The sequence below is a fragment of the Chenopodium quinoa genome, unplaced genomic scaffold, assembly GCF_001683475.1.
Source record: "Chenopodium quinoa cultivar QQ74 unplaced genomic scaffold, ASM168347v1, whole genome shotgun sequence".
Lineage (NCBI taxonomy): Eukaryota > Viridiplantae > Streptophyta > Magnoliopsida > Caryophyllales > Amaranthaceae > Chenopodium > Chenopodium quinoa.
Genome location: NW_018743292.1, coordinates 5641966 through 5864509, shown reverse-complemented (window position 1 = coordinate 5864509; position 222544 = coordinate 5641966). Strand labels below are relative to the sequence as shown.

At 36.7% G+C, this 222544-nt stretch overlaps 20 protein-coding genes across 32 annotated transcripts in view; 12 read left to right on the top strand and 8 right to left on the bottom strand.

Moving 5' to 3' along the window:
* Positions 1-1397, bottom strand: part of LOC110736653 (alternative NAD(P)H-ubiquinone oxidoreductase C1, chloroplastic/mitochondrial-like) — an 8803-nt gene extending 7406 nt beyond the window's left edge. Inside the window, exons 1-2 of the mRNA XM_021916935.1 lie at positions 1170-1397; positions 1-16 (exon numbers count right to left, since the gene is read on the bottom strand). The exon at positions 1-16 is cut by the window's left edge and continues 178 nt beyond it. Of these exons, the coding sequence (XP_021772627.1) occupies positions 1-16; positions 1170-1218 (65 nt within the window). The 5' untranslated portion in view covers positions 1219-1397. The remainder of the gene's footprint in view (positions 17-1169) is intronic.
* An 8944-nt stretch (positions 1398-10341) lies between these two features.
* Positions 10342-18424, top strand: LOC110736652 (cyclin-dependent kinase E-1-like). The gene is made up of 15 exons (XM_021916934.1): positions 10342-11213; positions 12009-12119; positions 12260-12363; positions 12446-12488; positions 12596-12694; positions 12816-12885; positions 13064-13158; positions 13411-13444; positions 13524-13608; positions 13824-13901; positions 14158-14205; positions 15631-15663; positions 15776-15884; positions 16811-17023; positions 17718-18424. Exons 1-15 carry the CDS (start codon positions 10920-10922, stop codon positions 17781-17783), a joined length of 1482 nt encoding a protein of 493 aa, XP_021772626.1. The 5' UTR covers positions 10342-10919; the 3' UTR covers positions 17784-18424.
* Positions 18425-20810: 2386 nt separating this feature from the next.
* Positions 20811-23154, top strand: LOC110736651 (bZIP transcription factor TGA10-like). Its single transcript, XM_021916932.1, has one exon. The coding sequence runs from the start codon at positions 21144-21146 to the stop codon at positions 22698-22700; it is 1557 nt and encodes a 518-aa protein (XP_021772624.1). The 5' UTR covers positions 20811-21143; the 3' UTR covers positions 22701-23154.
* A 1048-nt stretch (positions 23155-24202) lies between these two features.
* LOC110736650 (protein DOG1-like 1) lies at positions 24203-26519 on the top strand. Its single transcript, XM_021916931.1, has one exon. It carries the CDS (start codon positions 24511-24513, stop codon positions 26026-26028), a length of 1518 nt encoding a protein of 505 aa, XP_021772623.1. The 5' UTR covers positions 24203-24510; the 3' UTR covers positions 26029-26519.
* A 9366-nt stretch (positions 26520-35885) lies between these two features.
* Positions 35886-39827, bottom strand: LOC110736648 (general transcription factor 3C polypeptide 3-like). Of its 8 annotated transcripts, none has more exons than XM_021916925.1 (6): positions 39412-39827; positions 39062-39155; positions 37610-37654; positions 36520-37385; positions 36319-36431; positions 35886-36067 (listed from the first exon to the last, which is right to left on the bottom strand). In XM_021916925.1, exons 4-6 carry the CDS (start codon positions 36935-36937, stop codon positions 35906-35908), a joined length of 693 nt encoding a protein of 230 aa, XP_021772617.1. In that variant the 5' UTR covers positions 36938-37385; positions 37610-37654; positions 39062-39155; positions 39412-39827; the 3' UTR covers positions 35886-35905. The 8 variants fall into 8 exon arrangements, 7 of the variants coding, with proteins under 7 accessions (XP_021772617.1, XP_021772620.1, XP_021772618.1 ...); XM_021916928.1 differs by having other exon boundaries at positions 36520-36984; XM_021916926.1 differs by having other exon boundaries at positions 39084-39155.
* Positions 39828-42530: 2703 nt separating this feature from the next.
* On the top strand, positions 42531-46582 carry LOC110735858 (protein DOG1-like 3). The gene is made up of 2 exons (XM_021916037.1): positions 42531-42693; positions 45714-46582. Exons 1-2 carry the CDS (start codon positions 42531-42533, stop codon positions 46580-46582), a joined length of 1032 nt encoding a protein of 343 aa, XP_021771729.1.
* Positions 46583-46950: 368 nt separating this feature from the next.
* On the bottom strand, positions 46951-52054 carry LOC110736647 (protein disulfide-isomerase-like). The gene is made up of 10 exons (XM_021916923.1): positions 51814-52054; positions 49756-49786; positions 49205-49507; positions 48902-49090; positions 48632-48754; positions 48256-48393; positions 47899-48018; positions 47681-47798; positions 47422-47534; positions 46951-47315 (listed from the first exon to the last, which is right to left on the bottom strand). Exons 1-10 carry the CDS (start codon positions 51981-51983, stop codon positions 47073-47075), a joined length of 1548 nt encoding a protein of 515 aa, XP_021772615.1. The 5' UTR covers positions 51984-52054; the 3' UTR covers positions 46951-47072.
* A 9470-nt stretch (positions 52055-61524) lies between these two features.
* LOC110736031 (protein disulfide-isomerase-like) lies at positions 61525-64962 on the bottom strand. The gene is made up of 10 exons (XM_021916190.1): positions 64756-64962; positions 64416-64446; positions 64014-64304; positions 63706-63894; positions 63432-63563; positions 63001-63141; positions 62518-62637; positions 62315-62432; positions 61891-62003; positions 61525-61730 (listed from the first exon to the last, which is right to left on the bottom strand). Exons 1-10 carry the CDS (start codon positions 64920-64922, stop codon positions 61533-61535), a joined length of 1500 nt encoding a protein of 499 aa, XP_021771882.1. The 5' UTR covers positions 64923-64962; the 3' UTR covers positions 61525-61532.
* Positions 64963-66956: 1994 nt separating this feature from the next.
* On the top strand, positions 66957-74538 carry LOC110736646. Its single transcript, XM_021916922.1, has 4 exons — positions 66957-67258; positions 69167-70401; positions 72913-72987; positions 74193-74538. Exons 2-4 carry the CDS (start codon positions 69481-69483, stop codon positions 74307-74309), a joined length of 1113 nt encoding a protein of 370 aa, XP_021772614.1. The 5' UTR covers positions 66957-67258; positions 69167-69480; the 3' UTR covers positions 74310-74538.
* A 76-nt stretch (positions 74539-74614) lies between these two features.
* LOC110736645 (pentatricopeptide repeat-containing protein At3g23020-like) lies at positions 74615-77893 on the bottom strand. The gene has a single exon (XM_021916921.1). It carries the CDS (start codon positions 77640-77642, stop codon positions 75036-75038), a length of 2607 nt encoding a protein of 868 aa, XP_021772613.1. The 5' UTR covers positions 77643-77893; the 3' UTR covers positions 74615-75035.
* A 728-nt stretch (positions 77894-78621) lies between these two features.
* LOC110735857 (protein Rf1, mitochondrial-like) lies at positions 78622-87616 on the top strand. Its single transcript, XM_021916035.1, has 3 exons — positions 78622-80634; positions 80915-80942; positions 85723-87616. The coding sequence occupies exons 1-3, from the start codon at positions 78753-78755 to the stop codon at positions 87614-87616; spliced, it is 3804 nt and encodes a 1267-aa protein (XP_021771727.1). The 5' UTR covers positions 78622-78752.
* Positions 87617-88657: 1041 nt separating this feature from the next.
* On the bottom strand, positions 88658-92161 carry LOC110736644. Its single transcript, XM_021916919.1, has 2 exons — positions 90864-92161; positions 88658-89048 (listed from the first exon to the last, which is right to left on the bottom strand). The coding sequence occupies exon 1, from the start codon at positions 91826-91828 to the stop codon at positions 90872-90874; it is 957 nt and encodes a 318-aa protein (XP_021772611.1). The 5' UTR covers positions 91829-92161; the 3' UTR covers positions 88658-89048; positions 90864-90871.
* Positions 92162-93900: 1739 nt separating this feature from the next.
* On the top strand, positions 93901-97721 carry LOC110736643 (aldehyde dehydrogenase family 3 member H1-like). 2 transcript variants are annotated; one of them, XM_021916918.1, is made up of 12 exons: positions 93901-94107; positions 94281-94406; positions 95031-95268; positions 95485-95553; positions 95647-95743; positions 95889-96095; positions 96187-96302; positions 96382-96486; positions 96591-96763; positions 96890-96980; positions 97127-97276; positions 97364-97721. In XM_021916918.1, exons 1-12 carry the CDS (start codon positions 94064-94066, stop codon positions 97601-97603), a joined length of 1656 nt encoding a protein of 551 aa, XP_021772610.1. In that variant the 5' UTR covers positions 93901-94063; the 3' UTR covers positions 97604-97721. The 2 variants fall into 2 exon arrangements, with proteins under 2 accessions (XP_021772610.1, XP_021772609.1); XM_021916917.1 differs by having other exon boundaries at positions 93903-94107; positions 95025-95268.
* A 1195-nt stretch (positions 97722-98916) lies between these two features.
* Positions 98917-107435, top strand: LOC110736641. Of its 4 annotated transcripts, XM_021916913.1 has the most exons (5): positions 98917-100911; positions 104837-104955; positions 105067-105132; positions 106223-106653; positions 107135-107435. In XM_021916913.1, exon 1 carries the CDS (start codon positions 99490-99492, stop codon positions 100681-100683), a length of 1194 nt encoding a protein of 397 aa, XP_021772605.1. In that variant the 5' UTR covers positions 98917-99489; the 3' UTR covers positions 100684-100911; positions 104837-104955; positions 105067-105132; positions 106223-106653; positions 107135-107435. The 4 variants fall into 4 exon arrangements, with proteins under 4 accessions (XP_021772605.1, XP_021772606.1, XP_021772607.1 ...); XM_021916914.1 differs by lacking the exon at positions 106223-106653; XM_021916915.1 differs by lacking the exons at positions 104837-104955; positions 105067-105132.
* A 1745-nt stretch (positions 107436-109180) lies between these two features.
* LOC110736640 (aspartic proteinase Asp1-like) lies at positions 109181-113007 on the top strand. The gene is made up of 8 exons (XM_021916912.1): positions 109181-109593; positions 110709-110826; positions 111051-111271; positions 111356-111580; positions 111667-111805; positions 112081-112281; positions 112371-112443; positions 112530-113007. Exons 1-8 carry the CDS (start codon positions 109376-109378, stop codon positions 112637-112639), a joined length of 1305 nt encoding a protein of 434 aa, XP_021772604.1. The 5' UTR covers positions 109181-109375; the 3' UTR covers positions 112640-113007.
* A 13647-nt stretch (positions 113008-126654) lies between these two features.
* Positions 126655-129373, bottom strand: LOC110736639 (NAC domain-containing protein 2-like). The gene is made up of 3 exons (XM_021916911.1): positions 128874-129373; positions 128329-128603; positions 126655-127461 (listed from the first exon to the last, which is right to left on the bottom strand). The coding sequence occupies exons 1-3, from the start codon at positions 129034-129036 to the stop codon at positions 126988-126990; spliced, it is 912 nt and encodes a 303-aa protein (XP_021772603.1). The 5' UTR covers positions 129037-129373; the 3' UTR covers positions 126655-126987.
* A 15384-nt stretch (positions 129374-144757) lies between these two features.
* Positions 144758-155039, bottom strand: LOC110736638 (SNF1-related protein kinase catalytic subunit alpha KIN10-like). Of its 2 annotated transcripts, XR_002514264.1 has the most exons (7): positions 153756-155039; positions 152518-152702; positions 151976-152160; positions 151680-151862; positions 151499-151559; positions 145697-145744; positions 144758-145608 (listed from the first exon to the last, which is right to left on the bottom strand). XR_002514264.1 is itself a non-coding variant. In XM_021916910.1 (6 exons), exons 2-5 carry the CDS (start codon positions 152696-152698, stop codon positions 151533-151535), a joined length of 576 nt encoding a protein of 191 aa, XP_021772602.1. In that variant the 5' UTR covers positions 152699-152702; positions 153756-155039; the 3' UTR covers positions 144758-145744; positions 151499-151532. The 2 variants fall into 2 exon arrangements, 1 of the variants encoding a protein (XP_021772602.1); XM_021916910.1 differs by having other exon boundaries at positions 144758-145744.
* Positions 155040-157196: 2157 nt separating this feature from the next.
* Positions 157197-174850, top strand: LOC110735856 (beta-galactosidase 3-like). Its single transcript, XM_021916034.1, has 37 exons — positions 157197-157569; positions 160126-160221; positions 160320-160432; positions 160594-160660; positions 160759-160851; positions 160934-161077; positions 161195-161289; positions 161702-161810; positions 161928-162012; positions 162106-162224; positions 162314-162478; positions 162572-162753; positions 162997-163088; positions 163187-163296; positions 163392-163502; positions 163604-163711; positions 163824-163969; positions 164267-164379; positions 166749-166957; positions 167529-167624; positions 167730-167842; positions 167996-168062; positions 168202-168294; positions 168666-168809; positions 169608-169696; positions 169822-169927; positions 170225-170312; positions 170500-170618; positions 171079-171243; positions 171984-172192; positions 172400-172509; positions 172817-172926; positions 173106-173213; positions 173419-173529; positions 173627-173838; positions 174191-174527; positions 174620-174850. The coding sequence occupies exons 1-37, from the start codon at positions 157396-157398 to the stop codon at positions 174728-174730; spliced, it is 4719 nt and encodes a 1572-aa protein (XP_021771726.1). The 5' UTR covers positions 157197-157395; the 3' UTR covers positions 174731-174850.
* A 1219-nt stretch (positions 174851-176069) lies between these two features.
* Positions 176070-181548, top strand: LOC110736637. Its single transcript, XM_021916909.1, has 10 exons — positions 176070-176757; positions 177374-177471; positions 177565-177610; positions 178464-178546; positions 178665-178729; positions 179529-179590; positions 179745-179804; positions 180011-180043; positions 181107-181172; positions 181267-181548. Exons 1-10 carry the CDS (start codon positions 176341-176343, stop codon positions 181309-181311), a joined length of 975 nt encoding a protein of 324 aa, XP_021772601.1. The 5' UTR covers positions 176070-176340; the 3' UTR covers positions 181312-181548.
* A 19072-nt stretch (positions 181549-200620) lies between these two features.
* On the top strand, positions 200621-210028 carry LOC110736636 (suppressor of mec-8 and unc-52 protein homolog 1-like). Its single transcript, XM_021916907.1, has 16 exons — positions 200621-200863; positions 201020-201230; positions 201315-201467; positions 204937-204985; positions 205395-205478; positions 206112-206215; positions 206867-206953; positions 207035-207088; positions 207534-207629; positions 207919-208046; positions 208411-208537; positions 208646-208705; positions 208801-208908; positions 209357-209457; positions 209541-209592; positions 209685-210028. The coding sequence occupies exons 1-16, from the start codon at positions 200835-200837 to the stop codon at positions 209781-209783; spliced, it is 1542 nt and encodes a 513-aa protein (XP_021772599.1). The 5' UTR covers positions 200621-200834; the 3' UTR covers positions 209784-210028.
* Positions 210029-222544: the final 12516 nt, after the last annotated feature.

The window sequence follows — 222544 nt, the reverse complement described above, 5'->3', positions numbered from 1 at the left end:
AGTCTCTTTACAGTTCCTGTAATAGTAAACAAACAAAAATTTAACAGAAAGGAAAATAAATGAAATGGACAAAATATGCTCCACATAATAGGAATATAATATAAACATGCATAATTGTGCACTAAGGTCAAACCTCCAAGGTCCTTTTCAGATCTCTCAAAACCAAAACTTGACAAGTTGACAGCATGGGATCAACCAATTAACAAAACAATCTAACTTCAGCCTGTACTGAAGAGCAGCATAACATTGGTATTTTACTTTTTATCCCAGGTTCTCCCCATGATCACGCCACCCCTCTGTTAGGCAACGCATGGAAAGCCAAGAGTTCTAGTACTAGAGAGTATAAATATACAACACCCTGAAAGACATCATATCCATGAAGAAGGAAATGTGTGATAGCAAGTGTGAACAATAAACAACTAATCTTCATCCTAATCAATCAAACAGGTGTCCTAAAACTTAAATCTTGTAAGATAAGCAATGAAGCTTGTGAATTCATTTCGACATTTTATCTCAATCTCGCCCGCTCATATCCTCTCTTTTCACTTCAATTCTTATTGCATTGTGAATTCAATGTTCTTTCTAACACCAACAATAGTCTATATCCGGTAACAACCTCAACATACTTCCTTCACACCCTTCAGCAATAACCAAGGCAGCAATGCAGCATATCATAGAGATAATTCAATCCGATCAGAATCAGCGAAACTCGCCCCCCATTAATTAAACATAAACAATCACTCCAAATTGCCCACATAAATGACAATTTGATTCATTAAGATAACAACATTACATGTAACACCACAAATTCAAATTTCAAAATCCAGAAAAGAATTACTCAATAAATCTTCTACAACAAGATTTAATTTGTAATTTCCATATTCACCCATCTTCCAATAATACTTCATTTGTCAAAAATATATTGGAAACTACAAATAACTCGCAAAATATGCTAAAAGGGTGCCCAATTAGACCGTTCAAAATTCCCAATTAAATCAAAATACATAAACCCCATTTATAAAAAAATCTAAAAACAAGTATCACGTTGAAACGATTATACAACACAATCTTAATTCTGGGGTTTAAAGGCCTAATAATTAGCTAAATAAAAGTAAAATGGGGTACTAAAAATGGGGAAAGAGTAAGAAATACGGATGAGGGAAACTTACGGTTAAAATGGGGAAGCGTTGATGTAGAGGACAAAGCGAGCTGCGACATTGAAGAGGATTATCAGTATCTCTTACTCGATTGTTTGCTTATCTACTCGAAAGAGAGAGAGGGTGAAAAATGGTTTAATAGAGTGAGGTTTGGGTGTTTCCTGGCTCACTGGCTTCCACGTTAACGGGCTACTTGCACTAATTTCATGTGCTAATTGCACTTTTGGGATCTAAACCGGGGTAGTGGAGTACCAACTAGATGCAATCATCAATGGCCCGCCCCATTCGATTCGAAAAAATTCAGGTTTGGACAAGGCTAAAATGCATTTTTTTAGTAGAGCTGGCAAATATGTCATGTCGAATCATTTTCGTGTTCGTGTTTAAAGTGAAATGGTTGACGAACCTCAACACTAACAACATTTTAATAAACGTGTTGTGTCGTGCTGACCCCATTTTGCTAATCATGTCGAAAACCCTTGACACTAACCCGTTTTTAGTGTCCGATTCGTGTCGTGTCGTGTCATAAGTCAAAATGTTAACTTCATTTGAGATATTTATCATAAAATCCATAAATTATTGATTATTTTTTCTTAAGCGGGGTATTTCGCGTTGGAATTGTAAACACCAACTCAACCTATTTAATTAACATGTCGTGTTGTGATTACTTGTTTAATTAAGCGTGTCTTAAACGCTTGACACTGACTAGTTTTTCTCGTGTCCATTTCGGGTCGTGTCAACTTTTACCGGCTATAATTTTTAGTTAAAAACTCAAGCCTGGCCCCAAAAACTTGCTTTGGCCGAATAAACATGACACTATTTTACTATTGGGCACAAGGATTTTGCATAGACTCGGCTTGGCCCAATTTTTTTTATCACCTCTAGTTGAACAATTTCTGCAACATTTCTTAATAAGCAAAATGAGGCATTTACGTAGTACATTATTTTTTTGGCCAAATCTGAGCTTAATTGGACCCACAAGGAACAAATGACCCCTAAAACCTTTAACGGAACATTTTCCAACACGCAAATTGATAAAAAATACTCCGTATTAATAAGTGGAGAGTGGGCCCACTAACGGTGATTGAATCAACATAACAAAATTTGTTAACGGCAGGATAACGATAAGGTCACTGTATGGTTATTAATTATACCTAAGGGTTATAATGTGTAACTTTCAAAAGGGGAGGACACACCACGTAAAACGTAATATAGAGGGTTATAATTTAGAATTTTCCAAATTTTAAAAATAATATTTTAACCATATGTTTTTTTTTTTTTGATTGAGTGAGAAAAGCTAAGTTAGCCCCTTTGATTAGAGATACCTAAAGCATCCTTTTGGATGATAAGGGAGAGGGAAGGCGCAAAATTATTAAAGGACCAAAGTAAATTTTCATGGTGGTGCCCCTTCTTTGCCATGTAATCCGCCGCCATATTCGTCTTCCTGCAACAATGGTGAATGGTGAGAATCAAGTGTGTTCAAAGTTACCTCCGTGTCACATATGATGTTGAAGATCTCCCATGGGATTTGCCAAGTCCTCTTGATGGCATTTATGACTGCCAGATTATTGCCTTCTATAATCAGATTACGAATGCCTAGGAATTTAGCTCCCTCTAAGCCTTCTCTTAGGCCCATTGCTTCCGCTTGGAGAATTGAAGTGTCGGGGTGGAGAGCCTTTGCCCCCGCAAGAATAAGATTCCCATTATGATCTCTAATTACAAAGCCAAAAGCAGAGCTATTTTTGCCTATTTTTGAGCCATAAAAATTTAACTTGTGGAAATTTCTTGGAGGGGAGAACCAAGCTCTTTGAGTTGTATTTTGGCAATTTTTATTATCCCCAGGACTTAGAAGATCTATGGGGGTTGTCTTCATCGCATATTTCAATATTTTGACTATTGAACCAATCATTAGTGAAGTTCTTGACTAGAATGCAGGTTTGAAAGACCCATTTCTAAAAATTATTGAATTTCTAATGTACCAAATAAAGCACCATGCTATAAAATATTTTGTGTTGTCTCTAATGAGTTTGCTGCTCTAATATTTTGAATAGAACTGATAAATGATGTCCCCATAAATTTGGACGGGTTAGTCCATTTGCCTATCTAGGTAAGGTAGCTGAAGATGTCTTCTGAAACTGCACATTTAAAGAAAAGATGGTCTACATTTTCTGTGTGATGATTACAGAATTGACAATGAAGCGGAACTATGACATTACTTCAAAATAATCTTTCTCTTGTAGGAAGTCCATCATTCCAAATGAAGTTTTTAATCTTTGGAGGGAGATTAGTTTTTCATATCCATTCGTATGAAACTTTTGCATTTAAAGATGGGTCATAAATAAGCTGCAGATTTGGTCGAAAATTTTCCACTAGAAGTGTATCCCCAGAATACTTTATCTTCTAGATTGTTAGAAGGGATATAGGTGTTGCAAATGACTTTGACTATATTTTGGGGGAGGATTTGGTTTAATTTAGTAGTATTCCATTGCTTGTGTTCTGTGAAATAGGCACACACGTTCTCTGTTAAAAGACTATGTGGAGCATTATGAGTAATTTGTATCAATGGTTTCTTAAGAACCCAAGTGTCTGTCCAAAAATTAATTTTATTACCATTTCCTACTTGCCATCTTAGGCCTTGTTTAAAAAGGAGAGCAATTAGATGCTGGTTCATAATCAATTAAAGATTTGTCTTTTAGGTAATTCTCAGTTATGAGTTTAACCCGTACATTGTTTGGTTCCGTTAATATCCTCCACAAAAGCTTCATCTGCATAACTGAATTATTAACCTCTGCCTTTCTAAATCCTAGTCCACCCAATTTTTTCGATTTACAAATTTTATCCCAACTAATAAGGTTTGGTGATTTTGAATCTGATAATTAGCCTTTGCTGCTAAATTTGCTTGAATTAGCATATAATGACCTGCTTGGGAAAGAGAGTTTGCTTTCCACTTTGAGAGTTGATTTTTTGTTCCATATACTAAATCCATAAAAGTGCTTTTAGACACTCTTTTATCAATCAATGGGCATCCTAGATATTTACCCAAATAATCTGTATTGCCCATTTGGAGTATTTCACTAAACATTTGTATTTCATTGTTGGTCACTTTCTTTGTACATTGAAATGCTGATCTATTAAAATTAATTATTTGTCCTGACATTAAGCAATACTTATCAAGAATATCTTTTATGAGAGTACAATTTTCTTTACTTGCTTCAGCAAAAATCATAGTATCATCAGCAAAAGTAAGGAAAGGGATTCTAAATCCTGACCTACTAGGAGATATGCCCAAGTATTTATTTTTGCTACACTGTAGTTTTCTGGCAAGGAGTTCTGCACAAATAATAAATAAATATGGGGATAGTGGATCTCCTTGTCTTATACCTCTTGATGGGAGAAATTTATTCATTGGACAAGCGTTTACTAATACAGAGAAGGAGACATTTGTAATACACTCTCTGATCCACTTAATCCTAGTATGACAAAAACCCATTTTCTCCAAGGTTGTGAATAGGTAGCTCCACTCTATTCTATCGTATGCCTTTTCCATATCTAGCTTAATTGCTATCCATCCTAATTTTCCTGTTTTGTTCTTAAAGGAGTGAAATATTTCATGTGCTATTAATATATTGTCTTGTACTAGTCTTTCAGGGGTGCATGCTCCTTGTAGAGGATGAATTAATTTCCCGAGAACAATTTTAAGTCTATTTACTAGGATTTTTGCAAATATTATATAGAGGGTAGAGCATAAGCTTATGGGTCTAAAGTGATTTGTTTGTTCGGGGTTATCTATTTTTGGGATTAATACTAGGAAAGTGTGGTTAATTTCTCTTAAGATTTTTCGTGGATGAAAAAAGGCTTTAATAGCCATTGTGATTGAATTACCGACCAATTTCCAGTATTTTTGAAAGAAAAAGGTTGGGAATCCATTTGGTCCCGGAGCTTTGTCGGGGTCCATCTCAAAGACCGCTTCATAAATTTCTTGGTCTGATATTGTTCTTATTAATTCATTATTGTCTTGCTCAGAAACTATTGGATCTAAAAGATCAAAATCGGTGCTAATATTAAAAGTACAGTTTTGGTTGCTTGTAAATCTAGTAGCAAATTCTTCATTCATGATTTGGCTAATTGAATTGTTATCGTAGACTGTTTTCCCACCTTGTGTGATTAATTTCTTTATAGCCATTTTGTTTTTCCTTATAATAGCATGTGCTTGGAAGAATTTAGTGTTTTGATCGTTTAATTTTAAAGAGTTTATTCTAACTCTTTGCTTCCAGTAGGTGTTTGAAAAGGAGAACAAATTATTTCTCTTTACTAGCAGCTTATCATACTTTACCTGTAGCACCTTATTATCGGGTTTACTAATTAGTTGAGCTTGAATTTTTTGTAGACTATCATCTACTAATCTTAACTGTCTAAAAATGTTACCAAATCTGTGTTTATTCCATTCTTTGGCGTTTGTCTTAAGAAGTTTAAGTTTTTTTAGTAAGCAAAATATATTTGATCCTTTAAATTTGGTGCACCAAGTTTTTTTAACTAAAGTTCTCAAAATCTTTTCTAGTTGTCCACATTTTTTCGAATCTAAATGGTGGGGCTCTCAAAGGTGATAGATTTTCTAGACACAAACTAATTGGGCAGTGATCTGATGTTGTAAAAATGTTGTGCTTAATTCTTGCATTTTGGAATGTGTTTAGCCAATTTGTGTTAGCCATACCCTTATCTAATCTTTCAAAAACGTTATCAGTGCCATATTTTTTCTTTCTCCATGTGAAAGGAGCTCCAGTGAATGGAATTTCAATGCAATCTACTTGGCTTTTAATTCATTCATTCTTTGAAATACTTATACTCGTTGGTGTGTTGCCACCTTGTTTATCCTTTGTGTCACTAATTTCATTAAAGTCACCCATTATTATAAATGGGTCATTAATACTTGCTAAATATGATATTAGCTCTGACCAAAAGCATTCCTTTTGTTCTTCTCTAGCAGGGGCATAAAATAAAGGATACATTCAAATTTATAATAGAGATATTACATGAGATAAATCTGTTGGCTTTAACTACGATGGATAAAGTAAAAGGATTAGCTAAGCTATCCTTCCACATTAACCAGATACCACGAGAAAGTCCCAAAGTTGGGATGAAATCAAAAGTCCTAAAGCCACACTTGGCTATTTCCGAATGACTAGAAGAAGATTGTTTTTTTGTTTCACATAATGACATTACATTAATATGATTTACCGAGCAGAAATCATTGACTTCAGATCGGACATTTTTTCTTCCGCAACCTCTAATATTCCAAAAACCTAAATTCATTTAAAACGTAAAAATTTAAAAAGGGAGGTTTGCATTAGTTCTTGTTCCTCTTCACTAAGGTTGAGGCCGTGTCTTCTTCCTTCTCCTCTATTAGACATGGTTGAGAGGACTTTCTCTAGCGGTTGCTCCACCTCCATGTTTTCAATGTGCTTTATGATAGAGTTATCAGAGTGTAGCGACTGAAACGAGCCTACTAGCATGTTAGAATGCCTCGTCTAATGACTGTTGTCATCAATTTGCACACTATCACTACCAGAGCCACCAAAATTCAGAGTGTTATCATAAAACAGATGCTCAGTTCCTTCCTCCAAATGTTGAGGAGGAGGGTATTGAGGTTGAATGAAAGGTGGGATTAGGATCCCTGTGGGTAAGACTGCAGTAGGCCTTGAGCTTGTACCCTCATCATTGGCTTTGAGAGTGTTTGACTGCATATTTTTTTTGATTTTTTCCTTAGGGCCATCATCATTAGATGACTCATCGTTGTCTTGGATTGGGTTTGCAATAGATAGCTTACCTTTTCCTTTGTTTTTGACTTGATTCCATTCCCCTTTTTTGGCTTTATAAGAGGGATGGTTTACATCAGTTGGTTCTTTGATATGAATTCCCTTTGAGGATGAGTTTCTGGGGACTTGCTCTTGAATAGAGAAGTTTGAGGGATATTCAGCCTTTTCAACCCCTAGTGCTTGGTTTTTCTGCTTTGACCTGACATGAACAACAAAGGCTTTCTGGGTTGTACGTTGATGGTTTTCTGGTCTAGCATCAGAAGAACTAGCACTAGTGTAGGTTGAAAACAATCCCGGAGCTTTCTGTAAAACAATCTTAACTTCCTTAGGAGGGGCTGTCAATAAAGGACATTTTTCAATGGAATGATTTTCCTCACCACAAAAGGCACAACCTTCTGAAAAGTCTTCATACCAAATAAGATAAGTAAAGGACTGGCCTCCAAATCGACGGATTTGGGCAAAAGGTTTAGAAATATCAACAGAAATACAGGCCCTGACAAATCTGATTATGTACAGCGTTGGTAAAGTCTAATGAGGGTGCTTATTTCATTTTTCTCAATAAGATTAGCAATTGAATCATAATTTATGAGCTCGGATAGGAATCTAGGGATACGAATCCAAGTCCAAAGATCAACCCACTGAATTTCCTCAGAAAAAGGATCAAACAGAGGTCTCCAAGGAGAACAAGAATTTCAACCTGGACATGCCAAGCCCTTTCATTCCATACAATTTGCTTATCATTAGGATTTGCAAATCGAAGGAGAATCCAATTATTACCCATCTCTAAATATTCAACATCCCCCTTAAGCAATTTCCAGTTTGCTTTAGTTCTAGTAATAATAGTACGAAGATCAAGAAGGACACCAAAAAGACAAGTATTGGATAGCTCTTCTATGTCTTGTTGGACTTGAGGTTGTTCGTCTAAGGGGACATCAGTGGTAGTAGCTGCATGAGTGTGCTCAGGTGGGCTTGAACCCATATTGTTTGTCTCAAGGGGGACATTAAAAACATCACTAGTAGGTTGAAGCTTTTTTTCTCAGCCATATATAGAAGGAAAAGAAATATTCAAGGGATTTGAATTGGAGAAGATGGAATAAGCAGGGAGACTTGTGTTTACCAAGCGTACCTGAGCAACTCTTATATAGCTGAGGTTGGCACTGTCTTTATATTGATTTCTGAAACTATTGTTATGTTGCTTCCTTTGTATCTGCATTATTTTTGACTTGTGAGTGTTCCAATTTTATGATAAGATTGACTGCCACCAAGCGAACCTGTTTGGTGATATTATCGGGACCCGAGATACGAACCCCAAAGTGGTGGATGAGAGGTTGTTTTCGCCCTTGGCCAGTGTAGCCCAGAAATAACCAACTTCGTAAAATTGAAAGGGGAGATGGGTTTCAAAAGGGACCCAATTTGAAACCCAAAACTTTGGAGATTTGAAATTATTTGAGGCTCTTTGATTGTGATGTTTAGTCCTTGAAATTTGGAGATTACAAAATACATGTAGATAATTGTTCAGATTGAGCTTTTTACGGGATTTGATAGATGCTTTTGTGGATTTCGTTGTGTTTGGTTGACGATTACCATTAATTTTCCTTTTTGTAAGCATGTGATGTTGGGTTTTGAGATAGAATGGTACTTGGATACACTGGGCTCTTTCCTTGATGATAGATTTATTTAGACCTGCCAATCATGACCCAACCCATGACCCAAAACTCGAAATTGACCTGACCCGATCCATACCCGACCCGAAAATAGAGTTGACCTTACCCGACCCGAAGTTGACCCGACCCGAATTGTTTGACCCGAACAAACCCGATACTCAAAATTGACCCGAACATACCCAATACTCGAAATGTCCCGAACTAAAATTACCTTATAATTGAACTAAAAATGTCTGGTGCCAAAAATAATTTAAACTATTCATTTTCAACTGTAGCCACACTCATAAACCGAATTGATAGTTCTTATTATAACAATAATAAAATATAAAATTATTGATTTGAGCTAGATCCACAAATTAAATAAAACAACCCGAACATGACCCGACGTGATTTCGAATATGACCCGAACATACTTGACCCGAAAATGACTTGACCTAAAATCGACCCGACCCTAGCTCGACCCGATACCTGACCCGATCCATACCCGCAACATGAAATGACCCGACCCGACCCATACCCGACTCGAATGTTAACTGACCCGAAATTGACCCGACTCGAACGAACCATTTGCCAAGTCTACTTTTATTCAAGAGAAATGAGTGAGTAGAATGGAGATGGCTAGTACTCCCTCTGTCCCTATTCTTTTGCCCCATTTGACTGTGCGCGGTCTCTAAGATGCGTTTTAAAACGTCTATAATCTATATTCCATATACGTAAAAATTATAAAAACATGATATTAATATTATATACAATGAGACAAATCTAACAAGACCACTCATGAACATATTATCTTTTAGGAAAATTTGGAAACAGCTATCAATTTAAGGCCCCGTTCTGAAAACAATTACCTTTTAATTTTTTTTTTTAAAAACAACTACCACAAATATATTAAAAGTTAGAGTAGTACTACCATATGTGAAATTCCGGCAAGAATCTCCGACAACTGGGTCCCACATTCTACAATTCCCTCCAATTTGACCATGCGAAATTACCTTATTACCCCTCTTTTAATTTACACCCAACCACCTTCCCTTCTCCTAAATTAATTCTCGCCTAACTCTCCCCTGTTCTCTGTTCAACCCCCATTGTCAAGGTTTTCTGAAATTCTCAGAGAATATTCGCATTTTCTCACCTCACACTTAGGTTATTGAATTCGCCCCACTATTCCCCACTTTTTTTGTCTTTGTCGCGGTGGTCCAAAGTTGCAACGAAAGTGGAGTTGTCGTTTCTACATTGGGAAAGCTGGAGCTTTAATGGAGAAGGGGATGATGGTGATAGCTGGTGAAGGACAAATTCTACTTAAAGTCAGGTATAGTATGTAATTTTAATTAAAATCTATGACGTTTTGTTTGGGAAAGTAAAGTTTGACTTGAACCCTAATTAAAATCTATGGCGATTCATAGGATGAATTGGACATGATTCAATTCGCAAAATCCTGCAAAAACATGTACAACAACCAATTAATAAACCCTAAATGTCAATAAATCAATTCAATCTACCCAAAAATTGCTAATTTAGCGAAACCCTAATTTCCCCAATTTTTCCCAATTTCAAATCCAAGATTCTCAAATTACTTGAGGTAGCGTTCAAGAAATTATTCCTCTTGCTCAATTTGTGAAAAAAGGGAGAAAATTTGAGAAATTTTTTTGGGAATTTTTGTTCAATTAAAGCTCGAACAATAACAATTATATACAGAGGAGAGAGAAAAAAAAATTTGAGGGAATTGTAGAATGTGGGACCCAGTTGCCGGAGATTCTTGCCGGAATTTCACATGTGGTAGTGCTACTCTAACTTTTAATATTTGTGTGGTAGTTGTTTTAAATTTTTTTTTAAAAGGTAGTTGTTTGCAAAACGGGGACTTAAATTGGTAGTTGTTTCCAAAATTTCCTATCTTTTATAGATTAACGGTATTATGGTCAAAGTTTTCAAAATTTGACCCAAAAAATGGCAATGGGACAAAAATAAAAAAGAGGGAGGGAGTAGTAGCTTCGTAAGTTCTGGTCTCTTTTGCTTGTTGGGGTTATTGGCTAACTTTCTCTCTCTAGTTTCATTTTTTCTATACTGACCTTGCCCATATCTTCTGTCCATAACTCGATCCCAAATTCACAAATTTCTAACCTTGGGTTACCCTGTCCAATTGTTCATTAACGAAACTCCAATTAGTGCCAAAGATTTAATAACCACACCACCGCCGTTATAATACCGTGGACTTCCAAATCAAACGAAAAGAACAACAAAAAATAGAGTCAATTGAAAGACATGGGAGAAGAATCAAAACAACACCAACAATGAGCAACAGAGGTGGAGGGATGTTGGGCAACCATCATCACCCACAACAACAACATCATCACCATCAACAACAACAGCAACATCAACAACACTCCAACAACAGCAGCAACAAACCAGAATGGCTGCAACAATATGATTTGATCGGTAAAATTGGGGAAGGAACTTATGGTTTGGTGTTCTTAGCCCGTGTTAAACCCCCTTCTCCTCATCGTGGTAAATCAATTGCTATTAAGAAGTTTAAGCAATCTAAAGATGGTGATGGCATCTCCCCTACTGCTATTCGCGAAATCATGGTTTTTCTCTCCTCTTTCTTTTTTATTTTTGTTTAATTTTTGTTTCTGGGTTTTTTGTTGGGATTTTTTGGGTTTTCATTGTTGCTCAATATTATAATTGTAATTGGAGTTTTGGGTATTTTGTTTAAAATTTGATTGATCAATAAAGGTTGGATTTTTATTTTTCTGGGTGTATGTTAATTGATTGGAATTAGGGTTTTTTTTTTTTTTAAATGCTGAATCAGGAATTTTGTAATTCACTTGTATAAAGTTTGGAACTTTCGTTGATTTTTGAATTGAAAGGGGAAGTGTTAGTTTGTGGGGTTTACTGGGAATGTGTGAAATTTATCAAGTTATGGTAGAATCTGTTGTTGGGAAGTTGAAGTTTTCTTTCATCAATGGGGCATGATGATTCTTTCTTTATAGGTACTTTTATTAATTCTGAAAATAAGAGAATTTTTTGGAGATTGTTTACGATAAGACTCTAGGATACTTTTAATGTGCATACAGCATACTCAATTAAATGGTATAGTGTTGGTGGTCTATTATTGAATGGAAGAGTGTGTTGATTAGTTCATTCTTTGAGGTATTCTTTACAAGTTAATTATAACATATGGATATTCCAAGTGCTAAATTTATACTTTCTTTTCGTGAAATATATGAGATTACTGCATACATTTGACCGTTGTTAGTTATTACTGCATAGAGCGGGATCTTCGCTAGAAGCATTGTGGTGATAATGATATTGTTGGTGTTGTAAGGGTTAAGGCTAATGTATCTATTGTCATCTTTATATCCTCATTCTTTGAAATGCAGTTGCTACGAGAAATATCCCATGAAAATGTGGTTAAGCTTGTGAATGTACACATCAATCCTGCAGACATGTCTTTGTACCTGGCCTTTGATTATGCGGAGCATGATCTATATGTGAGTAGCATGCCCCTTAAATATTGAATTAAAATAATGATACAAATTTTATAAAGTACTCATAGTTTCTACTGCTGTCTAAGAGGAGGATAACTTACCTTATCAATTCTGCTACTTTCTCTGCATGCTGGGTCCTGCAGGAGATCATTAGATATCATAGAGATAAGGTAAATCAACCAATCAATCAGTACACAGTTAAGTCATTGCTCTGGCAGCTGCTGAATGGCCTTAATTATCTACATAGGTATGGTGATTAGCAAGGCACTTTAATATGCAAATGTTATGTTTCCTCCAAATACTCAAATTTGTTGGTTCCTTTGCTGCAGTAATTGGATCATTCATCGAGATCTCAAACCGTCGAATATTTTGGTATGGCTGTGCATTATGTCGTCCATGTGGCGACGTCCCTAAATTATTGAAGTCTGCACTTTTCATTTGCTTATATATATGTCGGTTTTGGAATTATATGTTTGAAGGTTATGGGCGAAGGAGAAGAACAGGGAGTTGTTAAAATTGCTGATTTTGGATTAGCAAGAGTATACCAGGCTCCATTAAAGGCATTGGCTGACAATGGGGTAATAGTTTAGTGTTTTTGACATGCGATATACTCTTAAATTGTTGCTGGACTGTGATTAGTTCTCAATTTAAGCAGGTCATCTGTGGAATAGTTGCTCACATTTTGAAGCCTTTGTGCAGGTTGTGGTGACAATTTGGTATCGAGCTCCTGAACTGCTGCTTGGGGCAAAACACTACACTAGTGCTGTTGGTATCCCTTTAATCCATCCTTATCTTTATTAAGTGTGCTGTAGATTAATTCCTTTCCCCACATCCTTATTGGCATTACACAATGCCTTAGATTCCCGTTTGACCTAGATTTTATCCTAACTATTCTTCTCCCCTTAGGAGCTGACAGTTGATATTTTTTTTAAAAAAAATTAAAATAGATATGTGGGCTGTTGGATGCATATTTGCTGAGCTTCTGACTTTAAAGCCACTGTTTCAAGGTGCGGAAGTCAAAGGCACACCAAATCATTTTCAGGTATTTTAAAGGTTTATCTGTGATTATCTTGCTGGAATTATAAAATATTACTCCGTTATGTTGCAATTAATTTAAAAACGTTTTGAGGAGAGAGATAGAGGGGAGCAGTTACCAAAATAAGTTATGTTGCTATTAATTTTGAAATCTCGTTTAAGTGTTGCAGTTATTATGAATCGGAGGAATATATCCTGAGCTTTTATCTTGGTCTAATTTATTAATGTTGCTTTCTAACATGGATGCCTTCTGTTACAGCTGGATCAACTTGACAAAATATTCAAAGTCTTAGGTAAGCTAGCTAGAATTGGCTGCTAATTTTGTTTCTGAGGGCCGAGTGCTCTTTATTAAGTCATTTCCTTCTATTTCAGGTCATCCAACACCAGAAAAGTGGCCTATACTTGCGAATCTTCCACATTGGCAACAAGATACGCAGCATATTCAAGGGCATAAATAGTGAGTGGCCCTGCTCTATTTTCTTTCCCTTTTTGGTTGTTTATGATTGGTTTCAGTCTTTAGTGGCAAGTGACACCGGCCAACATTTTTTATTAATATATTGCGTAGTCATGTTGTTTACGAGGATCATATTTTTATTTTACATTCCTGTTTACTACTCCGTATATGCCAATTCATTAAGTATTTACCCTTTTTTAACCCATCGTTTACTGCAGCGACAATCCTGGACTTTACAGTGTTGTCCATCTTTCTCCCAAAAGTCCTGCTTATGACCTGCTGTCCAAAATGCTTGAGTAAGTGTGCTACTGCTATGTTTTGGCTGTTGGGTTACCTGTGTATTTGTGTGTATCAGTGTTTATAGCAGTACATCAATTTTTGGATTTGTTAATTTTTTTTAGTTGTATTAACTTATTGACCTTTCTAGAACACTTCATGATTTTTGTTTCTGTGATTTTCTCCTGGAAGATATTTTCATTTAATTTTCATGTTATGTTCAAATATATATCCTGTTAACTTTTGTAATCTTTTATTCCTTTGAACTTTATGCAGATACGATCCTCGCAAGCGACTAACAGCTGCACAAGCACTTGAACATGAGTAAGACTATCATTCTTTACAGATTACTCTTCCCCCCCCCCCTTCCTTCCCCCCCCCCCCCCCCTTTTTTTTATATGCATCATGACTTGAACATACTCACACCATTAGGTGGTTATTAGTTATTAGCTTATTGTTGCTTTAAAGAATCATTGCTCGGGGCTGGACTAAACTTATATAGAATGGAGAATTAAATACTGTGTAAGATTTTCAAAATTATGTTTCGTGAGGTGTGCTATGTAAAATTACTTGTGGCCAGTCTTATTCACTTATTCAGCTCCCTTTTTCTTTGATGAATTTTGGACTCCTACCACTGTAGTTTGTATTTCTGTTGTTAGATTTACCCCTTAGCTGACCTACTTATCTACCAGAACTAGCAAAAGACTAAATTTCCTACTCATGTGCCTCTCCCATTTCGTCCTTCCCAATCCTTCTATGACACATCGTGCAGCATAGCTGCTGGTTGGGAGGCCCATGCTGAATGGAAACCAGTTTATTTGCAACCAGGAACCTTGGGAGCCCATGTTTGCACCTCTCCTTTTTCTCTGCTCCCCCCCCCCCTCTCCACAATTTGGTCATATCCATGGCACCATGCTCGCATGCACTAATCTCTAGCTTGGTTTCACAGTCTGAGTAATAATTATAGTCAATGAACTACTTTCTTTTCCTTATATCTTTTATTACTCCCAGAAAAAGAGTAGTTGAAAATACTTGTTCCATCCTCAAAATATTGCCATCTTGGGTTTTGGCACGCATATTAGAATAGTCTTTTTTTTTAGGGTTTAGTGAATTAGGTGGGATAAATTTTTCAGTGAAGTTAACAAGGGCAATTGGGACTGACCAAAATACTAGTAGTATACAACTATACATGACAATTATCTGACGACAGAGAGTGTATGATTTGTATCACATATTTGAATATTTTAGGGTTGTATCTATGGGCGGGGGCGGTGGCGGTGTTGGGGGGTTCTATTGGACCATTTGGGTTTGTGATTTCTCAAAAGTTTTTTTTTTTTTTTTTTTTTTTGGCTTTTTGTAAGTGAATTTTTTAGTGAATGTGCAGCTTGGCTGGAAAACATGTGTGGTTTGTTAGATTCGTCTTAATTTATATCAAATTTTTGTAATTTTTACTTATTGATAATTAAGGATCTTCACGATTGAAAATTTGCATTGGAAAGCATGAAAAAAAGGTTTCATCTATATAAAATCGGAGAAAGTATTTCAGTAAGATTATGATTGACTTGCACACGTTTGGAGTTTTGGAAACATTAATGACTCTTTCTTGATTCATCATATATTACTTGCTCCCTTCTGTGTCAGCATGATTGTTCTTTCAAGTTTCACTTGCCCCACCTTGAGTAGCTTCAGGTCTTTAAGGAATTTTTGGGTTATTAATATCGTGTTTTTTTCCCCATATTTTTATATCAGGTACTTCAAGATGGAGCCTTTGCCAGGTCGCAAGTAAGTTATCCTTCTCCCTTGTACAGGTCTCGAGTTGCATGCTGTTGTGGGACTGATTATTTATCTATTGGAAACTGTTTACTTTCATTTTAACCATTTTAATGTTTTACAGTGCATTTATTCCCTCCCGGCCCGAAGAAAAAGTTGTTAATTATCCTGCTCGACCAGTGGACAGTAATACTCATTTTGAGGGAACAGCAACCATTCAACCACCACAACAGGTATGCATATCGATGTGCTGCTTGGAACTTCTGAGCCTACAGTGACTTTCAATTGCAGAAATCTTCTATCATAGGGTGATTTAACATAATTCTTTTTGAGCTGTGCTTTTTAACACCCCACCCCCCCCCCCCCCTTTTGCTATGTTGATTCGTACATGTGTATTTGAAAATGGATTTCTTTTGGGGTAAAGGGAGGTGAGCTATAAGAGAATTTTGTACTGAAGGAAAATAGGGAACCCTAAACCCTTCACTATTTTGATGGAATTTTTTTTGAATAGTTTGGATTTATACGAGTCCATGCTGTGGAAAGACTAGTAGGCAGAGACAAAAGATGCAAGATTTACTAATTATAGCATGTATGCAATGGAGGAGTAGAAAAGTCGGTGTCTGATCATATTAATGTTGAAAAGCTAATAGCTTGATCATCTCAGAGAAATCTGATAAATGTTTCTATTTACTTGGTAAGTTGTGATTTCTGTTACCATTGGACCAACTTGGTTTTGTTAATGTGCACAAATCCAGATGGATGACTAAAGAAGTATGTTAGGCTTATGAAATACTGCTAGAAAAATGTTTAGTTCTTAGGTTTGATTAATAGATACGTAGTATTAATCCTTGTGATTCTATTTTCCTCCCGTTGAAAGACTTAAAGTAGTCCCAAGACTGAAAGAATTATCAATTTCGAAGGATTATTGAACCTGACATCTAGAGGCAAGTAATGTGTTGGAATGAAAAACCTGTTCTATATAACTTAATAGAACTATGAGTTTATCTTGAATGCCCTCCATCCCTTTGCTTGCATCCCAACATCTCATGATAAATATAATGGTGACTATAATATTAATAGTTGCAAGTAAATTTATTTTGTATTGTTCTAGTTGGACTTCAGATTACTTGCATGTATATGAATTCATATTTTCTTTCAGGCTCCACCTCCAAATGCTGGTAACATGCAAGGCTCCCATATTCCAAACAGAAATGTACCTCGACAAATGAGTATGGTTGGTATGCAAAGAGTGCCACCTCAAGGCATAGCGCCTTATAACATCTCTTCTCAGGCTGGAATGGGTGGTGGAATGAACCCTGGAGGCATCCCTATGCAACGAGGAGTGGCTAATCAAGGTCACCCACAGCAGCAGGTACGGCTCTATATATTCCATCTTGTTAGCACTTAACATTTTCTATATTGTTTTATGGATGAAACTATCTAATAAATGACACTTTTGGCAAACGATTACCTTGTAAATTGTTAAATTCATATCTTAAAGACTATCTGCTACCTACTTTCAAAAATATAAGACTATTACCTCTACCATTAGTCTTTTTCAGTGAAAAAAAAAGTATTTGATCATCTCTCCATTATCTTTGTTTCCCTTTAAATACTCCTTCATTCATGAGTCAAATTTCGCTATGTGGTTCTACTCTAAGATTGCGTCTCTCTATCTCCATTGAAAATTTGGATCCTCAATTTCTCACCTATAACGGCTATATGGCTATAATTGAACCCCGAAAGTGATCTTTTCCAGTTTTATGTAATCTGGAGATTTCAATTTTCTGGGAGGTGAAAATCAGGGCATAGTTGAATTTTGACTTTTTATTAGCAATAGTTTGAAATATGGATCAAATATTACATGGATGGTATTTTACTGTGAATACTTCTATTTGTTTCTTATTTTCATTCCTAGACTCATAAATAAAAAAAAATTAAAAAAAAGAAAAAACTATCTCACATTTTACTCTCGTTTAAAACTAATCTCTCTATTGGTCTCCTTAAACTAGTCTGGGGATATGCTGGTTGCATGTGGTCTAATCTGTAACATTATTTTGGAGCAGCTGCGAAGAAAGGATCCTGGGATGTTGCCTGGGTACCCTCCACAGCAGAAATCGAGAAGGTTCTGAGGGATTTTATAACTAGGATAGAAGTTACGTCAATGTTCGTGCTCACTTGAAGTCCCAACTGGTAGCATTCTAACAATTTAATGGCCACTCCTGCGGTCCTGCCTCACTGCTAAGTACCCTGTAGTATGCCCAAACAATGCCAACCCTGGGAATAGTGAAAACCAAAACCAAGAGAAGCTTGAGCAGTGTGCTTTAAGAGATGGAATTGTTGTCTTAATGTTTCTAAAGCAGATCTGCTCGGATTTCTGTGAAATGAAAGATGTGTCCCTGATTTGTCTGTTTGGAGGCATGTTGAGACGACGGCCACAGCCCGTGTACTGACTGCATTTGCAGAAAAGCCATGAAATGCAGGGGATTCAGCTGATCGTAATTTAGGGTGTTCTGTTGTAACATTAGTTGCAGATCTGCGCCAGCGCTTTGGTATAGCTGCATGCTGGCTATATGTATGTACTTTGTACATGCCCCTTTCCACCCCTACTCTATTTAGAACAGTGATTATTAAAAATTGTAATTTAAGCCTCATCTATGATATGCATCATTTTTCTTAATGTTAACTCTTCCTATCACATTCAAGAACGAATGTACAGCGCATTCATGGTGGTTGATCCCAATAAAAAATCTGCGTTAAACTTTGTGTTGGATGACTTTTTTTTTTTATCCCCCCCCCCACCCTATTAGAGAGCTATAAAGGCAGATGATGATATTCGATCCAAAGGATCCCTTGAAACTAAAAAGGAAGCTCTAACCACCTAAGTTGGATGACTATAGGTTTATACAGTATTAAGAATGACTTTGCACTTGAATATGTATCACTCCTGTTGATAATCTATGAGGGGCTCTTGCCTTTGAGGACGCCGAATGATGCTTTTTTTGTTTTGTTTTTTTTTTTTTATTATTATTATTTTTTTATTTATAACATGTTATTTTGTTTTTAGCTCTTCTTGTAAAAAAAAAGAAAAAAAAAACGACAAAAAATAAGTTAAGATTAATACTTACAACATAAATTCAAATATAAACTCATATACTCTATATACAAATTCAAATAAAATACGGTCCGTATATTATTATTGACATAAGCTACAGAGGAATATTATACAGTTGACAAATGTAAAAGTTGAACAGAAGCAGAAGCAGAAGCAGACATTTATTCAAAAGAAATTAATGTGCGCAGTAACAGACTACAGTTGCATAGGTTGATAATGTTGATTAATGAAGACCAATAAAATGATCTACTTGCATATCTCACCGCATGAAATACATACTTACGTAGTACCATGTGCCATATAATTCTTTTTATTATAAAATATACTTTAATTTATTACATACATCATCCAGTATGTATACAATACGTAGTGTATACATAAATGCATATTTATCTTAATTGGTTTAATCGTAATTAACAATTTAACTCTTGTGACGTCATTGGCCACTAGGATGACACTGGATTGAATTTTTAACCAATATATAGAGGAAAATAGTTTGGCGGTCTAATGATATGTACAATAGGTGGCTAGAATGATACCGCAACCTGATCAATAAATAAATTTCCTATTGACATTTACAAGGAAGGACCGAATTGAAGGGTCACACTACATCTGTTATTTCTATGATGCTCGTTTCCAAGATCATCAAAGATAAATGGCAAAAGCTAACGAATGTCTCGGATGCGTTAGATAAGATAACTAAAAGTGGAAATATTAAACTAAAATGAACGTTAATTACATCGATTGACTCGTGATTTTGACATGTATTCTCAAATTAATACTACTTTAGGAAATGTTTTAAATGCTTAACCAACGCCCCGAAGACATTCGTTAGCAAGATCCTAAATAAATATTTATTTTTTTAAGAAATAAACCGCCGCTATTCTTTATCTTACGCACTGCAAAAAAATAAAAAATAAAAATGTTAAATAATTTCTGCTCTTTTTTCTCCTTATTTTTATCTAATCTCTCCTTTTATTCTCTCTGCCCTCCTCTTTTAATGCCTAACATTATATCTCTATTTATAAACTGTACATTGTATTTATGTTCTTTTTCGTTTGTCCCATTGAAAATTCATTACTCCGTACTTTTTTTTTTCAAATTTATATATAGTTGAATAAAAATAATGTAAAAATAAATTAGAAAACTTTGATAATGTGAAATTAAAAATAGGTCAGATTAGAAAATAACACCTGCTAAAAACCCCGATTTTAATAATAACATTGTTAAAAAAAAAGTTTTATTATAACACCTCCAAAAATCCCAAAATTTTGGTTTCACCACCCACTAACGGACTTTGGGATGAAAACCGTTAGTGGGGCCCGCCATGTACACGTGTCAGCTGTTTATTGGTTTAAAAAAAAAAAGAAAATTTGAAAAAAAAAAAAAAACAAAAAACCTCCCCCTAACCCAGCCAGCCCCACCACCTGCCCCAGCCAAGCCAGCTGCCGGAATTCTCCTAACACCCAGCCAGCCCCAGAAACCTCCTCCCCTAACACCGACAACCCCTTCTCTAACGCCGGTACCGCCCGATATCCCCTCCCCTAACACCAACACCGCCCTAAACCCCCTCCCCTACCTAACACCGACAATCCCCAAACCTCCTCTCCTAACACCGACATTCCCCTAAACATCTTCCCCTAACAACGAAAACCCCCGAAACCTCCTCCCATAACACCAAAAACCCCCGAAACCTGCTCCCCTGTAACCGATATTCCCAGAAACCTCCTCCCCTAACACCCGCAAATCTGGGTTTAATTCTAGCTTTTCGGGGGCGGGCCACACTAACGGTTTCCATCCAAAAGTTCGTTAGTGGGTGGTGAAACCAAAATTTTGAGATTTTTGGAGGTGTTATAATAAAACTCTTTTTTTAACAGGTATTATTATCAAAATCGGGTCTTTAACAAGTGTTATTTTCTAATTTAACCTTAAAAATAATACTTTTAAACAAATTTAGACAAATAAATAGAGACAAAGAAAGTACCGTATTCTTCAACTACAACTCGTCTAGCTGGCTAGACAAGCAGCGCTGCATGGAGCACGGATCAAACTCCACGCAGCTGCAATTTGGTAGCGTAATGCTACATTGTTGTTGTATTCCTGAATTTAGCAACTCCCACTTGCCCGATTTGCTGTTCCACCACATACTACTTCTGACAACAATTTCAAAATTATTTTAAAATAACTTATCAATGTGAAGCAAATTATTCGGTGCATCTTGAAAATCGTGTAAAGTGTCTAAGAGAGATTATATATACTTTGATGTACTACTGAAAAACTATTAAGCTAGTCCAACAAAAAAAAAAAAAATCTTTATATACTTAGTGCTACAAAAAAAAAAAAAAAAATAATAATAAAAAAAAAAAAAAAAACAAACATGAAGAAGATAGAACGAAAAGTTAAACACAAAGCCTTAGTGAATGAGGTTTTAGATGATTTGCTTGGTCTTCAAGAGCAAGATCGTCAGAAATTTATGGCAGTGATTAAAGATTCCGATACTGAGTGGACCCCAGCCCTCACGAAACTAGTTGACCAGATCATAGCTCACTATGAGAAGTACTATAGAGTCATTACTAAGTTGATCAAGGGTAATGTACGAGTTCTACTCTTTGTGTCCCCTGAGTGGCCTTCCCACTTGGAGGACCCTTTTCTTTGGGTCGGCGGGTGGAGGCCTAGTATGGCTTTCCACCTGCTCGACTTCAACCCCGAGTTAAAACTTGGGGTTGGACTCGGTAAGTTGCTTAGCGGGGTAAACATATCCGGGTTTAAGGATATCTCGCCGAGTCAGTTTATTCGAGTCGGCGAGCTCCAGAGGTACACTATGCGAGAGGAGGCCGAACTTACTCATTCTCTCGCCGACACTGATGCTCAGGCGGGCGAAGATATTGAGTCTGATTTAGTGATGGCGGAGAAAAATAGCGCCACCGCCCCCACCGCCAATAATGATCATCATGAGTTAGGGGAAATCTTCAGCAAGGCGGATGATCTACGGCTGGAAACACTAAAACAGTTTGTAAAAATCTTAAGTCCAATCCAAGCCGTCCAATTATTTATTCCTGCCGCTCAGCTTCACCTCAAGGTTGAAGCGTGGGGTAAGAACAAATGGGACGCTCATACAAGAAAACTTCACGCCCACGATTCCAATAAGAGTAATGGCGATACCGAACCCTCCGATAATATTTTCGGAGGGTTCTTCAAGATATGGCTCCGCCAGAAGGAGGCGGACCTTCTTGAGCTCCAGTCCGCCGCGGTGGCGTACACGGAGACAACTCGGTCTATACACGAGACGAATCAAAACCTCCGCCGACTAGTTCGGCGGGTGTTGAGTAACTACGAGCATTACTACCGAGTCAAGTCCGAGTCCGTAAAACAGAACGTACTCCACATGATGACCCCTTCATGGAGGTCTCTCCTTGAGCATGCCTTCCTATGGATCGGCGGGTGGAGACCGTCGACGGCATTTCACCTATTATACACCATCGTCGGATTACAACTCGACGCCGGACTCACTAAGTTGCTAGATGGGTTAAGGACCGGCGACTTGGCTGACCTCTCAGAGAGTCAACTCGCCCAAGTCAATGAGTTGCAGATGAAGACGGTTAAGGATGAGAGGGAGTTGACTGAGGTGATGGCTGCGGTACAAGAGACGGTGGCCGACTCGTCGATAGTTCGGCTTTTGGGTGTGGTGGGGTCGAGTGAGTCGGATGATGAGCGAGTTGAGTCGACACTAGTGACGAAAGAGGATAAGTTGAAGGAGATATTTGAGAAGGCGGATGATCTACGGATGAAAACGCTTAGTAATGTGGTGGGTATATTAAATCCAATCCAAGCCGTTCATTTCTTGATTGCTGCTGCTGGACTTCAACTTAGGCTTCATGAATGGGGTAAGAAGAAGGATAAAGCTGGTGCACTGGTCATTGCAATGAAAACTTAGTTGGTCTTATACACATTATAATAGTATTAGCCTATTAGGAGGAGAAGTGTGTATGTGTGTATAGGGATGGGTCGGGTTGTTGATGAGTTAATGTGGTTATGTTAGATTAAGGTAGGGTAACCCGGCTCAGACTCGTATATTTCTAACTTAATAAATATTTATGTTTAAAAATGTCAAGTGGCTTTCTTTGTTTTTCTATGGTGGTATGTATCATAGTGTAATTTTTTTTTATTGTTTATGATGATGTATATATATATATATCATGATGTATCATAGAGTACTCCAATGGACTCGTTAAAAATGTTTAAATTTTGGAAGGGGCTTGGGGATTGTCGTTGATTGGTTAAATTTGTTGCTTTTATTAGGGTAGACTAACTTAAAATCGTATGTAACTAACTAAATAAAGTGTATTGTTGTTCAAAGTGAGAAATTATCTTTGATTCTTGGTTTTTTCTATGACGATCAATATATGGAGTGATATTGTTATTTAATGGACATACAATGTAAGGTTTTATCTTGGCTATAATAATAATTTACTCGATTTTAATTAGACTTCTTTCTCTCCACTACAACACTACTTGTACAACCCCCCTCCTCTTTTTTTATAATTAATAATCGTAAAAATAAAGCAAAGTAAACAGAGAAAATAGAAGATAAAAAAGCTTGCATTATTAATAAATAGTAATTGGGTGTGAAGCATAAATAATGATACAACACCCGTCAGGCCGTCACCCATGATGAATAAACGTTAGGACTTGTTATTCGTGTAGCTAAGATAAGAGAGGGACAGAGGGTGAATTAGTGAAGCCATGTGAAATTTCTATCTTACATAAATATCTTGTGTTGTTACAAATAATACTATATAAAATGTTACGTCACATCGCTCACATATCAAGAGACACAAGGATATTTATATTATGTGTATCTCAGTTCTATATTGCCTGATTTTTTTAAGGTAATATGTCTTTTTTATAGATCGTTTTAGTCAATAATTACAAATAAATGGACGAACATGTATCGAATATGATAACAAAACAAGGGAGTTATATACTACGAGTATAAAATTATATTTACTCCCTTCGTTTTTAAATAAGACTGATAATGCGAGAATTTTATTTGAAAATAAAAAAAAGTTATTTAGTCATCTTTAAAAGCTAGCATAAAATAATAAACTAGGATTGAGTATATCTATCTGATGCTCATTTCCAAAGACATGGAAGATATATTATCTTGAAGCTCCTTAAAATACCGCCGCCTCATCACTCACGTTGATCAATGACCATATAAGCAATTTATATCGACAACGCACTCTATAGACCCACTTGCCAATTTAATTTGCACTTTCATCTTTGAGTACCATGTACTTCAACTTAATTTAATTATATACTACGGATTACAGTATTACATGATAAACAATGTAAAATATGAAATACCATACTTATAATATATTATCCGTTCTACAGATTTGTTTAGCGACATAAATGTTACGGAGTAAATATATTAAGTTTAATGGAACATGTTGGGATAAGAACAAAATTCAAGAAAACAAATTTTGTCCAACCCACGTACTTGTACATATCGTGCATGCATATGTACTCGTTTTATCTTGTAGATTAACAAGGGGTTCGTTTATGAGGTGGATACGAAATCACTACGACTTCGCCACCTCAACCTTCAATTGTAATATATGTCTATATAAATTGGATCAATTGCTTGTACCGTTATACATTAATTAAGCCTACATACCAAACAAAATAAAAAGAAAAGAAAAAAAAGAAAAATTTTATCATCAAACTAATAAATCCCAACCATGGTTAGTGAGGTACTTGATGATTTGCTAGTGCTTCAAGAGCTAGACCGTAAGGCGTTCATGTCCAAGACTAAGGAGTCTGATATTGAGTGGACTCCAAACCTTACCAAACTCGTTAACCGAGTCATAACTCACTACGAGAATCACTACCGAGTCGAGTCCGACTTAATCAAGGATAGCGTACAAGTTCTCCTCTTGTTATCCCATGTTTGGCCTTCCTACCTTGAGGACGCCTTCCTTTGGGTTGGCGGGTGGAGACCTAGTATTGCTTTTCACTTGCTAGACTTCAACCCCGAGGTGCAACTCGGGGTTGAAGTCAGCGAGTTGCTCAAGGGGGTGGGCATGAGGCAGTTTAAGGACATCTTGCCTAGTCAACTCGTCCGAGTTGACGAGTTGCAAAGGCTCACCATCCAGGCAGAGAACGAATTGACTCGGTCTCTTGCTGAGCCTATTTCTCCAATGGAGTCTTCCACCAAGTCGTCGTCTGATGACTCGATGATGACCGAGGTGTATGGTCATGGAAATTTAGGGGAGATATTTGGCAAGGCGGATGATCTACGGCTTAAAACACTCAAAAACTTGGTGCAAATCTTAAGTCCAATCCAAGCCGTTCAACTTTTTATTCCTGCAGCTCAGCTCCATCTCAAGGTTCATACGTGGGGTAAGAACAAAGAAAGAGCTCATACAAGGAGAATTCAACATGAACATGATATTGCCGAGGGTGGCGGTAGCCGCAAAGGCGGGCTAGAGTCCCGTGGCGGGGTATTTGAGACATTGTTCCTTGAGCAACAACGAGACCTCGAGGAGCTCAAGTTGGCTGCAAAGGCCTACACCGAGTCAACTCAGTCCTCGGCCGAGTTGACTCAGAATCTACAAGGACTCGTAAGTATAGTCATATGTCACTATGAAAACTACTACCGAGTCAAGTCCGAGTTAGCGAAGCAGAACATATTCTGCATGATAACCCCTGCATGGAGGTCTCTCCTGGAGCATGCCTTCCTTTGGATTGGTGGGTGCAGACCTAGTACGACATTTCACTTATTATACACCATTGCAGGGTTACACGTCAAGTCCGGACTTAGTAAGTTGCTCGACGGGTCGTCAAAAACTTGTGATTTGGGATGGCTTTCACCGAGTCAACTCACCCGAGTCGACGAGTTGCAGATGAATACAATCAAGGAAGAGAGAGAGTTAAGTGAAAAGCTAGCTTCTTTTCAAGAGACCATGGCTGACTCCTCAATGGTTGAGCTCTCACGAGAGGCTACCGAGTCGAAAGCTCGGGATCGAGTTGGGACTGTGTCAATTAAGAAGCGAGTTGAGTTGACACTAGGGCATAAAGAGGATAAATTAAAGGAGATATTTAGGAAGGCTAATGATCTACGGATGAAAACGCTTAAGAAAGTGGTGGAAGTATTAAGTCCAATCCAAGCCGTTGATTTTTTGATTGCTGCTGCTGAGCTTCACTTGAGAGTTCGTGAATGGGGGAAGGACAAAGATGCTGACCAACAACAACATTAACCATATCCAATAATTCAACTTAATTAGTTAATGTCATTCTTTTTAATTATATTATTAGTATTATTAGTACTCCGATTTATAAAGGATAATTAGAACAACTAACTTGTTAGTTACTCCTATTTAGCATTATTATAAGATATGTATGTGGATATTAAGGTAGCCATGTAGTATACAGGTATGTATTTTCTTCGGTACTTATATGACTGTATTTGAATAATTAAGTAATGTAGGTCATCTAGTTAGTGATAGTATGAACATTACTCCTTGTAATAATTCTAGTCTTTCTACTATTCTCTCCTTTGATGTATTAGGAGTTTCCCTCAGCTTGTGAGGAGGGTCTCCTAATGTCCTATTTTTCTTACCTTAAAAAAAAAAAAAAGGGTATATAGTAAATTAGTAATGTATGGATTCTAATATTGTAGGATTTGTAATTTTGTCGAATCTTCATTTACTTGTCTATAAGTAAGTTATCAACGATCTTCTAAGTTTAATTTTCTGACATTGATCGAAAAGGTTCACTAGTAAAACTTAATTTGTGCTTGTATTTTTATATTTATGCGTGTTTTAGAAACTGTCGAATACATGTAACATTATAAGTATTGCTTTTCAATTATGTAGAACTAAATTTCAGAACATTATGACTACAAGAATAATCAAGGGAATTCTAGAATATTCTAGTCATCACTTTCAAGCTCTATCTTCACCTATAAATATAAGTCATCATGACTTTTCAATCAACATATACACACAAGAAGCCATACCTAATTACCTATACATACACCCCTTGCTTTGTTTAATTTAACTCTTTCATCTATGTGGAACAAATTACATGTGTTGTTTGGAAATGCTATGCCTCGACACTCCCTTTTACATGTAAAATCCTTCTTTTAATCCGGCTACATGTGATATTTTCATGGATCTTCACACCCCTCACATGATCAGATTCAATGTGGCATAGAGTAAAAGTCTCAATTGTGGATCTGGCTCTAATACTTAGGTAAAGGCTTAGAGCTTGTCTTGGATATCATTGATCGATCAATTTATATACATGATCAATCATCTCCTATAATTAAGGAAACAATCATCCAAACATATATATCTTGATTATCCTAACAAAACTGTTGTTGAAATTGTTTCTGTTAACACTACAAGAAAACAGCTTAATTCCGACGGAAAAAATCCATCGGAAACATCAGAAATTCCGTCGGAAAACGCTCTTCCGACGGAATTCCGTCGGAATCAGTCTGTCGCAAAACCCTTTGTAGGAAATTCAACCTTTTTCGACAGAATTTCCGTCGAAAGGCTAGTTTCCGACGGAATTTCTGACGGATTTATTTCTGTCGGCGCTTTTTTTACTTTAATTGAAATTCTGTTGCAATTTTTCGATGGAAATTTCCGTCGGAGTTGGAGAGGTTTCCGACGGAAATTTCGGTGGGAAGAGGTATATTCCGACGGAAATTTCCGTCGGAAGAGTTATATTCCGACGGAAATTTCCGTCGAAAGAGTTATATTCCGACGGAAATTTCCGTCGGAAAAGTCAATAAAAAAAAAAAAAAAACAGCCCCACCCCTAACCCTTACCCCTCCCAGATCCACCACTGCCCACACCCCTGCTCACCACCGCAACCCACCCCACCGCCACCTCCTAACCCACCACCCCCACCCACCAAAACGTACCACCGTAACCCCAACCCACCACCACCACTTCCAACCCCTTTTCCCACACCACCCACCACCACCATTCCACTAATTCATTTTTCCGAATACAATTCGGAACAAAAAAACAAAAAAAACGAAAAATATTGAAAAAAAAAAACAGATCTATACAAATTGAAACAAAATACAGATTAGAATACAAATCGGAACAAAAAAATCGTATTCTATACAAATTGGAGCATACGAACCACCAACACCGAACTAGCAGCCACACCACCCACCACAACCGTATATATTATTTAAAAAAATAATTAAATAACAAAAAAATATCAGAAAAAAAAGAAACATACCTTAATTCGACCACACAAAACTGCAAAATTGGGTTTACGAGGACAAATTCGTCCATGAAAACTCTAGTCTACAGTTTTCATGGTCGAATTTGACTTGAAAACCTTTGTTTTTGGCAAATTTATTGTTGTTAGTGTCTGTATTAGTGGCTTTGGGTGAGAAGGAGGACAAGGAGGGAGAAGGAGTTGTTGTTGGTGTCGGTGTTGGTGGTTTTGGGTGAGAAGGAGAACGAGAGGACGAGGAGGGAAAAGGAGTTGTTGTTGTTGGTGTCGGTTATGGTGGTTTTGGGTGAGAAGGAGAGGACAAGGAGGGAGAAGGACAGAGAAGAGACGAGGAGGGAGAAGGAGGGCGAAGAGGGAGAAGGACAGAGAAGAGACGAGGAAGGAGAAGAAGAAAGAGAAGAAAGGAGGACAGAGGAAAGAGAAGAGAGGACGAAGAGGAAGGAGAAGAGAATAGGAGAGGAGAAAGAAAGAGAAGGAGAAATGGGAAAGAAAGAGGCGTATTTCGTGTTTTAAGTTAGGGTTTCCTTTTTTTTTTTTAAATTAGATTCCAACGGAATAAAAATCCGTCGGAATATATGGTATTTCCGACTAAATATTCCGTCGGGAATTTTCGACGGATTTTAATTCCGTTGGAAAGTTAACTTTCCGACGGAATATATCCGACGGATTTTTATTCCGTCGGAAATTTCCGACGAATTTTTAAATTCCGTTGAAAATCCGTCGGAAATTTCCGATGGAAAAAAAATCCGTCGGAATTTCTGATTTTTCCGACGGAAGTACGTGTCCGTCGGAAACAGTCCGTCGGAAATCGGCCCATTTCTTGTAGTGTAATCAAATTTAAGGAAAGTAGTTTGTTCATCAGTTCATCACAGTGAGACCTCTTAACAAATGATACATTGCCTAACACTACTAGAAAACAGGTCATTTTCGACGGAAAAATTCCGTCGGAATCACCCTGAATACTGTCGGAAAACCCGTTTTCGACGAAATTTCCGTCGGAACCGGTTGTCGGAAAACCTTTTGTAGAAAAAACGACATTTTCTCACTGAAATTCCGTCGGAAACACTTCTCCGATGGAAATTTCCGACGGATACTATTCCGCCAGAAAATTTTGACAGAATTTCCGTCGGAAGCTGCTTAAAAAAAATAAAAAAAAGAACCCACAACACCACCAGCCCCAACCACCCTAACCCACCCTGTCGAGCCACCACTTCCCCACCTAACCAACCCCTAACCCAAATCATAACCCACCCACCTAGAAAAACAAAAAAAAAACCACCACGCCTAACCACCTCCAACCCATCCACACCAAACACCCCACCACACCCACCCACCCAACCCTGACCAAACCAGACCCCCATCCTACCCCACCCTGTCGAGCCACCACCACCCCACCTAACCAACCCCCTAATCCACCCACCTAGAAAAACGAAAAAAAAAAAAAAAAATCGAAAAAAACGAATAAAAATTCAAAACACCCAAATCATAACAAACAAATCGAAACAAAAACGAAAAAAATCGAAAAAAAACAATTTATACATTACATAGTCCAAAAATCCGAAAAAACCAGATCTACAAACTTACATTACAAAATTTATAAACTTACATTACAATTTCATCAAAAAAATAATTATAATCATAAACTTTGTGAAAAATAAAACTAGATCTACAAACTAACCAATATTTAACCTATATTTTCGGCCTTCTACGGTGCTTGACGGTGGACGACGGTGCTTGACGGTGCTCCCACGATGCTTGACGGTGCTCGATCCAACATTGAAAGAACGAGAAGAGGCGAAAGAAAGAGATCGGACAGAAAGAAGAAGGAGAAATAGATCAGAGAGAAAGAAGAAGGAGAAATAGATCTGCAGAGAGAAGAGGACGAGAGAAGAGATGAAGGAGAAGAGGAGAGAAGAGAGAATCAGAGAAGAGGAGAGAGAAGAGAGTAGAAGGAGGCGGAAGAGAGAAGGGGAAGAGGAGAGAGAAAGAGAAATGAGAAATGAAAGGGGGAGGGGGTTAGTTCCAGTGACATTAGGTTTTTTTTTTATATAAATAAATTCGTCGGAATGGGTTTAAATTCCGTCGGAAATCTCCTACGGATTTGAAATCCGTCGGAAATTAATTATTTTTCGACGGGAAATCCGTCGGAAACTAAGTATTTTCCGATGGATTTAAATTCTGTTGGAAATCCGTTGGAATAGGTTTAAATTCCGTCGTAAATCTCCTACGGATTTGAAATCCATCGGAAATTAATTATTTTTCGACGGAAAATCTGTCGGAAACTAAGTATTTTCCGATGGATTTAAATTCCGTCTGAAACTTCCGACGGAAAATCTAAATTCGTCGGAAATTTCCGACGGAATTTAAATCCATCGGAATATTCGTTTTTCCGACGGATTTTTGTGTCTGTCGGAACTTATCTGTCGAAAATTGACATTTTTCTAGTAGTGTAATAACATGTTCTAGATCATCAAGCGTTATTATTATTTTGGTAATTAAATCACAAAGGATTTTGCGTATCATTAACACTTTATAAATAGTAAATTATTTGGCTAATTAAAAAGGATCAAACTGATGTTAACCATTGTATATTGTGAGTGTTTGACAATATACCTAGTATTCGTTCTAAATTATTAATGACTGACAATGTCATAGCTTATTCTGCTAGTTAGTATTATAAGAATCCAAGTAAGGATACTGGATAATAAACACAATAAAATTACTATAAACAATATATTGTAGCAGTAGTCTTATGCTATGTCAGTGTAGTAATAAGAGTCACAAATAATATAAAATACAGTAATATTTTATAGCAATCTTATGCCAGTGTATATATTATCGATAATTGTGTTGTATAATTTTCTTTTTAGGTAAACACAGTAATATTAGCGAAATTTATCTCACTTTTTAGCCATCATCCCAAAATTTAAATTTTTTAATCATATTCCATAGTTCCATCAAAAATAAAGAATTTGTGGTTAGATTTAACAATTTTTTTTATCAAATAAAGTAAGAATAAAACATCTGAGACTTTTGTAAACGTGTGTTATAAAATACATTTATGTGTTGTACTAGTACTTATTTCAAAGCATTTAGCCATTTACGTACATTTGTATCCATACGTTACTTACAAAAAATCTGATGACTACCATGACTCAAAGACCTTCTAATCTCACTTGGATAATTGCTTCCTTAGTTTCTTAGTCCTTACGATTTTACACCAAATTATTCTAAAATAAATAAGAAGTCTCCTCAAAACAATGACGGCGCAGATTAACTTCCTTTTTTAAAAAATTTTGGTAGCCGACTTTGAGAGTTTTTGAGTTCAATGTAAGTGCAGTATGCCACTTTACACTGTCATAGTACAATATAAGTAGTTGTCTAACAAGTAACGACTCATGCAGTTTTGGTTCATACTTTATGCTACATACCCTATGGTGCAACTAATATTGTTCATTCGTAACTCTTCTATTGATCCGTATCATCAACTAAGCTCTTCTATTGATCCGTATCATAGCTACCAAGCTTATTAGCGCATATAAGCTAGGCATCGTCCTTTCTTTTGATCATTGGTCACATTACTTTGAAAGCAACAATTATGCAATCATCCAGCTCAAACTCACCCGTATCCTCTCTCGAGCCAGGGCCTAAGTCTAACATGCCAAAATGCAAGTTCGAGTCAGAATTTGAGTGTGGGTCTAGGTCTGAGTCTAAACCTACACCTTTCAACAAGTTCTTCTTGGACTGGCTCCAGGTCCAAGAGTGGGACCTGGAGGAGCTCAAGTCCATGGTCAAAACCCACTCTGAGTCGACTCAGTCCCCCACCGAGTCGACTCAGCACCTCAAAGAACTCGTCGACCGAGTCATGACTCACTACGAGGAGTTCTACCGGGCCCGGTCCGAGTCGATCAAGAAGGACGTCCTCCTCGTCTTAAACCCCGACTGGCTATCCAAACTCGAGGTCGCCTTACTTTGGGTCGGGGGGTGGAGGCCCACCACGGCCGTGCACTTGCTATACTCTAAGGCCGGGCTACAGTTCGAGGCTCGACTCAGTGAGTTACTGAGTGGGGTCAACTCGGACGATCTGGTAACCTTTCAATGAGTCAACTCGTCCGAGTTGACGAGTTACAAAAGCAGACCATTCACCAAGAGAGAAAGTTGACCGAGATTCTAGCTTCACACCAAGAAACAATGGCTGACTCATCCATGGTTGAGCTCTCAGAGAACTACACCGAGTTAAAGCGGGATGCTGTCAGCAACTGGGGAATCTGACTCAGTAAAAGACCGAGTTGACTCAGTAAAAGACCGAGTTCACTCGGCTCTAGCACCAAAGGAGCATGGGTTAGAGGATATTTTGAGGAAAGCGGATGATCTACGGCTGTAAACGCTTAAAAGTGTAGTTGACATTTTGACTCCAATCCAAGCCGTTCATTTCTTGATTGCGCATACTCAACTTCATCTAAGTGTGCATGAGTGGGGTAAGATAAAAGATGAACATGCAAAGAGTTTGCAAGAGGCCCGTGGTTTTGTTGGGCCTAGTGGGCCTCAGCCCAGCCCATGATTTCCTTCATTTCCAACTATCGATGTATAAGAGTGTAATGAGTTTAGTGTGATTTTTTTTTATTTTTTTAATAGGAACGTAATTGCATGATTTTGCTGTCATAGTTAGTTATTATAAGTCTAATAACTAGCTTGTATAATTATTGAATATTGATATACAAAGAATAACAAGTTGATGCTTGTCCGAGCTTTTACATAAATGAGAAAATGAATGTAGATATGATGGGTGATTTTGGATTTATGTATGGGAATTGGGAATAATTATAGTCGGTGGTTTGTCTGGTAATCATTTCAATTTAAATACTACGGAGTATTATTAAAATTGCAAAATGCTACTCCTTCCATTTATTTTTATTCTTTACACTTTTAATTTTGCAGTTTTCATTGCACATTTTTTATCACATATATACTCAATATGATGAGTGAAATTATAGTAAAAGAAGTTTTGATAAGTCAAGCATAAAAGTCAAATGTAAAGATTAAAAGTAATGAAGAGAGTATTGAGGGAGTATGTATGATAAAAAAATTTATACTACGTAATTCTTATTTATTGATAGTTTAATATATAAGTGATTGAAATATAACATTGATATGTGTGAAGTGAGAAGTGTTGCAATTCTTGTAAAACAGAGGAAGTATAAAATAGGTGATTGTAAATTTGTAAGAATTTTTATTTTATTTTTTTATTTTATTTTGAGGAAGTAAATTTGTAATGAATAAAGTAGTATGGAAATTTTTTACTAAAATGAACTAGCTTTACCCAATGTTTGGGCATTTCATCTAAGTTGGGCTTAGGGGAGTGGTGTGAGTGTGGCCCCTTTTCATTGCACAATGCCCACCTACTAATTTTTTTGGATGAAATCTGTTAGTAATTTAGAGTATATGAATCTGTAAGGATTGCGCGACCCGTGTTTAGGGCGCGACCCAAGAATCAGGCGTGATAAAATCGCGCTAATTTTCTGGATCCAGTGAAGAAATTTCGATTTCAAAGTGGCGCGCCCGCGCCAAGTAGGCTCGACCTGTGCTGGAAGTGCGACAAAATCGCGCAAGAGTTCTAGATCGAGGCAAGATTTTGGCAGAATTGGGGAGGCGCGCCCGCGCCGCCGTGAGTCGCGCCCGCGCTGCTTCCCTCGTTTGCCGTTTTCGTGCGGTTATTTCTTTATTAAAAGATGTTATTTGTTTTTACTAATGAATAATTCAGTTTTTACTCTCCAAGTTTGTTCTCTCCACATTTTCCCTCAAGAATCTTGCAAACTCTTGTTGAAAACCTCTATCAATTTAGTCCAATCTTTGTGTATTTATCATCTAATTTCGTCTCTAAGTGCTAAGAATGAAGTGTCGCCTTTTGTATCTCAAAGAGAATTTCCGGCATAAACCCAAGCACCGTTGTGGGGGAAATTAATCTCTTTAGGAAAGTGTTTCATACGCCTAAGATGAAGTATCAAGGTTTGAGACTCACGTGGTCATTCATATTCTCATGTTCATGTTCGGTTGAAAGGCTTGGAAGTGAGGCAAGTATTATATCTTTCATTCTAGTGCATTAAGTTTGATATTTCTGTAATTTGTTTTATCAAACTATTAGAAGTGCTTGGTATATTTTCTATTGATTGTATTCAATTTGGTTGTAATAGAATTGTGATTTAGGTTTTGTTCCCACAAATTTGTATTTGTTTTATACTAAAAAACCTTATAATCTAAAGAGATTAAATTTTTAAGCATGTCTAGTGTGAAAGAGTTAACCACTAATTTTGTCAAACTTAAGAAGTTTGATGGTGTGGAGTTTCGACGTTGGAAGAAGAAGATGTATTTTCTTCTTACTTCGTTGAATGTCCTATGTAATTAATACTCCAATGCCTATTGAACATGAGAATGAAACTTTGGAAAACGTTCGGGAGAGGTCGAAATGGGATAACAATGATTTTATTTGTCGTGGTCATATCTTGAATGGTATGGAAGATGATTTGGTTGATGTGTATCAAAATGTTGAATCTGCTAAAGAACTTTGGGAGTCTTTGGAGAGTAAGTACATGTCGAAAGACGCATCTAGCAAAAAGTTTCTTGTAAGTAATTTTAACAATTTTAAATTTGTTGATAGTCGGTCTATTATGGACCAATTCCACGAAGTACAACGTATCTATGGTAACTTGAAACAACATAGTATTAGTATGGATGAATTGCTTGTAGTTTCAAGTATCATTGATAAGCTGCCCTCTAGTTGGAAAGATGTGAAACATGAATTGAAACATAAGAAAGAAGAAATATCTTTTGTCTGAATTGGCTACCCATCTTCAAGTTGAAGAGGGGATAATAGCCATGGAAAGTGCTAAGGATGGGAATCCTAGCACATCTACCATTAATGTGGTGGAGGAAGGAAAATCTAGTGCTTCAACTAGTGGTAAAAGGAAGAATAACAATTCTTCCAAAGGCAAGTCCAAAAAGAAAATGAATAACAACAAGTTCGCTTGTTGGGAATGCGGTAAGGTTGGACACCCGCAAGAAGGACTGCTACATTTTCAAAAAGAAAATGGAGAAAGCCAAGGACGGCCATGCTTTTGATAGCAAGGTCCCATCCACTAAAGGTAATTCTTTACATGAGGTTGAATTTAATTCTGGTTTGGATTTAAATGCAACGGATCCTAACATTTGTATGGTGCAGGATGATGACTCATGGTGGATTGATTCGGGGGCTTCTAAGCACGAATGCAAGATGAAACATTGGTTCAAAACCTTTCACAAGGTTGGTAATGGAGAAAACCTCTTTATGGGGAATAACTCAACCATCAAGGTCCTTGGAAGAAGACAAGTCACTAGACGAAAAAGGTAATTTGGCACCGGTTTAAACCCCCCCTAAGGCACCGGTTTTGAACCGTTGGGGATTTGAGAGATGCCAAATCCTCAAAAATTTGGCACCGGTTCAAAACCGGTGCCAACTAAAGGCTTTGGCACCGGTTAACCGGTGCCAACTAAAGGCTTTGGCACCGGTTAACCGGTGCCAACTAAAGGCTTTGGCACCGGTTAACCGGTGCCAACTAAAGGCTTTGGCACCGGTTAACCGGTGCCAACTTCAAACGCACGATTTTTTTTTCCTTATTATCAACACTATGACACCGGTTTTAGGCAAGAACCGGTGCGAAAAACTCCACTTTAGGCACCGGTTCTTGCCTAAAACCGGTGCCAGATATACCCCAAAAAAATATTTTTTTTTTTTTTTTTTTTTTTTTTGCATTTTTTTCACTAAAATTGATATAGAAACATTAACATATATATAAACTTACATATTTTCATTAAAAAAAGGCTATAAAGCCTGTAATATTACAATTTTTGTCCAAAAAAAATTAAATAATTATCTTTGATCGACCTTTCTTGCATTACACTTAAAACAGGGACCGGGACAACACCTAACACAAAGCCAAAATTACGGAGAACAAAACAAAAAACAGCAGCCCAAAAAGACTTCCTGAAATGTGAGAAGTCCTGCGTGGTGGAATGCACGAGCTATATTATATAAGGCTTCCTGAAATGACTTGGATTAGTACTACAGTCTCATATGAGAGACTTTAAGATTATGCACACAAAGTAAAAGACTTATTTATTAAATTGGTATTACAAACTTAGAAAAAACATTAATATTAGGCAATCAGATAATATTTATTAATGTAAATGACTTGTCAACTTTTCAAACTTCATCCCTGAACAAGTTTTCTTATTTAACAACACCAGCTTACCTGGCTATTTTCATAAAGTCGCAGATTGTTGTAAAGGAAAGCTAAGCCTTGTGCAACACACTGATGCTTGTTTTGAAGTCTATGTCCAAGGGCTAAATTGATTAAGGCAGTCCCTGCAAAGTAAGATGCATCAGTTAAATGGAGAATCAACACCAGCACACTCACATTAATCAGATTCGGATAAAATTACATAAAACATACCGACACACAGATTGGTCAGCGGGGAATTTGGCATTTGTTTATGCGCTTCCAAGTATTCCCTTGCAGCTACTTGGTGTTGACTGATCATTATAAACTGATTTCCAGAAATGATCATGGGTGGCACTAGATCCTTAAGTTCAAATCGCATATGATGCAGAAACTTATTATGCTTTGAGAGGCGATTCTCTAACCTAAAGCCAGATGAACAATAGTAAGAAATATTATAAGATAGTTTCAAGTTATAAGACAAACCATAGCAAACCAGCAGGGACAGAAAAAACAGAAGCTCTGAGCAGGCACAGGAACAGTCAAACAACCCCCGCACACTGACTAGCTCAGCATCACAGTAGAACACAGCCTGCAGCAACACACAATAGACAAAACGGGTACACTTAGTTGGTACTTGGATCTTGCACATCGACTATTGCTCGTCTTGTACTTTCAGCCACTGTTAAGGTTGGTCCACTAGGCGAAAAAGGCAAAAAGGAAAGGGTTAGGGTAGGGAAGAGAGTTGTTGATGAGCTTACGGGCAATAATTTGACAAGGGAAAGAGTTTGTAATAAGCTAGAATGAGGCTTGTGTTTTCTAGGCTTGTGTTTGCTAGAAGAGTGCTATAATTTCAAAATAAAGCTCTTAGTGAGTGATGATCAATGAGCGAGAATCAAAGCTTCCTACCCGTTGCTGTCTTGCTTTAATACTTGTATTATGTTGTAGGCCATTATGACTAGCCTTATTTTAGATCAAAATCCATACTTTATCTTCACATTATTTTCAAACAACCTGAACAAACCGCCTACGCTTATTAGGGTGTAATATTACAACTCCCATATCAAAAATCATAATGTGTAGTGACTTCATTACATCCGCTATGAAAAAAAAAATAGGTATATATGGTGTTGTTAGTCTATTATTCAGTGACAACACTTTAGGGATACAAGTGAAACCATTATTCTAATAACTTTTTTTCCCCTAAATTTTTCTAATGCCAAGTAGCCAGCTCATCAGAGAAATGAAAACTCTTAAGTTAACCTTGCACACTTTTAAAGGCACAAAACGAGAAGGTGACCAAACAGAATTTTAGGAGGGGTACCAGTTATGTTGCTATCCCTTGGTACATCAACCAAAAGGGCAGGACCTGTAATAAAAAACAAACAACAACAATAAGCAATTAAATGATCAACAATATCTAATCATTAGCCAAATATCCAAAAATCAAACAAAAGCCAAATACTATCAATTCAATAAAACTAATATTTTACGAAATAGTAGAATAAAAAGCACACCATCATCTAGCTAAACATAACAGCAAATACCCATTAACTCTAGATAATGATGTAGTCTGACTCGATCTCAGGTTGAGTACAACCACTACAAGTCTATGACTTTATCAAATAAGCCACTTTACCTGATAAGCTAGCAGTCAACCAGAAACAACAATAACATAGAACTAAAATCATTGATCCAACAAATAATTAATGTCCAATTAAAACCCAGCAGAAAAAATAGAAGCTCTGAGCAGGCACAGGAACAGTCAAACAACCCAAGCACACTGACTAGCTCAGCATCACAATAGAACACAGCCTGCAGCAGCACACAATAGACAAAACAAGAGCTAGAGAAACATCAACTCAACCCAGCAGATAGAAAAGACAGACTCAGGGCATGAATCAAAGCTGAACAGACTCCAGAACACACGCCAAATCCAGAATTCAGCAAGGCACACAGAGAAGAAACAGACAGAAAACCAGGCCAGCAAGAAAAACAAACACCAATTCTTGTAGAAATCAATTTGAGGGTAAAAGTCAATTTGAGGCATTTATATTGAAACATGCGGATTAACGAGTAGAAATCATATAACAATTGATTTAACCTACACCTGTAGTTATTAAAGAGGAAATAAAAGTTAATAATCCTGAGTTGGTATATCAGATTATCAAGGGTATATTGTTGATCATTTCATTAATGCGATATGTGAAGTATGATTTGCATCATAGATACCAAAGTTCATAGTTAATTAAAACCAACTTTGCAAAACATTAAACCTACAACAAATCAGTTATATGATTTAATGATTCTATCAAAGATTTAATTCACGAAAAATAATTCTCTCTTGAAAGAAGAAAGTTGCCAAGATTGCAACTCCCCCATCTACCCATATGCATTTAATATAATTTTCAAACACATTTAGAAGATTAGCCTCAAGGAAGTAGCAAATAATAACAGAATTTACTTCGTTTTCAATATCTTCAACCTCAACTTTAGCTAAATTATCGTATCCTGTGTTCTTAGAAATTTTATGCAAATTGACATCTAAATTCATATTACCACAGCAAATTTCAAACAGCAAAAACAGGAGAAACAGAGTAGTTACCCATACTAATCCCAAGATAAACTCTGCAATCAATAGAACTATATAGTATCTATATGGTACCAAGTACCAACATTTATTTTAAGTCTTCAAAATCCTATTTATAACGACCGAGGTGCTGCTACGGTGCTACCAGAAACTCTAAGACATAGATAAGGAAATAAAACAAAAAACCTTTTTCGTGCAACATCATTACTTGAATTCTGTGATGAAGAAGCCAAACAAACACCTCCTTTTCTTCTTCCACCCCAATACTTCATTTCTAGAGCTGAAATTGGGATTAATTTTTAACATCAACCCTAATATTTCTACACAAGAATAATTCTTAATTAATAGTTTCAAATTGAAATTTAAATGTTGCCAAGCATTATCAAATGTAGAATTTTATGATCAATTTTAAAAAATATTAATTTGACAGAAATATAAGATTATGATAGATTAATAATACAAAATAAGGAAAAAAAAATGCAGGAATAAAGAAGAGAAGAGGAGCAAATCCAAGAAAAAAACCCAGAAACCCTAACCTCGAATTTCTGATTTTTGGTTCGAAATTGATTCGAATTTCTTGTTGTTGAAGACGCACGCACATCGGATTGATTCAAGTAGACACACCCAGAAACCCTAACCTCCAATATTGTAGAAAGAGAGAAGGAGAAGGAGAAGGAGATCGAAAGAGAGAAGAAAGGAAAGGGAAAGTGACGGTTATGGAGAAGGAGATCGAAGGAGAGAGACGGAGTGCTAGGAAAGCTCAGAAGCCCCTTCAATGGAGAAATTCGAGTACGCTACAACGGAGGAGAGAGAGAGGCAGATTAGATGAGAACGAAGAGGAAAGAGCAAGGAAATGAATTGAAGAAGAAGACGCGTCTTAAACCGGTTTTTTTTTTTAAATGGCACCGGTTCAAACCAGTGCTAATTACTATAGTTGGCACCGGTTTAAGGCGAACCGGTGCCAACTCTATTGCTTTTTTTTTTTTTTTTTAAGGTTGGCACCGGTTTGAACCGGTGCTAATTAAATGAGTTGGCATCGGTTTTGGTTGGAACCGATGCCAACTCCCTATTTTCCTATCCCGCCCATTTCTTTTGGCACCGATTTTCAAGAACCGGTGCTAAAAGGGGGGTGCCTATTTGATTTTTTCTACTAGTGAGTGGAGCTAATGTATAGTTCGGGGAATGCAATCATTCTTAGGGATGTGTTGTATGCTCCGGAGATTAGTAGGAATCTTGTGTCCGGTCCTACCCTGAATAGTAATAGATGTATAATTACTAGAGGTGCTACATTTGTAGGTCGTTGTTACTTAAGTAATGGGTTGTTTAAACTCTCTATGAGAGAGAAGTTTATATTGGATGATAATGTTTGTTTGAATGTTGATAATGACATTGGTGTGGATTTATTTTATTTGTGGCATTCAAGGTTAGGACATGTTAATTTCAATAAGCTGATTTTCATGTCTAAGCAAGCGTTGATTCCTCCATGTGATATTACTCTTAATAAATGTTCTACTTGCATGTTAAACAAGATCACTAGAACTCCTTTTAAAAGGGTTGAGAGAAGTTCTAATATTTTAGAATTGATCCATAGTGACTTGTGTGATTTTCATAGTTTTCCATCTTTGGGGAATAAAAGATACATGGTTATATTTATAGATGATTATTCAAGGTTTTGTTATGTGTATCTTTTATACTCTAAAAATGAAGCTTTGGTAAAGTTTGATATTTATAAAAGGGAAGTAGAAGTGCAAGTAGAGTCTTTGATTACAAGAATAAGAACCGATAAGGTGGGGAAGTATTATAATCCGGATTATTTCCAATCTTTGGGTATAATTCATGAGACTATAGCGGGTTAATTCCATGTTATCTTACTCTGGTTTGAGTGAAGGGTTTTGGAGTGAAGCAATGTTGACAGCTTGTCACATTCTTAACCGAGTTCCCACTAAGGGAAAACAATCTACTCCTTATGAACTTTGGTACAAAAGAAAACCAAACTTGAAATACTTGAAAGTTTGGGGTTGTAGGACAATTGTTAGAGTGCCCGGTAACAGAAAGAGAAAGCTCGGTGAAAGGGGCTTAGAATGCATTTTTATAGGTTATGCTGAGCATAGTAAAACCTATAGGTTCTATGTAATAGAACAAAATGACTATATATCGACACATTCGATTATTGAGTCAAGAGATGCAATTTTTGAGGAAAACCGATTTTCATCAATGAGTAGACCAAAAGATCTACAAATAAGTGCCAATGATAGAGAAATAGTAGAGTTGAATGATCAACTTGAAACTCATGAAGATTCATTCGACAATGAGAATGTTGAACTTCTCAAGTTAGGAGAAGTACTTGGGAAAGGAGACTTAAGAACTTTGGTGATGACTTTATAATTTATTTAGTTGAAGGTTCAAGGTATGTCCTTAGTTCTACTACTCCATATTGTTTTAATGTGGATAGTGACCAAAGAGTTATAGCGAAGCAATATCTTCTCAAGATAGTGCATTTTGGAAGGAAGCTATAAATGATGAGATGAATTCCATCATGGGAAATAATACTTGGGTATTAGAGGATTTACCTCCCGGTTGCAAACCTCTTGGTTGCAAATGGATTTTCAATAGGAAAAGGAGACTGGATGGCTCCATAGTGAAATTTAAAGCCAAATTGGTTATCCAAGGCTTTAGGCAAAAGCATGGTGTTGATTATTTCGATACTTATGCACCGGTTACAAGAATTACCTCCATAAGGTTATTGATTGCAATGGCTTCGGTTTATAATCTAGTGATTCATCAAATGGATGTCAATACGGCATTCCTTTAAGGAGATCTAGAGGAAAAAGTGTACATGAAACAACCCGAAGGGTTTGTTTTGGAAAGACAAGAGAATAAGGTGTGTAAATTGGTTAAGTCATTGTATGGACTTAAACAAGCACCAAAGCAGTGGCATCGGAAATTTGATGACACGATATTGTCCTTTGGATTCAAAGTAAATCAAGCAGATAAGTGTATATATAGCAAATTTGATGACAAAGGTCATGGTGTTATCATTTGTCTATATGTTGATGATATGCTTATCTTTGGTACAAGTCTACAATAAGTAGAAATGACCAAGGAATTATTATCCTCTTCTTTCCAGATGAAGGATTTGGGGGAGGCGGATGTCATTTTGGGCATCAAGATTATTAGGGACAGTGGAAGACTTATTTTAAGTCAATCTCATTATATTGAGAAGATGATCAAACAGTATAATATGTTTGATAAGAGTCTTGTAAATACCCCCATGGAACCTAATGTTAAGTTGGTTAAGAATTCGGGGAAAACGATTTCCCAATTGGAATTTTCAAGGATAATTGGATCCTTGATGTATGCCATGACAAGAACAAGACCGGATATTGCATTGGCTGTAGGAAAACTTAGTAGATTTGCTAGTAACCCGGGTGTACAACATTGGTTTGCAATTCGGAGGGTCTTGAGGTACCTTCAGGGTACATTGGATTATGGTTTGACTTATAGTGGATTTCCTTCGGTTTTAGAAGGGTATTCTGATGCAAGTTAGATCACTTACAAAGAGCGAGACTCTTCTGTTAGTGGCTGGGTGTTTATGTTTGGAGGAGGTGCCATTTCATGGTCTTCCAAGAAACAAACTTGCATTGTCGATTCCACTATGGCAGCAGAGTTTATTGCTCTTGCTTCAGCTAGTAAGGAAGTTGAATGGTTGAGAAATCTTATGTTTGAGTTGCCTTTATTGCCAAAGCCTATGTCACCGGTGGCTATTCATTGTGATTCGAATTCGGCATTAATAAAAGCATATAGCCAAGTGTATAGTGGTAAGTCTCGGCATATTTCACTTAGGCATAGCCTAGTGAAAGAGCTTATCAATGATGGGGTCATAAGTCTTGACTATGTTCCAACTAAATTGAATTTGGCGGATTGCTTTACTAAAGTAATGCCAAGGCATTCCATCATATTTGCTTTGAATGGAATGGGTTTATGTCCAAGAAACACGAATTTATGAAACTCAATCTAACGCTTGAAGAAACATCAATAAGTCTTAGATTCAATGTGGTTGAATTGCATTTTTGATGTTTGTTAGCAATGTTTTGTGACCCATATTGCTATGATATTTGTGATGTTATTAGGTAGCGTCTTTTAAAGTTCTCCAGATTTAGAGTTGAGAAGCTCTAGATGAAGGTGTCTTATCACAAGGGCACTATTACGTATGTGAGAACCTACCTATGTAAGTTCGAAGTTTAGCCGCTTCAAGAAGTCTAAATGGACATATTGACTTTGATAAACTTATGAAAGATACGGACACATGGCTGTATAAAAGTGTCAAGTGATGTTAAATTCGATTTGTCTTGTGTGTATTTCACCTTCAAATGGTCGAAGATATTCGTGTGATTCAATCCATAGGGACATCATGAGAAATGATCATCGTTAAGTGTGTTGTACTAGGTGTCAATTCAATCCGTAGGGACATTGGCATTGATGCATGAGATGTGGATTAATTGATAGAAGTGGAGAAAATTTTAATAGTATACACTCTAAATGGGGGAGGATTGTTAGTAATTTAGAGTGTATGAATCCATAAGGATTGCGTGACCCGCGTTTAGGGCGCGACCCGCGAATCAGGCGTGATAAAATCACGCTGACTTTCTGGATCCAGTGAAGAAATTCCGATTTCGAAGTGGCGCGACCTGCGCTGGAAGCGCGACAAAATCGCGCGAAAGTTTTGGATCGAGGCAAGATTTTGGTAGAATTGGAGAGCGCGCCCGCGCGGCCAAATTTGTGGTTGTGGGTATTTTTGACAAATTATTGTTATTTGAAGTCTTTGAAAATTGAATTGCCACAAATGAGTTCCTTATTGCTGGTGTCGTTGATTATAATGTAAAATACCTTCCCTATTTCTAGCCTGTTAAAGATCCATTACTTGTATTTCTTTTCTCCAAAATATATAGAAATCACGTACGTAAGTATTACAAATTCCATTGTCTAGGCAATATTACTATTCTCGATCTATCTCATTATCGTGCATACACAAGTGGCTAAAGTGACATAGCCTTTACCTTTAGGGCAATTGCTACAATTCATGTGTACACTACACGACAAATCCGACATATTAAAAAAAAAACCTTTTTCACGACTTTTTTACATTTTGGATAAAATTGTTATACTTCCCTAGATAATAACTTTACCCCCTAAAAATACCACAAGCAATATCATACGAAGTATGTAAGTATAATATTGTATATTCCATGTAGCACAACTAACTGCCACATCTACCTATTAACTAAAAAATTCCTATAACCCCCATATTTACGGGTTGTATAAGAGCTGCATAGTCACGTAGCGTAATCATTATACTACAAGAAACATAAACCTCTTGAGGATGCCATCAAATCTTTAGCTGTTCTTTTTAATTAAAGGAAAAATTGATTTCAATAATCCCACCTTTAGCCGATTTGCGAATAATAATCCTACCTATTGATTATTATCTAATAATCCCATCTTTAGGGTCATCTTCTTTTAATGGTCCCTAATGATCGGTAACCTAAAGAATAGGTATTTTTTTTTTTGCTATTTTCCCTCGTCCTTCGTAGCAAGTTAGCCCCAATTCTCTCTCCTCCCCTTCCCTTAACTTCCCACCTCAATTTCTCTCTCTTCCTACAACAATGGCAACGGTGTACTTATATCTCAAGGAAATTCATTACTTGTTGGCGTCGGTTTTAAGCAACGTCAATTTGGCTGGTCAGGAGTTTCGTAGGTAGGGGAGATTGGTTTTTTGGATGGGGGTGGCTGGCCGTTTACAAGGATGGGGGTGGCCGGCCGTTTACGTGGGTGGGGGTACTGGCTAGTTTGTGGGTGGGTCAGTGAAGGGGGTTTCGTGGGTCGGGTTTTACGTGGGTAGGGGTGGCCGGTGGGGGTGTCCGATTTCAGTGGAGGAGGACAGGAGGTGGCTGGGTTTGGGTTACTAGAATTTTTTTTTTTTTTTTGGATGAAGGTCGCCGGAATTAATGGAGGAAAAGGGGAAGGAGAAAAAGAAAGGAAAGAGGAAAAGGGAAAAAAGTTTAAAATTCTATTTTTTAAAAAATAAAATTTTATTTTATTTAAAAAATAAAAATGTTGGACGAATCACGAAAGGACATGTGTCATGTTAACCCATCTAACCGGTTACCAACACGTTAGAGACCATTTAGAAGAAAATGACCTCCAAAAATGGGATTATTAGATAATAATTAATACGTGGGATTATTATTCGTAAACCGACCAAAGGTGAGATTATTAAAATCAATTTTTCCTTAATTAAAATAGCAAACCCTCATGCAAGGTTTTAGTCGTTCAATTATACCCATATGGGTTAGTGGGTTGCGCTTATTACACCTTACGCTTTAGTTACGTGCGCAATCTACTTGCAAGTAATGCTACCAACTTGCCAAATCTATCCAACCAAAAACTGTCTTTAATTATAATTTTAACAAAAAAAGAGAGGTTGTACTTCCAGTTCATAACCAACCAATTTACACCTTTTTGTTCACATGCCTTTACTTCTCGTCATCTCACCATGCATTTCTTACGTATAACTAATTATACAACTAGCTTAATTGGAATTTGTGAAACAGAGGAAAATCTGCTGGTTCATCTCCCTTAGAATTTCTACACTTTACTCCACTACTTCTTTGTACATATACTATCATATATAAAGCATAGTATATACTACATGAATTTGTTCAACATTACATTGTTTTGTTTTCTCTCCTACAAATATTATATGATGATGTCTAGTTTATAACATAACAAACCACCAAATTATATTCAATTAGTCTCTCTATGTACTACATAAATATAGGCAATCATTTCAAAAAAGCCATGTCTTCATCCACCCAGGGCTCGGGATCCTGTAGCCTGGATCCCGAGCCCGGGCTCGAATCATTTGGTAGGTATTTCGAGCGTTGGCTCAGTGACCAGGCACGCGACCTTGACGAGCTCAAGGCCGCGTCCAGGGCTCACACCGAAGCAACTCAGCCACGTGCTGAGTTGACTCGGTCTCTACGCGAGCTCGTGGGCCGGGTCATGTGCCACTACGAGAACTACTACCGCGTCAAGTACGAGTCAGTAAAGCATGACGTCCTCGGGATGATGACCCCCTCATGGCGGTCCCACCTCGAGGAGTCCTTCCTATGGATTGGTGGTTGGAGACCAAGCTCCGCGTTCCACTTGTTATATTCGGTAGCCGGGTTGCACTTCGAGACGTGGTTAGGTGACCTACTGAGGGGGTTGCACACGACCAACCTAGGTGACCTTACACCGAGTCAACTCAACCGAGTCAACGAGTTGCAAGCTCAAACTATAAGAGAAGAAAGAGAGTTATCAGAAACTCTTGCCGCTCATCAAGACACCGTAGCCGATACTTCCATGGTTGAGCTATCACACATAGCAACCGAGTTGATGCGCGATCACGACTCGGGGAGTATAGGGCGAGTTGGGAATGAGTTAATGAAAGAACGAGTTGAGTCAACGCTTGACTCTAAGGAGGACAAGTTTAAGGAGATTTTAGGGAGGGCTGATGATCTACGGTTGAGAACTCTTAGAAATATGGTGGACATCTTAAGTCCAATCCAAGCCGTTCATTTTTTGATTGCTGCTGCTGAACTTCATTTAAGGGTTCGTGATTGGGGTATGAAGAAAGATGCTATTGCTCATCCACAACAACGTTAGTTAATTAAGCACACATAAATTTGTTTGTTACAAGAGATTACTTAGGAGATTTTTACTTCTTTTATTTGTACTCAGTAAGATATTCATTTGGGTTTTTTTTTATAATCTCCAAAATCGTATTTGATCATTAATTTCTTTGATTGTGCTGTAGAGAATTACGGGGTATAAAAGGTTAATGCATTTTTATTTTCAACAAGCAAGTGGAGCAGTTGACCCCGACTTTCCCTGCCTAGATTTTTTCAATCAAGTTTCCACAATTTTGGATTACCTTGCACGTAAGTGAATAATGTGCTTCTAATTTTTTTTCAAATGCATTCTTTGAGATCATAATTAGTATATGCAACAAACTCATGAAAAATAGGTGAGCATTTTTTTTTATGCAAAAAATAGGTGAGCTTTAATCACCTCTTTATTGGTAAGTAAAGAAAAAAGGGTCAAGACAAATGGGATAAAATTATCCTTATATGAAACAATTGAACTAATAAGAGTTTCACAATTCATCTTTGGTTTCAACTGTTTCATCAATATTGTTGCTTGCTTTCTCTGGTTCGTTCTTGATCTCGGGCTCACTCTTCTTCTCATCACTCCTGTGCTTCTCAATGAATTCAATAATGTCTTCCTTTTTCCTACTGCCACTGTACTCGATTATCTCTTTATTTTTGGTTATGAAGAACATGGTTGGGAAGCCTTCAACCTTAAATGTGTCACTTGGGACATCATTTGCACTTGCATCCTAATATATCAGAAGAAAACAGGAAAAATGTATCAGTTTTTTCCTATTGCTTCACTAGCCAAAATATAATTTCAAGTGAAACAAAAAACAGAAGTAAAGAGCTTACAAATTTCGCAATCAGGATGTTAGGATCCTTTTCGTATGATACAGCAATTTCATCCAAAGTCGGAGCAAGGTTCTTACAGTGACCACACCAAGGTGCATAGAACTCAAGGAAAACTGCAAAGACAGATAAAAAACAGTACATCAACTCATCAAATGTGCCGCGATCAAAGAATGTTTATTAAAACACTTGGCAGAAAGCATCAAAAAGAACTTCTAATCAAAGTTAAGAAACATGAGGGAACTTGTAGCGCGAAATATACCATCTTTGCCAGAGTTAAAAACCATGTCCTGTAAGCTGTGAAGAACCACAACTTTAACAGGCTCATTGTTCTCTTCAGGAATAGGTTGTGATCTCAAAAATGGCTCTAACTTTCCATCCTGCGACCATTTAATTTGTGCATTTAGAATGGACTGACTACTGCAAACAATAATACAGTTTAAGAACAGAGAAAATCTTGATCACAAGATTAAAAATTACCAAGAATTTCTTGAACCAAGGAGCAAGTTGATCTGGTTCCACATTTGTCTTAAGATATTTCTCAGCTTCGGTTTTGTGAATAAAGATGAGAGGAGCTAGAGACTCGTCGAGCTTGTAGTGCTATTTTTCCCAAAATGCAGACAAAGAAATTAAAACTTGGTTAGATAGACATGTTGTGAAAGTATTTGTTCATGTCAGAGATGTCACAAAAGAGTCCTATATCAGCCTAAAAAACTACAGTAAGAGTATTAATCGTCTTAGTCTATAAACATATCTCCGAGATGAACATGTAATCATTCAGATGAATATAAAAGCCTGGAAAAATCTATTGTAACATAACAATTAAGGAACATGAACCTTGAGTAGATCTTTGCTTGCTTCAAGATCACCAAGTAGGAAGTATTTGTTGTCCCCTTTAAGTAGGACAGCAATATCATTAAACCGGGATTTCAATGCAGCAGCATTCTCACTCTTCAAGTCCAAAATTATAATGATCTGCAATAGTAATCCAACGAATTAGTGTTAATGACTTGCATAAGAAAACCAAGCTATGACATAAAGATCCTAAATGAATACATGGAAGTCATCAAAACATTATAAACAATTTTAGTGATTCAAGTACTCATAAAACTAAACTGTAAAAGGTGTAATATTGTAATGGAAAGTATCAAAGCAAGGGTACATCAGTTGAAATTCATGCACAAATAATAGGAAGTATAAGAGATCTTGTTACCTTGGTGTTTTGACCTGAGAAGACCTTACGAAGGTAGGTGTTACCGGGATCCATAGTGAATGGAATAACCGAAGGCACATCTTCTTCTTGGATGAACTTCTCTAAGGCATCCAAATCGAAATTCTATAAGACGAAAAACAATTAAATCAGTAATTTGCTGATATTCAGAAAACTGTCACAAACTCAAAATATTCTGTATGCACTAAGAAACAGCAAATTCTTTATTGATGGTCGCAAAAAATAACAATAACTCAATCATTCCACACTAACTTTGGTGTCTGCAAAGAGTTCGTCGAATGGCTTAAGCAATCTGACTAACGGTCCTTTGACAGACGAATCACCCCTTGGAAGGACCTTAGCATCCAATGTATGAACAAACTCATAATCAGACCGCAATTTGTCAGCTAACTTGATGAAGTTTTCATATTCCTCCCCTTCAAACTTTGGGAACACTCCTGCCTACATGATCAAATGAACAATGTTTTAGGCCTTTTAGCACCCATATCACATCATTCAAGTACATAACCAAATATGAATAAATTTCTTAAAGCAATATGGTAAGGATGTACTAACAATGAAAACTTTCTCCTCATCAATGATGCTGATGATCTTAGCAGCATCATCGACGGATTTGATTTCAGTAGAGGCAGGGCCAAGTTGTTTCTTCACATAGTTAACTATATCATCAGCCACTTGAGGTTGATTCTTATAATCATGTACGATTTTGCCACCGTTTCTTAGGATTTTAAGCGTGGGAAACCCTCTGATTTTGATTTGGGACCTAAAATGCTCCTTATTAGTTTCATCATTAAGATCAACTTTGGCAAGGGTGATTGGAGGGTCATGCTTGCTTAGTGTAGCAGCAGCCTTCTCATACTGCATAAACAGAATTTTAGTATTAAAATGTTATAAATCATACAATGTATAAAGCAAATAATATAGAACAAGAAAAAGATATAATGAAACAAATACAAAGTATAAGTAACATAGAATTATTATCTCTGAAATTTGACCATTTTCGCGTATTTTGTTAAACCAAGTTTTATACTTTCTAGTTACCATGTGTGAAAAATGTTAATGTTAATCTTTCGTAATGGTTAATGTTAAGAAGTGGTAATTGTTACCTCTGGAGCTAGTTTTTTGCAATATCCACACCTGAAACAAAGAATTGACAATTTGTGAGATAAAATGCTGGTAATACTATTAATTGATGATTAAACAATCATTGATAATAGTATCAGACACAAAATGAATGGAAAATCTCAATTGATAGGGACTTGTGGATAAAAAGTATAGACCATGAAACTAAACTATTTAAAAAATCCAATAATTTCCTCTATGTTTATTTTTTGGGAAAACCACGAGAAACACATGGATTGAATGGGCCCCTATTATGTGATCCATATATTTGAAACATGTAGTCCTAAAGTCGTAATAATAATCAATAACATATAATAACATAACATAATATATTTTAATCTCAAAACAGACATCAAGAATGATACATGTCACTTTTTGGTGCTGTTTTCAAAATTGTTTTCTCTCTTTTTTTTCTTCTTTAACTTCTTGTCGTAAAATGTATTTTATATATATTCATCAAATCATTTATTTGTGTTTTACTTCCTAAAATAAATAAAATTTGTGATTCACATATTATATTTTCCATATCTTTTATTTCATAAATTATTATTTAATATCTATATTATTCCATCTATAATGTAATATAAAACAGACAATAACCTTTTTTCTCTAATTTTGTTTTTTTTTTCACGATAACATAAACTACTTATTGTAAATTATACTAAAAATATTCACCGGATCATATAATGTGATTACTTACCTTAAAAGATACTTCCTCCGTTCTTTTTTACTTGACCCGCTTTGACTTTTACACTATTTACCACCCCTTCTTTGACCGTCTTTTGTGAATAATATGTAAGGAAAAACATATTCATATTGGATATTTTTGAATTCGTCTCAATAAGTACTATCATAATATATAACTTTTATATTTTTTACTTATGGATAATTAAAGTTAATGATCATTAAAGTTTTACATTGACAAGCGTGATAAAAAAACAGGTTAAGTAATATAAAAAAAGAACAGAGAAAGTATATATTTATGATTCACATATTCTTCATAAAATATTAGTCTAATTTGTACTCCGTATTACTTTGTTTATCACAGGAGTAGATATTATTTCTTAATCCTTAGCTTTTAATATGACAACACTTCATATGTAATATCTTACTTGTTGCTTCAAATCTTCAAAATATTTTATCTGTACTAATTTTGTACCAAAAAAAAAAAAAAAAAAAAAAGAAAGTGTTTTTGAAACAATTGATTCATATTCATACTGTATTATTATTGTTATTGTTATTATTCCCTTACAAATTATATATGTTTTCCACTATCCCAAAGTGTATACATAATGTAGTAACTTATTTACAATCCAATTTTTTATCTTTTTAATACGCACACCCTTAAATCTAATTATCTGAAGAAATAAATCAATATTCCTACATTGTGTTTAATATACAATTTTAAATACTTAATTATTGTTCACAAAAAAAAATGTAAAATAAAATTGTTTAGTTAATAAAATGAAAAACGATACCAATTCATTATTAATATTTTAAATTATTTATTTGTCTAATTCACTCTTTCATTATATTTCATGTTTCATTTCATTACATAAATAAAATATAAAAAAAGAAATACTATGGTCATATTTTATCCACATGGAGTATATAAAGGATTTTATTTTGATTGTTTAAAAATATAGTTGAATTGTAAATAATAGTGAAATTACCGTGCATGGCACGGAACCTAATCTAGTAATGAAAATAAAAAATACTTTGTATGTTATTGTATCATTTGATCTTTTGATTAATTGATCTTTTCCGATCAAGCATTAGTAATCACACAATCAATGAATCAATTACTTGAGTCTTGAGGTATTCAATTAAACCCGACATGCTATTTAGGAGAATTAGGACAGAGGGAGTAACTAATGTAATAACCGACAAGTCATCTCCAACATTTACTCAACTAATAGAGATATTCACCTAAGCTATAACACTAAAGAACACAATGAGATGAATTAAGAAAATGCGTAAATTAATCATAATTAACAAAAACTATACAGCAAAAAAAAAAAAAGGAAATAATAGAAACATACCAAGGAGCATAAAACTCAACAAGGATAAAGTCGTGTTTGGATACTTCATTAGTGAAGTTAGAATGATCAAGTGTAATTACATATTCCTCTTTCTCAACTTCTGCTTTAATTCCACTAATTGTTGCTAATAATACCACTACCAAACACACCTCTAATTTCATCGATGCCATTTTTCCACCAATTTTCTCTCTCCTTTTACTTTTATTTGAGAGATTATTGATTTGATGATCTTTCAATTATCTTGAAATAATAATTCTACTATATAGAGTGAGGAGGGAGCACTGTCTGAAGTGTATTTAATGTCACGTGATAAGCACGTTGATAGTTGTTATGCTGATGTGGCGATGTGTTATTGGATATGCTTTGTCAAGGAAGTTTCTGATTGGGTCTGGTTTGGTCAGCTCTATTAATCATTATTTGTTTTTTTTTTAGAAAAATAAATGTACGTAGTATAAAAAATTGAATCGTGGTAGTTTGTTTCTATAATTATTGGTGGATGGGAATCTGCCTTAATTACTCACATAATGATGATTGCTTATCTAATCTCAGTTAACTATCCTATAATGATCACAGTAAGAAGTGTTTTAGTTCATGAAATCAAGATTGAAGATCCTAGTTTGATTGTGTGAACTCAATTTGATTGTATACATGATGGTTGATAGGATTGAGCAAGCTATAATCCAATCTAATTTTTGGATATTCGATATTGGATATATTATATATATCTATCAGGTATCAATTTGTATATCAGTTTAGCAATTTTGAATATCGAATAATACTCAAAAAATCGATATATTATCTGGTACTCTGATATATATATTAAGTAATCTAAACCGCTCCTATTTAGATTTGACAAAGCTCCTTTTCATATTTTCTACGTGTATATATATTTTTAATTTATCATTTGTTTGCTAATTAGAAAAGGAGAAATACGGTTCATAAGATAGAAATGAAATGATTACCAATATTAAATCCATCATATTTAATTTTTAATCAATCAATAGCTAGGTCCTATGCAAAATACATTAGAGTACGTCGTAATTTAGAAGGGAAAATGTGTAAATAAAAAACAAATCTCTGAGGACTTATCCACGTATATGCTCATTAATAAATAATTTTGCATGTAGAACCGAAAAAAAAAATGGCATATATAATATGTCAAACTATGCTTTCAAGCTTAATATTCAACCATATACAAGAAAAATACACAGCACAAAATAAAGTCAAGCACCCTTACATAGTTCATAATTATTCATTAATTACTAAGTACTAATTAATACTGATCTTAATTTTATCAGTATATTTTTGGCCTATTGACCAAATTAGTAAATAAAATAGACCCTTAGCGACTATTTGGTAAAAAAAATAACTCCGGCGACAATTTGGTAAAAAAGCTAACCTCAAGCGACAATTTAGTAAAAAAAAAAAAATCTCAGGCGACATTTAGACCAAAATAATATATTTTTTTCCGACAAACTCTTCAAAAGCCTAATTTAATTCGTTATAGTTTTTTAAAATTTATTTCCCATTTAAAATGTTGAATTAATATGTCATCCTCTTTTTGTTTTGCTAAATCTCGATACCAAATTTATTTCCAACCCCCCCCCCCCCTTTTGTTAATAAGGGTAGCAAAATTAAATGGAAATTAAAAATATTTTTTTAAAAAATTCTTTAAATTATAATTTCCTTAAAAAAAGGGTTGGAAAATTAGCTGGCAATTTTTTTTTACAAAAAAAGCCCACGAAAAGTTAAAAAACGAAGTAAATTAAGCATTCGCGAGTAGTTTGTCGGAACTTTTTGTATTTTTTTGTCTAATTGTCGCTTGAGATTATTTTTTTTTTTTTTACCAAATTATCGCTTAGGGTTAGCTTTTTTACCAAATTGTCGCCGGAGTTATTTTTTTTTTACCAAATTGTCGCTAAGAGTCCTTTTTATTTACCAATCTGGTCAATTGACCGTATATTTTTTGAAACATTGTCAGTATATTAAGTATTAGTATATTAAACTAGATTAGGTCTCGTGCCATGCAGGGTTTTACTAAATTTTATAATCAATGAATTATATTGCAACAATTATGTACCAAAAAAATATTACAAAGTATATTTTTAAAGGAAACAAAATATCTAGAATTTTAATTTAACCCTTGCCAAAGATGTCAATATTATTGATGCAAAAGACTTAATAAATAAAATAAAATGAAAGAAATTTATGGACTATGAGATTTTATATTAACCCTTATAAGAAATGAAAATTTTAGATTACTACCCATACGATACACATACATGGATATACCCTTCGTCCCTAATTTGTTAAGATACTTTGTTCGACACAATATATTATGCAAATTTATTCAATTTTATTTTACTTTGTGATAATTAATAAACGATAAGTTTATTAAATAATAATATAAGCCTAAAAAGCATAATTGACGTGTTAGAACTTAAAAGGGGTGGAAGAGGGTGGAATGATGACATTTTGATCTCTCTTAATTATAAATAGTACTTTGATAATAATAAAAATATGGGTTTACCCCAAATAATGTGGAGTATCTACTAATTGAGATATTATAGCTTAGCTATTGGCATATGCTCATAATGAATCACTCAATTGTTTTAATTAAGTAAGATTACGAGTCCCTTAAAAATAAAAAAATAAGTACTGCGGGAGATTTATGGGTATATGTTAGATTATCATTCTTTGATTTTATGGGTACATTTTAGATAATCATGCATCAATCATAAGATTTAATGATTTATATTCATAGTTAATCACGCATAATATGTAATAGAATCTTATGATTGATAATATTATGTAATAGAATCAATTACAGTAAGAAATAAGTAACACATTATACACTAACCAAAATATTGCGTCAATCCTTTCTCAAAAAAAATAAAATAATATTGCGTCAATCAAGATTTATATCCATAGTTAATCATGTATATTATGTAATAGAATCTTATGATTGATGATATCATTTAATAGAATCATACATATATAATATAAGAATATAATAAAATATAATAATTAAATAAGGGAATAATGAAAGTGGCGAAAAAATAATTAATGACATTGTGACAAGTGTCATTTTAGATTTGCTTTTAGTATAAGTTAATAGATTAGATTGAGAAAATTAGTTAATAAAAAGAAAAAGAAAAAAGACCAAGCTATAGTAGAAGAATAATCAACTGTATATTGATTAGCTTAATGTTTACATTATACAAAGTATGTATATATACAAGTTATAACAACAAACCTAGAGAATTATACGTAATCCTTAGATAAATAAGGAATAATAAAGATAATAAAGAATAATCTCCTATAATTATGCTCAACTAACTTGACTTGGTAGTCTTATCTTCAACATCCCCCCGCAAGATGGACGGTCGAACGACGAGACCAATCTTGGCATTAAGTAACTCAAATTGCGTACGAAATAGTGGCTTTCATGGACAAAATGATAATCTAGAGCAAGGTGCTTCATTTCTGAGTGGAACTTGGGATTGGCAGCCACGTAAGTTGCCCCCATGTTATCACAAAAAAAATAGTAGGCAAATGCAATGAATTAAGATCAAGCTCAGTTAGCAAGTTGATTACCCAATCAAAGAACCTCAGTAGTATTGGACGCAAGGGCTCGATATTCAGCTTTAGTTGAAGAACGAGCAAGTGTTCTTTGCTTGTTAGAACTCCAACAAATACAAATTTTTGCCAAGATAAACAATGTAGCCCGTAGTGGAGACATAATCATCTCGATTCCCTGCCCAATCAGCTTATGTAAATGCGTGCAAGGACAACGGGGAGTTGTGATGCAAGAGTATGCCCTTGTGGAGAGAGCCCGCAAGATAACGAAGTAGTCACTTCAAGGCATTGTAATGTTCATTAGTTGGCTTGTGCATATATTGTGAAAGACGATTAACACAAAAGGAAACGTCCGGCCGAGTAAGAGACAAGTATTGCAAACTGCCAAGAATAGTCCTGTACTCGGTTAAATTAGCCAAAAGGCGACCTGAGTCAAAGCTTAGAGAATGAGCTGTGGACATACGTGTTGGAGAAGGCTTAGCTTTATGCATATTTGTCTTTTCCAGAACATCAAGTATATATTTTTGTTGACTTTGAAAGAGACCATGTGGGTGAGGAGTAACCTCCACTCCAAGAAAATATGACAAGTTCCCCAAATCTTTCAAGGAGAAACAGGTGGCAAGTGAAGAGATGAAGTTAGCCACCATGTCATTATCAGAACCCGTCAAAATTATATCGTCGACATATACTAAGAGATAGGTAACCTGTTGATGTAGTCGGAGGATGAAAAGAGAGGAGTCAAACACGGTATTTACAAAACCGCAATTTAATAAATATGCCCGAAGCTTGTTGTACCAAGACCTTGGTGCTTGCTTAAGACCATAAATAGCTTTACGAAGTTTGCAAATGTGATTTGGTCTATCATTATCGATGAACCCATGTGGCTACATCATATAAACGTTCTCTTGCAATGAACCTTGTAGAAAAGTATTGTTTATATCAAGCTGACGAAGGGACCAACCACGAGTGACGGCAAGACTAAGGATGATACGGACAGTAGGAGCCTTGACCACAGGGCCGAAAGTCTCTGAGTAATCTAGCCCAGGTCGTTGATGAAATCCCTTTGCAACAAGACGAGCCTTGAGCTTATCAACAGTGCCATTGGGTTTATACTTTGTTCGAAATACCCACTTGCACCCAATGAGATTAATTGATGAAGAGGGGGGAACCAAGACCCAGGTTTCATTTCTAATCAAGGCATCATACTCCGCCCTCATTGCACAAGTCCATGAAGGACTCTTAAGCGCTTGGCTAATCGTAGTGGGCTCACGAAGATCAGAAGCCAAAAGTAAATTTGCTTGGTATTTGGGGTTAGGCTTATGAATATTATTCTTAGCACGAGTGATAATTGTGTGATAAGTCGTGTTTTGTGCATATTTATTAACTTATTTTTGGTTGGTTTTATTAGCTTAGTCGAGTGTTTTAGTCCATTTTGGTGTAATTTGATTTAGTTTCGATGCTTTTATGGGTAGTTTCGTTGTTTTTGATGTATTTCAGGATTAACGGAGCTAATTGAGTGGAAATGAAGCAAAACGTTGATGAAATACTTGACAAATATGACACCTGTTCACTATTATGCTCATAACTTTTGATATACAAATGATAATGGAGTGATTCAAATTGCATTGGAAAGTAGACTTGAAGACCTTTCCAACGATATATTACACGTCTCAAACGGAGCTCTGGATATGAAGTTATGACTGATTTAAGATGAGTGATACGCGCAGCAGAGCAGGCACGTCCGTGCCCAGCAGTCAGGCACGTCCGTGCCTGGAAGACAGACTCTGCAGCGTTTTTATTTCTAGAGAGGCACATCCGTGCATATGGAGAGGCACGTCCGTGCCTCCTGGGATTCTTGTGCGCCAAGGCTTGGCCGATTTTCTTATCTTTTTGGGCTTGTATATATATTCTTTAGCTTTGTTTTTCTTGGGGATTCATTAAGTTTATATTATTTTTCAATTCCTATTATTAAGAACTAGTTCTCCATTATTATTTTCTAAGTTTTTGTAATTCAAGATTCAAGCTTTCTACTTTCAATTTTATTCAACATTTGATATTTATTTTTCATCCTTTGTTATTTAATTATGTTTTCATTATTTATTATTGTTTTTGTTTCTTTAATCATGTGTGAGTAGATTATTTAATTCAAGATCTAGTGTAGCCCAAATATTATTGATGCATGAATTAAATCTTTAAATTCTTTAACAACTTTAACAATTGAATTGCTAAATTGATTGTGATTATGCCAATGCTAGGTTAGACGTAACTATAATATTGCGATTATTCCATTATTTTTATCACAGCGAGAGTTGGGTATAAACGGATTTGAGTAAATCAATTTAGGGTTTGATTCATAACACGAGAGTAGTTATGTTTGATAATTGGGAAGTGAGAGTAATGTGTTTAATGTCTCTAATTTGCATGATACCATGAGAATAGAATTGATTGTATGTTAGGGAAGCCATTGATACTCGAGAGAGATCCTTGGTAATTATTAGGGTTTACTTTTCCCCGTTCAATTGAAATCGTATGTTAAGGGTAGAATTACAATTGCATCGATAATAGTTGTGGTGAAGCTAGATCTTGGATGTTTTAAGTACTTGGTTTAATCATCTTATTTAGCTTATTTTCGAATTCTTCTCATACTTAGTTCCTTAGATAATTGATTTTAATTGATTCTTGCTTAGTAGAAATTCGAGTCTATTTAATTATTTCTGAACCTTAGTCTCTTGGGATCCGACCCTTACTTGCCAGTCTACATTAGTATTGGTCTGTTAGGTTATTTTTGATAGGTACGCGACACGCCTACCATTGTGCTTGTAGGTTGAACAATGGGCACGGTAGTCGATGTAGGAGAACCAATGATATAGAAGCATCTTCAGATGATAAAGTATTAAAAGAAGATGATGTTGTTGAAGGACTATCATTTGGCAATATTATAGGGGGTTGACTTGGTTCATTCCCAACAACTGGCACAATAATAGGAATATTCACTTCATCACTTTGAGTAGCAATTTGAGGTGGCGGCACAATAATAGGATTATGAGTTGTTGACCATGTATCAAAGTCAATATGAGATTCCAAAGAGCCTGACGCATCAAATGGATAATTATGCTCAACAAATTTGACGTGCCGAGAAACATTTATGCGATGGGTGGTTGCATCCATACAATAATATGCACTTTGAGTGGGTGAGTAGTCAACAAAGACACAAGGAGTGGATTTAGGCTCAAGTTTATGACTCGTATAAGGCCTTAGCCATGGGTAGCATAAACAACCAAAACTTCTCAATTTTTGATAGTTCGGTTCAACACCAAAAATACACAAAAATGCAGAGCGATTTGACAGAGAGGGTGTTGGCATCCGGTTTATCAAATAGACTGCTGTGGAGAGAGCTAAAGACCAATATTTTAAAGGCATGGAAGCATGTTGTAGAAGAGAAAGACCCGTCTCAATAATGTGACGATGTCGTCATTCAGCATAACCATTGTATTGTGGGGTATGAGGCGGTGAAGTTAGATGGGTGATACCATTAAGAGCAAGAAATGAATGTAATTTCTCAAACTCACCCCCATTATCAGAATAAAGTGTGATAATTTTTTGATTAAAATACTTCTCCACTAAAGCCTTGAAACGAATAAATGTACTCTCTGTGTCAGATTTCTTTTTCAAAGGATATAGCCACACATATTTTGAATAATGATCTACAAAAATTAAGTAATATTTGTAGCCATCAAACCAAACATCTATCACTAAAAAGGAGATCAAGAGGACCAGTAAAAGTAAGAGTAGATGTAGAAAAGGGTAATTTGTGACTTTTATTGCAATGACATGAATTACAATAAAATGAACTAGGAATTGAAAAATTAAACAAACTACTAAGTTGCTTAAAAACAGAAGCGGACAGATTCCCAAGACGATGATGCCAATCAAGAGTGGATAATGAGGCAATTCTTGATGTACTATGGCCTTTGAATATTGTTATCCCCAATTGTGTGTCCTTCAAAGGAAAATAGTCAGATGTGAATATAATAGATAGGTTGATCACGACAAAGTTGGGAAAGAGATATGATATTTCGTGAGCCAGAAGGGACATGGAGAACATTTTAAAAGTGCAAAGTAGTAGTGTTAAGGAGTAAAGAGAAAGAACCAGTATTAGAAATTGGAAGACCGGAACCATCGCCAATGATTAGCTCATCACTACCTCCATATGGTGTGTGAAGAGAAAGATTCTCCAAATCATTTGTGACGTGATGCGAGGCACCCGAATCAAGGAGCCAACCCGAGGATTGAGGCAAAGGAGCACTAGCTGTGTAGGCCTTGGGTGTATGGAGTTGTTGTTGACCCTTAGCAACAGACTTAGAAGGCTGAGATGCATTGACTTGTTGTTGACCTGGTGGAACAACATGGGGAAATTGTTGACGAAACATCGAGCATTGAGATACAAAATGACCAGTCTAACGACACCATTGACACTTCCCATGATAAGGTTTAAATGGTGGCTTGTCATTTGAAGGTTGCACAGACGTGTGAGAAGAGTGTCCACCGTATGTCTTCTTTGCCCCTTGCTTGTAAACATGATTGACAGAAGCAGGATGAGAAAGGGTAGCAGCTTGAGATTGTTGGTGGTGTAAAATATACGCCTCCCTTTTTACAAGCTTCTCATTAAGTTCATCAAAAGTGATGTCTGATTCACGACTTTGAACAACAGAAATAACCTGATCATAATCAGGATCATTAAGTTGTTCAAGAATACGCTCCACAATATCATCATCATCCATAAGCTTGCCTAGAGAGGCTAATTGGTCAGCACATGTCTTAATGTCATACATAAACTCGGTGATAGACCGAGGACCCTTTGTGATATTGCGAAGGCGTTCCTTGATTTGCTTGATTTGCCCCTTTGAGGGGTTAGCATAGGTCTTAGCAAGAAGCAACCAAGCTACACGGGTAGAAGAACAACGAGAGATAAGAGGAACAAGAGAGCCACAAAGGGGGCCAGATAAAGCCCCATAGATAAGTTTGTCCTACCTAAACCATGTGGTATAGGCAGGATTTGGAGTGCTGATATCCATTTGTCAAAGTTGGAGAAGGAACAAGAGTTCCATCAATATACTGAGAAAGGCCATAGCCAATTAAGGTAGCCTCTAATTGTGTTTTCCAAGAAATATAATTGGATTAAGTAAGCTTAATGACATGATTAAGCGAGATAATAATAAATGGTTGGGTGGGTTGCCCAGCATTTGGAATAATGGACTAACAATTTGCCATGAAAATAGTAAAAAAAAAATAAAATAAAAAAAAATCGCGGAAATACGGAAACAAAGATCGAGAAGATGAATATCGATCTTCAAAGCTCAGATACCATGTAGAAGAATAATCAAGTGTATATTGATTAGCTTAATGTTTACATTATACAAAGTATATATATACAAGCTATAACAACTAACCTAGAGAATTATACGTTAAACTTAGATAAATAAGGAATAATAAAGATAATAAAGAATAATCTCCTATAATTATGCTCAACTAACTTGATTTGGTAGTCTTATCTTCAACACTAATAAGTCAATTAAAACCATCATATGGAAAATAAAGCACATGTCGTAACAATTGTATCCATTAATATTGGAAATGTTTGGACTCAAATCCATTGGAATCTAGATTTGAGGGGATCGACAATTTGACTCTGAATAAAGTAATATATATTACTTCAATTGGCTTTAGTAAGCTAGGTTAAATTATCTTTATTTGTAAGTTATATACAAGTATATTTGTTTGAGATGTAAACCTATTTTATATTCAAGAAAGAACATTTGTTTTAAATTTTTGTGTTTGTTGACCCAATTGTCATAATAAGATTTAGTGTGACATAAATTTGATAATTATATGTGTAAAAAACTCCCGAAAACACGATATGAAAACAATGCAATTAATTGTTACTAATGCTTGATTGAAAAAGATCAAATGACTAATAGACAAAATCAAATATCAGACATTTGTTCGTCAACATCAAAACTAAAAATGCCACAAATACAGAGAAATTAGATCAATTGATGATCCCCTTGATAAATGGTCTTTTTGGAAGATCAAACCATTCTTGAAATAAATTTTTTATCAAGCTATTTTTTATTTTTTTGTCACAATTCATCCTTGAATGAAGCTTGTTCCTTGTCTTTCGCGTCATGCCTATGTTTTTGAATGAAGTTGATAATGTCTTCTTTTGTTCTACCTTCATTGTACTTAATTACCTCCTTATTTGATGATATGAAGTACATGGTTGGGTAGCTTGTTACCTTGACGAACTTGTCACTTGGGATATCATTTGCAGTTGCATCCTAATAAATCATGCATTTATGTTAGTGTTTTTTTTTTTTTTTTGAAAGAATTTATATATGTTAGTGTTTTTGTTACTATATTAAGTAACATAGTTATGATATAGCTAGATTTATACCTAGTATTTGAAGTTCGAGTGGTTTAAAATAAATTAAAACTTACAAATTTCGCAATTAAAACATTGGGATCATTATGGTACCAGAGAGCAACTTCATCCAAGATTGGGGCAAGCTTCTTACAATGGCCACACCAAGGTGCATAGAACTCTAGCAAAACTGTAATACATGCACGGATCAAGAATTGTGATTAAATTAATTAATTTCACAAACTCAATCTTTTCCTCTCAAAAGCATATTTGAGGGGTCGTTTTCCCTTGGTTAAATGAAATTATGCTGCCGATGATGATGTAAATAAATGGTAACGATTGACAAATATAACGAGCATGTTTAAAAAAAACTAGCAACATTATTAGAGATGATCGATTATTGTTGATGGACACAAAGTAGACATTAAAAAAAAAAAATCTAAACTCTTAATTAAAATACTTCGGAGTAATAATAATAATAATATTCAGCAAAATTTGCACCTTCCTTTCCAGAATTGAAAACCATATCTTCCAAGTTTTTAAAAACCACCACCTTCACAAGTTCATTGTTTTCTTGAGGAATAGGTTGTGATTTTACGTCTTCCTTTATCTTGCCATCCTATATACGAGCATTAAATTAAATTATTTTCGAACTTAACAAAACTAAATAAACAATTAAATGTTTTAGGTGACAAGAATTCAACCAGGAATTTCTTGAACCAAGGCACAACTTGATCAGGTTCTACATTTGCTTTGAGATATTTTTTGTCACCTTTTCCTTGTACATAGATGAGAGGAACTTGAGATTCGTCGAGCTTGAAAAACTAGATCATCCAAAACATAACAGAAAGAAAACATCTTAGATTAAAATAATATTCATATAAAATAATACTCTTGTCTCTAAATAATAGATCACATTTAACTCTTAAGTAATTTTTAAGAACTATAGCTAACATACTATAAGTTCTTACTTTGTACGACGTACATATTTATCCTTCACTATTTATCTCTATTATATTGATGTACTTTGATGCTTTTACAGAAGCTATGTATTGTCATCAAGATTTTCAAGAGTAATGTAATGAGAAAGCAACTTATTATTTCGGGACGAAATAAAAGGGACCTTTATTTTTGTGACGGTGGTAATTATATTATGCAAGCTTTGCGATGGATTGTAACCTTCTTACCTTTAGAAGACGTTCATTGTTAGGCTCAAGGTCATTCAATAAGAAGCTTATTTTGCCACCTTTGAGTAGCTGAGCAATATCATAATATTTGGATTTAAGTGCGGCAGCATTAACACTAGCAAAGTTCAAAATCATTGTAACCTGCCAAAATATATAACAAAGATTGGTATAATTTACGTGACTCCATATGAATGAAATTAAACTCATTAATAACAAAGACAGGCAAAGTTAAGCCTAAGGACAAGGAATAAAAAAGTGCCGAATCATGCAGTAGTAACATTTATTGTTTTACCTTGTCTCGATCGGTTTAGTTGTCACATACAAGTACATATATATATTTACTAGTTTAAATTAGGCTATCAACGTGATAGTTAGTCTCACACAGAGGGAATATGTGCAGGGTGCAAGTAATAACAGGCCTTATTAATTACCTTGGTATTCAGATTTCTTTCGGAGAAAAATCTACTAATGTAAGGATTTCCGGAGTCATCCATGTTAAACACCGTGACTGAAGGGTCATCTTCTTTCACAACAAACTTCTCCATGGCACTTAAATCAAAATCCTGTGGAATCATATTGAAGATTAAACATGTAGAAAAATAATATGATCAATAATTTGTAATTATACGTTTTAACACAAAAAAGTTATAAAATTAACTAGGAAAATATCAAATTAACAAAATATAATCTACCACATACAATTACCTCAAAATCAGCAAAGAGATCATCAAATGGCTTAAGCAATCTAATCATCGGTCCTTTGACCGACAAATCGCCTCTAGGAAGAACCTTAGCATCCAATGTATGAACAAATTCATAATCATTTCGCAATTTTTCAGCTAACTTGGTAAAATTTTCATATTCTTCCCCTGAAAATTCAGGGAATACTCCTACCTGCATGTACACATGAACATTTGAGCGTTATGCTATAATTTTGTACACATATATGTCACGTATAATAAACACGATTAATCAATCTTAATTAAAGAACGTAATTAAAGAAGTGTACTAACAATGAAACTCCTGGTTTGATCAATGACAGTAGCAGCATCATCAACTGATATAATCTCAACAGATGCAGGACCAAGCTGTTTCTTCACATACTTAACTAAATCTTCTGCTTTTCGCGGTCCTTTGTATTCATCTTGCACGATTTTACCTCCATTTTTAAAAATTTTAAGGGTTGGGTAACCACTAGCTCTGTATTGCCTAGCAATGGGCTTGTTTACAGCTTCATAAGTGTCGATTTTCGCTAGGGTGACCGGAGGGTCATGCTTCTTCAGTATAGAAGCAGCTTTCTCATACTGTAAAACAACATAATATATAGTGACCATATATTATGAGGATTGCTTAAGGAGTTATGATTAGATTAAAAAAAAAGTTTGAAAGCCATAATTAATTAAGTTTATCATTACCTCTGGAGCAAGCGATTTGCAAAACCCACACCTGAAACAGAATTACAGGAGTGTAACTGTAAAGAAAGCCATAAAAGAATATATTTGTGGACGAGTTTCAATCTCAAATTTTTTATACTGTCTAAATAGTTAATACCCCTCCTACGACTTAAATATGGAGTACTATAGATTCATGCATCATTCATTAATCATTACTACTATATTATATTCTAAATCAAAGCATATTCTCTCTTCGTTTCTAAAAATTCTTCTTGTTTAGATGGTAATTGTCTCACACACAAAAAAGTTGATAGAGAAGGAGGGAGTAGATAACGTAAATAAGATAGTTGAAAAAACATACCCAGGGGCATAAAACTCGACAAAAATAAAGTCGTGTTTGGATACAATATCAGTGAAGTTGGAATGATCCAAAGTAATCACAGACTCTTCCTCTCCTTGAATTCCACAAACTATCGACAGTAAAACCACAACCAAACAAAGGTCTAAACCCCTCAAAGTCAACGCCATTGACCTCTAATCTCTCCCTCTCTCTTCTTAATTTTACTGTAATGGAAATTGTATGAAGAGATGTTGATATCAATATACTCCATTTCATGAATTATATAAGAGAAATTAGAGTATGGTGTTAGCATATAATATAATTATATTGTATAATTATTTTTTGTAATAGGATTGTAATAGTGTCATCATATATACTTAAGTCGGACCAAATTATTATGGAATTGCAACATTCATTTTTAATAAATTATAACACAATTTAAAAGTCAACTTATTAGTACATATGTAAGTAATGCCCGCAACTCCTATAATTTTGTTTTTTCCTAATGATGACACAATAAACATTATTGTTTTTTCCTATAATTTTGTATAATTTCATTACCGCCGTTTATTATCAGCGTTTCCTGTCAAATTTTTGTTTTTGAAATCATCATTTTCTTATCAACTTATCCTTTAAAAATAATACTAACCAAGATTTTACTATAGGATGAACATAAACATCTATATATTATTAGTATACTCGTATGTAGTATATTTTCATGATAATTAAAGTCAATACTTAGAAATATTAAATTTTTAATCATCAAAACTAACAACCATTTACGACTAAACATGTCACCAGTATTACTTTATTTTGTTTAAGCAGAATGAGTAATAGTGTCATCATATATGAGAGATCTATTTTAGGTTGAACACAGATAGTTGATTTTGTTAAGTACGTAGAGTTGACTGGCAAGCGGATTGTAAAATTCCGACACAAGACTAGCACAAGTCAGTTCACATGCTAAGTTAAGTTGGGATGTGTATGGGTTGACTCGAGCTCATCCAACTTGGGATAAGTTTTAGTTCGACCAATAAGTTGTATCTTGTTAGGCTAGGTGTGTGGTTCACATTTTGGGAGACGGCCAATGTGGATTTTTTTTAATTTTGAACGGGTTTGACTGAGTTGGGTTGGGTTTAAGTGTCTAACTAGATTCATGGTATCAATATTCAACATAACCACAATTTGTCTTTGAAGCTGGGTTGTGTTGAGTGTGTGATCGATATCAATTTGTCATCGGTTTTAGCTCAAGTGACCCATTGATTGGGCTTGTCAAATAAGTCATGGTTGACCCAACCTAATGGCCATCTGTAGGTACAGGTTAGTTTGAGCCTATGTTAGAGCGTAAGACCTCTTATGAAATAGCACAACTCATTAACGAGGGTTAATTTGCGTGATTCAAGGTTTTTGTTGGTTTGGCATAACACAAAGTCGATTTAAGTCATATTGGGCCAAGACCTAGGCATAAAGTTAAGCATAAATAAATGGAACGTCAAGTTCAGTTCTTTCCATCTAAATTCCAACGATAAATAAAAATACAAGTAATAATGATATAAGGAGATATCCAATTTATATCTTCTTATACCTTATTGATTCCTTTTTGATTAATCTCTACCTTAAAAAAAACCTTGTAATTAATGCGGTATAATCGTATCCACCATGTATCTATATCCTCTATTATCTTTACATCTTAGTAAATCATCATATCCTACCAAATATATATATCTAGAAACGATCATAAATAAATTGAATTATAATTTTAAATGTTATATAGCCATTGCATCCTCAAATTTCATCATTGAATAAATATCTCATGCAAGAATTTGATCCTCACAGATCATTAAGCCCGGTCTAAAATCCTTCCCAAAAAAATTAAAAATAAAACATTAGATTTTGTAGAGACAAAGTAGGATCATCCTCATTTATATGTAAGAATTCATATCTTAAGATTATATTTCACAATTTAGATGGTAACAAAATCCCAATCATACATATCCGACCGTTAATTAAAGAGTTAAAATCACGAAAAAGAGAATCTTGTTCCCAAAATAAGAGAGAAAACAAATAAAAGCCAATTAATCCTTTCCATTAACAATACTTTAAAAAGTTGAGTAATAATCTCTGTAAAAATCAAGAAGATTAAGCCACTAATAATAACAGTACAGTAACAATTAACATGCCCAAAAGTTCATCTTATTTGTGGGGTTGTTTTTGTACAGTTTCTCGTGATATCTACTTTGTTCCTTCAATTCTCCCCACAAAACAAAACCGCCCATTTTTTGCTGCTTCTTGCTTACTTTACTTCACTATCACAAGCAACATACACATCCCACCATTTTAATTAAAGTTTAGTAATTATAATTATTAAAAATATTGAAAGAAATTCAGTAAAATGAGCAATAAACAAAGATTTTTGTGGATTGGATCTCAATAGTAGTTTTTTTGATTGAATATATCTAATTTGGTGGGTGGTTAAGCATCTGATTCCATTGTTACTTTGCTTTACAACCATACCCAATTCAAGGTGTGATCTTTTTCTCTCTCCTTTCTGTCATTAAATTTTGATTTTAGCCTTATTTTTCTTGCTTAATTTATTGATTTATATTTCTGGATTTTTAATTGATTTGACTCTTATTGACTGAATTACTAATTTTCAATCATTTTTTTAATTTTATTTAGGTTTTTTTTATTCATATCTAAAATAATTTTTAATGTGGGTTTGTTGAATTTGCTTGACTTGATTTGTTTTGGAATTTGAATGTTCTGTTGCTTTTTTTGATTGGGTATGTCTTTAAGTAATTAGAATTTTCTGGGCTCGCTGTAATGCTGTGGTATTGTTGTTTTGAAGTTCTTTTGGGTGTATATATGAACTTGGTGTTGTGTAATTGAGGTTCTTTTGTAAGAAGTATGGCATTGATGATTTGGGTTTTTAGAGGGTTTTGCAAGGAGCTTTTGTATGAAAGTAGTTCAGATACTTTTGCATAGAGTGCGAGCTGATGTTTCATGTTGATTGCTGAAATGTGCCTTGGCTGCCTTCTACGCGGCTCGATTAAGCACTTTCCCCTTTTCCTGTGTTGTAGTTTACCATTTGTTTGGTATGTTGGGAGTTTGGATGGGCTTGTAAGCAACACAATTTTCAGAGGGTAGAGTGTATGCGAAGACTGTACTAGTCAGTTTGCAACTTTACTTGCTTGTAGCATGTTTCCTGGGGATGCTGTTTGTCTTGGGGAGCATTACAAGGCGGTTGTGTTTATGCAATCACGTATACGAATGCTCTTCTTTTCGTTTGCCCTTGCCTTTTCAATATATCACTAGATCTAACTTCATATGCTGAAAAAACATTCGCATTGAGAATATTAAACTTTTAAAGAGTGCGTATAAAAGTCAAGGCAGTTAAGTTATCCTAGGTGGACTTCAAAGACCTCAAGAGTTGACTTTTACGGAGTATAATGGAGATTCACATGACATAAGTGATGTTCATGGCCTTTGGCACTGTTCAGTACAAAAAGGGAGGGGTGGGGGACATTCACATGAACTCATCTTCAAATATTCAATTGCAGTCAGGCACCTTTAGCCTTACCCCTACAGCTGAAAGACATCATTCCCTTTTAATTATTTGATTCGAAAAACAACTGAATAACCTAGCTATTAGCTGCTTCAACTTTGTGGGAAAATGAATGAATTGATGTATCCTAGTGTTTGACAAGGTGGGGGGTGGGGGGATGTTTAAACTTTTCTTCTTTCTTTTAAATTCTTCTGGTTGATGGCTTAATTGGCTTATACATATTTTCAATTTAATTATCTCTTTATGCTGAATGAGTGGCACTCAAAGTAGCAAAAAGGGAAAAGACTCGGAATTTTGTGCATTCAGTGCTCTTATAGAATAATTACCTCTATTTCATATTATGTGCAAAATTTACTAAAAATGATTGCTACACATTATGTGAAACAAATGTTTTCTTTCCTTTTTAAGTTTTCAACTATCTCTATCTCCCTCCTCATCACATGCATCACTATCTTTCTTTCTCCATTCACCACTCACAAACAAATTTTGTCATAATCTGTTGCACAAGCTCATTTGTTGCACATAATATGAATCAGAGATAGTATAAAAACATAGCTTTTTATGTAGGATGTTAGAACTTTGGAGTTGCTTATTCGGTAGTTTCTTGGCCAATTGCATTGAAGTTGGATCAGCTAAAGTGATATTTAAGCTTCTGACATCTTGATCCAATGAAGTAAATCACAGCTAAAACCTTCTTCAACTAAGTGTTTTTGTGTTGTATTGGCTGTGAAATACTAGTATGCAGAGTTCACAATGTGTTCCCTTTTTTATTTTGTTATGTTTGAGACACTTGAAGCACAACATGGACTTAACATGATTTCAAAAATGTTAGTTATGTCCATTGAAGAATAAATGTGATTTGTGTAGGTTTCAAGGCATGCTCCAGAAATTCAGGTTTTCCTTATATCGAAAACAGTATCTCGGTGTGGTGAGAGGAAAATAATGCTGTAATTCTAAGCATCAACACAATGTTTCGAGCTAAAAACTTCAATTGTATCTATCCTTTTTTACTTCAGTATAGTAGGCCTACCAAATCTATATGGGGAAATTGTTGCACCTCATCTTTTTCTTAGAGAAGCACAAAGGGAATTTTATTGATTTGATTACAGTCTTACTTGAACTGGTTGAATGATATATGACTTTGTAAGTATTTCTTTTTGGGCATCATATCAATCTGCGTGATGGGTAAGGAAAGCCAAAAAGAAACCATGAGCCTAGAAATTAGTAGCGGAAGCTCTTCACCAACTAAAAGCAATAGTTCAAGGGCTTCAACTGCATCACAGCTCAGTATAGATAGGGATTTGGGCTTGCCCGCTTGTCGTGTGTGCCAATGTGCTGAATCTGACCGAAGAGGGGATGCTGCTTTGGGATTTTTAAGGATAGATCCCCTTCTAGAGGAGTCACATAATGTGAAGGAGCTGCATGAGCCACACATGAAAATAGCCCATAATGAAGTTGAGGGTAGCGCATCAGTGGACACAAATCAGAAAATGCAGCCCGGGTATGTGCAATTCATCAGCCCTACAGGAGAGGTTTTTGTCTGTAATACAGATGTAGAAATGGGAGCATGTCATAAACGGGACACACTAATTGAACTTGGATGTGCTTGTAAGAATGATCTTGCCCTTGTACACTATGCTTGTGCTCTGAAATGGTTTGTTAATCATGGGTCTACTGTCTGTGAAATATGTGGATGTGTGGCAAGTAATATTAGCACGGCTGATTATAAGAAAGTCCTTGCTTCTTTGAAAGATTATGAGGCATTACGAGATAGGACTGCAAGTGGGGTACCTAATCCTGCACAAGTACATGGTAGTTCTGGGGTTGATCCTGATGCTGTTGCAGCTATTCGCAGGCAGAGGCTTAGTGAGGTTTATTTGTGGTTTAATCCACATGGTCACCACCGTCATAATAATTTCAGCAGTGAAAATGCCCCTGCAATTTTGGTTGTTACAGAACCACCTGCAAATGTCGTTGTTCAAGATGTCACGCCTCCTCAGAATCCAGCTACAAAATGGGCTGTGGAAGGTACGGGGATATTGCTAGTAACAGGCCTGCTTACTATTACTCTTGCATGGCTCATTGCTCCTCGCGTTGGAAGGGTATGTTTGGTTTAATGCTTCTTTGTATTTAGAGTATCACACGGTGGGGCAATTTTCTCTTATTTTCTTGCAATATTAAATTATAAGTTACTTGTGGAAATCCTCTCCTATCTCATTGAGGAAGGTGAAAAGATAAATCTTAGATTTCAACATTAATTTGAAGTCATAGTAATTATATACATATTTTTGTTGGTTTCAAAAAAAATATACATATTTTTGTTTAATATAAGATCCATGTTTCATTTTTCTACGTATTTGTTATGTTCTCTGAAAAAAAATCTCTAATCTGGAAATGCTCATCTGCACGAACTTTGCATTTTGGTTTAATTTCATAAATTGGTGAAGTTGATACATGTCCTTTGGGCTTTGCTGCAACAAATAAGGGTTCTTTTAGTCACATGTTGAACAATCATTTTGGGGGTGGGTTGATAGATACATGGTACAGAGGACCTCCTGTCCAAGATCTTATTGATGATTAGTTTGAGAATTGCTTAAACAAGAGTAGTATCTTCACCTGAAAATAAGTTGCTCTTGTTTGTCCTAGTCTATTTGATCTCATCTCTGTACTTTGATCGCACTTTTATGCTAAAAGGAAAGGAAAAAGAAAAAAAAGAAAAAAGAAAAAAAAAAAAAAAAAAAAAACTATTTTAAAGTGAGATCTCATTAAATAGATCTTATTATGTATATTCCAACTATCTAATTGTCATATTTCGTATTTGTATGGAATCAATAATCAATTAATAATTATATACTAAAGGTGAAACCTGGAATGACACTTGTCATTTCTTGGTTAAAAATTTTCCCGCCTTTTTTTCTTTCCTTTTTTTTTTTTTTTTTTTTTTTAATTTGCCATTTTTTTTATGACATTCATTTTATAACCTACAATAATAATTATTTCCGTTTTGACAACATATTTAATTTAATCCAATTATACTCAATTTTTTTGTACATATATTTTATATACTAGGAGACTTTTACTTACAAAAATACTAACATAGATAACATAGATTAAAAATAAGGTATTGTAATATATTATATTCCAAGATTATTATAATATTATCAATATCAAATTTTTTCTCCAACTTTTATCATTGACAATAAAATTTATTTTAATTGAAAAAAAAAATCATTTTGGTAGCATACTTTGTATAAATCTTAAAATTACATAACGTTTATAAAAACAAAATCATTTTATTATTGTATACATAATATATATTCGAAAATTAAATCTAATTAGTCTTAATATTTATGTGATTATTAAAGTAAAATACAATCAATTAAATTTTCATATTATGCCGCTCAAAGTGTGTCAAAAATTTAAGGATAAATGTATATGAGTTCGTATATGGGTACTAACCTAAGCTAATATTTTAGTTTTCTTATATAAAACTACCTTAAAGCTTCTAAATTTCTATTACTAATTTTTTTTTTTTTTTTTTTTTTATACAATCCAATTTAACAACCTTTACATATTTGGTAATTGGTATTGGTATAAACTAAAATTCAAGTTATTTTGTTACAAAGAATTTTTTTGGATAAGTTATTGTTGAATTAACACCATGATTTATAATTTATTTGTTGTAAAATTAAATTTAATTATGACCGTGCATGGCACGGGACTTAACCTAATTATGACTATTTGGTAATAAGGAGACGGGAATAACATCTTATTTGGTTTGGTGACTTTGGTCTGATTGTTTTAGTCTCATCTGATATGATATGTTTCTAATAATTAATAAGCTGATTGATTAAGGTTATTGTTTTCTTCACCTAAAATAAAGTGATTTGGTCTAATCTAATCATACCATAATTTGACTAAGCTTTGACCATATCTTTTTACTAATGTATTAAAAAAAATAATAAAAAAAAAAAAAAATTGTCAAGTGGGATGGGATCTTGTTAGTGTGTATTTTCCAAAAATTGAATTGTCATTATTAATTGTCAACATGCAGCTAAAAGATATATATCACGCAAGTAATAAATTATTTAAATAAGGTGAAGCAAAAATATTCATAAGAATCATAACCTAAAGCTCATGTTATGGTGCAAAAAATGCCTCTCCACACCTGTATGATTGATAAATTATGAAAATGACAGCAATTCAGATTCCTGTGTTCTTAGGTTGAATCTGCTGTTCATAGATGCTGACAAGGGAAGCAAAATTGATCCCTTGAGGGCATAAATGATAAACTACCCAATACAATTTTTGAATATGAATACTTCTGATCCCCTGTATAGTTCAGACTTCAGAGTGAGCCTTTTGGACTGAGATATGGTGTTACTGCTGTTCTTTTTATCATCCAAGAGCAACCAGTCACTTTTTTACTTTTTTTTGGCAAGAAGTCATTGATATTTTCATATGGATGTAACGGCTAATTATGTTTGGTTTTGGCAACTTGCCTTTGATTTTGTTTGGCATGATAATTTTGTATGATCTGACAAGTGGACAAATGATAGTTGTTTCAAATAATATTTTCATGATTTACACTATAGCTGTGTTCTTATTTGCAGAAAACAGCAAAAAACGGTCTTCACATTCTTCTTGGAGGTGTTTGTGCCTTAGCTGTTGTTGTCTTCTTTCGCTTTGTAAGTAGTTATCTTCGCTTTTCTTTGAGGTTATTTATATGCTGTGCATGAAGTAGGTGTTTTGATTTGCTTAAGTTCATTTATGCTATCTGTAGCAAATTGTCCTGTTTACTCTTTGTATTCACCCGAGATCACCTATATGTAATAGCGAGATGTTAAGAAAATAAGAGCCATCTGAACGAAATGCAATAAACATATAGTGGAGTAGTGGACTGTGGACCACATGGTTTACAAGTAGAATAGACACCAAAGCATTAGGTCATGTCTACACATACAAAATACATTGTGCGTGCGTGCATACTTACACTCATTACTTACATATTGCAACAAAATACGCATATGATTTAGTTGTAGATGTAAGTGATTTTTCAATACATCATGTTTGACATAGTCATAATTGGTCTCACTTTCCAAGTGTGTGTGTAACCAATATGTGTAAGTATATTAGTATTTGATGTGTTAATTTTTTTCTTAATAACATAATCATGTTTGACATACATCTAAACCTTTAGTCATGCTACTTTCCTATTCTGCTTTAGTTTCAACTCTTTGACTGTCACAATTGTCAAACGTAAATAATATTTTAATTGTACATTGAATATAATTGAGCACCTTTTCACTTAAAAACATTTTTTTTATGAAGTTAGGATGTACTGTTTCTTCTAGGTATAAGTGTATAACCATGTTTAGTAACTGCAATTTCTTGATGCAGTGATATTTTTAATACTAAATAGTAAAATTACTCATTTAGTGGTTCATAAATATCTCATCGTGACATCTATAAAGGGCATTATTGCCCAAAATCATTTTTTCCAGATAATGCTGGGTTTGCTTACAGCACTCAAGCTAAGGAATGTGAGTATGTGACTGACTATTGATACCTTAAACTTCAAATCTATGCTTTTATAGGAAAGCTAGATATTTGCCTGTTTGCCAAACCAAATTTGCAAAGTGCATTAACTATACTCAATCAATCTATCTTCCCTACTTCCCTGTCCAGTTCTCAAAATTTGGAATGAGACAGTTTGCAATAACTTACTCTAAATTTGAGTGGCTTTTTTTTTTTTCCGTAGGGTTGTCCTGTTAGTATTTTTCAAGGCTATCTTTGCTCCTCAAAGAGCCTCCTAACTGTTGTGGCACGGCTGTGTTTTGAGTTGAGGAGTTGCTATTATGAAATTGATGTAATTTTCTTAAAATTTTTGCAGATTGTACTAACCAGGATCAAATATGGACCAGCGCGATACTGGGCAATCTTGTTTGTATTCTGGTTTCTTGTGTTTGGTATATGGGCATCACGGACACATACTGCTCATACAACATGAATTCTGTTATGATATGTGCGTCTTAGATATGTTTGTAAAGTCTGTTTCTGTGAATTTTTCAGTCTTGGTGGACAATTTTTGCATGGAAATTTTAAAGTTGTTTACATTGTAATTAATGGCTAGGTCCTGTCGATCTTTGACAAAAGACATGGATTCATTACCAGATTTTAGTGAGTAATATTATAAACAAATAAACAATCACTTGATATCATAAACAAGTGCTAGTAAATACTCAGTCCAATGGATTATGCAGAAAGCGGACTATACTGGAACACTTGTAGAATTGTAGGGATCAGATATTCAGATGGCCGGAAGCTACGATTACTGCATTGCATTTGTAGACATACAGTTATCAATAATATCAGTACCAGATAACCCAAATATTAATGTTCAGCAACTATCGCTTATAACCTGATTATGAGATTGATGATGAACAACTTTCCTTCTATTTCTACAAAATTTTATTTCACATAATTACTTGTACAATTTTTGAGATTATTTTCAAGCTTACAAAAGAACAAGATAAAGAATTAAAACACCATAAATTATATTGCCAAGGCAATGTACAGTCTTTAACAGAAGCCTCCATAGCATCAGTGTTCGTCATGAGCACGAAAACAATCATTTTAGCTCCATGCTTCTGTGTGCGTAGATTGGCAACAGCTACATTACTCTTTACAGCAATGGCTACTTAAGAACAAGGATCCAAGGTTGATCAATGAGCATTTAATCGCCATCATAGTCGCCATAATTGTCCGTGCAAACCACAGAAGTGAGGGCTGACACCCATGCTTGCAAACCACTATTGGTACTCTTCTTCCTTTCTACCTCCAGCTTAGCAACAGCCTGCTTGGGAACTCCAGATTTCACAAGAACAAATCCAAGTGACTTAAAAGTAGCATCATCAGGTTCAATATCAAGACTAATCATCTCCTTGAAAATAGAAACAGCCTCCTTTAGTCTTCCAACAACAGCAAATAGAGCAAGCACATTGTTATAGCTCAACAGCTCCGTCAGAAGTCCTAGTTCCTGCATCTTTTCTGCAATTTCCATTGCTTCATCTAGTCTGCCTACCCGTTTGTACATGCAAAGCATCATTGCATATGAGAACTCATTTACTTCACCTCTTTCCTGCATATCATCAAAAGTTTCTTCTGCTTCCCTAACCATTGATCGTTTGCTATACAGATCAATAATACAATTTGAAGAATATACATCTGCACCCTTCTCAAATGATCGAAGCAGTTTGTAAGTATCTAATGCTTCTTCTAAGTATCCAACTTTTGTATAGAGTTTGATCAAGGAGTTGCAGATTACATCATTCAATGAGAGATCTGCCTCTTTCAGAGCATCAACATAGTCCATGGCTTCTGTAACATTTCCACTCTCTGCAGAAGCATTAATTAGCACACCATAAAGAACAACATCAGGTTGCACATTGTAATTGATCATCTCCTTGTACAAGCTTTTGGCCAATTCCAACTGACCAAGCTTTGCAAAGCTTGAGATCAGGGCACAGTATGGAACACAATCATTCACTAGACCAGCTTTCTGCATCTTCAACAGATAGGGCTTTGCAACATGAGGCAAATCCGCAGCTGCTAGCGATTGTATGAGAGATATATAGCTACATCTGTCTGGCAGAACACCTAGCTTCTCCATACTATCAAACAACTGACATGCTTTATTGTACTTCTTACCAATGCCATAAGCTTTGATCATCACATTGAATTCCAACACACCTATTTTGTTCTTCTCTTGGCAACGGACAAAAACTTTCTCAGCTTCATTAACATACCCACGCTCTCCATATGCGTCAATGTTAGCAGAATAGCATTCCGTGGTCATTTTACCTTCGAAGTGGAAACGTTCAAACCATGACCATGACTTTTCAAGCATGCCAGCATCAATATACATTCTAGTCAGGGCAGACTGCGTAAATTCATCCATTTCAAGACCTCTCTTATCCATTTCTGAGATAAGCATCTCTGCTTCAAAAACCATTTGCCTTATAGAGAAAGCATACAAAAGGGTGCGATAACTCACAGGATCCGGTTGTAGGCATGCCTGTTTCATTTGAGCAAAGTAACTAAATGCAAGGTTGATATCATCACGCTTAGCATAAAGGGATATAAGAATGTTATATGTTCTAGTATCAGGGTCACGGTTGAGTTCTTTCATCTTTCGCACCAATTTGTTAACCTCTTCCAACCTGCCAGCGTTCCCATAAATGTGAATCATTGTATTGAAGGTTATTGTATCAGGAATAACTCCTTCACCTAGCATCTTCTGAAATGTTTGAGACATTTCCTGAAGCTGCCCCGATTTTCCATACGTGTCAATGAGAGTATTATATGTATACAAGCTCAAACTAAGCTGCGCCCCAGAATTCACCTTCATCGCGCTGGCTCTGTGTGATTCGAGTGCACTCTTCCCTTTTTTTGATTTATCCAAAGACCACACTTTAAAGAAGTCCTCAGCTTTTCTAAACTCCCCTGCTTTCTTGTACATTTGGAGAACAATTCCCATAGTAACCTCATCAGGCTCCATTCCTTGTTCATTCATTCTTTGCAGCCAAACTAAAGCCTCCTCTCTAAGACCGCCTTTGCTATAAACATCGATAAGGGTACCATAGGTAGAATTAATCGGTGCAATCCTCTTCGCCTTCATCTCATCCCACAACCTTTCTACTTCACCCCATTGCCGCGCTTTCCCTAGAATCCGAAGCATAATGTTATAATGGATCACATTCAACTCATAACAACCCTTCTTCTTAAACCACTCAAAAATCTCCAATGCCCTCTCCCAACTCAACTGCTCCTTCAAAATAATACTCCTCTCCTTGTTGCTAAGTCTCTCTTCCCACGGCCTAAACGCCTCGTCTAAGTCACTAATACTCTCCAACGCCAACAATATAGACGGAATACACCCTCCATAAGAGGCCCATTTCGTCGAACACTTGGTGTGCAACTTTTTTTTAGGAAAATTTCCACGCCCTCCTTCTAATTCAACCGCACCGTTAATCTTATTATGATGATTTTGACTCTTCCCAGATTTTAATTTAGCCAATTCATCAACAGAATCAGGTGGGTTTTTACTCAAACTACTCAATCTATCAACTGCGCCACTTGGGTTGATATTCTGCTTCTCCAATCTTCGGAATTTCTTGTGCCCTTTATTGGGTATTTCAAGAACGTTTGAATTTCTGGGTTTTTTGGAAGAATCATGAGTTTCAAGAGGAGAAACTGAGAATCTGATGGTGAATGAGGTGTGTAGATGACAGGGTGACTGGAAAAAACAGCTGATATCAAAGCATTGGGCTTTACTGAACATTTTTTATTGTTGATTGAGCAAGATATATTGCTTCAAATTCAAAATTGTTGGAATGAAATTGGTTCTGTAATTTGGTTAATTTTGAGAGAGAAAGAGGGAGATTTTAGAAGTAACCATTTGGAGAGAAGAAATGGATAATAGAGGAAGGCGCAGTTTGTTAGAGGGAACAGGGAAGAAAAACTAAGGTTAAAAAAGTTTTGACATTTTGTTAGAAGGTATGGTTAAGGAATTTGACTTGATTTCAAATTTTTAACACCCGCAGTTTTTTCGATTCAGTATTTACGTGTAAGATACTTAAAAGTTGAAAGTAGGGGGAAGTGGTAACATAATCTTTACTTCCAACACTCGTCACTTAAAAACTTACTTGCTTGATTTACTAAAGTTGACATTGATGGCATCCGGTGGTGGAGGCACTTCGGAACAGAACGAGTGAGAATATTAAGGAATCAAAGAGGGAAAAAATGAGAATATACTAAAGTTATAATTGAAATTTTCATATTTACCCATTATTTAATAATTTTGACGGTATGATTCGGTGATTGGTTTGCATTTTTCAATTAATTCAAAAATGTCAAACAATTTTTTTTTTTTTGACGTTTTTGTCAAATTATGAGACATCCATAGCCTATAGCCTTTACCTTGGGCTAAAATCTTGGCATCGCCACCGGTTACAAACAAAATTACCATTTATTACACCATTTTGAAAATTCATAATAGTAAACTTGTAATTTCGAGGGAATTTCACATTATTTTTAAATTTTGATTGTCGCATAATTGTATTCTACTTAGAAATGATGATTAATTAAAGCTTGGCTTCTCATGCTAAGTATTAAATCAGAATTTTAACTTTAGCAATATTAGAAGCGCATTAATTTAAGCTTTGATCTAATTATTGGAAGATCATTTGTAGCATGGAATTTAAGTTACTAGTACTTCATTCTGAAATGGGGGTGTATATGCCCTATATGGTCACCCTAGACCCATTATAGTCAATTCTCCATTCTCCTTCAAGACTTGCAAGAAAGACACAGTGGTGCTATCTCAATTTCACAAATTACTACACTTAGCAACTGAGTCATAGATTGAAGAAGAAGCAGCCTCTGAAATACTATGAATTCTTTGAGTTGCAGAGCTCGTTCTTCTGGTTATGGTGCCGCAACTTCCGCTTCTCTTGCCTTCTTCCATGGCAGCCAAGGACAAGGTAATAGCTTTTTTAATACCCTTCTTCGTCTCCCTCTTTTTACTTTCTTCATATTCAGACATTATTCCCCGAAACGAACACCTACTACTACTTTAATTGATTTTGATAATGATCGTGAATTGTTTCTTCAATCTGTTAGAGAACAATCAGAATTAGGGTTTTCTGATCTTAAATTTCCCCTTTCTCTCTTCAATCAAATGATTAAATTGCGCCCTCTTCCTTCTGTCATTTATTTCAATCAGCTATTCACTGCAATTGTCAAATTGAAGCGCTTAAACCCACATTCCACCGTTATTTCTCTCTCCAGGCAGCTTGAATCGTATGGTATTAAACCCAATATGCATTCTATTGGTATTCTTGCCAATTGCTACTGTCATTTGGGTCGTATTGATTTGGGTTTCTCTCTCCTGGGTAAAAGACTTAAGCTTGGGTATCCCCTTAATGCTGTCATTTTTACTACCTTAATCAATGGCTATATCCATTGTGATAAGCTACCCCAAGCTGCTCAGTTGTTAGATAAAATAGTTAAGCTTGGTTTACAACCTGACATTGTTATCTATAGTACTGTTGTCAAGGGGCTTTGTAGGATTGGTAATAATGCGTCTGCTCTCAAATTTCTGAGAAAAATGCAATCTGGATGTCGTTGTAAGCCTGACATTGTTATATACAACACTATTATCGATAGTCTTTGTAAGGACAGGCTGTTAGAAGAGGCCCTGCACCTTTTCTCCTCTATGAAAACTGAGGGCATTAAGCCCAATGTTGTCACTTATACTTCCTTGGTTCGAGGCCTCTACAATTCTGGCTTTGGGGAAGAGGCTAAGCGTGTGTTAACCGAAATGTTAGAGAGCAACATAGCACCAAATGTTAAGACCTACAACATGCTGGTTGACGTGTTTTGTAAAGATGGTTGTGTTGATCAAGCACAGTCCATTCTAAAGCACATGATTGAGAAAGGTGTGACTCCGGACATCATTACTTACAATGCATTGCTTGATGGTTATTGCTTGCGTGGTCAGATGGAAGATGCAGAGAACCTACTTGATCTCATGGCTGAAAATGGTTGGGAGCCTGACCTCGTAAGTTTCAGCACTATGATTAATGGATATTGCAAGGCTAAAAACATTGGCAAGTCCCTAAACATTTTCCAAGAGATGTTTAGGAAAGGGATAACCCCTGATGTTGTTACCTATACCACTCTTATCGATGGACTATGCAAAGCCAATAGACTCCCACTTGTCCATAAGCTGTTCAAGGAAATGCGGTCTCATGGAATTGCTCCTAATGCCTTCACCTATGGTGCCTTGCTTGACTGCCTTTGCAAAACTGCACAGCTTGATGAGGCAGTGATATTGCTTGAAGAAATGGAGGATAATGGTGTTAAGCCAAATGTTGCCATCTACAATATCCTGATGAATAGCTTGTGTGAGGCTGGACAACTTGAAGATGCAGCAAATTTCTTCTCCGATCTCGTATCAAAGGGTCTTCAACCTAATATTAGAACGTACAATATAATGATCAAAGGCTTCTGCAAGAAAGGGCTCATGAGTGAAGTTGGTCACGTTTTGAGAATAATGGAGGAAGATGGTTGCCCCCCTGATGATCGAACCTATAATATTATCATCAGAGGATATATTCTCAATAATGACTTGTCAAATGCATTTTACTATTGTGATATTATGACTGGCAAGAAATTTGAAGCTGATGCAGACACTTTTTCATTAATTGTTGGCCTCTTGTCTTCGGGTAACTTAAGTGATTCGTCAAAGGACTTGCTTCGGAAGTTTATCAGTTGAGTTGTAGTTCCGCTGATTGCAGGCTTGCATCATTTCTCTGTAATGTAAAAAAAAATTATTTGGTTTTGAGTATGATTTAGTAGCCAATTTGATGCCAAAATTGAAAGGCATTTTTTCTTTTGTTAGTGATTTGAATATAACTGTATTGTTGTTGAATGACTCAACAGTCAGCACACTTAAAAGATCTTAGGGCTAAACAAATTGTAATAAATTATTTTTTTATTTTTTTATTTGATCATATCTCAACTTATTTTCTAATTTGATCTCTATTACAGGAAGGGAGGAGGGAAGAAGTAGAGAAAAGTTGGTGTTCAACTTTTGCAGAATCTATTATGCCTTTTATTCATTATTTTCTTTTAATTATTAAATAAAATAAAATAAAAATCAATTTAGTGCAATTGGCAAATTAAGTAAAGAAAAAGTAACATTCCAATTAAGGGTATTAATCAATTTTTAAAAAGAAAAATCATTTAGAAAATAAATATTCATTTAGGGTCTGTTCTGTTCAGCTTAATTTCAGTTCAGCTCAGTTCCAATCAATTCAATTCAGTTCAGTTCCTAATTTTCTTCTCTTATAAACAATTCATTTCAGTTCAGCCCCAATCAGTTCAACTCAGTTCAGCCTCAATTAGTTAAGTTCAGTTCATTTGTTTTCTGTAAATCAGAACAGACCCTTAATCTTAATGGGAAAAAAAAAAAAGAATACTCCTTCGAAAAAAATAACGTAAATTTTCTACTACTACACTAATAATAATCAATCGTAATAATAATTAATCAATATGGAGTAAGTTATTTTTTTTCAAATATATCTCATTTAGTGCCTTTTCAATCTTTATTTCTTTAAATTAGAGTATATCCGTGCTAACGCACGGTATATGCATAATATTTATAGTTAGAAAGAAAAACAATAGGAGATGTGGAAGTTATAAAAAAAAATGGAGAAGTGCAAGTTATTGGGGGCAAAATAGTCTGTTAAAGTCAAATTGCGGGCGTTAGTATGTAAAATGAGGACGACGTTTAGCGTTTCACAAATTGGAGGTCATAGCCAAAAAAAAAAAAAAAAAAAAAAAAAAAAAAAAAAAAAAAAAAAACCTTAAATGCATGAGATTTGAGAATTGGGATTTTGAAGGGTAGTAGTTAAGTGTTGAAAAATAACTATGCAATTACATAAAAGATACGAAGTATTGCAATTAGTGGACGTTTCATTTTGATAATAATATAATTCAAAACAATCTATACTTCAATTTGTTAATTTGTACTCGTAATATATTCAGTCAAAACATACAAATCTAATATATATAAATAAAGTAGGTATTTTTGGAGAGCATTCGGAGCGCCACGTAAGAAATATACTTATTTCGACCAATAAGAAGAAAGATTTGTATTTTATTTTTGAATTAAAAATTTATATCGCCACGCACCTAGATAAAAGTAACGAATTAGATTTGATATATCTAAAATTTTAATGCCACGTAGATTATAATCCACGAATTAAATTATTTTAATAAAAAAATAAAGTAAAATTATTGGAAAAGATAAATTTATTAATTCAACACTACGAGTGTAAGAAATCCAAAAAAAATAACACCTGTTAAAGACCCCGATTTTGATAATAACACCTGTTGAAAAAAAAAGTTTTATTATAACACCTACAAAAATCCCAAAATTTTGGTTTCACCACCCACTAACGGACTTTTGGATGAAAAACGTTAGTGGGGCCCGCCATGTACACGTGTCAGCTGTGTATTGGTTTTAAAAAAAAATTTAAATAAAAAAAACCTAATCTCCTAACCCAACCAGCCCCACCACCGGCACCACCTGCCCCAGCCAAGCCAGCAGCCGGAACCCTCCTAACACCCAGTCAGCCCCAGAAACCTCCTCCCTTAACACCGACAACCCCTTCCCTAAAGTCGGCACCGTCTGATATCCCCTCCCCTAACACCAGCACCGCCCTAAACCCCCTCCCCTAACACCGACAACTCCCAAACCTCCTCCCCTAACACCGGCATTCCCCTATACAACTAATTTCTTTCGCCTCCACCGCGAAATCGACAGATCTGGGGCTTCTAAGGTCGATTTCGGTCGGTTTGAAGGTGAGGGATAATTCCAGGGGTGGTTTTCGGCGAGAGGGCGAAGGGGCTAGGTGGTTTTCGCGGGGGGGCTGTGGTGGGTGGGGGTGATTTTTCGGGGAGAGGGAAGGGGGAAGGGGATTTGTGGGGGGGGGGGGGGCTAATGTCGGTGGGGGTGATGGCCGGTGATTCCGCCGGTGAAGGAAGGGTTTCCGGCGGCAGTGGGGGGTCTTCGGCGGTGGAGTGACGGCCGCCGGTGGTGGCTCTGGTGGCTGGGTTAGGGTTTAGGGGTTTTTCTTTGTTTTTTTTTTTAATTTTACTTTTTATTTTTATTTATCTTTTTTTTTAAACCAATACCTTATTGACACGTGTACATAGCGAGCCCCACTAACGGTTTCCATCCAAAAGTCCGTTAGTGGGTGGTGAAACCAAAATTTTGGGATTTTTGTAGGTGTTATAATAAAACTTTTTTTTCAACAGGTGTTATTATCAAAATCGGGGTCTTTAGCAGGTGTCATTTTCTAATGGCCTTATAAATTATAGTAAAAATAAATAAATATTAAACTTTTGTAATTTTGTCTGAAATTATTAAAACAATAAATCAAATAATTAAAAATCTTAGATGAAAAAACCGTGCATCGCACGGGCTTCCATCTAGTAACTAACAAAATAAACAAAGTAAAAAGTTAGTAAACAAACAAAATGTTACTCCCTTCATATTTTATTGAAATGATTCCAAACTTGCAAATGGAGCAAGTAGTATGATAAACGGGCTTGGGCCGCATCCGCCACAAGTGTCCACTTTATTCAATCAAGAAGTTTCCACCTCAAAACCATATGGCAATGAGGGGAGTAGCCCCTAAGCCTTATAAAGTGGACACAACTTTCTTGTTTCTTCAATGTGGGATACATTTCCCAACACTATTATACTCTTTCAATGCGGGACAACACTTTCACTCACATGTATGTGGGTTTGCTCATGGGCTTAACAAAGTATATTGATCTTAGCATGATAAAAGTTGAGCTTCATAAATCAAAGCACACATTGCTTATGTATAGTACTCACTAGTCCAAAAAGAAGTAATACAGTATTGTATCTTCACCATAAAATAATATTGTTAAGTAAAATAATTTCAATTCAATAAAAATAACTTATTTCAGCAAAAATAATTTTAAGGATTTTTTTACTTGTAGCACCTCAATAAAGATGAAAAATGGATCAAAAAAAAATGCCTTTTATTATAACACAACAAAAAAAGTAAAAAACCAAAAAATGAATTTCACCACCACTTAAACAGATTCTTAGATGATATCCGTTAGTGGGATCCACCACGTACACGTGTCTGTGATATATTGGTTTTAAAAAAAGGAAAATAAAAATTAAAAGAAATATTAAAATAACCCTAAAACCTTAACTAACTACCACTGCCTGCCGGCAACCCAACCACCAGCGCCCCCACTGTCGGCAACCCAACTGTCAGCCCCCCTTGCTGGATCCCACCTCATTCTCGGAACCCCTCTTGGTCAACGACCAATCCCTTTCCACACCCCTTCCCCTTCTCCCACTCCTCGAAAACCACCACAACCACCATCCCTACCCACAAAACTAACGCCATCTCCTTTTCCCTCTCCCAAAACCGGCAACCTATTTAAAGAGCCAGAATCGATGGCCAAAATCGATTGTTCTAGGGCTACTAGGGTCGATTTCGACCAGTTTTAAGGTGAGGGTCAGGGAGGGGTGGGTCGAATGGGTTAAGCCGCCGGATTTGGAGTGGGGGAAGGGAGATCGCATATGGGGCTGGGGTGTTTCGGGGGTGGGTTAGGGTGGTACTATCGGCTTACCTTGCCGCAGGGGGGCTGGATGGAAAGGCGGGCTGCCAGCGATGGGGGTTTGATGAAAGGTGGGGCTGCCAGCGGTGGTGGGGGTGGTGACTGGGTAACCTGGGTTAGGAATCTTAGGATTAAGGGTTTTTTTTTTCTTTTTATTATTTTTAAAAACCAAAGTGACACGTATGCGTGGTGGCACCCACTAATAGATTACATCCAAAAATTCGCTAAGTGGTGGTGAATATATAAATATATATATATATATATATATATATATATATATATATATATATATATATATGTTTTGATGTTATAATAAAGTTTTTTTATTTTTTTATTGTGGTGTTATAATCCATTTTTCATCTTTTTAATAGTGTTATAAGTCAAAAATTCCTAATCATTAATCAGAAAAATGCAACAATTTTAAAGATCCAATATAATGGAGAATAAGTAAAAATAAGTTTTAACGACTAAAAATACTGAAAATTTAGACTTTTGCTACCAATAAAATACATGACTTTTGATTTTTGCTATCCATCAAAATTTTTATTTTATTTTACTATCACCCAAAACCCAAAAAATATAGATTTTGCTATTAATTGACAGTTTGTGTTATTATTTCCGTTTGTGGGGCCCACTTAATTACTTTCTTCCATTTTCTTCTTCTCTCCCCATGAAGCTTTGTCATAAACCCCCACCCTTCAGAACAACCGCTCCATCCAAACACCCATCTCATCCCAGTAGCCCCACCACTTCACCGGCACCTCAAATTTAATTTACTCCAAAATGGTTAGAGTAGAAATATTCTATATAATTGGGTATATATATAATGTATATTTTTGTAAAGGTAAAGAGGAAGACTCTAACCGTATCTTAACCCTCACTTTTTTTTGGCCTGGAATTTGCAGGTGCGTAAGAGATTCACATCTTTAAAGTGTCTATAATAGTATTGAACCCTCAACCCCAATGTTAAAAAGTGTATTCTTTCCCACTAAATCAAGTTTAGCTTGATAACTCCGTGTGAGTGTACGACCGTATGGGATTGTAATGAAAATGATACCGTATGTCCATAGACCCTAGTAGTCATTTCTTCACTCCTAATCTTCTTTTCCCGATTCGCAAGAAAAAGATTGTGGTGCTATTACAATTTTCACAGATTGCAAAACTTGGTAAGTGAGAGATTGAAGAAGAAGGCGACTTAGAAATACTATGAATTGCAGAGCTCGTTCTTCTGGTTATGGTGCAGCAACTTCCGCTTCTTTTGCTTTCTTCCATGGCAGCAAAGGTAATACCTATTTTCATACCCTTCTTCGTCTTCCTCTTTATTCTTTCTTCAATTTCCACCATTATTTCCCCAGTAATACTCCTGCTACTACTTTAATTGATTCTAATAATGATCGTGAATTGTTACTTCAATCTGTTAGAGAACAATCAGAATTAGGGTTTTCTGATCTCAATTTTCCCCTTTCACTCTTCAATCAAATGATTAATTTGCGCCCTCGTCCTTCTGTCATTTATTTCAATCAGCTATTCACTGCAATTGTCAAATTGAAGCGCTTAAACCCATATTCCACCGTTATTTCTCTCTCCAGGCAGCTTGAATCGTATGGTATTAAACCCAATATGCATTCTATTGGTATTCTTGCCAATTGCTACTGTCATTTGGGTCGTATTGATTTGGGTTTCTCTCTCCTGGGTAAAAGACTTAAGCTTGGGTATCCCCTTAATGCTGTCATTTTTACTACCTTAATCAATGGCTATATCCATTGTGATAAGCTACCCCAAGCTGCTCAGTTGTTAGATAAAATAGTTAAGCTTGGTTTACAACCTGACATTGTTATCTATAGTACTGTTGTCAAGGGGCTTTGTAGGATTGGTAATAATGCGTCTGCTCTCAAATTTCTGAGAAAAATGCAATCTGGATGTCGTTGTAAGCCTGACATTGTTATATACAACACTATTATCGATAGTCTTTGTAAGGACAGGCTGTTAGAAGAGGCCCTGCACCTTTTCTCCTCTATGAAAACTGAGGGCATTAAGCCCAATGTTGTCACTTATACTTCCTTGGTTCGAGGCCTCTACAATTCTGGCTTTGGGGAAGAGGCTAAGCGTGTGTTAACCGAAATGTTAGAGAGCAACATAGCACCAAATGTTAAGACCTACAACATGCTGGTTGACGTGTTTTGTAAAGATGGTTGTGTTGATCAAGCACAGTCCATTCTAAAGCACATGATTGAGAAAGGTGTGACTCCGGACATCATTACTTACAATGCATTGCTTGATGGTTATTGCTTGCGTGGTCAGATGGAAGATGCAGAGAACCTACTTGATCTCATGGCTGAAAATGGTTGGGAGCCTGACCTCGTAAGTTTCAGCACTATGATTAATGGATATTGCAAGGCTAAAAACATTGGCAAGTCCCTAAACATTTTCCAAGAGATGTTTAGGAAAGGGATAACCCCTGATGTTGTTACCTATACCACTCTTATCGATGGACTATGCAAAGCCAATAGACTCCCACTTGTCCATAAGCTGTTCAAGGAAATGCGGTCTCATGGAATTGCTCCTAATGCCTTCACCTATGGTGCCTTGCTTGACTGCCTTTGCAAAACTGCACAGCTTGATGAGGCAGTGATATTGCTTGAAGAAATGGAGGATAATGGTGTTAAGCCAAATGTTGCCATCTACAATATCCTGATGAATAGCTTGTGTGAGGCTGGACAACTTGAAGATGCAGCAAATTTCTTCTCCGATCTCGTATCAAAGGGTCTTCAACCTAATATTAGAACGTACAATATAATGATCAAAGGCTTCTGCAAGAAAGGGCTCATGAGTGAAGTTGGTCACGTTTTGAGAATAATGGAGGAAGATGGTTGCCCCCCTGATGATCGAACCTATAATATTATCATCAGAGGATATATTCTCAATAATGACTTGTCAAATGCATTTTACTATTGTGATATTATGACTGGCAAGAAATTTGAAGCTGATGCAGACACTTTTTCATTAATTGTTGGCCTCTTGTCTTCGGGTAACTTAAGTGATTCGTCAAAGGACTTGCTTCGGAAGTTTATCAGTTGAGTTGTTCAGCTGACTGCTGGCTTGTAAAGATTTATACTCGTAAAAGTTGTAATATATTCTCTGGTTCAAGGTTGGTTTTTTGTGTTTTTTTCCCACATTTTATTGAAATCGTTTTGTGTGCAGATTTCAGGCCCAAAAATTCATTTGTTTTTGGATCTAAGTTTGGAGTAACTACTCTGTAAAGTTTAAGATTGAAATGGTTTTGAGTGTGATTTAGGTACGAGTACCAATTTTAGGCCAAAATTGAAGAGCACTTTTTTTTTTAAAAGGCGTAGCGGCACCAGAGCATGCTTGTAAGTGCTCTTGAGTAAGGAACTTAGGTCGTTTTTGAGCAACGAACAACACTCGGCACTCAATGAGGCTTGGTGATGATCAGTAAGATAATTTCTGACTTCATTCTTGCAATCAATGCCAACAGACAGTGGTCCTCTTCCATCCTAGGAACATTTGGCAGTGGTGAGGTGGCTTAAGTTGAGGGTGTAGGTGTAGCCGTGGGTGTCGGTGTGGGTGTGGGTGTTGGCTCGGTTATAGGAACGATTCTAGGAGAACTTCTTGGGCTAAATTCCTCCTAAGAAAAGAGCTAGTAAGGCAATGCTATTGGTTTGTTTTCTCAATAATAAAAACAAAACGGTTTGAATTATATATATTAGAGAGCTTTGGAATTTTGATGTCACTAAAACTCTTATGCCAAAATATTATCTTGTGTGGTGTGGAAAGTGGGAAGAGACCAGGTACAGGTGGCTCATGATCTAGCTAATAGGTGTAGATTGAACTTTACTCAATTTAGTGTTATGTAAGTTTCGTTTAGTTTCCTGTTGTCAAAAAAAAAAACAAAAAAATATTACCTTCCTTTTAATGGTTTATGAAACACTTATATTGTACTTCGTATTATAAAATCTCAAATCAAAAGCTTACTCTAGACAATATCATATCATATAAACCACCAAGCTGACATCCAGAAGTAATTTTATATCCACTCATATTTTTCTCTCCGTGTACTCAAGGAGTTGATGGTAATGAATCATGATACTTTGGTACACAGACGGGAACATGACTAATCCATAATTTCCATTTTTTTTAAACTCCAAGTACAGTGAGAATACTTTTACAGTTTTAACACGGATGGAATACACAGGCATTTTACAGTTTTATTCACGTTGCTTAGTCTACTATATTAACAACTCATAGGTGTGAAAAAAGTATTGATTGAAGTTCGATCTCTGGTACAGTATACTGGATCACTATCGAGCTTGGGCTTTCCATGTAGAACTCCCTTGTCAGCTGATGCTGCATTCCTTTTGCTGATATTCTTCACCCTTGCTTTCCTTGGAATAGTTTGTGGTTCTCCTGGCCAAGTAGAAGTGATCCACGCGTACTTTTGCTGTCTACTTGAAGAGATTCGCCAAATACTGGGATTCAAGCTGCATAGCCCCTGAACAAAATTGAATTCAGTTCAATTCATCAGAATAAGGAAACATTCATCTAACTCTGAAGTAATCAATCGTAGAAGGAAAAAGTAAAATACATGCTCTTTATAATAAAAGTTCAACAGCACAATTTAGTCCTTTAGTGTAAAGCAGATCTAATTTTCTAGGACGGTAGAAAGGAGATAAATGTATGCACACAAAAGCATATGCTTAAAGGGAACAAGAGGCCTTGGAAGGAATACTACAGAAAACAAAAAAGAATCTGCCATGTAAAATTCTATGATCAACAGGTGCCCAGAAAATGCTGGTTCCAGTAATGACACAAACCAGAGGTCTTTGCAGTTAACATGTAACTCCTTTCAGATAAAATCAGCGCATAAAAAAATAAGGCAAACATAACAAAAGATCCAACTTTTTGATGGGTTTTTTTTTTTCCATCTAATGTCAGGATAGAGGTAAATTGGTGTAGCTAGATTCTGGTGTAGTATATACCATTTAAGTGCAGAGCTGATAGTGTTGTGTTTGACAAACTACGGAGTATTACATTCATTCTTTCTAAGGTCCATGTTTAAAAATGACAATACATAATTACTAGCCCCTCATATTTTAAAATGCACAGTATCTAGATTGTTAGTTTGGCATAAATGCTAAAGAAAAAGACTGATTAAGCGGAGCAAATTTGCTGGTCCCCTTGCCCTCTAACTTCGCACTCCACTGCCAAAAGAAAAAACAACACAACACATACATTCTAGAGAACAAATATTATCAAATTTACTCCAAACAGATGGAGACAATCATAGGTGGATGAACACTCTGAGGAAAGTGGCCAGACAATCAATCTAGTGATCTAGGCCCTTGGTCTAATCGCTTTCACTTCTCAAAACAACGGCATGTTACATTCTATTTCACATCATCCATTGCAATATTGTTTAGCTTATACCAATTGAGATACAGGTATACCATATATCGACCCCACATTAGAAAATTCTAGCTCCGCTACAGCACAAGGTTCATATTCATGACTACCTCTGCCCTTCACTATACAGCTTATGATTCAAAAGTTTTAATTGGCAAATTATTGGCAATAGGAATAAAATAAAAGGAACAAAAAAGAGCCATCAACCGGCAGCAAGCATTTCAATTCTTTCATTGCTAAGACACTAGCCAACATATTAATTTATCATATAACGATATGACATCAATCTAATTCAAAAGGCCTCCACCTTTACACAAAATGGTAAAAAAGACAATCCCAAGTCATCAATTCAAAGTTACTATTACCCAACCTAAAAGTTACCAAAAATTACATTTTTTACTTTCATTTCAAGAAAGTTAAGAGCAAGTGAGTAAGTATAAAGTTGGCCTCTTGCTCTCTTTACCCTAGTCAGGTGGATAACAAGAGTAACAACAACTAACCAAAGTAGCGTTACTCTTATCGCAAGGCAACCACAAAAATCAACCAGCCCTTCACTAACATAATCTCAGAGTAACCATGAAGTGCAGTGCTCCTCTGAAAACAAATTTTCTTCATACAAATTTCGAAACCGTCTATCCCCTAATTCCAACAGATTGTATTGCAATGAAACTGATTAAATTTGGTACTAATTTCCTACAGAACAATGGAGCAATTCCTAATATATCAAGCAGATGATTTCATACTTCATACACAATCAAGAATATATCTTTCCTGAATTCAATAGCAATGCAATTATTCTACCAAAAAGCATAACATATAATCCATAAAACTTCAAATTAAAACTAAAAAAAATAATAAATAAAAAAAAAAAAAAAAAAAAAAAAAAAAAAAAAAAAAACCTCACCAAATCATTTATGCAAGATAGAAGAGATCATCAGTCATGAGCAAGATGTACTGCAAAATCCTCAATGGAACCCCACTCTTAAAATCCAATGCAGGCAACCTCAACTCCCTAATTCTACACTCTCCACCACCACCACCCTTGATCATCTTCTTCGCCCGGACCCGATTCGATTCATTCTTTCTAAACAAATACACCAAAGCCGACGCCATTTTCTTATTCTCCGATGACCGGAAAAGAGACCACCCATTTCCAGCTAAAACCCTAGAAAAATCCTCCATTGAATTCACCTGTTTCCCAGAAACCCTAGAAACCAGAGCAACATTCGAAGAACAATCCCAATCATAATTACAGTAATTAAACCTAGAATTAGGGTCAATCTCAAGGAATACAAGCTTGAACAACCCTTTAGAGAGAGAAACAAAGTAGCGAAGGAGAGAGATTGAAGAAGCAGTAGAGAGAGAAGGAAAAGGGATTGGAACGGCGTCGTTTGGAATTGTGGTACAACCCCACAACGACATTGTTGAAGTCGATGTTGTTGTATTCGATGAAACTGAAGGTCGATTGTTTGATGATGATAATGAAGATGGTGGTGATGGTGAAAACAATGATGTTGTTGTTGATGATGATGGCCATGAAAATAGGAGATGAGAGAGAGAAGAAGAAGGGTGAAAATCCATGCCAATATCTCTAGCAATGGCGGCTAATCGAAAAGTATCACAGATTAATTCTTTAGTTGGGATGAATAACAACAATGGCATCTTCTTCTTCTTCAACATTTTCTGGGTTTTGTTGATTTCATCATCATTATCATCATCTACATCATACTCTACTTGGGTTTTTCTAACATCAACATCATCATCATTTTTATCATCATGATTATGATTATGATTATGATGATGAAGATGAAAAGGGTTGATGATGGGTTCACCCAGAACAAGAGATCTAACCAGCTTTACAGATAACATTGTTTTTTCTGAGAGAAAGAGAAATTTACAGGAAATTAAAGAAGAAGAACTTTTGATTGAAGGTTTTTTTATGGGGGTAATGAATGAATTTCGGAATTTTGTGTTTGTTTTGAGTTGAATTTGATTGATACTGTACTTAAGAGTGAAGAGAGAGAGAGAAAGATGGACCCAGAATTATATTCGATTTTCCAGAATGAATGAATGAGTTGGCCCAATGTTTAGGTGGTCAACAATGGAAATATGGAGCCCATATGAATAATACTTGTATGATGATGATACTAATGAGTTTGGTATTTTTTGATGGTGTGAAAATTTTAGTACAAATAATTGACTATTTTGTGACTTCAATCATAACAAGAATGTTTGAATTCAAGACTCAAGATTGCCAAATCAATGTTGAATGATGAATTTCATGGATGTTTTAAACATGGATATTGCCTAGGTTTAGTCGGTACAGAGTACGAGTATAATTCGATGCTAGTTTACGGTATGGTGTTTAAAGTTTTGGGCAAAAGCTACTTGCATTATTAATCACTACGGAGTATTAAATTAACTACATTGCAAAACTAAATACCTTTTTTTTATTTTGATTTGGCCAAACCTGTAAAAATTACTATCAAACACAGTATTGTAAGTCACATATTTGGTTTGCAAAACTCTTTAGGTATATGAATGAAAAAATATATATAGTGAGTTTTTGTTGATTAAATATGAATATTAAAAGGAATAAAGTGGGGGTAATGGGGTTTGATTGGTTAAAAGTGAAAAAAAAAAAAAAAAAAAAAAAAAAACCGGTTTGGTTGATAGGAAGTGAATCCAGAAATAAATAAAGGCAAAATGAGACTTATATAGACATAAAGTTTTGGGATAAAATCACACTTTCAATAAGGACGAATGAAGTAAAATTTATCATACTTTGCCAATGAATTTTTGAGGTAAATCACTTACTAATATGTACTCCAATCAAGGTTATTAAAATCGGGATTCTACTTTGAATCGTAAGGGCTATCGAAATCAAATCATATAATCGTAAGATTCTACCGACATGCATAATCAAGACGTCATATCTAAATTTAATTAAATATATTTAAATTATGAGTTTGAAACCTAATTATTGATTGAAAATAGTTGTTTACCCATTAAGCAACCAATAATTGACAATATATATTTATAAATAACTATATAGGCATGTTTTAAACTTTTAAGGATATCACTAGTTAAGAGAAATATGTATAATCGGGTAGAATCGTAAATCGAATCATGTAAAATAACTAAATCGTAAGATTCTAAGATTTAAATTGGGATTTTAATAACAATAACTCCAATATTATTAAAGTTTTTTCAAAAAAAAAAAAAAAAAAAAAAGTGACATGCAAACCATACTCCCTTCGTGTTTTAATAAGTGTTACACTTCCTTTTTAGGCAAAAAGTTATATTTTAGTATTTTATCTCTCCCCTTTTATGGTCCCCACCTAAACCCACTACTACTTTATTATTATTATTATTATTATTATTATTATTATTATTATTATTATTATTATTATTATTATTATTATTATTATTATTATTATTATTATTATTATTATTATTATCCTCTCACATTTATTACTTTTCAATAAACTATTAACCCCACTACCTTTCTTTTATAATTTTTTAATACTGCAACTACTCCTCTAACCTCTTATTTTATTTAAGTCAATTAAACTGCCTAAAACTATGTGTCGGTCAAAGTGTAACACTTATTAAAACACGGAGGGAGTATCATATCAGTAACTTAATATACTTTTTTTTTTTTAATTAGATAATCTTTGTGATTTCTCTACCATAAACCTTTCTTGTAACCTTAAAACACCTTTTAATTCGAGTTATTCTAACCCAACCCACCCAATTACAAGGACTAATGATGGATTGATGGCCCAATAGTAATATTGACCCAATCTTTCTTCTTCCTATAGTACGTGTTAAAGAGACAAAAAATTAAATAAAGTGAGTGAGTGAAAATGTGACATCATTAAATTAAATAAAAATAATCACGAGTAGGCCGCTAAATGACAGTTATGACTTTCGGAAACAGAACCAATAACAACCAGAAAATATACAAACTACTTATCTTTTTATAATTCGTTTTTCTCTTTGCTTCCATCATCAAATTATTTTTTAATTTTTCTGGTAATCACATTATTCCACATTTTAAGGCTTATTATATACCCATTCAAACACTTATATTGTAAATCAATGACTTCCATTGCTTACTCCATTCAACTTCGGAATAATCCCAGGTATAACCCATCTTCTCTTTTTTATCCTCGTCTTTCTCATCAAATCGAGATCACAAGTTAAATTACACTATCAAAGTGACAATTAATTTCAGACCGAGAGAGTTTGTTTTTATGTATCTGGAATTTATCTAATTGTTTTTTTTTTTTTTTGTTTCTCCCCTGTTATTGTATAGAAACTTTGGAGCAGGAGTGAGCAGGGCTACTTATAATTGTTGTTTATGGAATAATAATTCTTCATTAAAGGCAGTTTATCAGCTTAAAAGTCGATTTCTTCCTGCGATTTCTACACGTATCTACTGGTGTGGTTTCTTTTTCTCGCTTATTATGATAATTGATAAGGTGTTGACTTAATTAAAGATTTATGCTGGATAGTTGTTGGATGAATTTATTTCCAAGAATTGACATAATCATCTATTTTTCAAGAATGTTAGGAACTAATTACATGTTAATGAAATGTGTTTTTAATTAATTTTCTAACTTTTGATCCAACCATAGCACGTGTTAATGGGATGTTTGACATGTCTAGGTCCACACACATGGGCATGTTTATTAAGGTTATTGGCCCGTGTTGCCGTGTTTGGGTTAATTTAATTTACGTGTTTTACTAACATATGTGTACGTATGTGTGCATTCATTATGTTGTTTTATACTTTCTTGTCTATAGAAATGGCTCGTGTAGTCGTTTACTATTTGTAGTCCAAGAATGGCTTATATCTTGGTGCAGTTGATTTGACTAGTTGTATTACTTGTATATATATACCTAACAATTCTTAAATGGTTTCGAGTTTCAACATAAGGAGAGGCATGATGAGTGGACTAGATTATCCACTCTTTTGGTTGTAACAAGGACAATTTTTGTATGCTTGGTGTTCTTGTTATTCATTGAAAAATGTCTGATTTTGTCTCGCGCTGTGAAGTTCCAGTGCAGCAATCTCCGTAATGGCAGAAGAGAAAAGGAAGGCATCTTTTGATGCAGATAAAGCCGGAGTTATAGTTAAGGAGCTTAGACAAGAGTACAATTCAGGAAAGACTAAGACTTATGAATGGAGAGTAGCTCAGTTGGAGGGTATCTCTAGAATGGTTGATGAGAGGGAAAAGGATATCATTGAAGCTCTTAATACAGATCTTTCCAAGCCTGAATTTGAAGCATTTGTCGCTGAGGTCAGATTTAAAGCTTTTCTAAGTTATTTTGGACGTCAACTTTTATTTGCAGGATTCGTATAGTTATTGAAGTTGAATTTAAGATATTCGATCTCATGTATGATGATACACATGTAATTTACATAGAAATTATCCTTGAGGAATATAACTTAGGAAGCTTACATTATTCAAATTTTTTAGACAATTTGCACTTAATGTATATCTGCTGTAATGTAGATTAACATGATAAAATCTGCATGCAAGTTGGCAATTAAGGAACTAAAGCAGTGGATGATGCCAGAAAAGGTGAGTAGTTTCTTTTAGACACTTAAGATTAATATTGACAGAAATCTGGAAGTTTGAACTAGTTTAAGAAGGGGGATGCAATGTTTCTTACAGGTGAAAACTCCGTTGACAACATTTCCTTCATCAGCAGAGATTGTCTCAGAACCCTTGGGAATTGTCCTTGTTATCTCAACATGGAATTATCCTTTCTGTATGTAAGCGAATACTCCGGATTTATCTTCTATGATTCTGAATTGGATCCTTATCCTAGACTTTATATGTATGTGTTATTAAGAAAAGGAACATGTATTTTTTGTATGTCATTGTCATTTTTACTTACAAAATAAAATTGACAGTGTTATCGATTGATCCGGTGATTGGTGCAATAGCAGCTGGCAATGCAGTACTGCTAAAACCATCAGAAATCGCTCCAGCCACATCCTCATTAATCGCAAACTTATTTCAAGAATATGTTGACAATACCTCAATAAAAGTTGTTGAGGGTGCTGTCGAAGAAACTTCTGTCCTTCTTGAGCAAAAGTGGGATAAAATATTTTACACAGGTTATAGCTGTACTTGTTTTTGACACAATATTTCATTATTTCAGCATAGTTATATCTCTGAAAACCCTTAGTTTCTGTCTCTCTTTCTTAGGTAGTGGAAGAGTTGGCCGAATAGTCATGGCTGCAGCTGCAAAGCACCTCACACCTGTTGTATTAGAGCTTGGAGGAAAATGCCCTGTAGTTGTTGATTCTGATGTCAATTTGCAAGTACTAATCCTTCCTTTACTAAAAATTTCTATTTATACTTATCCTTGTAAGTATTTGTTCCTCATAATTTTAGCTACAGGTTGCAGCAAGAAGAATCATAGCAGGAAAGTGGTCCTGCAATAGCGGGCAGACCTGCACTGCTGCGGATTATGTCATTACCACTATAGATTTTGCTTCAAAGCTAGTAATGCAACTGTTCTTGTTGATATCTTATAATGTATGGAGTTGTGGACTGATTATTGGTTATAGATTGTCTTATATGTTGATATTTCCCTTATTGGTTGACAGATTGCTGGTTTAAGTTCGGAGTTAGACAACTTTTTTGGGAAGGATCCTTTGGAATCAAAAGACATGTCAAGAGTTGTAAACTTGTACCATTTTAGACGGTTAATCAAACTAATGGAGGAAGATGGTGTCTCTGATAAGATTGTCTTAGGTGGTCAAACAGATGAAGTGCAATTGTAAGGCGTGCAATGCTCCATGATTCTTAGTTGCTTAAGCTCAGTGGTCTTAATAACATCATATATTCCTGCATACTACGCTTTATTTTTGCTAGCTCTTACCTTATATTCACTTCTACAATGTAGGAAAATAGCGCCAACCATCTTGGTAGATGCTCCAAAAGACTCTGCTGTGATGACAGAGGAGATTTTTGGACCTTTGCTACCTATTGTTACAGTAAGTATGATTAGTGTTGAATCCATAAAACTCGGTTTTGAGAATGTTGAACTTTTTATATATCACTGTTCCTTTTCATTTTGTTATTATATTTTCTAGTTGATTATAAGTGTCACTTAATGTTACTTTGCCATTTCCTTTTTTAGGTTGAAAAAATTGAAGATTGTTTCGAATTGATCAAGTCCAAACCAAAGCCTTTAGCAGCATATCTTTTCACTAACAACGAGAAGCTTAAAAAGGCTTTTGTCAAGGACGTTTCAGCTGGAGGAATGCTCATCAATGACACTATCTTGCATGTAATTATTCATTTCCTTAAATCAATTCTGCAAAACAGAAATCATTTTTTTTTCTCTGACAAAATTTTTATTTTTCTGACGATACAGCTAACTGTTGATGCTTTACCATTTGGAGGAGTCGGTGAGAGTGGAATGGGCTACTACCATGGAAAATTCTCTTTTGAGGCATTCAGCCATAAGAAGGCCGTTATGTACAGAAGTTTTGATGGGGATTCATCAATTAGGTATCCACCATACACGCTGAAGAAGCTAAATCTGTTGAAGTCTTTGTTGAGTGGCAGCATTATGCAGATCATTCCTGCCCTACTTGGATGGTCTAAAGAATAAAGATTGATATAAAGTTTTGTTTTTTGAGGGAATTTTTTGATACCACATGTAACAGAAATAATGATTTTGTGTATGTACACTTCTTAATTTATTATAGTATTGGTTTTACAATTTCTAATTGTTGTTTTTACAATTCTGCTGTATAATGAAATAATATCTAAAATATTTACCATTTCTTTAAATTAAGATTATGAAAGATATAAAATCAGGAAACCCTTCTAGCTAAGGATTTATTTACCTAGGAGAATCAAGTATCAATTTAATATTGATAAGATTGATGGCTCTGAAATCAGAGTAGGACCAATTTGTTTTGAATTGATCTTATGGAATTGAAAATCATGTCAAGATTGCTATTGGCCCATTTTACACGGTTAAAGAAACTAATGGAGGAAGATGATGTCTCTAAAGATCGTCTTAGCCTCTTAGGTGATCAATCATAACTCAGAAGGAAAGCATTTGTAAGTAGTCATGACTTGGCCTTTAGTAGCTCAATTTCAGTACATAATATGCTACCATGCACATTATTGCTAGTTCTTATTATACTGTCTTTACTTGGACAATGTAGGAAAACAGCGCCAATTATCTTCCTAGACGCACCATAACTCTCCTTTAATGACAGGAGACTTTTGGACCTTTGCTATCTATTGTTCTGTGAGTAAGATCGGTGCTGTTCAGTTCATAAGACGCGATTTTCAGAATTTTAACTTTCTTTTGTGTGCTTACTACTTCTCATTTCAATGTTGCAGTTTCTAGTTGAATATAATTAATGTTACTTTGCAATCCCCTATTAGGTTCAGAAAATTAAAGACAGTTCTGAAGTGATCAAGTCCAAACCAAAGCCTTTAGCTGTATATGATTTCGCTTACAATTACTCAATAAGCAGCTGCAAAATGCTTTTGCTAGGGACATTTCGGTTGAAGGGGAATGCTCATCATTCATCAATGACACTATCTTGCGTGTAATCACCCCTTAATACCTTATATCAGTTTGCAAGATGTAAAACAGAACTGTATTTATGAGAAGAACTATAATCATTAGATCTTTTCTCTCTGAAAATTTGTTAATCTACTGATGGAGCAGCAAACTATTACTAACATGATCATACCTATTTAAGTTACTCTGATGTACCAGTCATATTTTTGGTGCTGGATTATTTGTATCTTACTATAATGGTGTACAAAAATAATCAAAAATGGAACAATATACTACAATGGTGTTGAAAAGGAAGTTTAATTCAGGTCTTAGGAGTAACCATACAGTTAGTTTTAGATAATAAGTTCTTATTAAGATTAAATAATGGGATATCCAAGTTTAATTGATAAGAGTATTTCAAATAAAAAAATTAGGTAAATATAACATACCCTTTCTGCATTTAAAATTTTTCTTAACATATCATAACTTCATTAACCACGACCTTCTCTAAATTGGTTGTGGGAAAAAAAAAAATCACGATATATAAACACATGTCAGATTCTCAGTTATAACCAACACCTGAATTCCACGATATCACAAACGATGTCATACTGGCATCACAATTCACAATCGGAATTCTACTCGTACATCTTCTAAAACCAAATCACAAATTTGTATGCCACAATCCACACATCATAATCTAGAATTTGTGAATTTGAATTCTTGCAAACTTCAGGAAATTAAGGTTCCTGTTTTTTTAATAGGACATAAAAAAAAACAGAAAATTTTAGGGAGAAAAAATAAACAGAAACAGAGGCAGAGAGAATACAAACAGTATTTTTCTGACAAAAAAAACCTCCAATGTGCTAAGCACCAAGCCACCAATACCCCCAAAATCTCTCTGTAAAAACCCTAACTCGCATTGCAGAAAATTCCGACCCTAATTTTCTCTCTCCTCATCATCGGCGGCTCCGATGAAGAGACCTTCGCCGGCGTCAATGGCGGATTCGCCGGACTTTCCTCCACCTGCACCGCCAAATCATCGGATGAAGAAAACGAGGGAGTTGCCCAATTTGTCTGATTGCAATTGCTGTAATCGTCACATCAATAGTACAAACCCTAAAAATGGCCTTCAAATCCTTGCTAGTGAGTGGCGAATCGTTCTTCTTTGTAAATGTTGCTATAGTCTCGTTGAATCGTCGCAATATTGTTCTTATTGTTTAACTAGGGTTTCATCTTCATCAATGGAGTCGTTTCATGAGTGCAAGAGATGTCGACGTAGGGTTCATAAGGCGTGCGCTTCGATGTTTCCTTTTGGTTCAGGTAATGGTAATAATTGTTGTGATGATTTTTCGGTTTGTTTTGATTGTTGGGTTCCGAAATTGATTGAGAATGATTATAAAGCTAGGGTTCTTGGTAGTAAAATTAAGAGTAAAGTGGCGAAAACCGGGTGTGATTTGACGAATTCGTTGGGGAGTTCTGGGGTTTGTGATTCACAGGATATGGGGAGAGGTGAGGATGCTTTGAATGATGTTCATGTTGTTGCTCAGAAGAAGGTTGCCGTTGCCCTTGAGGCGAAGGAGAAGGCTTTTAACAAGGTGATGGATGCAACGAAGGCGATTGCTGTAGCGAGTAGAGCTGTGGGTTTGGTTAGTGTAGATAGGGGTGGTGATCAACAAGGTTCAGCGGTTGATGTGGATGCACAATTGGCTTTCAGGTTGCATAGAGCGATGAATAGCTCACCTAGGATATCGAGGAACTCGTGTTTGTTGAATACGCAATGTGAGGATGTGCCTGAGGTGGATGGTCTTGGATTGCAGGCAGCTATTGATCCAAGTTGCTCCAGCAAACCTAGCAATGCTGGAGGTGATGGGGAAAGTGGGTGTCCTGAAACTATACAAGCTTTTGAGCATAAGTGTGCTAGAATACAAGATGAGAAGCAAGATGGTGATCTAGATGGTTGCTTGATTACGTATAGCAGGAAGGGGCGAGCATCATTAGAAGCTAAGGGCAAGAAAGAACCTGATTCCTCTCAGAGAACGCGCTGTAGGCGGTGGTCATCAGGAGCTGTAAAGATCAAGGAGGAACATGACTGCCCTCTGAGGACATATAGGAGGAGGCTGTCAAAAGTTGAAAGGTGCAAATTGGAGCTTGGTTATTATACTTAGACATATAGCAGAAGGCACTCATCAATCCCACAATGTAAAGAAAACTTAATCCATAGCAGTTATAAGCTAGATAATGGGGCTCCGGCAATTGTTTTGAAGTGCTGTGAGGAATCACCAGCATTCACTACTGCTTCTTAGCATGGATTCATCTTTCTAAGCTCTGAAGGTCTGGCTTTTAGTCTTCCTACTTCCCAGCTCCTCCAGTACAGAGAAAATATTTTTTTATTGGTGAGAATCTTCATTTTGCTGTGTAATACATGATACTGCTTTTGTATGTAATTGAGATGTTTGCATCTTAAGCTTTGTATACAAAATCATGAGTTTTGGGTAGAAGTAGAAGGGAGGGGTTTTGGCGTCACGGGAAACGAAAAATTGTCTGTAAATTACTAGTTGCACCTGTGGTGTTTTCCCTTTATGCAAGGATCTTTTCCCTTTGCTTTTGTGTTTTATAGCTTATGTAAATGATGAGACATGCGGTTGATGGTTCCTATTTAGGGCACAGATTAGAGGAAGCCATAATTTCCATAAGGACACTGGGAGTTGTTTAGGAAGCCATAATTTAATGAAATCAGTGTTCTTAGTGGAAGTTGGACGGCTTCCAGCCTTGTTTGCACCCTTACTTGCCTCTATCCTACTTTCACTTGACCGGCTAAATTATGGACTATAGGAATGGATAGTGATTAATAAGTTGCGGACTAATTGACTATCTTTGTAGATTAGATGAAAACTGATTGAATATTGTTCTAGTTTGTATTTGATTGTCCTGATTAGTATTTTTTTTCCTAAGCAACTCGACTTTTGAGAAAACTAGATACTTCTAGATTGTTTGATCATCTTTTTATTTGGTATTTTATTTAGTGCTTTGCTTGTGAGTCAATATTTTGGAGGCACCTTGATAAGTTTTTATTCTGAGTATAATAGTGGTGCTTTCTTTCTCATAGACTGAGGATCAGTGGGTTATTTTGTAGTTTTCGTTTTGTAGATGTGATAGTTCTATTTCTTGCCTAGATACAACTTCTCTCAATCCTGTAGCTGTGACTTTTATTTCTTGTGTTAGCAGTTAGCACTCAATGGTTGATTTGTGTTAGTATGATGATTGCAAAGATAACCTTTACAAAAAAGATTTACATGTCATTGGATGTGAAAAATGGGGATAATAGGTACAATATAGTGTTCCTTTTCGTTTTTCTTTGGCACAAAATTAAGGCTGTTAGTTAATCACAAACCTCAGGGAGACATAGAAGAGCAAAAAAAAAAAAAGAAAGTGTCAGAGCTCACTATGATTGTCAAGAGATGGCTTTTGAAGAGTTACAAGCCTTTCATGGACCAAGCTTAGGCTGAGTGTCCGCTTTCAAATTGCATGTTAACCATCAAGATGAGGTTTTTTGTTTATAGTTTAGAGTTTAGATTGCATGCAACTGTATGCAAAATTTATACTACTGATCTTAGGCTGCAAGCATTTAATTATTTGAGGTATTTAGCCAATTTTGTGTGCTATGTGGCTATGTGCTGCAAAGGATTTGAGAGATTTGATATCATCTAGATCTGGCTGCCTGGCTCTTCTGAGTGGTCCGTTGGAGAAAGGACGCAGTGTTACTGAAACGCCAATAAAACTTAGATCTTCTATATAAAACAATCTAAGTTATTGTTTTTTTTAAAAAAAAATAAAAATTTGAGTAGGATGGAACTTGAAATTTATATCCATGACTAAAGAGTAAAGTGTGTTAGAAGATATCCCAATCAGAGAAAGAAGTTTGGGGATACCTTGGCGAATATCCCCTTTTAGGTCTTCACCTTTTATGAAAATATTTTGAAGAGCGCCACTAGTTGAGATGGAAATTTTGGGAGAAGATACAAGCCATTGCTTGAGAGACAGATTCTTAAGTATACCAACATTTATGAAGCTCCAACATATAAAATTGGGGTCATTTGGTATCAACCATTATTAAGATCTCGGAAAGGCCTTTCCTCCCATGTGCTTAAACATCTGGGAAAGGCCTTAAACTTCCCTTGATGAAGGTTTGTTCAGCAAGTTCAAGATGAGTAACTGGAATAACTTGAAGCTTTTTTTTTTTTTGGAGTTTTGGTGAAAATTTGGAGATTGACATTGACGGTTTAAGAGATAGTCCAATAGATTTGCTTATTTTAGATGGAGGCCACATCTGCATGTCATGCTACCCTTCTTACAATTCTATGGGCTTAATTACCACTGAGATATTAAAACACAAAACATTCTTATGCTATTGACAAATATTGAAATAACCAAAAAAAACCTTTTTGTTGGGTTCTTTGACACAGCGTTATCAAAATTCCACAATAAAAGCTGTTACAAGTTTACAAAAGTTGTGATACGCCTCATGGTGCTAATGCTGACAAGTTTGATTATCATGTACCAAAACTTGGGATTTATAGTGTAATAATCAATTTCTTTATGACTAGGGCGACACTTTTGAGTTGGGTGTTTGCAGTTGTGGTTGTGGAAGAGTAGAAAGGAAGGGGTGGTGGAATATTGAGTGATTTCCATACCTAGATCTAAAACAAACAATAAGACAAATTTGAAGTCTATCCTTTATTTTCCTCATGTTTCCCTTTCTTAAACTCTCTCTTTCCCCTTGAATCAAATGCGCCCTTATTTTCTTTCTCCTATGCTGCAGTTCCTAGCATCTGTCTTTTTAGGCTCACCTTTCTGTCAGGATTTGTGGCCTGGCAGCTATCAGCTATCAATTTTGTTTGGATGTGGTAAAAGAAATGCTGAGTAAGGCGGAGAAAGGAGGAACAAACAACTAGTTTCTTTTGCTTTTTCTTGCGAAGAATCATTTTTCACTCTTTGATTAAGAAACTATTTTGTTAGTGTTGACAAATCAGTCACTATTCTGTAGAGATTAGTTGAACTGCCTACTGATTTATTGATTACAATCTATATTAGTCAGTTGACCTTTCAAACTGACAAATAGGCGATATTGCAATAATCTCAAGGATCTGAATGGTTTCTTTCTCATTGTTATCGTTTGAGCTTTTGTGCCACTCCTCTTTCAGCTTGAAAGCATTCTGTGGCTAAGTATTATTGCTATCATCTGGGTTTTTGTGTTCTCTCCTGCTGAAGCTTGCTTAGATCGTTATGAATAGGATCTCTCTGTTACCCACAATACAATGTAGGCTTCCTAATAGCATTGTGTTAATCTTTGTGTATGTGCTGTGATACCTGTTGAATGTGCAAATGGTTATATATGTTAAAATATGCAGAATAAAGTGAAAGGAATGGATCACTGTATTTGATAGAATACTGGCATGGGTTGTTGTTATAAAGTGTATACTGTTTCCAGATGATATTGTTTTGGTGGGTGCGTTTAAAGCAAATGTCAGTGATAAGTCGGAACTTTGGAGACAAAATTTGGAAAGCAAGATTGATACTTTACCAATTATTAGGTAGGGAAGTTTTATCCTGAAGATAGGAGTTATCAATTGAGATATTTACCGAATTAAGTCTAGATGGATAGAAAAGAGGGGGGAGGGGGGGTGGAAGAGTGTCTGAACACTATGCAATTTCAATATTCCTCTGAATATATGAAGAAAATATTATAGGATTGGTGTTTGTTGATCAGCTCAAAGTGTTGGGCTTATAAAAATAGCATGTTTGCGTGACAATTGTGGTGATTTTGCTTTGTCCAATATCAACGTCAGGAGGCTCCACTTTGTAGGATGACGAGTTGGAAAGTTGAAGGTATTAGTTGTAGCCGATGGAGACCAAAGATCGATTTGAATGGAAGGGATAAAAAGAGGTGTGCAAAACTAGGCCCTTTAAGTTCATAGCATTGGATTGGGGTGGGTGGAGAGAAGGATCCACATGAACAATTCATGGGGATGACATCTTTGTCCATGTAGCCAAACCCATCCTTTTGGCATTACGGCTATAATGTTGTTGTTTATGGTTAGAGGTGCCACATGACTAATTTTACAGTGTACTAGATTGTCCATATGCTGACGAAGGAATTTCATTCTTGGATTGTAATTTCTATGTAATCCTACAATTTTTGTGGTGTAATTTTTCTTCCATTCTTTAATTTGTTTCATTGTATGCCCTTGTATGTGTCTCTGGCTTGAGTTGGTATTCCTTCACTAGCATAAATACATAGAGATTTATTATTTCTTGTAGAGAGATGCTAAGCTGAAAGACGGGATAATTGTAGACCATGTTCTAGCATAAATCAACACTCATAAGCATCCAAGCGTACTCATTTCTCATTGGTGTGTTGTCAATCATGTCATTGCGAGGTAATACTTGTGTTGTGGTACTCTTATTCTACATCTTTTTATCTTAAAATGGCCCAGCTTGATAGGGTTTAACGTCCTTATACAATTCATATTCTATCTTGCTGATCTTAGATACAGCCAAGATTTTTGTGTCAAACATTCAACAAGACGCAAAGTCGGATTTCTCTTTACATAAAGGTGTGTTATAGCTGCTAAACTGCCCTGTACTTCAATGGAACATGTGTGTTTAAATTTGTTATACTTTCTTCATACCTTTAATATTTCAACATGGAGGGGAATTACACATCCCAAACTCCCTAAGCACAGTTTAAACCTTTAGTATCTTAAATTATATAACAGTAAACATCTTTAAAAAAAAAAATAGTTAATATATGTGTAAGTATATATTAAGTCGAATCTAACAAGATCCAACTTGAATATATATTTTCCTTGACTGTAAATCATAATGTGGTTGAAGAGAAGTGTGCGAATAGTGTCAAAAATGTGAACGTTGCAATATTTAAAGAACGGAGAAGTATAAATTTATCTTTGATAGATTAATTACTGGCTTTGGAGAGTGATGCTGGCTAATAGCACCATTGCTCAATAATAACTTTGGTCATATTAGTATTGCAGGAGATTTTGTCTTCAGCTCTAACTCCACATAGAAAACGTGAATAATGCTGACTAATAGCGCTGTTGCTCAATAATAACTTTGGTCATATCCCTGTATCGCCAGTCCTGCTCTCCTACATCCTGTCATCTTTTATCTGCATTGTGTCCTTCCTGATTTTCCATCTGGGAGAGCTTACTATGGCAAGATGGACAATCAGCCTCTTCTTCTTTAAATTCACCCCTGCTTTTGGTGGTAATATAGAGATTCGATACTAGTGTCTTTGAATCTCTTTTGATGAAATTTTGCTTTTAGATTTTAGGTGACTGCTACCTTGGTGGAGATCCTATGTAGATTGTGTGCTTGTATAATGGGGTAGGAGTTTGAGAAAACATATTTCTAGAGGAAGTGTTGTGGTGGGTTGGCGGATGTGAAGGCTCTTCAGATAACCATTCATATCCTGCTTTTATGTCAAAAAGTCTACAAGATTAGTGCTGAATAAATGCTATTTAGGTTTCTTTTCTTAATAGGAGAAATTCTTTAAATAATGATGACAATGTACAAATGAAAGGACAAGGACTTCAAAAGCCAATGTGAAATTATTGCATTCGAAATGATGAAGTACTCCATATATTGAAGATTGTATTGTCTTTTTTTTTTTTTTTTTTTTTTTAGGTGTGTGATTTGAGATCCTGTCTTCAAAAGGCCTGAAGACTCCATAATTGAGGAGTGCAAACAGAGATAAAGGAGATCAAGTGGAGAGCATTATATCTTTTAGGGTATTTGAGGATTGAGATTATGTAGTAACCAAACGATTCTAGATGAACAAATCCTTGTTGAGTTGGAAATTATTGATACATCAGGTCCTCTGGCAGTTTTAGTAGTTTTTTTTTTTTGGGGCGGATGGGGGTGGGACTCTTGGCACTTTTTCTTTGAAGTCGGAAGCCGCAATCAGCCTTCTATTTTTTCCCCCCTTAATTTCAGTGCAATTGTACTGGGATGGAAGGAGTACTTCTCTAGGGCTGTAAGAGATGCCACAAATATCGATCTATTACCGACTGGTTTTTCCCTGTGGACTATATGTAGAAGAAAGTTTTTCTTGAATGGTAAGCTGCTTCACATCATTCTGCACTTGTGGTCCACTATTGTGATGTTTGCTGGGTTAGGTCAAGTTCTTTCCTTGTTAATCCATCTTTTTGCTTCATCTCCTTTAAGCATCTTGACTTTAGTTAGAAATCTTGGAATAGTTGCCAAAGAGAAGCTTGGATCAGGAATTGCACCGGTCATTGAAAGATGCCGAGTTGGGTATTTTTCTTTGTCAAACACCCTCTATTTTAGATGACCCAAATAACTGACTAGTTTCTTAATTAGCTATACTCAGACTTTACTTTCTCAGACCTTTTTACTTCCATGGGTTTCTTAAGTGCAAGTCATTTCCCGTTATGATGTGTGTCGGAATATGTTATATGTAGAAATCCATTTCTTCTGAATAATATCCTCCACAGCCTGATTGATGATTGCCTTGGATGTTGCTGGCTGCTTGTTTCTGGCTCTCCTGGAGTTTTAAACCCAGTTTTTATTTTCCAGGGTCGTTCAAGCTTTTTCTGGATTCTCATAAGAAGTGTCAGGGCTAAGTTGCAGGCAAATTTTGGGAAGCTGGCTTTGCATACCATAAGGCTACCAGAGAAGTTTGAGAATTAGTGGAGCAATGTATTCTGTAGATTGGCATAGAGTTCTCACAAGTCACAACATAGGGGTTTAAGGGTTTTCATGTATGTGATACTTTGAGTAAGATATGAGCAGAATCTGATTCTTTGTCTTAACATGCAACATACCTGTGATGGCATTGTAAATTTTTGGAGTAGATATTGAACAAATTATTTTCCTAGTGGAAAATGCTTATGTTGTATATAAATTTTATTTTGAGTGCCTCGTTGCAAGAAAAGGGATTCCCTTACCCGTTGCAAGAATAGGGACTCCCTTACCTTCTCCCTTTTCTCAAGTGTGACCTAGGAAACAAAGAATGTAACTAGTTGGCTGACTTATAAGAAGTGAGTTTCAAAAAAAAAAAAAAAAAAAAAAAAAAATTGACTTATAAGAAGTGTTGGTCAGTATATATATATATATATATATATATATATATTTATTTTTTTTTGTAGTATCATATAAATGCCAGAGTATAATGACATTATGGGGACAGGTTATCAAGATGCTCATAATTCTCCCTCCTCACATAAAAGACTTGAGCATACTTTGTACAAGATTGCATTTTTAGTTAATAAAGATGAAAAAGGAGGTAAAAATGTGAGAGAAACCTAAAGAAGAAATCAAATTCTTGCTCAGACCCAATAATCTGCATATAAGTCAATTGTTCACCATGACTTTTTAGTAAGAAGATTTCTGCTTATATCACGCGTGTTCCTTAGTAAACTCCCTCCTTGGTTGGGTCGGCGCGGGTCTTCACTTAAACGATAAAACTTACTATAGAAATAGTGTTATACTACGTACTTCTTTATGTGACATCCGAAGTTGGTTTATGTTAACCTAGCTATGTGAAGGGATAATTTATTACAAAGTACTCTGTATAGTTTTTTCAAGAGGGGAATGTGTGTCTTTGCCACATGTGCACAGGTTGGAAAGTTGGAAGACAATTTAATAAAACGAAATCCTTTAGTAATTGCTGATTGAATTTGATATAACATGCTTCGTAGGAATTTAGCTGGGGATGTTTTTCAATAACTGACTTCCTAAACACAATCTTATTTGAAGGCTATGCTGCCAGCCTGTTTATGTCACAACTACTGCGTGGATTTTGCTGCTGCTTTCGTCTTCAGATTGTTGCATATCAATTTTACAGGTTAGTCCTAATTGTTTCTCATTTTCTTCACAATAAAATATTTTAATTGTCTTATTAAATGTTTCCATTTTCTTCACATTAACATATTATATTATGTTAAGAGTATTTTATATACAAATACTTTCTATGGCCAGAGTCAATTATCGTGTTGATAGTTTGAACCGGTTATGTGATAAATATTGATCGTGTAATTTGAACTGGTCATGTAATATATAATTTTAGAGTTTTCAGACGTATGAACTATTATAGATCTTGGGGTAGGCTATTATTGTCTTTTACAAAGTTGGTAAGCCCACTTCCATAATTTGTCTTCGTGTTCATAGGCCATACCATTTTAATCAATAGTAAAAAAATTGATATCCAATCATTTTGGTCCAGAAATATACTTTCTAGGAAACTTTCAGGAAATTTCCTTTTTTAATCCTAATGTCCTACCCATTTGGTCTATTGATATTCCTAAACTAATACTCATATAAAGTCTTAATATATAATAATACTTCCTATAAAGTTTAAAAAAAAAAAAAACTTATACTTGTATAATAGAGTATCAATGATCTAACATAAAATACATAAAGCTTATTGTATAAAGGATTCCTTTTTCCCACCTAAAGATAATAAAAAAGAAAAGAATCCTTTTCTTTAACCCCCCAAGTCAGAATTACAGTTGGGTCAATAGCTCAATACTGTATTATTTTGCCCTTCATTGTATAACAAGAAAAGAACATATGAAAAATCCTTAAAGAAGCAAAAACAATGTCACCATAACAATTTATTCCAATGTAGGCAATACATATTTTCATCTAACAAGTCAAGAAATCCCAACAGAATCATTTTAATTATTTTTTATTTTTTATAAAGTGCTTGTTTTTTAGCATTAGTATAAATAAGACTTTACAACTATTTCAACGACCCTTGATAATAATCCCAACTGTAGAAACTAATATCTGATTGTGTTCGAAAACGTGAAGATAATGAGAAGATGGTCAATAGAGATGTTATGGTGGTTTGTGTTGCTCTTTCTGAGCACAACATCAATGTTAGAGTGTAGTTTCAATGGTAATGAAAGACAACCTTATTATTATTATAGAGGTCGTCCAATGCTTTTAGGAGCAAGTTCTTCATCCAATTCTCTTCATCGGAGGGTTTCTTCTATTGTTCTTCCTATGTATGGAAACGTCTATCCTCGAGGGTAATTCTCGTTCGATTTCTCTTTATCTTCTTCTTTTGTTTTCATTGAGTTTGGGTGCTGTTAGAGAACTAGCTCGATTAAAATGGTTGAACTGATGGTTGGAGACTCGATCGATAGTTTAGTCTTTATTAAGCATTTGTTGGTTGTTAAGGTTGATAAGTGTTTAAAGTCTGTTTTCATTGAGATTCTGCTGAAATTGCTGGTATTTGTATAGTAGAAGCTTGGTGAAATTGAGAAACTTGCATTGATAGTTTCAGAGGTTAGTTATTACTTATTAGAATGTGGGCGTAATGTGTGATCTGTGTTGCTTGGTGTAACAGATAAGGATCAGATATAATCTATGTAATCTGGTGGACTGTTTTCTGGAAATTCTGTTTATGGTCTAATATGATGTGTCCAATTGTCATATTAAGTACCCTTTAACCGAAATTAATGGTCACATATATCATTCTGGGATGTTCAAAAAAGTGATAATCTTTTCCTAAAAAACTGATGGATTGTGCTTGGGTTTTAATGTATATTCCCATTTGGAATAAATGGCGGATAGAAATTGGGAGGGATACAGCTATTGTCAAGGTAATTTAAGATCATATTGAATCCTTGAATGTGACAAATTGAGATAATGTGACAACTACACCAACAGAGGAGTAGTTTGATTTTCTATCAACTGGTTTTGGGTTGATAGTTGATATAATCTAGTCAGACATTGTCCACTTTGATATGCAAATTGTGCCCGTGATAGATTATCATTCTAAAAATCTGGGCAATATTCTACTAGTCTTTTCAGAGTTCAGACACACTGAGTAGTAAAATTCATGTAATTGGGTGCATCTCATGGTATGTACTCATTGATATATCCTTTAATCTTTCTTGCAGATCATGGGGAGGAAAAAAAAAAAGGGGGGGGGGGGGGGGGGGACTTTAGTTTTTTCTCTGAGTTTTGTCAATTTGATGTAGGCTGCGAATGTCATATGCTCCTAGATGGTGACCATTGTTTTGTTGCTGACTAATAGCACAATGATCTCTGAATTCATAGTATAGGTTCATGAAGTTAAATATCTATTGTTATCTTTTAAGAATTTAGTCTCTCAAGTATTTCAGTAATTGCATTGCAGATTTTACTATGTACCAGTCCTGGTAGGAAATCCTCCAAGACCCTACTTTCTTGATCCTGATACAGGCAGTGATCTCACTTGGCTCCAATGTGATGCACCCTGTGTCCGATGTACCAGGGTAAGTGGCAATTTTAGTTTTCTCAAATTGATTGATTTGTGATTATTTCTGCATTTAACAATATACTCTATTCTCTCATTGATTTTATCTTATCTACTTTAAGTAAACATACTGTGATTCAAATCATAGGAATGGGGTTTTTTCGGTCTGGTGACTTTGTCAAACTCCAAAGTATAGTCTCATGCTTTTACTGACTATTACTTGTGTTTGAAAATTAACTGCAGGCTCCTCATCCCCTTTATAAACCCAGCACTGACCTAGTAGCTTCGAGAGATCCCCTCTGTGCTGCGGTGCAACCTGAATACTACAAATGTGAAAGCCCTGAGCAATGTGATTATGAGGTTGAGTATGCAGATGGTGGTTCTTCTCTTGGTGTTCTTTTAAGAGATGAAATGCATTTTAACCTCACAAACGGAGACAGACAAAGCCCTCGTCTAGGAATTGGGTTAGTTCTTTAATGTGTGTGCCTGCTTTGTGTAAATTTGTTTAAATGGTTAGTTTGGTGTAACGATTTTTACTAAATTTGCAGATGTGGTTATGATCAAATCCCTGGCTCATCTCACCATCCCTTGGATGGGGTACTTGGCCTTGGCAAGGGGAAAGTCAGCATTGTTTCACAACTCAGTGATCAGGGTTTGACCAAGAATGTTGTCGGTCACTGCTTAAGTGGGCGAGGGGGAGGTTATATCTTCTTTGGAGATCATTTATATGATTCTTCACGATTGGTTTGGACAAATACTACTCAGGGTCACTCGTAAGACCATTTTCACCTTTTCGGTATTGTTAAACTTTGGTTTTATTTATGGTTGCCCCATGTTGAAAAACAATGTTTGTTTCCAGGAAACACTACTCACCTGGATTTGCTGAGCTCATTTATGGTCGGAGAGCAACTGGAGTTGAAAATCTTCTGGTGATTTTCGACAGTGGGAGTTCCTACACGTATTTAGCTTCTCAAGCTTACAACACCCTAGTTTCCCTGGTGAGAATCTTGAAAAAGAAAACAAAGCCATAAACTCTATTTATTATTGTATTGTTTTGTAGAATAAGGCTTTGTTGAGTTTGTTCTAAACAAGATTAGTTAAGGAACAATGAGTTCAGATAGGTGCTACCAAGTTTATTTACACTGTTAGTACTTACATTCAAAATTTCAAATTAGGGCCGATTATTTCAAATAAGTAGAATGCAGATGAAAAGAACAATGCCTTAGTAATTACAAGTTTTGTTAGTTTTTAAGAAATAATAATTGCTTTGCAGTTGATGAGAGATTTACATAGAACGTCTCTGAAAGATGCGACTGATGATGACACACTTCCTGTATGCTGGAAAGGTAAAAAACCTTTCAAGAGTATCCGTGATGTTAAAAAATACTTCAAGCCTTTGGCTTTAAGCTTTGGAGATGGAGGCAGATATGCTGCTCATTACGAATTCCCTCCTGAGAACTATCTCATTATCTCAGTAAGCGCCTTCAGACTGTCATTTTCTTCTGCACCCCTTTCTAAATTCCTGACAGTATCTAATACAGCAACTGTTTTTCCTTATGCTAGATAAAAGGCAACGCCTGTTTGGGAATTCTAAACGGTACTGAAGTAGGACTACGAAATTACAACATCATTGGAGGTAAAGATTGCTACAACATAATCCTTGTTTAGATCGCCTTTTTTAGCTGTTAAGTAGTTTCTTGACTGTTATCTTTCCTGTTACAGATATATCGATGCAAGATAAGATGGTGGTCTATGATAACGAGAAAAATAAGATCGGATGGGGACCGGCTAACTGTGAAAAACTTCCTAGGGGATTGGCAGCATCGTTATGAAGGTTGTTCGAGTAGATGTCAATTGTTAGATCTGTAAGTATACTGAATAATATACAAGGCGGGCCATAGAAGTTGTAAGTAGGCAGATACTTGTCATGTACATTAGGGTCATAATATAAACATTATTGTTGGGCTTCAACACTTTAATATGAGTCCATAATCGTGATTAAGATTTAAGAGAGACAAGGAACAAACATCAATTAATTATGTAATTAACCTTTTCCCTCTACTTCAGAACAAAAGGGCATAACTTTTTGAAGACAGATAATTTTACAATTGGATGCACTAATTAGTGGGTGTAATTTGCTCGGTTGGCATAAAAAATTTCAAGATGTAGTCCTCTTTATGTAAGTGGAACTTTCGCTTCTTATAATCAACCAATTAGTAACATTCTATCGTAGACTTTCAATTAAAATGGTTGCTAAAGACAGTCATTTTACGCGTTTTGTACTGTGTTACAAACCGATGTATTAATCAAAACTATACATTAGCATGTAGTTCTCGAATAAAATGTATGAATGGATTAGTAAAAATACAGTTAGATGACTCATGAAACGATCACATTGTTGGACTATAATGCATCAAACTTATTACATCTATATTAATTCAAACCTGATTACAGTACAAGGCTGGTGAATTATTTCATAAGATGTATTAGTGGATAAGCTCGTTTTATTGAATTAGCTTTTAATTATCTTGTGAATATGATTTATAATGATGTATGTTTGACTCTTAGAAGTTGGAAGGAGTTGAGTTTACATTGTCAAAGAGTTGGACGAAGGCCCAAACGTGCAAAGTTGGCTAGTTTTAGTTACTTTTGCCTTTTTGACTCTCATAATTTGCCATCAAAGCTCCATTTTCACACTCCACTATTAATGCTGGGACGAATGTCTAATATTTTTTGCATATTTTTCTCAACTTAATGAAATTTTTTATTTTGATTCAATTTGGTTCTATTAAGATATAGTCATTATCCCTATTGGTTAACGGATAAATATACTATGAAAAACATACTTATATCAGCTATATAAATTTTTGCATCCAATTGAGATCACGATAATATCAACTTAAGTCAACTTTGTTTCAACTAGCTTTTGCTATAATTTGAATTTGGTTCATGTAATTTAGATCAGTAATCAAACACGAGTCAATTGTGACAAAAATAATCAAACTCAAGTACATATATTGGCAACTATTTTCATTTAATTTGTCATTATAGATTTCTTTTCACTACAATTGATTGTATGATATGTATTCTGCCTAATTACATACAATGATACAAGTACTTTACAGAGTGACATTACTAAAACATAGATCAATGATGACTTAGTATGAAGTCAAATAAATTTTCAAAAGTTATTTGTAAAAGTATATCAAATATATTTTGACTATCATCTTAAATTTATAAGAATATCTGTTTCGGTTGAAAACAATGGGACCTTGCCGAAGGTCCGTTGAAATGGAGAAGACTGGATTCGATCCAAGTTGTGTTGGGCCGAAGGTTTCCTGCACAGTGAACACACGTAAACTAGCCTCGGGGGTGTTTCCGAGGAAGGCCCCTCCGATGCTAAAGTCAGTACAATGTGTAAAAAGGAAGACACTATGCAAGAGAGTTTGTAGCTTGAGGCTTTTTTGGAGTATTTCTGAATGCAAGAATGAGCATACGAATTGGAATAATCAGTGTATGAGATAATGTATGTGATAATGTATGTGATAATGTATGTGATGTCCTCTTGAATGTGTTAATATGAGGGCTTTTATACCTCATCATACTTGGAGAGGTTGGGCTTTAGCCCAATTGGCTTACTTTGTGGGCTGACTTTTGACTTTTGAGCAATTGGAGAGTTGAACCTTGACCTTGGGCTTTTAATTGGATCATTTAGTGCTCAGGCCCAATTTTGACTAAATTGGACCCAAACAACTTGCCCCCCAGACCCGATTTGGAAGAATGACGGGTCGGGTTTGATTTAACTCAGAAAAGGAGGGAAGTAAATGATTTAATTGATCCAAAAATTTGAATTTAAACCGTAATTAATGAGATAACAACGGTTAATGATTTGCGGAAGTTGGACGGATAATGGGCGGTTTAATCACAAGACATGTGTTTAATGGTTACTTAGTGGGTACTTAAGAGAAATTAAAGCACAGACTCTTCGTATCCCGTACCTGGAGATATAAACAGAGGCGCGTCATTCTCCTCACTTATTCACCAACACAAACCCAGAATTCTTCGAGAGAGAAACCAAGAACCCGCATCAAAACTTCGCAAATTCCCCCGAGCATTGAGCTTAGAAACTGAGACTTGCCACTACGAACTCGTAAATCGGCAACTTTCGCTTCAGATTAAGGTAAATTCCTTTGATTTCAGTTTATTTTTCTTCGAATTCGAACTCCTTCCCCTTTTCTTTCGACTTTTCTCTTCGAAATAATCCATGGCAAGAGGAGTTAGAGGTAGAGCCCGTGCTCCAAGAAGAGCAAGGCCGATTCCCGATCCTAGGAATAGGATTGGGACCTGGAATGGTCGAAGGCCGGAGTCTGACCCTGCTGAAGGGATTAGGGCGACTCCCCTTTCCTCGGCTCCTCCTCAAAGAACGGATGAGCCGAGTGCTTCTGGACGGGACGATGAAATTCCCGCTGTCCTTTGGGATATCCTCCCTGGGTTTTCAGAGTGGGAGAATGCCGAAGTCGCTTCGGCCATGATAAAGAACCGCCCCTACTCATGGTGGGTAGAGAACGCCGATCAATATCGATTTGCTGAGCAAATTGAGTTGCACTACGGCATTTTTGAAGCTGATGGATATTGGTGCCGAATGCCCTCAGCATCCGATAGAATCCATCGTCCACCCCCGGGGTATGTGGGGGTGTACACGAGACAGCTTCAGTATGGGCTGAGGTTCCCTTTGGACGTTTTCGTCCGAGACTTGCTGATCCATTACAACATTTCCCTATGTCAGCTAACCCCCACCAGCATCCGAAGGGTGATGACATACTTATGGGTCTGCAAGTTCTTCAAATACGTGCCGAACCTGCACTGCTTCAGAAAGCTCCATCGGCTAGTGCCAAATATTCAGAGTGGGCACGGAAGCCATGGTTCTGGGTGGTATCGGATTGAGTCCCGGCCCCAATACTTGACCATGTGGCCAAATGACTCTTCAGACAAGGACTGGAGAGGTCAATGGATTTGGGTTAGGGCACCCATAGATCCGGGCCACCCTTGCGTCTTCAGCGCTCCCCGGTACTTAGCTGAGCCTGATCCCGAAATGGGAAGTCTAGGTCCCCCCGCAGATAACGGGGCGGATCCGAACCTGGATCAGCAACATATCTTCGGCAAGCTGCCGAACCCGGGGGGGAGTGGTCGAATGCAGCATATCCCGGAGACTTGGCTCCCCGATACGCATTACGTTTTCCAAGAGAATATGCTAGCAGCTGTTGGCCTCAGCCGAAAGTTTAAGGATGGTAAGCTTCTTCGGCTGGGGCCGAGGCTTTTAACTACCTCTTTTTCTTCTCTCGCTTTGCTTTTTTATGCTGTGCCAACATATCTGAGCTAAACTTTTTCCCTTTCCCTTTTTTCAGAGCGGGACGAGACCAACGTTGGTATTAACTACGCTCGTCTTGGTGTTAACCGAGAGCGAGTTGTAACTGAACGGGCCCCGTCTATCACTGAGCCGAGGCATAGGGAAGTTCATCTGGATTCTTCCCACTTCCAAATTGAGGCTGTTGCTCTGTATCAGAGGCAGAAGCCTTGGTGGAAGAAGAGAGACCCTTGGTTTCAGCTGCTGAACGAAGAAGCTGAAGCTGCCCGCACAGCCGAAGAGGTTGCACGGGTACTTGAGGCTTGTGAAGGAGGAGAAGGGTCCTCCAGAGCTGCTGAAGCCGAAGCTGCAGCTAGAGCAGCTGAAGAAGACGAGGCTTTGCTGAAAACCTCGGTGAGTTTTCAGACAACTTTTTTTTTTTTTTTTTTTTTTTTTTTTTTTTACTCACACTCTTCTTCCCCCCTGTCTGTTACAGTCTGAAGAGAGTAACAGACACAGAGAAGGCAAAGCTCCTGTTCGTCCCGAAGATCAAATACAAGAGTCTTCAGACTCAGATATGGACGAGCAGCCCCTTCTGAAAAGGCGCCGAAGGATGGCCATCATCGGCCCTCATGATTTTCAGCAGAGGCCGATGACCATCGGCGTCGCAATAAGGGAACCTGAGGAAGGCAATGGATCGCCGAGGGTTCCCCAGCCAACACCCCAATCTCCTCAAAAGACCCCTCCGCCACCTCCTGAGATGGAGGTGGATCAGAGAACTCCCGAACCTAAGGGAGGGGTCCAAGAAGAAATCAAGGAGAGTGCTGCTGAGCACGAAAATAAAGATGCCGTGATGTCAAGTGCTGAAGGCTTCACGGCAGATATCGCAAGAGAGGTTGAGGCTTTCGTCCTCACCCCTGAAGAAGAGGAGGTCATAGTACTTGACTCCTCTGAGAAGGACGATGCTGAGACAACCAAGGCTAATCAAGCTCCATCGTCGTCCTTCCCTTCTTTCCAGACTCTGCATTCTGGAGAAATGGGTTTCTCGGCCCCCCGAATTCCAATCCCAGATCACATCTGGGACCTCATATGGGGTCAAAACCGAGAAGGAGCTGCAGCCTACTTCGGCAATTTTGCTGGCATGTCCGAAGTAGACAGGGCAAGGATCTGGTCGCTGAAGGCCACTGCTGGGATGGGCGAATCCAGTAGATCAGTTCCTGACCCAGCCAGGTCTAACCAACTGCTGATGATGCAGGTAATTTTCCTTCATTTCCTCCGAAATTCAGCTCTTTATATATATATATATATTTTTTTTTTTTATTTATATTTTTTTTTTTGTCTTCCTGTTTTCAGTTCGTGCACAATCAGACTCTCACTGTAGAGCTGATTGATACCCTACAAGATAGGGTAGACGCTGCTGTGCACGAAAGGAAGGTGGCTGAAGAGGAAGTTAAGCTTGCTAAGCTGAAGCAAGCAGCAGCTGAAGAGAAGCAGCAGGAGGTTGAGGAGTACGGTAAAAAAGCTGCCGAAGCTCTGAAAACCTTCTGCGATGCTATGGAGATGGAGGTTTTTCCCCCACTGATGGAAGGGGAAAAATTCCTCCAGGAGCATATGGGAGTGGACGTCTCCAAATTCAAGGCTGCTATTGAGAGCCGAATTCAAGAAGGAACTGCTGCACAAGCTGAAGTACAGCAGCGTCTAGAGGCTCTTGAAGCCAGCCGAATGGCTGCTGAAGAGTTGCTCCTGGCCAAAGACGTCCAACTCTCAGAGGCTGCTGCTGCTGCTGAAGCCCAAAGAGCTAAATTCCAAGAGGCTGAGGATCAACTGCTGATCCAGAAAGTTGAAGTGGCCCAAGCTCAGACAAAGGCTTTCCAAATTCAGCAAGAGCTGAATGAGCTGAAGGGTTCCTCCTCCAAAGTCGCTGATGAGCTGAAGAAATCCAAGGAAGACTTGGAGGAGACCCAGAAGAAGCTGGCTGATGCTGAGGCTTTACTCAAGGTCCGTGTTTATACCCAAGAGGAATATGAGATGGGTTTCAGAAACGGATTCCGAGTATGCCGAAGAGTCTGCCTTCATGCTGAGCCGAAACTGGACTGGTCTAAATGTGCTGAGTGGGTCCAGAATCCCGAAGACCCTCACATGAAGTATGCAACTCCAGCTGAAGCTGAAATTCTTAAGGCTGAGGAAGCCGAAGAGGAAGCTGAAAGACTGGAGTTGGAAGCTGAGCAGAGGGAAAGGGAGGCTCGGCAAAGTGCAAAGCCCGCCTCTTCTGCTGCTGGGGCTGAGGCCACCATGGGACTCAACGCTGATCAGTCTGATCCCCCGGCTGAAGCATAGGAACTCGGGCAGTCGTCTTCAGAATCTTGCGGTTCATCATGTGCTTAACTTTAGACTTGCCGCTTTCTGAGTTTTTTTTGCCTTGTTTTTTGCTTCAGCTTGCCTTGTCGTACAGCAGTTTTATTTTTTTGCTTATGTACGTATTTCGGCAGCTGTTATTTTCCGCTTGTGGGCGGCTGCCGATACTGAATTATTGAACTTGTAGCTCAATTTTTTTTTTTTTTTCTTCAGTTGCTTTATTTTTGAATGCTTTACTGTTTCTTTTCTTCAACTCTGCCGAACATAGCTGCACTGCGTGCTTCTTGCCCCCACAGAAATTGAAGTATGACTTTAGTTGAATAAGCAATTTCTGAACTTCTTCAAAATGGATATCCGAAACACAGGGCCAACTGAAGGCAATGCTTCTGGGATACAAGTCTTACTGAAGATTGACTGTCTGAAAGTTGGATATCCGAAACACAGGGCCAACTGAAGGCAATGCTTGGGATATTAGCTTTCTGGGACTAACCTCTTTAGAACAAGTCTTACTGAAATTTGACTTCAGCTGAAAGACCAGCGTTCTTAAAGAAGACGCATATCCGAAACACAGGGCCAACTTAAGGCAATGTTTCGGATAATGGCTCTCTGGGATACAAGGCTCAGTTAAGGCAATATCCCAGGATTGTCCATGGACTCATGTCTTTGGAGAACAGGTCTTACTGATGTTTGATTTCAGCTGAAAGACCAGTGTTCTTTAAAAAGACTGAGTTTTGTAAGCCATCTGAAACCCAGTTACCCGAAGGCGAAGGTTTCAGACGAGGCTGATTTAAAAAGACTGTTATCCTTGATTTTCTGTCTATCTTTGAAAAATGGATACCCGAAACACAGGGCCAACTTAAGGCAATGTTTCGGATAATGGCTCTCTGGGATACAAGGCTCAGTTAAGGCAATATCCCAGAATTGTCCATGGACTCATGTCTTTGGAGAACAAGTCTTACTGAAGTTTGACTTCAGCTGAAAGACCAGTGTTCTTTAAAAAGACTGAGTTTTGTAAGCCATCTGAAACCCAGTTACCCGAAGGCGAAGGTTTCAGACGAGGCTGATTTAAAAATTTTCAACTGTTGCTGTTATCCTTGATTTTCTGTCTATCTTTGAAAAATGGATACCCGAAACACAGGGCCAACTTAAGGCAATGTTTCGGATAATGGCTCTCTGGGATACAAGGCTCAGTTAAGGCAATATCCCAGAATTGTCCATGGACTCATGTCTTTGGAGAACAAGTCTTACTGAAGTTTGACTTCAGCTGAAAGACCGGTGTTCTTTAAAAAGACAGGTTTTGTCAGCAATCTGAAACCCAGTTACCCGAAGGCGAAGGCTTCAGACGAGGCTGAATAAAAAACCCTCAAAGAGTAGATAGAACAAAGAAAATTTTGAAAGGATAAAAAGTTGTAAATTTTATATAAATGGCGGCTCCAAGGCCTGTCATTAGTTCAAAATGTACTTACAAAGATTGTTCTGCCCCGAAGGGTTTACACATGGTATTTTTTCAGTACATCAGCATTCCAGTGATTCTCCAACTCAGTTCCATCCAACTGCCGAAGTCGGTATGTCCCTGGCTGAAGCTCATCATAAATTTCATAAGGTCCCTCCCATGTAGCTGAGAGCTTCCCATGGATTCGGCCTTTCTGAACTGCAGCAGCATTCCGAAGGACAAGATCCCCAATTTTGAGAGGCCTTGCATGGACCCTTCGGTTATGGGAGATGAGGTCTGAACTTATCCCGGGCATATCAGCTGCCGAGAAAGCAAACACATCTCTGTTATCCCGCAGGAGCTGAATAAGTTCACAACGGGTGTTAGGATCAAGGTCCATCCCGATTGTTACACATTTCTCAGCATCTCCTTCGGCCAACTCTGCTGTTTCAGTCTGTTGGTCCATGTCCATTGCCGATGGACTGGACTCTTCAGAATCTGGTCTGCTGCCAATGTCAGCAGGTGTCCCAGTCTTTGTGTTCTTCGGCTGGCTCTCTGAGTCTTTCGGCTCAGATGAAGAGTCAACCTTTTCCCTTTCGGGACCTTTTTCTCTGGGCACTGATCCTTGGGCCGAAGCACTTAGGCCTTTCGGCTTTTTTGTGCTTGGCTCTCTTTCTTTTTCTTTCTCCTCCTCATCCTTGTCGTTATCTGGGCGACTACTGGATGGCTTGAGGTAGTTGCACCTTCGGGCGTCCTTCTGGTTGCCCTGTATCCTTTCGGGGAAGCCGGCGTCTGAGACGTAAATCATCAGCTGATGATAAGTTGAGACGACCCCTTGGATCTCGTGAATTATGGGTCTCCCCAAAATCACGTTGTACACTGAAGGAGCGTCGATGACCAAAAACTCAATCATGACGTTCCGGGCTGCCTCATCGCAACCGATGGTGACAGGAAGTGTCACCTTCCCATCTGGATAAGTTGAAGCCCCATTGAACCCGGATACCGGATAGGGTACCGGCGTAAGGTGCTTGGGCTTCAGCTTAATTTGGTTGTAGGCCTTTCGGAACAGAATGTTTGCTCCGCTGCCACCGTCAACAAGGACCTTACTGACGTCGTGGTTGGCCACCGTGGCGATGATCACCAACGGATCCTCGTGAGGAAACGTAATCCCCCGGCAGTCGGCGGCTGTGAACGTCATGTTCGGCACCGGCGACTGGGGAGATTGAATGTCAGCGTTGTTCACCTGGTGAGTCAAAGCTCTAAGGTGACGCTTGTGCTCCCTCCGAGAGTATATTCCTCCCGAGATAACATTGATCGGAGGGAATTTCCCCTCCGGTTTTTTACTGTTTTTCCGAGGGAAATCAAGGTCCTGCCGAGGGTCCTTTGCTAACCTTTCGGATTCTTTTTTCTCGCGGTGATCCGCGATGTATTTTTTCAAGTATCCCTTCCGGACCATGTCTTCTATCTGGTCCTTCAGCTGGATACACTCCTCAGTGTTGTGGCCCGAAGAATCGTGGAACTCACACCACTGATTTTTATTTTTTCGCTGATACCACTCTAGGAGTGGTCTCGGCTTTCGGTAACTCTGCTCCTCCTTCGTCACACTGTAAATTTTGGCGCGTGGAAGAGAGAGCGGAGTGTAGGACTCATATCTGCCTGTGTATGAGGCAAACCTGTCCTTCTTTAGGTCGCTGGCCGAAGATGGCTCCGAGGCCTTTGATTTTCCCTTTGCCTTATGGCCTTGGCCTTCAGACAAGGGTATTTGCCTCTGTTTCCCTCCCCCGGATTGAGGTTGGGTTTTTGCTTTATTCCATTCTTCGGCTCGGATGAACTTATCCGAAGCACTAAGAGCTTCCTCCAAGGTCTGCGGGGTATGCATGACCATAAAGTCTAGGAATTTTCCTGGCTGAAGGCCATTCTGCATTGCAAAAACAGCTAGCCCCTGGTCCAGCTGGGAGACGCTTGATGACTCGTTACTGAAACGGGTCAGGTAGTCTCGGAGGCTTTCAGTTTCCCCCTGTTGCAGACCCATGAGCTCTGCGGTAGTCTTCTCTCGGCGGTTTGCCGTGGAAAACTTGCTCCTGAACTTGGAGGACAGATCATCCCAACCTGTTATGGAGCCTTGCCTTACTCCCTTGGAGATCCACGCTTGCGCGACCCCCTTGAGAGTGGTTGGGAAATATTTGCACCAAGTCGCCTCGGATCTGGGGCAAAGATGCATATGAGTCTCATACGAGGCCACGTGGTCCTTCGGATCCGTGGTCCCGTCATATGTGATATGCGACGGTATTTTAACCGTGGGTACGCGCTCTTCCAGTATCCATTGCTCGAATGGTGAACTAGCGGGAAGCATAATGGCCTTGCCCTTGTTCCTGGCCGAAGGGACCGCGCTCCGCCCTCTTAGAGAGGTAGGAGTGGTTTTCGTCCCTGGCTGGGAAGTCTGGGCCTCGGCTGCAGGGAACGAGAGGCGACTACGCACGCTCGGTTCCTGGCCGCCGAGTCGGTCAAGGACGCTTCTGCGAGCAGTCTCGGGTTCCCGGCGAGTAGATTCTGGCCGAGAAGCTGAGCTGCCGCTCTTATGCGCTGCTGGTCTTGAGGATGAGGATCCTTTAAATAATTGAGAGTTCTTCTTCCTCTGTTTTTCATTTTTCCAAGAATCCTCCTCCCACTCTTCCAGTTCCCGGAAGGAAGGAAGCTTCCCACCGTCATGGTCTAACTTCCTCCGCTGATGCCGGGTATGCGGAGGAGTTCGATCACGAGGCGGTGGCATATTCTGTGCCCTCATTGCCTCCATGAGTACTGCCAGCGCTCTTGCCACCTCTTCCGAACTGGGCCCCGTCAAAGGGGTCCCCGGCCGAGTGTGGGCATGAGGCCGTGCAGCCGATGGTTGGCTTCGGGACACTGAATATGTCCTATGATCAGACTGACCCCTGCTAGACCGAGAGTGGTCCGGCCTATATTGAGAGTCATGCATTATAGGAGATAGGGAATCCTCCTTGTGTGATCCTCCCCCCGAGCCGGCACCCTTGGGAGAGTTCCGGTCCGGCGTGGGCGATGGTGTAGGGGTTTTAGGCTTTTCGCCCGCTCCTTGACGGAGGCTTTTGCTCTTGCGGTTCTTAGCCATGGCTGCTAAGATAATTGCAAGATGATCTTGGTTAGGAATTTGGCTTAAAGATTTTTGAAAGTCTTCCCCACAGACGGCGCCAAATTGTTTCGGTTGAAAACAATGGGACCTTGCCGAAGGTCCGTTGAAATGGAGAAGACTGGATTCGATCCAAGTTGTGTTGGGCCGAAGGTTTCCTGCACAGTGAACACACGTAAACTAGCCTCGGGGGTGTTTCCGAGGAAGGCCCCTCCGATGCTAAAGTCAGTACAATGTGTAAAAAGGAAGACACTATGCAAGAGAGTTTGTAGCTTGAGGCTTTTTTGGAGTATTTCTGAATGCAAGAATGAGCATACGAATTGGAATAATCAGTGTATGAGATAATGTATGTGATAATGTATGTGATAATGTATGTGATGTCCTCTTGAATGTGTTAATATGAGGGCTTTTATACCTCATCATACTTGGAGAGGTTGGGCTTTAGCCCAATTGGCTTACTTTGTGGGCTGACTTTTGACTTTTGAGCAATTGGAGAGTTGAACCTTGACCTTGGGCTTTTAATTGGATCATTTAGTGCTCAGGCCCAATTTTGACTAAATTGGACCCAAACAATATCTACTCTGATTTATAAAGACTTACAACACTTCTTTTTATTGTATTCAATACAAAACACATCTACAACTAATAAATTATTTATATTTATTGTCGTTTATTTGAAAATATCACAGAGTAAATCATGTGAAAAATAATACGAAGTAATAATAATAATAATAATAATAATAATGCAAATTTGATAAAGCTACATATAATATGTATTTGTAAAACAATAAAATCTAATTTAATAAGCTTTGACCTTAATTAAAAAGTCCTAAAAGGTCCTAAAAGAAGTTACAACAACAGTATCTACTCCACGAGAAGTATCCATTATTTTTCAAAGTCACTGGCGGCCACAACCTCACGTGTGGTAACTTTGACTCACTTTGCTATTTGATGAGGCATAGTAATTTAAGTAGCTATTAGGTAAGTACTAAGTAGTATTCCACTGATTTATTGAATTTATGGTCCTAACAAATCGATAAATCTGTGTGTAAATGGTGCAATCGTATATATGGTCCTATTAAACTGATATAGATTTCAGATCACCCGTAACTGGGAGGGGAGTTCTAACCACTTGAGGTATCCCTCACTCTCTAATAAGTTGAATAGTTAAGTGAGATCGTTTTCACGTTAGATATTCTCTTGATTTTATTAGACATGTCCCACTTTATACAATGTATTATATTTTGTATTTCAAACAAAGTATTTATTCATTATTAGTTAACTTTAACTTTATATTTAAATCTCACAGACATTATCCTTGTTTTTTACCAATAATGAAGAAAAAAAGGTCACAAAAATTTGTGATAATTTTGTCTATGATATGAATAATTTATATTTTCAAAATATCAACTTTATTTCCTTTTTCTTTTTTTCTTTTTTTTTGAAATAAAGTTATACTCCATAATCCATACACAACAAATATAATTAATGATTAAAGTAGCGCATTGAAAATTATTAATTACTCCGTAATATATAATAATTAAACAGCTAATGTGAAATGAAAGAACTATATAATTTAATACTATGATGCTCTATGTACTTGTATGTAATATGTATATATCACATATATATGCATCATGGTCCTATATTAGATCTTTGATAGTGGGAATTGAAATTGTGACGCCTTTAATTTGGACTAAAACATATGATCAACTTGGTCCAGAGTATCATAATGTTGCCATCATTCGTCGACATAACTATAGTTTTTGCGTAAAGCATACTACAATTTCTGGCGTCTTGTTTTTTCTGCAAGTGCTTCCAAATTCATTCATTTCATTTATTTATTTAGGAATATAGTTTGTGGGTTTTACTTACCCATTAACTATTACGTAGTTGCCTTTTATAATATAATATACTCAAATGCAAATTCGATGGTTTAATCTAAACTGTGGTACTTTCGTCAGAGGATAACTCTAAAATTAGGTCACATATAAAGAATATACTCGTCTTAGTTAAATAACTACCGTGAGGCATGTGACATACTAATATTTAACCATATATATTCATATTTTCATAACTAATTTTTCACAAAAGCTGATTTTGTCAAACAAACAAATTTTTTTAAGGGGTTAAATATATGTGAGATACAAATATGGAAGATAACGAATTGAGAACTTAAAACAAAAAAAATGTGCTTGTAAACTTGAAACCTCTCAACATGAGTTCAAAACTTTAAGATCAATTTAGCTCGTAATAATACTTTTTTTTTTTTTTGAGAGCACGTAACAACACTTGAATTAAACTAAAATTTGAGCAATATAGACTATATAGCTCGAGTAAATAAACCTTACAAATCGAATTTTCTACTCCACTCTCATTACAAATTATTTTAGTAATATAGGACTTTGCCACTCTTGTAAGCATTGTATAAGATTATATAATTACTATTAAAATATAATTTGTTGACTCAATTAACCTGATAATTTCAAAGATGCTCATAATTGAGATTCTCGAAGCAAGCTCAACTCTACTCAATTTGTGTATAAAAGAAAGATTTTATCTTTATTTTATAGAGAGCATCAAATTACACCAACCATATAACAACATGAGACGTGGATTAAGACATGTTGTTGGGTGTAAGCCGCAAATTCCATAGAGATGGAACCCACTATTAAGCTGATTGTGAACCAATCACAACATCATTTTAAATCTCTAAAGCCGTCTTTGCAAATTCCATAGAGATGAGACCCACTCTTAAGCTGATATTGAACCAATCACAACATCATTTTTAATCTCTACAGCCGTCTCTGTAATTTTTATGATCCAGTCAAATAAAGTGGCAAGAAAAAGATAAGGACTCTCCATTTTCATTTTCTTTTTCATTTTTTTTTGTTTTTAGCAATATACTAGTTTACTGTGTATTAGTCATAGTTATCCTAATCCTAAATTACTTGATTTTGACTATATGCTTATCATAACCTAAGTCATCCAATTGTGCAAGGAAAGGATCTTTTCCTCTCCTAGTGTAAGGTATCTAATCTCGAATTATGCTCGAGTTTAGGAGCATCTTACAAATGTGGAAAAAAATGAGTATAAATACATAAAGAAAAATAATATTCATGATTAATTTTCATCATTTATTCTAAAGTGAGCAAAAGTTGAAGGATCAGGATGGAATGAAACTTGGTCAGAATTATGCCACATTTATAGCCTGAGACAATGAAATTGAACTTGTGTATGTGATAGCTTGAGGCAATGGCTAGCAAACCATTAATTACATCACTTCTCAAGCTATACATTTGTTTCATTGTTTACTTTTTTTTGGTCCAAATTAGCTATGAGTGTATAAATAGCAAATAGGGGAGAGAGAAATCAAACCCTCGATCTATTACGTAAAATACATGCCTTCAATCTTTGCCACAAGACCACGACCACATTTGTGCATTTGTTTCAATTTTAAGTTGGGGTTCTTTCTTGCTTTATTTCAACTTAAAGTTGTAATGCTACTCAAGTGCATATGACAAAAAAAAAAAAAAAAAAAAAAATTCTTTTCCTCGTCTATTATCAAAACAACTCACCTCAAAAGTTTTGCAACTGAAACATACTAGCATCATATATACATCCATCTCTAGATAAAGTACTGAAATTCTGAATAATTAAATTTCCCGCAATATTTTTTGGATAACAAAAAATTGTTCTACAAAGCCCCTGAAATCTATATAATCCTAGAGGTAAAACTACATATTAACATGCTGAATCTTAAGAATGAATTTACAAAGGATTAATTAATGATCCTTCTAAAAACTATTCTTCATCAGCATCCTAAGTTTTAAAATTCACTAGCATCCTCTCCTTAGCTTGTCACTGGATCGGACTACCCACTTCATTCCGGCCGGATCGGGCTAGCTTACCGAAGGAGCATAAATATGTCCTGAAAATTGGTCATCTGATCATTCTGAAATTGGGCTGTTGAGGCAAATGGGTCCTCAGGAAATGGGTCCATGTAATTGAACGAAGGGAAGTCAAGGTTGTTCTTGCCTAGTTCATTCCACTTAGGGTCACTTTGGACCTCCTTGTCACACATAAACTCGGGTGAGGCTACATGGTTCGACCCACTCGTGTCCGTGTGGCACCGAGGGACCGAGTCCGACGTGTCGAAATGCAGCAGGTCATTTTTCGCCGGGGGTATGGGTGATGGGGTCATGTACCCCATGGGCACGGTCTGGCCCGGTGTCGAAATATTGGGTTTTTGATCCTCAAAGTCTGAGTATTGGGCCATGGAATTGGGCATTGACATGGGCTTGGAGTTCTGATCAATGCTATAGTCCTTCTCAATCACACCCTTCTTGTTGTATATACGGCATAACACCCAATCATCAAGCTGAAATAGTTGAAAATAAAAAATATGTCAATTATTTGAAATTTGGACCGTCATTTATTGAAAAAATGGTGACAAACTGACACGTCATTAATCTTATCAAATGTACTAGCTAAACTGTTGACTTATGAATCTCATTATTATTGTTGCTTAAGAGATGATCATATGATGTTACAAGTCACAACTACAAATTATGGTATTTAAACTAATAATAATTGTACTAGATTACAACACATGACAAGCAACAAAATCTTTTTACAACTAAGCATGACATTATTGAAATAAACTCGTGATTTGACATCTTTATCTTAGGTAAATGTAACGTGATCAAATATGTACATATACATGAAAAACGGCCGAAAATAATTAGCACACCAAGCACAAAGTTGGTAAAGATGTGAACCTAAAATCTAATGGTGTCACGATTAAAAGATAAGCCTTATCTTATCTCTAATGTGAGGATGAATCAAATAAGCATAAAAATAATTAATTTTATACATTTAAAAAACAAAAAAATCATATATTCTCATGAAAATGCCAATAACACAAGAACTTCTTGGAAGGCTCCATGGTCTACAATGTATTTGTCTTCATATGTATAAACCTCATATGGGTGGTCCCTAATGTAGCACTAGGGTGATCCTAGCCGTACATTTTTAATTTTTTATAACATAAAAAAAATATTAAAAATATCACAACAAATTACTAAATGACCAAACTACCCTTATCAAATTCCACACTTCCAATTTTACCCTTTAACTCATGAAATTACTCTAAAACGGTTAGTTAACAATTACCAAAACAAATGAAGATTAGAAATTCATTAACTAGAGATCAACAAAATTAACAAAGGGATAAAATGAAAATTACCCTAAGATTGGTTCTCTTGCCGGCTGATCGATCAACATTAGCGAGGCGATACTCGTGCATTATCCAATTAGTCTTAACACCCTTAGGGGCTTTTCCGGCATAAAACACCAAAGCTTTTTTAATACCAAGAGTTTTGGGCTTTCCAATGGGCTTATCCGCCCCGGTTGCCTTCCAATACCCGGTTCCTGCGGCCCGATTCGGCCTTGACCCGTTTGGGTATTTTCTGTCTCTTGGTGAAAAGAAATACCACTCTTTCTCACCATATAACGCCATCCCTATTTAAAAAAAAAAAAAACAAAATTCAATCAATTTCATATTTCTCAAATAAATCATATAAATTCAACAAATTCTTATTCATTTTTGTTACGTATGAATATAATATGTAGTTAATTAACTTACCCAAATGAAAAATAATTCAATTACCCAAGAATCTCGCCTTGAAGGGGATCCATCCATGTTAAATTATGGTTATTAATTTATTAAATTTGATATAAATAAAATAAAGTTATTAAAAAATAAAATAAAATGAAATTTGAGAAAGTTACCAGGAAGTTGCCAAGGATCAAATTTGTAGAGATCAATTTCAGCAATAATAGGAACAGAAATCCGTTGAGAAGCACACTTGCGACATAAGTAATGAACCACTAATTCTTCATCGGTCGGGTGGAATCGAAACCCGGGCGGTAAAACGAGTTCTTCGCTCATCATTTCTTGCTAATTCTTCTTCTTTTCTTACTTAAAAAATGAATCGGATCGGATCGAATCGGATTGACCGGAATTTGAATATGATATAACAGTAGTAGTAGAAATACGATAAATCGAATTTGTAGTAGTGATACTTTGGTTTTTGCTTCGTTTTGGTAATCCCGAAGTCGAAGCTGCTCAAAACACGGGCCTTCGGACAGAGGACTTCACTCCCTTTTTATAGAGGGGGATTCTGTCAAGAGGTGGGTGTGGTGGGGTTTTTTTTTTATTTTTTATTTTTTTTATTTTTTTTAGTTTAGGTTTTTTAATTTGCACGTGTTTGGAGTACTACCCTTGGTTGAAATTTTACAAGGTTGGTCTCATTAAATAAATGTTCAACTCTTAGACTAAATGAGTAACTCTTACCTTTGTTGTACTATACTTGTAACTAGTCTGCTACCCCAAAGGCCAAGGCACAAGTTGCGAGTTGTGTCACTTGTAATGGTGATGTACAGATATTTCGGAGGAGTTTAAGATACTCCGTAGGATCATAATATATGCCCTATTCTTTTGAGCTTTTGGGCAAAGCAGATTTCAGTATAGCAAAGCTGGTGTCAGCAGAACAGAGCAAAACAACTCTAAAGAACAGGGTCTTATTACGTGTTTTTAGCTAGTCTTGAGAAATGATTGTCGGAAGTTTAAATTATTTGTGATTTTTGTAGTGTATGTATTGTGTTTGACTTAATTTTGACAAAAGTGGTTAAGATTAGCTGTAATTTTTTTAAAGCTTTATCCAAATTATGGTTTCAAAGAGTTATACTAATTCAACACACAATGCACATGAAGATTTATCAATTTTGACAAACTTTTAATGTCAATCGATATAAGAAAGAAGAAAATCGAAATGCAAAAAGTATAAGCTTTTTTAGTATGCGATAGTATACTTATCTATATACAGAGTTTTTTACGTGATTGTGGAACTTTATCTTAAGTTTTGACCATTTTCTACAAGTATCATCCTCATTGTTTGTAGAGTGACATTTTAGGAACTACAAATGAGAAATGTGGGCTTTAATTTGGAGTAGATAAATAATTATCTTTATTTTTTTACAGATTAATTTTCTAAGCAAATAATTTTATCAAATACGGAATCTTTTCAACAAATTCGCTATAAATAGCTAATTTTCCAAATACTTACTACCACTGCATATCAGAATCATCACATTCTTTTTACGGTATGTTTTAAATATATTAATATCTTAATTTTATGCACATAAAAATTATAAAAGTTGATATTCTAAGAGTAGACTTTTTAACAAAACTATCAAATTGCACATAACTATATTGTTTCTTGTAAAATTTTTGATTAATTTTCTTAAAAATTTGACATTAATAAATAATAATGGGACAATTTTTTAAGAAGAGAGAGTTGTACAATGTTTTGTCGCGACTAAGAAAACTTCCAAAACCGAGGTAATATCCCAATACAATGCATCGACAGCTGAGCCGACATTACTTGGATGACAAGCACTCAGCTGACCGCAGCCTAGACACGTGTTGACTATCCAATCAGGAGTTACCACGTATGCACCTCTCATTATCGTACTTTTGAGTTGTTTTGTCATTGCTTCCGTCACTTTGAGAGAGTTGGGCTTTTTTGTTTTTAACTTTATTTTCTTACAAACGAGTAATTGAAAAACTTTGGTTGACCTCCCCTTCGTCCATTTCATTTGCTGAGACTTTTAACTAATCACCAGCTACTACTAGATTACCTACAAAATACAAGTAGTAGCTGGTGATTATATTATCAACGTAGTCAAAATATATTACTCGTACTATACAAGCGTAAAATTTCGTCTATATCACTGATTTGTACTATACTAAATTTAAGAAAAACAGTTAAATATTTATAGGTCAAATTAGAAAATAACACCTGCTAAAAATCCTAATTTTGATAATAACATCTGTTAAAAAAAAAAAAAAAATTTATTATAACACCTCCAAAAATCCCAAAATTTTGATTTCACCACCCACTAACGGATTTTTGGATGGAAACCGTTAGTGGGGCCCGCCATATACACGTGTCAATTGTTTATTGGTTTAAAAAAAAAAAAGAAAAAAGTAACAAAAATAAGATAAACCTAACCCCCTAACCCAGCCAGCCACCGCATCGGCACCACCTACCCCAACCGCCGCTACCGCCGGCATCCCCTGCCCTCACATAATCCGGCGAAACCAGCCCCTGCCGCCTCTTCCCTTCCCCTTCCCCTTCCCTTCTCCTTCCTAGCCGAGCCCCTACCGAAAAACGCCTCCTTCCCAGCCCACAACCACCTCCACCCCCAGCGGGCGACACAGCAGCAGCGACCCTACCTTATCCCGATGACCCAACCAAACTCAAACCTCTGCCCACGAACGCTGAGCTCCCACTCATCACCTTAAACCCTTGGCCGCGAACCCCCAGCCTCCCACGACTAATTAGGGTTTGTTCACCTACTTCACTTGAATTCTACTAATTAAACTAAACTTAATTATTTGATCTAATCAACCTTAATTTTGATGCCTTTATAATTATTACAACTCATTGAACCTGATCAAGTTCAATTAAACCTAACTAGTCCTACATGTACGCGGTGTACATATATGCCATTGCACCGAACCCTTGTTTCAGTGGTGTGGGAAGGGAGGGGGCGCCGGTTTCGGCGATGTGGGAAGGGAGGAGGTCCATTTAAGGGGGTTGTGTTTGGGAGGGGAACAGTACTTTGGCGGCTTTGTAAGGGGTGAGGGCGGTTTTCGAGGTGGGTTAAGGGTGGGGGAGCTGATTTCCGGTGTTAGAGGTGGTTCGGCGGCGAAAATCGATGGCTGGTGTCTGGTGGTTGGTTGGTTGGTTCTGGGGTAGGCAAGGGAGAAGGCCACCGTTCGTGGCTGGTGGCTGGTGTGGTTTGGGATTTTAAAGTTTTTTTTCTTTCTCTTTTTTATTTTATTTTATTATTATTTTTTTAATTTTTCTTTTTTTTGTAAACCAATAAACAACTGACACGTGTACATGGCGGGCCCTACTAACGGTTTTCATCCAAAAATCCGTTAGTGGGTGGTGAAACCAAAATTTTGGGATTTTTGGAGGTGTTATAATAAAACTTTTTTTTTAACAGGTGTTATTATCAAAATCGGGTGTTATTTTCTAATTTGGCCATATTTATATGAGGTATGCTCCGTACTTTTTATCTATTACTTAGTTCACTTGTACCTCTATTTCTATTGCTTATTTATAAGTTAATCTTTTACGGTCTATGAAGTAATAGTAAATTACTAACTACGTCATTTATTGTCAATGAAAATTGAATTAGAGTCCCATTAAAGGATTATATTATATTACTTTAATTTGGTGGTAAACAAGATAGCTATTTTTCAAATCAAGTACAAAGCATATATTAGGTCTATAACATTATGTACCCTTTATAATTGGAGAAGAACCTTAATGTATATAGTCAAGAAGTTATTAATTCCCTTATATCAGTTAATACGGAGTACTGTTGTTTTTAATAAAACACTAGTCTTTTTTTTTTTTTTTTTTGATAAGTTAAATGAATGTGTGCAAATACATTTCAAAACAGATAAATAAATATGTTGCATACAAATTTAATTCATCAATTAACTCATCCATGCATGCCTTAAAAGAGTATGATCAACTTATTCAATGTATGAGTACATATCATAATGGAATAGTTTTGATAAATTAGATAGAAAATAGAATTAAATGGCTTGAATTTCTCATTGATCGTAATGTCAAATATATAATAACTTGTCAAATATATGTCAAATATATAACACCTCCTAACAATAGAATCAAAAGCTATGCTAAATCCTAGGAAATTAACTAAAATACAATAGATAATATTTGCCAAAAGATATCCTCACAAAAATATATTATACGATATCTCATTACCCCCACCCCCCAAGTTGGAGTGTGAGGATTGGAAACGCCCCAACTTGAAAAGAAGATAATCAAACTGAGATTTGCCGAGAGCCTTGGTGAAAATATCCGCGAGCTGTGAGTTGGTTGGAACATGAGAGGGAGAGATCAAGCCTTCATCAGTAATTGCATCTCTAACAAAGTGACAATCGACTTCAATGTGCTTCATTCGTTCATGAAAAACCGGGTTCTTAGCTATGTGCAGAGTTGACTCACTATCACAAAATAATTTAATTGCCTTCGGATGCTGAACAACTAAACTCAACTGTAGAGCTCTTAACCATATAAGTTCACAAGTAATAGCCGCCATGGACCTGAATTCGGCTTCTGCCGATGATGTTGACACTGTGTGTTGCTTTTTAGTTTCCATGAAATAGGTGACTTGCCAAGAAACACTAGCCACCCATACAAAAAGACCTCCGTGTAAGAGGACAGGCGGCCCAATCTGAGTCACACCAACCTTGAAAATTTAAGTCACAATCAGAGCTCAAAAGAATACCCTGTCCCAGAGTGCCCTTTTAATAGCGCACTACTCTCAACGCCGCTTCCCAATGTTCACTACGGGGTTCTTGCATAAACTGAGATAGTATGTGAATTGAATAGGATAAGTCAGGTCATGTTACCGCAAGGTATATCAGACGACCAACCAGCCTTCTATACTGCTTTGGATCCGAAAGTGGCGCACCACTTGCTAGGCCGAGCTTGTGATTTTGTTCCATCGAAAACCCACTTGGCTTTGCACTTAATAAACCTGCTTCAGAGATGATATCCAAAATATATTTTCTGTGACATAAAAATAAGCCTGCAGAGCTACGAGCAACCTCGATGCCCAAAAAATATTTCAAAGGACCAAGGTCCTTCATCTTGAAACAATCACTAAGATAGGCTTTAAAAACAATAAGTACAACGGAATTATTCCCAGAAATAATGAGATCATCGACATAAACTAAGACATTTATTTGAATGTTAGTCTTAGTGTATGTAAATAATGAATAATCAGAGTAAGATTGTAGAAAACCATACTGTTTCAAAGCCTTGACAAGCTTTGTGAACCAACATCTGGGAGCTTGCTTCAAACCATATATAGACTTGCGTAATCTACAAACCAAGTTGGGATCCTTACTTTCAAACCCGGGAGGTAGCTTCATGTATACCTCCTCATCAAGGTCACCATGTAAAAATGCATTGTGAACATCCATTTGATGGAGTTCCCAATTTTTCAAAGCTGCTATGGCAAGAACGGTTCTGACTGTTGTCATTTTGGCCACCGGAGCAAATGTCTCATCATAATCAATGCCTGCTCTCTGATGATTACCAAACACAACCAAACGAGACTCGAGACGCTCAACATTCCCATTAGACAAAAACTTGGTCTTGTAGACCCATTGGCTCTCAAGAGCCTTCTTTCCCGGGGGAAGATATTCCAAGGTCCATGTGCCATTGTCTTCCAGAGCTCGAATTTCTTCTTTCATGAATTTGCGCCACCCATCATACTTCATAGCTTTTTTTAAAGACGTTGGATCCTTGTTTTGAATAATTGGTGCAATAAAATTCTGATAATTCACAGAGAAAGTGTTACAATTTATATAATGTGCTAGGGGATACGGAGTACTTGGAGTCTAATTGGAAGAACGAGACGTACTCTTAGCAACAACCGTATGTGTAACAAAATCCCAAAGTAAAAATGAAGGATATTTTTCTTGGAAACCACGATCCATCTCATCATTATTAGGCGAACCATGGCTGGAATTGTGAGACTATATGGGCTTGGACACAGGTGGTTGTGGCACTGCGAGCTGGTCAGTGTGTTACGGCTGGGCAGTAGCAGCCTCATCATGCTGCTGTGTGGGGCAGGTTGCGGCTGGGCAGTAGCAGCAGCAGCCTCATCATGCTGTTGTGCCGTGAACTGCTGCCGTGCGGTGTCCGTATCTATTTGTGGTGAAGACACATCATTTCCTTCCCCATTAATTATTTCATGCTCAACTTCAGCATTATAAGCAACCAAATCTTTATCACTCACAATAAAATCCGTAAAATCAACATGAACATTATCCCCCGTCTCACAAAGATTCGGATCAACATTAGCATCTTCCGGACTACAAAAAGGGAACACATCTTCCACAAATTTCACATCACGAACGACAAAAAATTCCTTTGTTTCAAGATCAAATAGCTCCCACCCTTTTTTACCGAATGGATACCCCATAAAGACACATTTACGACTCCTACTAGCAAACTTATCCCCCCTCGTCTTTTGATTGTGTGCGAAACACAAACAACCAAAAGTACGGATAGCACCAAAAGAAGGAGGTTTATTGAAGAGAATTTCAAATGGTGTTTTATTTTGAAGAAGAGGAGTAGGAGTTTGGTTAATCAAATGAGTTGCAACTAAAACACACTCCCCCCAAAAATAAATTGGTAGTTGTGCTTGAAATCTCAAGGCTCTCCCAACATTAAGAATGTGTTTGTGTTTTCTCTCTACGCTCCCATTTTGTTGAGGGGTTCCAATACACGAGGTTTGAAAAAGAATTCTAGTGGCAACAAAGTAATCATGCAAACAATTAAATTCGGTTTCATTATCACTTTGCACAATTTTAATTGTTTGATTAAATTGTCTATCAACCATAGCAACAAACGCTGTAAACATCCGAAAAACTTCAGTTTTATCAAGCATCAAATAAATCCAAACAACTCGAGAATAATCATCAACAATAGTAAAAAAAAATAATGAGCCCCACCTGATGAAACATGTCGATATGGACCCCATAAATCACAATCAATTTTTTCAAAAATTCTAGAAGCTTTATTGTCACTCAGAGGAAATTTGTCTCTAGGATGTTGAGCACGAAAACAAACTTCACATCCTTTTGCTAAACTACTTTTATTATTGCTAATATGAGGAAGCTACTTAACTACTTTTTCCGAAGGATGCCCCATTCTTCTATGCCAAAGATCCAAATCAGATGAGGCTTCGATCACAGACACACGTTGCACCACATCCGGTTTGCTAAGATAATAGAGTCCGTCGTGCCTAAGTCCCATTCCAATCAACTCCTTCATTGGGTCCTGTATGGCACACATATGTGAGTTAAATTGTACAACAACTCTTAATTGATCACTGGGTTGAGAAACAGAAATTAAATTACAATTCAATTTTGAGACATAAAGAATGCCAGAGATAGTAACTTTATCGGACAAGTAAGCCGAGCCGGCCAAAGTTGCGAGTACACTTGCACCATTGGGAAAGCCAACAAGATATTCAACAGCGTAAGTGTCTAAAAGCCAAGATTTATTTCCGGTTACATGGTGAGTAGCTCCGGTATCAATAATCCAATAAGTATCATCAAAGTTACCATTTAGCCGATTTTCGGGAACTCTTGTATTACCCATAAGACCGGCCAAAGCCTCCCTACATGGAGATTGATGGTCGGTTTTTTCTGGTGACGGTGGTGGTGATGTATCATCGCCGGCCATGGATGTTTATTGAGGAGGAAAAAAATAAAATTAACCTGCTCTTGATAGCATGATAATTTAGATAGAAAATAGAATTGAATGGCTTGAATTTCTCATTGATCGTAATGTCAAATATATAATAGTTACACCTCCTAACAATAGAATCAAAAGATATGCTAGAATGCTAGAAAGTTAATTAAAATATAATATTTGTCAAAAGATATCCTCACAAAAATATATTATACGACATCTCATTAAGTTTGTAGTCATATTACGATTACGATTAGTAACCAATATACTTTATCCCTACGAGGTATTAGTCATACTAAGTACGGAGTATAATTTACCCTTCTATTAATTCAATAAAAAAATTCATCTTAGATAATGTATTATGAACTCGTAGATGCATGCCTTGAAAATCAGTTGATTTAATGGTGTCGTGTTAGAGCCAAGTGGATTGTGTTAAAGGCTAATCTAGTCAAGATTGCGTTAATTACTCCATTTAAATTGGTAGTTCTAGCCCGTGATGTGGATGCCGCAAGTCCCCTGGCCAGGAAATATATAAACTTTATTATATTTTTTATTTTTATATGCTACGGCTAGGAGATATAAAATGTTGTTGTTGAACTTAATTTATGTGCGGGGTATGTTTCAAATTGTACATTTTTTTAAGAAAAGAAAAACTAATTTCACGTAAAGTGAATATTTAAGAGATATTTTTAATAAATGCACATGGACATTTAATTTATATTCTACGTTACAGAAATTAATATAGCGGATATCCATAAATTACTTTTCTATAACAAAAAAAAAAAAAAATGAACAACTTTTAATTTGAGTTTGCTATTCTCTTATTTTTAACTCCATTTTACAGAGATTTTTTATTTTAATCAAGTCGTTGATACGTTAAAGCTAATGAAAATAAATTATATTATTCCATTTTTTTAGAATAGATTGTACTATTACTTTATTTTTAAAACAACAATTATTTATTGAGTTGTTTTTCTATCATTTACTAATTTCTCAATTATATGTAATAAACCTCAACTTAGGACAAAGTGAGTGACCAAGTCTTAACCGTATATTAAAAAAGAAGCAGGTGGATTAATAAGAGAGATTTTTGAGGTAATATGTTGGTGGGTGGTGTAGATGAAAGACAAACAAACTGATCTGATAAAGCAGATGAGAGTTAAAAATGGGGTAAAATAACTCAAAATAAAAAGCAAATTGAATTAGCATAATACATCCTTCACATGTTTTCTAAATGCATGCATGAGTTCCAATCATTATGAACTATAATTTTCATATATTATGAGTCATATTTATTTTACTTAATGCATGTGAAATTATGTGTCATGCTATAAGTGAACCCTATCCTAAATACGATTACTAGAATATATTCTCAATTTTAGTTCTATAAATTTAAATAAATTTATAAAATGTGCAATATAATATATATGAGATTGAGAAATAGAGGAGGACGGTGGATAGATAAGGACAAGTGTTGAAATAGACGGTGAGATAGATATCGACATTGATATGAATGACACATCATTAGTGGGGGAGTATGATGTGGAGTCCCACGTGTGAGGAGGCTTTAAGTCAAGCTTGTTTTATCCAACCCATGACTAGAATATGCTTTTTCTCACTTTTTTATGTGGCATGCTTCTTCCCGATCTTTGACATTTTACACTTTCTTTTATCTTTTTTATTCCACTTTTTTCTTTTCGATTTGGATTATGGAGGGAGTTTTAGTATAATTATACAAGTATTAGAAGTATAATTATACAAGTATTATTACAAGTAGCTTAACCTATAATGGGTCGTTGCATGTAGTATGAGATTTACATGATAATATCCAATTTGTAAAATCTAATATATATATACTACATCCGTTAATTATTATGTGCAACAAAGGGGTATTATTCGTGAGACATAAAATATTCTTTTGTTACACATAATAATTAACGGAGGTAGTATATATATATATATATATATGACAAATTATCGACATCAGTGAACTTCGTCTACTAAAAAATGAATGACTTAATTAGAATATTAAATCATTTTCTCACTCACTAACATTCTACTCTTTTTTTTTTCTTCCTTTCTCTTATGTTATCTATACTATCACTTCTAGATTGAAAGAAGTAATGGTAGCGAATATATATAATCAGGCATTTAAATACTAATGATGTATTTTGGTCGACTAATTTTAACGTAAATTAGACAAGAATGTGTTTGAAGATAGTTCAAATAACTAAGAAAGCTTTATTAGACAAAATAAGATTCAAATTTAATAAGCCAATTTAGAAAACCAAAAGTTTTTTTAAAAAATTTATAAGTCGAATTGAACACACAGTACAAGTGATAAAGATATAAGGTTAAGAGGTAGGACACCTACCATCTTCTTATCAAGAATGTTCTCTAAACAAAAAAAAATCCAGATCATTAATCAATAATGATAAATAAATAGAGTAGCTAATACTAATAATTAGTGAAAAGAAATAAAGTAAAATTAATAACATAAGAACAAAGAAACAAGCTTAACTAACTTGGGACGCCTGGGTTTCCTTTCCTAGTTTCTCAATCATATTCAAATAATGTTGATGAAGTGTACCATAAGTTATTTTAAAATGTGTAAGAATATGATTGGACCATAGGACTTTGTTGTCACCTTTTTGTTTATCCAAATAATAATTGCTCAATATTAGACAAGTTTATTATTACTATACACACGTCCGAAATAATTGGGAAATTTTCTTGGCTATGATTGTCAACAATGCTTAGATCGTTGTTACTTGTTGCTTGAGGAGCTTAAATAATAGAGTGGTCATTCTCGACAATAAGGATGGAATAGCAATGCAAGTCAATTACAACGAGTTTGATTATGATTTTAGGGGATAGTGACTTAGCGTATACTGGAACAAAGATTTGAAAAAAAAAAAAAAAACAAAAAACAAAATGGAGTAATTCGATAAATTTGAAAGTTTAATTACCTTTCCGGAGTATATTGTATATATTCATACTCTTTTCACGCTAGAATAATCTAACTCTTGCATTAAATACTCTGTATTAACTACTTAATATTCATATAATATTATTAATTTTTGAATTTTTTTTATTTTATTTTTATTTTTTTTATAGAGTTGTGGATAAACTAGATAGCTATATATAGCCAATATAGGTGGAAATGATTGGTATTTGAGGACCGATCAGATAGCACCCACCCAATTATCATCCTGGCCTGCCTACTCCTTAAAATTATGATACAGAAAGCCCATTTCTTTTGAAGAGCTAAATTAAACTAAATTAAATTGAATTAAACTAAACTAAAGTAATATAAAATGAATGGAGTTGAATTGAAATGAAGCGTAAATAAATTCAAAAGAACACACCCTATAAGGTTTTACTTGTATACATTTATATGAAAACAATACCGCAAATCTAAATCAATCTCAAAAAGAAATCCACAATCCTACCAGTCACATAATTTAGATCATTTTTTAGGTTCAAAAATATTATCTAATTTGAAGATGTCCCAAGATCTATTAACTTTATGAGACAACACAACAAATAAATATGATGATTCATGCACTTTCTTTTTCGAGTGAAAAACTGTGCTGTATTTCAAGGTTCCAAACAAAAAATAAAATATATCCACTTTAATTTCTTTTGTATTTGCATGCTTCCAAACAAAGAAGAAATCTCGAGAAAAAAACAATTAAACAGTAACTTATTTTTTTTTGTGTTTGTATAAAACGACAACGTAGTGATTGACCAAAATTTCATAACCTACCTGTTTAGATGTTTACGTCCCAAATTATCACCTAATTATGCAAGTAGGATTAATTAACCTAACCCATAAGATTCGATTCTACTTATTAATCTCTTTTAGATAAGTGTTTAATTTTCTAGTGAATGAGACATACAAAATACTCCGTACCATATAATATAATTAATTAATTGATTAATTAATATGATATGCTTAGTACGTAGACATGCAGTAACTATCGGTGAGTTTAGAAGGCATGCTAATTGCATCATTAGAGAACCTTCCTTTTTATCTCTTTTTACAAATTAAAGTATGTACTTCGAAACTATTTTGTTAGGTCAACATCAAAAAGGAAGCCTAGCTATATAATGATTTAATGTATTATTATTGATGATATACTTGATTGTTGATATCTATGCAAACTTACATGGATTCAATTGATGGGGAGAGGTGAGGTAAAGTAATATCTAAAAATTTACAAATTCCATATTACAAATAGTATATGTTGTCGAATGTCGTATAAGTTCGTGTTAAATGAGATAGAGTCTAATCACACATATAAAAGCCTAGCCCAAATGAATAAAACTAATTGGTGATAAGTAGTTCGAGCGACCAATCAAGTACCATTCTTGTTCAATCTTGTCACTCTTTCTCTAGATCTTCGAAGTTTCTAAGCGGTACAACTAGTTAAAAATCACATGTGAATTAGTTTCGTAACATAAAACTTAGCAACTCTTACATGTATTTAGTTTTACGGATATATAATAAATAAATGTGTCGTGTGTGTGATGCATATGCATTTATGTTTAAGCATGTGTCGTGCTTGTTGCTCCATAGGCTGCGCTAGGAACTAGCCACCAAGGTAGAAAAACAAAAAAGTGCAAAATATAAAAATAAGTACACAATCAACCACAAATAAAATAAAATTATAAGCAACTTGCCAGGTATATCTGAAAACTAAAGCTATGAAATCAAAGCAAGTAGCCCTTTATTTTCGGTCCACTTCATAGTGAATACATCCAATTAAATTTGTTTCATCAAATTTAGCTAAATTTCCAAGAAAAATACAGAAATTGATATTCACTCGCTTTGTTTGGTTGGAAAAAAAATCTTGAAATTCCTTTCACACTTAAATTTATTTATATTATTAACACGGTTATTTTAGGTATTTTTCATAAGAGCATCAACTTTAAAAGTGCTCAAAAATACCTTCCTAATTAACTTATTAGAGTGACACGTGTAGCTACTTTTTGTTATGGAGATAAGAGCATTATAATCTCATGCTAATCAAGGCAGGTTGCCATTATAGGTGACATTGCTCTGATTAATCACTTATTAGTGACACGTATCGTACATAATTGGAGCTTAATTAATTAGTACTTCTTATGAAATTTGTAGCAATGTAGATATGTAGAATGAGCACTATTTTAAAAAATGATTTTGTATCTTGCGTATAATTTTTAAGTTTAGGTTTATATATGATGATGATACACGAAACTAAAATATGAAACTAGCGTTTTTTAATGTACATATGATATTCATACATGTCATGTTTTAATGCCTCCAACAAAGAGCAATTGCATGTGCGTTGTATGCACTTCTCGTTATAACTCTATTTAATTTCATATTTGTTTTCTTTTTCTATAATAAGTTAAATTAGTAATTGCTCAAAGAAAAAGTTAAATTAGTAGTTGATAATAATTAAAGGAGGATTTTTTACCAATAAGATTATTATAGTAGATTCAACTCTAAATAGGCTCAACAAATTAATTTTGTGTTATTTAATAATAGAAGACGACTCTCACATCAATAAACATAAATATATATCAACGAACTAATAAATAATGTTCAAAATCGCCACTAATGGATTATTTATGCATATTCCAAGTCAAAAGAGAGTTTGACCACATGAAATAACAATGAAATTTCAATATCTTTTTTAAACTAACTAGTTGGTACGGTCGATCTTATTCATTAGCTCATAAATGATGCAAAGAGGATCGGATGAAACTACATGCAGATGCTTGAAGTAGTCCAATCCTATTAGAAAATCCCAATCCTATCAAAGATTTTTCTTTACTCTATCAAATATTGTCATATTGACTAATTTATAAATTAATTTTGACCATATATTTTCTTACTAATTAACGTATTAAAATATAGAAATGTTATTATATAGAAGGTTGTTAGATTAATTAGTCTCAATGTGTATTTTATAAATCTTGAAAATTAAATTTATTTACATTTTTAATAGTTATTCAATACGAAGTCAATAATTACATATACTTATGGGCAAAGTTGGGTGTTGGCAAATATAATACCTTAGCCGATTGTGAAGTTTGAAAAAGAACAGATTGAGGAAGTATTTAGAGCTAGGCATAAACTAGGTCATGCAAGCACATGTATAGTATGTGTGGGTTTGAGAAAAAGTCATGGTGTGTGGGTTTGTTCAAATCTTTTATAAAGGAAGCTCAAACACGACTTGACCCATGCCCAGCTCTAGATCAAAGTATTGATAGAAACTAGTCGATTACTTGTTACTAAACAAATTAAAGACTAACTGAAATTGAAAATTATTAGTATTACAATATAAAAAATATACATCGAAACAAATGTAACAAACTGATTCTAGACGACATTGTAATAGTTCTAATAAGAACATAGGATGTATCAAAAAGTAAAAAACAAAAATGAAGATAAAAGCATTATGGTATATTGATATAGTGTTTGCCAACCACTTTGTCATAGTAAATGATTATGATCCTTCTTGAAGTGAGGAAGAATTATCACAGAAAAGTAATCTGATAAAATCTTTGGGCAGCAAAATCTGTCTCTAATGTTGTTAATATTATTCCTTACGCTCAAATAATAAATCTTAGGATTATAATTATTAATCAAATCATAAAGTTGGCCAGATTTGATTTTCTCATGACATGTGAAGTATGACCTATGGCATGACGATATCCTTTTGCCAATAGATATTGACAGTAGAACTTGCTACTCTCTTTCCATTATTTTCTAGTTTATGCTTGTAACTTTTTTTTTTTTTTTTTTTTTTTTAGAATTTATTTTGTCATTTTGACAAAATCTTCAATTTTGTGGGTCCAATTTCACGGGAGATTCATGTTCTGATGCTCTACATAATTCCTCAAATGTACTGTGTTACATGAAGTAGCAACTAGTTTTGACTAGAAATAATTTGCAAGTAACTTTTTATCGAATTTTTCTTACATAATCCGTTATATGTTGAATTTTAAGTACCTACTTTTTATGTAAGTACATAATATTTTCTTTAACTAAAAATTTCCTTACTATTAATAAGAAAATTAGAATTTACGTTAACATGAATTCGTGGAATAATTTATTTACATAGATTAGAAATTAAAAAAGATCACATCCATTGATCATGCTCATGCATGAGCTTAAAGTCTTAAACACATCTTTATCATTTGCATTATAAAAAAAATCACAAGTATAAATTTTCTACATGTTCATGACCATGAAAATATGAAATGGACATGAATATTAACAATAATAATATTGCATAGGCGCATAGCATGATGTGGGTTTGTTCTAATTAATCAAACATATTTAGAAAAATCAAGTCATTATGTCAAGTACATGGAATTTATTGCATCTTTACTTTGACTAAAATGATGAAAATTTCAAACCTCACGTGCAATAATGTTTTCTAGAAACAGTATTTTTTAACCAACATGCATGCATCAGAAACAAAAATGGTGCAATTGTATTAATTTAGCATAAAATGAGCATGTACCTTGTTGACTAACTCCATGCAAGTTGAGAAAAGTAAACGGCTACAATACTTAATTATAAGTTATAAGGACTACTATTATAGCTTGATAAAACTGAAATTAGTTGTTTTATTATTTCAACTTGTGTAATTGGTTAAATTTCTTATATTGTGAAGGAGCGAGGTACATATTACGTAGATACTTCATATTTGATATTGAATATAATATACGTTGCTATTTTGTGTGTTTCATTGTACACACAAATTTTTAAAATATTCTTCCAACTAGGGTGTGTTCTATTCACCTGATTTTCACTTATTTTGAACTTACCAAAACTTATTAAACTTTATCAAAACTTATTTTAGTTGTAATTTGTACTTAGGTAACCCTTATTAGAACTTATCTTTCCTAAACTGAACGAGTTGAACTTAACTAAACTTATCTAAACACCCCTAGTACTCATTAAAAAATATAACATGGATTTTCAAAATCATCCCAGTGACTTTTTATTTTTGTTTTTATTTATATTCTTCCATTGTCACTTATATGAAGGTATAACTGTATAATAATTCTTATTACTTTATTAATTTGAAAAATGACAACTTTTAATAACGAGATATCTAACATGCACACTTTTCTTTTTATATTGTCCTATTTGTTTATACTTTTACATTTTAATGCAAATGAAGTTTAATTGATTTTTTCATAATAAAAAGCATTAAATTGTGAATTCTCGTTTAATTTGTTTGTAAAATATAAGATAGGACAATAATAAAGAAACAAAGGGAGTGATTGTTATCATGCACCATCCTACTTTTGCACAAGTGTTGTTTTTTTTTTTTAAAGTGTGGTACAGAACTGTCTACTATGTAAAATTTTGGTTTAACATTATTAAAAAGTTTCTTAAACAGAAGAAAACAGAGGACTCTTTATTGGACCACTTGCAAAAGAGTGTGATAATTTATTTAAACCCAAAGATCTGGACCGTATTTTGGCCCAAAACCCTAGCATAAACCAGTTTATCCTCTCTATATTGGCCCAAAGATCACGGCATTGGGAGACCTCAACGCAGCACCGTGTTGAGCTATGCGCCTATGCTGGAGTCTTCGCCAAAGCTATGTACTGGGTTATCAACAATCACTTGATGATGACCAAGAATGCCAGGAATCCATTTGCACTTCATGTTAAAATGCCCAATCTTTTTCCAGCAGACATTCAGCTTTTGCAGTGCTTTCAGAATATGGGAAAGAATCACATTTTGTGAAGAATGTCTAGATGGCTGTACAAGAATCCTCAAAGGCATATTTTGTGATGTTCTATCAAAATTTGAAGCACCAAAAGAAGATGGCATCCAATCTGGCAGATAGTCCTGAATGTCTCAGTTCAAAACATCACAGAACTACTGTTCAAAAGCATATGTGGTGCAATTTGGCAGCAGAAATTTTTTATGGTCAAACCTTATTTGCTAGTTGCATAGTATCCGGTGGTGGCATGGCTAAGGAGCATAGAGAATGACCTTGAAACCATGTGTGCTGACGAATATCCCGGATCATGATTCTCTTCATAGGATCAACTACAAGAATCTTAGAAATCAGATCTCTAGCTCCAGGTGATAGATGACTTGGCATCCTATAAATCCCAGCCTACAATGATAAAAATCAAATGACATCAATATTACGTTCATCCACAATACCTATACTAAGAGTCTAAGAAGCAGTACGAGGTACATACCTAGAAAGCAATTTGATTGCAGTTCTTTTAACATAATTTTTATAATCCCTGGAGAGTTTAGTATAGCAGTGTTTATAAACTGTTGTGCGACAGCGGAAGCAAAGGTCGAAAACAAACAAGAAAACAATAAAGAAATTCAATGCAAACAATAAGAACAACACCAAGAATTTACGTGGTTCACTATCGATGTGATAGCTACGTCCACGGGCACCGAGATCGAATGATTTCACTATAAACTGCAAAGATTACAAAGATGATTCTTGTATTTCTCAAGAACGGCTCTCACTCTGTCTCTCTTAACCCTAATACTCATATTTGGGAGTTTTTATATTAATCCCTAACATAAAAGATACTTGGGCAAAAAGATAACATAAAAGATAACTTTAAATCGTAAAATCCGCGTTCCGTATTTTTCCTTCTCCGCCCGGTCAGACCGGGCAAGGTCTGCCCGATCGGGCGCGAGAAGAAAACTCCATACGAATGCTTCAACGTATCTAACCCCCACCGCCCGGTCAGACCGGGCAAGGTCTGCCCGATCGGGCGAAGGCTCGCCCGGTCGGGCGAAGGCTCGCCCGGTCGGGCGCGAGAGCAGCTTCTTCAACGAATTTGCCAGGCACCTCTTCTTCTTCCGCCCGGTCAGACCGGGCAATGTCCGCCCGATCGGGCGGACAAAGCTACGAAGTACGAGTCACCTAATATACTTATCAACAATCTCCACCTTGACGAGAACTCGTAGTCAGCAAACGACCCCATCAAGACATAGTGAAAAAACATCTCAAGCCAAACCCGATGCAGGACTCATGCATAAGCCATACATCCCGATAAGTCTTCAACCAAGACCCATCACATACTCGTCTCCAAGTATAACAACTCATAATGCTCCACCTGCATCACAAGCCCCGGGCAAGCTCCACCTTAAGGCCAACACACCTACACCAGGAGCTCCCCAACTTCGCCCCTCAGGGCCTACTACATCACGTAGTAATCAATATTTAGCAAGTCTAAGCAATGTTTAAACTTGCTAAACGGAACAGGCTTAGTGAAGAAATCAGCCGGGTTGTCAGCAGTCCCAATCTTCTTCACCTTAATCCTCTTGTCAGTACGTAAGAAATGATACCTGACATCAATGTGCTTCGTCCGATCATGGTGTACTTGATCTTTAGCTAAGCAAATCGCACTTAGACTATCACAATACACTGTAGCAAAATCCTGTGCAATACCCAGTTCACCTACTAGGCCTTTGAGCCAAATAGACTCCTTAGCTGCAGAAGTTAGAGCCATATACTCAGCTTCAGTAGTTGACAACGTAACTGATGACTGCAATGTAGACTTCCAACTAACCACAGAACCACCCAAAGTGAACACATAACCAGTCACAGACCTCCTGGTATCCACATCAGCTGCATAATCAGAATCACTGTACCCAGTGACCAAGCATTCCTTATCATTCCCGTACACAAGACCAATATCAGCTGTCCCTCTCAGGTAGCGAAAAATCCTTTTCACCCCTTGCCAGTGTTCCCTCCCAGGTCGAGCCATAAACCTGCTTACAACACTAACGGCATGCGCAATATCCGGCCTAGTACAGACCATAGCATACATCAAACAACCAACCGCGTTTGCATATGGAACTCTAGACATATAAGACAACTCCTCCTCTGATTGAGGTGACATAGACAAAGACAACTTACAACTAACAGTAGTTGGCGTACTTATAGGCTTCGATTTTTCCATCCCAAAACGAGACAAAATCTTTTCAATGTAGCTTTTCTGAGTCAAGAAAAGCTTACCTCTAGCCCGATCCCTGTAGATCTCCATACCCAAAATCTTCCTAGCTGCACCCAAGTCTTTCATGTCAAACTCCGAGTTAAGCATCTCCTTTAATCTAGCAATATCAGATTTATTCTTTGTGGCAACCAACATGTCATCAACATATAACAAAAGATAAATCATGGAACCATTATCCAGCTTACTATGATACACACAGCAATCATATGAATTCCTGTCAAAACCTTGTGAAACCATAAAAGAATCAAACCTTTTGTACCACTGTCGGGGGGATTGCTTAAGTCCATACAATGACTTTAGCAATCTGCAGGCATAGTGTTCCTTTCCAGGAGCTTCGAATCCTTCGGGCTGCTTCATCAGAATCTCCTCCTCCAAATCGCCATGAAGGAAAGCCGTTTTAACATCCAACTGCTCCAGCTCAAGATCAAAATGTGCTACAATTGACAATAACACACGGATAGAAGTATGTCGAACCACAGGTGAGAATATCTCAACAAAATCAACCCCTTCTACCTGACTGAACCCCTTAGCAACTAGCCTAGCCTTAAAACGTATTTGCTCAGTTTCCGACAACCCTTCTTTCTTCTTGTAAATCCATTTACAACCCACAAGCTTCCTCCCTTCCGGTACCTTTACCAGTTCCCACACTCTGTTCTTGTAAAGGGACTGCATCTCTTCACCCATTGCGGCAAGCCATTGCGCAGACTCACTACAACTAATTGCTTGTTTATATGTGGCAGGTTCAAATGACTCTACATCATCAGCTACACTCAATGCATAACCTGTCATCGCATCAACACAGCAATTTCTTCCCTCCATCTCTTCAATCAATCTAACAGGCTTCTTGATAACTCGTTTAGGCATCTCAAGAATGGTGTCAGGTTGACTAGATGACCCCTGATTAGATTGCTCCACCTCATCCCCAGAGTTAGAATGAGTAGGAGTAATCTCAGGTTCAGGAGTACCCGGCACTGGAACATCAGCATCATCATCAATATATTGTACCCGAGGTAAATCAGCAATGGTAGACTGATGTACCTCAAGTACCCCATCTGTCTGTAATAAATTGTCTCCTTCCCTTCTCAAATCTGAAATCTCTGCATTTTTAATTGAATACATGGTGTTTTCATCGAAAGTAACATCCCTACTAAGAATGACCCGACCCTCCGAAGGTGAAAAAATTCTAAACCCCTTCACACCATCCCCGTACCCAACAAAACACCCCTTCTTGGCTCGTGGATCCAGCTTACCCTCAATAACATGATAATAAGCAACACAACCAAAAATCTTCAAATTCGAAAAATTAGGCAACTTACCACTCCAGATCTCAAACGGAATTTTGGAATCAATTCCAGAATGAGGACCCCTATTAATGACATAACAAGCTGTTAACACAGCTTCACTCCAGTACCTCCTCCCAAGCCCTGCATTAGAGAGCATGCATCGAACTCTCTCTAGCAGTGTCTGATTAACCCGTTCTGCTACACCGTTCTGCTGTGGTGTCTTCCTGACAGTATGATGCCGACCTATACCCTCATCTGCACAGAACTGATTAAACTCGTCTTTGCAAAACTCTAGCCCATTGTCCGTTCGTAGCTTCTTGATCTTCCTTCCTTGTCGATTTTCCACCAAAGCTTTCCATTGCTTGAAAACTTTGAAGGCCTCATCCTTTGACTTAAGCAACCTAAGCCATGTGTATCGGGACTTGTCATCAACAAATGACACAAAATAGTGGTAACCTCCCATACCTTCAACTCTAGATGGACCCCAGCAATCTGAATGGATGTAATCGAGCACTGCATCAGTAATGTGAGCACCCTTGCTGAACTTTGACCTGTGTTTCTTACCAAACACACAATGCTCACAAAATTCAAGGTTGGCAACCTTGACCCCGGATAGAAGACCCCTCTTGGACAATAGCTGCATCCCCTTCTCCCCCATATGACCAAGCCTCATGTGCCAAATCTTAGTCATCTCCTGGTGAGATACAGATGCGCAAACCGCAGAACTAGGCAGTGTAACACCCTCAAAAACATAGAGGGTGTTCCTTTTGATACCCTTAAGTACCAACTCAGAACCTCTGAAAATACACAACTCCCCATCTGAAAACACACCATTGTACCCCAATTCATCCAGGGTACCCAATGAAATCAGATTCTTTCCTAAAGCAGGAACATGCCGTACATTAGTCAAAGTTAACCTCCGCCCATCAACAGTCCTCAACCTCATGGAACCAATACCTGTGACCTTACATGGAGCATTGTTACCGACTATAACCATACCCCCATTGCGAGGTTCATATGTATCAAACCAATCTCGACGTGGACACATATGGAACGAACACCCCGAATCTAGAACCCAGTTATCAGATAAATCATCAGACCTAGCAGAACTGACTAATGCTAAATCTTCCTCTGAATTATAGCTCTCATTCGGTTTCTCTTCAACTACAGCAGCCTGGGACTTGTTTTTCCTCACCGGACAATTATTCCTAAAGTGACCCGGTTCTTTACAGTAATAACATGTTTTAGTAGTAGTTTTACTAGATCCATCCTTGCCGTTTCCAGCACCCGACCCAGCATTGTTCCCCTTGTTAAACCCCTTATTCTTTTTAGACTTTCCGGACTTAACAAATAACCCACTACCATTATCCCCATTATCACTCGTAGCTTTCATTCTGAGTTCCCTAGTATGAAGTGCTGCCTTCACTTCTTCTAAGGTTATAGAATCCTTACCAACAACAAAAGACTCTACAAAATTCTCAAAGCTAGACGGTAGAGATACAAGTAAAATCAACGCAGCATCCTCATCATCAATTTTAACATCTAAATTACGTAAATCAAGCAAAATAGAGTTAAGTTTTTCTAGATGTTCCCGTAAGGAAGTACCTGACTGCATCCGGAGGCTAAACAACCGCTGTTTCAGTAATAATTTGTTGGTCAACGACTTAGTCATATACAATGACTCCAGCTTCAGCCACAATCCAGCCGCCGTTTCCTGATCAGCAACCTCCGTGATGATTTGATCATCAAGACTAAGTAATATGGTAGAGTGTGCCTTCTCTTCCATAACTTCTAACTGCGAGTCAGTCGGTCCGTCTCCTGACTCCGAAGTAGTACTCTTTGGAGCCAACGGACGCCATATCTGCTGTTGTTTTAACAGAGCCTTCATCTTAATTTGCCATAGCCCGAAACTATTTTTCCCGGTAAACTTCTCAATTCTTATTGTTGAATCTCCTGCCATTGTTATCTTCAAGAAACTCTCCAAGGATTGAACCTGAGCTCTGATACCAATTGTTGTGCGACAGCGGAAGCAAAGGTCGAAAACAAACAAGAAAACAATAAAGAAATTCAATGCAAACAATAAGAACAACACCAAGAATTTACGTGGTTCACTATCGATGTGATAGCTACGTCCACGGGCACCGAGATCGAATGATTTCACTATAAACTGCAAAGATTACAAAGATGATTCTTGTATTTCTCAAGAACGGCTCTCACTCTGTCTCTCTTAACCCTAATACTCATATTTGGGAGTTTTTATATTAATCCCTAACATAAAAGATACTTGGGCAAAAAGATAACATAAAAGATAACTTTAAATCGTAAAATCCGCGTTCCGTATTTTTCCTTCTCCGCCCGGTCAGACCGGGCAAGGTCTGCCCGATCGGGCGCGAGAAGAAAACTCCATACGAATGCTTCAACGTATCTAACCCCCACCGCCCGGTTAGACCGGGCAAGGTCTGCCCGATCGGGCGAAGGCTCGCCCGGTCGGGCGAAGGCTCGCCCGGTCGGGCGCGAGAGCAGCTTCTTCAACGAATTTGCCAGGCACCTCTTCTTCTTCCGCCCGGTCAGACCGGGCAATGTCCGCCCGATCGGGCGGACAAAGCTACGAAGTACGAGTCACCTAATATACTTATCAACATAAACAGTGAAATCATAGTGAATTCTTAAGTATAAAGGATTGAGACAATGCGATTACTAATTCCGGATGAAGGGAATGTATAATACTAACAATTTGTGAAGTTGCTTATATCTGTTTTATCTTGTCACTGCCTTTCATGCTCCATCGTAAACTGTGTTGTAGGATTATTCAGCAATATATAGGTATATATTAATATAGGCTCAATCAGGTCAGAATGATCAAAGTAATTACAGTTGCAATTCTTCTCCAGCAGAATTGTAGAGCATCATACCTCAGGAGCTGCATAGTTTGGGCTTCCGCAACTGGTCTTTAGGAAGTGACCATCTCGCATTATGTTGCTCAAACCAAAATCTGCTATTTTTACGTTGTGATGTGAATCCAATAGAATGTTCTCAGGCTTCAAGTCTCGATGAACAACCATATTCTCATGACAGTACTCTACTCCTGATATTATCTGGTCCCAGGATGGCAACAGAGACAAAATAAACCTCAAATATTATGCTTCATTTATAAAATGCCAGTATGGTTATTTAAGAGAACACAGCCTAAAAGTAGAAAGAAGTTTACCTGTTGGAAAAAGTTCAGTGCTTCATCCTCTTCCAGCCTACCCTTTTCCACAATGTAATCAAATAGTTCTCCACACTTTGCATGCTCCATCACATCATAAAAGTCTGATGGTGTCTCAACAACTTCATAAACTCGAATAATATGAGGGTGCATGAATGATCTCAAAATATTCACCTCTCTTCTCACTACAAAACAGACAAAAGAATATGATATCATCATCATCTTAAACCGGTCCAGAATTAGCCGGAAAAAAAATAGCAAGAGGAACGATGTTTATTGAGTTCACAACCAGATAATAGCTAATATTTTACCCGGTGTTAAATTGCTTTTGAAACCATACCCACCCATATTCATCTAACCTTAAAAATGTCATTATATCAGCAATAACTTGTAAAGGAACAAAGTTTCAAATCAAAGATAGACAATAAAAAAAACAAATCAAATACTAAAACATGCTTGGGAGAAAGAATATACATATCAGCCGAAAAGACCTGGTTAATAGGAAAGTTCAGAGAGAACAATCAGTAAGAGATAGGTGCTACCTTTCTCTTCCATTTCCATATTTTTTATCTTCTGCCGGTTCAATCGCTTGATGGTAACAACATGCGCAGTCAATTTATGTTCTGAAGTTCTCGTCTTGCCAGATGACACAATGCCAGTAGATTTACCAAGTATATAATTTGGCAAAATAACATCCACACCACTGCCATCTCGTCCTGCCATTTCCCTGTAGCGAAAGTGAAATATGTAACAAAGAAGCAATGACAGGTTGAAAGCTAGTTTACCACTGGAGATAAAATGGAAGGTTCAATTCTCGGAAATTCAATTATATAGTTCAATGATCAAATTAACTAGGCAATTGTCCCAAACCAAATCAAATGATCATCTTTTAGTGACCAAAGCATACTAACTAATGAGAAACAGACAGAACTTTCAATCCATACATGAAGGGCCCGTTTCGATTTACTGAAAACAACTGAACTGAACTGATTGGGGCTGAAATGAATTGAACTGAATAGAGCTGAAATGAATTGTTTAAGAGAGAAAGAAATTAGGAATTGAACTGAACTGATTGGAGCTGAGCTCAACTGAACTGAAATTAAGCTGAACAGAACATGCCTTTATACAAATAAAATAAGGTGAACAGCTAAATAACCCGAAAGTTTGTAACCTGTAACCCGTAAACCTGAACACAAATCTATATATGGTACAATTGCAAAAGTATTCAAATTTCCGAAAACTGAAAAAAGCTTGTAAACTTTGTTGTAACACGGAGTTTTCAATATTCATGATTAAAATACAACCAAATTATGACTTAGTAGATTCTTGTTACAACAAGGAACTCCCAATTATTCAAATTACATTGACTATACATAGCGGCTAGCAATATGATCATCAAAGTACATTTTTGCTAATGACCCGAACACTTATACAACTTTTTTTTAGCACATTTGATCACTCTTTGGCTTGCCTATTCAAATGAGACTCAGGTACACAATGTAGGTTCTAGTAGTGTTAGGTACATGTGTGAGTAAGTGTTCCATATCGAAAGATGGAATCAATATATTCTAATTATAAACCAAGCAGACTACTCCTCTTATAACAACAAATATTCCAAAAATTATCAGAAAAAAATACGAGTATTCTTAATTCTTAATTCGTGTAACAACAAATATTCCAAAAATTATCAGTTTTATTTCCCCAATCCATAAATAAATTTTTACAAAATCAAATCATCCAACTTATCTAATTCCTAAATACAGAATCAAACAAAAATTACCTCGGAATTCAAGTTATCCTAGTTTCTCCTTTAATATAACCAGGCCGTCGGGGATTTCGCCGCCTACGACCGCCGTGGAATCCGGCGAGAATCTGGCGGTTGATTACCGGAAGCGTAGATATTGTGGATTTGTCGGACATTCTTCAACACGGATTATTGACTAGATATGCATACTTGTTAGTTGTTGGTTTATATTTTATTATAGAAAAATTGACTTATCATTGACCTTATATAATTTCTATAGAAAAATTATAGAGAAACTTGAGTTCACCGGCAAACATAATAGTGGAGAGTGTAGGAGATGATACACAGCCACCACAGCGCTGACCACCAACAATAACCACGTACTAATCCCGACCAAGTTGACCTATGATTCTGTGAAGCTTTTAATTCAGTAGGCCTTTCTTCTCACTGAGTACTATAGAATACTACGTAGTTCTTACACTGTATTTGCATTTACGTCCTTTAGTATTCAATTGAAATTTAGTCAATTGAAAAGAGGGTATTGGGTAAATAATTAAATACAAGTATGTGGGTAGATGTAAGAAAAAAAAAGAAAAGTTGAATGAAGATGGTAAATATTGTAAGGTGAAGGATACGTTGTTATTTAAGTTTGTCAATAAAATGAAGTTAAATTGTAAAAAGCTTATAGAAACGGGTTGTGGGGAAAATGCGAAAAAAAAAATAAAGGTGAACGGTGGTAATAGTGCACTTACTACACTCTAGGGTTTGTTCATCGTTATTTAATTTTATTTGACAATATTAAACAAAATAAGTTAAGAAAGTTAAAATAAGTTAAGATGAGTTATTCTTTCAAAAAAAAAAAAGGTTAAATTAAGATGAATTAAAATAACCAATACAGAGAAAATAAATTGAAGGAATATATATGTAGATACATTGATACATGCTTCATACTAATGTTGGTATTAATAGTGTTTCAAATTTAGCACACGTATTACAATATAAAAATAATATCCACATATTGATGTATCCGGTGAATTGGACACTCTAATTATAAGGGGAAGATCAGATCAAAGATGCTTTACATGCATGGCTCAACATGTTGAGGGAGCTGAGGCATCTAAATCAAATGATAAGTGGGGGGAGTTGAGTCATGAGCGATGTTAGACGCGTTGATACTAGCAAATTGGCTCATTTGCCTTGCATCACGCATTGGTACATCAGTATGTCATTGAATTCAGCATTTGTTGAGCAATGGCAAATTGACATAGATTCTTGTCATTTGTCTTTCAATGAGTTAGTGTCAATGTTGTGAGGTTAAACATATATAATCGAAATTCCCATTATGGATATTAATTAGAGCTCAAAGCCATTTGTGCATGGATTAATATTAATTAGAGCTCAAAGCCATACATAATTACACACCATACCGGCCAACCACATGATACTCTTATTTAATATTGACACATCGAGTTTCTACGGCACCGTACGCACTTGGCACACTTCTTCTACTTGGCGTGGTGGTTCAACTAATTCACCTGCAGCTTGGACTCATATGTATGTTAGCTAATAGGTCAATGTTATACTGTTGAAACTTACTAATTTATCGATGACCAATAATTGTATAATTATTTGTAAATCTGTAGTTGACTTATTATACGGAGTAGTTACTTTTTTACACACACATCTTTCTTTATACATGTGCAAATGTCCATTTAATCATTTTATACACTAGTATTAATGACATAAATATCTGTTTTTGCCACCTCATTTAATCTGTAAAGGTTCATTTATATATACTTGTATAATATTTTTTTTGTTTGATAATACGAAGTATAACTTTTGTTGTTGTTGTTGTTACGTTGTTGATCGAGGTAGGTTGTTGTCTTGTTGATAACATAGATATGATTCTCTAAGAATAATCTTTACTAAGTACAAAAAGTATGGTCTATTTCTACAAGAAGATTAAATGTATGATCTCGAAAATTTACAATATATTGTCTATGCCTATACTTGTTAAATTCATTACTAATGATAATTAACTATATATAAACACGAGCCCTTGGAATAAAATTGTATATGAATATGATATGTCAATTTAGGTTAATGAGTCGGGTTCGGATTAGATTTCGGGTCATGCTAAAAAAAATCTCAAAAAGTGAATAAACATAATATAAAATTGCGGAGTTCGGGTCGAGTCAGATGATCGGGCTCAGGTTCTCTCTCAGTCACTTCATATCAGGTTCGGATCGAATTGAGTCGAGAATGGACAACTTGATCTATGAATATCATTATTGTTGGTTAATCATAATTAAACCATTTAAATTGTGAACTACAGAATAAAATATGTATATATAAAGACAATGTTCTTAGTGTGTGAACTCCTTTAAGTGACATCTATTGATCAAATGCCAACACGTAAAAGATACACTCAACATAATCAACATATAAATTGCTCCCTAGTTCATTGATCTACTTATTTTCCTCGGTCAATATTATATCCTAGTGCATGAATAGGATCATACTTCATATAGAAAATATCCTATTACCTATATATACGCACACTTCTAGTAAGCAAGCACATACATCCACATTTAAAGCTACAAACATATAATCATGCACATAACAAACCGCATTGAAATGATGTGATCAAACGGCCATCAAAAGTGACTCAATTATTCCTTTCACGGATCATTTATAACTTCCTCTCTTATACCCTAAGCTTAGAAGGGAAAACCGTGGAATTTCAGCCAAGTTTCCCACTAAATTTCCAACCTCTAAATAAGGAAAACAAAACTAAATATAAAAGGGATGATATTAAATAGTAAAGTTCCTAATTTAACCCCATAAGATTTATAACGAAGAATGAACCTAGCAAATTAATTTTGTTCCATAAGTACTCTCCCTCTACCCCTTTTGTTTGTCCCATTGCTCAACAGAGGTGTAGTCGTATAGATGCATGTGCTTTTTAAATTTTCGGTTAATAGTAGGGATACTAGCATAGTAGCAGAAATTGGGGAAACCAAATGTAGTTACGTGAAAGTAATAAACTCATACAATACTATTTTCATTCTTGAATATCTGGCAGACTGATATGCTTTGATTTTTAATATGGAGTACAACTTTAACCATCTTTTTTATTATTATATAAAATTATTTAAAATGTTAATAATAAGTAAGATATTGTAAGATTTTTTTAAATTATTATTGAGATATCAAGTTATACTAAAAGTCAAAACATATCAAATACGGAGTATTCAAGGCAAATTTAAAGAAACAAAAGAAACAAAACACATTAGTTGTGTACTAGTATAGTTGTATGTCACAATCTTAAAAGTCATGACCGCCCAAAATTTCAAACATATTAGGAGCTATAATAATGACAGTGAAAATTTTAAAACAAAACCCGTGAGTTGTGAGGTTAATTTAGACAATTTACTCAGCTTTATAAACTGACCAAAAACAAGGAATAAGTTGGATATATTTTGTTCAAGCTTATTTTGTTGTTTCTTGTTATAAAAGTAGTAGCTTTAAAGTTCTTCATTTGTGTTGAGTCTTCTTATATGCTCTTAGTTTGAGGTGCTGCCAATAAATTCCTTGAAATAGTAATGCAGCATTGTTCATTCTTGTGAAGAATTAAGACAGATAAATCAAATTAAAAGAGAGTAATTTAAAAAAAATGGAGGGAAGATATTGGGTTTTAATGGGAGTAATGGCAATGGTGATTGTTACAAGTAGAGGCAGTGATGAAGAAGGTGGTGAAGTAACGTATGATGGAAGGTCTCTCATTGTTGGTGGGCAGAGGAAGCTCCTCTTCTCCGGTTCCATTCATTATCCTCGAAGCACCCCCGAGGTTAGTATTCTCGGCTTTTTTCTATCTTAAAGTACCCGTGTCAGATACTCGACTATACATTGTTTTACCTTATGTATGTAGGTTATGAATTTAAGAATATTTTGGTATTGACAAAGGTGTCAACTTGTTGTTAATGGAGTTCCAATGAGAATTTTTCAGACAAGTTCTTGTGTGATTTCTGTTTGGTTTGAATGAGTTAGTTGAATTTAAATGAATTTCTAATGCTTTGGTATAAGTAAATAATACAGGATTAAACAAATAAACATGTACATTATACAATAAAAATATCCGGCTACTTGTTTAAATAAATTAATTAGTTGATATTCTCAGTTTTCATCCAGAATACAATGGCTTCCTCTTCTGGGTGACCGCGTGTATGTAAGAAATGATAGATATCATCTTGTGATTTACGTAACACCTCTAATGATTCTCATACTACATTAGAGATAGATGTTTGATGTAATTAATATCAGAAAATCCATATTGATATTAATTAGAAGATTATTATCTATAGGATTTTTTATGTGAGGATATGATCATATGCTAATATTGATAGGATTTAGTACAGTGAATCATAGCTTTAGGATTTATATGATGGTATATACTCCGTATCATGTAAGAAAATTGTTTCTTATTTTATGTTAATTTGTTGTTATTGGAGTTCAATAAGAATTTTTTTACTACAGTGAATCATAGCTTTAGAATTTATATGATAGTACATACTCCGTATCTTATAAGGAAATTGTTTCATCTTATGTTAATTTGTTGTTACTCTCTCCGTGTTTTAATAAGTGTTACACTTATAAATCATGTGATTTATAACACCCCAAAAAGAGAGATAACACTCTAACTTTCATCACTTTTAAAACACATGGAAAGGTACACGATTTTCATCATATCTTTATCAGCATTACTCTTTTTTAAAGGTAACAGTCTTAAACTATTGTTGGATTCAAAAATAAAGCTATTTATGTCAGAACTCAAATACTTCAATTAGCTGTCTTTCTGTAGAACTTAGAAGTTTCAACTTTGAGCTTGTAATTCTTAATTTAGTTATGGAGTTGTGAAATGCAGGTTTCATAATTAAAGTTAATAAAGAAAATAATTAGGCCATAGTTGGCCTTGTAATTCTATACAAGTAATGCAAAATTACAAATAAGGTAATGAAAATTTGAACATCTGCCATAGCGTACACAAAACCTCATTATTAAGCATTAAGCCACATAATACTTAGTGTATGGTAATATAGAGTCCATTTTGAATGAAGACCTAAATAGCTTAATATCCATGGGAGCCAGATTGACAAAAAGGGTGAAATTTTTTAGGGCAATATTACCAATCTATAAGGGACATCTTAAAATGAAATATGAACAAATAAGTACATAATATTTTGTTTAGAAAATATAACAAACCAAAACTTTAATCCTTTTTGTTTTCTCAAAAGACAAAAGTTATGGAGACACACGGTTACGGTGTAGTTTTTAAATAATACTTATAAAGTTTGGTGCTTTTTCTGTATGGCTGGCTACACCGTGTGGCCGAGGTTACTTATTCCAAGGTTAGCTATTCATGGGTTACTCGGTTAGTCAAGGGTTACTTATTCAGGGGTTACTCGGTCGGTTAGGGGTTACTCTCACACAAAAAACACGCTAACCGACTAAGTAATCCCTGACTGATTGAGTAACCTGAAATAAGTAACCCCGAAATAAGTAACCCCTATAAGTAACTCCAGCCACACGGTTTGGCCAACCACATATAAAAATTTGTGTTAGGAAGTTTGATGAAAAATATATTCTAAATATAAAATACTCAAATAATTCAATCTTTATTAAAAAATTATTAAAATGAATTAATTGGAAACAAAGTTTATTAAAAATATACTGTATAAATAATACGGAGCATAAAGTATAACAAATTATCCAATATTCATATAATACACGCTTGTACCCGGTATGAATACGACGATCAATTGAAGTACCCTTACATCATAATGTATCTATAATTGAAGCCCCTTTTAGCTTTAGGTCGTATTTTACATATGATGTAGTTGGTGTGGCCTTGTCGTGCTTTGTTCCTCCTTAGTTTTTTCTCGTTGTTTCTCATGTGCATTTAAAAAAAAATAATAATAATTGTGGGGCGAGGAAATTCGTTTATTTTATTAGGAATTAATCTCCCGCGAGGAGAGGGTTTAGGGTGATTTCAATTTCTTACTCTGATTGATCGAGTCATGGTAAGTAACACATGTTAAGAAAATGGATTCTCTATGTACATGTCTCTAATTCATGTAGGAGCGGAGTTTAGAACACATTAATCATAATATGGCAAAAGTAATGATTGGAGAAATAGACGCAAATGCTTGTACATTACCTCGAACATTTGAGACAATAAGGTATTTCCTACACTGTATTATTGTTATATGAAGACTCAACAATCTAAAAATATGAATATCTCATCGTTGTTCTCATGAATTAGTCATGTATTCGTCTATAATCTTATAAGGGCAGTAAATGATGAAGGTACACCTAGTGACTTGCTGACCTTTTGAATGATTTTCAGATGTGGCCATCGTTAATAGCCAAGGCCAAAGACGGTGGACTGGATGTAATTCAAACTTATGTGTTTTGGAGCGTCCATGAACCCCGACCAGGTCAGGTATGTATGTTCTTTTACCCCACATTCATGGTAATATTCTCCCTTTCTTCTATCCTCATATAGTCGTATCGATGTTCTTTTTATCTTGTTTTGTGTAGTATGATTTCACTGGGAGGTATGATTTAGTAAAGTTCATCAAGGAAGTTCAAGCACAAGGGTTGTATGTCTGCCTCAGGATCGGTCCTTACATCGAAAGTGAATGGAGTTATGGGTCTGTATTTACACATTTGCATTATTTGTTTGTTTGTATATTTTATTTCTAAAGCCCAATTATCCTGCCTTTGGTAATGAGATATTATATGTTTTCTGGAATGATTCTTATGCAACTCTTGCTAGTAATGGTCTAATGGATGCACTATTGTGATTTTGCAGGGGTTTTCCATTTTGGCTGCATGACATCCCTGGCATTACATATAGAACAGACAACGGACCGTTCAAAGTACTTAGTTGTTCTGTTTCTTGGATTTTGTCTGATATAATTACTTTGATATGTGTTATTGTCTTGGAGTTTTGCTCACAGTGTTTTTCTTTTTGTAGTTCTATATGCAAAATTTTACTACAAAACTAGTAAACCTCATGAAATCAGAGGAGTTATATGCTTCACAAGGAGGCCCTATAATATTGTCACAGGTAAGATGAGTTACTAGCATTTCTGATGATAGAATTTTCTTGAAGTAACTTGTAACTTTACAAATTGTGAATCTTGAAATAGATTGAAAATGAATATCAAAACGTTGAAGCAGCTTTTGGGAAAAAAGGGCATTCTTATGTACGCTGGGCTGCTGGTATGGCCGTTGGGCTTCAGACTGGTGTTCCTTGGGTGATGTGTAAGCAAAATGATGCTCCTGATCCTGTGGTTAGTTCCTTCATCGCCAATCTTTCTTGTCATATCTATTTATAATAAACAGAAGAATTTGATCTTGTTGTTCTTATAATTTGTTTGATGTCTTTAGTTACGATTTATACTCAACAGATTAATACGTGCAATGGGATGAAATGCGGGGAAACTTTTGCTGGACCTAACTCCCCAAATAAACCATCAATGTGGACGGAAAACTGGACATCTTTGTATGTATGATTTAACTTAAGCAATTAGCTGTTATGGTGCTTAGCTTCCTTTTGGTATTAAAAGTAGTTGATGTTATGGGCATTTTCTTATGTTGTTAACCGCATAATTTCATACAGTACCTGTCATTGAAACTCTGCTTTGAAGCCTCAACAAATTATAGTTACACATCGAGTCATCTTTAGACACCTGAATCAGTAACCTAATTTCAATTTACAACTAATATAAGTTCAGATAAGGGCAAATATATTCTACATCAAGATTAACAAGGCAAATAAGCTCAGATAGGTATATGAAAGAATATGAAGCACATATGTCACACTAAGTAAAATAACAAGAGTTTAAAGCGTAGTATTTACATTTATGTGTATCAGAAATCTACTTCTCTGGTAACCTTATAATTGTTCGACGCAGCTTCCAAGTCTTTGGTGGGAAGCCATACATAAGGTCTGCGGAAGAGATTGCATTTCACGTCTCACTTTTTCTTGCAAAAAATAATGGATGTTACGTGAATTACTACATGGTATGTAGTTATTTAAGCTGTCACATTTCAGATACCCTATTTCTTAATCCTTTCGAACACTTTCCATTATATACTTAGTTATCTCAGATTTACTTCTGGTTTCTGACATGTATATAGTATCACGGAGGAACAAATTTTGGAAGAACAGGCACTTCTTATGTTACCACCAGTTACTATGATGAAGCACCCCTTGATGAATATGGTGAGTACTGCCAGGTTTGGTTCACATATGTATGTATATAAAATTATAAACTTACATTACATGATTTGATTTCTTTTCTCTCTCAATATATAGGTCTTATAAGGCAACCTAAATGGGGCCACCTTCGGGAGCTTCATATGGTGATAAAAGCTTGCTCAAAAACCTTGCTTGAGGGAAAGAAGTCCTATCTTTCCTTGGGTCAACTACAGGCGGTAATTGACTGTTTTCATTCGATTCAGTTGTCAGAGAAAATGATTACTTTTATATACATCTCATTGATGATCATGATTTTGATAACCAGGCTTATGTTTTCCAAGAAGAGAGTGGAGGTTGTGCTGCCTTTTTTATAAACAATGACACAAGAAATAGCGCAAATGTTGTGTTTCAGAACAGATCATATCAACTTCCTCCGAAGTCAATTAGCATCCTTCCAGATTGTGTGAATATAACTTTTAACACAGCAACGGTAATCATAGCTCTAGATTTTAGCACTTAGCTTGCAATCACAGAAAAATTGAGCTATGATTTGTTTATGCTCTAAATATATCTCATTTCGCAGATAACAACTGAAAGTGGAAAGAGAAATGCAAGATCAGAACTAGCTATCAGCTCAGCTACTAAATGGGAGTTATTAAATGAGGTGATACCGAACTTCTCTGACACTTCTTTGAAGGCAGGTGCTTTACTAGAACAAATGAATGTAACAAAAGATGAATCTGATTATCTCTGGTACACTCTAAGGTAAATTGATTTTTGCCTTGAACTATTAAAACAAGATGTCCATGATTTGTTCTTTTCACCTTTGAAAGAAGTTTTAGCAAATATAAGTTTTGATTAGAGTTACCAAATTCAATTTTCAACTAAAATAAATTTCAGAATAAGGCTATATATTATTATAAGCTTAGATGAGGAGAATTTAGGTGAAAATAACAAATCTTGAGTTTATGCATTTAACCTTCTAATTTTTTGGGGTTGCTTTGGCAGTTTTGAAGCTAATCCTTCTTGTAGTGAACCAGTACTTCATCTTCGGTCTTTTGCACATGTTGCTTATGCTTTTGTGAATGGCGCATATGCTGGTATGTCATTAGCATTGATTTATCAGTGTCCAAGGATAATGTTATGCAGTGGCTTGACATACTTATTGGTTTCTTTCTCTTACCTATTACAAAAACAGGAGGTGCACATGGAAGTCGTGGTGTCAAGAATTTCTCACTTGAAACCCCTATTAAGTTGGATAATGGACTGAACAATATTTCTGTGCTAAGTGTGATGGTGGGATTACCGGTATAAATACTTGTTAAGAGTTTCATTTTACACCATTGCCTTGCATTGATTGCATTGTGATCATATTAATTTTGTTCTATTGCTTTGTATTTAAGGATTCGGGAGCATATCTTGAAAGGAAGTTTTCTGGACTGCGTGAAGTGGCTGTAAGATGCAACGGAGATGATTCCTACGATTTAGCAGTGAATTATACGTGGGGATACAAGGTTTGATTCTTCTTGGCTTTGTAGTTGGCCTTTGCTAGTTGTCAAGATATCTATTTCAAGTTTCCAATACATTCAACTTACAATGATAACATTGTCCTCAGGTTGGATTATTGGGAGAAGATTCACAAATTTATAAAGAACAGAACCTTGGCAAAGTGGTTTGGGGTGGACTTGAACCTTCTACTGCAAAGCCTCTCACTTGGTATAAGGTAAAATTTTGTAGCCTACTCAAGCTTACAGTAATTTAAGTCCCTTGTCTTAATTATAGAGTTTATATTACGATGCATACTGAACACAATTTTACGGTTTGAAATTTGGTAGACCACATTTGATGCACCTGACGGAGAAGATCCAGTGGCCTTAGACTTAAGCAGTATGGGAAAAGGCGAAGCCTGGATCAATGGACAAAGTATTGGTCGTTATTGGGCGTCCTTGCTTACCCCTGACGGAAAACCTTCTCAAACAATGTAAGTAGCCATTTCTACAAGCCATTTGTCCATTTTTCCTTTATGAATATACTGATGAAAACTGATAGAAAGCCTGGGAACAAGTTTATTGCCAAGCTTAATAAAGTTATTTCAGACAGAAAATGAACTTCTCTGACAAATGCTTCTCATCAATAATTCAGCATAAATACATATTTACCATAGATATAAAATGATAAGATAATCAGATCGTGCAGTAAAACATTCTGCTGGTTGTACTAGAGTCTCATTTGTCATTTTGGTACGAGTCAACTGAAGATATGCTTGATTCTATCCTAGGTACCACATTCCCCGATCCTTTCTGAAACCGTCAGAAAATCTTCTGGTTCTGTTTGAGGGAGTTGGTGGAAATCCTCTTCAAGTTTCTGTCAACACCATATCCTGGACTACTAGCTAGCAAGTGCGACAGCAATGTTGATAATGTTAAAAGTGACATTAAATACCTGATGAGAACAGAAGGGATTCATACATGATACATGATTCTTTATTTATTCTTTTCTTTATTTTACAGGGAAAAAAAAAAAAAATCATGATTAATTATGCATACATCATAGTTACAAGTGATTGATAGCTTACTATATCGCTATGGATAACATTGAACTACTCAGAATGTAAACACTGTGCTTCTGATGATTAATAAGAGTCATAATTTACATCAACTTTTGTATTTTCTAATCTGATTTAACTTAAACTTTTTTTGTAACTGCTTCAGTTTGATTTACTCTGAAATAAAGACGTCATAATGTCCCTCAAATTTTATATATTAACAATACTGATTTTGGGCTCCTAAAAATTGTAATCTCATATCCGAACATCTTTTACGTCAAGAATATTGGAAACCGTGCTCTCACATATTCGAGAACTGAAGTTAATTATTTGTAGAGTTTCAGTATGCAAACTCTTGTCAGACCAGATCTAGGTTACATTTAAGTATACACATGCTGAAACCCGGCCCACAATAGTTGTCCTTGTTGGACTGTGATCAGCCCAATCCACCCATATGCATAGATCCAAGAGAGGGCCCACTTTCTGGTGACCAGATTTTGCTCCTTGAATTGAGTAATCACCGCCCAACATAAGACATGGGATTTGTCTTTCAGTTTTATGTGCATGGGACCTTGAAATTTAATATATTTAACCCAAAATGATGATATTTTTGATGGAAAATAAATGGAAGATATTGGTCTGACATTGTATATTTTACTTGTACTGTTCTGCATAATAATTCAGATAATCTTGGTTATTAATTTGATAACTTTAAGGAGGAATTAAGAATGAGATTCTGATACAAATTTAATGTCTTTTTATTTGATTAATTAATTGTGTCACGGTTTTTGCTAATAATGTCACCTGTTTAACCTACAATAAATCAGTCTAATAAGTAGTATCAAACTGTAAACAATAGAATTGCTGGATTTCAAGCAGCTTCTATTTTAGGATTAGGATCTCAAGCAATTTCTGTTTCACTTTTAGCATTTGGATCCAACCACATGTACCAGAAAGACAAGCCAGTTCGGCCGCGGCACGACTTGATGTGGTTTTAGAATATTGGTTGCGGTAGGTATTTTTATATGTTGGACCACGAGCTATACTTGGATCAAATTTTTGGGTAATGGAGGGTGTTTCAACAAAGTAAGAAATTTACCTACTAAGTATGTTAGTTAGGGGCCGTATAAAATTATCCGAGAATTCGAAAATTCAATATTTCGATTTGTAACCGGTGCAAATTTTTGGATATCCGATCTGAGTTTTCATTTCAGATCGGATAGCGGATATCGAATGCGGATTTGGATATTGATTTTCAAAATTTCAGATATCCGAAATATAAAGACTAAAATAGTGAAATATATATAATTTTTTTAAATTGTTCATATAAAACTGACCTGTATTATTAACTTATTTTAATATTCTTAATATATTTGATGATAATATTTATTGCATAAAGACTACTATTTTGTTAAAATATGTTGTACAACTTAGCGATAAAAAAGCTAAAATTAGTGAACTTTAGAAAGTAATCACAATCTTAATATTGGATAATGGATAATCGAAGCATCCGATCCGAAAATTTTGGATACGATATCCAAAATTTTCAAATCAGATTTGAATACCAATTTTTGATATTCGATCCGTGAACAGACCTAATATTAGTAATCCCTCTAAAATAGAAGACACGGCATGACACAACATGAAGGTAGTGAGTTGTGTGCGCCTGTGAGTCCGTCAACACGAAAGCACAACACGCATACGCAAAGTTCGACCAGCCCCGTACCATGCCTAGGTGGCTAGGCGATAGTTCAATTAAAAAAATTCAAGTATACACTTTGTTATTTAAGTAATGACTAGTACGGACAAGATTGTAATACCCAATTACTTACTCGGTCACTCCATGTGTTTTCTGTTGAGTGATCAACTTATTACAGTACTGATCAGTAATTAATTGTATCTTATGTCTGAAATCTGCATTTTTGGGTCGTAATTTATTCAAAGTTTATGTCTTTATTTCAAGATAAGTAAAGCTTGCTCTCTTTCTCTCTCTTACACATACCCCTATAAATTGCAAAAGACAGCAATCAATTGGTCAAGCAGTTGAATGCCCATCTACTCCAAAACTAATTCATCACAAATTTAGTATACTCCAGCTGTTAAAAAATCTTGATTTTTTTGAGCTAAAAATATTTGTAAGAAAAACCCCAAATCCTTTTAAAAAGCTTGATTCTTTTCATTTGATTTACACTAAAAATAAATGGAGTTCTAAGCTGAATTTTTGCACTTTCTGTAGAAATTTCTTACAAAGAAAACATGGGGTTTAGTTTAATTTCAATACATTGCTTGGTTTTGGCATTGTTTCTGCAATTAACAGTTGGGTATGGTAGTAATGTTTCATATGATAGTCGTTCTTTCATAATTGATGGACAAAGGAAGCTTCTTATTTCTACTGCTATTCACTACCCTCGTAGTGTCCCTGCTGTTAGTATTTTTCTCTCTATTATCTCTTACTCATTTTATATTATACCTAGTGGTGACTATTGGACCGTCTTATACAAGAATTTGCGTTTCGTGTAATCGTGTTTATGTTATATTGGTTTTGTTTGTGTATGTGGTTGCTTGCTTAGTAATAATCAGGGAATAATCATTTAATACTTGTAAATTTTTGGGGGGTTTATGCCCAAGTGGGAATTTTAAATTATGGTTATACTGCTACTTGGTATTTGTTACAATGTTGTATATTACACTGACATTCTCAAACTCTTTCAACGGATTATCTTTAAATGTCCCATTATCTATATCGGACAATGTTAGCTGACCTCAAATTATTTTGGAACTAAGGCTTTGTTGTTGTTGTTGTTGTTTTTGTTATACTGCTACTTGATACTTGTTAAATTGTTGTATATTACACTGTCAGTTTAATACTTCATGTTGATTTAGTGTCATGATCTGGAGACTGGACTGTAATATTATGTTCATGTTAAAGCTTTGCTGTGATTTGCAATGTGAAACCTTGTTTTGTTGTTGATTTGAGTATTTTGGAAAAATGTAGATGTGGCCAGGTTTAATTCAGCTGGCAAAGGAAGGTGGTGCCAATGTCATTGAATCATATGTATTTTGGAACGGCCACGAATTGTCTCCTGACAATGTGAGTTAGAAAAATGTGAAAATTTGTGTTAGTTATTTCCTTTTCTGTAATACTTTTTGCTAATCTGCCAACTTGTGCTGTTGATTATGGTTGGTGATCTTATAGTACTATTTTGAGGGGCGGTATGATCTAGTTAAGTTTGTGAAGACGGTGCAGCAGGCTGGGATGTATATGATGCTTCGTATTGGACCCTTTGTTGCAGCAGAGTGGAATTTTGGGTATGGTTGTTGTTTTCAGGAATCTTTATTCAATATATTTGGGAAATTAGGATGATATTGCTCACAATCTTTGGATGTTTATATTTTTCTTTTTTTGAGGAACTTTGGATGTTTATATGATTGTGTGAAAAAACGCAATGTGTCTCTTTGCAGAGGGGTTCCTGTTTGGCTGCACTATGTACCTGGAACTGTATTTAGGACTGACAATGAGCAATGGAAGGTACTGAATTATCTCTTCCTTCAGGGTCGCCAACCTTATATGCAATAAATTTAGATTTATAATGGAAGAAACCTATTCAATTGCCAAAATGTTTAGCATGAATCTTTAACTTTTCTGTGTTGGTGGTTGTCCTATGCAGTATTACATGAAGAAGTTCACGACATACATAGTGGACCTGATGAAGAAGGAGAAGCTTTTTGCATCACAAGGAGGTCCGATCATCATGGCTCAGGTACATTCAAATTAAATATTGTTTAAGCAAGTCCTGAAATGGATGTTGCACTGCATAGCAAAATGTGGAAGTGTTAGAAGTAGCAAGTAAAGCAGAACTTAGTTCAAAAGCTATATTTTTCTGTTCTTACAAAGCATTTGTATATTTGAGAAGTTAAGTGATATAGGATTATAGAGCACTTCTGGTAGTGAGTTGGTTCTGTTCTACAAAAATTCTGTTATATATAGTGCTGTCTTGCATTTGAGCACTTTTTGCTTTTGTTTTATAAGTTCTTTGTGGCTCTATTGGTTTTGTTTTCCTTCTTGTAATGTCAATTCATACAATTAGAGTATTCATTTAATACTTGGTATTATTTTTCTTTTTTCTTGTAGGTAGAAAATGAATATGGTTATTATGAACAATCATATGGAGATGGAGGGAAGAAATATGCCTTGTGGGCTGCTAATATGGCCCTTTCTCAGAACATAGGTGTGCCTTGGATAATGTGCCAGCAGTGGGATACACCTGATCCTGTGGTGAGAATATTTGGATATGCAGGTTCATTTTCCATGTGTGAATTCTGTGATTTCTTTTCTTCCCATGTATTTTGCTCGGAAAGGTTTATTATCTAAACCTTCACATGTGACATAGCTGCAAACATATAACTACTTCTTGAACTATTTTGCTGATCTTGTCTAGTTGTGTTTCATGTCTGTCCATCCATCTGTGTCTGCTTATTATGTTGTGTTATAGTGTCTAGATCTAATCATCCCTTTGGGCATTGTGGGTGGTTCTGTTGAGCCCCAAGCTGATTTCCTCTTCCATCACATCCTATATACATGGCTCATTATTGGATTTCTTGATTGTTTTTAATGATAACTGAAACTCCAGGATCTATCACTACTTCCTTTCAGAAATAATAATATGAAAGGTGCTGCTTCAGTTGAGGTGTTTCTGACTTTCTATATCTTCTTTTGTCCCTCTCCTTTCCAAAAAACAAAAAAGGAATAAGCAGAGAGATGTCTCACCCTTTCTTTATTTTATTTTATGAATAACCATTACTATTATTTTTTTTATTTTTTATTAACTGATTATGTAAATGTTGCGAGTAAAACATTCTCCTTTTCGGGAGAATTATATAGGTCAACTTGTGTAAAGGATGTTTCTTGCTTGTGGTAGAAATTGTATGCTTTAATACCATTACATTAAGTTTACACAGGTTTCCCATTCATATGCTTGCGGTTTTTTGTCTTGTTTAATGAATTTTTTAGGAACTTAACAGAAATCAATCATCAATGAGCCATAGTTTATGTGACCATGCTAATTATTTGCAGATAAATACTTGTAATGGATTCTACTGTGACGACTTTACTCCAAGTTCTTCTAAAAGTCCGAAGATTTGGACTGAGAACTGGCCTGGATGGTAACTTTGCTAACATGTTTTTTGAGTTGCCTTTCAAGATCTTGAGCTTTCCAAGTTTTTAGATTTTTAAGCATCTCGTTATAAATAAGTTCATGATTGAACAGACTATTTGACTTCTGCTCCAGGTTCAAAACATTTGGCGACGTGGATCCTCACAGACCTGTCGAAGATGTTGCTTATGCTGTTGCTCGTTTTTTTCAGAAGGGTGGCAGTGTACACAACTATTACATGGTTAGTTTACCCAATCTCTGTGTTACTGATTTACTGTATATGGCCATTGTCGAGTAACTCTAGTTAGGTACTATGATTCTAACAATTGATACAGAGATTGACATAGAATTAAAAAAAAAAAAAAAAAAAAAAAAAGGCCAGAGATTCAAAGGAATGAGAAGGTACAAAAGAGAAAGGAAGGTTTTTTATTTTTTTGAAAGGAAGAGAAAGGAAGTTGGAAAGGCATTAGATATTTTTTTCCTCTTTTGTCTTCTTTAACAATATTTTTTTTTGTGTGCGCTATAATTTCTGATTCAGTATCATGGCGGAACAAATTTTGGTCGCACTGCTGGTGGACCATTTATTACAACAAGTTATGATTATGATGCACCAATTGATGAATATGGTATTTTACTCCATTGCTTTTCCAATGTTCATCCTGAACATCTTTCAGTTATAGTCAATTTTATGAGATAAATCAAAATGGAAGATGCTCTTGCATCCTTTATATTATCTTTAGTGCTTCTGATGGCTAGGAAGAAAGTAGAAAGATGAGCTTTACATGATTAACCTCTTTACTTTTTTTCTTCCAGGTTTACCAAGGCTTCCTAAGTGGGGACATCTCAAGGAACTTCATGGAGCATTGAAGTTGTGTGAGAATGCACTGATTACTGGAGAGAGGACTAATGTTTCTCTTGGTCCTCAACAAGAGGTGACTATTTTTCTTCTTTGGTACCTCAGTTTTCTTGCTAGTGATATAATTTAAAAGTCTTGGAGTTGTCCGTCAATTTATAAAGGTTGGCTTTATTTTGTCTCTCAAGACTTAATGTGACATTCGCATATTGACTCTAATTTTTGACCTCTGTACAACTAAACTGAAGAGATAATGTAGTATGACAATTCATTCTTTAATAGATAATGGAAATAAGTGCAATGAAACATTCGCAATGTTACACAAAGAGCTCTGTGAGATTGAGAAAATCTTCCTTAAAGCTGCTTTCAAGTTACATCTTTGTGTTATTATAATGTATGCCTGTTATAAAGATTACTAGATTAGACCAGTTGCTGCCCATAGGCATCTCAGAAAGCATTTGCAATTTTGCATTTCTTTCTGTTTGCATTTTGCATTAGTATGATATCTATCTAGCTCTTAATTTAGCACCACTATGCAGGCCAATGTATTTACAGACTCATCTGGAGTTTGTGCAGCCTTCCTTGCCAATATGGACAACAAAACTGATACAGTTGTGAAATTCAGAAACAAGACATACCATCTGCCAGCATGGTCAGTTAGCATCTTGCCAGACTGCAAAAATGTAGTGTATAACACTGCCAAGGTCAGTTTCCGCATTTAAGGTTCTTTATCCCCCTGATCATTGTTTATCATTGAGACTATTGAACTCTCAGTGTTTCAGTATACTATTTTACTCTATGTCCAGCAAAATCTTTATAAACCATGACAGAACAAAAATTAACTCGTCTTTACTATTGGCTAATGTAGTAAACAGTAGTGCTCTTTGGAAAATAATTGGCGGTGCTTTTAAGCTACATAAAATGTATTTTCCAATCTGACATTATATGTTTGTAAATCCTTGTACGTTGTAACATGCTTCTGTCCTTGAATAGATTTCACAAATTGCCTTATGGATGTCCAATGTCTGAATGTCTTCAAATTATTTCACATTTGTCTTTTCAAGTTAATTTTCTCTTACTTGTCTCTGCATCCACACACTTTCCTTATTATCTCCCTCTCCATTTCCAAATTTTCTTTCTCTATCCATTATTCTTAATCTACATGTCAATCTCCCTGTAGTGAAACGATGGAGGGGATATGTATTAATATCAAACTGTTCAAAATTGGCCCCAAGGATCATGTTAAAAAAGCCTCCTTTGGTTTTTTCTTTATTGTGGCAATTGCTTCCTGGCTACCAGGACCTGTTATAAGTAATTGAGAAGGGAATCAAAACCTATCAGTGTTTCACAGTTGTGGGATCAAATTAAAGCAAAGAGGATTGCATGCACTTTGCTGTGCAATATTGCCCTATGCAGCATTCAAACTTACTGCCTTTTTCATCAGGTTGGATCCCAGGCTTCTGTGGTTGATATGGTGCCTGAGAATCTCAGGCCATCAGTGGTGCCACCTAGCAAAGACTTGAAAGCTCTTCAATGGAAAGTGTTTGTTGAAAAACCTGGAATATGGGCAACACCTGAATTCAATATGACAGGTTTTGTTGATCATATAAATACAACAAAAGATTCTACTGACTACCTCTGGATCACAACAAGGTTGAATTCGGCATGTTCACTGCCATTTTCCTAATTTTTTTGTTTGCTTTCATCTTGGTTTTACATGTATTTTACCCTTCAAGAAATGGATTCTCTAGGAAGTTTGGATTCTGTAAACATTCAATAAGAAGACCAATGTCCTTGATAATTGGCATTTCCCTTGCATTTAATCATAGGTGTAACTGGCGCTTCTTTTTTTATTTGCAGCCTGTATGTTGACAGTGATGAGAAGTTCTTGAAAGACAGAAGCAGTCCAGTACTATCTGTAAAATCAAAGGGCCATGCTCTTCATGTTTTTGTGAATCAAAAACTTCAAGGTGATACATGAATTATCCTTCCACAGCTTGCTTCATTATATAAGAAATCAATGTCTCTTCTGCTTCTGTCACATCAGTAGCACATACATAATATGTTAGGTCACTAATGAGATTACGGAGTATAACACAACTGCATCTGAGTAATGTGCCCATTGTGGCCAGAATTTAATGTTATTATCTGCAAAAGTGTTCTCTTTATCTTCCTTCTCTCCTCTTCGGCTCTTCAGTATCTTTTATACTAGAACCTAAAGAATTTTTTCTTGCCAAATGCTTTTGTGCTTATTCACTAACTCTTCTATATATCCAGGTAGTGGATTTGGGAATGGATCGGTCTTTTCCTTTGAATCTGTGATTCCCATATCTTTAAAGGCTGGAAAGAATGAAATTGCTCTTCTTAGCATGACTGTCGGCTTGCAAGTAAGCTTTCATCACTTTGACCCCTGAACAATATGTTTATGCTTCTATTTTTCATTTATTATGTAATATTTACTTAATCGTTAGCTTGATAGTCGTCTTTATTACCTAGAGAGTTATCAGTATGATTGTCCTTGATTTCTACTCTTCTTTCTTGGGTTCTAAGTGTATTTTACCTCCAGACTGCAGGGCCACAGTACGAATGGATAGGAGCAGGCCTAACAAGTGTTGAAATCAAAGGACTTAACAAAGGAGCTGTGAATCTAACTAAATTTAATTGGACCTACAAGGTTACTATTTTTGTTTTCCACCTCCATCATATCGTTTCTCACTAAAGTAGTTCCTAGTTTCTCATAGAACATATCTTCATTATTCTTTCAACTATCTGAGTTGCCTGTACAATTTTTGAGTACACATGCACTAGTATTGACATGATGAACTGCAAAAGGAAGCTCGCATGCTGACTCACATTGTTCCAATTTTTTGTGCTCCCAGATTGGATTACTGGGAGAGCAATTGAATCTGTATAAAGGTGAAGGTTTGAAAAGTACAAACTGGGTGTCGACCACTGAACCACCTAAGACTAAACCGCTTACATGGTACAAGGTAGAGTCAAGAATACGCCTTTGTGATCTGAGATTTAGAAATTAGCTTTCAGTTTTTGAGCCAATCTAATAATTTCTTACCTGCTTGACTTATGAAGGCTTTGGTGGACCCACCCTCTGGGAATGAGCCTGTAGGACTGGATATGATACATATGGGGAAGGGCTTAGCTTGGTTGAATGGAGAGGAAATAGGAAGATATTGGCCTCGAAAAAGTCCCAAGCATCATGATTGTGTTGATCATTGTGACTACCGTGGAAAATTTTTACCCAACAAGTGCAGCACGGGATGTGGAGAACCGACCCAGAGATGGTACGAGTACATAGTTGCAACCCTTCTTTAATAATTTTGAATCTTGTATCTTTCTATATTGTTGCAACTGTTGCAAGTAGATGCGACATGTAAGCATGATTTTGGTGATGTATTGTTTACATCCAAAACTTCCATCCCCGTGCTTCCTCAACACCTTTTCAAGTATTTGATCTTCATTAAAGAATGCAGGTTCCGTCTGGCACAAAAGGAGAAATGCTTACTTAAACTTGCTGAATATATATTTTCTTTTTCTCATCTTTCGTTTTTTTTTTTTTTTTTTTTTTTTTTTTTTGGAGTATTAGTATTGTCCACTTTGTTAGCTGGTCAATCTAAATCACTTCCTCTGGTGCAGGTATCATGTTCCACGGTCTTGGTTTAAGCCATCAGGCAATGTATTGGTTATCTTTGAAGAAATTGGTGGAGATCCAACTGAGATTAGGTTCTCCAAGAGGAAAGCCACAGGTGTTTGCAGTTTCGTTTCTGAAGATCATCCTTCTGTCTCTGTTGAATCCTGGACCACTGCTGTGAAAGACACCAACGATAAAAAGGCAACTGCGCAGCTAAGCTGCCCTAGTAATACTCGCATATCTGCTATTAAGTTCGCCAGTTTTGGGAACCCTTCGGGAGCTTGTGGGTCGTACATCCAGGGAGACTGCCATGATCCCAATTCTGCATCTGTGCTGGAAAAGGTGAAAAACGTTTCTCTTCCTGATTTTCTTAGCTGTTTCTTAGAAGCATAAGAATAGCCTCCCTCATATGTTATATTATTATTTGTTTGCAGGTTTGCTTAAATAGAAGGGACTGCAGCGTTGAGTTGAGCAAAGATAATTTCGATTTAGGTCATTGTCCGGGAACAATTAGAAGGCTTGCTGTTGAAGCAGTTTGCAGTTGATAGGCAGTTATATTGATAATTGTATTAGCTACTTCCTAGTTTTATTCAGTTAGGGAACACCCTCGTTATGAGTGTTGAGTCATATACATCATACCAAAAAAAAATATGGCCGGTTTTTCAGCAACCCAGAATATTCTCCCACCAGAAGTTGAGGAGAGAATTGGGGAAGAAAAGAGGAAAGGAAACAGCGAGGCATTTATTACATTCAAGATAAACATTGTACGGAGTAATACCAATTCATGAAATGCATACTTTTCATTCAATATATCTTCCAATGTGCACAAAACTAAAAATGATATATGTTGAGCACATTATTATTACTGACTTACAATATTTCATGTCTATATTGTTTGGTGCAACTGTGCAAGTGAAAACTCTAAGCTATCTGTCATGCTAGTTTCCTTCGTAGGGAGAAATGGTGATGTGTGAGTAGTAAACAATAATATAAACATTGTGTGCAGACATGACTTTTTCTATACAGTTTCCTACTACATGTAGTGAAGGAACCAAGAGATACAAAGCTCTCGTTGGAAGTTATTGCGACACATGTTTTGGTTCATTGCAAATGGAAGCCATCTTCTTCAATCATGGGACAAAAGAAGGCTTCAACTCCAGGAAACATGGGGAGCTTGAAATCAAAGGGCTTTTTCACGATTGAATTCAACGAGTAAAAGTAGCCTAGTTGGCCCAACAACCGAGCTGCAACAGCAACTGCAGCCAAGGCAGTGCCTGTTGCTGTATCGCCTGGTTCGCTTCATCCTAGTGCTAAATGCTTTTCTCCAAGTTCTTACTTCACCAGGTGGTGTTATCTTCAATGTAACAGTAACAAGTGGAATCAGTAGAGTGAAATTGTTGCAAAATTTAACATCCATGATGCCATTTCATGTACTTGTTATCAGCTAAATATAAATGAACATAATAAAAGTGTAAAACACACATGCTTATGATAATTGGATTTTCACAATAAAGTATTTAATGCTCATAAAGTTGGTTAACTTTTTAAAGCTAACAAAAAAATAAACAACAAAAGCTTTTTTTTTTTTTTTGCCTTTTCTCATTGAGGATCTGTCCATACGTGTATGCTTTTTCATTATTTTTTAAGTAAATGTGCAACTTAAAATCTAAGTTGTTATACCCCACTAATTGGTTAACCAAGAGACAAAGCAAGCTAAAAATCCATGGAAAAATACATATGGAAGGTAGAGGTACGGGAGGAAAAAAAAATAAGGTTAGTAAGAGGTCAGAAATGAGAGCAAAAATTTACATTAAAAAAACGTGTTGAAATAATACGATTCAATAATATTGAGTGTTTAAACTAGATTTAAAATGGTTTGAACTATCAAAGTATGAACTATAAGTCTATAAATTATGGCTATTACATTACACACTATAGCGTACGAGTACAAAATGAATAGTGTGACAAAACCTGGAGTGAAGTGAGTTGAAACCCTTTAAAATGAAAAATCTTTAGGGGTCCAAGTTGATATTTCTCCTGAAGCCTTTCTTCTTCAAATACCGGCAAAAAAAAAAAAAAGGAAAAAAATATCTGCAAAACCACAGGAAAAACACCCAATTTTCATCATTTCTGCAGAAATAAGAGGGAAGCAACAATGGCCTTATCCATTTCTTCAACATCCCATTTATCAATCCCTAAAACCCCATTTTCTCAACCCCATAAAACCATCCCACTTTCTCTCTCCTCAATCTGTATTTCCAACCTTAAACCCTTTTCATCAAATCCCCAGAAACTACTGCAACCCATTGTTTGTGCTGCTGCAAAACAGCAAAGTGGGTCATCAGTTAAATCTTCCAAGAAAAGAAAGAAGAAGGTTCCTCCTCCTCCTGTTTCTAAAGATTTGAGCTTGGATGATTTTGATGTTTTGGATGAAGAAGAAAGTGAAAATGGTGGAAATTCAAAGCGTTCAGATGTTTATATTCCTCTTCCTTTGCCTAAGCCACCTGCTGGGTTTGTGATTGATGATCAAGGCCGTGTTCTTATGGTTGCCCCGAGGCGAATTGCTACTATTGTTGAGTGTTCTTTCAACTATTTCATATATTTTTTATTGTTTAATTTTATTTTATGTTAGTGATATTTGGGTTTAATTTGCTCAATTTTGCTTTTCATATTGATTGTTTGATTTTTATGGGTTAATTCTATTTCGGGATCGTATAGTAGGTGCCTAGGTGGTAATAAATGGCCGTAATGGAAATGATTTTATATGTGATTGTGGTCTGATGATTAAAGGAGCTTGTTAGTGCAAATGGGTTTATTATGGGGGGCTTGAATTTGAAAGTTGATGTAGACTCATATGTATTTTGTATGTTGTGAGGGTTTGCTTTTGTAAGTCGAAACCTGTGAGAAATTGAGGGTAGAATTTGGTGATAGATTTCTTTCTTGGATTTATAATGTGTCTTGGGTTGATTGCAAACTATGTAATCTTTGTATGGCTTGGAGTCTATTTCATCATTGCCTTTAAATTGGGAACTCCGTACCTTGTGTTGTGACCTTTGGTCAGTAGCTTGAGCTTGTGGATAGTTGTGATAATTGCTAGACATGGTTTGATGGCAGGTTGTAGTTTCAGGCAATTAGCTACTTAAACAGTGTTAACACATTTATTTTTAACTGATTGTTTATGTGCACAGGTTGACCCAACCAATAATCTTCCATTGGAGTGCATGATAAGGAGAGTATTTACAAATTTTAAAGGGGATGATTGTCTGCTGCTGTGCCCAGTTGATACGTATGTTTTGTTTGATATTATATATCTTAGTTCTTCACTATGTCATCTTTGCCAACTCAGGATGTGATCTATAAGAATGTTTTCATTTGGCAGGCCTGTTCAGATTTTGAAGAGCACAAATATTGACGGGTGGTCAGCTGTATGTTTCTGCTTCCCACTATCTTATTACTTTGTGGAACTGTTTGACCACATGGTGGTTTCTTGCAATCTATAGCAGATGGATTCTGCTACATGAAATTCCATAGTTTTAACGCAAATAACCGGTCATCTCGTGCTTCATGAGTAAGGAGGAAGCAGATAGAAGTTTAATTTAGAAAGAGTGCCTTTTCTTTCTCATCTCGTGGCTGTCTTCTAAAGGGAGTATTCTTTTTTATTGGTATTCACTGTGAGGGGGTATTTAGTGTGACCAAATCCTATCCTTCTGTCTTTTATAATCTGCTTAGGAATTTTTTAAACCTGATCCTTTTCACCATTCTGTTTATAGTAGTTAACCATCACCAATATTGTCATGCTTTCTGTTAGACATTGTTGCTCCATCTGACCATCTTATGCTTTTACTCTAGAATATGGCTTCAATATTACAACATTTTCTGCCATTTCCTACTTTTTTTCTGCTCTCTGACCAATGTCACTATGTAACCTTTATATTTACTGATAAGTAATCAGTTTGGTATTGCAACACATAGTGCACCTAGAGTTTAACTCTATCTGGTTTCTATGCACTTTGGTTTCAATCTCTTTGCGCCTATGGTTACTGAAATAGTAGCTTTGCTTATTTGGTGGCATTGGTGCAGCAGAATTTGTGGTACTTGAGCTTTGTGAAAATGTCTATATTCTCTGTCCTTGCTTTCATGTGCCAATGCATTTATCTATTTCAAAATTAGTTTCTTTGTTTATTGCTGTTTATGTCTTAGTTTAATATCCCCATTTATCATCGTTTCTCATCAGGAAAAACAAAAGGTTTCTAAATTTGCAGCACCTCTTATTTATAGGTTAATGATGATGAAGTTGAAGCTATCCTTCCAAATGCTGCTTATGCACTTGCTAAAATACATATGCATTTGGTACATAGTGGGTAAGATATAAGAATTGAGCATTTCGTTCGCTGGCAGAAAGAAACCATCCTTTGTGGCTGTTTATGTGCATCATCAGTTTCTTTGTGATTATTCATGTCTTCTATGTTTGCAAAACAGGTTTTGCTATACAGCTCGTGGAGGATTTTGCTACTCAGAAGAAAGCATATTTGACTTCCGATCAGGTATGGCACTTACTGGCCCCTTCTTTCACTCAACCTAATTTTCTATCTTCTGATTCATTGGCTTTGAAACTAGCATGGTCCTGTTCCAAGGTACAGCGAGCCTCAAATCTCAATCTCTTAAGTATATAGTAAATTCTCGGGCGCTTAGTAGCTAATGCTTGAGTTAGTATGATCTATGAAAATAGGAGAGGGGCTAGCCATTTTGTTTCTCTTCTATATTTAATCCTTAAGAAAAAAAAAATAAAAAAATAGTGGGTACATCTGTACATTTGTTGTAAGCTTACGACAATCCAATTGTAAGCTCAAGAAGCAGTGTGCTACAAAGTGGGTTTTCTCAAAGCTGTCCCCTTTCCCATTCTTTGTGTCATAGAGCAAAATAAAATATAAAAAAGGTCTAGGTTTAGATACTTCCATTTTCATCATTTAAGTTGATTGGAACTTTCCTTGATGATTGACCTTCTGGGCTTCTAGATCTTTATTTGATCCTAAACTGTCTTAATTGGCCAGTTGTGAATGTTCAAAAACTCTTCATGTAAACCTGTAAAAGTGATAATGCCAGATCATTCTCTATGGGTATGAAGATGAACAAGTAATTGTAATGGGTTCCTTTTGAAGGTAGTTGCATAGCTGCAGTGCCTTTTCACACGAATTGATGAATGTCTTCCTGATGGACAGTTTTTAAATTTTATGATATGGAATTTTTCCCCCTTCATTGTACAGTTTGCATAAATACTTGTTATGGGTGCCTCAAAATCTATGTTAATGGTTTAAATTTGTCTATGATACATCTATTATGCAGATGATGGGCAAGATGTAGAAGGTGTGCCAAATGAAGGTGTTGAGATTACTTGTTTTCATCTGGTAAGGTTTTAATAATAATCTAATATCAAGTTATCAATTATGATTACTTGATGGAAACAAACTGGAATTCTATGATGTTTTAGGTACTTGTTGTCTGCAACGTTATTATTTTGTATTATGTGTTCATCACTTGTTTGCATTATGGTCTTTTCAGGATGGGACCCATTATATGATTTACACACCTTCTGAACCACTTCTTTTTGTTGCTGTCAAGGTACTTCAATTGTATTTCTCCTTATACATGCTCCACACAAGTCTTTTGTTAGTTTTTCTTTAACTTTTGTAACTGCCAACGAATATTACAAAGAATTATGATCTATGGAGAACGTGCTTTAATTTAATCAATGTCAAGTTAACTTCCTGTTCTGTTCTTATTGAATGAGCTAGATGATAAATTTTCCATTTGTTTTATTGGCACAGGATGAGAATGGCCAGTTGAGAATTGCCGATGATGTAAGTTTCTCTTTAAACTGATATATGTACAATAAAAGCTAATGGGACTGCCAATTCTGTATGACATATCTATTTATAATGAATAAGCAGCTTGAAATATGACATGAGATAATTTTGATCCTAAAGGGGCTTGTTAAAGTTGGTCTTTCATTAATTCATTTGTGTTTGGTTCTTAGATAGAATGTCTAACACATCATGATTCCAATATCAGGGCTATGACAGAGAACCATAGGGGATTTATATGTAGTGCTTATTAAAAGCGTCTGTGTTTGATGCATGACTTGTCTTTACACCGAAGTCCATGGAAATGTAGGGACAACCCCCTCTTTACAGCCTTAGTGCTGATGTTTGCCCTATTTGTCTCTTGTTGTTACTGTTCCCATGAGCTGTTGGCTGAGGCCTTTAATTCTCTTGTCATAAGGTGTGTGTTCCTTACAGCTTTATGGGAAGAAATTATTTTGCTCCTAGACTGTTGAGTTGTGAGCCCTTGGGATCCCATTTGATATTCTTTTTTAAATGTATTCACATATATTGTGTTTGTAGATATTGCTTGTTTACAACTGTGCCTTGAGATATGTGTGTTTGTGTGTGTGTGTTGGTCTTCAGGAAATGGATTGCTTGTTTGTGAAATCTAAAAGAACTTCACTACTACTAATCTACTATTATTACCGCTTTAACTGTCACTGCCATATGTTTCTGTAAATACTATTTTGCTAAAATGAAAATGTTATTAAGGTCCTAGAAATGTGTATGGACGTTTTGGAAACACTTCCTCTACCATTTAGATGGCTGCCTATGGCAGAATCTACGCTAGATTCTCGTTGGATTGCCTATGCATATTGGTGGCATATTTCATACAGGTGCTTGGGTTTTTACAACAGAGGCTGCTCTGATCTGTGTATGGCTGTTCAAGCATGTGTTTTGCATGCTAAAGTGCTAAACCATGAAGTGCTAAACCATCTTAGAAGAGGCGTGATATTTGGAATTTAAATTGCTTCTAGATAAATGCATGAGTAATGGGGATAGATGGTTCTCATCCTTCATTCGTGTTTCTGTATATCAGGATATTTTGGATGACCCTGCTGTTGTAAGTGCAATAGACGAAGAGACCGAATTTAATGCATTAGTGGTATGTAAAAAAAAAAATATTTTCCTTTTTTCTTGTGAAAAATGACAGTAATATGAAAGTTTTTCAAACATTAAAATATGGTGTTGTGATGCAGGAAGAGGAAGCTGCTCTTTTGGAGACAATGTTTGGCGAAAGATGACTCATGTAAATGAGGAACGGTGTAGTGTTTTTCTGTAGGAATAGTTTCTTCTTGTCTTTGTACAGGAAATTTTGTTTGTATATTTACCCTTTGTTTAGAGAGGAAGAAATTGTAATGATATTTTTAGGGGTGTTAGTGAAAGGCTGTAGCCTGTAGGGAGTGGCAAAAAACTGCTAACATGTTCTATACGAAGTGTTTATCAATTAATCTATACTAAAAGCAAATCCTTCCACGACACTTGTCATTATCTTGTAAAAAAATTTCCCGCCTTTTTCGCTTCTCTCTCTCTTCTTTTTTTTTTTCAAAATCTTTAAGTAAATTATTTATACCTTATGATATATTCTTTCCATTTTGACAATCATATTCCATATATACCTAAATGAAATATTTCTGAATATCTTTTATATACTTTATATTTTTGTAATATTATTGTCAATAATATTTAACAACCGTGCATTGCACGGGATTTTAACCTAGTTTACAATTACACATCAATATAGCTGTAATGTTCTTGAAGCCTCTTTATATGAAAGTGTTTTACCATTAGCTTGATCTACTCAAATATAATCTACTTTGTATAACATTGCTGGCTCCTATTAGAATATTGATGGTGTAATTTAAACCGAGGTACTTATTTATACCGGAGTGCAAGTGATGCCTTTGCACCCTTTAACTAGATTTTGCATGCCTCCTAATCATAAGTAGGGTTGGCAAAAATAACTTGACATGAAATAATTGGGTTAGGGACTTAGTGTTGAGCATATTTACTTGTTTCTTTGTTTATGTGGGTTAGCCGTGTGATCAAAGGGAGCATGGTGATATGTTTATTTAAGTGGGTCAATATGAGATTAATCGCTTAAAGTAAAGTGTTAATATTTTCAACACAAAACTAATACAATACTAAGGTATGGTGGTATGGGATATAATATAAAGTTGATTATTCACAATTTTAATATACTAGCAAGTAACATGAATTGATACAACTAGTTTAATGTCGAGTTAGGGCTTGTTTGGTTGACAAAATGAAATGGGAGAAGTGGAAATTCATGGAAATTTGTAATTTGGGTAGTTGTTTGGTTGACACACAAAAACAAAAATGGGAAATGTTGGAATTCATAGGAATTTCTACTTCCCACAAAATATTACCTAGGCGGTTAGGGCCCCCAGGTCAATCAAAATTCATGGGAATTTCAATTTTCCATTGTCACAACCAAACAACTTAAACAAATTCCTAGGAATTTCATTTAGGAAATAACTTCCCTTGAAATACAACTTCCTATGAGAATTTATTTCCCGTGTCAACCAAACGTGGCTTTAGTGTAATGACTTCCAAGTTCCAACTCATTTAATAAAATGGATTGGATTAGCATCTTGGAATTTTGACATATTCATTTAACGATAAAATGTAGATTTAACACAAACCCCCTCCCCTCCTAAAGCTCTAATATTACATTCATTCATATTGGGAGATTCAAATCTTTTTCTAATGCAATAGTTTTCACATTAGTTGAACATTCCACGATAAATTAATTGACATTAGACTTGTCATTAACCCTGTTGGAAAAATACTTGTTAATTCCAATAAATAAAATTGGATGAAAGGGAAAAATACTCGATTGAAGATCTCAATAATACAGTTGTGCCGCAGAACAGAATCTGCTGCATTAGAAGCGAAATACATCACCATTGTTACAGGTTTCCTGATGACGCACGCCCCCCAATGTTTATATAACTTTCCTCCGTACATGATGTACCCAAACTTGAAAAATGGAATTGCTAAGAAGTGTTCAGATCTCAAAGGGTAGGTTTGTGTTTATGTGTTTAGGATTTTCAAAAAGTCGTATCATTGAAGAGGCACTTGTTTGTATTTATAAAGTTCCTATACAAGGAAACAAATAAATCCAAACCACCTATCAGTTTATGTTGTGCCCAACTAAGCCCAGCTGATAGCCACTTCAAATAATACCTGACGTACACGGTCGCATTGAAGAGGGTACACGACCGTGTAGATAGGTTCGTGTGCAAAGCCACACGATCGTGAAGAGTAAGGTACACTGCCATGTATATCGCACGATCGTGTAGTACAAGGTACACGACCATGTAGCGGATAGTTGTAGAAGTATTCAACCAAGGAATTACTCTTGCCTGATCGGTTGGATGAATCAACCAGGTTAAGTTTGAGATAAAGCATTTCCGGTTGCATTACTAACTCCAACAAACCCAACCCAACTTAAACCCAAATCAACAATCTCTTCACTTGAGACTTGACCATGAGTCCATCACCTGGCTTATACCATAAGGAAAAGTCTTCTTTCCTGAATTTGACCCGATCCAAACCCGATTAATCAACTTTATTCTACACTAATTTTGTGCTTGGGCGATGGCCAAATGGTTGATAAAAGTTTAGGATAAACTTTTTGGATTGAATGTTAAATACGATCCTATAATCCCTTTTGATAATGCAGGATATTTAATTATACTAAATTGAAATATATTTTATTGAAGTGAAATTATTGTTACTGAACTAAAAGTATTTTTACCAAAACAAAAATTATTTTTCACGATTAATACTTATTTTCACTAATTCTCTATTATTTTTTTAAATAAATTAAATATATTATAAATGGATCTTATTTTAAAGAACTTTTAAAACGAATTTTATGATGGAAATAGTACTGAATTATAAGATATTTATTAAAAGTTATGATTAATTTTGTATATATGAATTATTAGAAGTATATCGATAATTAAACTCTATACAACTTTTTTATATTTAAAAATATATTCAAACTTCACTTACTTAGCATCATATGTGTCACAATAATACCTATTTGTCGCCTACGTGGCGTGACACTTGATTAGGGGATTTTTATCCACCAATCACCGTCTGACAAGTGGACCAACCAGGTTCCGCCACGTGTCCTTCACGAAGGCCAATAGGAGCCTGCCACGTGTCAATCACAGATACGTCCTCTACGGACCAATCGAGGCACGCCACGTGTCCACCCATGCCAAATGGGAAAACCGGCCAACAAGGCCCAATCCAGTCTAGAGGCCCGGTCAGCCCTAGGTTTACCTTAAACCTAGAGAGTGGCACGCTTCTCAAGGCTATAAATACTTAATTAATCCTCATTAATTAAGAAGAAGAGAAATCAAGCAGAGAAGAACAGAAATATTACGGAACACCAACAACCGGCTAATCTCGCTAACGACGCAGATTACCAACACTAAGCACTCTCACCTAGAGAGATCTTATTACTTTAATTTCCGTATTAATTACTCCTTAATCAGGTACTAACTTGACCGTTGGAGGCGGAGCTCTCAGGAGTCTCCGTTATTTTGCAGGTACAGGCGTCCGGTTCCAGTCTCGGAATTGTAACTCTCCCGCAGGACATCAGAAAACCCCGAAACATTTGGCGCCGTCTGTGGGGAGAGTACTTCAGAGATGGCATCCAAGTCTGTACCGACTCCTGAAGAGAGGCGTCCCCTAGACGATCCTCAAGTTCAGTCGGACCATGATACCGAAAGTGAATTTGAAGTTGAAACTCATACAGCTCCAGACGGGACCCTAAGGGCCCGACGTACCCGTCATACCGAAAGGAGGGAACGGGAGCATCTTCAAACAGGAAGCGAGCCAGCAGGCGCACCGCCTGCTCGGCAACAGCCGACTGATGGGTCTGCTCCCATCACAAGGAACGAACTCATGACCTTCATGAGGGACTTCAAGGGAGAGATTCAAGAGTTGATCAACAAAAAACCGCCTGCTTTAGTCAAAGAGCAGTCGGCCAAGAAACCTTCCACTTCACTGAAGAGGAAGCCAGTTCAAGGGCGAGAGGCGAATCCTCATCCTAAATCTAAGAAGCGAGAGCCACCTGCTCTTGATTTCACAAAACTCCGTTATCCTACGGGAAATAGGAAACCGGTTCGTCATATTCAGGCGGACGGGTCAAAGCAAACGTTCACAGATGCTCGGCTCCTGCTAGAGCAGAAGAAGAGTGACCGATTATCAGAGTCGGCTTCTACTTCAAATTTTCAAGACAGTTTGCGAAATGCCTCGATGAGGCATACTCAGTCGTACCATGAGAGTCAGTCAGGCGGCACCTCCCGTCAGTCCGGCTTTCATAGTGCCCAGGCGGTACCAAACTTACCATTTGTGCCGCAACAACAGTATTTTATGCAGCCACCTCCATTTGGTGGACCTGCAGCAAAAAACGTCCAACCTATGGACTGGCAGCTACGGCTGCTTAGACTTGGTGAACAGCCATCGGCTTTCTCCAAGGAAATTACTGAAGCCGCTCAGCCGGCCAAAGTAAAAAATGTTCTAGTAGGCGCCTATGACGGCACTACTAATCCAGAAGACCACCTGATGGCATTCACCAACCTGATGTACCTTCAAGGGTTGGATGATCCCACTTGGTGCAAGTGTTTCCCAGCGACCCTCAAGGGAATTGCACAGCAATGGTTCGGGAACCTGCCGACTGGTTGTGTAAACAGCTTCAGGACGCTTGCTTACTTATTTGCCTCCAACTTCGCTATGAACATCCCTGCGAAGAAAACGACCCTTGATTTGGGAACAATTCAGCAGGGCGAGAAGGAGGGGCTTCGTTCTTACATCAGGCGGTTCAATCTGATGAGAATACAGATTCAAGGGTTACCGGATGAGGTAGCTTATACTGACTTTTTTAGAGGTCTCAAAGACGGGTCTACCTTCAAATTTGATTTAGTTCGAAAGAGGGTGGCGACTCTTCAAGAGGCCTTGATTGAAGCAGAAGCCTATATACAGGCGACTGATCTGTGTACAATAAAACAGTCGGACGGAAAAAGGTTCGACAAAAGAGAGGGACGGCAGAAACAGTCGTCCAACAAAGATGAGAAAAGAAAAGAGGTCTGGGCGGCTGATTCCTCTAAACAGCCGGCCCAGAAAAAGAAAAAAGAATTCAAACCATACTCCCCAAAGTATGTGTTTAACAAGGATAACCAGTTTATCCTAAAAGAAATAAAGGGACGGTTCTCAATTGAGAAGCCGCTCCCCATGAAGGGTTCTGCAAACAACCGGAACCAAGATAAAATCTGTGCTTATCATGATGACGTTGGTCATCACACCAATGACTGCATCAGTCTCATGCGGTACCTAGACCGCTTGGCTGAGCAAGGTGATCTTGACACTTATGTCAAGAAACCTACGGGGAACACTTCCTCAAAAAAGCAGTCGTCCAAAAAGAATCAACAGGCTGACAGTTCTGATACAGATGATGCAGTCGTCTACACCATTGCAGGCGGCTTCTCAGGAGGCGGCCCCACTATTAGGGGCAACAAAGATAATATAAGGCGGTTAGATGTAAATTCCGTTCACCAAGAACGGCCGTCCAAATATACATTTCCTGAGATTGTCATCACTGAAGAGGATCTAGGAGGGGTAAGGGGGCCGCATGACGACCCTCTCGTTATTGAATGTAAAGTGGCCAACCAGAGAGTTGGCCGAATTCTCATAGATACCGGGAGCTCCTCAGATCTCATCAGCAGCAAATGTCTGTCAAAACTGAAATATCAGACGGACTGCATACATCCGGCCTCCCACCCTTTAATAGGGTTTGGAGGAGGAGTCGTCCACCCACTGGGACGAGTAGATTTACCCATTCGCCTGGGCGAAAAAGGGGAAGGACGACACATGGTAGTCCGGTTCCTAGTAGTAGAGGAACTCTCGGCCTACAACATGATTCTGGGTCGACCAACCCTGAATAATTCCAAGGCTGTTATAATCCCGTCTCTTATGCTGCTTAAGTTTGAGAGGGATAATGGAACAGTCGGCTCCCTAAGGGGAGATCAGAGGATGGCCCGAGAGTGCTATCTCTCGGATGTCAAGCCCACTGTTATGGCCACTGGGTCAAGTGGAGAAAGAACAGACCTTGACAATGTCAAGGAGAGTGCGTCTGTTCAAGAAACAGGCGACAAAAAGAGAAAGGCGTCCCAGACAGAGTCCGCAAGAAAAGCAAGAAAATAGCAATCATTGGCAGAGGAGCGGCCGGATGAGTTCCGCCCTCAGCCGGCTGGTGAGCATGCGGACCTGATCTTAGACGACTCACGTCCTGAACGAACAGTCAAAGTTGGGACGACTGCTCTGAGAAACCTTGGTGACGACTTTCACAACCTATTGAAAGAATACAAGGACATCTTTGCATTTGAAGTCCATGAAATGCCAGGCATTAGTCCTGATCTGGCAGTACATAAACTCGCTGTGGATCCGAAAAAGAAGCCGGTACGGCAAAAGAAGCGGAACCATGGTGAAGAAAGAGGTCAGGCGGCAGCCGCCGAAGTCAAAAAATTACTTGATGCAGGGTTCATTCGACAATGTTGTTTCGGGGTTTTCTGATGTCCTGCGGGAGAGTTACAATTCCGAGACTGGAACCGGACGCCTGTACCTGCAAAATAACGGAGACTCCTGAGAGCTCCGCCTCCAACGGTCAAGTTAGTACCTGATTAAGGAGTAATTAATACAGAAATTAAAGTAATAAGATTTCTCTAGGTGAGAGTGCTTAGTGTTGGTAATCTGCGTCGTTAGCGAGATTAGCCGGTTGTTGGTGTTCCGTAATATTTCTGTTCTTCTCTGCTTGATTTCTTGATCCCCTCACTAATGAGGATTAATTAAGTATTTATAGCCTTGAGAAGTGTGCCACTCTCTAGGTTTAAGGTAAACCTAGGGCTGACCGGGCCTCTAGACTGGATTGGGCCTTGATGGCCGGTTTTCCCATTTGGCATGGGTGGACACGTGGCGTGCCTCGATTGGTCCGTAGAGGACGTATCTGTGACTGACACGTGGCAGGCTCCTATTGGCCTTCGTGAAGGACACGTGGCGGAACCTGTTGGTCCACTTGTCAGACGGTGATTGGTGGATAAAAATCCCCTAATCATTTGCCCCTCACAGGTGGCACGTGACTGGTCACGTGTCGCCTGTGACAGGTGTCGCACGGTGACAGGCGACGGCCTGCTACAGGTGTCACCTTGCAAACGGCCGAGAGATTTTCCCGCCCAAATTTTGAATTTGGAAGCGACCCTTCACCTTCTCACTTTGCCTATAAAAGGAAGTGCTGACTTCGGTCATTTTCACATTTGAGAACTTTGCGAGAACATTCGGACCCCTGAACTTGCTCTGACATTTCGGACCTTTTCTGCCTACCGCCTGTTCTGACAAGCCGATTGCACCGGACTTCCAGAACTTCATCAACCGTCACTCGTTCAGGTAACTCAGTTCTCTTACTCTTAATTTTCTTTTTATTTTTTGAAATGGCACCACGGAAGCACACGACACGACCTAAGTTAGTGATCAGCCGGTCACCGGGGACGGCTGAATCTAGGACTAGGAGTGCCGCCTGCCCTTTTCTGGACCCATCTTTGCCCTTTATACAAAGTCCGACTGTATCTGTGTCTATGCAGAACGTGATGGCCAGAACGAAACAGACTGCCATGATATCAAACTCAAACGGCTCCCCCCAAAGGGTGCTCCTTAGTGAAACATCTGACCAGGCGCCAGATGTAGAATTGAAACAAGACGGCTGCCAAGCCGACAGTTCTGAGAGAGGGGCCAAGGTGGTCCCTTCCCATCTTACAGTTGACATGTCTAATTTTCCTCCTGCCCCTTCTAAGGGAGAGGAGGCGGGCCCCTCTGGGAAAGGGGAGGAGTCGTCCTCTTCGGACTCATCAGAGGACGAGTCCGAGTCCAGCTCTTCTGGCCACAGTTCTCTAGGCTCAGAAGAAAAACATAGCCGCCTACAAGAGGCGAGACTTTCTCACGCAGTTGAGAAGGGGGACAATTGGGCGGAGCCGTCCGCCTCTTACAGAGAGGAAAACGCCCCCTACTACTGCATGGTACCCCGGGGCCGGATTGCAACCATGCAAGACAACGTGGCGAGCTTTATTGCTAACCACAGAATGGGCCCGGAATTTTTACTGTTCGTGCCAGATCCAGAAGACACTGTCGTCTGGCCGGCTGGTACCAGCTATGGTGACGGCTGCTTTGGCTGCTATGTGGCGGCCATCAAAGCTGGACTGCGCTTCCCATTACATCCGGCTGTTCAGCGGATTTTAGATGGGTATGATCTGGGGTTATGGCAGTTAGCCCCCAACTCTTGGACGTACTCGGCTATGTGGCCGGGTGCGAAATGTACGGGGTGGAGCCAAGCTTTGAGGCTTTCGCCCACATGAACTATCTCAGCCGGACCCCTAAGTCGGGAGGTACCGGCTGGTACCAATTAACAAGCCATAGGGGTTACCTCATGACGAGAGGTAAGGCGAACAAATGGAAGGATTGGCGGAACACCTTCCTTATCATTGAGGGTTCAGACACGGAGCTGAACCAACGTTTTAACAAGTGGAATAGGGATCCGCCTCTTCTCGCAGGCGGCCGCAGCATGTCGCCTGTTCCCCCAAAGGCTAAAAGAGAGATCCTAGACAAAGGACTCTTCAAAGTAGAGACTAGGGTGAACTCTACTTCAGGGGTACGAGAGCAAGTACCCCTAAACTGCGTCCCGAGCTTCAAGTGGCTCTATGACGAGTACTTTCTGGCCGCCTGTGGCCTCAGCAGTCGGTGCTCTAGAGGTAGCCGGCCTGACAAATACTCTGTTTTTTCATGCCTTGTTGACTTAGGATTTTTACTAACTTTGCTATTTATTTTTTTGCAGCTGACGCCATGAGTAAAATAACAGCATCCAAGACTGCGGCGGCCATGTTGCGGGCCTCGCTCATGAAACAGTCTTATGCCGACTCCCCCAACAAGGGGGCACCCTTGGTAAGCTTCGAAAACTCTTCCTCTTTTAGTTGTCTTATGCATATACTAACTCTTTTTGTTTTCAGTCTGGCACTCCAAGGGCTTCTTCCTCGCAACAGCCGGACCCCAAGGCCCGGAGGACGACTGTTGCAAGCTCTCCTGGGTCTTCCAGGAAAACAGTGGCGGCTGAGAAGCAGCCGGCCACTTCTTCTAAAACCCCGACGGGGCCGCCTAGAAGTATGGACAATCACTTGTAAAAACTTTCACACTTGCTTCCTTCTTGACTAGGTCTAACTTGTTTTTTCCTTTCGCTTAATGCAGCCGGCCCTCAGGGGCTTGACTTGGTTGAGGTAGCCAAGTCCATGGTCAAAGTAGTTCCTCCATCTGAAAGGGAGGCGGTCAGGGGTGCCGGCACCCTTGACCTTGATGGGATTTCAGGGGTCCTTGCTGAGGTATACTTAGCATATTTTTGAGTTTGAGTTCCAGGACGCCTGTTATCTTTTTTGTTTGGACGCTGACGCCTGTTTTTCTTTGTACTTAGGCCCTGCTCCGAGTCAACAGCCTTCGCAAGCCGATTGATCGGAAAAACAAAGAGGTAAAGGCCGCAAAAGCTATGGCCGCCTCCAGCTGTGATAAGGAAATGTTTCAAATTGCCCAAAATGAAGTACTGACCATTGATCTTCTTTATTATCAGGCGCAGGCTACCGCCGCTGTTCGGGCTCAGTTAGAGGCGGCCCAAAAGAAGGTTGACGAGCTGGAGGCGACCGTCACAAACCTTAAGGCCGAGCTGAAACCTCTTCGCCAAAAAATGCACTCTTACGAAGCCATGGAGAAGTCTTTGGCCAACGTAAAAGAACGCCTGGTAAGCCAAGAGAAGAGTCTTACCCAAGAGCTCTCGGAAAAGGCCGAGCAAGAGAAGAAAGAGCTCGTCCGGGAGATGGTGGAAGACTCCGCTCAAATCCAGCGCATGACCTGGGAACGACTGTTCCCCAGTGCCGACTTTGCCTCATGGGAAAGAACGTACCGCCAGTGTTCGGAAACATATAATCAACAGATCCTGGCGGCTGCTGAAGAAGAGGCGTTGGAAGGTGCGTTGGAGGAGGAAGAGCCGGTTGTGGCGCTTGTGCCACTTGGGGGTAAGGCATCCAAAGAGGGTGCAGCTAAAGCCGAGTCCAGCAAGAAGAGTGCTGACCAGGCGGCAGCTGCTGATACTGAACTGCCCCCTTCTTAAGCTTTAAGTATTTTTTCCACGGCCTGCGTGCCGTTTGCTTTGTAATTACCCGGCCAGGGGGCCGGGGTTTTGAATATTCTGCTGGTCTTTAAGGACCGGCTTATTTTTAATCAAATTTTTGTTTTGATTCAAATTTGTCTAAGTATTCCATATCTAATATCCCATTGTTCACTAGACCGACTGTTGTGTATGGCCGAACGTTGCAGACAGGTACAAATATTAAGTACGCCGCCTATGCCCCTGGACGACTGGTTGTCTGTTTCCAGGATAGACGATCAGTCGGCCATTTATTCAATCGGTATTCGAACTCTTTATTCAATCGGTCTGACTAAGTAAATAGTATTACCTAGTCGCCCAGGAATTAAGTAGGAAAACAAGCGGTGGGTACCGGTTGTTTCCCTTTATTGCCAATGTTGGCTTTTAACTCGTAATTTGTTAACCTAGCAAGAGTATTGGTTGAGAGCCCTTGTTTATTAAAAACAGGTGGACGACTCATACCTTTTAGGCTCCATACTAAGTTTGAGTGACTATTAACCTAGGAGTTACTTAGTCTTCGTCACAATCTAGATTGAGTAGTAGAGGTACCAGGCGGCGTAGGCCGGCTAGACCCCTTGATTCGCCAATGTTTGTTGGCTATTAACTCAATAGGTTACCTAGTAGGAATAGGGTTTTGAGTGCCCTTGTTTGTTTGAAACAGGCGGACGACTCAAACTTTTTAGGTTTTATACCAAATTTGAAGGAGTGACTATGAGTTAACGTTGGAGTTACTCAGTCGCCGTCACTTTTGTTTGAGAAGTAGAGGTGCCAGGCGGCGTAGGCCGGCTAGACCCCTTGATTCGCCAATGTTTGTTGGCTATTAACTCAATAGGTACCCCCTGCATTTATCCCAAGTAATACAGGCGGTCATCTGACTCAGATGTCAACTGCTACCACTGGTTTGGTTAGTGATAGAGTTATCCTTGTCTCAAAAACGGCTACGTGGTTGCCCTTGGGGACAGTCGTATAGGTGCCGTGTAATTAGTTTATAGAACAATGTTCCACCCAAAAGGGAACTGCTCTCTGCGACGAATTTCATCCGGAGGGATGCCGTCGGACGCCTGCTATGATGTTGGGACAGGTCGTATTAGTTTTGTAGATTTGATCAGTTGGCTTGGCGCCTGGTCTGATCATTCGGCCGGTGGCCTTGGTAAGTTCTTGGTGAACGTAGGTGCTAAGTAAAAGAAGGTTAGCCGCCTGTTAGGCACAGGGTCGGCCAGGCCCTAATCTTTTTAGCTAAGTATTTTGAGTAAAATACTCAATGGAGAGTAGCCGACTGTAAAGGAACAGACGGCATGCCCCTCTGAAGATAGAGTGAAAAACTCAATGGAGAGTAGCCGACTGTAAAGGTACAGACGGCATGCCCTTCTGAAGATAGAGTGAAAAACTCAATGGAGAGTAGCCGACTGTAAAGGTACAGACGGCATGCCCCTCGTAATACAAAATTGAATAGTAAGTGCAAACTTTATTAAGTAGCTCTTTACTTTACATCGTTCAGAAGAAATATTTTTTAAGGTTATCTACATTCCAAGTTCGAGGCAACGGTTGTCCGTCTGGTGTTTCCAGACGGTAGGTACCGTCCCTGACTTCCTCATAGATTCGGTAGGGTCCTTCCCAGTTGGGAGTTAGTTTGCCAGACTCATTAGCCCTACCAACTGCTTCCATTTTTCTAAGTACAAAGTCCCCTACTTTGAGTGGACGCCTGTGTACTTTTTTGTTGTATGATCTAGTCATTCTCAGGCGATAGATCTCATGGCGCAAAACAGCATTGCCCCTCTTTTCAGGAAGTGAGTCTAATGCCAGGCGCATGGCTTCCCAGTTTGCCTCTTCGTCATATAGCATTACTCGAAGAGTCGGCTCGTAGTGTTCTATTGGAAGAACAGCTTCCGCACCATAAGTTAGGAGGAACGGAGTTTCTCCAGTCGCCCCTTTTTCAGTCGTCCTAATGGCCCAGAGAACATGTGGTAGTTCATCCGCCCATAGGCCGCCTGCTCGTTCAATCTTTTTCTTGAGACCGTCTGAGATGATTTTATTAAAGGCTTCTACCTGGCCGTTTGCTTGTGGACGACCGACAGATGCAAAGTAGTGTGCAATTCCTTGGTCTCCCAACCAGCTTTTGAGAACAGGCGTCTCAAATTGGGGACCATTATCAAAAACCATAGACATGGGAACCCCGAACCGAGTGATGACGTTTTTCCAAATGAATGAAATTACATCTTTCGTCTTGATTCCGTTTACAGCCTCCGCCTCTACCCATTTAGTGAAGTAGTCAACGGCAACAAGTATATACCTTCTGCCGCCTGTAGCAGGCGTATATGGACCCAGAATGTCCATGCCCCACTTAGCAAACGGTAGTGGGCTGTGAATGGTAGTGAGGTCAGTAGCCGGACGGTGAATTAATTTGCCAAACCTTTGGCACTTGTCACATTTTTTCACCATCTCCATTGCATCTGCTTCCAAAGTAGGCCAAAAGTAGCCCTGCCGCCTTGCCCTTTGAGCAAGCATCCTACCACCTACATGAGAAGCACAGAAACCAGAGTGAAGATCATCTAGTATCTCTCGTCCCTTTTCAGGAGTAACACACTTTAAGAAGGGTTGAAGGTACCCCCTCTTGTGAAGTTCTCCCTGTATCATTTCAAAACAGGAGGCTCGTTTTTTCAGTGCTGCCACCTGTTGAGGATCATCCGGCAGCGTACCGTTTGTCAGATATGCCCTGATTGAATCCATCCAGGTTGAGCTTCTGTCTAGGATTCCAATAGGGTTTTCCTCGATGCTTCTCTTCTCCATTACTTCCCAAAAAACAGTTCGAGGAGTATCGGAGGAGGCGGATGATGCTAATTTTGAGAGTGCATCTGCCTGGTTGTTTTCTGATCTCGGCACTTGGATCAGATGGAAATCGTCAAGGGAGTCGAATGCTTGTCGGACCGCCTGTAAATACTTGATCATGGCCGGATGGGTTGCTTCGTATTCGCCATTGTACTGACTCACTATCAATTGTGAATCAGAACAGGCGTCTATTTTTCTTGCCCCTGCCGCCTTGCACATGCGGATCCCGGCTAGTAAAGCTTCATATTCTGCCTCATTGTTTGAAGCCTGAAAACTGAAGCGTAGAGCATACTCAAACCTGTCGCCCTCTGGAGATTGACATACGACGCCTGCTCCACAACCATTTGAAGTAGAGCTTCCGTCCACATATACCTTCCAGACTTGGTCTGGAACTTGAGAGTCAGGAGGACGAGTCATCTCTACAATAAAGTCAGCAAAGGCTTGCCCCTTCACTGCTTTTCTAGGCTCGAAAGTAACTTCGAGGCTCTGTATTTCTATGGCCCATTTGATCATTCGTCCTGACGACTCCATGATGGTAAGGGGCCGCTTGATTGGTTGGTCGGTATACACGATGACTGCATGTGCCAAAAAGTAGGGCTTCAATTTTTTAACAGCCATGAAGAGTGCAAGACCAAATTTCTCCACTAGGGGGTACCTCAACTCGGCATTTTTCAGTACGTGACTGACAAAGTAGACCGGGAGCTGACAGCCGTCCCTTTCAGCAAGGAGCACAGCGCTTAACGCATGATCAGAGACGGCCAGGTACATGTAGAGATCTTCTTTGGGCAAAGGGCTGACAAGCCTCGGCAAGGAATGCAAGTGAACCTTTAATTTTTGGAAGGCGGCCTGTTCCTTTACAGTCGGCTACTCTCCATTGAGTATTTTACTCAAAATACTTAGCTAAAAAGATTAGGGCCTGGCCGACCCTGTGCCTAACAGGCGGCTAACCTTCTTTTACTTAGCACCTACGTTCACCAAGAACTTACCAAGGCCACCGGCCGAATGATCAGACCAGGCGCCAAGCCAACTGATCAAATCTACAAAACTAATACGACCTGTCCCAACATCATAGCAGGCGTCCGACGGCATCCCTCCGGATGAAATTCGTCGCAGAGAGCAGTTCCCTTTTGGGTGGAACATTGTTCTATAAACTAATTACACGGCACCTATACGACTGTCCCCAAGGGCAACCACGTAGCCGTTTTTGAGACAAGGATAACTCTATCACTAACCAAACCAGTGGTAGCAGTTGACATCTGAGTCAGATGACCGCCTGTATTACTTGGGATAAATGCAGGGGGTACCTATTGAGTTAATAGCCAACAAACATTGGCGAATCAAGGGGTCTAGCCGGCCTACGCCGCCTGGCACCTCTACTTCTCAAACAAAAGTGACGGCGACTGAGTAACTCCAACGTTAACTCATAGTCACTCCTTCAAATTTGGTATAAAACCTAAAAAGTTTGAGTCGTCCGCCTGTTTCAAACAAACAAGGGCACTCAAAACCCTATTCCTACTAGGTAACCTATTGAGTTAATAGCCAACAAACATTGGCGAATCAAGGGGTCTAGCCGGCCTACGCCGCCTGGTACCTCTACTACTCAATCTAGATTGTGACGAAGACTAAGTAACTCCTAGGTTAATAGTCACTCAAACTTAGTATGGAGCCTAAAAGGTATGAGTCGTCCACCTGTTTTTAATAAACAAGGGCTCTCAACCAATACTCTTGCTAGGTTAACAAATTACGAGTTAAAAGCCAACATTGGCAATAAAGGGAAACAACCGGTACCCACCGCTTGTTTTCCTACTTAATTCCTGGGCGACTAGGTAATACTATTTACTTAGTCAGACCGATTGAATAAAGAGTTCGAATACCGATTGAATAAATGGCCGACTGATCGTCTATCCTGGAAACAGACAACCAGTCGTCCAGGGGCATAGGCGGCGTACTTAATATTTGTACCTGTCTGCAACGTTCGGCCATACACAACAGTCGGTCTAGTGAACAATGGGATATTAGATATGGAATACTTAGACAAATTTGAATCAAAACAAAAATTTGATTAAAAATAAGCCGGTCCTTAAAGACCAGCAGAATATTCAAAACCCCGGCCCCCTGGCCGGGTAATTACAAAGCAAACGGCACGCAGGCCGTGGAAAAAATACTTAAAGCTTAAGAAGGGGGCAGTTCAGTATCAGCAGCTGCCGCCTGGTCAGCACTCTTCTTGCTGGACTCGGCTTTAGCTGCACCCTCTTTGGATGCCTTACCCCCAAGTGGCACAAGCGCCACAACCGGCTCTTCCTCCTCCAACGCACCTTCCAACGCCTCTTCTTCAGCAGCCGCCAGGATCTGTTGATTATATGTTTCCGAACACTGGCGGTACGTTCTTTCCCATGAGGCAAAGTCGGCACTGGGGAACAGTCGTTCCCAGGTCATGCGCTGGATTTGAGCGGAGTCTTCCACCATCTCCCGGACGAGCTCTTTCTTCTCTTGCTCGGCCTTTTCCGAGAGCTCTTGGGTAAGACTCTTCTCTTGGCTTACCAGGCGTTCTTTTACGTTGGCCAAAGACTTCTCCATGGCTTCGTAAGAGTGCATTTTTTGGCGAAGAGGTTTCAGCTCGGCCTTAAGGTTTGTGACGGTCGCCTCCAGCTCGTCAACCTTCTTTTGGGCCGCCTCTAACTGAGCCCGAACAGCGGCGGTAGCCTGCGCCTGATAATAAAGAAGATCAATGGTCAGTACTTCATTTTGGGCAATTTGAAACATTTCCTTATCACAGCTGGAGGCGGCCATAGCTTTTGCGGCCTTTACCTCTTTGTTTTTCCGATCAATCGGCTTGCGAAGGCTGTTGACTCGGAGCAGGGCCTAAGTACAAAGAAAAACAGGCGTCAGCGTCCAAACAAAAAAGATAACAGGCGTCCTGGAACTCAAACTCAAAAATATGCTAAGTATACCTCAGCAAGGACCCCTGAAATCCCATCAAGGTCAAGGGTGCCGACACCCCTGACCGCCTCCCTTTCAGATGGAGGAACTACTTTGACCATGGACTTGGCTACCTCAACCAAGTCAAGCCCCTGAGGGCCGGCTGCATTAAGCGAAAGGAAAAAACAAGTTAGACCTAGTCAAGAAGGAAGCAAGTGTGAAAGTTTTTACAAGTGATTGTCCATACTTCTAGGCGGCCCCACCGGGGTTTTAGAAGACGTGGCCGGCTGCTTCTCAGCCGCCACTGTTTTCCTGGAAGACCCAGGAGAGCTTGCAACAGTCGTCCTCCGGGCCTTGGGGTCCGGCTGTTGCGAGGAAGAAGCCCTTGGAGTGCCAGACTGAAAACAAAAAGAGTTAGTATATGCATAAGACAACTAAAAGAGGAAGAGTTTTCGAAGCTTACCAAGGGTGCCCCCTTGTTGGGGGAGTCGGCATAAGACTGTTTCATGAGCGAGGCCCGCAACATGGCCGCCGCAGTCTTGGATGCTGTTATTTTACTCATGGCGTCAGCTGCAAAAAAATAAATAGCAAAGTTAGTAAAAATCCTAAGTAAACAAGGCGGGAAAAAACAGAGTATTTGTCAGGCCGGCTACCTCTAGAGCACCGACTGCTGAGGCCACAGGCGACCAGAAAGTACTCGTCATAGAGCCACTTGAAGCTCGGGACGCAGTTTAGGGGTACTTGCTCTCGTACCCCTGAAGTAGAGTTCACCCTAGTCTCTACTTTGAAGAGTCCTTTGTCTAGGATCTCTCTTTTAGCCTTTGGGGGAACAGGCGGCATGCTGCGGCCGCCTGCGAGAAGAGGCGGATCCCTATTCCACTTGTTGAAACGTTGGTTCAGCTCCGTGTCTGAACCCTCAATGATAAGGAAGGTGTTCCGCCAATCCTTCCATTTGTTCGCCTTACCTCTCGTCATGAGGTAACCCCTATGGCTTGTTAATTGATACCAGCCGGTACCTCCCGACTTAGGGGTCCGGCTGAGATAGTTCATGTGGGCGAAAGCCTCAAAGCTTGGCTCCACCCCGTACATTTCGCACCCGGCCACATAGCCGAGTACGTTTACCCAAGAGTTGGGGGCTAACTGCCATAACCCCAGATCATACCCATCTAAAATCCGCTGAACAGCCGGATGTAATGGGAAGCGTAGTCCAGCTTTGATGGCCGCCACATAGCAGCCAAAGCAGCCGTCATCATAGCTGGTACCAGCCGGCCAGACGACAGTGTCTTCTGGATCTGGCACGAACAGTAAAAATTCCGGGCCCATTCTGTGGTTAGCAATAAAGCTCGCCACGTTGTCTTGCATTGTTGCGATCCGGCCCCGGGGTACCATGCAGTAGTAGGGGGCGTTTTCCTCTCTGTAAGAGGCGGACGGCTCCGCCCAATTGTCCCCCTTCTCAACTGCATGAGAAAGTCTCGCCTCTTGTAGGCGGCTATGTCTTTCTTCTGAGCCTGGAGAACTGTGGCCAGAAGAGCTGGACTCGGACTCGTCCTCTGATGAGTCCGAAGAGGACGACTCCTCCCCTTTCCCAGAGGGGCCCGCCTCCTCTCCCTTAGAAGGGGCAGGAGGAAAATTAGACATGTCAACGGTAAGATGGGAAGGGACCACCTTGGCCCCTCTCTCAGAACTGTCGGCTTGGCAGCCGTCTTGTTTCAATTCTACATCTGGCGCCTGGTCAGATGTTTCACTAAGGAGCACCCTTTGGGGGGAGCCGTTTGAGTTTGATATCATGGAAGTCTGTTTCGTTCTGGCCATCACGTTCTGCATAGACACAGATACAGTCGGACTTTGTATAAAGGGCAAAGATGGGTCCAGAAAAGGGCAGGCGGCACTCCTAGTCCTAGATTCAGCCGTCCCCGGTGACCGGCTGATCACTAACTTAGGTCGTGTCGTGTGCTTCTGTGGTGCCATTTCAAAAAATAAAAAGAAAATTAAGAGTAAGAGAACTGAGTTACCTGAACGGGTGACGGTTGATGAAGTTCTGGAAGTCCGGTGCAATCGGCTTGTCAGAACAGGCGGTAGGCAGAATAGGTCCGAAATGTCAGAGCAAGTTCAGGGGTCCGAATGTTCTCGCAAAGTTCTCAAATGTGAAAATGACCGAAGTCAGCACTTCCTTTTATAGGCAAAGTGAGAAGGCGAAGGGTCGCTTCCAAATTCAAAATTTGGGCGGGAAAATCTCTCGGCCGTTTGCAAGGTGACACCTGTAGCAGGCCGTCGCCTGTCACCGTACGACACCTGTCACAGGCGACACGTGACCAGTCACGTGCCACCTGTGAGGGGTAAATGATTAGGGGATTTTTATCCACCAATCACCGTCTGACAAGTGGACCAACCAGGTTCCGCCACGTGTCCTTCACGAAGGCCAATAGGAGCCTGCCACGTGTCAATCACAGATACGTCCTCTACGGACCAATCGAGGCACGCCACGTGTCCACCCATGCCAAATGGGAAAACCGGCCAACAAGGCCCAATCCAGTCTAGAGGCCCGGTCAGCCCTAGGTTTACCTTAAACCTAGAGAGTGGCACGCTTCTCAAGGCTATAAATACTTAATTAATCCTCATTAATTAAGAAGAAGAGAAATCAAGCAGAGAAGAACAAAAATATTACGGAACACCAACAACCGGCTAATCTCGCTAACGACGCAGATTACCAACACTAAGCACTCTCACCTAGAGAGATCTTATTACTTTAATTTCCGTATTAATTACTCCTTAATCAGGTACTAACTTGACCGTTGGAGGCGGAGCTCTCAGGAGTCTCCGTTATTTTGCAGGTACAGGCGTCCGGTTCCAGTCTCGGAATTGTAACTCTCCCGCAGGACATCAGAAAACCCCGAAACAACACTTGGCGAAAAACTGGAATTCCAAATGTCGTTCTCTCGAGGCTTGGATGGGAGACTGACTTTATCTATTAGTGATATGATATGACATAGACCTGACAATCTTGACTCAGACCTGATGACCCGACCCGAATGACCCGACCCATGACCCGAAATTGACCCGACCCGACCCATACCCGACCCGAAAATGGAGTTGACCCGATCCTTAATCGACACCCAAACTGACCCGACTCGAAGTTCACCCGACCCGAAATTGACCCGAAGTGTTCGACTCAAGCGGACCCGATACTCAAAATGTCCCGAACTAAAATTACCTCGTAACTGAACTTAAAATGTCTTGTACCAAAAGTAATTCAAATTGTTCATTTTCAACCGTAGCTAAGCTCATAAACTGAATTGATAGTTTTTATTATAACAATAACAAAATATATACTTCATATAAAATTATTCATTTGAGCTTGGTTCACAAATGAAACAACCCGAACATGACCCGACCCGAAACCCGAATCGATCCAACAGACCCATACCCGACTCGAATATTAGCTGACCCGAAAATGACCTGACCCGAATGACCCATTTGTCAGGTCTAATATGATATGATATGCAAAGTGCAATACGTGCTCCTTCAACATCCTAAAAAAAAGTTGCTCTATTTCCTCGATTGGACTGGGCTTGCGCATTAGCCCATCGTCCTATCTCTTCATCGTTCATCTTCTTTCTCCAGAAAAATCTCCCAGAAAATAAGACAAAAATTAAAATCACTCTAAAACCCTAACATTAAATCTAACTCTTTCCTTATCTTCAATTTTTTTTTTTTTTCGTTAATCATATTCAAAGCTCTTGATTTGCAACAATGTCTACTCTTGAAATTGAAGCTCGAGAGTAAGCTTTCCTATTCTTTAATCATATTATCTTCTTCTATTCAAATTTTAATCAATTTTGCAGAAAAATACACGTTAATTTCTTGCTATTTTTTTTAATTATATAATTTAGATGTAAAGTTTCAATCTTTAATCTTGAAATATGTGAAAATTGCAGTGTGATTAAGATAGTTCTTCAATTCTGCAAAGAAAATTCCTTAAATCAAACGTTTCAAACACTACAAAGCGAATGTCAGGTGTCTTTAAACACAGTAGATAGCCATGAAACATTCATTGCAGATGTTAATAGTGGGAGGTGGGATGCTGTTTTGCCTCAAGTTTCTCAACTTAAGCTTCCTAGGAAGAAATTGGAGGATTTGTACGAGCAGGTGTGGTTGCATTTTCAATTATTATCTTTTTTGTTAGGGTTTGTAAGATATGATTTTGATGATTTGTTGTTGGGGTTTTGGTAGATTGTTCTCGAAATGATCGAGCTTCGAGAATTGGACACCGCCCGAGCAATTTTGAGGCAGACCCAAGTGATGGGTGTGATGAAGCAAGAGCACCCAGAGAGGTACTTGCGGTTGGAGCATCTTCTTGTTCGGACCTATTTTGATCCGCATGAGGTACTTGCTTTCACTCATATTCGTCTTATGTTGTTGTTATTCCTTCCCCTAGTGTAGCAATATTTCGGTTGTTGAACAATTTATGATAGCTGGCGAGAATGAGATTACTGTTGGGTTAATTGGCGAGAGTTGAGAATACTCCTATGTTTGTAGATAATGGTTTATGTGCAGGGTGGGGAAGGGAGGAAAGGAATGGTGGCGTTTTATGCTTGCTAATTGTTAATGACCAAGGGAATAGTGTAGGATGGAACCTCTTGGAAAAGTTCATACAATGAAGGTCTGATCTTGGGATTGATCGACATTGAGTTAAATTCTGTGTATGGCTTAAGTGGTTAATTTTGAGCTTAGCAGATGACGACTACTTGGCTGTTACTAAGAATATTAAGAGTCTAAGAAGAATATTAAGAATTTAAGGTCTTTGTTACTAGAATAAGAAGGATTTTGATGATGCTAGTGTTTCATGAAAAGATATTATGAGGAGCTTTGCACTTAATTTGATAGCTTAGAAGCAGTGGGTTGTTAGTTCAGGAGCTGTATGGATTGTCGTAAAAAGAGCTGAAGAGTTGAGGAGTATGAGTAAGAAAATTTTGAAGTGGGTTAGGTTGTGAGAGGGAAGGATAAGTGGAGGATGTTATTGGTCATTATGAAGTACACCATCTCTTTTACAATATGATAATGGAATCCCGTCAAAAGGGATAATAATAGTATGCTTATGGAAGGAACATGTTGAAGAGTAGATTTGCTTACAAGTTAAAGTGCACATTTTCTCCTTTGAATATCATTTATTATCGTATGTTACTGTTTGAACTTTGAAGCAAATTGTACTCCATTCCCTTATGTGCTTCTCTACAAACCCAATCGACTAATGTTAATTTATATTTTGTAGTTTACTGAATACTTCTCTATTTTATGTGTTAATCAAACTCATTAATATATTCTAATAACTACTAACAGTCGAACATGACCTATGTTGATGATGCTTAGTTATATATGCATGTTGCATTGCTTATAGCATGAAGAGTGCTATAATTCTTGGTTTTGTTGGGCTCACTTCTTTAAGATTACTTTCCATTTTCTAGTACCCTACAGGTTTTCCTAAAATGGGTGGTTGGTGACTAGGAGCTGGACTTTTGTTACCCTCTTTTTTCTAAGGGGGGAGCTTATGAAGCTTAGATACATCAAGCCTACTAGTATCCTCTATCGTATTCATAATCTTGACCTAAGGCTGTTTCTGACAGGCTTGGCAGTGCTCTTTCTTTTACAACTTTAGTTGCCGGATTTTTTTTTTGGAGTGAAGCTGATTTTGAACACAACTCCTATGTCTGTTGAGGTGCTTTGTGGTTCTAGACAATGTTGGGTTTTGAAGGATATTATCATTAAGGTGAATTTTATGATAAGTTGAGTTGGTCAGTTATGGTGATTAAGGCTCGGAGTGTGTGGAAGAAGTGGGAAATAGGAATTTTTTGTTGCATTTTGTGGATATTAGTGAATTAGCGCTATTGGAAATGGTTTGTTAGACCTTTTTACCCCTATTCTCTTTCACATTGGCATTTAAACCTTGAGGCTACGCTCTTTTCACCTTCGGCAAAAAGTTCTTGGAAAAGCTCCAATTAGTCCAGACAAGTCCAATTAAGTTTAGATTACTCTAGACTTGTCAATATAGAACTCTCCCTCAATATTCTGTAGGATTTTGTTAACTTTGTAAGGTTTAGGTTGAGGGGGCTGTCTTTGTTTATTATAATTTATAGTTGATTTTATTATTGTACTCTATGATGGTCTTCATGGAGTAAAAATTGATATAGGTGTATTGCAAGCAATTAAGGTGGTTTCAAGGCTTAGAATTGTCTTAAGTTTATTCTGCTTGGTTTATTTGAAGTCACCTCTCTATGATGGATTTGCCTATCTTGCTATGTGATGTGGGGAGTTTAGATGTCTAATCTCTGTCTCAGTGTTTTTCAAGGGGCCCCAATGTTTTCTTTGTGAAACCAATGGAGATTTTACTGTTATTTCTAGTTGTGTCTCAACTATCTTTCTAGCATCCCTTTTATGCTGCCTTTACCTTTCTAGTATTGTTGGGATGTTGCTATACTTGTGGGATTTCTGTAGTTGACTGTGTTGTAAAAGAAGAGAGTCTACTTTATGACTTGGAATACATAATAGGATTTTGGGTGTATACGTTGAAGAACACCACACTTTTTAAGAAAATTTTATGGATATTTCCTCTTGGATCAAGGCTACTTAAAGAATCAAGTGGTCGTAAGGAAAATATGGATTTACAATGATATATTGAGATGCCTTATAGATTTGTGCTTACTTTCTACACTAGTTAGTGGATTTTTTTTTTTCATGTGTAATTTATTTGTACGTGTGGATGAAAAGTAATTAAGTAAGAACAGTTCTGAGACTGAGAGGACTAGAGGAGTCTAGGGTAGGGAGCTAGTGCTCCCTGTTTTCTTTCCCCCTATCTTCTTTGCATCTCAGCGACTATACTAGTCATAATGCTCCTATTTTGTTCTTCCCAGATAAAGAGATGTATGATCACTTTTTGAAGTTTCCATATTGGAATTATTTGCCTGATTGTAAGTATAATGAGCTTCCATATTTGTTTGGTGTTTTTAGAGGCTTTTTGGATATAATCTTTACATTTTTGAGGAATTTCTGGTAAATAGTTCCTTCTTGTAAATATTGCAGAAGTTCCATCCCCCCCCCCCCTCCTTATAGACAATGGTGAAATTGATGAAGTATTGTTGATTTTGTGACATTGAAAACTGCATTTTGTCTGGTGTTGTGTGTTAGTGTGTTGTGCTTGGGGAATTAGATGTTTTATATCTTTGTTTTTATTGTATTTGTAGACCAGATACGCAACCTTTAAGATTTATAGGGTTTTCTGAGTAGGTCCATGGGTCTGGGTCTTCAAGAAAAGAACTCTTCCTGGCTTCAGTAGGTTTTTTTTTTTTTTTTTTTTTTTTTTTTTTTTTTTTTTTTGTTTTGGAGGGGCGGGGGGTTTGACCGTTCAACTGGTGTTATATTGCAGTGATGAATAGTATGGTTTGGCATAAATTCCATCCTCTTTTTTGGTTTAACTAAAAAAACTTCGGAGGCATATTTTTTGGTTTCATCTAGTATTACGTAGGTTGGATTGGGGTGGTTCGACTGGAGTTATCTTGCTGTGATATAGTATAATTTGGCATAAATTCCATCCTCTTTTTTGGTTTTAATAAATGCTTTGGAGGTTAATTTTTTGGGTGTCTCATCTAGTCTTATGTATGAGATATGAATTCTGCATGTAGAACAAATATTTGTGTACTAATTATTTACTTTAGGATCCTAATTCCATAATTTGTTAACGGTTGTAATATTTACAATATTGATGTTCTATGCGCTTTGTCACTCCTGCAATTGAAATTGCGAAAGTTTCAGTCAGCATTCATGGAGCTGTATCTAGCTTATCAGTGGCTTCTTTTGACAGGCTTATCAAGATTCAACTAAAGAAAGACGACGTGCTCAAATTGCACAAGGTTTACTTTTCTTCGTTGCATTGCTCTAATATTTCATGCTGTATGGTTTGAATGTCTATTATTGTATTTTTTTTTTTTTTTTTTTTGAAATATGATTAAAGTTTCTATTATAGTTCATTTAAATAAGTGGAAGGAAGATAAATTATAGATTGAATTTTGGTGAGATGGTCTGCTGAACCTCTATGAATATTGCACTCTATCCCCCATTTAAAAGATTTATCATTATTATGTATAATGGTACTTTGCCTTTTCAGTTACTTTTTTCTAAAATTCTAAACTACCAATGAGTGAGATTATTGCTTCAAATTCTTTGTTCGCACAATTGCAACTCCTATTAAAACTGCCTTTGGCTTTTGTATTACTTGTTAATCTTGATATCTTCTGCTTTTCTTTCACCCCTTTGTTTCAGCTCTTTCTTCAGAAGTTTCTGTTGTTCCACCATCACGATTGATGGCTTTGATTGGGCAAGCTTTGAAGTGGCAACAGCACCAAGGTTCGTTAGAACTCTATATCTTATGTTATAGAAGAGAAATTTGAGATTTGTTTTTGGGTGCATATTTTGAATGAAAAGAGAAATTTACATCATATATAAATACTTTTCAGTCTTATTTGCTATGTGCATTGTTAATCTATAGAGGAAGTATATGATATCCATTTCCTGAAGAGGGATATTAGAACTAGTCATTGAATTTCTAAAGTATAATTTCAAATATAAAGTTGTAGAAATGCTGAACATCATAAGGAATTTTTGTGCATTGAATGAATTTAGTTTATGTTTTATAAATGTTTGTTTTGAGCTTGTGACAAACATACGGTAAATGCTTTCCCCAAGGCCAGAGCTTCTCATTAGTAATGGAAGGTTGTAGCCGTTATACTGTATTTCCTCATTGAATTGGTGCCTTTGCTGAACTATCTGCACATCTTAGCCCACCATCAAATAAATGCTTTGACTACAATTAGAGTACTAGTAAAATAGTAAGATCTCTAATTTAGAAGTTAATATTAGTATTTCTTGAATATGTTCCCTGGTTGTCACACTGCTGTATTTTTTTCTTTAGTTCCCACTGGTTGAAAAATGTTAAGCTTCTATAAAGTGTTTTATGAACTACTTTTTCCATTCTGTCAGGTTTGCTTCCTCCCGGAACACAGTTCGATTTATTCCGTGGAACTGCTGCAATGAAACAAGATGTTGAGGATATGTTTCCTACGACACATACACATACTATCAAGGTAGAATTGGTTTTCAATCATGTATAACAAAATTTGTTTATACTATGCTAACAAATTTGCAAATGATATTGACTTTGTGCTTGACAATGGTGTACATAGTGAAGTGTATGTCCATTGCTGTGTAATTTTAATTTTATAGTGGGAGTGAGTTTTGGGTTCCATGTATTTCCCCTTTTTTTTCCTTTTATTATTGGCACCAGGATTGCAGATTGAAGTAGTTGGGAAAATATAGTACATAAAAATGAGACTGTAGTGGACATAATATGATGTGTAGCAGTGGAATCCTAAGAACATTAATCCAATTGAAGTTCTGTACAGGTTGCTCGTATCTGCTGTTGTTATTATTCTATCAGAATTTCACGTTGTTGAGGACTATCTTGCCCCATTTGAGGCATTAGTACTACAATGTCTCTCGTTTCCCTCTCTTACTAGTGTAATTTTGTGTCATATATGCTACGTAATCTCCTGTGCCACATTCATGTGAAAGAAATCTGAGAGATAGCCTAAGGAAAATTATTAAGATGAGATTCATGCAGTGTGAGACTTCCGCAACTTTCTATAGGATATAGGATGACTTCCATGGGTAATTTTGAATTTATTTAAAGTTTGAGGTTCATTTCCATCATTCGCTTATTGAATTCTATTATGCAGTTTGGGAAGAAAAGTCATCCAGAATGTGCTCGGTTTTCACCTGATGGGCAATTTCTTGTTTCTTGTTCTGTTGATGGATTTATTGAGGTATACTATAGTATGTATGTATATCTGGATTTTTGTATCTACATTTTATTTTGAAATATATTCTTAGATTTACATGATCAGGTATGGGACCATGTTAGTGGGAAGCTCAAGAAAGATCTTCAGTACCAGGCTGATGTAAGTTCCTCATCGTTTGATTGAGTTTGTAACTGAATTCAATTTGTTCTGGATGTCATTTGTGTTGTAATCCTGGAGTATTGCAGTTTTGAGAAGACTCATTTCTAGATTTATGTTGTATAGCTATTAATTAGCCACCGCCACAGTGGTTAAACTTTACTTGTTTTTCTTACTGCTCCTAATGTCATGAAAGATACCAGTTACCCCCTTGAAAAATACTTGTCCCCTTCCACTGTTGATATGTTTCAAATTAATGGTACAAAAACCCCCCTATTCTAGATGATTTTGCATTGTTCTATAAAAATTAAAAAAATTCTTTTAGAAATCCCTATAAATTCTGCTAGTGCAACTGTGTTGAGCTTTATGGAGTAAAATCTATTCATTGAATTCTTTTTTGTTGTTGGGTTAAATTTTCTATTTATAAACTTGATTTGTATTTTAACAGGAGACATTTATGATGCATGAGGAAGCAGTCCTTTGTGCTGATTTTAGTAGAGATTCAGAGATGCTTGCGTCCGGTTCTCAAGATGGAAAGATCAAAGTAAGGACTTATTTATATTTTCTGGAACAGTGAAGAGCCTGTGTCATACTGTAGTTAAAATGGGAGGGACATTAGTCTTTAAGAATGATATGTCCTTATACTTAGCATTTTGTCCTGGTTGATCTCTAATTCTCTATTGTAATGTTTCAACAACTATAATTTTGCTGTGTATAGCTTCTGATGTTGATTTATAACATAGAAATGTGTCTATATTGACCTTAATTACCTTCTTATTCATGGAATGTAAGACTGCTGATAAATTGTTGCTGGACCTTGTACCTGTCTGCAGGTTTGGCGTATTAGAACCGGTCAGTGTTTGCGACGCCTTGAACGTGCTCATTCTATGGGAATTACAAGTCTTTGCTTTTCTCGAGATGGAAGTCAAATATTGAGCACATCTTTTGACAGCACTGCCAGGTTTGGATCTCCTGATTGACTTACGACTTTTATGATTAGGTAGTACTGACAATTTGGTAATCCACAGTTAGCGAATGTTCTGTGTGGTTTCAAATAGTAATAATAATAATAATTAATAAAAATTTTAAAAAGAAAGAAAAAAAAGAAGCTAATGTTCTGTGCTGTATTCTTTGTTCTCTACAGTTTCTCGTATATTTGACTCTAAATGTTTCAGTCAGCCATTTCTTCTTTTTTTATTTTATTTATCTTGCTTCGTAGCGTTGCATAATCAATTTCCATTGTCTGGTTTAATTTGATGGGCTCTCCACATTGGTCTCAAAGCATTTAGATATATTCCCTAAAAAGTGATATTGATTGAACTCAGGGTTCATGGTTTGAAGTCTGGGAAATTGTTGAAGGAATTCCGTGGGCATACCTCTTATGTGAATCACGCAATATTTACAAATGACGGTAGCCGTGTGATCACAGCATCTAGCGATTGCACAGTCAAGGTGAATTGCCCAAGTGATTAAATACTTATAGGCCTCTACCTGGCTCTAAGTTCTTTTATTTTTCCTTTCTAATATATCATATTTCTTTTGGTAATATATATGGAACAGGTTTGGGATGTCAAGACAACTGAGTGTCTACAGACTTTTAAACCACCACCGCCTTTAAGGGTAATCTTTGATGCTTTGTTGTTTGTTCCTTCTTATGTTATTCTTAATTAATGGAAGCTGTGTTGTGTTACAATCATTACCTTTCTGAAATCCAGGGTGGAGATGCTTCTGTAAATTCTGTTCATTTATTTCCCAAAAATATGGATCACATTGTTGTTTGCAACAAGACCTCATCCATATATATCATGACACTCCAAGGACAGGTATGCTCTTGCACATGTTAGTTTAATTTAGCACTCAACGAGATCTGTTAACTGATTTATCAAAAAGCGCATGAGTCAGGGAACCTTGTTTTACTCTGATTCTGTGTATACTCAATGAAAGAATTTGATATTATACTAAACAAATTGAATATTCCCTTGAAATAACTTGAACCATTTCTTTAGTTGAATTTAAGAACTTGCTAAGTTGCTTAGATAGATTCAAATCTCCTCTCACTTTTAACGAAATTATAGTAAGAATTGGTGAGCAGTTCATCCATTTGCTACATTTGGTAGTGGCAAGCTGTATTCACATAGTGTGCTGTAATTCTTGTAATATACTGCATCTGAGCCAACAATGTTGTTGAGATAATCAGGCTGAAAATTATTTCTGGTTCAACATTTCATGGCACTTTTAGCAGCGTTGTCTGACTCAAAATACTTGATACAGGTTGTGAAGAGTTTCTCTTCTGGTAAGAGAGAAGGTGGAGACTTTTCTGCTGCCTGTGTATCACCAAAAGGAGAGTGGATTTACTGTGTTGGTGAAGACAGGTATTCTACCAACGATATTCTTCAATTATATTGTGCTTTGAAACCCTTCAATAACACCTATTAACATTCTTTCTGTTTGGCAGAAATTTGTATTGTTTCAGCCAACAGTCTGGTAAACTAGAACATCTGATGAAGGTAACTTTGAGTGGTCTATCATTAAATTTTTTTAAAAAATTATGGTTAATCATAATATCTGGTTTGATTATTGTTTGATTTTATCGTGGCAGGTGCATGAGAAAGATGTAATCGGGGTGACACACCATCCTCACATAAATCTTGTGGCTACCTATGGTGAAGACTGCAGCATGAAATTATGGAAGCCTTGAGATTTTTGGCAGGGTCTCCCTTTTTTCATACAGATTACATTTTTAATTCTGCGTTGTCGCTAGTGTAGTGGTGTATAAATGTAATTGTTGTATTGTATGTTATTTTTGAGGCATCTAATTATTGTTTTTCCATTTTTAACTATAAATTTTCTAAAATTTACATTTGATGAATAACTGGCTTTGATATACTCGATGATCTCTCCCTTTGGGTTACTGAAGTGAGGAAACTCAGTTGTTCTTGTTCATTCCCAAAGTTGAGCTAATCTATAGACATTAATCTCTACTTCTCTAGGAAGGCTAACTTAAAACACTCGATATATTTTGCTATAGGGAAGGGAATACTTGATGAATCACTGTTATGCAAGGTTTGTGGAACATATTTGGATTCGAAATGTGTAGTTGAGTTCATGGAGCTTTTGTATATTAGCAAATTTGCTACCGAACATAATCTCTGCTCTAGATATACAAATAAATACTTGTATGTGGCACGCTTGTACCATTATCATTATCTGCATGATTAACCAGCTACACAAACCTACCGTATTTGAAAAAAGAAGCCAGGGCAATGGCAATCAAATATACTACTTCCTCTGTTTCAAAAAAGTACAGCATCACTTTGACTAAAAATGTGAGCTTTTTGGATAGTGATACAATGTCTTTGAAACGCAGGATGTACAATACTCATAATCCACCCTTTACTGAGCATATATGAAGTTTTTGTCGAGTGCATCCCATCCTTCGAAAATGCCCAAGTGATAACATCTTTCGAGGCTTGTTCATTAGGAGGGATAGAAAGAATACGTCTTTTATCCCTCTCATTAAAAGCAGATGAGATTAGCTCCTCCTTCCATTCCATTTTCTCGAAATCCACCAAATCACTCACATTGATCAAACCCTCTACCTCCATACTCGTAATAAACCTTCCTTTCTCATCCGCCACCCAAGGGTCTCTCCAAATGTTCACCATTGTGCCATTGTCAATCCGCCAAATCAAACCTTCTTTCAACAATGCTTTCGCACTCCAAATACTCCTCCAAGAATAGCTACCCGCCAAGCCCAACGAAGAGTCAAGAAAACTACAATTAGGAAAATACTTTGCTTTCATGACTCGACTATAAAGAGAATTATCCTTGTGAACTAGTCTCTAAGCTTGTTTTCCTAGCAAAGCAACATGGAAAACCTCCAAATCTTTAAACCCCATTCCCCCTAGGCACTTGGGCGTGCTCATAGCTTCCCATGATTTCCAATGGATTTTCCTTTATGAGCTAGTGTGACCCCAAAAGAATTTTGCCATGGCCGATTGAATACTCCGTATCACCGAGCTTGGAAATTTGTACACCCTCATCAAATAAGTCAGAATGGCTTGAATTACCGCTTTTAAAAGTACCTCCTTCCCGGCTCTTGAAAATAATTTTTCTTTCCATCCTTGCAACTTCTTCCAAATTTTGTCTAAAAGTGCTCTAAAAATGTCTTTCTTCGATCTCCTCGCTATCGTAGGGATTCCCAAATATTTGCAATGATTATCAACAGTGCGCATATGAAGAAAATCCACCAACTCCTCTTGTTGCTCCATGCTCACCCCTCTACTGAACGACACTTCTGACTTTTCAAAATTAATTTTCTGTTCGGATGCTACTTTATATTTGTTGAGTATATCAACTATCACTTCACATTCCTGTCAAGTCGCTCTAGCAAAGAGTAAACTGTCATCCGCAAACAAGAGATGAGAGATAACGAGACCACTCTTACTTGCTTTTGCCCCATGTAGCTCACCAATTTGAACTTTATTTTGCAATATAATGAGAAAAAGCATCAGCCACAAGACCCCGTGAAGGGACCACCTTCCCACATACACTCCCATTTATAATGAAAGAATATGTAACCGAAGACACACAATGCATCACCAAATTAACCCACTTTCCATCGAAACCCATCGTCAAGAGCAATTTTCTCAAAATATCCCATTCAACCTTGTCATAAGCCTTACTCATGTCAAGTTTCAAAGCAATTGTGCCCTTTTTACTCCGACTCCTAGTTTTCATCGTATGAAATACTTCTAGAGCAATAAGAGCATTATCAGTTATCAAACGACCCGTAACAAAAGCACTCTGATTTTCTGTAATAACTTCCGGTAGAATAGATTTCAATCGGAGCACAGTCACTGTAGAAATTGTACAGCACATTACAAAGACTTATAGGCCAGAACTCTGACATATTAGTGGGTGACTTAACTTTCCAAATAAGGGAAATATTAGTATTATTTACATGGTTTAGTGGGGTGATACCACATAAAACATTACTAACAAACTGAAACACATCATCACCAACAATATGCCAAAATTTCTGATAAAAGATAGCATGCACACCGTCCGGACCGAGTGCTTTACAAGGGTGCATTTGTTGGAGAGCCATAAACACCTCTTGTTTTGTATAGGGTCGAAGAAGGGCATCATTGCTTTCCTTCCCTATAATCGGTTTCACGTGCTTCAACACTTCATGTATGCTATCACTTGACGGATTAGAGGTAGAAAATGAGGTGGAATAAAATCCACTCACAATGTTCTCGAAAAGGTCATCATCCTCTTGCCAAACTCCTTCCTCGTCCTAAAGCCCTTTGATAGCATTTCTTTTCTCTCGATGAGAAGCTTTATGATGATAGTAACTCGTGTTCCTATCTCCATCACGAACTTCAAGAACCCGGGATCGCAAAAACCAATAGGCTTCATGCTTTCGGTGCAAATCATCCAAAGCCTGCTCGAGCTGTGCACTTCTTTCACAAGTTGCGGCTGTGACTCTATCCTCGTGTACCAGCTTTAAAGCCGACTCCACCTCTTCAATTTTCTTGCCCAAGTTGTCAAATTTTTCTTTACTCTAAGACTTCAAGCTGCTGCCTGTTACCCCGAGTTTCCCAAATACATCCTGCTCACAAGCCGACTGCCAAGCTTTCCTTACAACCGCTTCACAAGAATCGTCAAATAGCCAAGCAGTTTCAAATTTGAAGCTCTTGTTCTCTTACGCCTTTATCTTGCTTCGGGATTAACCTCAAGACAATAGGTGTATGGTCGGAGCAAAATTTCAGTAGGTGTTCAACCGAGGCACTAGGATAAATTCGGCTCCAAGAAGAAGAAGCAATAAACCTATCAAGTTTATCATGCACCCTTGTTGTTCTCACCGTCCTCCCTCGCTCCCATGTCCACCATTGACCCTTAAACTCAAGATCTTGAAGGTCACAAGCATCCAACACGTCTCTAAACCCCCCAATCTCCCTCCTCTCCTAGCCGCACCCCCTTCTATCTCATTGTAAGACAAGATTTCGTTAAAGTCTCCTCTAAAGACAATCGAAACATCTGTCTCATCACATAAATGTTGGATTAACTTCTAAGTTTGGTGCTTATTGCACGCCTCCGGCCATCCGTACATGCCTACAAATCTCCATCTCTCATTACCTTTCACTACATCACCGCAAATATGATTCTGGGAGAAGGAAACAAGAGTGAAGTCAACATCCTCTTCACTCCAAAACACACACAAACCTCCAGCTTTGCCTCTACTAGCCACTCCAAAGGCATTGGATAAGCCAATTCTTTCTTTAATATTTTCAACTGCTTCTTTACTTATTTTAGTTTCTGATATGAAAAATCAAGGCTCACCGCTCTACTTCATTTACGGAGCCTTCGAACTGTCCAAGGGTTGCCCACACCCCGTCAATTCCAACATAGGAGACTCATTGTAGATGACGGGGTTGAAACTCGCCAACCTCCATCAATAAAACAGATGACACTGGTGTTTCGGAACTACTCTTCCTTCGTTTCGCAACTCCTACATTGTCTTCTGTACCTTTGTCATAAGTAACAACATCACTTCTTTTTTGAGCCCCCCCTACTAACACACTACCCCCCTCATCCACCTCCATAACTCCATCCCCTTCCCCTCTAGCAACTCTTTCTAGCCTTTTTTTACCCCTCTTCTGTCCCTCCAAATAAAAAACAAACAGAGCAGGTGGCAATAGGTCTTCCCCTGCACCCCATTTTCCGCCAGCTTCTCACCCCTAGACCCCACACACTCATCTTGCCCAGTAACAACCCCTGCATCTGTCAGCGCAAGTAGCAATTCCCCTGACTCCCTCCCTTGCACATCAGCACCCACACTCACACTTACTCCTCCTTTTATCACCTCACTATTTTCAAGAACAAAATTCCTACCAGGCATATCCTTCAGAACGGGGCCAGTAGAAGCAACCTCCTTATCCATAGTTCCAAATAGTTGCTTCCTGCTATATTATATATGATTGAGTTCATCAATTTGTTTCTAAACTCCCTTTCTTGGCGAAGCACGAAGAAACAAGCCCCACCTTAGCCTCTTGGGCCTCTCTTCCTCTGACACCGCGGTGCAATCCTTCTCCGAGTGCCCTATAACACCACACGCAAAGCAAAAATATGGCAGCCTTTCGTACTTGAATTCGAACCTCTTCCCCTTTTTTATCTCTCGCCCATTGGAATCTGCGCAAGGGTTTTTCAATGTTCATAAGCAGTCTAATTCGTCTATATCTCCCAAGTCCTAACACATCCTCTTCAATCTCCAAGAAATCGCCAAGGTTCGCTGTTAAGGCTTTAACGTAGGCATCAGACCTGCAATTGAATGGCAAATTATGCACTCTAATCCAGAACAGGGATCGAGTTAAATCAACACTGTCAGGCTGCTCATTACCCTCAATCTCATTCAACACAAGCAAATTATTCTTCCAACACCAAGGCCTTCCCTTCATAACTTTCTCTTTATCCTTCCAATGAAAGAATTGGAAGGCGTATAAATTAGGGCTAATAACTCTAATCATCAGATCATTAGTCGGAGCCCACACCTTCAACATAGTTCGTTTGAAGGCTTCGACATTATATGGTCGAGACGTACATAGGCGCCCTATCAGCAATAGGTCAATGTTTTCATTCGATTCTGCACATTCTACTTCTCCTAGATCGATCAAACCTCCTTCATCATCAGTAATCCAGAGAGTCGAACACTTCTCAGCCAAATCATTGGTCATCGCCGGAGTCAATGCAGACATAATCGGAGAAAAGCCGCTCGCGGCAGAGTGACGTCTTTCTTTCGAAGAGGGAAACCCTTTCTTTCGAGGGAGTTTTTTAGTATATAACTTGAATATGAATAACAATTGCTGATGGTAGTAACTTGTTTCAAACTTCTGAATAAATGCAAATTTAAGTCATCAGGAGTTTGTTGGCTGAGTTCTTAAATATGACAAATGTCTCACATTGTATTATACTTAGAAAATTCACAAGTTAAACTGATGTGTCAATAACATGTTATTGAACATTAATGCAAAAGGTAATGGAAATTTACAACTATAAATATAGAAACTAAATTTCTAAACAACAATACTGAAAAATATGGTTATATATACAGATTTCCAGAAAACAACAGTATTTCATTAAGTCATCATGTCATAATTTCACAAAACAATAGTTGCTTAGTAACTGAAAACAGGTCCAATCAACAACGCAATTACAAATAAGAAATAACCCTTACACCCAATTATCATGTAAAGAATCACAAAGTATGGTTGCTCAATTTTTGCTCCTAACAATTATATCCATAATTAATCAAATTAAAACCCAATTAAGACCTTTAGGCCGATCATACAGATAAAAGAAGAAAAAAATAGACTAATCACTGAATGTTACCCATTAAATATACCACAATACTTTATTAAACACTACTCCCTCCGTTTTTAAATACTTGCTCCATTTCTCCTAGAGGTGGGCATGGGTCGTGCTGGCCCGCGGGCGGCACGGTGGTGGCACAGCCCGGCACGACACAGTGACCGAGGAGTGGGCCGTGCGTCGTACCGTGAGCACAATTTTGAAAAAATCGGCATGAGCATGGCACGGGCACGGTGGGCGGCACGGTAATTTGGCCCACCGGCACGGCCCTCCAGCACGGCACGCGGCACGCCAAGCACGGCCGAGCACAGCTCGGCACGGCCCGTGCATAACGGCTATATTTCGCTGCTACCAACAGCCATAAAACGACTATAATAATAAAATTAACATAAATAATAATAAAGAGTAAAAGAACTGTAATAATAAAAATAAGAATAGTAAAAAGAACAATAATAATATAATAATACAAAAACATAAACATTTATTAATAAAATTATTTAAATATACTCATTTTAAAAGTTGTTCAAAAAAAATATATATTGATTTTAGAAAAAAAAAATTAAAAATTCTGGGCGACCCGCTGCCCAGCTCGGCACGGCACGCCAAGCACGTGGGCCATGCCGTTTAGTGGGCTGGGTGTGCCAAATGGTGGCCCGGCACGAGCCACCACGAGGCACGGCAAGACATGGCCCGCGATGGCCCGGCACGGCACGCTGCCCACCTCTAATTTCTCCATGCGCGGAGTTTTAGGAGAAATTGGAGAAAGTAATAAACTATGTAGGTAATGGGGTAGATGGAAGAATAAAAAATTGTAAAAAGTAAAAATGGTTGAGAGAATTGGAGGAGAGAGAATATTAAATTTATAAAATATGATTTATGTTGGTTTCACTAGTTGAGATAAATAAATTAAATATTGTAAAAGCTTTCCAAACAAAGAAATGGAGCAAGTATTTAAAAACGGCCGAAAATGAAAAGTGGAACAAGTATTTAAAAACGGAGGGAGTATTAATTTGCCAAATATATAGAGGATGAGATGGGAGACTTACAATAGCATAGCTTGGGAGACTTACAATGTGCATAGCTTCTACAACTCTGATAAGACCTTCAATAATATTGTTTTGACATCCGACTAAATGAACGTCCAACTCATTAATACCAAAAGAATAATGCTAGAAGACTTTTTCTTGTGCACAAGTAAGAAGGTCAAATGAAAATGAGTGGAGGGATGGAGAACACTAATGTCGTCTTTGGGTTTATATTTGTTCAAACCAAACAAGACAAGTCATCAATGATGTATAGCAAAGATTTGTATAAACCCTCCCGAAATAACAAATACGTTCGTCATTTTCGAAACCACGTAAAATAGCTCCTTGAAAGATCTGTTTTGTTTTCCTATCATAGCAGCATATTTTCCATGTATTACTAAACATACCACGCAACCAATAAGTAGAATTTTTCTTGGTGAGACACGACCACAAGTTCTCCAAAAATATCATCAAGATGATCATATAGATTTCCACCGGAGTCATCCCATCTTGTCCAAGACTAACACATGATGTCATAAGCAGCATTATGGAGAGCAGTTGAACTATCCGAAGGTGCTCGTGACATAATTATTATTTTTTATCCGAAGGTGTTCGTGACATAATTATTATTTTTTCTTCCTCGTTGTTACCTAGAAGAGAAACAACTACCAAATACCCTTCACCAATCCTAGGGTATGGTATCTCAGGTAGGGGTGAACAAACTCCGGTTATTGGGTCAAATACCTAAGCAAAAAGAATCTACTCCTTTCCTCTTCAGAACAAGTAAGGCAATCTCCTCCACATATGTAAATTTTATCCCCAATAATCACAACCTTGGGGCAAAATCTTGGGAAACTAAAGGAGCACCAAAATCACCTTCAATTGCACCAAAATCTAAGCCAAAATCAAATTCAACAATCCTATGACTCGTATTATTCTTGTTAATTTTTTTATCTTTAGTAATTGGCTTTAAACAACCACCATGGCTCTCAGACATTATTTAACAAAACCCACAAATATCTATGTTATCACCAATACAATAAACCTTAGTGTTAATAGTGGCGGAGCGAATAAAAGGAAATGGAGGCTCATTACCTTGATAAAGAGGTTGTATTTTTAGAAGAGTGACTCGTTTAAAAACAGCAGAATTACAGGTGCTAAAAGTGTGATTGTGTGAAAGGCTTCGTAGTCGTTCCTGTATGCGCAAAAGTAATCCAATCATAAAAGAACTCACTGTCGTCTTAAACCAATACGACTTATTGTTACTCTCAAGACCTTTAATAATAATGATCCAAACCTTAGGTACATGCCATCCCTAGTACAAAATTCCATTTTTTATTTGTAAAAAAACAAAAGTCTAAACTACAATAAGATAAATGGTAGTTAAAAATTACTCAACTATATAACCAGATAACATATAACAATTCCAAAAATTTGAATACGGAAGGACAAACATTTTGATCACCATAAGAAGGGTGAGGTGGTCGCCTCATAGCAACACAAAATGTATTCAAGTAATTTGTTAATATATTATTAGTTTTATGTAATTTGTTAATATATTATTAGTTTTATATAATTTGTTTATATCATATATTTTGGTGGCTTATTATGAAAGTATATATTTATATGTTTTTCTTGATCATATTTAATGCTCTAAAAATCCTTGAACATAATAAGAAGATTTATTTTGTTAATATCATAAATTTTCATGCAAAAAAAGAGTACACAATCCTTCCAAACAAATCACTAATAATATGAAGCAAATGCTTGTATAAACCCCTTAATATTACATGTAGGTTTATTTTTTTTTGAAATCACATGAAATTGCTTTATAAAAAATTTGTTTGGTTTTCCAATCATAACAACATATTTCGCTTGTTTTGTACACCTATCACGCAATCAATACGTAAAGTTTTGGTGAGCACAACCATAGGTCACTAAAGATGTCATCTAGATGATTATAAAGATTTCCATCAGGATCGTCTCATTTTGTCCAAAAGTAATACATAATTGAAATTGATTTTAGTAATCCTTACTTTTGATTATTCTTGAATAATCTCAACTTATATAGGTTTCTTCCTAAAATAATCCGAATTTTTATTTTAGTTGCTTTTGCTGATCCCTTTTAGGACTATTATTTAAAACAAAAATAAAACTTCGGATTATTATTAGATGATACCTATATAAGTTGGAATTATTCCAAAATAATCAAAAGTTGGGATTAGTTAAAGAAAATCGGTCAAAGTTGGGATTATTAAAACCAATTCATATAAAACATTAAAAAGAGCAGTTGAATGTGCTCGTGACATATTAATATTTTGACATAAGGATAACTATCAAATACTCTTCACTAATTATAGGGTACGATATCTAAAGGGTGAACAAACAACGAATTGTTGTGTCGAGTACCTCAACATAAGGAACTTTACTCCTTTTTCTCTTCATAAATCAAAGGAGAAATATCTCTAAATAGGTAAATTTTATTTTTAATACACCCAAACTTGGGTAGAATCTAGGGGAGACTACAAGAGCACCAAGATCATGTTCAATTGCATTAGAATCTAGGCCAACTTTCAATAATTATATGACTAATAATGTTCTTGTAAATTTCTGTACGGTTGCATTGTTAGTCATTATCTTCTGACAATTGTCATACCTCTCGGACGTTATTTGACGAAACCCACGAATGTAACCTTGGTGTTCGTGTTGACAGTGACGAAGCGAGTAAAAGAAAATGGTAGCTCATTACATCGATAGAGAGGTTGTAATTTTGAAAGTGTAGCATATTTAAAAACAGCAAAATTACAGGGGACAAAAGTGTGATTGTGTAAAAGGTTTTGTGATCGTCCATTTAGGCGTCCCAACAATCCACTCACGTGAGATGTCACGTCTTGCTTGAACCAATGCTATTTACTGCTATTGCCAAGACCTCTAACAATAATCCAAACCTTACATATTGGTCCATCCTCATTTTTCGACTTTTTTAATTTATCATTAATCCTAAACCCTAGAGTGACTATGCTGCCAAATAAATCAATGAAAACCCTAGATTGTGAAATTGATGTTCGATACCTCAGAAGCTGCTTTTATGGAGGGGATAAAAAGCTCACAAGCCGCTCCAACCAAGATTTCAATGAGGAGGAAGATGAGGAGGGGGTGCAGTGGCGCAGCATGAAAAGCTCCAAAGGGATCAGAAATAACGTGGAGTAAGAGTGGTGGCAAGGGTGAAGGGATGACTAGGGAAGGGGTTTTTTTTTCCTTTTTTTTTGATTTTTTTGGACCAATCACATGTTGGCGCGTGTCCAATTTACATGTTAGAATAAGTTGATGATTGATTGGGCCTAATTACAAAATACGCAATTAAGTGAAAGTTGGAATTATCTTAGAATAATCGAAAATTGAAATTCTTTAAAGAAAATCGACCAAAGTTGGGATATTAAAATGACTCTTCTTTTTTATTTGACCACCAAAAGAAAATGAAACTTTTTTAATGGGGGTATGCTTTAACCACCACTTGTCAACTTCTATTGAAAGGATTGTTAGGTGGGCCTACATAACTCGAACATTATTCTTATAAACTATGCAGGCGTGGTTTAATTCATATATAGTTGTAAGAGGCATTTAAGGAGCAGGAAGATGATGCACGAGCCAATAAGGCTTTCATGGCGAAGATGTTGAAGAGCTAGTTCGAATTTGGCCACAAATACCTCTCTACTTGTTTAGTCGGTCCACCTCCCTATCGAAAGCCGGAAGATGACCCAGACAAGGGTGATGGCGGTGTTACCTAGACTCCGACATTATAGTTTTTTAGTTTATATGCTACTTAGACTCCGACACTATAGTTTTTTAGTTTATATAAAAATAAGTACGCTAACTTATAGTGAATTATAAATAAGTCGAACATTATTATTATTATTATTATTATTATTATTATTATTATTATTATTATTATTAATAAGTATGTTGGAGTGAATTATGAAGAAACTTGTAAGGGATTGTTAGATCTATTTGGTCAGGGGTTGCAATCTCTGTTTTAGAAAGATAAAGGTCTTTTGTTACGCTTAGCATTGGTTGTTGATGCCTATGCGTTGTTTATCTAATATCTGAAGGAGGTAATTTGAGAGCCCTTAAATGAGTTGTGTATTCTCCTTTTGAGGGGAGGTCGAGGATACCAACAATAAGGGTATTATGTCAAAAGGTCAAGTGACCTTCATTGACTCATTCTTCTTTGGCTTTCGACCTTTAGGATTATTCATTGTATTGCGAGCTCTAAGTCTCGTCCACTTGTGTTTTGTAATCCTTTGCCAATTGCAGATCCTTTCTTCACTTTTTCCATCAAAATTTCAACTCTATTTTATACTAAAGTTCGTCCACTAAGGCGCTATCATTTTTGCTTTTTTTATTAGTCTTTATAACCTTGTCAAATAAATTGTGTTGTTGCATCGAAATCTTTTACTAAATTCACCAGTGTCACGAAGGTCCCCAAGAATTTTGATTACCATAGGTCTTTATTGCTATATGTTTAGTGGCTTTGTTAGTTTGGTTTGTTGTAGGTATTTCCGTTCTGTTTGTTTTCTTCGGACTTTGTAGTTGCCAATAAGTCTTGTATAAGGCGGAATTACGTAAATTTTATTGAAAGACGGTCAATCTGCGGGTAACTTTAACCTCTTTAAGGGTAACTTTTAATTTGTGATCGGTTTAATTTATTTTAATGTTTATTTTCTAATTAATACATATTATAAAGTTTAAATAATTAATCTAATACGAAATAAGTTTTTTTTTCTAAGAGTAAAATTTATGTTAGAAAAATGGTACTCGTAATTCGTAACTGTTATACTAGATAAAGATAACCCATCTTACAATAACTTAACCTAAGTCTGCCTTAATCAACAATTTGTATTACTCGAAATTCTCTTTGTCCAAATTAACAAAAAAAAAAAAACGGCTATTTCACCAAATGCCACTGAGCAATTGCAAAATTCACCAAATGCCAAACGACCGAGTTTTAGCAAAATTCACCGAGTGCCATTAAAGACTGACAGCCGTTAGTTGATGTAATACCCCGTATTTTTGAAAGGTATTTTCTAAATTAAAGAGTATTTTAGCCTCGTATTTTTGACGTATTATCTAAATTAATTATTTTCCTAAAGAGTATTTTAATTTTGGAGCCAAAATGATATTTAATTTTGGCGCCTAAATCATTATTTTACAAAACTAATTAAATTGGATAGTCCAATAAATGAAACTATTTTATACTTATGTTATAAATAGTATTTTTGATTTCTCAAAATTAAATAGCTAAACCAAAATTATATTAATTCGGTAGATTAATTAAATTGTATTTTATGTTTTCATAGTATAAAAATCTAAATTGTTTTAATATCTTTCCAAATTAATTATTTTCATGAAATATATTTTTAAAAAATTAATTTTCAGATTTTATATAATAAAAATATGATTTAATTAATTATTATAAGTCAAATTTTCGGCCACCCCAATTATAAAATAAAAATCTGATTTTATTCTTTCAAGTATTAATTTTCACAAAATAAATTTTATTGGATTATTAATTTTAGGCAAATAAATTATTTTACAAAATTCATAAATTAACATAGAGGGACCGAAATTATTGAGCAATATTAAGCTCAATATTTTCGGCCACTCATGAATTTTCTAAATGATTTTAATTTATTTTATTAAAAATAAAAATCCTTTAAAATTCCTTATTTCTACTCTTAAATCTAAAATTTATTTAATCTTATTCTATACTTGCACTCCAAGCTCAAAACCTACTAAACAAAATTTCATGATCAAATAAAATCTAATATCCTTCCATATATTAAAAACCCTAATTTCTATTCTTTAAAATTTCCAAAAATTATACAACCCTAAATTGCTATAAACTCATCACCTAAACACCTATAAATACCCCCTCATACCTCTCATATTATTCACACCAAAAAACTCAATTCCCTTATTTTCTTTTACTCTTCTTTTCCCTCAAACTTTTCCTATTTTTCTTTTCCTCTTTTCTATAAGAAAATCTGCCCGTATATCTTTG

Excerpts from the sequence above, each read along its gene's own strand:
- LOC110736652 (XM_021916934.1), top strand. The coding sequence starts at position 10,920 with ATGAGCAACAGAGGTGGAGGGATGTTGGGCAACCATCATCACCCACAA. Across the intron at positions 12,120-12,259 it reads ATGCGGAGCATGATCTATAT|GAGATCATTAGATATCATAG; the intron begins GTGAGTAGCATG and ends TGGGTCCTGCAG. Across the intron at positions 12,364-12,445 it reads GGCCTTAATTATCTACATAG|TAATTGGATCATTCATCGAG; the intron begins GTATGGTGATTA and ends CCTTTGCTGCAG.
- LOC110736651 (XM_021916932.1), top strand. The coding sequence starts at position 21,144 with ATGAAGAAGATAGAACGAAAAGTTAAACACAAAGCCTTAGTGAATGAG.
- LOC110736650 (XM_021916931.1), top strand. The coding sequence starts at position 24,511 with ATGGTTAGTGAGGTACTTGATGATTTGCTAGTGCTTCAAGAGCTAGAC.
- LOC110736648 (XM_021916924.1), bottom strand. The coding sequence starts at position 36,937 with ATGTGCAAGATCCAAGTACCAACTAAGTGTACCCGTTTTGTCTATTGT. Across the intron at positions 36,432-36,519 it reads GCTGACCAATCTGTGTGTCG|GGACTGCCTTAATCAATTTA; the intron begins GTATGTTTTATG and ends CTTACTTTGCAG. Across the intron at positions 36,068-36,318 it reads GACTTTATGAAAATAGCCAG|GACTTCTCACATTTCAGGAA; the intron begins GTAAGCTGGTGT and ends TCCACCACGCAG.
- LOC110735858 (XM_021916037.1), top strand. The coding sequence starts at position 42,531 with ATGGCAGCAGAGTTTATTGCTCTTGCTTCAGCTAGTAAGGAAGTTGAA. Across the intron at positions 42,694-45,713 it reads ATATAGCCAAGTGTATAGTG|GCAATCATTTCAAAAAAGCC; the intron begins GTAAGTCTCGGC and ends ACATAAATATAG.
- LOC110736647 (XM_021916923.1), bottom strand. The coding sequence starts at position 51,983 with ATGGCATCGATGAAATTAGAGGTGTGTTTGGTAGTGGTATTATTAGCA. Across the intron at positions 49,787-51,813 it reads GTTGAGTTTTATGCTCCTTG|GTGTGGATATTGCAAAAAAC; the intron begins GTATGTTTCTAT and ends TCTTTGTTTCAG. Across the intron at positions 47,535-47,680 it reads TTTTAACTCTGGCAAAGATG|TTTTCCTTGAGTTCTATGCA; the intron begins GTATATTTCGCG and ends CTGTCTTTGCAG.
- LOC110736031 (XM_021916190.1), bottom strand. The coding sequence starts at position 64,922 with ATGGCGTTGACTTTGAGGGGTTTAGACCTTTGTTTGGTTGTGGTTTTA. Across the intron at positions 64,305-64,415 it reads GCAAATCGCTTGCTCCAGAG|TATGAGAAAGCTGCTTCTAT; the intron begins GTAATGATAAAC and ends GTTGTTTTACAG. Across the intron at positions 61,731-61,890 it reads ATGTTTTAATTGCGAAATTT|GATGCAACTGCAAATGATAT; the intron begins GTAAGTTTTAAT and ends ATGATTTATTAG.
- LOC110736646 (XM_021916922.1), top strand. The coding sequence starts at position 69,481 with ATGGGTAAGGAAAGCCAAAAAGAAACCATGAGCCTAGAAATTAGTAGC. Across the intron at positions 70,402-72,912 it reads TTGCTCCTCGCGTTGGAAGG|AAAACAGCAAAAAACGGTCT; the intron begins GTATGTTTGGTT and ends TCTTATTTGCAG. Across the intron at positions 72,988-74,192 it reads TTGTTGTCTTCTTTCGCTTT|ATTGTACTAACCAGGATCAA; the intron begins GTAAGTAGTTAT and ends AAATTTTTGCAG.
- LOC110736645 (XM_021916921.1), bottom strand. The coding sequence starts at position 77,642 with ATGTTCAGTAAAGCCCAATGCTTTGATATCAGCTGTTTTTTCCAGTCA.
- LOC110735857 (XM_021916035.1), top strand. The coding sequence starts at position 78,753 with ATGAATTCTTTGAGTTGCAGAGCTCGTTCTTCTGGTTATGGTGCCGCA. Across the intron at positions 80,635-80,914 it reads CTTGCTTCGGAAGTTTATCA|GAAGGGAGGAGGGAAGAAGT; the intron begins GTTGAGTTGTAG and ends TCTCTATTACAG. Across the intron at positions 80,943-85,722 it reads GAGGGAAGAAGTAGAGAAAA|AAGAAGGCGACTTAGAAATA; the intron begins GTTGGTGTTCAA and ends GAGAGATTGAAG.
- LOC110736644 (XM_021916919.1), bottom strand. The coding sequence starts at position 91,828 with ATGTTATCTGTAAAGCTGGTTAGATCTCTTGTTCTGGGTGAACCCATC.
- LOC110736643 (XM_021916917.1), top strand. The coding sequence starts at position 94,064 with ATGACTTCCATTGCTTACTCCATTCAACTTCGGAATAATCCCAG. Across the intron at positions 94,407-95,024 it reads ATTTCTACACGTATCTACTG|TTCCAGTGCAGCAATCTCCG; the intron begins GTGTGGTTTCTT and ends CGCGCTGTGAAG. Across the intron at positions 96,303-96,381 it reads ATTCTGATGTCAATTTGCAA|GTTGCAGCAAGAAGAATCAT; the intron begins GTACTAATCCTT and ends TTTTAGCTACAG.
- LOC110736641 (XM_021916916.1), top strand. The coding sequence starts at position 99,490 with ATGAAGAGACCTTCGCCGGCGTCAATGGCGGATTCGCCGGACTTTCCT.
- LOC110736640 (XM_021916912.1), top strand. The coding sequence starts at position 109,376 with ATGAGAAGATGGTCAATAGAGATGTTATGGTGGTTTGTGTTGCTCTTT. Across the intron at positions 112,282-112,370 it reads AGAACTATCTCATTATCTCA|ATAAAAGGCAACGCCTGTTT; the intron begins GTAAGCGCCTTC and ends TCCTTATGCTAG. Across the intron at positions 112,444-112,529 it reads AAATTACAACATCATTGGAG|ATATATCGATGCAAGATAAG; the intron begins GTAAAGATTGCT and ends TTCCTGTTACAG.
- LOC110736639 (XM_021916911.1), bottom strand. The coding sequence starts at position 129,036 with ATGATGAGCGAAGAACTCGTTTTACCGCCCGGGTTTCGATTCCACCCG. Across the intron at positions 128,604-128,873 it reads TGATCCTTGGCAACTTCCTG|GGATGGCGTTATATGGTGAG; the intron begins GTAACTTTCTCA and ends TTTTTTAAATAG. Across the intron at positions 127,462-128,328 it reads GCAAGAGAACCAATCTTAGG|CTTGATGATTGGGTGTTATG; the intron begins GTAATTTTCATT and ends CAACTATTTCAG.
- LOC110736638 (XM_021916910.1), bottom strand. The coding sequence starts at position 152,698 with ATGGCAGGACGAGATGGCAGTGGTGTGGATGTTATTTTGCCAAATTAT. Across the intron at positions 151,863-151,975 it reads CACTGAACTTTTTCCAACAG|ATAATATCAGGAGTAGAGTA; the intron begins GTAAACTTCTTT and ends TCCTGGGACCAG. Across the intron at positions 151,560-151,679 it reads CAAACTATGCAGCTCCTGAG|TTTACGATGGAGCATGAAAG; the intron begins GTATGATGCTCT and ends CCTACAACACAG.
- LOC110735856 (XM_021916034.1), top strand. The coding sequence starts at position 157,396 with ATGGAGGGAAGATATTGGGTTTTAATGGGAGTAATGGCAATGGTGATT. Across the intron at positions 160,852-160,933 it reads GCCCTATAATATTGTCACAG|ATTGAAAATGAATATCAAAA; the intron begins GTAAGATGAGTT and ends ATCTTGAAATAG. Across the intron at positions 172,510-172,816 it reads TGTGAATCAAAAACTTCAAG|GTAGTGGATTTGGGAATGGA; the intron begins GTGATACATGAA and ends CTATATATCCAG.
- LOC110736637 (XM_021916909.1), top strand. The coding sequence starts at position 176,341 with ATGGCCTTATCCATTTCTTCAACATCCCATTTATCAATCCCTAAAACC. Across the intron at positions 177,472-177,564 it reads CTGCTGTGCCCAGTTGATAC|GCCTGTTCAGATTTTGAAGA; the intron begins GTATGTTTTGTT and ends TTCATTTGGCAG. Across the intron at positions 179,591-179,744 it reads AGATTACTTGTTTTCATCTG|GATGGGACCCATTATATGAT; the intron begins GTAAGGTTTTAA and ends TGGTCTTTTCAG.
- LOC110736636 (XM_021916907.1), top strand. The coding sequence starts at position 200,835 with ATGTCTACTCTTGAAATTGAAGCTCGAGA. Across the intron at positions 207,630-207,918 it reads CTCAAGATGGAAAGATCAAA|GTTTGGCGTATTAGAACCGG; the intron begins GTAAGGACTTAT and ends ACCTGTCTGCAG. Across the intron at positions 209,458-209,540 it reads TACTGTGTTGGTGAAGACAG|AAATTTGTATTGTTTCAGCC; the intron begins GTATTCTACCAA and ends TCTGTTTGGCAG.